Source organism: Labrus bergylta, chromosome 19, assembly GCF_963930695.1.
Source record: "Labrus bergylta chromosome 19, fLabBer1.1, whole genome shotgun sequence".
NCBI classification, from domain to species: domain Eukaryota; kingdom Metazoa; phylum Chordata; class Actinopteri; order Labriformes; family Labridae; genus Labrus; species Labrus bergylta.
Window position 1 is genome coordinate 17,231,265 of NC_089213.1, and position 288,358 is coordinate 17,519,622.

The 288,358-nt window shown below is 40.8% G+C and overlaps 9 protein-coding genes and 2 long non-coding RNA genes across 26 annotated transcripts in view; 5 read left to right on the forward strand and 6 right to left on the reverse strand.

Annotated features, from left to right (window-relative positions):
* Positions 1–27,407: 27,407 nt before the first annotated feature.
* On the forward strand, positions 27,408–46,938 carry LOC136177171 (uncharacterized). Its single transcript, XR_010664807.1, has 5 exons — positions 27,408–29,429; positions 35,676–35,760; positions 38,072–38,150; positions 39,512–42,643; positions 46,086–46,938. It is a non-coding gene; the product is annotated as an uncharacterized lncRNA (long non-coding RNA).
* An 8,504-nt stretch (positions 46,939–55,442) lies between these two features.
* Positions 55,443–111,811, reverse strand: LOC109994625 (cytoplasmic dynein 1 intermediate chain 1). Of its 7 annotated transcripts, none has more exons than XM_020648054.2 (18): positions 111,541–111,811; positions 110,433–110,554; positions 110,055–110,169; positions 109,271–109,358; positions 108,183–108,224; positions 106,647–106,706; positions 106,102–106,217; positions 88,785–88,880; positions 87,178–87,349; positions 85,057–85,156; positions 84,793–84,918; positions 71,623–71,769; positions 68,755–68,868; positions 68,460–68,593; positions 67,892–68,036; positions 62,070–62,210; positions 59,002–59,127; positions 55,443–56,242 (listed from the first exon to the last, which is right to left on the reverse strand). In XM_020648054.2, exons 2-18 carry the CDS (start codon positions 110,538–110,540, stop codon positions 56,132–56,134), a joined length of 1,941 nt encoding a protein of 646 aa, XP_020503710.2. In that variant the 5' UTR covers positions 110,541–110,554; positions 111,541–111,811; the 3' UTR covers positions 55,443–56,131. The 7 variants fall into 7 exon arrangements, with proteins under 7 accessions (XP_020503710.2, XP_020503709.2, XP_020503708.2 ...); XM_020648053.2 differs by having other exon boundaries at positions 88,785–88,877; positions 110,421–110,554; XM_020648052.2 differs by having other exon boundaries at positions 110,421–110,554; positions 111,541–111,810.
* A 1,319-nt stretch (positions 111,812–113,130) lies between these two features.
* On the forward strand, positions 113,131–122,456 carry pdk4 (pyruvate dehydrogenase kinase, isozyme 4). Its single transcript, XM_020648065.3, has 11 exons — positions 113,131–113,532; positions 114,063–114,204; positions 115,857–115,928; positions 117,165–117,349; positions 117,695–117,784; positions 118,144–118,221; positions 119,185–119,261; positions 119,367–119,465; positions 119,561–119,674; positions 120,085–120,198; positions 120,997–122,456. The coding sequence occupies exons 1-11, from the start codon at positions 113,415–113,417 to the stop codon at positions 121,132–121,134; spliced, it is 1,227 nt and encodes a 408-aa protein (XP_020503721.1). The 5' UTR covers positions 113,131–113,414; the 3' UTR covers positions 121,135–122,456.
* An 8,457-nt stretch (positions 122,457–130,913) lies between these two features.
* asb4 (ankyrin repeat and SOCS box containing 4) lies at positions 130,914–134,260 on the reverse strand. Its single transcript, XM_020631577.3, has 6 exons — positions 133,837–134,260; positions 132,545–132,844; positions 132,222–132,464; positions 131,879–132,126; positions 131,681–131,794; positions 130,914–131,432 (listed from the first exon to the last, which is right to left on the reverse strand). The coding sequence occupies exons 1-6, from the start codon at positions 134,123–134,125 to the stop codon at positions 131,244–131,246; spliced, it is 1,383 nt and encodes a 460-aa protein (XP_020487233.2). The 5' UTR covers positions 134,126–134,260; the 3' UTR covers positions 130,914–131,243.
* A 374-nt stretch (positions 134,261–134,634) lies between these two features.
* ppp1r9a (protein phosphatase 1, regulatory subunit 9A) lies at positions 134,635–190,292 on the reverse strand. Of its 5 annotated transcripts, none has more exons than XM_029276940.2 (21): positions 189,850–190,292; positions 182,452–183,977; positions 168,622–168,754; positions 167,109–167,229; positions 162,383–162,487; positions 157,657–157,792; positions 151,369–151,521; positions 148,470–148,523; positions 147,285–147,514; positions 146,010–146,106; positions 145,245–145,380; positions 142,927–143,015; positions 142,064–142,193; positions 141,867–141,936; positions 141,631–141,690; positions 140,826–140,874; positions 140,566–140,610; positions 139,101–139,217; positions 138,455–138,478; positions 137,900–138,076; positions 134,635–137,634 (listed from the first exon to the last, which is right to left on the reverse strand). In XM_029276940.2, the coding sequence occupies exons 2-21, from the start codon at positions 183,832–183,834 to the stop codon at positions 137,464–137,466; spliced, it is 3,480 nt and encodes a 1,159-aa protein (XP_029132773.2). In that variant the 5' UTR covers positions 183,835–183,977; positions 189,850–190,292; the 3' UTR covers positions 134,635–137,463. The 5 variants fall into 5 exon arrangements, with proteins under 5 accessions (XP_029132773.2, XP_065803880.1, XP_065803882.1 ...); XM_065947808.1 differs by lacking the exon at positions 189,850–190,292 and adding an exon at positions 185,302–185,582; XM_065947810.1 differs by lacking the exons at positions 138,455–138,478; positions 189,850–190,292 and adding an exon at positions 185,302–185,586.
* Positions 187,938–201,299, forward strand: sgce (sarcoglycan, epsilon). 5 transcript variants are annotated; one of them, XM_020631685.3, is made up of 13 exons: positions 187,938–188,103; positions 189,417–189,524; positions 192,837–192,959; positions 193,257–193,414; positions 193,950–194,022; positions 195,397–195,595; positions 196,067–196,229; positions 197,028–197,242; positions 197,709–197,735; positions 198,232–198,420; positions 200,265–200,308; positions 200,745–200,782; positions 200,918–201,299. In XM_020631685.3, the coding sequence occupies exons 1-13, from the start codon at positions 187,941–187,943 to the stop codon at positions 200,966–200,968; spliced, it is 1,551 nt and encodes a 516-aa protein (XP_020487341.1). In that variant the 5' UTR covers positions 187,938–187,940; the 3' UTR covers positions 200,969–201,299. The 5 variants fall into 5 exon arrangements, with proteins under 5 accessions (XP_020487341.1, XP_020487343.1, XP_020487340.1 ...); XM_020631684.3 differs by having other exon boundaries at positions 187,939–188,103; positions 189,414–189,524; XM_020631687.3 differs by lacking the exon at positions 200,745–200,782 and having other exon boundaries at positions 189,414–189,524.
* Positions 201,300–201,398: 99 nt separating this feature from the next.
* Positions 201,399–213,698, reverse strand: casd1 (CAS1 domain containing 1). 2 transcript variants are annotated; one of them, XM_065947813.1, is made up of 19 exons: positions 213,561–213,698; positions 212,272–212,535; positions 211,092–211,188; positions 210,717–210,837; positions 210,038–210,082; positions 209,885–209,947; positions 209,710–209,754; positions 209,471–209,594; positions 208,655–208,869; positions 207,964–208,383; positions 207,314–207,403; positions 207,089–207,208; positions 206,463–206,619; positions 206,276–206,355; positions 205,875–205,976; positions 205,605–205,745; positions 205,135–205,212; positions 204,711–204,803; positions 201,399–203,911 (listed from the first exon to the last, which is right to left on the reverse strand). In XM_065947813.1, exons 2-19 carry the CDS (start codon positions 212,513–212,515, stop codon positions 203,648–203,650), a joined length of 2,499 nt encoding a protein of 832 aa, XP_065803885.1. In that variant the 5' UTR covers positions 212,516–212,535; positions 213,561–213,698; the 3' UTR covers positions 201,399–203,647. The 2 variants fall into 2 exon arrangements, with proteins under 2 accessions (XP_065803885.1, XP_020487339.2); XM_020631683.3 differs by having other exon boundaries at positions 212,272–212,555; positions 213,561–213,674.
* Positions 213,699–215,890: 2,192 nt separating this feature from the next.
* col1a2 (collagen, type I, alpha 2) lies at positions 215,891–234,766 on the reverse strand. The gene is made up of 50 exons (XM_065947815.1): positions 234,560–234,766; positions 233,709–233,710; positions 231,443–231,478; positions 230,861–230,944; positions 230,237–230,293; positions 229,957–230,001; positions 229,740–229,793; positions 229,574–229,627; positions 229,410–229,463; positions 229,233–229,286; positions 228,654–228,707; positions 228,359–228,403; positions 227,994–228,092; positions 227,769–227,822; positions 227,244–227,342; positions 226,856–226,900; positions 226,431–226,529; positions 226,236–226,289; positions 225,817–225,924; positions 225,655–225,708; positions 225,443–225,541; positions 225,256–225,309; positions 224,650–224,748; positions 224,491–224,544; positions 224,335–224,388; positions 224,130–224,183; positions 223,603–223,656; positions 223,463–223,507; positions 223,265–223,363; positions 222,982–223,089; positions 222,796–222,849; positions 222,645–222,698; positions 221,680–221,733; positions 221,511–221,564; positions 221,279–221,386; positions 221,074–221,127; positions 220,880–220,933; positions 220,595–220,756; positions 220,340–220,447; positions 220,042–220,149; positions 219,769–219,822; positions 219,563–219,670; positions 219,383–219,436; positions 219,119–219,226; positions 218,873–218,926; positions 218,465–218,572; positions 218,080–218,326; positions 217,777–217,961; positions 217,428–217,670; positions 215,891–217,291 (listed from the first exon to the last, which is right to left on the reverse strand). Exons 1-50 carry the CDS (start codon positions 234,627–234,629, stop codon positions 217,145–217,147), a joined length of 4,059 nt encoding a protein of 1,352 aa, XP_065803887.1. The 5' UTR covers positions 234,630–234,766; the 3' UTR covers positions 215,891–217,144.
* Positions 232,606–237,282, forward strand: LOC136177065 (uncharacterized). Its single transcript, XR_010664715.1, has 3 exons — positions 232,606–232,732; positions 233,675–233,784; positions 236,468–237,282. It is a non-coding gene; the product is annotated as an uncharacterized lncRNA (long non-coding RNA).
* Positions 237,283–280,607: 43,325 nt separating this feature from the next.
* Positions 280,608–283,051, forward strand: bet1 (Bet1 golgi vesicular membrane trafficking protein). Its single transcript, XM_020631636.3, has 4 exons — positions 280,608–280,793; positions 280,981–281,087; positions 281,314–281,370; positions 282,265–283,051. Exons 1-4 carry the CDS (start codon positions 280,775–280,777, stop codon positions 282,418–282,420), a joined length of 339 nt encoding a protein of 112 aa, XP_020487292.1. The 5' UTR covers positions 280,608–280,774; the 3' UTR covers positions 282,421–283,051.
* A 95-nt stretch (positions 283,052–283,146) lies between these two features.
* The window catches only part of zgc:85777, a 20,028-nt gene continuing 14,816 nt past the window's right edge, over positions 283,147–288,358 (reverse strand). Inside the window, exons 6-9 of the mRNA XM_020631635.3 lie at positions 288,253–288,358; positions 287,615–287,776; positions 286,074–286,224; positions 283,147–283,612 (exon numbers count right to left, since the gene is read on the reverse strand). The exon at positions 288,253–288,358 is cut by the window's right edge and continues 68 nt beyond it. Of these exons, the coding sequence (XP_020487291.1) occupies positions 283,522–283,612; positions 286,074–286,224; positions 287,615–287,776; positions 288,253–288,358 (510 nt within the window). The 3' untranslated portion in view covers positions 283,147–283,521. The remainder of the gene's footprint in view (positions 283,613–286,073; positions 286,225–287,614; positions 287,777–288,252) is intronic.

The window sequence follows — 288,358 nt, forward strand, 5'->3', positions numbered from 1 at the left end:
GCATGCAGCTGCTTCTATAATAGCCCTAATTGCACGTTTCTTTTGTTGAGCTGAAATTAGCGGCGGGGCTACAACACTACTACTAAGCCCCCAAAAACCTCCAAGGAAAGATGGAGGGGAGAGAGAGAGAGAGAGAAAAAAGACACTCAGGGTGCGTTCACCAGTGAGACTGCCAACCCACTGTCGAATGGCCCACACCTGCATGCTCACACCCCTGCTCCTAAAGTAAACACAGATAATAAGGTATAATTACTATAGAAAATAATAACGAGGAGCACCCCTTCAGAGCCCCCAACTCCGATTGACAAAGGGCTGCCTGTTTATTGTGGGGGGTGAAGCAGCCTCAAAGGACGCTGGCGAATGCCCTATCAAAGGACCTGAGGGCCCTACTGAGGGTCCCTTATAGGACTGCCATCAGTGTCAAGGAGGACTGGGGCTTTTAAGTTGCTTCTATCCTAAATGCCTCAATTAATCACTATGGATTGACCACAGGCTGCGTTTACGGCCCCTTTCATTCTCATCAAAATGATCCTGTGTTGTCTTCAAAAAAAATGTTACCCCCTTTTTATACGATCAGAAGACACTTTGTTTCACACTGTTTCGAATATGACAAAGATGGAAATGTAAAGCAAAAGACAGAAAGGTATTTGTACTGTATATAGTCAAAATATATGTAAATTCAGCTTAAGATGTGAATTATGTTTCAATTAAAACTACTTAAAAGTAAATATTCATGTATTTTTTAAAAAGGGAACTCGCTCTTCAGTGACATGCTGTTTAGATGGATTAATTTAAATATGCACAAGAGCCTTTCAAGTAGAATAAAAATACATGGATCGGTCTGCTTAATACAAGCAGTTAATGGACATAAAATAGAGGACTCTATACAATTTTACTGATGATGTAATAAATGAAAATTAGGTGGCACAATCAACTTGCTATCTTTACATCAAGCACTACAATGGAATTAAGTTGTTAAGAAATAGGCTTATTTACTTTCTATCCTAGAGTAAGTTAGCTTAAGCCGGGCATACACTTTGATTTAAGGCAGATTCTGACCCGACTTTTCAGTTTCATGACTCATTTTGAATTCTCTGAATTTCAGCCTGAGTGTGCATAGCTCAGTTTAAAGGGGTAATGAGGGCTGATCAGGGCCCGGTCAACTGCGACTGACCGGTCTGATGGATTTCTGGCATGTTGGAAATTTTGGTTGTATACACTCACATTGCGAGATGCCTCTGAAAGCACTAAGGCAACAGAAGGACATGCCTTTGTTGATGTGTTTCCCCCCTCTGAACTGGAAATGCATGAACAATAGAAACGTTGGCAGGAAATGGTGGCATCCTCAAGATGCAAGGGATGTATTTAAGTTTAGTTAACTAGTTAGCTTGTGTTTGTTGTTGATGCTAAGTGTGTGGGTGTGAGAGATCAAGAGCATGTGCTTTATTGAACCGTGTGTACGAGACGACTAAATTCACACAGATTTGACTTCGATTCTTGGGAGTTTCAAAGGAAACTTCATGAACGATTAACAATGTTCTGTCCCAATTTAATACTTACAGTGAGAGCACTCAGGACTTGCTTGACAAATGGGACATACAGTGTGTGCATAAGTTGTGACCTTTGGTTGCACGGGGTAACAATTCACCCATACAGTGTATGCTCGGCCTTAGCTGAGCATACACTGTACAAAAGGTAAACAACTAAACTGCTGCTCAGATTTCACATGCTAAATTCAGCTGAAATGAGTCTAATCTTTCGGCAGAAGAAGTCGAATTGACTGATCTTTATAAATATATCTTGATATTACAATAACTGATCATAGTAAACTACACAAATCTTCAATGTGACTCTACAGTCAGCACTTAACGCCCACACATGACCTGCAATGTCAACTTGTGGTTGAGGAAGAAATAATTAAACAGAAATATTTTCCCAATCTAGCTGCACATATAACTAACAGATAACATATCTCAGTTATATTTTATGCTTTGCTCCAAAAACTTGACATGTTTTTATTAGCGAGCCATGAGAGCTCAACCATGTATGAGGATAAAGTCATCCGAGCATGTGAACATGAAACCGGATAGTTGAGACGGTGTGGGATCACGCCACGGCCTCACTGTCACTTAAACCTGTCTGGATTTTAACCTCGTTTGACAAGTAGGCACACAGAAAGAAACAGATGGGTATGTTTCAGTTTAACGCCATCCCTGGTTGTTGAATCACTATGAAAACACAAGACTTTGGTTTGATGTCAGGATGGATTATGAGTGCCCTGTTTCAGCTGTGCAGTTTATGACATGGTCCATCTCGCATGTCACTGACAGAAATATGTGTGATTTCACCGAGGCAGGCAAAACGTATTAAAGAGTATTTGTTGAATAAGAACCTTTGTTTGAATGGATATTTTCTCCTACACTTTAATGTTCTCAAGATTGTCTAAACATCTAGTACACTATCTTTTTTTCCAATCTTTAAAGTGATGATTCATCAGCCTAAAAGGGGTTAAAGACTTCCAAACTGCCAAAGCCTCATTTTAACTTGACTGTTGGAGTAGTTAACGTTCTTTGCTTTCTTAAAGCGTCTGTGAAGCACAACACATGGTGAAAAATCATGCACCTTCAAAAATCCAGTTCAATCATAGAACAGGTTGATAGAATTGTATAGAATAATTTTTTAAGTAAATATTTTGCTCCTGTTTAACTTAAGTCCAGTACTTTTATCAACACAAAGGGGTTGTATTCGCTGCTTGGGCTAAGAGTTTAATGTAAAGTGAATCAGTGTTGAATGTGAGTCATCCTCATGCCATCATTAGATGTGCAAACAAGCCAAAGGGCCCGGAGAGGATGGCAGCGTGTTTTAAACCATGACTATATCTATGGCAACAACAACCCCTGCTGTGTTTCCTTCCCGTACGCTCGCGATACCCGACAATTAAGGAGTTTCTTTTCTGTTTTTTACTCCCGGTTTCTACCCCCCCGAAACTCCCAATATTTGAACACATGGCATCAGCCATCCACCTGTCCTGCAGCACTTAAATCAACGGACAGTGAAGGAGGACAAATTAACAGGGGAGAAGCCATTTAGACACAGGAGAGGCTTTTTCCACCAGAGCAATAAAGCACACTTGATGTTATTATCATCTCTGGGGAATTATCAGGCCTCTGATAATTGTAATTAATCAATCATCAACTCAACCATGCACTTCCTTGAAAACCCAGCATCACTGTAGATCAACCTGAGCAGTGTTGACCTATGAGAAATCAATGTGCAGCCATGATTGAAGGCTTAGCTAGAGATCATTTCATATGGATCAAGTAATTAAAGCATGCTTAATTACATATCAAAGTTTCTGCATCACAACTGCATAAGCAACGGAAACAATGCTGGAAAAGTCCATTAAAGACCTTTGACACTCATTGTGTTCACGCGACCGCAATTTCGCTCTGACATCAAGCTCAGGCAACAAAATGCTGTGATATTGTTTTACAGCTGTGTTCCAGATTTCATGTTGTAGGCTACATAAAACATCTTGAAACCACACTTTTCTCAAAACTTAAAATAAAATACTGAAAATAATTAGATAAGACTAAGACTAAAATCTGGAGTGACATTGGGCCATATTTCAAGGTATACTAACACGTTTGTAAACCTGTTAGTCACCTTGAATAAGCATTAAACAGAGTCCTAGTAGAAGAGTTGGAATTTCTTCTGTGTAATACAGACAAACCATAATACAAGCGAGGATATGATAGAACACTGCCAATAGAAACAACTAGCCTAAAGTTAGCATTCTACTTATTGTTAGTTTTCTTTACAATTGACTAGGGTAGTGTCCCAAATCAGAACTCACTCCCTACTCACTACCTAGGGAGTCCTCTGTAGTGGACTTTATAGTGCACCCATTCAGCAGGCCAACAATGACGTCATAGCTGTCACACTACTAAAAAATGCAGCATAATGCTTATCGAGGATCAACAACAGTCAATAATGACATGAATTTCTGTAAAAAATTTATATTATACTGAGTCGCCTCATTGAGATTGACGGTGAAAAGGCAGTGTGAATAGGGCTGATGTTAGCTATAGATTGATAGATACCTTATGATGAGCTGAGTATTGCGTCATGTAACACTATCAAACAGTCATAACAGATAGGAACTAATTTAGTTTGTTGATCATCCTAGCTGTTTTTAAAGAGTGGCTACATTATAGGTCACCAAAAGAGATTGATTATTCCAGTGAAATAAGACCCAATGTCCCTGAGATATGATTTGCATCCTGGAACACGTACAATACGGCATTATAACATCAATTAAGCTTTATACCCTGCAATGGCGAGAATGTTGAATTGCACAATCCTGTTCAAATGAACATAAAAATGTTGTTAGACAAATCATACCCACAATTCTCATCGATCATTTTCACCACAGTCAACAAGAAAACCTCACCGCTTCACTGTGTGGCCAGCATTAAAACAATAGCATATGTTTAAAAAGAGAGTTCAATGACAGACAAACTCGTAAAGAGGGACATAAGATTCTCTCTCTCTCTCTCTTTTACATGTCTTTGCCTTTCATCACCCTCTCTCTCATCCACACACACACACACACGCACACACGCATACATATGTCTGGTGAGGCTGGGTGGGAGGCCTTGGCCCAGCCACAGTCAACTGGTCCCAGTCCCAACAAGGAAACAATTAATCATGTGTGAGCGGCTGTCTGAGTGTCTGCTCTCTGGACAACAACAACAGTCAGCCATTTCTCTCCCCTCAAGGCAGGCACGGACACAGACAGAAAGCACACCACGCAGGCATGCACCCTCTCATCCACACAAACACACACACACACACACACACACACACACACACACACACACACACACTCACAGATGTGGAAGCAGAACAAAAATGCACAAAATCAGATTCACAAAAATCTGCAAGACACTTTGTACACATGCAGAGATTAACTACACATGCACGAAAATCACATTAATGCAAACACACGGACACATTCAACTGCAGATGTGAATGAGATTTGGGGATCCACAAACCCACACACACACCAACACAGGTGCTTGCTGTTTTGTCATCTTAATCAGATAGATGTCAGCACTTCCTAATGGCCATGCTGACATATACAGGAGCTACTTGTTGCTGGCTCACTTCAAATTTCTGAGATCAAAGACCTACTTAAACAACTCAACTTTCTTCCATGGTTTGTATGAGAGCAAAGCTTGTTCCTCCGGTTGCCTTTGTGTTTTAAACAGAGTTTGATTACAAAGGCACAAACAGAATAGACGGACTGGTATATTTTTCATCACACTCTTCTGAGATGATGGAGCAAAGTTGAGTTGACAGTCGTTTCATTTCAGGAAATTAAGTCATTTCTAATTTAACTCTTGGTCTTCCGACATGGCAAGGCAGGTTAGGAGTGAGCTAAAACAGGCACGACTTAGTGGAATGAAATGGGAAATTTGTTGTTTATTCCTCGTCGCTGTATCTGCCTCAGACTGGTTGCTGTGTGAGTGTCAGTGTTTTCTCATGTGTGGTTGAGTGTGTGCACTTGGGTGTGCACCAGAACAAAGTGTGGGTTTCAAAGTTAGTGTCTGTGCTGGTGAGCTGGTGTAATCACACGTGCATCTGTGTATTTGTTGGTGCATGCCTAACTTGGCAAAAAAAAAGCCCCAAATCTCAAGTGGTGCAAACAAAGAGGCCGGTGTGTGTTTCAGGAAGGGGCATCTGGATGGCATCAGGAGAGCCTGGCAGATTGGTACTGACACAGGTTACTACTGAGGTCCCTGGTGAGAAACACATCGCTGTAGTCTGCTGTTGCAAAATAAGCTTTGAAGCGCTACTGAGTAAAAGAAGCAATGGACGCCATTTACATTCCTATGTTTTCAAAAAGCTGTATTTTTCATTGCACTCCCCACCTCTTGTTGAAGATAGGGTTGCTCCGAACAGGTGGTAAGAGTTACTTTAACAACAACAGACAAGTGAAAATCAGACAAGAAAAGAGAACAGGGAAAGGGTACACCGTCTATTCCATGCCCCCAATCACAACTGTTGTATGGAACACAAATAGCAGCAAACAACGCAGTTCAGCAGCAGATGACCATTGTTACTTTAATTGAAATAACTATATTTTATGCTGAGTGCAGAGCTATTACATAAGCACGTTAAGTATCTCGGTGGTACCAAACAAGCATGTCTCAAAGTAATAGTTAAAAGTTTTGAAAATGTTCTTAAATACACAAAAAATAGTTGAAAAGATAAATCAGACGTTGTTGTTACCATAAGCTGTTTGAGGACAGGATGATTGACAGGTTTGCAAGGGGAGGGACTTGATGAATGATCAGATCAGAACTTTGAGTTAGCCCTTTCACAATAAAATGAGACACAAAATGTATTGATCGTTCTAAAGAAATGATTAATGAGGCATGAACAGATGAGACGCGAACCCACATGTATAAAATAAATCATTCCGAATACTTTAATCACAGTCACTCATTCTTGTTACATCCTAAACTTCTTGCCCAATTCAATTAAGTAATTTGGACGAATACAACCATCACTCTCTCTCACTGCCTCTTTCTCTCTCTCCGTCCAGGTGGCAGCCTGACAGGAAGGGGAACAGGAAAGGACTTAAAGATTTGCCGCTGCTCTCATTCTCCTTCAAAGACAAATGCCTCTCTGATCATTTCCAACAATTCTTCTTGCAGGGAGGCCTCTGTGATAAGTGGTTATGAGAAAGTGCAGGAATCTGACAGATAACTGCCTCAACTGGGGAAAAAAAAAAGAGGTAAGTCTCCTCTTTTTCTGTCCCTACCACCTTCTACCCCTGCCCTTGTTTCCTTCAGCCTGGTCGCACTGCATTTGCGGGAAGCATCTGGGTTCATTTATCCCAAACTCAGGCAGGCAGGAGGACCCCTGTGCCCTCTCGGGTTGCAGGGTCTGAGCGTGCTTCGGTGTGGGCCTTGTTGTTGTGGAAGAGAAAGGCTCGAGCTCGCCCGCTAGCTTGTCTGGACCATCTCAAAGCTCTCATCTACCCCTTCCCCTGCTTTGCCAGGCCCCCGGCCCATCACAGATGCCCTGAAGCATGGTTAGTGTTGTGCTTCATCTGAGATGAAAGATACTAAACAGATTCATCCAGAAGCTACAGGGAAGACAGGCCACCTTGAGGTATAGAAAAGTTTCATGGAAGATGAAAAAGAGAGAAAATCTGCAGAGAAGCTGGTGCTTCAAATAAATGTGTGTGTGTAGCAGAGAAATGATTAAGAACAAATACTTTGTTGCATCTATAGTTGAGTATATTCTTTTGTAAGTTTTGACTTTTACCGACTACATTTGAACCCAAAAATCTCTCCTTTTAGCTGTAATGAATTTGAGTAGAATTATCAATCATTTTGTACCCTTTTCCCAACATATACAATACTTCAGAATAACTAGACGGGACAATAAAATATAAAAGATACAACTCTTATGCACATATGTCAGTGAAAAATTACACTAGACCGATGTAACATGAGGGAAAATAACATACAAGACATATTGAGATGAAACAGAAAAAATCAGGAGAGCAAAGTTGATGTTCATTATTTTAAGCATTACTACATTTTTCATTTCAATTCAAGTTGAATTGATTCCGGTCTCCCAATATGACGTGACTCCAAGTTTACTGTGCACAGAAACATTCACTAGAAATGTCCTTTAGAGATCTACTTCTACCTTTTAAACTGTAAGTATTTCACTTATACTTAAGTGAAGAAGTTAAATCAGTACTTCTACTCTTACAAGGGTTTTTTTCCCCCTCAAGTGTCTGTACTTCTACTCGAGTAAAGACCGTCTGTACTTTTGAAATCTCTAGTGGGTTAGATGCATGTGAACTTCAAATGTCTCACAAATGTATGAACGCACACATCATCATTTGCATGATTAGACAAGCGGATGTACACATGCATCCGCAATGTGTGTGCAGGAAATGCACTCCCATGTCTCACGACCGCAGGTGGAAATGACTGAGGGGTCCGTTCAGTCCTACTGTTTGGTATAATCCACAGACCCCTCCGTGCCAAATGTCAGTCCAAGTTATCAGGCTGCACAGCTGAATAGAAGCAGAGTGAGTCTGGCTGGTTACTTCAATTCATTGAGAAGTTATTCAAACACCCAGTTATTATGGTGTAAACAAAGGCTGTCTTGTCACACGCTATTACAGATATGGTGTTTACAAGAATGCCACTTTAATGCAGTGCATGTTATGTATGATGATTAAGGATAGTGTTTGACAACTGGCTGATTGGAGAAATGAAAGTAGATTAGAAGAGACAGTTTTTTTGTTGTCCGACAGACAGCAGAGACTATATGCAAACAGAGTCAACTCTATTATTTTAGCTCCCTTAAGCTCCCTATATGACGGATAAAGAAAGGACATAAAAGGCTTTATGTATTAGCAGACATAAAGGGGGTTTTTTTCATGCAGACTGAGGAGGCCCACAATAAAGTAGAGTTTCACAAGCATACAAGCAATGTGGAAAGATAAGAGAAGTGTTGTTTGTACAGCAAATAACAAATATTATTCACCTGACGTCATAGAAATTGCTCCACAATTATTTTACTTCTACTTTATGCACAGCAGATTTGAGTCATCCTGAACTTTCTGTGATGGCTGTTTACTGTGAGACTTTTGGTGAGACTTTTAAGTTGAATAAAATTCCAACTCAAGAGTAGGATCTGTACTGGTTTGTCTTTGCATGATGTGAGCCTCAAACGATTCTCTCCTCAAACTGGGTGAAGGTTTGTAGCCACTGTGGTCATCACAGGCCATGTGAAAGATTTATTGAATTGTTTGTGGAAGAATCCACTGAGGTAAGAATTAAACCAGTGTAATTGTTCTTGCTCTGTACATTACTTTCTTTTAGTTGTTATTTCTATCACTACATGTATGTAACAGGTATATAGATATAGCCTTAGATCAGTTCTCAAGCCAAGAAAACCCTGATTTTTTATAGTAAGTGAACAATGTTTTTCTCATTCTACATTTAACTATTCTTGGCTTTTTGTCTACAAACCATTCAATTAGAAATGACACAAGAAATAGTGAAAGTGACTGAAAAAGGGTTTTCTTGAGTTGTGAAATAAAACAGGACAAAGCCGGTGCCAGACAACCGGCATCTTTTTTTTTTAAGGTAAAAAATGTCTTACAGATTTGAATCTCATTTCCATTTCATGAATACATCTTTGGGAATCCATTAGGCATTTCCTGGCCTAAAACTACAATAGGAATTCAGATTCAAGCAACAAAAAGAGAGAGAGAGAGAGAGCAGGGAAGGAGAATAAAGCCTAAGCGAGAACATTACTGTAAAGCTATTTTAGCTCTTTCAGTCCACTTAAGAAGACCCAGAGAAGAAAAAAAGAGAAAGATGTGAGTGACTGACAGATGATAGCAATAAAAGTAAGAACAAACTGGCCATTTTACTGCGGTAGGGCCATTTGAGAAGGGATTATTAACTTGTCAGCATTTCAAACCAAGACACAACTTTTTCTCCTCCAAAACACATCCCCATGTCTCTGTTACTTTTATTAGAAAGTCTTTAAACCTTTTGACCCCAGAGGGCCTCTGTTATTGGCTGTTAATAGGGACACGCTGGTCAGCAGGGAGACCCTAAGCGCCCTATTAATCATTTGTTTAGAGCTCAGGTCTAATTTGGAAGCTTTAGTGAGGGTTAAAAATAGTAAAGACAGACGTCCGCCACTCATCACTCAAGCTGTCAGGACGTGTGGGCCCTTGGGGACGTGGGCAGGAGACCCCTCAAGCCATTGAGGTTCAAAGGTTACAAGGTTTATCATTATTACCCACTTATTCTGTGGTGGTTGACAGAGCCCCTCGTTGGTTTGAAAGTTAAAAATAGAATTTGAAAACGCGGTCTTGGAAAACCAAAAATCACTTCTCTGCAGGTACATTTGGGAGGTTTTTCTTACATAAACAGTCAAGAGTTTCATGTCAAAGCTGCTAGACGCTGTAGTTTACATGTCTCAAGTACATTTTTGCTGCTCATAAATAATACAGGAGAAAAGCAAATGCTGCTGCATGCTTCCACCACCAAAATGCCACAAGTAAGTGAGTTGTTTGCTGGCAGATTGACAGTGATGGGAAATAAAATGTCATGGGATCAAATCATTAATCTTGTCAAATATTGTCATATGACAGGGGAAAATACAGGTGTGGAGATTGCATCGCCTGATAAAACATTACTTACAGCCATTTTTCCAATAAGCGATGGACTCTGTGCTGTCAATATTTGGTGGGGATGTGAGGTATGCCCTAGCGAAGGCCATTTTGTGAGGAGCAGAGAGCCTGCTGGGAAAAATACAGTGGTTCATGCTGGGTCTCCGGGAAGCTGAAAAGCCACCGGCAAAAAGCTATGAATTATTTTGAGCGCAAAATACATTTTCTTTGAAGACTGTCGGGCCATTAGAGCCCTTTTGCTCCCTTTTAAATTGTTTTTATGCTGTGAGTAATGTTAACCTTTGCTTTTGTAGTCATGAAATTCTCTCTGCACCTTTTTCCCTCCTGGCACAAAGCACAGATGGGCTGGAAAAGGCTGGAAATAAAGTATAGGAACCATTTACTGTGACGAAAGACTAGCTGTGAGGAAAGAACTAAGGCTTTTATTCTGACGTCCACAGACCTGGGTACAGTAGTATAGTGGAGACTCAGCGTGCATAAGAATAAAGCCCTACTGAAATAATCATCTTCAATAATAAAGCTCGGAGAAGATATTGCAGCAAAAACTTTGAGATGATGCCTGAGGGCCAAAACTCTTGTGAAAAGTTGAACTATAGGCGGTATAATTAAGTGCAGGACAAGTTGCACTGCTGAGAATAATAGTGAGTTTTTCAAGAAGGAAGTGGTCTGGTTGTTTACATGATCACCATGGATGGATTATGAGCTAGTGGTCCCCTGGGCACAGACATGTATAAGACCCCCCTTTCATAATACCTGTGCATAAGTCTTATTAGCGGTTGCTTTAGATGTTTTCTGTTGTATTTATAGTTTAGTCCAAGTTTTATTGTTGTTTCAGACTTTTTCTGTCCACACTGATACTACTGATACTACTTTTAATAGCTTGAAACACTTTAGCTTTCAAATATTCTGTTTTCAGGAGTAGTGAATATCATGGTTAATCCATTGTATTCATGATAACACAACAATGTAAGTAGGTAAACTACTTTTTGGCCACTGTTTGTGTCATTAACATATATTTTGTCTTTTCAGTCAGTTAGTACAAGTCTTTCTGATGAACTCAGGCCCTCTGGAGTGTCTCCGTCTGTCTGTCAGGATGTCTGCCCTGGGGTCTCCTTGACTGTTTAACATGTTAAGAGGTTCACCTTGATTTTCAAAAGGGAGATTTAATTGTTTAATGAAATTACTCGAAGTTGCTAATCACGACTTCTGGATATTTGTTCCCAAGGACAAGACAAATCTTCAGACTATTTTTTCTTGAGTTTTTGAAATGTTGCTCTATGCTCATGAATAATTTGATATATTGAAATCATTGTCTGGGTCCAGATCCTTGAATTTGCCGACTCCATTGGATTGATGTCCATCAGACTGTAACAAGTTGACAATTCTATCAAGCAAACATCGACATTCACCTAAGTCTACATCCTCACCGATGCCAAGTGCCAAGTGGGCCTTTGTGTTATTTAGTTGACATTATAGCTGTATTCATAAGATGTCTACTGTGTTCTTGCAGGCTGGCTCAGGAGGAGGACTGATCCCACTGTGTTGAAAGCCAATTTTAAAGCAAGGTAGTATTTAAGCTATGCATGTTTTTCCTCTGCTCGTTTGTGTGTGCCTCTGTATAAAAGAAGCGTCTGGGTTGTCATTTGATTTATGTTTTTCTTATCAAACTCTAAAGCTTAGTGTGCATCCTTGTCTCCTCGTCTTTTTGTCTCTCTCTAAAGTAAACTGGCGTTAAAAAAAGAATGATAAGTGCTTCATGTCTCTGCAGGACTGCAGGTGAGTTGATGTTTTGACTCATGTTTCTTCTACAGATTGGTTTAAGACAGACTCCATAAGGATCACGGTTCTAAATTTGCAACCCATTTTCAATTTAAACACTTTGTCGACCACGTACACCCATGCCAGTATTAATGTTTCACTGCACACTCCAATATTCATCTATAATGAATGTTAGCGATGGAATAAAAAAGGCACAGTGTCAGTTTTAAGGATGCTGCAGATTTAAAAAAATGAAGAAGTTAAAAACAATAATACTTTCAGTGATTAAAATGAAAAGCTAATTTTGATCAATTTATGATTAAGAATCAGAATTGTCTCCCCTTCAGATTAGAAAATAATTTCCCCTTGTACTTGTGAAAAACTACTTTTCTAGCTATTATTGTATGTGGAGAGTTGTTTCACTCATAGGTCAGCGATAGATATTTGAGAACAAATAAAAACACCAGCAGTGTCTGATAAGGATTGACATCATTGCTGTTTTGAAAATGTTTATTGTTGCAGAAGTTGCTTATCCGAAATGTTTCTGTCGAGTCTCTCTTTAATCTCCTCTCCGCTCATTAATATCGAGCCAACTGCTAAGTAGCCAGCTTATGAAAGACTCTTATTAATGCCATCAATACATGTATTATGCATCCCTTTGATCTCGTGGGACTACCTTGTGAGTGTTATTTTGCATTTTGTAAACAAACCTATGACTGAATCCTTTGGTGTCAAAAAATTCACAGAGGGATTGTCATATTTGAATTATATTGCAAAAAGACATCAAACCACCAAAGGTCTCTTTCAGGTTTTTCCTTCTTTGTAGATATACCCCCAATTTCACACTTACTCCTCCCCCATCTCCATCACCCCTGTTTTTTACATTAATATGTATGTATTTAATGATACATAATGACGGGTAATAAAATGTTAGGGTAAGTCAAAAAAGAAAAAAAAAACCATTGCCATGGCAACCACCTGGGCTTCTACAAAGAGCAAAGTGCACATGGCTGTGTAGTTTCATGTTATTACATCTGCTTTAAGGTGTATGTGTGTGTGTGTGTGTGTGTGTGTGTGTGTGTGTGTGTGTGTGTGCATGCATGCATGTGTGCGTCAGTGTGTGTGTGTGTGTGTGTGTGTGTGTGTGTGTGTGTGTGTGTGTGTGTGTGTGTGTGTGTGTGTGTGTGTGTGTGTGTGTGTGTGTGTGTGTGTGTGTGTGCGCACGCTCAGAGGACAGTGAGATGGAGTTGTGGGGGTTTGGAATTGGAAAAGAGAGAGCAAAGCACACACACACACACACACACACACACACACACACACACACACACACACACACACACACACACATTAAACACACACATGCACTGTAATTGCCCATGCTATTCAGGAGCACTCCGTTGCATTGTGCGGCTTTGGAGCGGGATAAATGGTGGCCGTGGCATCAGGGTAAATCTATTAGGAACCCATGGCCCAGGCTTTGTATCTAAACCTCATTTTGGTTTTGTGGAGGGGAATGGAAATGATACAGGGGCAAAACTGGGGGAAAAACTCTGTTTAGACCTTGGTTTGGATGTTTTTCGTATTTTTTTTGGTTGTTGTTTTTTTTTTTTTTTTTACAGTTGACATTGTATCAGCCTTATAATGCTCATACTTGTGTTATGTGTTATTTTCCTCCTGAACCTTTCCACAAATATGATTTGATGAGACAAAGACTTGAGGTGATTATTCGGCGGACATGTGTTTCATGAACACAAAACAAATGAATACAGAAAAAATAGACATGCGACACCGTCGGCGCTGGCTGGAGACACAAAAACATTGTTTTTTCAAGCAGCCTATCGGTGCAAACCTTATGAAAAGAACACAGAGCAAGACAAAACAAACCACTTTAGAGGCTGTGTCTTCCTCCTGCTCCATCAATCTCATGCAAATGGGTTTGAGAACAATAAGTTTCAGTGGGTATATGAGTGTATTTGAAGCTTGTGCGAAGGCTGCTGTTTTTGCCAGGTAGGACTCCATTTCAACAAGATGAGGCAGGGGTAATAGATGTAGCAGGGGGTCGGATGGCTGGCAGCGTGCTTGCTTACTTTTCTGTCAGAGTGTGTCTGTGTGAAAGAAATTTAACTTAGATGCCAGTGTGTATGTGAGTGGGTTTCCTGTGTGTGTGTGTGTGTGTGTGTGTGTGTGTGTGGGGATGTAAACAGTGAAAATGCATTTGCCTCCCCCTCTGCGCCTGTGTAAATCAGAGGATATAGTGACAGTTGTAACAATCTGTTATGTGGAAATCACTTTTCTGCCTCTTATTCTCGCGGCTCTCAGTGTGACAGAGAGACGGATGGATAGATAAAAAGAGAGAGAGAGAGAGAGAGAGAGAGCAGGAGAGACTTTGGAAAGTGGAGATGTCTCAATTTCCATGAATCTTGACGTTTTGTGTATGTTGGCACTGACATACAAAACTACTAGACAGATTGAAGATGTTTCTCTTTCCCTCGACTTATTTATGTGCCTTCTTTTTTTCCTCTTCTGCTCTAATCATCACTTTCTTTACTCTCTCATATACCGTAATGCACTCTGGGCTCCCTCTATGTGGCTCTCTCTGACTCCCTTGTACATTTCTGCTTCTCTCTTCCTTTTTCCCTTCTGATATTTTTTTATAGAAGCATCTTTTCAAGTGTGAAATAATCCCACTCCCCACATAGCCTCTTAAAAAAAAAAAAAAAGGAGGGGGAAAAACTTTGTTAAGGGAGCATGCTGGGAAAATAGCAGTGTGCCAGCTGCTGTGGGCATTCTGGACTCAGACTGGTGGGTGTCCACTCTTAGAAACTGAACAGATACTGGCAGCTAGCGCTCACCTGGGTTTTTTTGTGTGTGTCTGTGTGCAAGCATGCCCTAAGTGGGAGGAAGGCTGTCAGTAACAATGCCAAGAAGCCAGGGACAGGGGATTATTGAAGCCCCTCTAGGCCGCTCTCTCCCACTACTGTCAGCGAAGGAGAGCTGTCTTTCTATCAGCCGGGCTAACCAACACCATGCATTTATGTTACTTGTAAACAATGTTTCTAAGCCTGGTTTTCCATTCAGGGGAGTGTATTCAGACGCCTGCTGAGAGGAGACAGCTATAAAAGCTGGGTGATGATGATAAGATAAAAAAAAAATATATATATATATGGATATAGGGTGGAGTTTTTACCCCAGACAGACGTATCACAGACAGTTTAAATTGCTCTGTATTGGCTTTCTAGCAAAAACATCATTCAGCTGTCATCTCCGGGAGCACATGCCAGAATCAAGTCTTTGTTTATGTCTTCTGCGTTACATCTCTCGTCTGATACATGTCACGGATATGTCTGAGCCTGTTTAAAGATTTAACTAAATCCCGCGGAGTGACGTAAGAGCGCGGTAAACTGAAGAGATGCCATGCAACAGAAACACATTAGCCGTGTCTCCAGAGTTCATCCCGGGCTGTGTACATGTAGCGGGCAGCTCTGGACACATGCCATGACAGTTGATGGTTGGGAGATGCTGTTGGTTGATTTGATTATTGAGTCGAGAAAAAAATGGCTTCCCCCCTCTCAGGGTAATCATTTCGCAGCCGTCATGGCGCTGCTAATCAACCATCATAAGCTTCATTCCCGGCTAAGAAAGCTGTGTGCAAATGCTCGGGAGTACGAGGAATGTTCCTTGTGTGTGTTATGGAGATGCCCCCTGGATCTTGTCCGGACTCTAAACCTTGGTCCAATCCCTTCGTCATCAACATCCCTCTCAGTTACACTAATGTGCTGATTATCCAAGTCTGGGAAAATGCAAGCTGGACGAACCAGTGTGCATGTAAATCGATGCATGTGAAAAAGAAAAATCCAACTTTTTCCCTCAGCTCTGTGTGGGAACAATAAATTCTCTCTTTGAGTCTTTGCACTGCAGCCATACCTGCTAAAACTCCTTTCTCACATCACTCGGGTGTAATTTCAGAGTGTACTATACATCTGTCACAAATGAATGATCATTACCGGGGTGTTTGGTAATATTCCAGCAGCGCTAGCGACGATTGGTATTGGCTTTGTTTTTAACAGTGGATCCACGGTAGCAGCAGTGTGCTTTTGTGCCCTCTTCCAACTACTTGCTATCAGCAGGGCCATGCTTTTAAGAACTACCTGCTTAGTTAATCAAACAATTTGTCTTGCCTTGAAACAACGACAGCTCGTTTGATTTGCCACTGAGAAAAACTGTATGCTCACTTTTACTCCCTCTCAAAATGTCTTTTACTTTACTCTCTGCAGCACACATCTTCTTTGCAGTGGAAGGGCATTAATGCCATGTTAGAGGTATATATTTCTGAGGTTCTTTCTTTACCCAAGTCTGAGTTTTCTTTTCACCGTCGGATGAGCGGAAGAATATCTTTGGGGACTACATTCAAACAACTTCAAAGCCAGTAATCTAAACATTCTTTGCAATACGTAGGTATCTATGGCACTCATTCATTTAAATTTCTTTATGTCTGGTATTGATAACACACACTTTTTCAAATATACACTGTTTTCCTTCCGAGTCTGTTTTATATCCGCAGTATTTTTCTCTGCATGTACGTACATTTAGGGATGCACATAAGCACCTGCATGCAAACCTGAAACAATTCCAGCCCAAAACAAACACTTCTAAATTTCATCCATACCACAATTAATTACAGAAAACAGAAAAGTGTAATCATTGCACTCCCCCCCCCCCCCCCGCCCCCCTTTGGAAATTGAAATAGGTTTAATAGATGGATGCTCTGGGATTGCTCATTACCATTGACCCCTCCTGTAATTATCAGACCCATTTGTGTAATTCATAATGGACCTGTGGCAACAGTGAACCAGGGACTACATAAAGGCTAGACTGCGTGGTCCAGGTCCACACAGCAGGTTTCTCCCAGGGGGGCTCTCAGTGGGTTAATGCAAGAGCATTGTTGTTCATTTGTTTTGACTGTTGATGATGCATTTGGTTATAATGTTACTATGGAGAGACTATAGAAGATCAAATATAATATATGCGTACCCTGAAACAAAAAGTAAAAGAGAGTAAGTGGCATAATGACAAAATGAATCTGTTGTATTTATGTTCAGCTCATAACTTGTGTTTCACTCAATTTTCATCATTTTAAGTCTTTTCCATCTTCGCTTGACTTTCACCTTAAACTGCATATTCGATTACATTTATATTGAATAAAATTATATTTCCTTGACTGACTTCCAACTCCCTCCTTGCCTGTCTATTTGTTTAAAATGGCACAGTAAAATATTAAACTCTGTATGATTTTTTTTCTTCTATTGGTGTAAAGCCTCACCGGCTGCCAGCTGAGGCCAGGAACACACACTGAGCTTTTAAAATCGTTTTATTTTCTCACTGTCACACTCGATGAGTTTATGACATTACATATGTAATAACAGACTACTGGATAAAACGTTACTTGAATTACGCGGTGTGCAGATTGATAGGTTGTCCGAGGTTGCTGGTTTGCCACTGTGCAGCACTGATCACAATGGAGTTTGTAGTTTTATGCAGTGTTAAAAAAGCTTGTTTTGAATTCAATATTTAATTCTATTTGGGTTAATTAGTCTTTTTATATGTATTAAATGACTAAAGAAGAAAGAATAAGAGTCTCACATGTGTAACTAATTAAGTATTTATGCCTTAAAACATGAACACCACATTGATCATTCAAATCAAATGACAGAGTTCAACAGATTGAACAAAAACTCTCTCCTCTCTCTTTCTGCCCTTCTTTCCTCTCTCAGGTCGACCTCCTTTCAGGAGTTTGTAGCGCTTGAGTCGGAGCTCTGCACCCTACACTTCCTCTTCACAGTTGTCTTCCTGCTGTTTGATGAAGCAGGCAACAGAGTGACCACGTTTGGTAAGTAACTGCTGCTGATTTACAGGGTTAGATAAAGTGATACTGCAGTCGGGCTTGCATGTATGTACTTTGCTTCTCACTGAACCATTAGCATGTATAGGGTAGGTGCTGTAAAGTGCTTGACAGGAGACCTGGAATTATGAGTGCTGAAAACTAAAAGCCTCAGAATACCATGGTCACTTAAGTTACATAAACACAATTCTTGCTCACTTTTAAATATGTGTTTTAATATTTTCTCAGATGTATGTATCGACTGTTTGCTTATAATGGATTTTATCTTGTTGAAAAAAAGCTAGGCTTTACTAATGACAAATGAGGGAAACCTAGTGTCTAAGATGTGCAGATTCTTACTTCATTTTTAGGCAGTAAACATCTTTACACATTAATTACTCTAATGGTGTTATGTAACTTGACATAAAAGTTCAAGTCCTGGCTCTACCTTCAGTTCTTTGCATTTAACATTTACCAAAGACTTATTCTGCCGGTCCTGACAGGGAGCCTGTTCCTCTTAAATGCACCGCTAAAGAAGTTTTCATACAAACTCCTCTTTTATTTATGTGACGCCCTGACCTCCACTCACAAACAGAAATACTGTACAAGGTCCCTTATAGAAGGTAAGGTCAGATTTAGAGGTGGAGAGGGCTGGTAGCAACTAAAAGATAGAGAGGAAGATGCTGCACGGGGTTGGTAGCTCTTTGTGTGTGTGTGCGTGTGCGTGTGTGTGTGTGTGTGTGTGTGTGTGTGTGTGTGTGTGTGTGTGTGTGTGTGTGTGTGTGTGTGTGCGTGTGTGTGTGTGTGTGTGTGTGTGTGCGTGTGTATGATTGGCAGCAGAGCTCTGATGCCTGGAAGCTCCGGGGTGAAAGGGAAGACATTTGGACTCGTTGCTTATTTCACATTTGCCTAATTGATTTAAACAAGTCTAATGCCAGCCTTCTGTAGGTGTGCGAGGCGTTAACGCATTAGGCTTGATTTGAAATGCAGCTCACACATCCCGCTCACAAGCAGGGAAGAGTAAGTGAATTTCATTTTAATTGTTGCTGCCGACAGGGTGCAAGATCATCGCAGCTGATAATATATGCACATATGTAAATTTTCATATTTAAAAGGATCAATTAGAGTGACGCTGTCTTGGTGGCAATTAAAAGGTCTGCTGTTTTTCTGCGTCTCCCAAAGGTTAATGAATAACCCGATGCCTGTGAGTTATGAGCCTGGCATACAAGTGGAAAATTGCATGAAAAACATAACTCACATCATGCCATGCACAAACACTGACGACAGTGTCTGCCACTTGCATCGGGCAAAAGCAAATAACTTGTGACTCAGATTATAGACTTGTCAAAGTGGCTTTATTGTGATGCATTACAGAATTCTCTTTTTTTTCTCCCTTGCTCCCTTCTTCTCTTGGCCGGTCATTAGATTAAAGACCAGAGCTCAAAATACAGAACACCCTTCTTTATTACCTATTAAAAACATTAATAGCTGCAGCTCCAGTTGCATTAAAAGCCCGTTTGTTTTCACATGCAATAAACTGCCTGTACACTGATTTCTTTTTATTTCATCTTTCTATAAATCCATTTTTTATTTGATAATAACCAGAGTAATTTCTCTTGAGCACAGGCGGCACAGTGGTCTGAATTTCTTAGCACTTAAAAAAATAAATGTGTAATTTGGTGGAATGTGGAGTTCATAAAAATTGCAGCATGAAATGCAGTTGTACGTCAGCCAGAAAGACAAAAAAAAGAAAGTAAGAAGTAAAGAGGACTGAGTGTTGACAGGTCTATAAAAGCTGATAATATAAACGGCAGCGGCCTCTCCTTTAAAGAGTTAAAGGCTGTATATTTATTGCCTCATTAAAGTGTAAAAAAAACAATGCACAAGCTGTCTTCCCTCAGAAGGTAAGGCTGAAGTAAATATCACCTTTCTCTCTCCCGCTCTCTCCCTCCCTTTCTGTCTTTATAAAAAATTGCTTTTTCCTCTTTCCCTTTCTGCACTCGTTCAGCGCAGCTTGTTTGGTAATAAGAAACAGGTTGCTCTATTGGTTTGTTTTTGTTTCTTTAGTAAGGCTGTAATTTAGGACTCATGTTCAGTGTCTCTCCACTCCACTGGCTGCAGAGGCTTAGAGGGTTCAGGCAGGGGAATGCGAGTGAGAAGAAAAGGCTTTTCTCCCCTGAATATAGAGCCTCCACAGCTCGAACACGTTCTGCCATGTGTCATTCAAGACTGATTTAGAGCTGAGGAACTTAAATCTCAATCAGGGCAGAATTGTATTCTGGAGATTGACATTGACGTTTTCTCACAAACAGTTACAGACGTTTTCTTTTCTAGCCAAAATCAAATAATTACTAATGTTAACCACAAGATAGGAAACACATGCTGTTTGTTAAGACCTGACTCATTTGACTTTGTAAAAAGAAAAGACTTTAACTTGATTAAAATACGTTGGAAGTATTTGATAATAGCTTGCTATAAAAACAGGATGAACATAAAGGAGAGGATTTGAATGTGGTGAAGGCCTCATACTGTACATTGTTAGTGTACACTCATTAGCCTGAAATCTAATTGCTAATTAATGTATGTTTAAATGACATATAAAGTACATGTGTTCATACAGGTAATCAGTGTTTGAATAACAAGGTTTTTTTTAGACTGTACCGGGTTTCATTTGAAGGTACTTTTGCTTTATTGGAGTGCTTTGAGGGTTTTCACAATACAATACTTTCAAACTTCTATGTGATTCTGGTAAAAATAAGGAGGAAAAGATAAATATATGTGTCAACAGCTATGGTGATACCACAGAAACATGAATACACGTCAATAGCAGCCAATATTGGGTAATTTTATGACCAACATTTTTTAGGGAAAATCCTGCATGATGTCTAAATTACACATAATCATATTTTCGTAATGTAGAAAGTTCTCTTTATTTATGACTTGCATCAGCTTTTGGTTAATATCTGAAAAAGATCTGAAGTTATTTTAAAGCTTCTGTATTTTTTGATACAAAAAATAAAATAATTTAATTAAGTTTTAAAACATGTATCGAAAAGTATCACAAAACGTTCACAACCTTTGTGCTTTCCAGTTTTTGCTCATTTGTTCTTCTACTCTTCCACATTAAAAAAAAGGAATATTGTACTTTTCCATCATAGATGTATTTGACTTGACATGGTTGCTTTGTTGCAGTAGCTCCGTCCATAGGGACTTGTTTTGGGAACTGGAGGGACACTGGTTCAAGTCCCTGGTGTGCACCAAATCTGGAAATTGATCTGATAGCTGGAGTAGGTGCCAGTTCCCTTCCTGAGCACTGCCAATGTGCCCGCGAGCAAAACACCAAACCCCACCACCCATCAGCTTAGGAGCACTCGCTGTGGGCATCCCCTCCCTCTGACCTCTCTCCATTAGTGCATGTCAGTGAGATCCGGTTTGTGCATGTGCATGTATTTCAGCCTATGTGTGTTTGTGCATGTTCAACAACAGAGTGTAAAATTGAATTTCATCTTGTGGTATTAATAAAGTATTCTTCTTCCACAACTCATCATGCAAAACATATAATCAATTCCTTAAAACACGTCTTATTGTGACAGTCTAAAGCAGTGGTTCCCAAAGTGGGGGTCGGGACCCCCAGGGGGGTCACCAGCCACCAAGAGGGGGGTCGCAAGATGCCTTCCATAAAAAATCAAAAATCACTTAAAAGTGTATAAGTATATATTTTTACCCATTTTTGTAAATATACAAAAAGTACATATAATGTCATATAAGACAGTATCATTAAGTGAAATTAATGTGTACATTTTTTATGTACTATTGCAGTATGTATTGTTGTATTATTTTGTGTTCCTAGTTTTTGGATAGGTTTATTAGTGTGTGCGTGGCTGTCGCTACATTATACTTAACTAACCACTTTAAAGAACAGTGGGGGGTCCCCAGGTTCTGTCACTCTTATTTTGGGGGTCACAATCTGAAAAGTTTGGGAACCCCTGGTCTAAAGGATCCAAAGTCGGTCCTGACTGACCAGCTGAAGTGTCACTCAATGATGCATATCATTTAATAACATGAAATAAAAACAAGTACATGGCGTGTGTCTCTGCATGAGAAATGACCTTTATTTGTAGTGCTTTAAGAAGATTTTGCAAATAATACTTCTGTACATTATCATGTCAAGATATTGAATTACATTATTGTTTGAAATGGCTGCATCCTTGTAGTCATGATAACAAGAGCAACTACATGTAGTCACCATTTAAAGCTGCTTGCCTTTCTTTGTTCTTTGTTTCCAAGGAGGTGAAGCAGGTCTTCATCAGACACCAGCACATCCACCAGCACATCCCCGTCAGGCTCAGGTAGGACTGATGGAGTTCACACGGCTGCACTTTCACACAGAGAGAGATGAGACGCTCAGCTGTGGAGAGTTCACCCAGTTTCTTTCCAATCATCTGCTCTACTTGCATCTTTGTCCCCTCATTCCTCACACTTTACTCTTTTCTGTCTCTGTCTTTCTTTCCGTCTTTCTAGCTCTCTTCCTATTCTCCAGTGACCATCGTAAATAGTCAATAAATCTTTATTAACTGATATATGTGATGGCCCACACTGCCCTGTCCTAACATGTTGTTTACAAGCTGTTAATACAATCCTGTCATGTAACTGTAGATACTTGACTTGACTTTGCCAAGACAAATATACAGGCTTACAGACACGCTCCTCTCCCTCTCAAACACAGCCCTCCATATTGACCAGATTAGTCATTAATGAAACACTGAGGTTATATTTATATTTGGTACATATTCTGCATTTGTTTTCCATTAGCTGACATACACTACTGCTTTGCTCTGCTCCACATAGTCCGATCAGGTAGATTCGCACTTCTACCGCCATAAATAGTGTAGCTGGAATATTCCTAGCGTATATGTGGTGTGGGAGCCATTTTCCAATATGATGTCTAGACTTAAATCGGGGCCTGAGAAGGCAGAGGTGGGGTGGAGTGGGTGTGAGAGAGGGCCATGAGCTGTGCCAAGTTTGCATCCACACTCACCATGTATCTGAATGAGCTTTTTATATTACTCTTAACTTAGACCAGATGCTAACACACAGTGGGCAGCATGGATATTGGGACATTGTTATGAGTGCATGCTTCCCTGTTTGTGCATGTGTTTGAACGTACGCTGTGCGTCTGTGTGTGTTTATCTGACTTATCTGCTTTACCGTACGTGTGAGCGGAGGCGTGCGAGCTTTGTGCATCTGTGATGTCTGTTTGTGTGATCTGTGGGTTTTATCCCTTGTGTGTGTGTGTGTGTGTATTTGTGTGAGAGTCTGTGGCGCTGTGGCGAGTGGACGCTGCACTTTTGCATTGACAGCGTGCCCAGTTCTCTCCCAGTCCGTCACTCAGTGGTTTCCAGCTCCTCACAGCAGCAGGCCAGCAGCCAGACGCACTCCTTGCTCAATATGAAATTCACATTTCCTGCTCACGCTCGCTGTATTTGATCATTTCTCATAGCTTTTCCTTCATGCCATAATAAATGTCAGAAGTAAGAGAAAGTAACGTTATTGCTGGATGCCTCTCTGTGTAGGTAAGAGTCAGGGATGTTCAACAGAGAGTCTGATCAAGAGGTTGCACATATCTTACATTTCATCTTTTATCACTTGCCTCACTGGTCTACTGATATTCACACGACAATGTTCTAAATATTTTCACTTGACACTTCTTATGCTGTCTAGGCTGTCTCATTGATAAGACACGTTAATACCAAACTTATAGTACTTTGGTACAAGCAAAACCAAAGGTATTGACAACTTGCTTCTATAGTGAGGTATCAGCTGCTGCAATGATTGATGACAGGGCCAATTAGTGAAGCACAACGTTTCCTAAATCAGAATGCAAACCTGTGTAATTACTACACACTCCTGTGATCGCACTTCTAACCAATGATTTATTAATAGACACAGAATTAAATGCCATTCTGACAATAGAAAGCACACATCAGAGCTGAAAAAGTTCTCAGAGTTGTGAAAACCACCGCCCACTCTCACGCACCATATTCTAAATATTTTTCAGTTATTTTTATAATTCCCTACCACCCATCTCCCCCCGCCGAGGAATGTTCCCATCCTTTATTTCCTCCTCTTCCTGCCGAACATGCATGTGTTTATTGTGTTTTTTTTGTCTTTTTTTTGCTGCCATTGTAACCATGCCACTGCCAGATGCTCACAAGATGGGATTATCGGGGAAAACGTTTGCACCGCATATTTCTCACAAGGGCTCTCTCTGGCCAATTACTGTCTTGATGGAAGCCAGAGATTCTCACCAATTACATGCATTTTTCCCCGTCTCACGCGTGGACGCTGGCCAAGGCTCAGCTCGCACTGTCAGCGTGGTGTTGTCTCTGGTAGAGGCATTACTGATGGCACATAGTAGCCCATATTATAAACCCTGGCAAGTTAACGGCATGTATTACATAGAGAGGACACAACATGTCCCACTTCTTTCATAAGCACTAAAACAAAGTGAATGTTTGCCATTTCTTAAATTTGACTTCACTTATACTCATTTTTGTTGTTTTGAAGGGAGTGAAGAGGAGAATCACAACCTTTAAAAGCAAACGGAGGTGGCTTGTCTTGTGTTTTCATTCTCTTTCAAGGACTTTAACAGTGACTGTGAATGACTCAGTGGTCTCTTGTTGTCAGCTTTAATTCTCCTGCTTCCCTCACTCCTCTTCTAATTAAACAACGCTTCCCTGCAACACTCATACAGTTGAATTAAGTCAAGGTTTTAAGAGGCTGAGACTCTAAACTGCTCCATGTGCTGGACCACAGTTGTTTTGTTGCTCTGTGTGGTTGGTTGTGTGTGGTTTTTCGTTCGACTTGTCCAGAGGATCTAATTTTTTTTTCTCTCTATTTGGAGCTGGACACAAACACACAAAGATAAATCTAAACTTTTTCCGTGTTGCACATGCACACAGCCCTGTATGCAAAACATCACATTTAACTGTGGCTGTCAATATTCATCTCCCCTCCTCCCTTTACTCTTCCCAGTTTATTTCACACCAAAAGTGTTTTGACCTACTCGCAACTGACCAGAGAAGTGAGTCACGACACACAGGATGCTGACACCAAAATATCTCACCTTATTTACTTTGGGAGTGTTTACATGTGTCAATCTCTCCGTGTTTCCTTGCCTCTCCTTTCACTCATACACTCGGCGGGGCCCCTGCTGCGCTCAGGTGATACTGACACATGGCTGCTGCATTTGCTGTTTTTGCAAATCTGGCTCTTTTGTTGCGATGTCTATTCTTACTCCCCTCCGGTCTCCACTCAGCTTTGTGTAAATGTCACTCTTTCCCAGTTGTTTCTCTTGGGTGCCGCAAATTTAGAGTTCGATCAGTTATGCTGTCAGTGAAATATCACTCAAATTCAGCACAACAATAAGTCATAGCCTCATAGGGTTTTGTGTTGTGGTAATAACACTTTTTTGAGTTCCACTTATAACAATAACGTCTGAATCAATCAATTGTGCATGTTCAAGATTTAATCAGCACTTTTTGTGGCTTGAAAAAAGAATGTCCATTCTTCTTGGACAAGTTGATTATCATTCTTATAAACTAAATGATTTACTTGTACTAATACTTAATTCCAACTTTTACTGTACTTGCTACAATTTGTTTTTAGAAAAATATGACTTTGCATTTGGATTATAAGTTTGTACAATCTATTTTTCTATCAGTTCAAATATTATTTTTTTTCCCATTTTATGATATTTGTGATATTTTGTGTGTAATACATAAATAGTATTTAAGCAACAGGGCTTTTATTTCTTAAGATTTAGTTTGGGCTTTTTACTGTCACTGGATAGGACTGCTGAAAATAGATAGGAATTGTGGGAAGATAGTGGACGACGTGCACTAAACAGGGTCAGGACCGGGACTCCAAACTGGGACCAGTGCGACCAGGACTCCAGCCCCTGTACATGGGCCCCCTGCTCCACCAGTCAAGCCAAACCAGAGCTCCAAAGCAGCATTTTAAAATTGAAGAATTTTCAAAATCTTGTTTGCGACAACATCTTTAGCAGCATCTATACCTCTTAAAGATAATGTTCAAATTATTTCTTCAAATTATAAACTTGTGATTTGGTCCTAAATTATCACAAATAGTGATAGATTTTTTTTTCCATTTAGCATTTTTGAATTATTCAAATGGCTTGTTTTGTCCCCCCTGCAGGAGAACCTGGAGATATTCCCTTTGCTGTGACAGAACCAAAAGAAATGCAAAATATCTTAACTTTAAAGAATCTGTGAGAAATAAAGAATACATTTAGAGTACACTTATTATCATCAATTTACCATCAATTAATTGACTGATAGTTCAAGCTCTAAGTATGCTGGAAATAAGAACAAAAACTCCTTACAAACTTAAAGAAATGCTTAGAAGTAATTTAAATTATGCACACTTCACATGGTCATTTAGGCTGTTGGTTTTGTAACAAAAACCTGTAAACTCAGCAAAAACATGTCCTCAGCTTCATGTCCATGAAACACTTCAGGTGAGTCAACATCCAAACCATCTCACTGCTCTCAATCTTAAGTCTCAGACGCTGATTTTGGATTATTATTGTTCTGATCTCTACGTCTTTTGAGGTAACGGAGTGTCTTTATGTTGGCTTTGAGGAAGCGTCTGCAGCAGCGGTTTGTTTACAGCCTCTCTCTGTAGACTTGTGGTTGCAGGTACCGATAATGGCTGCTAATTTCAAAGGCCTTGTGGGAACTGTCCCCACCGCAGCCTGCTGTTGTCCCTGTGGACCTTTGTGTGTATGTGTGCACAGGAAGAGAGACAAAGTGAGCAGTTGGGGTGATTAGCTGTCTTGCCTGTGTGTTAATGTTTGTGTGTGTGTGTGTGTGTGTGTGTGTGTGTGTTTGTATGGTTCTCCCTCAAGTGGGTTTAATGGGGATTTGGGGAGGGTGTGAAAAGCCCAAGCAACGCCTCACAGAAGGCAAGCGGCTGTTGGGGAGAGTAGACGAGAGTGGAGCCTGGCCAAACGCCGGTTCCCCTGAAACTGAGAGGGGGGGGGGACCCTGCATCAAGGGGCCCATCAAAGCAAATACTGTGTTTTTTTATGCATATGTGTTAATATGAGCCAGTTTATGTGGATTCTAATTTATGAAGGCAACTTAAAGAGGTGTATGACCCACATATGTGTACAATAATATGCATTTACTGTATGATCTAACACCTCAAACTTCTCCGCTTTCTTCTCTGTACTTTCTCCCTCAAGAGATGGAGCTGGAACATGCACTGCTGGCTATCGTCCAGCGAGACCGAGCCTGCAGCGGGTCCGTCTCAGCGCTGGACTTCAGGGACATTATGGTCACCATCCGGCCGCACATGCTCACACCCTTTGTGGAGGAATGCCTCGTGGCGGTGGTTTTTTTTTTTTTTTTTTTCGCTCGCTCTGTGTCTTCTGCTTGATTCACTGTCAAGCACATGAGACAAAGTACCCCTATAGGAGATATGATAGACTTTTGATAATTTAGCCTCATAATTTAGCTGCATTTTTTTCTATCGTAGAACATGTGAACATAGATCTATTTAAGGTTTTTAGCAATGTTTCAAAATAGTGAAATATCGAATAATTTAACTGTTCAAAAATATATGATGATGAATACGTATATTGGAGTTTAATTCTGCAAAGCAATGCCCCTACACACTAGTTTTAATAAGCTATGTTTGCCACATATTCAGGCAGCTAAGAAGCCTAGCAACCTAACATTACTTTTTTCTCCATAACAGAGTTAAAGCCAAGACTGTTTTCTTCCATCTTACCACTTTATTTTTTTTTTCTGTTCCCTGGGTTTTCTTCTTTCTCTCACACCCCCACAACCGAACACCATGGCTTTCTCTTTCCCTCCATCTGTCCATCTCTCTTTACCCTTTCTGTCACCTATCATCCCTCCTCTGTTCTTCCTTCCCTTCATTTTTTTTTTACCTCCCTCCCTCTCAACCACCCCTCTTCCATCTCTCTCTCTCTCTCTCTCTCTCTCTCTCCCTCCCTCCCTAGCTCCCTGCCTCCCTCCCTCCCCCGTGTCTCTGTCTTTCTCCCAACATGTCATTAAGTCTAACCTCTCTGGCAGTGTCAAAGCCGAGCAGGCCAGCTGAATGGGGAGAGATAGAGACAGAGATAGATGGAGACTGGAGCTTTACAGTCCATCATCTCTCTCCCCAGTTTGTGTGTGAGCAGCTGTGTGCGTGTGCTCTATTTGTTTTCTGAACTCTGAGATGTTTGTCTTTTTTTTTTTTGTGTCTTGTCTTTGCCTTATGTGTGTCAGTGTTTTTGTTGAGCGTGTGTGTTTCTCCTGTGTGTGTCCATGTCTTGCCCCATTTCATAAACACCCTGTAGACTCTGTCATTTTCTCCACTGTGTTTACCTCACCGACCAGACATCTTGGTCTGCTGTTAGTAAACTCTCACACATACACACATTCAGTCATGCGCGCACACACACACACACACACACACACACACACCTATGAAAACCCCCATAAACACCACAGACACATTAAAGGAGGTATTATGCCAGAACACATACAGAGAAACAACAACCTTTAATTCACTCACCACACATTGTTAATGATCAGCGCCACTCTTTTCACTCAAATACTGGTCTCTTCTTGCTTTCTGTGAAAGACTCTGTCTTATATATGTTGGGAGCGTCCATGCCTATAGGCCCATAGATATAAACAGATACAAAAGTGTCTCTCTTTTAGGGCAGTTTCATCCGAGTCAGAGCCTCCAGCCCTCGATACAACTGGCAGGGCTGCAGGCAACCTTTCCTCGATGTGTCTGTAAAGCAAACAGTGCCATCTAGTGAAAGGAACCCTCTGGATATTCTGTTGCCTCTTCCCTCAAGTGAAGAACTGCAAAGCCTCTAGGTTCATGTACATAATACTCTGGCCTATAAGCTGCCCGAAGACAGGTATGTAGCAACATTTATGAAATAAATGTCCTCTAGAGCCGCTTCTCTCGGAGTGTGAGAACATGACAAAAGATTTTGTGTGCAGTCAGGAATGTCCTCAAGAGCGCAGCGTCCTATTTTTAATCCGTTACCTTTTTTTTCTAGTTTCTGTTCTTTTACCACTTCCTCCACCTCATAAAGAAAGTTAATTAAAGTCCCTGAGCGTGTTGGTTATGTGATGGAAAAAAGTAGTGGTTGAAGCAGGTTTATTTCTCCCTGTGGAGGAACAGTAAAGAGTAACGCTGGTGATTAACCACCGGCCTTTGTCAAGGTTTCTTCTTCACGTCTAATCTCTAAGCATGTTCCTTGCGTGTTCATGTTAAAAATAATCATGACATCAACATGTATCACTCAAGCTTTTTGTCCTATGTAGAGTCTAATGTGATTGTGTTTGCAGGGTTTTTTATTGTATGTTTACATGTGTCACCATCCTTGCCTAGGTTGTTGGTGGCAGCACACCTCACCAGGTCAGCGCCCCGTACTTCAACAGCTTCTAATCACTTCTCCACAACATGGAGCTGATCAGGATGTCAACTAAGGTACACAATAACACAAACACCAGCCCATAATAAAACAGATAACACATCTGTATAGATGCAGTTAGTGCACAGATTGATACAGCCCTTCACCACAGGAAGTATAAAATGTGTGATCACGATAATGTAGTTACATCGTTGATTTAAAGGGAGAGTGGAAACTGGCATTTCTTTGGTTTTTCTTCATTCCCTGTGGCATTTAATGGGCTTTCTGGTACGCACATCGGCCTACTGTCTGTCTTGTGTGCTAGTCATTCTGGCACTGGTCTTAGGGTAGTTTTTCCTGGGATGTTTAAAATAACGAAAATGAGTTTTTCAATTCTTCAAAACTGATAAAAATTGAGAGGAGCTTTATTTGTTAGCAAGTTAAAAAAACATTTTGTAAGTTTTATTCAATATGAAAATTATCGTAAAGCAAAGATGTTCAGCTCCAAGGCCACTGAGATTTGGTCTTTCTATCTATAGATCTTTTCAGGTTTTATTCTTTTTTTCCCCTCACGTCTGTTTTCTTGAATCCATATCTGTCTCGCTTGCTCATCTTGAAGTCTCTTACATTCGTCAGACCTGAGCTTGAAGCCCTGTTAGCATTCCCTTTTTCTTTCTTGCTTTCTCTGCCTGTTTTCTTCCTGACTCTCTTTCTCCTTCTCTGGTTGTCCAAAAAACCATTAAGGACTCTCTCCTCACCGCCTAAGGCCACTAGTGTAGCCTTGTGATAATATCTGAAGCCTTATCAGGGGTGCGGACCGTGGCCGACCCAGGCCAAGAGCCCGTACTCTCCCCAGGCTGTTCCCAGCATGGGTACACAAATGCTGGGCTTGGCTCGACTGATGGTGGCCTGTTGCCAGCCAGACCTCCACAGCCACCACCCACCCACCCTCCACCCTCTGAGCCATTAAGACCTCCTCTGGGACTGTAAGTGCTCAGCTCTGTGTACGACTGGCTGGCAGAAAAACACATACTGTACACACCATCATGTATCAAGTGTGTGCGTATTTTGTAACGCACTATTTCAAATATTTTCTCACAAATGCACAACTATTCAGATACATTAACACGGCCAAGCATGCACACATGCGTAATAATCCTGATTGATTCCGTCTGTGCAACAAGGCCACTGTTTTGCCTTGGGGACGCCATTACAGAGCTCAACGCCTACACAAAAGGGAGCGCACAGGCGTGTGTGAGGATGTGTGTGCGTACATGCATAGAAGGCCTTTACAGAACACAGCTTTAATTTAGCCAGCAGTGAACATGACAAAGCTCATCATGACTTTGCTGGTTTACGAAGAGGTTAAATCAGGTGGGTTTTGATGAAGTTCATCTGAATAAATACAGTTCTTTACGTATATCTTCATTTGTTGGGTCTAAACTGATGATATTTTCACAAATCTATGAATAAAGGTCCTTTGGCAGGACACAGGGGCTTGTTACAATAATGTAAATTACACTAATCCGGTTTCCACCAGTAGGGTTTCTTTATCAAGTCGCTATGTTTTTATACCAGGGATTTTTAGTCATGTCAGCAGTATGGATCGATGGTTTGGCCCTGTAGGCTACTCCCTTTCTTTCTTGGTCCTGACTGAAATATCTGTAAAAATATTCAAGTTCTCCTGAGGAAGAAGTTTGTTGATCCTCAGACTTTAAATCGTTTGTCATCATCAGAAAAAAAAACCTTATACTTGCAAATACTTCAAAACTAATTACAATCTCAGATGAACTTTGTATTTGGGGCTAATTTGCTAATGTTAGTATGCTAATATGTTATACAAAGATGTTGAGTTTAAGATCTAATGAGCCCCTGAAGTCCAAAAAAGTACATATTAATAACTTGTGAACTTGTGCCTACAATGTTATTATCTTGTGTGCACAACATAACATCTGGTTCACACAAGATATGCTCTCACTTGTGGGAAAAAGACATTATGAGGGCACAACAACATAAAATCTTGTGCGAACAAGATACAGATACTTTTTGGACTTCAGTGGCTCAGTAGAGATCGCCATGTTAGCAGTGTCACTTTTAGAATTTAAGCGTTCTTACAAAACTGTTGACTTTATGTACAAGCACAGCCTCACAACTTGATTTTCAGCAATATCATTAAAAACATTTTCATAGCCATTTTTGCGTCGTGTTTGAATGGTCATTTTCTTGCATTGCTCTCACAAATTTTCTCTTTTAAAGCACTTTCCTGTGGTTTGTAATTGTTTTCAGAAGTGCTGTGTAAATAACAATGACTATTATAATACTGACCTTCGTTAGGCACACATTAACTCAGCTCATTAACAACAGAGCTCTAATCTCCTGAACAAAGGATTGCCAGAAGAGTTAAACTTTAATAAATCTGTAATATCCACTTGTTTATTTAAAACATCTCACAGTTAGCTGAGTGTCACTACAAAAACATCCCGAGTTGTTTCCCAACAGATTCTTTCATCACATGAATTAGTCCTCATCTGAACTATAGAGGAGGCTTAACTGTAGCTAACAGATACACTGTCAAGGAACAGACAAGACCATTTTGTAGATATGTGCTTTTCATTGTCATAATCTATTGGCTAGACTAGTTAACAGAGAGACAGGTCAGTCAGGGATGTGTTGTAAATGTTCATGTGTATAGTGACCATGTAGGTAGATAGGTTACCATGTGATCTCTCCAACTAGGTATGTGCGTACATGCGTGGGTATTGATGAGTTCATTCTTCCATGGTAATACTCTCTTAGATTGCTTGTGAGCATTACTTGCATTTATCCATGGATGTGTGTGTGTGTGTGTGAGAGAGAGAGAGAGAGAGAGAGAGAGAGAATCAGAGCATGCCTCAGGGGTAAGCTGAGCCTTGGCGGGGTGAATGGCTCCAGTGTAGGACGACTTTGTCACAACCCCAGCCTGCTGCTCTGTGAATAAAGCAGGTCAAACAATGCTGACTCCTCCACTGTAAGCCAGCCTACAGTCAACCTGTTCTTTATTCCACCAACAATAGACCATGTCTTAAGTTACTGCATACTGAGGTGGCTCTGAATAACTCCTAGAGTCCATAACTCTACATGGACATATTTTCTGTTCCATTTTCCTATGATGAATTCAACATGCTTTGACACTTCTTGCTACTTTCAACAGAGTCACAGAAGGTAACCAGTGTGAGTGACAGGGCTTTACGGAAAAAAATCACCCAAAAACAAAACAGCCTTACATTTAACACAGCTACTCCCTAGAGCTTCTTTATTAATGGAAATTGTTCTTTTGCTAAATGTTGCTTAGCGCTGCGCTCTAAAAAAGGTATTTTACCTGCTCTTTTGTATAGTGTCTTTAGATAACATTTGTTGTCAATTGGCGCTATACAAATCAAGATTGATTGATTGATTGTATTCCACTAGTAACACAACAAAACAAATATAAGATAGATCTTTTTACTAATAGACAGGATTCAGTTTTCATTTTCTCCACCTATCTAGATAAATATGCAACATGCCCACCAACATCTTATCTGGAACCACATATTACTAGCTGATGTACATATGGAGGGAGATGGGAAAAGACATCTAAAACTGAAAAATATTGACTTGCAGTAAACAAAACTCAGAATGACTTTTCTGCTGCATAAAAAACCCTTTAAAACTGTTATTTGATTTGCTCACAACACATTATAATAGCTCTAAATGTGCAAATAAGCACTTTGTCTTTTGTGTAATATGATATAAATTGATTATTCTGAGCCTATTATACTGCATCATGATAAGTTAGTAAAAGAATAAAGAGGTGTCAGTCACAGTTGTCAATCATGGAAACTGCTTGTGTTCAAGATAACAGATATAGCCGTAGGCTAATCATTAAGCTATCTGCTAATTATTTTGAATGATTTTCATGTGTGTAATGGCCGGGTGTAACATGTCACACATTAAAAATATATCCTAACAAAGTGAAAGTTCCAACTGTCGCTCTGCAGATAACAGCAGTGTGTGGTGGATATTAAGACAAGCTGTAGTTTATGGAGGGGCATCTTAAATGGCATTTAAAGATTTGTGTTTACCCAAGTAGAAAACATTTCTTCTGCTTTATACCACATATCTACAAAACAAACTTAAGTAGATGAAATATCATTTGGGATCTGGAGCTCGAGGCTCGTAGTTTGTTGTCATTGACGAGGGGCCAGTCTATAATGATTCTCCCTGTGCGCCTCACTGTGGAGGTCTGCAGACCCGAAACACACTGGAGGAATTATTTATATTCCATCTGACCTGGGATTACCTCAGAACCCCCAGGTAGAACTAGGGGATGTAGATGATGAGAACAATACGCTACTCTAAAATGGTCCTTAGGTGTAGAATTCATATAAAAGAGATGATGAATTACTGAACCAATAGATTTAGAAAAATAATGCTTACTACATCCTATTTGTGAAACATGCATTTGAAACAGCTGCTTCAAAATACATCCCGTCCGTTTATGACTCTACTTAGATGTGTGTCTGCATTCGCTCAAGAAGCTCAAACATATTCCCCTCAGGCTTTGGGATCCACCAAGTCTGTTCCTTGTCACTCGTAATTTTCATGGACAGAATATAACAATACAGCCAAGGAGATGACAGGGCTTAGTTAGTTAACATCCCAATAGTATTACTCTCTGTGGGTGATGTAGTTCTGTTGGATAAACTCCTGCCTGCACTGATTCAGTTTGCAGTCAACTACTTCCTTACCTTGTTGAGTTAAGAGAGGAGCTGCTCTTAGTTGAAGATAAGAAACTTCAAGTGAGGGTGTGTAATGAAGCACGAGATGGACTAGACTGGCTATCGAGGCTTGGAGCTTGTTGTCATTGCGGGGGCCAGTCATACTAAAATGATTCTCCCTGTGCGCCTCACGATGGAGGTCTGCAGACCCAGAACACACTGGAGGAATTATTTATATTCCATCTGACCTGGGATTACCTCAGAAGCCCAAGGTAGAATTTAGGCATGTAGATGATGAGAACAAGGTCTCAACTGCTGGAACATGTGCAACAGATATGAGCTTTATTTTGGCAGTGTTTTCAGACTTTTGAAGCTATATTTGTAGGTTTTTTATTTATTTTAAACTAAATAAAAATACATCTTATTTTTGTAGAAGAGTGATACCCATGTCCACTTCCAGCTCATAGACCTGTCAGAGCCCCCTGAGCTTGGATTGAATCCCTAAATATTACTTTGTTTTGGGTAGAACTTGGTGCTCTTTATTTTATCTGGTCTCAAATTGTATAATATGATCTATAAGGAAATAATTATTAGTAATGTGGATGTGATGGTCTATTAGTTACTGTATCAAATGTATGTTCAGTTTCATTCAGTTAACTGATGCCTTGGTTATGGAGGCATTACAATTGAATTCATAACTGTGAACCTGAGAAGATTTTTTTTCCCAAGTCAGTGTGGGAGCCGCAGAGAGTAAGTCTATCCCCTCACTTGGCCCTAAGTGCACACCTTTAGCCCTGAGGTCCATACCTCAGAGAGACGCTTTCTACCTCCTCATACTTCTCTGCCAAGGATCAAAAGAATCAGCCAAGACTAAATCAGTGCCAGAGAATCCTCTTTTTAGTCCCAAACCAATCCAACTCCTATTTATCTTGTAAAAAAAAAAGGGCTATTCCAGTCGCTATGATCCATGGTTCACAACAACTGTGTTCATCTCACATTCCCTCGCTTCCTTTGCGTCTGCCTGTCGGCAAAACCAGCACGATCAAAATTTCTAACCCTGGCCCGAGACACCACCTGATTATTATTTCTAGGCAATGGGATACTTTAATAGCTCTCTCCACTCCCCTTGATTGGAGATGCAGGAGATAATAGCCCCAATATTCAGAGGAGAGACTTGGAGGTGGTGTGCGGGGGGATTTGGTGTTCCCCTGTTCCCTCAGCCTGGGAAGTCTGGAACCATCATAGAGACGCAATGGAAAGAGCCAATGGAAAGGGGGTAGATTTACAATTCAAAGGTTAAACATCTTTGTTATACTTGGATGAAAGCATAAAGGAGGGGGGAGTTCCTTTAGATTGGTTGTCTCACTCAATCATACCAGCACATGTCTGGATTTTTGAATGCCACAATACTCAGACATGGAACGAGGGCGAAGTGTCTGTACACATGGAGTAACTTCAGGATGACACATGGTGCTTCCAAAGGTCAATGCATTGATGAAACAGAACAATTTTCTGAAAGTTTTTACAACAGTTGAAAGTTACTTGAAACCTCTCGCTCTCTCTGTTCTCTCTCTCTCTCTCTGTTAGACATGTTGGTTTAGCAGACATTGAGAAGATCCCTTCGCTGGAGGAAGGCGCCCTGACCTAACACTTGGCCAACGTCCAGACACAGGTACATAATATGAAGACTTGTTGATGGGTTTGGTTTCCTCTTCCACACTGGCAGCTCCTTTTTCGTCTCTGAACATTCTCCGGGGCTAGATGTCACAGCGTTGATAACACAGATTTATAATTAAGGATAACGATATCTCCTGTTCACAAGTAATTAATCCGCCAAACCAAAGCATCTGTTGATTTGTGATTTCGACATAAGTTGCACAATAAATGTATTGAGACTTTTTTCTTTTTTTTTTTAACTCAAAGTGAAAGACAAAAGTTTGCCAGCACTTGTCCACCCTGCTCATATTCAAAAGTTCATACCAAGTTTCAGACCATGTTGTGTTCATGTAACTTCCCATCACAGGCTTAGATTTCGAGAAACCTCCTTGAGAGAAAACACCGCCAGAGCTCTCCCCGACTCGCGGGTGATGTGTTTAAAAAAACATTCACAAAAAGCTCACAAATCCAGAGAAGCAGAGCCATTCTCAAAGGCCCTGACGAAGCTCAAACATGCTTCAAGTTTCAAATAATACATGCATGGAGATTTTGCAGGAGCTAACAAGAGTAATTTGTTTTCATGAGAGAGGAAGAAAGGAGGCAAGGACAGCAAGAAAAGATGAGCTGAGGGCTGTTTTCCCTCACAGGCCTTTTTGGTCAGAGTTGTGTTGCGTGGTGGGTTCCAGCGCTACAGTTAAAGCTTGGCCAGGCCATGTTGGAGCAGGCGGGGGCTAAAGGGGAGAATGCAAAGGGGCCCAGCACTACACAGACGCCAGTCCCACCACAATGAGCCACTTTAGGCCCTTGTGGTTTGGACTCGGGGCTGGCCGCCAGCTAGCTGGAGCTCTCTCTCATCTCCTGCTCCTTCTCTCCATTTCCTTTTTTTGATCTACGTCTCGCTCTCTCTTACTTCTCTACTTGTTTGCCGGTTGGCCTTTTCTCTCTTTGAATCCTGTTGACTTGTTCCCTCCTTCTCTCTCAAGCATCCAGATTTTGTTGCTAAATTTCGGCAGTCGTCAGGGAGACAAGAATGATAGGATTGGAGAAGGTTGTGTTTAAAGGAGACATTAGGGCAAAAACCCCTTGGGATGACTCATATTGGGGGGTGGAGCTCACTCTGACAGGTGGACTTGTTCTAGAGACTCCCATCCCCCTAATACACACACACGCACATGCAAACACACGCTACATAGAGCCCTCCACCCCCTTCTCCCCAGGGTGGAAAGGTGAGAGCTGGGCAGACCAGACAAGGCAGCAGGTACCTCAGGTCAAGGGGGAGTGTTGCTGATTTTTCTGTGTGGCTAATGCTGCAGATTCACACTGGTAGGTACTTTTCATGCTGTAATGATTAACTGGTCACCTTAATCTTGTTGGACAAATGCTCTTACACACTCAGTGTTGACACCAACCACAAGTTAGGCATTATGGAAAAATCTTCCCTTGCTCCCTTTTGACTTTCATTTTGATTTCTTTTTGGATCTCTTTGACTTTATTAGATAGGAGAGTGGATAGAGTAGGAAACCATGAAGAGAGAGAGAGCGAGTGGGGAATGACATGCAGGAAAGAAGCCAGAGGCCGGAGGACTACAGCCTCAGTATATGGGGCGCAACCAAACCGCTACGCCGTATATGCCTCCTTTTGACTTTTTCTTAAACTTTATATTAAAGCTAGTAGAGGAAATTTTAAACAAAGGCACTCAGTTTCCATTCTGTGAATCGCTTACTGACATAATGACAGCAACGACAAACACTGAAAATAACCGCCATTAAATTGAGAGTGTTATACAACCTGTATAAAAGAATCAGAGTAGGTTTAAATTATATTATATAACATCGCTTATTGAATGAATAGCAGCAGATTGCTATATTAGCTGTATGCAATGATCTGTAGTTCATTTCAAAATGTAAAGCTTCATATCGTCCCTTTTTCAAACCAAAACACAAAACACAAGTCTCACACATCTCCTGCAGTAAACAGTATGATAAGAAAATACGCTTAAGAAAATACTGTTCTCATGAATATGTAGAAAAAGAAAAAACATTCAATGAAAAATCTTCATATCATATTTAAGGTAATTCGTATTTTGACCATTAGTTTATATACTATGACTATAGGACTATTAAAAAACATGAATACTCTTACATTGAGGACCCCCCACTTACTATATTCTTGTCAGCATTGTCTTATTGTATGATCATTATATGGCCATTAAGAAGGTGGGACAGTTTCAGGTAGGCCTTTTGCTGCTCTGTCTCAATTGTTTTCATATGTTGTGTTCCACTTCTGAACCTGATGTCTTTATTGTCTCCCTCTCATTATGTGTGCAGCAGTTAGGCAGCTCCCTCTCCATCTGCGTCCAGGTGGCACAGTTGGCCTCCAGGTTCACCCTTGGCTTAGTGGGTGAGGGTAAGAGTCACACCCCATTGGCTCCCTGCATACCTACACCCCAACCCACCCACCCACCTACCTGCTTGCGCGCCTACCTGCCCCCCGCCCTCTTCTGTCCTCAGAAGAAAAGGGTGAGAGGGAGAGGACAATGGCCCCTCTATTGCCCTTTGCCTTGCTTACAAGAACAAAGATTGTTCCCCTGCTTAAAGAGAAGTGCTCCCTCCCTTTTTTTTCTCGCTCAATCTCTCCCTCTCTATCTCTTTCCTGTTCTTCATCATCCCTCTGTCTCCTTCGCCTCTCTGCATGCCATGGGAAAACCCTTGTGTGTGGATTCTTTTGTACCTGTGTGAGTGATCAGAAGAGGGAGGAGGAGGGTGGGGGCCGACGGGTGGTGCCCAGGCCTTGTGTTTGGCTTCAGACTCCCTACTGTTTTCCTTCGCTGCCGCCGCCTCCTCCTCCTCCCTTCCTTCATTCCGCCCTCCTCCTCCTCCCATCCCAAGAGAGACAGCTTAATAAGGAGGTATGGGTCCACCATCCCTTCTTCTCTCTGTGACTCTCTCTAATTAAGTCTGTCGCCTTGGGTCGGTTCTTTTTGTTTGTGTCCGTCTGACAGACTGAAGATACCGGGACTCAAAACACTTCAACGTCTTTCTTACCATTACCCCGACAAACTTACTTCCCCTTCCTCCTCCGCCCTTTTCCTCCTCTTCCTGTGCAGGGATCACCGCACCAAAAACACAAATTTTCATATTTTCTACTTTTGCATGCATAGGCAGAACATGCATGTGATGATATGTGCCATTTCAAACACAAGAAAACACCTTTACGATATGTGACACATTAAAAACCATTAAACTAATATCAGTGGTAATTAGCAAAGCCCAATACTGGAGGTGTTTTACCCTAAACTTCTCAGACTCTTTTTATGTTTTCTTAGGAGATCCATAATCTACAAACTACATTAAAGGCACCGACTTGTTGAATCGTGTAGAGATCTTGCAACATATTTAAAATTCATTTAGATTTTGACCTACTACTCCTAAAGTTAAGTCACTTGTTTCTTTGAGAAAAATAGATCTATTCATGAGTCCAAGAAAAGTAAGATTAAAGTTAACAAATTGTTTGTGACACTTAAAGAGAAATCTATTCTAATTAATGGTCCTTGTATAAGCTTTTACAGCACAATCTTTTATTTTTTGACGACCCTATTCGATGGTTTTTGATTGGCTAAGGCAAAATACGAGGGACAAGGATGGAATACAGATGCTGGTTAAGGACAGTGATTGCACATTCACAATATTAAGTCATCAATATGTAAACTGAACAAAACAAACAATGTGATAAATATCTGAAGTAAAGTGTCTTCTTACTCTCTAAAGCTGTAGGTGTCACAGCACGGCCCCCCACTGATCTGATGAAGACCCGATGCAGAACCATTGGAGCATCGATCGCCTCTCTGGTGGGAGAGCTCATGTACAAGAGCAGCTTCAACAGCAATAAGAGGGTGATGTACTTTGTGGGCTTCTTAAGCCTTTGCCAAATTCAGTATGCATGAATAAGAACCTCCTTTTCATTTGATGTGTGTACCATGTTTTAAAAATGCATGGTTACTCTGAACTCCTGTATAATAGTGTAGCAGCTAATAAAGTTAAGACATTATATGTACTTTCCAGATCTTTCTTTTCAGCTTGTATGACCATGGTGGTTACCATGGTTATGTTAAAAGCAATGTACCAAGTGTAGGTTTGCGTACAATACATTTGATTTATTAGAACACCTGAGATAAATTGGCCAAACATTTTCAAAAACAGACTTAGAGAGAACATTTAAAAAAAAGAGCTGAGATTGAGAGAGAAGAAAGGAGACAAGAGTAGAAGGGACAATAAAAGAGACGAGAGAGGAGAAGAAAAGTGTAGGGTGGATGGAGGGCGGTTTGAGTTCACCTCTCTGTTGACCTGTCTCCTTTGAAGTGATTACCGGCTGGCCGGGGACTTTCAGAGCGGGACAATGAACGTCACACGCAAGGCAACATACCTTTAAGCCCGTGTCATGATGTGATGATGCCCCCCTTCAGAACTTACACACTCATACAAACATACACAGACACTGAGCAGTTGCACAAGTATGTGGGCGTGCACGCATGGACAGGCAGGCGACTTCTTGGGCAGGCAGGTACGCACATACCAGGGCACGACTAATGACTACCTGCCCTGTCTACAGAAACTGGGGTTAGGGTGTCTGTGTCTTTATTGTTGGGGTCAGATTGAAGAAGAATTGAAAAAAGGTCCCCTGGAATGATGGCAGGGCCTTTAAAAAAAATCCCATGTTTTTGATTGACAGCTCTGGGCTCCCGAGAGGAAACTTGAATGCTTGAATTTCTGTGGGAAACACAAAGGACGTCAGAAGTGGAATGGCTTCACAGACACAGAGACAGACAGGTCTGGCTCCAGGTAGCTGGCCAGACAGGTATCCCTACTGCCCGACTGTAGTTATGTAATATAGGTTGAAAGTGCCTTCACTGAAAGCCTCTCCTGAGAGAAGAATCTAGCAGATCTAGCATCACGGATTTGGCACAATTTATTACAATTCTGATATAAAACAGCACAAATAAGAGCAGAGCATATTTCCTCATTCTTTTTCCTAATTTGATAGCTCAACTAAAACAAATTAGGTGTTTCTTTCTGTTACTGTGTGTGTATACAAGTATTTTCTGTGTTAAAAGGAAGATTTTTGTAAAGAGATCCCTTTCCCAAAACTTAAATTGAGTGTATGATTATGTGTGTGTATTTGTGTGTATAACAAGGCCACACACACACAAACTTACAGTAGATTATTAACAGTGTTTATTTATTTGAGTAAACATTTGTGTGTGTTTGTGTTTGTGCATGTGCGGCTGTGTGTTGTGTGTGTGGGTGTGTGTTGTGTGTGTGTGCATGTGTATGTGTGTGCTTCTTGCCTTGGTTCTGGGTAGGGGGCCAAGTTTCATTGTGCTCTGTTGTGATTATTTTGTTTATTTTTATCCTGCTCTGGGCTGTAATTGAGGTCTGCGTAAACTTTTGGTCGGTTTGTTTTATACTCTGCCGTTTTTTTTTTTCCTATTCTGGGAAGCAGTTCCCTCTCTTCATCCTCTCTTTTACCCCGTCTTCCTCTCTCTTGTTGCTACTCTGATGTCCCCACACTCCACATCAATAGATTTCATTAGAGCCTGGGGGATCCTGCAGGGTCGGACGCATGCAGCGGGAAGCCGCACATCATGTGGAGTGTGTGGAAGTAGTGTATGTATATCCATGTATGTGTGTGTGTGTGTGAGAGTAGGGGTACCACAGCACTCTTTTTTTCTAATCATCTCGTCGTTTTCTAATGATAGGTCTTATACCACAGCTACTGGGTGTGGCGCCCAAAAGAGCCATAAAGCTCACAGTAAGTCACTGGGTTAGAGAGCACACAGACACATGCATGCACAGACAGAATGTCTTCCAATGCTTCAATCTTTTAGGATGGATTCGATGAGCTGGTGTGTGAACGCAGCAGGAAACTTCACCATGAGTGAGCAGGTGGGAGTGATGACATCTATATCACGCAACCCATTGGTGATTTGGTGCAATTGTTAAGCTGCTTTATGAAACAAAAAAAATAAAGATAAAGATAAAGACAAACTTTATTGATCCCCGTGGGGGAAATTTGTGCATTACAGGAAGAATAAAGGAAGACTTTTGCGTAAAAGTACCCGGCTCTGGGCCCATAGAGCATTCGCATTTGGGGTCACAGTCCTGTGGCTCTGATCTGCGCTCATTATGTCTACAAAAGTATCCCTAAATTCGGCTTTAATTTCATTTTTACAACTTTTAGGACCTCTAATGATTTTCGAAAGGGTTATTGAAGTGTTCATATTGGGAAGTTGATGTACCTCAAAAACATTTTTTTCAGATTTATAGACATCTCTTTCCCATTGAAGCAAATAGGGAAAGGTTTGTTTTGGGGGCCTAATGTCATCACATGATGCTGCAATAACAGGTTCTACCACCATGTGAATTTGGCTTCAACTGTCACAAATGATGTGTATTTATGTGAATTCTTAGTGTCTAAAATGTTGGGCAGAAGGAGAGCAAGAGTTTTCTTTTTCATCAAGTGTGTAATTATAATCCTCAGTGTTAACATTCTCCCCATTAAAAGCCAAATATGAAGCCTCTCTCTCTCTCTCTCCCTCTCTTTCCCTCTCTCTCCTTCTCCATCCTCCTGGCTCTTCTTGGTGCACTGTGCTGCAGAGATGCTGTACAGTATATAGACAGTGTATACAGTCCTCTGTGTACAGCATACATCTCTTAACTATGTTTACCTGTGATCTGAGTGCCGCCTCCTGACAGTCAAGCAGACAGACACGGCGCTGTTTGGAGGGCCAGAAGTCGACGCTTGTTGATGGAGCGTGTAAAGATCACACATGAAAGAGAAAATGTGCATACTGTACATGCTCGCAAGGAGTGTGTGCCCGTGACAGACAGAACAGTATACAGGTGCGTGGACACACAAACAGACACACACACACACACGCACACACATACAGGGAGGAGAGGAAGATTGACAGAGGCTGCTACCTGAATCCCCTCCCCCCGCTCCTACCACCGGTCTCTTACCTGCTCCCCTCCCAGGTTTTGATCACTGAGCTGTCACAATCCCCCTCCCCACACACACACACACACACGCACACACACACACACACACACGCACACACACACACACACACACACACACACACACACAGTCCACCAGGGCCGGCAGCTTCGGCCCTCAGCAAATGAAAGAAGGTCTTTCACTCAACCCTCTTTTGATGCTGATCACTAAAGCAAAGTATTCCAGGATACACATGGGTTTAGCTCCACTCAGGTACATTCAATTGACCTTATTCGTTCTGGGAATATGTTGAAGAAACGTTTTAGTTGGTACATTAACTACTTGAATTTAGCTCTCCATTTTGGATCCAGATTTGTTTTGTAACAGAGTCAAAAATTTAAAAAGAAGATAAAGTAACTGCACGAAAAGCTAAATTTACTGAAAGCGTTCTGGGTGTGAAAAGCAGTGGTTGCCTGTTTTATACACCTCGTATGGATTCAGAAGCAGAACCATAACAGATGCATAGAGAGGAGGGAATAAATGTAGAGGAGAGGAGTGTGGACGGATGGATTTTTCCTCTTTTCCTCCATGAGCCGTCGTGACAGCTCCTTTCATCCTGGCTGAGGCCCCGGTGTTAGTGCTGGCACCGCACTCTGCCTGACACTTTATCTAACACACACACACACACACACACACACACACACACACACACACAGAGAAGTCGAACCCTCCTGAACCCTGTTTTAGTCAGGCTCCAGCCACAGCACATGAAATCTGTTTATATCATTTGGTAGCTGTGAAAGTGTTGGTTTGGACCACAGTGTCAGCCTCACTCTATAAAACAAAAGACAGAAACAGAGCATAAACAGGAGAATTGGAGAGTAATGTCGTTACATGTTTGCTATTAGGTACCTAAATAATCCTTCACAAACGTTTCTATTGGACCTTATCGGCTGTTTTACTCATCCTTTCCTTTCCACTTCATCATAAATATGCCTCTCCTCTCCCCTCCTCACTTCTCAGCTGTCTCCTGCCCCCATCTCAGCACCATTAAGCTTTGGTGCAGGTTGGCAGTGTCTAATCATTTCTTGGTAAGAATGGCATGCTGTTTGGGCTGAGCTGGCTAGATTCTTATCTGGCCAGCATTTTAGGACTTAAGTTACAGGAAAAAAAAAAACCTCATTGGGTCACTGCCGAGAGGAGGAGCGAGTGTAACTCAGAGGCAAAATACAGTTCTACATTGTGCTCATTGTGAAGGTTGCACGGTTTGCATGGTTGGTTTAAGTCTTTGTAATGGGTTTCTAATTCAGGCTGAGTTAAAACAACATAGTCTGAAAATCTAACACACACACACACACATCACTTCATCAGACCTGCAGATGAAGCATGAAGGGTGCTAAGTCCAAATAATTGTTATTTATGGATAGCAGCTAATGTTTTCAGTGGGTACTAATCTGTTGTATAGCCATAAGTGAGTGGCTGCCGTAAGTTTTCATGTTGAGAGGGGATCCTCAAACTTTACTAAGCTTTTTCTGCAGCACACACACATACACACACACACACACACACACACACACACACACATATATAGCCAGGAGCTGCGATGCGTGCATAAGGTGCTGATGTCCCAGGTTTCTAAGGATCACCTTGCCTTGTAATTACTTGGGAATCATAAGAGAGCCGCCGACGCTGTCACTCCATAATCACAACCCTCCACCTCTCTGCCTCCACCTCGACCGTCCCTTACTTCTCTTGTTTTGAATCCCTCTCTGTCTCTGTCTCACCGTCCTCTCTCATTTGCTCTTTCTGTTTTTTTGTTGTCTGGATTCCCTCCCTGTCCCCTGGATTCCCTCCTTTCTGTCCTGCAATGTGTTTAGTTGTTTTCCGCATTGAAGCAGCCATGTGGGACGGGGAATCTCGCTGAAGATCCTTCACATTGTCCCTCCTTTCATCTCATGTTGTCACATCTAATTGTCGGCTCATCTCTCTGAACAATCTCGTTGTTTACTCCTCTTGAGTAAACAACATCTCCATCTCCTCCATCTCCAGTCTCATTAGTATCCAATTGAAGCAGCCAAACGCTGCTAGGGACTGGAGCCAATAGCCTCTTAATGCTCGCGCTATTAGCCAGCATGTAATCAACTCGGTTATTTCCATAAAACAAGTCATAAAGAGTTTAGCTGTGAGGTGTAGCAGCTTCAGAGCAGCAGCCCTCCTGCTATTCACAGTCTGTCACTGGGTCTGTAGCCTACTATACTCTAGCTAGTTAAAAAGCTGCTGCACACACCTTCAATGAAACTATTATGATCTCTGTCTCTCCAAGCAATATATGGTAACACTTCAAAATTATGGGACATTTTGTCAAAAGAAAAGCCTATGTTTCAGAACGGAGCTTGATGCTTTCCTGTAAAGCAAGAGGGTACAAGCACAATCCATCATTCATAAGGAAGCCAATGAAGGAGGGGGAGACAAGGAGAGAAACAACAACAAACAGACCAGGCCTATTTAAGACAGAGTTGGTGCCATGGCAACCAATTGCTATCTAATTTTGATGTGCCTCCCTTTTGCGTGTAGCTACAGTAACCACTGGCAACCGTAGGAAGAGCGAGACAATACCGGTGAAGAGGGGAGAGGGGAGGTCAAACGACAAGAGAGACGATACTGAAAATAAACAATCAGAAGAAGAAGTCAGAGAAAGGCACACGTTCCAAATGAAACTCTTCAAATGGTGTAAACATTTCTCAGAATCAACTGGAAATGCCGTCATGTTCCCCGACTAGACACAGTTAACCATTTGTCTTCCCACAAATTTGCCACAGTAGCAAACCTCTTGTAGTTAAAAAGCTGTGTCGACCTGAAAGGCACAGAAACCAGTCTGAACTCGCTGCAGCCTCTCTGCCATCCCCTCACAAGTACAGGTTTGGAGGATGGTGTGAAGCGGAGTGAGAGGTTAGAGAAAGAAAAAGAAAAAAAGAAGTCAGAGTCCCCGCAGGGTCTTTGTGATGAAGACAAACAGCTGACAGACTCAAATATATCAGCTGGATTTCCCGGTTACTCTCTTCTTCTCTCCTCCTCTCTGTGTTTGTTTTGCAGCTGGTTGCTGAGGCAGCACCAATATTGAGTTGCATCACTTTCTGCAATTGCATGCAAAGTGGGATAATAGTTTAATCTTGATTGTATTTTAATGGTTTTTTACTTTACAGATTTGGTGTTATTTGAAATAAATACTTTGCCCTCAGTTGAACTTAAAAGAAAACACTTGAAATGTAAAATAAAAAAGACACAATTTAGAGTGAAATCAAAATGACTTGCAGCCGCTTTTTTTTTGTCTTTGTCTTCCTCCAGGCTAGTGGCTCTCAGGAGATCCTCACCAACCATCTGGAGAGAAGATTCTTCTAAAGGTGGCAGGATAGATCACTACGTGCCGAGGGTCTGCAGTGCACCCTGCACATCATCTGAACGAGACCTGAACTTCTTTGGACGTTACAAGTTTCAAAACGCATTTTGGGGTCAGAAGTGCATCGATAGATCAAACTCAGATCAGTTCACTGTTGCCACCAATTCCTTTACTGTGAACATGGAAGCATGTTGCTTATTAATGCCAATCTAAGAAGATGTCTGCTGAGTGGCTACACAATTCAAACCACTACAACATATCACTAAAAACATTTTGTACATAGGCCTACACTATTTTGATCACAGGACTCTTGGACAGCAGACATAACTACATTCTTGGCATTTCTCCACTCGCAGGAAGTCCAAAGCTGTGTTTTTCTGTAACACTAACTCGAAGTGAGATTAAATCATTTCCAGACATCCAGTGTTCGCTCTATTGTGTTTTCATCAGCCTCACAATTTCACAACAATCCATTAATTCTCATTACTGTTATGACTAATCTGGATTTTTCTATTAACTATATACATATTACCCTAGCCCACATCAGGTATCATTTAAATCAACAATTCCATGTGGTCCTCTGTTCAAGCACAATTTATGCTAAAAGCTGTATTTAACCTTAATTGCCATAATTGATATTTTTCAATTGAACTGGACTAAAATTACAGTCCACTGTGTGAACGTATGATATTATGCCACCAACACATTGTAAAGGAAGCGTGAAAGATTAGAGGGTAGAAATATTGTTGCATTGATGTTTTCAATTGAATATTTCCTCTTCTTTTTGTAAACATTATGACTCCTAAAATACATCTGTTATACTGCACTGATACACACTTGAAGGTGCACAGCTGCTAGTTTGTATTGTATGCCTCCTCTTGACTGCAGACTTGTGAGTGACTGAGCGAGTCGAAGGCTCTTGCTAACATCAGTAGCTTAACTGGCTTGACGAGGACATTAGGCTTCAGGGTGAAACAGAGCATGTCTAATTAAATTACATAAATAAGTGCTAATGAAGCTGGCAGGGGAGATTCTGCTCTGAATGTAAACACAATCAACCTGAAAAATGTCAACCTCGTACCTGTGGTTGTTTTCATTTGCAAGTAAGATGATTAAAGTTGCGTTGTCAGTTTTCACAGTTACCATTTTTTCTATGACGATGTAGCCCTCCTTTGACAGAAGTTCGATTCAAAAACTCTGCTGGTTTTTCACAACACTGGACCATTATCACTTAATTTTTACCAGGCTTGTCTGCGTGGTTTGGTCTGTGTCTGCTGATGTGACCAGCTGTCAGCACAGACAAGCTCCATGTAAACCTGTAGGTCATCCAACGAGGCTGTCAGAGAATGTGGAGCCTCCTCTTGTCTCTGTCTACCTGCTCATGTCTCACTCTTTGTCTTTTATGACTATGTTTCTGTGTGTGTGTGTGTGTGTGTGTGTGTGTGTGTGTGTGTGTGTGTGTGTGTGTGTGTGTGTGTGTGTGTGTGTGTGTGTGTGTCCATGTGTGTTGCCATAAAAATGTTGGCTCCATTTAACTGTCTGTGAAAAAAGCTGCACAATGCTCTTGCACATACATTATCGTTACCGGCTCCTGCTCCATACATAGAGAGCAGACAAAGTGTGCTGAGAAAGTATTAGCGGTGATGATGGTGGAGGAGCAAGGGAGAGAAGGAGGGGAGGAGGAGACGAGCTGCAGCCTGCAAGCCCCAGACGGGCTGGCTCCGGAGGGGCTGCACCCAGGCACAGAGCTGCCTTTGTCAGGGTAATTATCCTGACGCTCACCCTTCGCTGGAGGAGCTACTCCTTGGTTTGGCGGCTAACGCACTAGCGCCACCTTTCATCACTGGGGGAAAGTTTTCTGTGTTGAAGTTTCTTGTTTGTGGTCACGTTGTATCAAATTCAAGATATTACATGCATTTTGCGAACTCCAGCTTAAGTCCTTTCATTGCATCTTGGTGTTAATGTTTTCCACACACACACACACACACACACACACACACACACACACACACACACACACACACACACACATCCTCTCTTGAATGCTGATCTTCCTGTGCATTACCCTGATATTAAGATATCCTCTACAGCGATAGAATCTCCCAGCTTTCAGCAGTTACCCTGGCCCCAGCCAGCCTGCACCAGGGACAGGCAGACAACACTTGTTAGACGAGAGAGAGAGAGAGAGAGAGAGAGAGAGATACCTGCCAGCCTACTCTCTCCCTTTGTGTTTATGTGTGTGTATAGGAACCAAAAGATTATCCCAAAGGAGTTAAATGGAGCCTGTCAAAAAGCAGGGTGCCCCGGCCTGTCTCTTTATTTGTTGTAGTTGTTGTATCAAGAAGATGGCATCCGGCCAACAGGATTGAAATACAGCAAGGAACTCGATAGGTTTGATAATGTTGTGTTGTTTATTGCTGAAGACAAGGAGTTATATTTGTCAGCAAGTCTGTTTTTTCCCTGCATATCTTGAGTCTTTATGTTTTTCTGTCATCTTCACCTCCTTCACCTGCTGCTGAGGATACAGAACTTTTGCATTTCGAGAGTCATGATAAGTCTGCCGTGTTGTGGATGATATCTCACACTTGTATGATAATGTTCATTTTCTTTTGGTAGTGGTTTTCTGGCTGTTTCATTAATTGATGCTTAAATATCTTGTTTGTGAACAGAGTTGAAGTTAACTTATAGTTCTACAAAAACGACAATCCATCTTTAGAGACCTGAGACATGGAGTCAAGGTTTGGATCTCACGAGGTCCAACACAGTCTCTCTGCTTTTCTTTCTTATTATCTTTGTCTTAGTTTTCCCTTTTTGAAAGTTTGCCACTTAATGCAATATTATGATCAACACGTTGTCCGCCCCTCTGGCTGTCCTCTAAAGGTTTCCAAGGTCTGTTCTCAGCCATCTTCTTCCCCTGCCATGCATAAATCAAGGCTTAGCTCATCGATGAGGACGGGAGGATCAAACCAGCTGTCCTCTGTTTTTGGTCTCCGCCAACTCCTGAGAAAAATATCTGTTTCTTCAACTGCTTAATGCTCCCTATAGTACCATAGTTAATGTCTTTCTGTGTTTCCTGTGATTTTAAGAGATTCCAAGCAAACAAAACAACACTGATGAGAGCAGTAAGACCGAACCAAAACAGTAAAGATGCGGCTAAAAAAAAACCTTAAACTTTGAAACGCTTTTTAAAAGGAAGGGGAACCAAAGAGTGTGGTAAAATACATTCTCTGTGCGCTCGTTAGCTGCAGCTAGCCAGGTCTCACCACACTTTCAGAGTTATTATTTAGTTTTAGAGACACAATGCAAAAACCTTAATATAGTTAAAGTAAATGTGCCCCATAAAGCCTTTTCATGAGGGCTCAATTTCACAGTTCAAGGCCCCCAGTCGTACAAGTGTGCCAAGTATCATGATGTTATGAAAAAGTTAAGAATTCACCTTCAATTTAGCAAATATTCCCTTGACTTCTTTAAACAAATTGACTTAGAGCCTGTGTCCACACGCTTGAAGCACCCTTACATACAAAGCCAATGTAGTTAAGCCTCCTGAGCTAATAAAACGCCATCAGAGTCAGCCGTTTACTCTCAGTTGAAAATAGCTAATTTTTGGAACAGCGCTAATCAATGATAATTCTCACAAAATCAATAAGGAGCAGGACTTCTGATATCTGCTTTGTCAACAACACCGGGCTGATGAGAAGCTAGTAGGACTTTTCTTCTCGAGGGAACAATTTCCATGCCTAGAGCTGCTGCTGATGCCAGGACATGACTTTGTTACATCGTTTTCATGTTTTCTTGGTGATATTTCCTTGGATTAAAGCAAATAGTATGCACTCGGAGCTACACCACACCTCGGACATTACAGAGGGAGGCAGAAGCTTAACTTTCGTAACTAGGAACAATGAGTGCTGGTAGGAAGTGCTCTGAAGAAGGCTTGTGGGCGCTGCCTGTGGACAGAAGTACAACTTTTACACCAAAACTGACATTAAAAGTCATTACAAACTCATTCTCCAATTGGTTCTGTACTGTACCTGTCCAGGTTTGAACAAAGTGTGAGAAGAGGTCTCCCTCTGCTATCGCCTCAGACCTCCACAGACCTGCAGGAACAGTAGCAGAGCTCAGAGTCTGTAAGCCAGGCCGGCTCTGACCGCAGGCTCCATGGCGGTAGCTGCTAATTAGAGCACTGCTCACTGATTGGGGACTAAGAAGCCTGCCAACAAGACCAAATTTCCTGATGTATTCTACATGCGTCGTACAAATAAAGGCGAGCACACAACCATGCCTGTGCATACTTTATGCATGTTCACCATGAAAGAATGCATACAGTCTGGTCTGTAGTTTCGTAATAAAACTGAGAAAAGAGGCCAAGAGGACCAAAATCCTCTGATGACTTAACTTTCTCTTCGACATGGAAACAGGATCCATCCAAAGCAGAGTTTTAATATTGAATTTATTCCCGAAAGAAAAAAACATTAATAACAGAGCAGCCCTCTCCTGCCAAGCTAAAGGGCTTTAGAGAATTTGCATAAAAGCCTTAATATTTGTGTTGAGTCCTCGGAAATGTGTCAGCAGAGCTCCCTTTTTTGACGGAGAGGAGCAGCACAATACGGAAAAATCATAAATCCTGCCTTCCTCGTCCATTTTTTACTTTGCTTTCTCACCGCAAGACTGGCAGCCCGAGCCACAGACTCCGAGCTGAAACCAGCCTCATGATTTCTTTATTTTTTTCATTACCCTGACACTTTTATCATCCTCCCCTCACATACATATATATCAGCGGTTACAACATTCTGGCAATTAGTGTTTTACAGTCAGCACAGGAAATTGAATTATACGCTCAGTTTGCACAGCATTATTAAGCTCTGCATTAGGCAGGTCTGAAGAACACAGTGGAAGCCATCTCTAACTTCCATTAATGCTGCATGTGAGAAAGAGCTAAGGAGGAAAGTTTTAGCCTTTGTCAATATACACTCCCAAGACATTTTGCATGAATATTCATGATCTGCAGAAAATTGTTTGTCTTAATGTCTTATATATATAAATTATGTCTTCATAATCTCTTAAATTAACTAACAGTTGAGTGATCAGACTAGTTCATGTTTAAACTATAATTTTTTTAAAGTTTTTATAATTCTTCTACAGAGAAGTCTATTGGCAAAGGTTAATCTGAACCTTTTGATTAAAAATTCCACACATCTGCTGGCTCCCCTTCCCTTAAATGTGACAAACACATTATTATATCAGTGTTAGAGCAACTAGGGGTGGGACTTACAGGGTAACTCACGATACAATATGTGATACCATGGTAACAATATCACAATCAAGCAAGCCTGCGATGATTGCTTTATTGCAAGATCATAGGATACATCCTGGTGTCTGATTAACAGATGAATACAAAATACCACTTAAAAGGTAACATTTCAGATTTATGTATTTTGTTTGGTAATTTAATGTCAGTTCACCTCTTATCAGGTTTAATCTCTTGACTTCTTTTCACCGCTATCCGACATGATACAGCTGCTCTCTTGTTCTTCCATTTACCCACTGTCAACTTTTTCTTTAACTTTGTTCAAGGTAGCCTCACTCACGTCGTCAGCGCCACCATGAGGACTCATGAGTGACATGGTGGGTGAAATTGGCAGCGATATTCGTTAAGTGAGGTATGTTTCTTAAATTAAAATATCAGTATTTACAACCAGCGATTTGATAATTGCATCACATGAACCAGGAAACGATATACTGCTGTATCAGCATTTTGACCAAGACTTTGACCAGTTGTCTCACAAGTGATGAATGTTAACAAGCAGGTTCTTTTGAATTATCAAGAAACTCAGCATGTTTGTTAGATGTGCATGCCTATGGGTGTTGGGATTGAAATCAAAACATTCCTTACAAGCCGTTCTGAAAAACCCAACAGAAAAGGACAGTGATGAAGTAAACTTTTCGCTACCAAAAGTAAACGAGAAACTATTTAAAACATCTGCTTTTTGACTATGTTATGCGAAATGTCTACAAATTTTGAGCCTTATTACATTGCATCCTTTTTGTCTCCACTCAGTATTTTCCATTACATCCCCTTATAAATCCCCTCCCCTCTCCTCTCCTGTCCACTCCTTCCCTCCTCTCCTCTCCTCTCCACTCCTCCTCTCCTCTCCTCTCCTCTCCTCTCCACTCCTCCTCTCCTCTCCTCTCCTCTCCTCTCCTCTCCTCTCCTCTCCTCTCCTCTCCTCTCCACTCCTCCCCTCCTCTCCTCTCCACTCCTCCTCTCCTCTCCTCTCCTCTCCTCTCCTCTCCTCTCCTCTCCTCTCCTCTCCTCTCCTCTCCTCTCCTCTCCACTCCTCTCCTCTCCTCTCTTCTACTTTCTCTCTTCAGCGCAGGTGGTCAGTCTCCTCCGGGTGCCAGTCTTCTACCTAACGCTGAGTTGATTAGGCTTGCTGAATAGCTCGTTTGGCCGTTACAAAAACCAAGAAGTCAGAGTAAATAGTGGAGAGGGCAGTTGATGGTAATGACTGAGCCATCAATGATTGAGTCCATTCACGGCTGAAGTGGCTGGAGTGGGGGCTCTGCAGTCACTCCCCTCAGTCACTTTCCGCCGGCACATGAGGCACAGTGTGCACTGCTCTCATTACCTGCCATTGTCTGGACTCTTTCAAACGGGCTGTAAGAAGAGTTGCAGAGAGAGGAAAGGAAGAAACAGAGAGAGATTAAATAATGGCCTCGTTGGTGGTATGGATTGGTTGATGGTGAAGTGAGGGAGAACTGGCCCATACTTGTGTTTTGTGTATGAACGAGTCAGAGTCTCTGCAAGATGGTCGAGATCCAAGATGACGTGTTTTTAAAGCGGGAACAAAGCCCGCTAAAGCCTCTCTATCAGACAAATGATTCACAAGATTTCATTGGAAGGCATATAGCTGCTTATTACACATCAATTCATTTGTTTGGCTGATTCTCAACTTGTTCCGTGCTGTATTTAGAATCAAACACTTTGTTATAAATAAAGTGTCACAGGACTAAACCAGCTCATGTAATTTCCTCCACAGGCAGGCCAGCAGCCTGTGACCCTGTCAGATGTGACCACGAGCAGGCTACAGGTGGCAGCACGTGCCGGTCAGGCCATTTACAGCGGCCTGTTGTATTGTTTTCTGGAAGATTCTCAGAGATTAGACTATTGGGAAAAGAGCTGTGGATAGGGTTAGCTTAGCCTTTACCATGTCTCACTCACATCTGTAACCAAACATGAAAATATACTTCAGTAGTTGAACTTCCATTATGTTGTAAACATGCACATTTTCTTACTCTGTCAATTCGATTACCGCTTCAGTGTGAAGTGGCATACGCTGTAGCCTATGGACTCCTGCTGTGCTGTATCAAATTTGAAGAACAGGAAGTCAGAAACCAAACCAAAGAGTATCAGTTCTTAAACGGGAGGAAAATGCAGCCTAATTTTGGAAATAAAAAATGCTTTGAGGCCCTGAAAAACCTTTACAACACAATTCTGATCAATAATTGCATTAAGTATTCTTCAAAGAATGTTATATATCAAAGGCAAAAAAAGTTGTACTAATGGCAATACGACAAAATAAGTGCATTTAGTCAATTGTTACAGTGCAAATAAGAAATATGTTTGATGTATAAAGGCCAGGGTTAATTTCTTGTTTTTCTTACCTGCTCCCGGTGTGTGTCCGCTCTCCTCTACAATGGGAAAGCAAAATGCCACAGGTACAAAAAGGCCTATGCACAATAGTTTTAGACTGCAGCTCACACTCAGATCTTTGCGTATGACTTGAGAATTCGCAGCCCAGTTATCAGGGTTGGCAGCACCCATTAGACTTGAACGCCGATTTCACCACTTGTTGGTTCAAACAAGCTCATTTTCCTCCTCACATAGGAGGAAAAAATCTTTTTACCTTATAAAGTTCAAAAAGGGGAGAGTAAAAGTTTACCTCTCAGAACAAATATTTTTCTTTTAATAGTCATGTGTTGCACTTACATCTTGTACATGCAGAACTGATAATTACATTTTTTGTTGTTGCTGATTTTGAGTTGTAATTACTTTTTTTGTTGTTGTTACTGTTTTTGTGTTGGCAGCAACTCAGACAGTTTGGCCTAAATTCAACAAAGCAACAAGTTCCCCTCTTAGGGATGAGTGTTGAACTGTTCCAATTTCGATTTTCGAGCATGTGGGATAAAAACAATTTAAAATTAGTGACTTAGTATTTGGTCAAAATAAAAAAAGTTGTTTGTCCTGTACCACTCTTCACATCTCTCTCCCTTTCCTTCCTTATTGGACTCTCTCACTATGCCTCTGGCTTCCCCCCATGTGTGTGTCTCTCTCTCTCTCTCTCTCTCTCTTCCATCACGCCAAACCACAGAAAGCCTGCTGGCTTAGAGCCCACCCCCAAGTCTCGGATCAGCCTGCCGGCGCCCAACCCCGACCACATCGGAGGCTTCAGGTTGGCTGTGGTCACGTTCGCTGGCATCCAAAGAAAGTTTGGACTCCATCTCCCACGCTGTACTGCGGCGACAGCAGCAGCGGCAGCAGCGGGGGAGGAGAGAGGGAGGTGGCCCCCTCCGACATGAGCTCCCACTGAACCTCCATGGGTAGGGGGTAAGTGAAAAAGAGGACTCAAATGTTTCCACCAAGTCATTGTTGGTAGTTTACTTATTTACATTTTTTCTTCTAAATATTACCAACACAATATTTATTACTCTTACTCTTTAAGCAACCATGAGGTCCAGCCTGAGAACTCTTTGTAGGACTCTTGCAGTTGTTGCACACGTCGCAGAAGTTTAAACATGAACTTCCCTGCTTGCTTTTGTATGAGATAATTAAAAAAGTACATTCAGAAGCAGCATTTTGCTACTTTCTAATAAAAGCACATCCCTCATATGGTTACAATGCAACATAAGAAAGACTGATTCTTCATGTACATGTGTGAAATCCAGAGACATGTTTTCAAACATGTTTACATCACACATTTTCTCTGAGTTTACTTTCCATTGTGTGTTTATTTGATCAAATGTTCTCACACAATATGACCAAAAAGTACTTACACGTAAAGACACTGCTTTAAAAGTGTTTGAAATTTCTATTGTTTCAGATGTTTGGTTTCAGGTGTATATGTTTGTAGCTGTGTAAATATCTCACAGACAGCTGATAACTTCTGCTCGTAGTGAGTCAGTTTTAGAGTTTGTACTCAGAATGTGTTTGTACTCGGAGTGTGTTTGTGTACATGTGTACTGTAAAGAGAAACCTAAATTAGTAGGTTTAAGGCGTTTCATTTAGGACGCAGTGAGGAGAAAGCAACAACAGTTGATCAGCTCTGCTTTAATAGTAAACACAGCAGGTTTGAGAGTGAGCACTCAGCAGAACAATATACCTCTTAATGATCCTAAGAGTTCATGAATAATATACAGGTGTTGCTCCCGTTTAGAATCAAAATACAAAGTGCCAATTCCTTTATTTCTAAGTTTCTGTATTTCCTCACAACCACAGCATCCACACGTGAACACATCACCATGACAACCACCTCTCATGTTTATGCATCTGTAATATTTCAGGAACGTGTGTGCATGCAGGCATCATGATACAGAGAAAAAGAAGCACAACATAAAGTGGACGTGACAGATTGTAAACATGACTAGTCTATGGACCCTGCTCGAGTTTCACAGTAGTGCAAAGCATTGTTACAGTACACATAACTTCATAAGGCTAAAAGACTGCCACTTGGTAAATACTGCAGGCTCACAGGTTGCAAGCAACACATCACCTTAAGTCATTAAACAAATAAATAAGTAGGACGAATCTGTAAAGATCAACAGTTTACCAATGAACAGACAGAGTGCATTTACAAGACGGTAAACGCAGAAATACGACCTGACAGTAACTGCACATGAAAGTGAGAAAACAAAAACTAAAGTGAGGGAGAAGCTCATGCTACAGTGACACCGATAAAAGCACACCAGGCGTCTTGATTCCCTCTGCTTTGGTCCCGCTCTATGAAGCCAGCTCCATAGGCCCCTCCTCCTCGCCGTCTGCCCGGTTAGCGCGGATCTCCATCAGGGTACGAGCAAATCGTCCCCAGTCGTCAGTGTGAGCCACTGACAGCTGTAGGAAACAACAGGGAAACACAGAGGACATGGCATTACATGCTGAGGGAGGAAACCTGTGTGATATGAAGCCACCACACCTGGATGTCGCTAGGTAACAAAGCGCCATATATTTCTCTTACTGTTATCACACCAAACAATCATATTGAATAACCAGGAGGATGCACAAATAAAAACAAACCCCCTTTTTAACAAAGTATCCACATGTAAATTTGAGATAAATGTTGAGAAAAAAAGAGGTAAATATGATAGGTAGATACGGCTAATATGCTTAAATGAGATAAAACATAACTTTGGTATAAGAAGTCAAAAATGTACATGTACAGTGAGTGGTCAAAATTATGAAATAAAACCTCTAAAGGTTTTGAGATGAAGTGACTTTAAAGTCAGATGAAGTCATAATTAAAGATGGTTAGGAAAAAGTATTGTGGTCCAAAATCCCAATGATGAGATAAAAAGTCAAAATTGGAAGAACAAGCGGCGGGGTTTATCTAATTTTTATCAAATAATAATGAGCTTTTATCTCTAAATGATTATCTAGCAGGGTGCAGATAGCCTGGAGGTTAGCGCGCATGCCCCATGTACAGAGGCTATAGTCCTCTAGGCGGGCGGCCGGGGTTTAAATTCCACCTGTGTCATTCCCCACTCTCTCATTTACAGGTTTCTGGTTCTGTCCTTTCTCTCAATAAAGGCATAAAAAGTGTTTTTTAACTTCCTGGCTGGAGATAATACCATAATGATACCATAGTACTGCCAGGGGACAATGATGGGATATAATCAAAAATTACTATCACTTATAAAAAGTATAATATTTATTTACATCTTACTTCTTACATCTCAAAGTTTGTCTGAAATAAATGTCGTTATAATCCATCAGGGACTACTGAGATATTTCCGTCCCACCACAGCCCTCATGGAGCTAAAAATGAGCTGCTCCGATCGTAAAGGGTTAATACAGGAAGTCAAACGGAACTGTTCCTCTTTAAGTGCCTGCCTCGTGTTGAGCACTGTGGAAGTCAGAACGAGTGGGACAGAAGCCGCGGCCGCCACCCAAGCTGTCTGCAACCGCTTTGCGTGGCCAGGCTGTAATTAAACAGGAACCAGGAGGAGGGAGGCAGCCATTTTGACCCCCCCCCAACCACCTCACCCACCCCCAAACCCCCCACAGAGCTGGGCTGGCCACAGCAGGGGGGGCTCAGCCAGAAACTCATGTATATGCTGCTCTGAGTGACTTCAGCTTTAGCGTCATTTGAACAGAATACAATAAGCTCAAGAAACAATCTGGGATTTTTTGTGTAACTTTTACAAGCAGAGGGTCCAAAACATTTACAAGTCATGGAGCAGCGTGAGGCCCCCGACCCTGATCTGCTGGAGTTCTGTCTCATGAAAGGATTCTGAAAGAAAGAAAGATCAGTTAAGCTAATTTGTGTCCAGATAGATAATACTGGAATTAAATTTTTTTTTATTCTGATTTCCAAGAGCTGCTCAAGGGTCTTTTTATTCACATGCTGTTCCTAATTTTAGCAATGTGGGGGGAATTTCTAGAGAAGCAAACCCACACACACACAAAGACACACACACTACACACACATTACACACACACACACACACACACACACACACACACACACACACACACATTACACACACACACACACACACACACACACACACACACACACACACACACACACACACACACACACATTACACACACACACACACACACACACACACACACACACTACACACACGTCCTCAAGGTCATAAAACCATCAACCACCGCTCACTTTTATTGATGACTCTTTGTTACCATCAACCCCAGAGTGGACGCCACCAGCTCAACCGAGCCTCTCTCTCTCAAACGTACCGCACTACAGAAAGACGCTAAAATTAGCCGAGCGGCTAGGCTAACATGCCCTCACGTTGGGGGAATCTAACCAGAGCCCTCCGAGCATCAGAGAACATACAAGATGCAGGCAGGGTGGTTGGCCGCTTTGTGGTGACGGTCTTGTGGAGGCTATTTTACAGGGACATGAAGCAGGGAGGGACAAAAATCAAACACATACATTCATGGCGACGCTGACAGTTGTGTAAACATACAGAGCTGAAGGACCTAAAATGATCGGTTGTGGTGAGTGTGGAGGTTTTACTGTTGAAAAAATGCACTTTCTGCTGTTATAGTACCAGTCTTTCACTGAAGTCAGTGGACCAAATATACATTAAACACAGCAATGGTAGCGCATGTATATACATATTTTACATTACAGTACTTTTTCTTTCAACTTGACACAAAATCCAGAAAGAGAGAGAAATTAAAGATGAGTTGTGACGGATGCGCCAGCAACTCCAAAATGCGTCCCTAGAATCTCTCAATCTACTCGAGTGCAACTTAATATCTGCAGTGCAATAAATTCTGGCCGTTGTCGTTCACTCAGGCTATTGGCACCGTGGGGGTAATTAAATCTTGATTGTCTGTAAATGAAACCAGCGAGAAACACCAGCTGCACGCAGCACAGCTCGCACAGTGAATCCAGCAACACTGTACTCACCCAATATTCTTCAAAGCACATCAAACGGCCAGAAATGTTAAACATTCAATGAGGCATAATGATTCAGATGGGACAGAATGAGTCTGAAGTGGTGGAAACAATGCCTGAGAAAAAAGGAGGGCTCACTCTGCCTGTATTTCTGAAGACAAAGAAAAGGATAGTAGTAGTTTGGTGCAGCTTATCTACATCTACTCATCATCTGTACCTCTCCAGTGTCGTATATCCAGACGCGACCCTCTGAGTCGCCCACCGCCACCTCCTTCCCTCCTGACGACCAGCGGACTCTGTTGAGTGCTGATGCGCCCTCAATGGTCACACTGGCAGTCGGTACCTGGTGGACAAAACAATGAAAACAAATCAAATGTATTATTCATTCAAATTGTCTGAGTATAAATCACACTGATGACACACAAATTTGACATGTCCATATAAGGGAGTGTTATGTAGAAATGTCCTGATTTTGAATGATTTCCACAGAACTTCCATGTTTTTCACAGTTCACTCTGAATAAGTTCAAACACTGCCTGACTTCCTTACAACTTTTAAAATCCTTTTAAACATCCACAACAACAACTACTTCTCTGTGACAGCTGTTTACATTTGAAATGTTCCTCTTTTGTAAATGAACCTGCTGAGTATGAATGATTGAGGTTGTAAATAAGTCACAAACCAATTCATCTATGTTTCTTTACATTTAAAGGCTCTAATGCCGTTTAAGCTCTTCTCCATGTTTTTTGTAAAACAGAAGCATTATACCAATTGAATCTCATTTTAAATACACAGCTTTATCCAAACACTCTGGAGGAAAGTCAAACATGTCCGTCTAATTAAAAACTTCTCTCTCTACAGTGGACTCACACAAGTACTGTATAATAACTGCATCCATGTTTGCTGTTGTGGCCAATGGCTCTTTTTTTAGAAAACAGCAGTGCTCATGTTGCACCTTTTAAAAAAAACAAAACCTAAAACCATCTGCAGTGTTTCCATAAACTGTTCCTGACATGTGGCGGGCGAGTCTGACACATGTCACCAGTGGAGACAGAGGCCTTGGCTTCATGTCGCCTCACACACCGAGCTTCTGCGTATTTAAAGCAGTGCTAACCACAGACTGACTGCCATTAGCCTGCTAGCTTCCCTCGCTCCGCCCGAGTGGATCTGAACTGAGCGCTTTAAATTGGCTGTGTATGTGTGTGTCTGTGAGTGTGTGTATATGTGTGTGTGTGTGTGTGTGTGTGTGTATGTGTGTGTGTGTGAGTGTGTGTTTGCTGGAAATGAGAACCAGGCGAGCTGCACTGCTCCGTTAGTGTCGTTATGACTGTGTGTTTTTAATATGACGCCAACAATGGAAGTCTGTTGCTATTAGACTGACTGTGTATGAGTGAATGTGTGTTGCATGGGTTCAGTACATCCGTTTGTGTATTTATGTGTGTGTGTGTGTGTGTGTGTGTGTGTGTGTGTGTGTGTGTGTGTGTGTGTGTGTGTGTGTGTTTGTCGGAGCAAATGTTTCTCATAAAGCACATTGTTAGCTGAGTTAGGCTGTCGATAATGAACTCTTCCTCTGCCGCTGAAAAGGCTGCTGTTGAGAGAATCATGGGAATCTTGTCATGTGTGCTGCAGAGGGAAGAAGCTCCCGATGAGATCAATGAGGGAGAGAGTCAGAGTTCAAACAAGAGCAGACGAGAGAGATTATACGAGACACGACTTCTGAGATGTAACATAAAATCCCTGGAGTTGAGATGTGAATTTCATGTGGACAGCAAGAGAGGCCTGCCTGCCAGAAAATGAGAGAAATAAGAAGAGTGAAAGAGCATTATGGGAAACGAAGGAGAGCATCTTATGCGGACTGGTATTTAGGTTGAAGGCACTGAATGTTGTCTCCATGGAAACCAAGAGCGAAGGAGAATGAAGGATCCTTTTATCTGTACTCTTACCTGAGTGATCAAAGGTTTTGGTACTCACTTTCAGACATGTTAAAAAAAAGTATGATTTTCAGATGCAGACTTTCAGAAGATTTCTGAACTGCAACTTTTACAGATCAAAGTTTTCGGGACGTCTTCTTCTTCCATAACAACAGACAGGCACCAACGCGCTCAAAAGTTTTTACAAATAACAAGAAACAAAATGAGATTTTCTCCACTTTTTATGCTAACCTAGGCAGTGCACAGCATCATTTTTCCGAGCACTTCACCTTTTTGTGCGACCGCTCCGTGCGCTCAAGTTAAAAATCTTTCAACATTTCAGAAAGGCGCCGTTGACGTCACTGGCGCTCTTTTCCAAATGTATAATGATATTCCCTGTAGTTTCGCCGCTTACAGATCATGTCTAGTACCCACATCATCTTTGCTCCGTGTCTGATCGGGAAATAAAATCTAAAATAAAAAACATACAGTAAAAAGAAACAGAGCCGTGTCAGTCATACAGCGACAGTTGTCAACAGGCTGTTGTCAAATAGAGAGGGGGGACATACAGCACTTTTATTCTCAGCTCACAAACGCTTCATGCAAGCGTTCCCGAGCACACAGCCAGCGCTTTTCTGCTCGGAAAAAAAACGCTAGGTGGAAAATGTAACATGGAAAATAAGCTACATAGCTTGTTTCATAAAATGTTGAGTTATTACTTTTATTAAGAAGAAGCTGTAAGTATTTTAGACTTGAGCGCTCTCAAGATTTTGAGATTTTTGGGTGGGAAAAATGTGTCATTTCTTACATTTCAGACAAAATATATATTTTTTCATTCCATATAATGAATAATATAATGATGCTCTTTCCTGCCGTGGCCTCAGATACCCCCTTCTTAAAAATAAACCTTCCCTCACAGCACTGATTTGAATCTTCAGCATGAGACTGCGGACTGAGGTCTCCTGCACATGTGTGCGCTTCACTGATGGGACATAGTGTGGGAGGCGGATGAGAGGAGGTGGCGGGGTCCTGAGGTTGCCTGAGAGTTGGACAGGGGTTGCAGGAATGTTAGCGGGACACATCTGGGTGGGGAGATGTCGCTGAGTGTGATTTAAAGCGAGGACTGCTGGAAACGCCCATGGGGGGAATCTTGAATTCCGTGTGCGGGTGTTGGTGCACGGAGGGATGTGGAGGAGCTGGTGGTGGTTGTGCTGGGAATGACGGGAGTAGATAAGTCTTGGGTGTTTGGTCGTGCGGTTCAGGGACGAGGCCCAACAACAGGCGACAGCAAACACACACACACACACACACACATCAACACACAGGGAGATGACACAGAAAACATGTTCTGTGTGACCTGTTTCCATGCACATACCTCTGTGTCGTTGTTGAGGTTCCACAGGTCTAAGCGGCCCATGCCGTCCACGGCGGCAAAGATAGCAGGGTGCACGGGCGACCACATGACGTCATACACGTAGTCTGCGTTGTCCTCGAACGAGTATAGAGGCTTATTGTGCTGAAAGAAAGAGAAATGAAGATATGGTGTGATAAAAAAAAAAAACTGTAGAGGAAAAGAGTGAGAGAGTTAGGGATTACAGCAGATGACACACTAGAGATAGAGAGAGAGAGAGAGAGAGAAGGAATGGAGAGAGGGAGTGAGAGAGCTTCAGACAGAGTGGCGCTGCCTCAGCCTTGGGGCCTGTCTGGGTGCAGAGCCTAATTAAAAAGCCTTGCACATTCACACAGCACCATAAAACCGCTGGGAGAGATGAAAGGGAGGGCCCCTCCACAAGGTGTACTGTAACCTCAACACAACAGCTGTCTGAGAGACAGAGAGAGAGAGAGAGAGAGATAGAGAGAGAGAGGAAGGGAAGAGATGAGAGGAACAGGAAGGGTGGAGAATGGACAAAAAACTGGACACAAAAGTCTATGTTAGTGTGTGTGTGTGTGTGTGTGTGTGTGGTTGAGGAGGCGACTGATTTTAAAGCCCCGTAGGGATTTCAATATGAAAGAGTCAAAAAAGTTATTCAACAAAACTGTAAGAGCTTACATGTGTCTTTTAATACAAACAAATATGATAAGATAAATTCAAAAAATGCTTCAAATGTTGCACATGCAGCTCCGTGCTGGACGACCTATTTGATGATGATGTCATTTGAAGTGGTATGAAACACATCCCTAACAGTTTCTTTTTATTTATTTATTTATTTTTTTACAGTTCTCGTTGGCTAAAATAGATGCAAACTCCAATAAAACCTCGGATAAGCTTACATGGTTACATTATATGAGTCTAGAAAAAGTAGATGCATAACATTAATCCTGCAGGTATTTTATAGTGGGGTTGGAGTGAGATGTTTTTGCACTCAAAGCCACCATGTTTGTATATGTGGCATGTATTTTGGTCTTGTGCGAAGGTTTTAAGTTTGTTGAGCTTTGACCGTTGAGCTCTGACTTTGTTGGTTGCAGCCAATGGTTGAAGGCTTCTGCTTGTGCTGCAATTAAAGATGGAGGATAAATAAAAGAAGTGTGGGAATGTGGCTTAATACAGATGCATGTGTGTGTGTGTGTGTGTGTGTGTGTGTGTGTGTTTGTGTGTCTCAGAGCTGCTGTTAGGATTCCAGAGGCTTACAAACTGCATTCCTGACAGGTAGAGAGGGAGGGGAGGAGGAGAGGAGACAGGTTGGCTGGAGGAGCAAATAAAGGAATGTAGTCCCCTCTCTCTCTCTCTCTCTCTCTCTCTTTCCCTCCTCCTCTCTCATTCCTTCTTTTTCTCCATCACCTTCACTCTCTCACTCCGCGGTAGTTTTAAAAGGCTGTGAGACCTGCACACAGATAGCAGGACACACACACACACACACACACACACACACACACACACACACACACACACACACACACACACACACACACACACACACACACACACACACACACACACACACACACACACACACACACACACACACACACACACACACACACACACACAAACACAAACAAACAGCCAAACCAATTTCAAGCCTCGATTGAACCTGTTTTTGAAGACGGCGGGTGACAGCAGAGGTCATTTTACTTCATCACACAGGTTCAGCATTCGATCAGCTGGACGATTCCTGTTTATCTTTCCTTTCTCTCGTCCTCTCCTTGTTTTTGTCCCTTGTTACGACTCTTACTCTCAACCACTAATCCTCAGCCTTGAGTTTTTCTTTTTACCAAATGATATTCTTCCTTTTTTTTTCGTTAGTCTGCCTAGCTGGATGATCACCTTTGATGCAATTTCAAGCTCGCTTTTTCAAATATGTTCCATAAGCAGCAAAACAATCACAGTTGAGAGGCCCTGATTTATCTAGTGATCTTTCAAAATGCAAAACTACTGTTTTACTGCAGTCTATCCATAATCTGCCACTCTTAAATAAGGTGATTTTGGTCAATAATGTGCAGTAACAAGTCTAAGAGTAATCTTAAAATGAAGCTTAATCCTCACGGCGCCACGAGTTCACAAACTGCTTGTCATTATCTTTCCTGTGCTGGGGATCTGGCAAGCTTTAGCAGGTCTGAACTGTAAATCATCACACAAACAGTACACAATAAGTAACAACGCAGCAGATTTACTGCAAGCAGATTAGAAAATAAAAGAATAGATGCAAGTTAAATAAAGATTTTAGAGGTTTAGATGTTGACCACAAATTAAGAGCTTTTAGGATAGTTATTCATCAATTTACTCATTCTGTTATCACGATATAACAACATTATTCCTTATCATCGTTTTAAAGATATGACTTTAGATGTGTCATGACACCTGTGTTTTTTTTTTACTCTTTCCATCCAACAGCCTAGTATGTGTTGGCAAGCAGGCAGATTGATCCTATTGACCAAACAATGTGAAATCATAGTGGTTTCATATTTACTCCCCTCAGGATTAAATAAGCAGTGTGGGTATAGTTTGGATCCACAGACAAAGCACAGGCTACAAAAAAGCTAAGCTGTCACAAGGTAGTTTGAAGAAACACTACGACCTGACCCGGCTAGCATCAGTTTTCAACATGAGCATGAGAAATGTGGCATTTCAGGGTCTTTTTTTTAAGATTTATTTTTGGGCATTTTCTGCCTTTATTGGAGAGCTAGGACGTAGGATAGAGTTGGAAACCAGAGAGAGAGAGAGAGAGTGGGGAATGACACGGAGGAAAGAAGCCACAAGTCGGATTCGAACCCGGGCTGCCCGCTTGGAGGACCACAGCCTCCATAAATATCCACTGTGCCACCAGCGCCCCCTCGATTTTTTTTTTTTAAGTTTACAATTTAAAATGTGGATACATACATTTGTTGTTCTTTGATACTTCATATATATTTAACCGATCGCATTAAATGGGCTTAAGATTTTGTCTTATTATGTTGCTGAATTCCATGTCATTAAAACAAGTTCTTAGCAGACTTGGTGATATCAGGAAATATCAAAAGAATCCAGATGTTATCTATTGATGTTATCTTCATGCTAATAGAATCCCACTGATGACCTGTGTGTAACTTTAAGGTCCTGAATCACTTCTCTTGAAATGTCAGAGACACTGGTCCGACCATCTCATCTCTATAAGTCGTATAATTTCTCTGGTTCCTTCCTGCATCTGGATCACAAACATCCTATTAGCTTGACAGCTTCAATTCAGACTATAAGAACCACACACTGATGCGACTGAGATTCTTTAATTATTTACAAAATAAGTAATAAAAACCTTCCCTTAAGATAAAACCATTTTCACTTATCTGATATATTATCAACACTCTGTAACAATCCTCATAGCTGACTGTGATGCTGGCCTTTCATTAAATCAAACTGGACCAAATATGCTTCATCCAATCACTTAGGAGATTTTGGTTTTGGCTTCAAGAGAGTGAGATATTTCAAGTCATGCACGTTCATAAACCCACTCCCAGCTGTCGCGACGTCTTCGCCCTCTGGCCCACTCCGAATGTTTTCACAAACCACAATATTTGCACCGCTGGAGTATGAAAACATCAGCAGACGTCTGTACGACACCTTTTTTTATTTTCTTCCAGAACCGTAGAACCGTGAGGGCAAACGTGTGTGTGTCTGGTTGAAGGCAAAACCTCGAGGGGATTTTAGATAAACAAAGGCAGCTCGCTGAAGGTGCACAAGAGGTGTGAACACATCCATCCAAACACACTCAGGTGTTCCGCCTGCCAACACACAAATATGGGTTCTACGGGATAAGAGACAGACACACATTCCTGCGGTGCCCCTCAAAGGAAAGGGAATTCCCAAATCCTGCAAAATAAAACATTCCTCTGATGAAAAGTCCACAGAAATGTGTTTTAATATGTGTCACCGGAGTCTTCACACAAGACTTATGGAGCGGCTGCATGCAAACGTGAGTTACATTATTACAAGTATGTACACTGTAACTGGATCCTGCATAAAGCTGAAGTATTATGCAACATGCATTATGTATTTTTCTCATACTGAAATAGTCTCCCTTTGATTTTTGGCTGTGTTAGCTGTTTGACTAACCCTCATGCGGATCCCTCTGTCCTTCAAATTTAGTTTGACCTCTACCATCAACCATGACATTTTTTCTTCTTCCTGTGTTTGCATCAACTGGACCGATCTTCATTTCAACTCAATGAGAGTAACATTGAAATATCTTATAATCACGCTTTAGCACACCACAAATGTACCTGGGAGTAAATCCATTGTGTGACACCCACTCTCTGGAAAAGTTTCTTTGACTATATTGACTAACTTTTCTATTCTCCAACACCCACTTTGGCAGAAAAAAACTCACTAGTTTCTTTTTTTTTCTTTTTTACTTCCACTGAAATACTGCCAAATGGAATTCATGACATGGGTTTGAAAGGGGAACAAAAGCCTGGAGTGGACAAGGTCACGAAACATAAAGGAGGAGGAGCACTCGCCCTGAGAATGACAGAGAGCGAGAGCGCGCGTCTGGGTAAGAGTAACTGAGTGAGTCAAAGTTCCTGAGATGTATGATGTTTAAAATCGAAGCTAACACAAGAATTTGATCTGATTTAACTGCAGAGGGTATGCATTGAGATCACGAACAGACCACGCCCACTCAGTTGGACAGAGTGGAAACAATGATTTCAGTTATGTGGACAGAACTTTTAGGCCAGTTTCTTTAATGATGATAAAAAAGTTGTTTTATTGCCGCAGGCTTTTCCCTGGAAGTCAAACTGTATAGATTCTTAGAAGAAAGCCGGGAAGACAACAAGACGCTGAAGCGAAAACCAGATATTTCTTTTGTTTCATTCAAAATGTACGGTGCTGTTAAGTAATCGATGTTTTCCCCGTTGGACATGCAAACTTGTTTATTGATTGTTCTGTATGTGAAGTTAAAGGTCAAGCAGAAGAAGTATCGCAACCTACCATAGCTGAGTCGGACAAACTTCCATCAATAAATAGATTCTCCCTCGGTGCTTGTATATCGGGACAAAGACAGCAGTCCAATTAAATGGACTTAATTGAACTGTGCTTGTTAACGTTACCGTTTCAAACACCTTTTTAAACACATAGCCTCAGCTGGGGATCTATACTGCCCACAGAGAACATTGTCCAGAAATAATGACTGAGAAGACGGTCCTTGTTGGCTGAATTAAAGCAGTTTGCTGCTTAAATGATTTCTACATGCTTTCTGCTACTCATTGGGCGTTACTGCAGTGACTCCATCACATGCAAACCTTCAATTCCTGTTGCCTAATATCACTGTGTTCACACCTCTTTAGAGATTATTTTTCATTTCACTGTGAGGGAGTTTTGCCCTGACCTTTGACTGGCAGGAAAATCCTCCACTTTTTTCTTCTTCTGTTCTTTAATGTTGGCTATAAAGACGTGTCTATATCATTAGTTACCTTAAAGGGGGCAGATCGCAGCAAGCCTGGCAGACTAAATTCAGGTAAAAATAACCACCCATACAGTTTCCACGCGCCTGGTGATAGAACTTATTCACGCACGCACACACACTCACACAGAGAAAAACTGATTTCCAAAGAGTTGCTCACCTACAGCACTCAGCTTTCTCTCTCTCACTTCAACCTCTCAGGGTCCACAATCAACCCCCCCCCCCCCCCCCCCCCACACACACACACACACGCACGCATACACACACACACACACACACACACACACACACACACACATCCTTTTCCTCTTTAACACCATACCTTTGTGCTCCAGAGTTTGACGGTCCAGTCGAAGGAGGAAGTGATGAAGAGGTGTGAAAAGTCGACGGTGCCCACGGCGCTGTGGCAGCTGACGCCCGTCACTGGTCCCTGGTGGCCCTCGAACATCTCACAGATACCGGCCTTACTGAGAGGACAACACAGAGGTGGGGGACACATAAATAAATCAGTCAGCTCTGCAATGTAGAAATATTCCAAACTTGTTTACATATCTAACAGTGAAGCCTTTAGTGGGGAAGCCGAAAGTAAAACTACAGCACAGCATGTAAGCTTTGTTTAAAAGTGAAACAATTAACTCCTTAAATTGAGTGAAAATAATCAACTCCTAGAGCTTTCCCTTTGTTTTGTTCTTTTTAAAGGCAAAAGACAAAAACACTGAAAATGAATGTTTGCTGACTACATACATTTTTAATCTTTGCAGAATGATCTTACAGTGATGGAGTTTGTAATTATTTAAGCTAAATATTGTAACAGCAAGACAAAGATGAAAAAGTGATCCAGCACAGGTTTGTCTGTAATGTCTTGCTCACACGTGTTTCAGTACACCCACCTGCCATGTCTGGATGCAGTGTACACAGTGCCCTCCTCACTGCCAACCACATAGTTGTTAACGTCCCCCGTGGGGAAAGCCATGCCTGTCACCGCCACAGGTTTGGATTTATTGTACACCAGCTCCATGGTCTCCTACATACACACACACACACGAGCAGGAAGCTTTAATGTTGGTTTAAAATAAAAGGTACATGTTATCCCAGATAAATGAACCCAGAGAACTAAATACTGCCATGTTGGCATCTGTCTGTGTGCGTCGTATGCTACAGCATGTGATGACTGTGATTGTGTACCTGCGGCTGAGAGAGCATGTCCAGACTCCAGGAACACATCCTGCCGTCTGTCGACACAGTGATCAGGTTGTTGGCGTTCTGGGTGCCCACCACGTTCACGCAGTACACTGGGTGCTACACACACACACACACACACACACACACACAAACAGAAGCGATAAAGCCACAAACAGTTGAGATCACAATTCAAGAGATTGCAGAAGCACTCATAGTGGATGAAGTAGCAGGAAGCTGTACTTGAGTAAAAGTACAGACCACCAGAAAATGACTTTGATAGAAGCAACATATATCTTCTAATATATAACTTTCTCATATGTTTTGTACTTAAGTATACTAATTATTACATGGAAATTGATTTTCTTTTTGTATTGAAAATAAAAGTACATGTATAGGATGTTGATAAAAAAAGGAAGTGGTCACAATGTTGTGAATTACGAAGAATATTTTTACCTTTCAAACTCAGTCACTTAAAGAAGACCAAAGTATTTCCAATTTTAAAAAAAACACATTTTTAACATGGTTACTTAGTCCATCTGTTCAGAGTTGGTTTTAGTCATTTAGAGGCAACCTGCAAATACCAAAATGAGACATTTCCAGATTTTGCTAAAAGCAACCATAGCTTGAGAACAAAACCTGTTTAGGGGTCATCTCTTTCTCAGTGAACTTAGCCACAGACCTACAGGATAGACCAAAAAGTGACTTACAAATACCCAACAGTAACCTCTAAGAGGAGTAACAAGATAACTCAAAGTCACCCACGTCTCCCCAGGGATTCTTTTTGGGATAATCAAACCCTATTTTAATGCTATTTTATAAACTCCAGGAACTGAATTAACATTCAGATTCATGTCTCAATCATTGAAAATAAAATGAGATGTGTACCTCACATTTGAGGCACATTCAATATTTATTCAAACGAGTCGATAAATGCATTAGGTTACTGCAATATTAAGACAATGTACTGTCTGTCTTCACTATTTACCTCTCATCTGCTTCTGCTTTCTCTTTCTCCACTGCCTGCTGGAGTTTCTCTCTCGTCTCTCTTTATGTGCAGCTGTCTGTCTAACTGTCTGTCTGCCTGAACGGATCGCATAAAAGCTGTGTGATCACAAAGTTACTTCAGGGTCTAACTTCTTACCCTCAGCCTACGACTGTCTAACAACCATCCGAAGAGAATGAGTTGTTTGGTGTTTTTTTTTTTTTTTTGGCAGGGACATGAATGCTGTGACATCTCTCGTCTCCTGCAGCTCCTTGTGTCGGAGAGTGCACAGTGTTAGGCACAGGAGAGAGAGAGAGAGTGAAAGAGCGCTAGAGTTCAACTGAATTGAGCAGAGCAGGAGGAGAATAACGAGAAAATGAAGATTCTTGGGGAAATGTATTGCGGTAATAGTACTGATTTTTGTATTGGAGCAAAAGTAGAAGTTGCCAAAAATAAAAAAACTCAACAAGAGAACATGTACTACGACTACTTTGATACTTTATATGAGAAGGATAAAAATCTATCGGCACTGTTGGCATCTTGTACCATGAAATAAATAAAGAAGGCTATACAATAAAATGTATAATTTATATTTATAAAAGTTTATGTTAAAGATGGCTTTAGAATGGAGCTGATGATGATGATGATGATGAAATTCTTCCTTTACACACATGGCATCATTCCATACTTTATGGACCAGCAGCTAACAGACATGCCACCCTGCAGTGAGACATGCGCCGTAGTGCTAACCCACAGCAGTATGTGAAAGCATTATGTCATTACTGGGCAGTAACAGATCTGTGTAACGAGCAGCACAAAGAAGCTGTTCAGTAATCAACAGTCTGCTAGCTGGCTGGTCAGAGAGGATGAGAACGATGGTCTCATTATTAAGAGTTTGAGCGTACATAATGGATGGTATGTAGACGTGTGTGTGTGTCTGTGTGTGTGTGTGTGTGTGTGTGCTTACAGTGGCCCCCCTGGTCTGAACATATTGCTGTTTACAGTACAGTGGTCAGTAATTAGGTGAGTGTCTATGAGCTGGAAAGTCTTAACGGATCTGTCTAAGATCTGACCGCTCAAGTCAATTTTGTGTTTGAGTGTGTGAGTTTGCTGCATGTGTGTGTATGCGTTTGAGTGTATTTGTGAGTTTTCCTGTGAGTGTTTGAGTGTGCGGTTGCGTAAGAAAGCTGCAGGTCTTGCCTTAATTATGCCATGCAGTGTTTTTAGAAATATTTGATGTGATATGATTCAACATATTAGAGGACTTTCCTAACTCTTATCAAAAGCCCTACAGGAAGAGATGACATTCGATCCGAGCTTATTTCACCAGGGGAAACAAAACAATCATTTTCATTCATGATTTTTTCACATCAAATCAGTTTTTCTTTTAATTCGTATTTCACATTAAAAGTCTTTACAGAGAAAGAAAAAAAAAAGAGTGAAACATGTCTTTGATTTCTTGGAGACCATGACAAAATAATAAAATAACTTCTTGTCTTTGACTGACTTTCTGAATCCACAAACTGGACAACAATGGAAGCTTTTTTTCACAATTATATATAAAAAGTAAAGTGAGGGAGTAAATCCTATTTCTGATTAATAGTTGACCTAATGGATTAATGATTATATTAACTGATTTCTTTTGATCAACTTATTCTGAAATCATTTTAGAGTTGAAGTACAAAACAGGGCAGAAAACAAGTAGGAAAATAGGATAAAATGTAAATCACAGACAAATATCTGATCTTTTTTTTTTGTATGTTCTATTTTTTTGTAACTGTGTCAAAGTTAAAAATGTCTGTGATGTGCTGCCACGTCATCAATGATTGCTTTGAGTCACTGTACTGGGTTTGAACCGTGGGTCAGACTGGTATTGGAGACATCCTTACAGTGTGTGCAGCAGCAGATAGAGGAGTCCTCTGGACGGGGGTCCGGCGGTGACTGCGATTGTCCCACAGGACGATCTGTCCCGAGTAAGTCCCGCCCACCACCAGGTTGGGATGAAACCTCGCAAAGCCGACAGATACTACAGGAGACTGAGATAAGGAAAGAGAGAAGAAGGGAGTATATTTTATAGGAGCACTTCTTAAAGAGCTATGTTGACATGAACTAACAGACCAAGGAACAGAATCCAATTTTTTTCTGATTAAAAATGGCGATAAAACAGCCAACAGTGAGAAAAGAGCAAAAAACAGAGAATGAATGAAAACAGTTAACGCTAGGCCGAGCATGAGCAGGAGTGAGTGATCAAGGCTGCATGATGGGTGGCAGACACGAGGAGATGGACGGAGAGGGAAGATGATGAGTTCAGTTATGGTGAGGGTCCGCTGAGGAGAGGAGAGAGGGGTGACTCTAGGGCGGAGACCAGACAAAGAGGGGAATTGTAGTCCTCTTTCCACCAGCCGTTTCACATTACAGCATCAAAACCCCAGCAGCCACTGGAGCGCTCACTGTAGCCTCCATCATGACAAGCGCACCCTTGAACTCCCTCCCTCCCCAGTGCCATGTTTATTGCGTTTTGGTTCCTCTTCAGTGCTCGTCCCATATGGGCTTCAGCGTGCAGCAGCTAACCTTCCCTGACCCACAGCCACTAAAGCATCTGTGCTACGATCTTATGAGAAAAATGCTCCAGGAGGGTAAGTGGTGTTACACATCGACAAATTTACCCCTTCATCCTTCAATGTAGTGAAGCAGCAATGATAAATTAGATACATGACAGGGCCAAGAGAGCGTTGAACAAGAAGCTCACAGGCATGCATCCCAATTAAAAACAGCCAGACTGTAAAAACATGCAGGGTGCATTTTCGCAAAAGCATTGTTGCCCAACACACTCATAGATTTTATCGTTGACAGTTTTAGAGTTCCTGAAAACGGCATGTTAGGTCTGACACTGTGTGTTAAAGTAAAGTTATTCATCGTTAGAAGCGTCCAAATGGAATCCTTATATTAACAGAGTAAGATGTTATTGAATACATGAAAGGAGAAACATGTAAGATATCTACCAGATGAAATCATGAAATGAACTTACTATATCATCAGACATTAAGGAAACATGCTATGTTGAAGTGTCTGCTTCTCTGACACCCCACAGCAGACAGCATGTCCTCCTTCTACTGTATGTGTCCATTCTGGTGCGTAATGGTCTATACACCTGAACCTGTTTCTGTAGAGCACCTGAGGAAGAGCCGAGTCGGGCCCGAAACGTTGTGTTCGTCTAAATGCACATAGCAATCAAATAAGTATTTGGGAGCCATAGTGTTGCGAGTCTTTGTCTGCATCTTAACTTATATTTGTTCTGACAAGAGAGAGGAGCCGGTGTTAAAGCACCCCACAAAGCCGTTTTGGATGCCCCTTGATTTGCCACATCAACCAGTTATCAAGGCAAACTACCCGACCTAAAAAGCCTCTGTTGTTTTTTCTAATGAGATGAGATGAGATGAGATGAGATGAGATTCAACTTTATTGTCATTACACATATACAAGTATAGAGTAACGAAATGAGGTTTGGCATCTCACCAGAAGTGCAAATAAGCAGAAAGTGCAAGAGTCTGTGCTATGTACAGTAATTACAAAATTTACAGATGTAGACAAAAAAAGTGAATTATTAGGTAAATCTGGATGGCTGGATTAATGGGATGCAATAAATATAAATAAATGCTATAAATAAGTAATGCTACAAAATAAGTGTGTTTTTAGGATTATAATATACAGATTAAGGTGCAGTGAGCATGCTATACTAATAATATACAGATTAAGATGCAGTGAGCATGCTATACTAGTTTACAGATAATATAAAGAATATGGACATAATATGAACATACTATAATACAATAATACAGATGGATGAGAGATGTGTGTGTGTGACCAGGAGGAGTGGTGGGGGGATGATGGGTGTGAGGTGATATGCAGGGGAAAGGGGGGGGGGTCAGCAGGGTGCGGAGAGAGAGAGACAGAGAGAGAGAGAGACAGAGTTCAGAGTTCGGGGGATAGGATAAATAATAGGATAAATATTGGAGATGCTTTTGAAAAAAGAGGTTAGAACCCAGAAGATTTCAAGGCCGATGCAGAGCTGGCTAAACACTGAAGCTTCGATTTCCGCGACATGGCAACTCACATGTGCAATGACTCTATGGAGGAGGAGGGGGAAGGGGGGTGGGAGACCGCTCTCTCCAATGTACTGCAGTACCCATTTGAAACACTACGTGTCAGAGTTACAGACTACTCTTTTAACAGTTTTCTGTGCATTACAAAAGTTGCTGATGGATCTTATACATTTAACTGATGATTAAACAGACAGTAATATTTAACTTTTATCCTTTTTTAAGGATCCAAATAAAATTGATCACTCATTTATTTTACATATAGTTATGACTTTAATTAATCTACCCACATCCTATCTAAAAATAATATTTGTATTCAAACACAGAGTGATGAGTGTATAAATGATCTGTTGAAGGAAGCAACTGGACTAACTGTGTGGCTAAAAAATGAATGAATATCAAAACACCGGCTTTCACATCACGAACATGCTTTTTCCACTAGTCATGAATGTGTCAGTGAGCAGTGTGATCATAGTGATTTCAGGGAGCAGCTGTTACCACTCCAACAGGTAGTACATGTGACTATGGGAGTTTCTGTTTTTTAGGGAATGCATCCATGGTTGCCAGTATAGTCATTTTATTTTTCACATCTGTATAACAGCCCTGATTATTATTATGCTTGACCTTAATGCACAAATCAACTCATTTAGAACAATGATACTGTAAGGTGTTATCACAGCATGAAACAAAAACCGTTCACTCACACTCACAGTTGTTCCTGCTCACAGAAGATCCATTAGAAAAGCCTACTGATGTCAAACAACCTGCAAGTTCATAATGATAAAACAATTTATTTCTCTCCCAAAAGCAACCCCTCCCCACCTCTCTCTGTCTCTGCAGCCAAACCATGTGTGAAGCAGCCAAATCCAAAACCCCAGTTCATTTCAAAAACAGACCGATAAACAAACCAGAGGAAAAGAAAACACTGCACACTCTCTTTCTCTGTTTTCTTTCTTCTGAGGAGTCACGGCCTCCAGACGAACCATTTTGGGAGCTGCTCTAGATGTCCAGACTTTAAATAACCTTTAGTGGTTAAAAAAACAACATTAAAAAAATGTACAAACAACATTCAACTGCCCAACAAACCCTAGCACAGATAAACACATTTACAATAGTATTATCATTGTTTTCTCATGTATTTGGATTGTTATCAGAATATTCCTTACTTGACCTCTGCATACAGAGAGGCAGATTAAAAAAAGAAAGAATCAAAAGGAAAGGATAAGATTATAACACTTATACTAAAATGTACATGCACGAGTCTGACTTCAGCTTGACCACTCTAAGTATCACAAGGTTTTGTGATGACCTTTACACTCTGTGGTTGTCTGATGGGCTGCTGTTTGATGTCTGTTTGTCATTCATCAGACTCCACAATGAAACATAATCCTGCCCTCTCTGTAATCTCTGCACTCAAACATAGACATCCATGAAATAGTTTGATAAAAGGAAAAAGTCAATCAGTCTTCAAAAAGGAGTGAAACTCTATTTGATTTTAAATATTTGAAAGAGAAAGGAAAGCAATAATGAAACAGCTTGGATAATATCAAAAGCAGTTCAGTGATTTATTGTCTTTCTTAAAAGTCAAAGTTTTTCATTTAGATTAAAATGCTTATTTTTAGGGCTGACAAATGATTTTTTTAAATCATGATTTTAAACTCAAATTCAATAGTAAATTGCATTTTGAATCACATGTTTGAGTATCCATTGTTTTTAATATCAAAACAGTTTTTTCAGCTTTTATTTTGTATTTTTGTACTGTCTTAAACTGAAGTTCCTTTTACTTCCTGTTTGGCTACCAACCTGCTTTTATTTTGAAAGAAAATAGGGAGGTTGTTGTCGAACTAAGGTTACAACATTAACTCAACCAGCAAAAAAAGGAACTTGTTAGAGATGGAAAAGTAAATGAAAACAGCTCAAGAGGACAGAAAAATGAACACATTCATATATACCTTAATCTCATCGGGATTAACGTGTTAACGCTGACAGCCACACTTATTTTCTTTCTTACAGACTTCGATAAAAGTTGATACCACTTTAACATCTGTATATTGAATAAATAATACTACGGCTTAGACTAAAACCACAGCCTTAGAGCCAGCTGGGCTGTTTTCCCTAGTTGTGAATCTTAATGCTAAACTAAGCTAAGCAGCTGATAGATTCTTTTCTATCTAACAAATATGATTGTCGTATTAATCGTCCAAACCAAAAACTTAGCAAGTAAGAAAATAAAAATGGGATCTTTTCCCTTCATTATTTCTGACTCTCTGAAAGCATCACCATGTCTAACGATAATGAATCCACAAGATTAAGGGACTTATTTTCATTTAAATTTAAAAATATCCTTAATATCAAAACAAATGGATTAGACAATAGACTTCATTCCACCATAAATATGTTCAAACTACTTTCTTTAAATTCGTGACCAAAGCCTTCACCCTTTTCATTCACATATCCACAAGCACAAGACGGACACAAATAGAAAACATCCCTCTCCTCTCAGCTCTCTTGTCATTCTTCCACCAGTTATCACCCTAAGTAAACATCTCTACCCCACATGAGTACTGACAAAGAGAAGCTAAATCAAGTCAAGAGCCGCCTTTATTCACTCCATATGTTACTTTAATTCCCAAAGCCCTATCAGTGTCCCCATCTTAAGGGGAAAAATCCTGACTAAACTCTGAATAGCCTCTTTGAGAAACCACAGGTTATGCCATCATCCTGCTAATGTACTGTCAGGCTTAGTGAAAGAGCTACTGAAAATTAGCTCGACTTTGTCCCCGTAGTGCACTTTGAGGCGCCTGCCAGCAGCGACTTGGATTTAACATGAAAGCAGATCTGCAGTTTTCCCTTAATGCTTCCTATCAAACATCACATCAGCACATATGTTTTGGAGTTATGTGCCTTTTTAAATGTACTGTTTGTCATTTGGTGCTGAAATAAGATCAATTTGTCCTACACTGTAAAGAAGTTTATGATTTAAGCTTAAAGGGAATTGCTTGACACTCTTCAGCACGTTTTCAATTTGAATGTCATGTATCAAATTAATGAGTGAGATTAGATCTGAATTATGGAGGGCTTGATTATGTTTCAGCTGCATTTTTGCAGTCTTTTTCCGTCTGCTTTTTTGTATTAATTCATGAGCCTTTGCCATCAAGATTCAAATACTGCTTTTGCATCTGCCAGAGGAAATTTATTTCATAATGTACAAACAACATGGCTGTATAACACATTTAATGTGTAAAGCATAAACTCTGAATCAAAGAAAAAGTTTGAGCATATCTGGCTGAGATATGGCGACATAAGATTTATTACAGGATGAATCTGAGGCTAACGTTAGCTAAGTGCTAAAACTGTAATATAACCTACTCTTTTTTGGAGAACACAACAGTGACTTTATCTTTCATTCTTTCACATGACCAGCAGAGAGCTACTCCACTGGTCATGAAAAGCAGGCCGGCCCATTTTCTTTTCTAGTTTATGGTCACAGTAATGCATGAAATCCATTTTCCAATCCACTCATGGCCCATTCGAGGTCCAACAGACAACAAAGACAACTATGTTTCAGCTTTAGCTAACTTTGAGGGACAAGCAAACAGGCAGAATGTTAGCACACATTTCTGTATCTGAGTGATTGAGGCTATTCAAGTATCTTTGTAGGCCCTACTCACGAGGGTCCATTATACTCTTTTTCCCTTTGCCCTTTTTCTGACCACATGACACTCATGCAACAAGGATGGGTGTGTATCCAACCCACTGTTTAAATTAAGTTACTACTGACTAAAACACATTAAAAGACAAATAAAGAAGTATGGGTCAGCCTTAATCAATGACAATGTCAAGGCTTCAGAAAAAGGCAGTCCCAAAACCAGTGGGTTTCATTGCAAACTTCTTTTGTATGGTGTACAGTTTAAAAGGTCACATATTGTGCAAAATATACTTTACAATGTTTTATAACACTAGTATGTGTCCCTAGTCTGTCTACAAACCCCCAAATTATGAGAAAAGTCCATCCTCTCCGTCTTTTGCCTCCTCCAATTTTCAGAAAATTTCTGCTTAAACATGCTGTTTAGAGATTTTCCCTTCATGACATCACAAAGGGCAGCGACCCCTCCCACAGGGGGGTGACACTCCCACAGCTAGGTGTTTGATTGAAAAGGAGAATAATATGTGACCTGTGTAAGTCTCTGTCTTTATGCTGAGCATTGCCACTCTGTTGTTAGTTGCAGCTCCACTTACTGAAGTGTTCAGACTTAACAATGGTATCTGGATTCATCTAGAATCAGTAGTAAGTGAATAAGCAAGTTTTTCCAAGGAAGTGTTGAACTTTGTATTAAATAAAATACCCAAACTCCTCCCATCCGCCGACAGATTCTCTTCATTTCAGATTCATAACTCTGAACGTACCAGTCACAAAAGCACCACATCTGACAGCTGTCTAAATAACACCTCAACAACTCTCGTGTCTCTGCAACACTCCCGCTATGCTCGCACATCAGGACTGACTGGATAGCGAGCCTGACATTTCATTTCCAAACGCAGAGTGGCTCTGTGGAATGGTTCTCATCTCCCATGCAGAGCAGGTCAGACACCTGCTAAGTCATCTCCTTCCAGTCCAGACGGAGAGGATGTGGAGATTGACAGCTAACGGAAGAAAAAGCAGCGGAGGGAGTCGCTTCGGTATATTTAGGATGAAATAAATGTTGGAAGTTTTCGAGGGAGACCGCCTCGCAGTCGGAACAGTGCGTTTCATTTCTTGCCTAAAGCAAGTCCTGTGTGTTTCTATGTATGTGTGTGACGGAGGGAGAAACACACACACACACACACACACACACACACACACACACACACACACACACACACACACACACACACACACACACACACACACACACACACACACACACACACACACACACACACACACACACACACACACACAGTATTATCTATCTACTATATCTCACACAGGCTCAAAAGGCTAAGTGCTTCTGGCAGCCCTTATTATATTAATGGGAAGTGTTCTGTAGAGGATAATACACACATGGTAGGCCGTGATGAAAGATGGCACCCAGCGAGGGATTAGGGAGGTTCGGAGGAATGACAGAGAGCGAAAGAAAGCAAGAGAGAGGCGAACACTCCCTTCTTTGTTTCCTCCTCCTTTCTCTCGTTCTTACCTCAGGCAACAAACTGTTGCTTAAGTCGGCTTGGGAAGGAGAAAAAATGGAGTTGGAGTAGAATGGTGAGAAGAAAAAGGAGCTGGGGGGGGGGGGGGGGGGGGGGCTGATAATGGGGCACACTAGACAGAATATCTTCCCAAGTAGATCCACGCTCCATCCCTCCTCTCCTCCTTCAACCCCCCCCGTCTCCCCCCTCTCCCCAATCCTCACTCACCGCACTCATCTGTTTTCCACTCTGCCTTATCAGGACCAGATGGATACGACTGTCTTCCCTCGCATCCCCACTTCTCAACCTCTCCCCCTTTTCCTCCCAACCACCTTTCTCCTCCCTTTCTCCCCCTGGCTTTGCTCGTTTATGACACCCCACGGATTTTGTCACTCTGTGGTCTCTGGCAAGGAGAGAGAAATACCAAGCCGAGTCTCCATTTCATCAGGCAGAAGAATGAGGGTTTGACGGAGCGAAGGCATGAGGAGGAACACAAACAGGCCTTTCTCTGCCTCCTAGAGCTCTTTTCCCTTTATTTTCCAATATCTTGTTTGTTTGCTTGGCTCATATTTTCACGTTTTTTTTCTGGTTTGTGGCTTTAATATTGGATTTGAGTTGTGAATTCTTGTCGCCTCAGCCATACAGGACTCTATTGTATACTATTCTGACATGGAGACGTTGGATAGAGATGAAGAAGTTCTTCCTTAGGTGTATTTTTCAAACAAATTTACATCCATCACATTTCACAGGATTCTGTTTCCACAGTCACTAAGCAGAGGCGGGAATAAAAAAGTTTGAGAAAATGAAAACAGCTTGTGCGGGTTTAGCTCAGTTGGTAGAGCAGGCGCCCCATGAACAGTGACTATGGACCTCGTCACACTGGTTGCAGGTTAAACTCCCGATCCTGACACTATTTTGTGCATCTCCCAATCTCTCTTGCAATATTTATTTTCTATCTTCAGCTTTACTGTCCAAATGAAGGCAATGCCCCCACACCCCCCCCCAATTAATAACAGTGATAATACAAAATGAAAAAAAACAAGATGAGAAGGGTCTCAATCTTCTCATGTTAGCCTTAGCAACAACTCAACTTTCACTTTATTTATATTCTTCATTTTTTTGTCATTCACAGAATAACTGCTGAATAGAAGTCAAAACATATATTAAATAAATAACTTAAATAACTTAAATAAATTAAATAGAGAATGAGGTCAGTTGATACTTTTTGTACAAGTCTCTAAGAAAAGCTTCTGAAAGTTTTTCATAATACAAGTTACTGTCTCATATTCTTACTGTATGTCATTTTAAAGATTGAGTGCCTTCACTTCTTTTTAGTGTGTTCACAGAGCACCTGGAGGACTTTTCTGATTTCTCATCTGCAGCAGGTAATTGTGTTTCACTATATGCTGTTATAAATACCTCACTTTGTCTTTTGCATGTAGTTGAATGGATTTAATAAATGCTACCTCTCTTGTGTGGTAAGCATCGGACTCTTCTCAATGAGCTAACCAGGAAGTCATAAGCAGACATGTAGGACCTTGATGACCCCTCTTAGCACAGGGTCACTGTGATTGGCTGCTTAAGTTTTTGACTCTGATTGGTTTGATTGATGAAGCTGCAATCTATAGCAACTGTTCTCTCCACCTAAATCTCTCTTACTTACCGCACTCTCCCTCCCACTCCTCCTCTCCTCTCCTGCTTTGCTTCTCTTACTCAAACTTTCTGGAAGCGCCAACAGCCTAGGGACCAAAGCAAGGCAGCAAGATATTAATGAAAATATGACTGACTCCAATGGGATATGACAGTAGCGGCGGGGGCTGTTACAGGGAGGCGTGCGGTTTGAGGGGTTCAGCAGAGGTTCCAAGTCAAACAGGCCCTTTAATGTGGTGTGACTTTGCCCACTTGAGAGGCTGGTGTGAAGTTACAAGATTGGACCCAACTGGGACGGGGTGATGATGGGTCCAACTGCTAGGACGGGCGTGATGAGGCGAGGCACGCTCAACTGCCTCGCTGAACCAGAATCCACAGCAGTGGCAGAGGCTTTCCTACAGTACAAACCCAGCCCACACACTGATGGATCACACACTTCCTCCGCCCGTATAACAGATCAATGGCTTCTTAAAGTGAGGTCATGAAACTGCCACAAGTCCTTAACAGGGTTCTTAAAGGCTCCCTGGTCTACTGACATCATGTTCATTTTCAAAAGTACTTTTTACAAGGTCGAGAAAATGTTGTTTTGTTTGGTGCTCATAAAAATCAAGACTCTAAACAAAAACAGTTCCTAATAAAACATCAGAATAATCACTGAATGACAACCAGCCATAGATAACAAAGAATATGAGAAAGAATAATAAGATTTTATGTTTCTAATGAAGACAAACATTGTATTAAAATAAAAGGCATGGATAGAACCACAGCACAGTAAAATACAAGTGGTCATTATCAAAATAAGAATCAACTGTAAGCAGTGACAACAGCCTTGAAAGCCACAATATTCCCGTGAATTGTTCTGACAAACATGTGCAAATAAATAGTTTCATGACTTCGATGAAGATGTGGAACATTTAATGCACAACTTTCACTTTTTTTTTAATATTTCGCAAGGGAACAGTATCTGTCACACCAGGACCTGCCTGTCAAACTGCTGCATCTGAAGCAATATTTACAACACTGATGCATATTGCCAACAATGCTAGTGCTCAATCCTCAGATTGCACACGCCTGAAGTCAGACACAATAAGACTCCTCCCAAAGTTAAACCAACACCAGTCTTCAGTTGTCTACCTTCCCACACACCATCGTCAAGGACAAAAAAAAAAAAACCCTGTGAAACACATGATAGCTAATTGTTCTTTAAGACAGTATTGGGAAGCGTGCAACGTAAATAAACAAGATATTGATTAGTCAATGTAATGTGCTGTATTCGATTTTGAGTCAGAATGCCTCTCCAGAAAGTTGAAAAATAAATATATACATTTTATATAATGCTAAAGGGTTTTTTAAATAATGTGTATTCATTGCTGAAACTTTTCCTAAATGCACACAGACAAGAAATCTAGAAGTGTGACCTGACCAAAACCCCATCTGAAATATGAAGCCCTCTATAAGCCCCTGCTGAAGCAGACTTCAACCACAAACCCCCAACCGTCCAATACCGACAGAGCACTGTCATTTTTTTGTATCCTACACATGCACATGCGCACACACACACACACACACACACACACACACACACACACACACACACACACACACACACACACACACACATACACTCTCTCACACACACACACACACACACACACATACACTCTCACACACACACACACACACACACACACACACACACACATACACTCTCACACACACACATACACTCTCACACACACACACACACACACACACACACACACACACACACACATACACTCTCACACACACACACACACATACACTCTCTCACACACACACACACACACACACACACACTCTCACACACACACACACACACATACACTCTCGCACACACACACACACACACACACACACACACACACACACACACACACACACATACACTCACACAGCTAGCTACCTAGTAAATCTGAAAGGAAGTATAAAGAAACAAAAATGGCTGATATTAAGATAAACTTAACTGCTTCCTGACCAAAACAGCAGTGACCTCTGACCTGTGTGTGTATGTTTCTCCAGCTTTGAACGGGAGGTGGAAGGTGAAGAGAAACACAGGATAAAGTAGGGCTGAGCGATGTATCAATATATTTTCAAACAAGATATAGGGTGAGACAATATCGTTACTATAGATGTAGTTTATGTTGCGTTAAAATAACGTTATGCGTGTCTTCTGTAGAGCTGCCAGTTCATTCAGCTAAATAATCTTGAGATATGACTTTTGGTCCATATCGCCCAGCCCTAGGACAAAGTAGAGAAAGTGAAGGGAAGAGGCACCCGGCCCTGTGGTTTAGGGGGGGTTAAACGACAGAACATGCTGGCACATTAAAAATCCATCTGATCTACGGCTCAATAGAGAGCCGCGGCTGTGTTTGCAGAAAGCCCTGGTCTGAAAAAAAAGAAAAGAAAGAGCAAGAAAAATGTCTCTCCTCCTCTCTCCCTTCTCATCTAACCACTTGTGCAATCCTTTCATCCAAATCCAGCAATGTCAGGAGAAGTCACGGCTGACTCAAAATGACTTGCAACTTCTTGATTCTCTCTCTTTCCACTCTATTTACTTTCTATCTCCACGTTATCCTGCACTCTTCATAGTGATCGATTTATTCACCTCCTCCCGTCGGCTCCTCACTCTATCTGTCTTTCGCTGCTCTTCTGTCATTCACTCTTCTTTCACCCCTCATGGAAAGACCGTGGCACAGACACACTGACGGGGGAAAGACAGGACACTTGGGAGTTTCTGTTCTTCCTCAGTTGTTCCTCTGTCTCGTCTGCATCTGATATCACTTCATCTGATGCGCATCGTTCCAGTAAACACTCACTATAGGTAATTCTCATGTGAACAAGTTGACTGTTTTTTAGAAGTGGTTTGAACTATAAAAAACGATTTGATGCTGCGTTGCATTAAAAAAAAGAAAAGAAGGTTTTTTCAGTACAAACAGGAGGCTATTTCTGTGACCACATTCCCCACCTCTGCTGGAGTGTATTCTTTGACAAATAGAGCATTTCATCAGCTGCTCATTCAGACAACGTATAGATCCAAAGTGTCTTAAATTAAACGCTGATAATTCACACATCAGCATGCTCAGGAACCACATCGTTCATACAGTCTGATGCACTGCACACATTTCCTGTGGACCTCATGTAAAAACTACTGAATCCTACAGCTACAAGATGCATAGCTGTAATCTATCTGTAAAACCACAGGGATTTCAGCAGCAGCATAAATTATGGTGTAGTGGAAAAAAAAAACGGAGCACTTACAAAAATCTACTATGGTGATAGACTTGTAATGTAAACTTTGTATAATAATATCAAAATATTTCTGCATGCTAATTTGGTGTGTCTGTTCAGAAAAAGGGAACCAGAAAGAGTCCCCTCTTTTTTTTATTAAACTTTTTAATGTTTGATAAGGTTTGTGACATTCTAAGCAGTAACACACAGACATGAATACTGTTCGAGGTGTAGTTCTTCGTTTGCAGTGATGTGTGAGGGAGACTTGTCAAAAATTGTGAAACTCAGCACTGCTGACAGTAGACACAGCATCCATGTGGGTGGGCTAACGCACACATGTGGCAGCGTCGGATTAGGAAGCGGTAGGCCACATCATATTACTACCAAGACGTCTCTCTGTATGGCCTCGCCTGTCTCATGGGAGCCGGGAAGCCCTCACACCCAATCCTTCCATCCCCTCTCTCCTCTCTCTCCCTCCCTCTAACATTTTCTCCATGTCAGTTGCTATTAGCATCGCGCCCATCAATGGGTTTCTTTCCCACCAAAACTTTGGATTCTTGCATTTAAAGTGGCCTACTGTGGCAGAGCTCAGCTATAATCCAATCTGGAGGGTCAAACGGATGCATGTGGAGCTGCCTTTCATTTCCCTAACCTTCAGCCTTTATGTGTCTGTCCCAAAGGTGCACTTATAGGGTACAAAAGAGGAACAAGCTGTTAATGGATGGCTAGGACAGAGAAGTATGATGCCTTCAACTCTGAGATGCAAGGTGTTTCATCAATGATGGTTTTTTTTTGTTTTTACATGTAAGTCATACTTGAGATCTTACTTACAACTTGCAGCATCTCATTCCATGCTTTATAAGTAACACATACCTGACAGTGAAAGATGTACTCTGGCGTGGCTTTCTTAAATTTGATGTTCCATACGAGGGCAACACCATCTGGTTCATGTGGAGCATCTTCATTATTGTTGTAAGAGGCAACCAGCAACTCGGGATACTTTGAGAAAAAAGGGAGGAGAGACAGATATCAATTAAAACACGTTTTGGGGAAAGTATAGTTTTTGTAAAATGGAAGAAAATCTTCTTCATGCTTCGTTTGAATTTGACCGGACAAACAGAGGGCTGCAGGGATCACCTGAAGGGACCAGTCGAGGCAGGTGATCACACGATGTTTTGACCAGTGTTCATCATAGAAGAGTCTGCTGAAGGAGAGGCTGGAGCCGCTACCCAAGTCTCTGAAAGATGACAGTGGAGATAACGGTCAGTGGTTACTTTCAGACTTTAAAACGACAGTTTTGCTCAGAGTGAAACGATACATGCCAAGAAGGACAACCAAAAGCCTGCATGGGTCATGGATCACAGCAAAAAGGGAGGTTCAAACAGGATTTTTTCGTGTTTTAGTCATAGTGAGTAAGAGTAAATGGACTTGAGCTTGTATAGCGCTTTTCTAGTCTTCTGACTACTCAAAGCACTTTTACACCGCAGGTCAGAACTACCCATTCACACCCATTCCAAGTAAAGCAGCCTCTGTCACCAGTATTAACTAATCCATTCATACACATTCTTTCACTGCCAACGAAGCAGCTGGAGAAGCTTGGGGTTCGAACAACTCAAACATGTTGCTGCGGGAACTGGGGTTCGAACCGACGACCTTCCTGTTGAAAACAACAGACTCTACCACTGAGGCACAGTCACCCTCAAAACTTTTGGATAAAAGCTTTAAACAGCTGACACTGATCCCTGATTCAAAGAAGAAATATCTTTCACTGATTCCCCGCAAAAATATTATATTTCATTCATATCATGAGATATAAAAAAATCAGAAATGCTGGCAATGAGAATCAAAAGAATCAACCAATCAAGTCAAAAGTAGTCTGAAAAGTCCCCATGAATTGAAAAATACATTTTTTCCTAGTTTTGATCCGACTTTCCTGAGTTACATGTCTGCTGTTATCTGCAAAAAGTTATACAAGAAAGCCCGATCTGAATATTTCTGCACTCAGGGGCTCATCCTGCACTCAGGGGCGTTTACACATTTTCTGACCTATTAAAAAGCTTGAATGCTGGAGCATTCAATCCAATCAAACTCATCCCGGCCTTCTATCTTGTGATTGGTTGTATCCCGTTTCAGAAGGAAATACAGTACAGATAAAAAGTAAATCTTTGTTTCAATGTTTTAAAAACCTTCAGTCTGGTAAATGTTAGAATGCACGCCGGATTTGCTGATGATAATTAGTGATGGAAAGAAAAAGGCTAATAAAGAAAAAATAGGCCATCCATGTTTTGAGATGTGTTTGCCAGCTGTCCTTCACCACTTGCCATCAGATCATCTACTTTACCTAACAATTCCTCAAATAGCACGTCAAAGGAGAACAAAAAAGCAGGAGTGATGTAAAGCACTGGGCCTTCACCTAATCCCTCACTGACCACAGGCGTGATGCTCCTCTGAAGCTGTGGTGGTCAATGTTGGAAGTGAGCTGGTAAAAGCAGCTTCCTCCTTTAATAACAGAGCGCCATATTCAAGCAGCTCTGATCTTCAGACTCTTAAACATTTTGATAACCTTAATTTGAAGGCTTCACTGCTGATAGCGAGACATTTCTTTATGACCTCCTCAGACTTCAGCGTTTGAGGGTTTATTTTTAAAAAACTTTTTCCAAGCTATTTTGTATTAGATGGACATGATGAGTATCAGAAATACACATTATGTCTTCAAAGAGAAGAATAAAATAGTTTTAAATTCAAACTAGCGTAAACAATTAAAAATCATTTTTCCTCAAACACGTTCTTCCTATTTCGAATCATTGTAGCTTATTTCTAAAGACAAAATATGTCAGAGTTGTGTACCTAACTAGAAATGCTTATTCTTACAAGGTAATACGTTTTAACTCCAAAAGATGACAAGGATTTTGAACTTTGTCTCTTGTCAGGTCTGGCTGTGAACTGACTCTTTTTTCACAGAGTAGTGTGTTGTGCTTCATCTCAATAGTTTGGGAGAAGAAGGTGAAGGAAACTCAAAATGTTATATACCCAGTTACAATGCAGGGTCATGTGAGGTTAAGAAAGGAGGACTGCTGGTTCCCCTGAGTGTGACATCAACAGGAAGAAATGTATTTTGAAGAACAAAGGAGCCCCTAGAGTGACACAGTGGGCATGAGTCAGTACATTTTCTTAGTTTGAGGCATCCAAGTAAATGCTCACATGTGCTGCTCTCACATCCAAACAGACTTCACTCCTCCCTTCCTCCTCCCCGCTCACCCCTCTTTGTCCTCCAGGTCTCTGCCGCTGTAGTCAAAGAAGATGTTTCCGTCTTCAGCCAGAGCTCTCTCCATCACCCTGATGCTGCAGTCGAAGAAGTTCTGAAACTCGGAGGAGTGCAGGATCTGCTGCCTCTCCTCCTCGGTCAGCTCCCTCAGCATGGGAAACGAGCCTGTCGGAAAGGAACAAATAAATATATATATAGAGAGAGATATACAAGCAACAGATCAGCAAGGACACTTCTTTCAAATGTGAAGTGATACAGAACAAACCTACCATCTTTAAATTCCTTCCATCTTCAGACCAATAGTATCAAAGGCATGACAATTATGAAAGTTTTAAGACAAAATTCAGCAAGTTCCCCTCAATGAGAAGCTGGAGCCAGATCATTTTATTGGTCTCTTGGCTTGAAAATGTAATTGAAATGAGAAATTTAAAGAATTGCATAATAACTGTATTACTATAAACCACTTCTTGTAATAAAGTAAGATAACTGTGCTATTGTCTTAAAAACCCTTAAAAATAATGAAGGGTTCACCTGCATCTCAGAGTAACATTCATGTCATCTGTATCAAAACCAGAATCCCAGGCAGAACATAATAAGCTACAAACAGCCCCGATGCACCTTTTAATAAAGACTACAGTAAAAAGTGCATAAACAAGAGAAAAACAAAGCCCTCTGAGCGGCCCGCCTCCCTTTGAACGTAATGGCTGCACAGCACGTCGTCCGGTTTTTGAAGTCACTGTCCCCAAGCGCATATGCAATTTTACCCACACAAGCACGCACAGACACACACACACACACACACAGACACACACACACACACACACACACACACACACACACACACACACACACACACACACTTATATATCGGCCTTTATCCTGCCTCTTGACTTTGATCCCCCCACATCCCTTTGTATTTGTTACGAGTTGTCAGAAAAGACCCCGTGAATCGAGTGGCACAGATCAAAGGCCAGACCTTCTAATAGGCTGAGATGGAGAGGAGACGGATGACTGTGTGTTTGTGTGTGCATACATCTGTCTATGTGCGCGTTTGAGTCACACTCGGTGCGAGCGAGGGTGTGTATGCGTCTGAATATGAATATGTCTTATCCATCTGTGTTTCTGTCGCGTGTTGTGTTTTTTAACCCCGGCCAAGAACTTCAATCCATATTTTTTACGACATGAATCCTCCACATTCGCAAGCGCACGCTCACACACACACACACACACACACACACTTCTTCAATCCTCTCCACTTTGAAGTGTGGTCAGGGGGTCGAGTGACAGGTTTTTAATCAGGCCTGACCCTCACATGCCATGGAGCTGATATGCCAGACCCGCCTTAACCCCCCCCCCCCCCCCACCCTTTCATCTGATACACCCACAGACTGGAAGAGGGTGTCACACACAAGTGACAGAGTTTCGTGACACTTTGACAAACAACATGTGCAAAGTTAAGGAAAGAAAGACGCTAAGGGGTAAAGAAAGGGAACTTTTGTGTTCGTGGAACAACCGCCAGTAACCGGAATTCATCTGGTGATTTAGGATGACTTCATGCTTAAAGGAGTTTCACTTCTTGCTATCATCCATCCATACATACCGTCTTTGGCTTCCCTGTTTTCATCTTCATCCTGCTGCTCCAACTCAGGGCCTTGTTTTGCCTCCATCATTTCCTCATCTTCTTCCTCCTCCTCTACTGAAAGAGTACAATGAGAGAGAGAGAGAGAGAGAGAAAGAGAGAGAGAAAGAGAGAGAGAGAGAGAGAGACAGAGAGAGAGAGAGCATTCATGTTAATCAACAGCTGTTCCAATTTTCCTCGACCTCCTGCTGTGCACCACCTTCCCCCACTTCTTAGCAAAATAATCATTCACAGACAAGCACCGGTACACCTGACTAACTGACATTTGGTCCAAATGGGTTTCATTTAAATACACACGCGCTTGTACTTGTGTTCCTTTTAGAAAACACTAAACCGTAACGCATACGTTTCAGTTTCAGTATTTTCATTTCTGTTGCACATGTATATTGAGTATACATTATCTTGGGGAAGTAAATCACAGGAAACAAGTCCTTGCTCTTACAAGTGTTTTAGCTGTAACATGGTCCACATGTGGAGACATACAAGTCACTGTGCACACACACACACACACACACACACACACACACACACACACACACACACACACACACACACACACACACACACACACACACACACACACACACACACACACACACACACACACACACACACACAGACACACAGCAGGAAATGTCAAGTTGCATGCACTCTCCTCTTTTAATTTCACCTTTGACCCCCATCCAATGCTGTACGGTTAAAAGGGGATTCCCTCTGCATTCCCACCAATCAGGCTCAGCAATTATGCTCGACTCTACAGGATTTATTGAAGTGTGTGCAGTGTGTGTTTTCTTTGGGAGGGGGTGGGGTTCAAGTATGAAGGGTTACTGTCAACATAGGCACCTGCTTGTCAGCTACTGCCCCCACCCCCTTCCCCAAAAAACTGCCCACCACCCTTCAGGGTATGTGTTGGTAACCCTCGCTAACCTCTCCTCCCCTTACTGCTGCCCCCTCCCTCCAGAAACAGATGCAGAGAGTCAGAGAGGAGGGGGGGGGTGGGGGCTCTCAAAAGACCTCTTAACACCCTGACACCGTGACCAGGCACCTGTGGTCTGCCAGCACACACGCTACACTACACACACATACAATCTGTCTTTCCAGTACACACACCCGGGGCACTCGCCTGCAGTGCCAGAGGTGGTGAGGGGTTAACTGGCGCAGGGTCAAGCTGACAACAGTCGCTCAGTCCAGTGGGAGGAAGTAACTACATCACACCCTCAGACGTGTCATTTCTTTCTCTCTCTCTTACATGCATACACACACTCATGTGTGTGTGTGGGGGGGGGGGGGGCTGTTTAACTCAGCTGGAGTATGGCCCGGGGCACTGTTAAAACCACTTGCCTATGGGGCGCTCTTGCACCAGTTGAACTGTCCTTTTATCACTCGCCTCAGCTTTTGATGAACTCACTGTTGCTGTGTAAAAACTACATCTACAACTGAAAGTTGTGGGAAAACTGTGATTTTATTTTCATTATTATACATGTATGTATATACAGTATATTTTTTTCCAAGCCTTGTTTATTTGGTATCAAAGGCATTTTAGTAAATCCTTCCCTCATCCTGTCTGAGTATTCACTTTCTCTCATACGTCCAAGTCGATGTTTCTTGATATATGACTTTAATTGTCATACTGTGCGTGTATAATAAATGGCTTGGCTAAATCAAACACATGCCGGTGAGGCTCAATCCAAGTCAGTGGTTAACAGAGAGCTGTAGTGATCCAAACACCAGTGACCCACCAGTATGGAGGAGCGACCAGAGAGGAATCAGACAGGCAGACTGCCAGACTAGCTCCATATCTGAGCTGCCAAAACAGACAAGCAGCAAAAGAAACCGACAGAACTAATCTTTTTTTGAAGCCCCTTTGTCTCTCCCTCCATGCTTCATGTGTGTATGATGTTGTATTTTGCCATCCATCAGGCATGTTTGCCCTCCACAAACCGTGGTTGTTAATCTGCAAATGCTTCATGATGTGAAATGGGAAATTTGGCGTTGCTAACCAGCATTGTGAAAAGATAAATTACCAAAAACTTTTGTTGGGATTCTGTTCTGTTCTATTTTATTTGTTGACCTTGCGTGACTGGTCTGGTGGCTGGAATGTGTGGCGATGGGAGGAGTGTGAGCAGAGAGGAGAGAGACCACATTCAAGAGCGGTCAAACTGTCAACCCCCGGACCACAGAACTCTGGAGCAAGGCAACGTGATTCATGGCTTATGGGTTACCTCACTGAGGGGAGACGGTCCAATTCCCGTATGAAGATACAGCTGATGGAGTTGCCAGCGTCCATGCATCAACTTCTCTGTCAAAGTCCTACGCAAAAATATCTCTAATATTTCATTTGAATTGAAATTTTCAGATGTATGTTTCTGTGTGCTCAAGGTAAAGCATCAGCTACATCAACATTAATGACATTGGAAAGTAAGACTCAGGGGCTCAAACATATCTAGCTGTTTTCACACATGTACAGAAGTCCTGAAAATTTCAAAGAATTCTTTTTTCTTTGTTGAGAAATGTCCGATTTTAACCGGAATTTTGCCAGGCCCCCCTTTGAAAATATCCGCAAGAAATCAGGGCGAGCTGATGTGAGAATGTAGCAGGAAATATACAGAAAAAGTCACAACAAGCTAGCAGGCTGAGGTGACGACGTTTATATCCTGCGACCTGTGGACGACGACATAATGTGATCTTTGTGTACGAAATGAATCTGCTCCACACTCTCTGCTGCTCGTACATATTGACCCGTTTATTGATACTGGTAATACCTCTTATTACATGAAGCACTGCTATAAAGGCAGCCATCATAGTGTTGCTTCATGTGCCATTTCAATGCTGTCCTTTTTAGGTGATGTCTCGTCTCCTGAGACGCCCCACCCAAACCGTCCGAAGGTGAAAATCTCCCACTGTAAGGGACATGTGAACAGAAAAGACAGAAAGATGTAAGGGGTAGCCTGTTCTGAAAAATGTGCATGTGTGGAAAAGGCACACAGAGGCACTACAGGGTCTCCTGTTGACTTGCAAAAGAAGCAGGGAAGAGAAACCAAAAGAGACAATCTTCCACAGTGTGAGTGTCTGCCTGCTCTGCTGTAAGTACCGGCGCACTTTCCTGCTTCCACCTCATTCTAGTCACGGGATGCTTTCTTTATCCACCTGCCGCTTAATACCGCTCCTCACTGCGGGACAACAGGTTAACTGGTATCCTCCCCCTCCCCGCAGATGGGGGTCCACCTTGATGAAACTCCGGTTGGGGGCTCCTGTTTTGGTCGGCTACACACCCAGAGTAATGATATCCTCCGTAGCCCGGAGCTGCTGCATCTGGCTGCCTCAATCTTCCCCTGGCTGCTTACTCATGCTGACTGGGGCCCAGTCAATTCAGCACCACCCAGCAGGTAGGTAGGCACACACATTCACAGTACACAAGTACACACACATGCACATGAATGTGTGAAAGTGTTTGTTAATGGCCGTGCACTTACACAAACAGAGACATGTACACACCAATTGAATCTGTGAAATTGTTTGTAAGTAAAAAATATTACACTCTACAAGAATGGACATAACAGAGCAGCATAACATAGCCTTTCAGCTGCTCTTCTAAACTATCATGCTATAAACCAGCTAATACTGCTGTCAGTCAGAGCTTGGACAATAATTCAATGATATCAAATATTTTTTAGGTTACACCAAACACATTTCCCCAGAGCTGTTACTTACCTGATTGTACAAATACATGACAGATAAAGTGAATGGATGGTATTTATATAGCACTTCTCAGACTTCTGTCAGCCCATAAGTTTAAGCGCTCTAGGCTATATGCCACATTCAGACATACACACACAGTCATAAATAGATGCCAGAGGCTGCCATGTAAGCTTTTAATCCGTGCCCCTCAGGATCTTATCCATTCACACACTCATGCTCACACTAATGGGAATGCCTCAGGGAGCATTTCGGGGTTCAGTGTCTTGTTTAACTATTCCTGAATAATGGATGAGACGCTCTATCTCTGAGTCAAAGCTTCCACCATTGAACTTGGTGACAGGCGTAGCGCCCTAACGCCGTGTCAAAGCTCCTCTTTGCTCTGAGAGATTGTAGTGTCCAGACTGGTGTGGCCTGGCCAGGCTAGGGAAAAGGAGAAATGGTATGAGTGGATCTCCAGTGTCCATCCACTTTTGTCTTATTTGTGAGTGAATGTTGTTATTGTCCCTCCAAGGCAGCCAAGGTGATTGCTTATTAATTACAATGAAGCAATGCATTGAGGCTAATAAACACAAGGTGTCTGTGGGGAGGGGGAGAATACCATAAAGTGAAATAGTTCAGGTGAGAATAATGGGCTCATCTGTTTGTTGAGTAAAGAAAACATAGTCTTAATGAAGGCTGATAGACCGCTGAGAGTTTCATTAGATAAACATTTTGTATTATTTCACAGTAGGCAGCTACTATCAAGCATGTGGAGCGAAGAGTTGTAAAGATACTGAAAGCAAATAAAAGATGTACACACTGTCCTCTGCCTCCTACAGCTAGTACATCAAGCACAATGGCTCGGTGTGGCACAGTGATAACGTGCCAGCATGTGCTGTGTTTTTTTTTTTTTTTTTAGGATCAAAGCCATAGCTAACCTTTTATTCCCAACCCAACCTAGTGTACCAGTGATGGTGAAATGTGTTTGTGCATGCTTGGAGTGATGCACAGAGTTATCAAAGAGATGCATGTGTGTGTGTGTGTGTGTGTGTGTGTGTATGTGTGTGTGTATGTGTGTGTGTAGGGAAGGATGAGGCCCTAGATTTGTCATCAACTAGATTAACAGCAGCATGGAGGTGATTACTAAACTGAGTCACACACACACACTCAAAGTTGACAGTACTCATCATTTTGGGAATTCTCTTTTGTAATAATAACAAAGAAAGCCAGATACTGATACGAGAGAGACGAGGCGGCGCAAACAGGAAAGAGGAAAAATACTTCTCTTCACAAAAGAGAAATCCAGCAGGGTATCAGGGGATCCCACGCACTGGGAATAACCCTACAACATTATACACATATTCATATGGGGGCACACACACACACACACACACACACACACACACACAGACATACAGACACACATACACACACACACACACACACACACACACACACACACACACACACACACACATACACACACACAGACACATACACACACACACACACACACACACACACACACACACACACACACACAGATCGCAGGGGTTCTGAGAGGTTGGCTGTTGAGCAGACCACAACACAAGCACTATGCCGAGGAGTAGGAGGAGGCCGACATGACTTAAAAGGCTCCTCTAATGTGGCCCTGGCACGACACACACACACACACACACACACACACACACACACACACACACACACACACACACACACACATTCACAGACACACACAGTAATATGCATTAACTTTGTAGAGAACAACATTTTTTGTCACTGCAAAACACATCATACACAACATATTCACACAACAACCACACTACCTCTCCTTCTTACAACCGCCCTGAGGCATCAGGGGAATTTCTGTACTTTTATCCGCCCCGCCTCCAGTGATATAATCCTTGTTTTCAAAGAATCTAAAAAAGATTTTTATAACCACAATGATTTTATACGCCTGAAATAATGATACTGCTCACAATTGAAGTGAAGCAATTCTTTGATAAATACAACGTGATACAGTATGATTTGCAGGAAATCTGCCTTTCCACACATGAAAAAATATATTATCTTTTAACCCATGCTGTGAACTTTTTTAAAAAATATTTATTTTGGGGCTTTTTTGCCTTTATTTGATAGGACTCTCACATCGGGAGAGAGAGTGCGGAATGACATGCAGGGAGGTAGCAGCAGGTGGGACTTGAACCCTGGGCGTCAGCTTGGAGGACTGCATCCTACACCTAACTGCTAAGCCATTGTTTCCCCCTAACTGTGAACTATTTTATACAAAAGACATGTATACCTACAATCATCTAATGGGATATCAACAGAATGTTACTGCAGTATTAACTGAATTACCACTCCATGGAAATATTGTTATTTGGTTCTTTTTGTCCACTTGGGCCATTTAGCTTCAAAAACTCAGAACTTAAGTATTAGAGCATAAACATTGCTAATGCATTTTTTGCATGCTCTTTTCTAAGCCATGTGCACACTAACAAGTGTCTTTGTAAACTGTCCTGGTAACCTAAAGCAGATTACTTGTTTTATTTTTGTTAATACTCGAATACAAACTCTTTTTTCTGTACACTGACAAAAATTCAACACACTTTAGAGATTCTGTCATTAAATCGACGGTTAGGAGTCACACAGGTAAGTCGTATAGATCTTATGCTGAGAGGTGAGTGGAAAGGACATCCTGCTGATAACTGACGGTGAAGACAGAAAAGACGTGGAGAAACAAATCCACTCAATGTGCAAATCCACAGCTGCTATTTTTTGATCATACAAGTCAGTAACATGCCAAGTAACTGAAAGTAAAATGAAAGTGAATAAAAATAAATGTTTGGACCTTATAATTCACTAAACCCTTCTACTTTAGCTTTTTAATTTAACTCAGTTTATTTTTTTACTTTTTCATGCGTTTAAAGAGAAAGTATTGTTTAGTTTCATCATGGTTAATTAAGTCATGATTGCCACAGCAGGAGGGGAAAGTATTCACTCCCTTCACACACATTATCAGCAGGACATGGTGTTAAACTATCCAGACTAAAACCTGCGGGAAGGTTTTGATTAATCCATCCCTTCGAAACCCTTCCCCAGGCTTATCAAACATTGTGTGTCTGCGTGTGTGTGTGAGTTAAGTCTTTGTACACCACAAGTCTCAAACCACACTGTGTGCACATATGCATGCTCACACAAAATCAGCACATGTAAATGCAGCGCATTCGGGTCTGTGGGGGTCGAGGGTCAAATCTGCTGTGTGCTTTGGGTGCAGTGTGTTTAAATTCTCTCCCTCTTTGCCTCCCCCCCATCTCTTTCAAGCATTGCCACCCAGGCTTGGCCCTGACCCAGACCCACATCTTTAAACTGAGCCATCATGCCATGCCATGCTCAGAGCCTGGCCACAAGGCCCTGATTAAAAACCATGACTTCAAACTTTCCAAGCTGTCAAAATCCCAGTCAGAGAGAGAGCGAGAGAGAGAGACAGAGGTAGAGAGAGAGAGAGAGAGAGAGAGAGAGAGAGAGAGAGAGAGAGGGAGGGGGGAGGAAGAAGCTGAGAAATAGATAGAAAAAAAAAAAGGTCTGACATAAAATCACCACTGTGGCATGGACTAACTTTTCAATGCGTCATCTGAGCGAGGATTTGTGTCACTCCGATACAGGCCTGTGTGTATCGCTGCGTTTTGAGAGTGTGTGTGGCTCAGATGGTGACTGGAGGTCTGTGTTTGTCTCCTGGATGGGGATGGTGTTTCATTAACTTTTAATGAGGGATGGACGAACAGACAGAGGGGAAAACACTTTTTATAGGCCTACATGAATACTTGGCGCTTAATCCTTTTGGCTTGTGCTAAAATAAACAAATGTGTGCACAGCATATAAACATACAAACACATATGATTCCTTTAATAGTCAAAGAAAGCACTTCCCTTTAAACAAGAACTTAAAGACAAACATGTTTGAGATGATCTGTAAAACCATGATTTAATGATTACATAATTTAATTTAATCTGATACTTTTTTTTTTTTTAAAGACACTTTTGGTTGGTGAGACTTTAAGGAAGGGCTAAAGTTTATGTGCCAAGAGTGCTCCCTGCTGGTGACTTGAAGAATAGCAGGCTATACAGCAGCCAAACAGGCTGCAAATTTCACCTTGAATCAACTTTCAAACTACAAAGTGTGTTAATGATCTGGTAATGTAAAGTCTAAATCAGTCGAAAATACTATAGGTGTGCAGTCTTTTTTTGTCTTGAGTGATTATGCTTTGGCTTTTTATGTTCCTTTCACTGTCAAGACTCAATGAGTCTGTTAAAAGGTGCCAATGTTGAAACTCAGTGATTCAAGTAAAAAAGGAACAGCAAAGACAAACAAGGGGTTAACAAACATCCAACCGAAACAACTAAAGTGAAGCAGGGCGGTGAGCTGCAGGCTAACTGTGGCAATGAACCGCTACCCTCTCAAATGAAAATCCCTGGAGAGTCGACGAGATCTCGGAGTACAAGTCAGACCACCCAGGCAAAAGTTCAAGTCTTACTGTTGTTTAAAACAAGTATAAAACACTCAACAAGAAGGGGGGAGGGGGGCACACATGTCAAAAAGTCAAGTTCAACTTAACGTGAGTGAAGAGAGGAATAAAAGACAGCTGAAAGGAGAAAAAAGGGGGACACATGAAACTATAACCCTACATGGCTCAAGCACTCCTCAAACGGCAAATATTATTTTGGATGATAGCCATTTTGCCAAAAAGAGAGAGCGCGAGAAAGAAAACAGGAGGGAGGGCGATGAAGAAGGGGTTCGTGTACCTTATTATACGGTGGTCATGGGGGAAAATTGCAATCATCTGTGACTCTTTTTGGAATACCTACATAGTGAAAAAGTCACAATCATTCTCTAATATCCAGAGTTCTTAAGATTTGACTACCACAGGCTTTTTGACAGAGACCGCCTGAGACTCAACATTACTTTTTGGAGTGAGCGAAGGCTGAACCATTTCTGAAGGCGATGACGATGGAAGCCAATCAGAGCTGTTTTATGAAGAGAGAAAAGTGAGAAGTGTTGTCTGCAGGGAAAAGATGTAGGGAGATCCTAACAGCTACTCAACTGAGATATGAGGCTGGTGCATACAATGTGTAAGAAGGGGCAAACATTTAAGTTTAAACTGGATCCACAAGCTGCTACCCTGAAGAAATCACTGTTATAAAGGTCTAAAAATCACCAAATTAAAAAGACATTTCTTTATCGTCATTTCAGGATAATAAACCGAGGTAAACAAGAGAGTATGATGTGTTCAGAGTCGTTAGGGTTAAACCGCTGTGTTTCTTTTATTTGCACTGAATTTGGACCCACGCACGCACGCACGCGCACACACACACACACACACACACACACACACACACACACACACACACACACACACACACACTCTGGTCTATTCAGTCACTTGTAGCCGCCCGGCTAGAACAACAACCATGTATGAGACAAGCACTTCCATATGTGGCTGCATACACATTCACGCAAATACACCGACCCATAGAGAAACACATACGAACCTAACCGGGCAAAACACACACTTGTGCAACCACATTCCTCCTTCCATAACCTTGACCACTGCCCACAAACCCCTCAGTCATCTCTGCTTTCTTATAAACTGGGAGAGAGTTACACTCACTGTTTTATATCTGAATGCAGCGTTTCTTTACTGGATGTTAGATATTTCACCAGAGACAGACACAGGATCACTTGGCTGAGGGAACTTGAAGGACCTCAACGTAATGAGTTTTGAGTGTTTGGCATGAACCAAACACACAGTGATACTTGCCCTCCTGATGATGACTTTTGCCATGAAATGAGAAAGTCAGTTAGCTATTTAGATAACTCGTCATTTTACTGTATTCACTGTATTGTTGACCTGAGCACCCCCAGCTAAACCACCGACCACTACACTTTCTCTATACTCTATACTCTCACAACATCAACACACTTCTTCAAACCTTTGGCAGCTTGTAATGTTAGCACCAATGTGAAAGCAAAACTTTATTTTGGGGAATATAGACTGCTTTTCTTTTCTTCTTCTTTTTTTTTAACAAAAGAAGCAAAGACCCTCTCAGATATTAAATGTAGCTTCAACATAAGCAGCAAGCAGCTTCAACAAAGGCTGCCTGAACAAAATAAAGCCTTAAATCAACACACACAAAACTAAATTAGTGAACATCTGATTAAAGATGATACAAGACCTTAAACATTTGATGACAACTTTCTTTTTTTTTGTATGTAAAGTGAAAGATGCTACAGCTAGTTAAAATGTTGCTTGCACAGCCTCCAATTGTAACATCTCCAGGCTTCAACATTCAGCTGACTTCCTCGTATGACTGTTAAAATTGTGATGCAACAATTTAAATTCCAGTCTAATGTCTGGAATCTTATAAAAGGTAAAATATGATGAATCATGTATTTTAAGAAAGAGATTGTAGACTGTTGGTTGTGCTAGGACTGGCAGCAGTTGATCTACTGTGTACATATCCTTGCAAACTCAAATGAGAAATTCTGACTGACTTCTGTTCCCTGTGTTCACCTAGCGGTTTTTTTCAGAGTACCAGCGTCTTTTTTTCAATTGTTTTCAATGTGAAGAGAGCGTTCGCAGCAGAAAGCGGCCGCCTGGAGAAAAAGCGCAGCGCCTGGTGTCTTTTTTCCTGAGCGCTCTGCCTTTCTGTTCCATGGCTCCGAGCGCTCTTTTCTGAATGTATAATGATATTCCCTGTAGTTTTGCAACCTACAGATCATGTCTGGTACCCACATCCTCTTTTCTCCGTGTCTGATCCGGAAATAAACAATCTAAAACAAAAAACATACAGTAAAAAGCAACGGCCATGTCGGCCATACAGCAGCTGTTGTCAACAGACTGTTGTCATGGAGACAGGGTGGATGTGCAGCACTTTTCTTCTCAGCACACAAATGCTTTATGTGCTCCAGAGCGCAAAACCAGCGCTTTTCTGCCGGGAATAAAACGCTAGGTGGACACGGGTCCTTAAACAGCACATGAGACGACTTTGTACTAAACTTGTGTTTTAAGATATGATGAATATCAGCCTGTTCAACCATAGTTCAGAGTTTGTGAAAAACACACAAAGTTCACGTTGTAATTGGACCAATGTGCTGCCAATGGTCAGGATCATTTATAAATTTGCAGTTTTGTTTTCTTAACTGCTCCATCACGGGATTATGTAGAGCTCAGGTGACGTGTGTGTGTGTGTGTGTGTGTGTGTGTGTGTGTGTGTGTGTGTGTGTGTGTGTGTGTGTGTGTGTGTGTGTGTGTGTGTGTGTGTGTGTGTGTGTGTGTGTGTGTGTGTGTGTGTGTGTGTGTGTGGTCGCTTTGCCATTGCTACATGTTTGGTTCTGTGTACTTTTCTGCTTTCATGCATGTTTATTCCCATGTATGCTACTTCATATAATGTGTGTGCTTACATTGGTGAATCAGTATGCATTTGTTTATGTGTGTGAGCGCACTCACGCAAATGTGTGCCTTCTCAGATTAGCACTTGGAAGCTGTTTTTTTTCTCTGGCAATTACAGACCATTACCAGTCTACCACATGTCAAAAGAAAGCCACTTATTGCAGTAAATATACTTAAGGAGTGAATTACTGACCAACTTTATACTCAAGTTGTACAGATCCTGAAAACTAATGGGCCAGAAAATACTGGAGGGGGAGAGAGGGGGAGAGAGAGCGAGAGAGAGAGAGAGAGAGAGAGAGACGTATGCACATTTTTCTGCATACAGATGCACAAACATTAACACATTATTATGACCTTATGACCTTTTAACTCTGAATGCGAGGGGGTTTTCAAAAGTTGCAATACAAAACTGTATACAAACACACATGGAGTTGTAAAACTGAAGGCTGACAGACTTGTGGTTCACTGGAAACAATTACTGCAGTAATACCATGCTGCAACACTGGCCTCCCCTGCTCTCCTCCATTTGTTTCTCTCTTTTTTTTCTTTCATTCCCCCGTTTATTCTCTAGTCACCAAAGGTTTTACTTGACCTTTTACATCTATTCTTCTGCCTTTTTTCCTTCATTTTTACAACTAACTGGGTCATGCTCACACTACAGCCATGCTAAACAGCACACGTGTGTACGTGCTCAAACACATGCACTAAATGTCTTCAATCTCCTCGACCTCTACTGCGCTTACCAACATCTCAAGTGGGCATACACACAAACAAACAAACAAACACAAGCACACACACCCAAAAGCAAACACACATACTGATAGTTATCTTCAGATCTGGATCTGTGAAGTAAAAGAGTTGGTTTGTCAGAGTACTGATGTTTATGACCAAGTGGGACTGACCGGTCCAGAGGAGGGATGCAGGCACAAGCAAAGAGTGAGGCAGAACGTTTGCCCACATGCCTCTATGATGTGTTTCCACACAGCGGTGGAACATTTCAGTCACTGGGTTAAAAGGTAAACATGAGAGATGGTAGTTATTATTTAACACATTCATGACCATAGTTAGGTTTTAAGTTAGGCCATAAAACAACAGTTATTCTTAACTTTAGTCTTATGAGCAAGAGAAACCCTGTCAAAGCAAACGTTTTTACCAGACTGGTGATATTTTAATATCTACCTATTTATAATGGTTTTGTATTGCACATGAGTGCCTCTGAACTGTGGATTTCTCACTCATTGAACTTTGTATTCTAAAGTCAACTGGACTGCTTTAAGTTCACGCTGACTCAGACATTGTTATATCTTTATTTACAAAGCCATTCTAGGAACAGCTCTGGACTACCTTTCCTCTTTTAATTCTGAAGGATGGAATCCACAACCTTAGTTCGTTGGACTTTGTTGCTCCCAAAGTTAGAACCTGTTGCTCGGAACAACCTGCAGTCCGATTTTAAACTACAAAACTTTAGTTACCCTGAATGCTATTAAATCCTTATTTTAAGTTTTTTGAGTTCAAACACTTGCACCAGGTGATTTTCTTATTATGAAATGTTTAGTGTAGGAGTTTGAGCGTTTTGTTGCTGAAACTAGCACCCAACCGATATGGGCTAATCGGGGCCGATATCAATATTAGGAAGAGTAAAAATCTAATACCCACATATGTCAGCAGATATCTTTCTGAGATCTAAGTTTGATCTGTAGAGATAGATATAGGAATATATTTTTTTGAGTTGATCCCTCACATGCAGTTATCAATCACTTGTGAAAAAGATACACAAAGGAAATAGATGGTCACTCAACTAGAAAGTAACTGCACATGTAAATGCACCACTGCTTGACACTCTCTAGGGAGAGATAATGCTTGTTGTAATCCATACAGCGCCCTCTGCTGGTGACAGCCAGACAGAGAAATGCTAGTGTCATACAATGAAAACTCAAATGAAATGCGATTTGACTGGTGAATAAGTCGAGTAATATTGGTGCATATCTGCGATAAAATTAGCCGATACCAACAGTCACTGGATATGTTCGTATCAGCCGATATTATTGGCCGATTAATCGGTCTGGCGCCAGCTGAAACTTCTTGTCCAGAGATCTCTGATCTCAATGGGAATAACCTGGATAAATGAAGGATTATTTTTTTCCACTCATTTTACCGGCCGCATCAATGATTTTTAACAAATACTTACTTGACAACAATTGAAGACTGACATCAAGTCAGCTTGAGCTAAATGAATCGACAGTAAAAACACTCTACAGAGCTGAAGGAACTGTGGTGTAGGATGATAAGCCTCTGTGGGTTCATCACTACCAGCAGCAACCTTGCTCCTATTTCTATTGTTAGTATGGAAATAATGGGCCGCTTTAAATCTGAGGTTGTGTAGATTTGTACTCTATATAATTATTACAGAAACATTTTGGAATTAGATATAAAAAAGGTAGTGTAACTGTAAACATATTTGGATGAGCCATGCTACTTCTCTCTTTGGTGCTTCTCATAAACATTGACACATTGCAAACATCTCTAGCCATGCATTTGCCTGCCCTCGTTGTGTTTATATGTACTTATATTCAGATAAATGATTTTCAGACTAAAGCTAAGAGTGCCAACCAACACAACTCTTTGTCACGTTCAGGTTTAATCTGTATCCAATTCTGTTTGGGGTGGAAAACCTACTTAGTCAGAGAGCACAGAATGTATGAAAATGTTCCCTCTTAAGAACCTGTCAACATGGTCGGGTTCAACTACACAACACACACTTAGTTTGACCTCAGTGGGTTAGGTTACTATCACACATCACATTAGTCCCTTCTTTATTTCACTGTTATGTCCTGAGACAAAGCATCCATCCCTCACAACAAGCATGTCCATTCATACTCATTAAGATAGCAGTAAATAGCTGGAGCCAACCGTGACTGGGGCTAATCCGATTGCCTGACACAATGGGCGCTCAGGGCAGACACATCAGTGAGCAGCCAATGGGAAAAGGGAACATACATAGACGTCTACACATCACAATTATAGGAGGGCAATTGGTCAGGAAATGAAAAACCATATCATTAACTGGTTTAAATGAGAGTCACACACATACACAAACTCCGTGGGAGTTGAAAATACAAACTCCTGTGTAGCAGTCGGATCAAATCCAATTGGATGAAGCTCAGTCCCACACTCACGTCGCACATATGAAGCCAGCCACCCCGTGCATTAAGGGCAGATATGAGACGTGGGGAGGTCAGAAGGTCATTAGGACAAGACTGAAACATCTGTAGACTAAATAAAGTCATTACTATGAAACTCTATTATCCTTCCTGACACACTCACATACACAATTGATGATAATAACTACTGAAAAAGGTGACAATAGATCCTGTTTTACAAATCGTATCTGGAATATATAAAACAAATGTGAAATGTTTGAGTGAGATTTAAAAATATAACTAGTCTTCTGCAGTTTCTCTTGTTTTTTTACAAGCACTGAATTCAAGCTTCATAGGAGTCACGCTTGGACTATTTTTTTAAATAAAAAAACACAACAACTAGATATGCATCCATAGTACTTTTCACAGCATTACGACACACCACCATGATTAAGAAAATCTTTAATTCTTCCATTTATTCCTTCAGAGCAGCCAGATGGGTTTCTCCCTTACCGTATCCCTGTCCTTCTTCTCTCATTATATAATATACGTTTAATCACAGAGGCAGCATTAGTCGCTATTTTTGTTTTGACAGCAGAGCTTGGCCTTAAGGCAGGGAGAGGAAGATGAAGGAAAGAGAAGACGAGAGATGAGGCGAAACATTAAAGAAATAATCAAAGTGAACTAGCCCGTTAACAGCCATTTCCATTGTGTGTTAGCAACAAGCCATCAAACTAAGATGTACATCCCGGTCCATCTGTGAGAAATTGGGCCAGCCACCAATGGACATTACATTATAGGGCCTTCTGTAAAAATAAACATCTGCATGTGAATATGTGAAATCCACTGGGAGAACACACTGATTACCTTAAGTACTGTACATTAGGAAAACAAACACGCACGCACTCACTCACTCACATTGAAGGAATGAGCTCAAACAGACTACTTGGTTGCAATCCTAACAGTCTCTTAAAAAATCCACTTTGGATTAGCATCAAATACATCAAAGTAGCCACCACCTAACCTCACAATTAGCAACAAAAACTCCTGTCTTGGTAGGCTGGGTCGGTAGAAACATGAAAACAGAGACCAAAAAATCCTGGGCTAAAAGACATTTGCTCAACCTGTAGCTGCAACCTGAAAATAAGCGGTGTGTTGTGTGCATGTAAGGTTCAGTAATCAACTAAAGGAATTGGCCTGAACAAACACAGAGCCAGAAGTGCAGGCAGGTGCTACCATCGGCCTCTTTTCCTCTTTCCCCAAACACACAACCTTTGTGGCAGCCTGCAAAAGGAAGGGTCTCCTGAGGCCAAGGTCACCTCCCTGCAGACCACCGCAGCTTTGCTCTGGCTCCCAGATGTTCTCTCTATCCCACACACACACACATACAAGCACACACACACACACACACACACACACACACACACACACACACACACACACACACACACACACACACACACACACACACACACAAAAGACAGACCTCCAGAACAGGCTTTTGGAGGCTTAAAAAAACCTTAAATTGACCAACATATAGCATGTCTACAGGCCATAACCAGTCAGAGTGTGTATATTTAATGTATTTATAAACACACTATATGACCTGTGTGTGAAGTAACTACTGCTTGTGTGCTTGGATGTTTCATTATTCTTTTTATTGAATTACTCTGTACAGTAAGCTGCATTGCATGTTTGTGTGTCTGATTGTTTGTTTAGGTTCCAACTTAAAGTTCATCTTGACAAGCACTTGACAACAGGAGTCCTCATATGTACGTTCAGACCTGTCCAAAGTGATGATTGTGCACTGAGTGTCTTAGTGTCTGTGGGTACATGCATGTGCACACATATGTGAGTCAATGCCTTAGCACTTGTTGAATAAATGATCTATTTCTGGTTTTTCCAAGGAAACAGGGGAAAGGGGGAGAGGGTGTTTTTGTGTGTGCGTGGGTGGATGTGTGTGTGTGTGTGTGCGTGTGTGTGTGTGTGTGTAGGGGTGATTGGGGGGGGGGGGGGGGGGATGGGAGGATGAGGCCGGCCATTTGGATGTTGATCAAGACAGACGTGTGTGTATGTGCATGGTGGTTGCTAGTGGAGGAGGGCAGTGGAATCCACACCAGACCATCTATTATAATGACAGGAAGCAGGAAGTACAGCCCCTTCGCAGTCACATGGCTGCCAGCTGTCTTGGCAACTAAAAAAGGGAAGATAGAGAACATGATAGGGAGCATGTGTATGTATTTGCGTTTATCTATATACACATGTTGGACTTGTCAGCTTGAATGGAGAACCTGTAGGTGGAGTACTACCTGCAGCTGAAATTTAGAAATGTGGAATATCTGATGAAATATTAAGAGGCTTAAAGATGAGCAACAGCATTTGTCAACAATCCGGATCTCCATCTTCTTCCGCACAAATAATCAAACATATCTACCTCAAAAACACAACCCCACCACCACTCCCGAGCCAAATCCAGTGCGGCCTTACTTCAGTGTTCAACATATGGATGTGTTTAGCAACTGCTGCTCAGTACACATGAGCACACCCACTTACGAGACACATGCATGCAGATATAAACTCACATAAATACACACACATGCTACAGATTTTTCCCAGACAGCGACATAATGAAATTAATGTCAGATTTTCTCTTCAGGATTACTGAAGCTAACATATTAAAGATTTTTTTTAAATCTAACACTGGGACAACAAAATACACCACACACACACACACACACACACACACACACACGTGATGCTAGGCATCCATATAAGAATCATGTTGGGCAACTTTCATCTCTCAGACTTTATATCACTCCAGGTTTATGGGCTGTGTGCTGGCTAATTAAAGGAGTATCAAATTCAACCACACAACCAGGACAATCTTTGAAACTTAAACCCCTCTGTTGCCGCTTGTGACCTGTAGTGACTAGACCCCTAAAAACAGACTCAATCATAGACTACAGATGATCAGACAGAAGACTGCAGAGAGGCCTACACAAATACTCACCTTCAGACAGGTGGGCTGTGAGCGGTGTCTGTGTCTCCTTGCAGTAAGAGACCACCTCTTTGGGAAGAAAGTCTACCTGTGTGATCTTTGAAGCCCCCAGTCTCTGCATCCTGCGCCTGAGTAAATAACACAAGATGCTCCGATTAGCATTACTATGTCTTCAAGTTCAAACCTGTCCTACAAACAGCACATTCAATTCACATGTTTCTCAAGGTTTAAAGCACTGGATGACAGGTGTCTGTGGGAGTAAAGTGTCTTGAAGAAGTCCAAAGACTCTTGTAGTATGAAGATCAACTCGACCCTGATGAAGGACACAAGCAGAAATGCATCGGTCTAAAGAAGTTAAAAAGTTGATCTTCATACTGTAAGTGTTGCTGGAGCTTTTTGACCTCTGCCTAAACAGAAAGCTTGCTCAACATTCAGATGATTGGGCCGTTACGTCGGTTTACCCATTATGTGAACTACATGACTTTAACAATAAGTGACATGCAAGCCAAATAAGGTACTTAGTATGTTCTTTAGTCGAGGAGAGAAGAAGGACGTACCCAAGCTCAGAATCAGCCTGCAGCTGCAGCACAGAGGGGTCTGTGTCCCACTGCAGGGTCCTGATGTCACCAACAGGGGGGGCAAGAGAGGACATGCAAGTTTACAAGCAGACCCATTGGAACAGACACTTGCACACGTGTAACAATAGTGCACAAACACACATTAAAACATGAACGCACACACTCCCTAACCCGCAAGCCCACTTATCTAGAGAACAGCTTGACACGGAAATTCCCATCGAATTTCTATGCAGGCACTGTTGATGGAAAAAACGTTTAGATAAGTGGATATAGCGTGGGAGGGCTATACATTAGGGAGACATTACACTGTATTTCATTATACTTCAATGTACACTATTTATTTAAAGATCTCTGCTCATCTCTTGCAATAGATTTCTTGGTCTTCTGCCAGGAATCTACCAGATCAAAAAATACCTTTACATTTATGGCCAAGAAATGTGCTATTGTTGTGGGAAGGAGGGTCAAAATAATTGTTTTCAGTGGGAAAACTATTTGACCCGAGGACCCCTGCAGAAATCTTTCTACTGATGTTTTGAATCATTCACAGCACCAAACGTTACCCACATATATCATTTGGGTCGGCATCTGCGTACTCGTGCATCCTTTGTGTTGTATCAGGTTCTTTGTCTTGACGTTTCATATGCAAATATGAGGTCGATGACACATGAAAACATGAACAATATATCAAGCAACATGACTTCTATTCCACACTCAAAGCAACAACATTCAGCATCTATGTACAGTTCACATATTCACATGTTTACAGCATCTGTAAATCAAGTATAATGTGACTTTGCGCTGGACATACATGACACTGAAATATCCGTGCATGATCATGGAGTTGGACAAATCACGACAAATAATGCTGCGCTCATTCAGTGCATTATCCTGGTTCCTAACCTAATATTAAAGGGGTAGAAGCTAGCAGCGGAAAAAGAAATTGGCGGCTGAAAACTAGTTTTATGGCAACTTGGTTGTAGTCGACTAACTGTGAAAGTACAACACTTCCAGCATCACTACACTTTTTGATGATACCTTTTAGGGCCAGTGAACACGCCCATGTAGAGCTTCAGCTTGTGCCACACGGCGCCAGGTGAGAGTGGCACGGCATTTCTTTAGCCTGACAGAGCGGCTGTTTTACAGTAACAGGGACGACACTTTAAGCAGCAGATTGTCAACCCTGTGGAAGCTGAAATGACTTCTGTGGCTCAACTGATGCGAGCAGAAATCTTTGAGGTGGCGTTAAGGGGGACAGTGGGGGCATGAGGCAGAAAGTCACCAGAGGGAAAGAAAGATGGAGGGGCACTGCGCTGTTTTGATCTGTTAGAGCGTGATGACCACACATTGCTGAGCACTGCTGACAACACTGTGGGTGCCTCTCTGAGTAAACTCAGCAGAAGAAGTGTGGGTGTGTGTGTGTGTGTGTGTGTGTGTGTGTGTGTGTGTGTGTGTGTGTTTGTGTGTGTGTGTGTGTGTGTTGGGGGGTTCCTGGGGGTTTGATGGGAAAATTCTTACCTTGAGGTCTGTACTTGGGACTTGTTTTTAGAGAACCCTGACCTAAGAAGGGACACACATACACAGCCACAGATGGAGAAGCTCAAAATGACATGCTATGATCCAGGGCAGATTTGGGGAGGAGATACAGTGGTCATACCAGGCATCAGAACTAACTCAATCATTTGTTAAAAAAATAAAAATAAATTCAATTTTTAGAAACTAAAAGAGCGGAGAGAGTCTAATATATCCCCAATTCCACCCCAGGCCATACGGGAACAACACATTATTAATGACAGACACTCGACCTATACATTCAGCTGCCATCAGAAACAAATGGAAAGCAATTGATGACCACTCTCCCCTCAACTGCGGGTTTCATTCCCCAAAGCAGCCATATGCAGAACTTAAAGTGTTAAAGATGTACAAGTTGCACAGAGGCAGGAGCGTGCATGATACATGAGCACTGAGGATACAACTACAGAAGAGTTGCAGGAGGGGAACAGCTCACACTTTGTCACTTTGCCCTCGCATCATACTTACATTGGTTCATGCTCATTTGGCTCAATATTGAAAACTTAGTCCTGAGGCTCACTAACCCTACTTTACAAGGTTTTTTAAACTCTCTGTTTGTTTGTTTTTTTAAACAAGACACTTATTTGCAGGATTCTACTGAATCTGAGACTTTACCTCAAGCTCAAGCTCAGCTTCTCAGAACTATCTGTTAGAGCTGCACAGTGGTCATCAAAACACAGTGACACAGTATGGCATGACGACTGACAGATATGACCTAAAAAGGCACCACAGCCTCACCATTAGAGACACACATCCTTACCTATACCTGTTGTAACATTGACAGGAGAAGAGACAGAGTATGCGTCAAAGGTGTCCAGAAATATCAAACAGCCAAATCAACTTCAGATGCTAAGCATTTTTCAGCCACATGGCTTCGTCTAGTTGGAGTTTATTCTAATTTCACTTAGAGGAAGGGGTACATTTGCTCATATTAAAACACATGTCTCTACACAAGCTGGAATAAAGGCAGAAAATGACTTATGGAGTGACTCTGTACTTGAACTTTTGGGTGAAATCCAATATTTTGGCCGTACCTGCTTGCTGCTGCTCCATCAACTGAATCCTGGCTCCCGGTCTCACTGGGCGTGCTCACCGATTTGGAGGGGGACACAGGGGTCGGCACTAAACGATGAAAACAACATGCATGTAACATTAAAGGCCGACTAGAACACACAGCTAAAAACAGCTGTGATGGAAAGCAAAAGAAAGGGAAGCAGAAAGAGCAGGGCATCACATGACTCATCTGTACTGAGGAGTTTCATTTGAAGACGCATTACAAACGACTCCAGCTAATAACAGCATAGCAGTGACCCAATTTTCAGGTGTTGAAAGTGTCGTTACAATATCAGACCACTAGAGAACAGTGCTTCCAGCAGCTTGATGGAAGTGGCAGACACCCTGGGGACACAACCTGCAGTTACTATGCAGACACGGACAGGAGGAACAGGGACATGTTCCTTTAGCCAGAATACTTTAAATGCATAACAGCTTGTACATAAATCCCAGTCAGTTTTTCCTGATAAAAAAAAACAAAACAATAAATAGTCCAACTGAAGATTTTAGTTCTTTATGTACACATACAGTAAGTTACTGGGTGCATCTTAAGCCTGCTTGTAGGTGACAATCCTTTCCAACCATGAAAAGGTCCCTGAGAAGGGTTTCTGCAGCAGATTTGGACTCGATTTAGACCAATCTGGGTCATTCCCTGAGTGTGTTGTAACAGTTAGCTGAACCTTTATTAGCTAAATTACCAGAGAAAGACAAGCAGCAGGATTTTAAGGATTTATTCATTGCGTAGAGTTTAAGAGTATTACGTACCTAGTGGAGGCTCCGGTGAGATGCCAATACTCTGTAGGAGGGCCTCGGTCTCTCTGCGCTTACGGTCCAAGTCTGAATCTTCTGGGGTCATTTCTCTCTTCTGCTGACTCTCTGCCTGCTCACGATACATGGAAACAAAAATGTCAGCTTACCTTTCATGAGCTAAAGAACAAGTATAACCAACACATTGATCAAAAAGTCCAACACTAACCTTCTGCACATAAACAGATGAATGTATGCACGTATGGACACACACACAACCTCAGCCTTTTATGTGTAACGGCCTGACAAAAAGCAATCGAACACACTCACAATACACACCAGAGTGCAGTACAGTAAGAGTGCCAGATGCGTGAATTTACTCACTTTCTTCCTTACCTCTTTCTTCTTCCTCTCCTCCTCCTTTCTCTTTTTCTCTTCCCTGATTTGGGCAAGGCGCTGCTTCTTGCGCTCCAGCTCAGCTTTTAGGTCACTTTTGTCTGACATGGTGTCCTTCGGGGCTTCAAGGCAGAGGATCAAGCAGGAATGAGTTACATTGAACACTTTCGCAATGTGCTCTGATTTCACTGTGACATGACACATTAAAGAAAAGTATGGGTTTGTTCTGGGGGGCCTTGGTGGGGCCTCAGAATCCCCACTGGGGTGTGGCAGTTATTTACCCGATACAGTTTTCATCCATGCTCTTTCAGGTCCAGCAACAATAAATACTTTAATATAGATCACCACTGTCACTATTACTGGGCCATACTGAGCTGAAGGGTTCTACATACGGAGTCAGTGACACCTATTTTTATAGAACTAGTCCAGTGTATGCATGCTAATCTTGCCTAGCCACTTCAACCATAACATTCCTATTAATTATCCTTGGGATTTACTTTCCAGGAATATTCTTAACACTGCTGAAAAGCTCAAGCTTCTTCAGTAAAATACAGCAGAATCCTTCCTTAATTTAATTAGTTCAATATATAAGCATAAAGGTATTACAATACAGACTACATGTAGCTATATGGTTGGATCTTGAACTAGGGGAGCTACCTGCTGTCTTAATAGCACTGTAAATTGTAAATGTAAATTGTAAATGTGAATTGCTAATGATTTGCTGAGTAAAGGGCCAGCGTCACATCTGAGACAATGCGCACGAATAGATGGCCCTTTGACCCTAGAGGTTCAAACACGACAGTAATGGGTAATGGGTCACAGTATGGGTTCTCACATCTGGATAATGATAATAAGAAACAAAGGAACTGACACATGCACAATGCAAGCATCACAACACAGGCTATGCTACATGAACATAGGGAGAACAAGCAGCTAGTGTATTGCAAAAGGCAATCGTAGCTAGCTAATCACACACATATGAGCGCATTCGTACTTACGTAAATATGTTCAAAGGCCTCACCGTGAATACGATATTAAATGTTGACATACATAAGGGATGATTAAATCAGAAATGACGATATAACTGTCTCTTATTGGTCACTCGTACCTTGTCCACTCGCACTGATAATGATGTGTCACCCGGTAAAGATGCTGTCTCACTGCTGCACCCCGACAAAAAAATCAACACATCCTTAACCTTAAAACCAACAAAACCAACAAAACCAAGGTTTCCCTGGACCTTGTCTTTTTGCTATTGTTGACACTGGTTAAAATAAAACATTTTAGCGGTCTAATATCCCAAATAATACATAAAGCAGGTGCATCGCACGCCGACACATCCCTAGAAGGAGCAGAGATGATGTTGAGTAGGAGGAGAGGAAATCCCTCCTCCTTTCACACGCACTGTCATCATCTCATGGCTTTAGCAACGTCGTCATCTTGTGGCAGGTTTAGGTAAGTGCATGGGTGAAGACAAAACTAATAAATAAATAATAATGTATAATATTATTATTATTATTAGTAGTAGTAGTAGTAGTAGTAGTAGTAGTATTATAACAGTAATAATAATAATAATAATAATAATAATAATAATAATAATAATAATAATAATAATAAAAATAATTAATTTTGTTTATACCTTGAATACGTTGCCCACCATAATTAGTGGTTTGTTATAGTTTTGGTCAAGGAAACGGATCTTGCACTTAACATTTGTTGATAAAGTGTGTAATCTCAATAAAGTTGGAGTTTAGGTTTTTTTTTTTAACAGAAACTCTGTGAAAAACACATTAAGTCAGTTTACTAAAATCTAATTTTGTTTGACACAAGACCACCATCCACTTTAGCAATAACTCTGTTATAGTTTTTTTTTTCATTTAGGTTAATCTTTAATTTGTTAGAACAAGATAACAACCCGCACTCTCAGGTCTGTAGATGCAAACCTCACCTCACCTCTTCAACATTGCCTACAACCACTAACTCCCCCCCTCCCCCCCTACATTACTTCTTCATTGTACTGTCCTCGTCGTTTTTTGGTTTTGTTTTATGGTTTTAGGCTATATTTTGTCAAAGTGTCTTTGAGTTCTTAGAAAAGCACTATAAAAAACAATGTATTATTATTATTATTATTATTATAACTACCATCTTTCTAATCCCAGGCCACACACTGAGGTCATGAGAATCATAAAGAAATGTTCTCTGAAGTTCTTTTTCTTCCTGTCTTATTTTTTCCTCACTTTACTGCATTCACTTGTTTTTGTAATTTAACCCATTGGGAAGAAATCTTTTGGAAAAAAAAGAAATGCTTGGTTTTATTTACAGCTGATATTATACATTCTATTTTCCATAGTTTATTTAATAATCTGATTAGGATCATCATCCCTATCTTTTTCCAAAAAATAGGCCTATTGAAGCTAGTTTTTTGTTTTTAAGTAAAACTCAAGGAAAGACTCAGTGAGGCTCTAAATTGTAATACTCTAGTAGTTTTCGATTCTTGCCCTACTTTACCCTAATTTAACTTTATTCAACTGGTTCAACTTTATTCAACTCGGTTTCTCTTACAAATGCTATTCTTAAAAATGTTTAATTGCAATTTCTTGCAATAAAACATTTTTTTCTACCCTTTCTACCACACACTCTCGTGCTAGGAATATCTTGGCTCTCATTGGTTGATTTTAATGTCAATCCCTTCTTGTCCCCGCCTAACAACAACACGTCTCTCTCAACCCTGGAAGTTGCATTTGAAGGACATTTAACAACTTGCCAAGATGAGAGGGAAGTGTACAAGAGAGTCAACGAGGGGGGTAAACCAGCATCCTGAGAGATGTTTGCTAATTTAATCAGGGGTCTGTTGTAGCTACGTCGTCGAGCTTTTAGCCTTGCTAGCTAAACAGTCGACAAGGTGGAGAGTGCTGGAGAAAGAGAGGACAGTGTGTGCCTGTGTTACTCTGACCGTGTTGGGGTCTCTAACGGGGAGGAAAAATGAAGTTCGCTCAGTTTCTGCTTAAAAATGGCTCCGTTGCTGGGATACCGAAACAAGTGGAGAGGTTTTCTAAGTTCTCCCCCTCTCCCTTGTCTATGAAGCAATTCATTGACTTTGGTAAGTGTCTCCCCGTAGTATTGATTTGTTTTCGGACATTGAACGTTACCTCACTGTGTGCTCACATGGCAGCTGCAACAGCTCACGTCGTTGTTGTCTTTGTGTGCGCTCACAGCTGACTTTTGTTTTAGTACACAGGTTGTTCACAGACAACTGCTGTAATCACACCTTTAAAATACTGATGCGTACAGATGTGAGTGCAGCTTTTGATGCCTCCTAAATGTGCAATTGTGTCTCTTACTGTGAAATTACATCTTTGGTTTTGTCGACTTGATCTATAGAATTGTGCAGTGTAATGACCAACAGGACAGAAAGCTGATGTGGTTGACTGCATTGACATATGACCTCTCATTTGACTTCTTACTAAGCATAACATACTTTCTTCATAGTTTTCCTTTGCATTTTTAGGACACAATTCTCAAGGGAAGACATTGATCTCAAATAGTCCTTGACATACTGCCTGCCTCGAATGTCTTTGTAAGGTCAGTAGGTCATTGTTTTTCCTGTCTCTGTCCCTCATGTGACTGCAGGCTCAGCCAATGCATGCGAGAAGACCTCGTTTGTGTTCCTGCGGCAGGAGCTTCCTGTCAGGCTTGCCAACATTATGAAGGAAATTGATTACCTCCCCGACAAGCTCCTCAACACTCCATCCCTAAAGCTCCTCACAAGCTGGTAGGATCTCTGTCGTTCTGCCGCCAAACTCTCGGACAGATCAAATCTTGATTTAATATTCCTGTACCAATCCAAAGCAATGAAGTGCCCGACATCTGTAGCCAGAGAGTCCTACTCTTTCACTTTTGGCTTTCCAACACAAGGTTGTTCGGGGACTTACTCTTATCTCAGCAGTGCATTATCATGAAACAGTAGCATCTGGACCCTTTACACCACCTCCTTTTTTTATCTCTCAAAGCCGACTTCCCTTGTCTTCCAGCCTTTACTGTATGTTTGTGGCTTTTAATATAATATATAGATCCATAGATCTGCACTTGGATTTCAATCATTTCTACTGGTAACAGAATCACAGATTATGGATATGTTGAGAATATTCCTCTTGGAAGTTGTCGGAGGTCACATGAGGTTTCGTCTTCACTGCAGCTACTCTCTGTGCATCTGCTGGCTGTTTGCTATTGATCTTGAAACAAGCTTTACAGTGAGATCTTTGTCCAACTTTACATCATTGGTTAATGCACTGGGAACCATAAAATCCCTGTTTTCATGTCAATGTGTTACACTTATGCAACAGGCCCTTATAGATTATGTACATGGGTCAAATGAATTGTACCATAAAGATGCAGCGTGTTTGTGGTCAAAACCCTCAGACAGAGTCTTACCAGCATGTGTAAATCAGCGTGAACACACATGATGTTTTCTGTCTGTCATATAGAGGCTTCAAACACTGAGGGTGTGGTAGAGTTCAGGTGTGTGCAAGTCCAGACCAAATGAATAACAATCCCTGTTCCTTCTTTAAGCTGCTTAATAAAATGACTCTGATCATTTTCACTTGTCATGATGTGATGACACTCCCTGGACGTACAGTAGGCAACATAGTCTCTTTTTGTACCAACTACAGCAAGAATAAGAGCTAAAGTTACAGATAGATGTAGGAGAGCTGAACCGTAGTATGGTGATTCTCTTAGGTGTTCAAGTCATGTTAGCAATTAGGTCATTGCCCCACCCCCATTCTTTACACTAGAGCCACAGTGATATCTATATTTGGAAATGCTCTTGTACTGTGACTTTCTCTTCCCACTACTGCTTCTCTTTTGGACGCCAGCAAAACAGTTCATCTGTGACTGTTTAGAGTTGTTGTTGACAAGCACAGATACCTCTTTCAATTTCCTGGCCACCTTGTGAAGTAAGCAGCTGCAAAAAGGGTTCATTTGAAGGTGCATGTGTGACTCTATGACTGGACGTGATCTAAAGTGTTAGAGCGGAAGGTCAAGTTGAGGGACAAAGGAAGCAAACATGTGAGAATCAAAGCCACAAACGCTGCTGTCACCTTTCACCCAGTTTCCCTGCAGTGGCACAGGCAGCACGAGGGAGTGTGATGTCAATGAGCGCTGCACTCCAGTCTTTCACATCAACTAAAAACACGTTAAAAACAACAAATAAATCCTATCCATAGATGGGACAGTGTTGTGCTAATCATGTGGAAGTTATTGAAGCATTATTACACAATTTTTAAACAGTAGTTTATATGCCTCAAACACAGCCTCCCTTGAATGTAGTCACAAGACATCTACTTTGTATCATTCTGGAGCTTCTTTATCATTCTGTCATGAAGAAGTTATGAAGATTAAAATGTGTCCGTTTGTGTCCAACAGGTACTCTCAGAGTTTGTTGGAGCTTGTAGATTTTTTAGAAAAAGATCCGGACGATAAGGAAGTCTTGACAAGGTAAGTTGTTTGTTTATATTCCCTGTGCATGTGTAGACCTGCAGTTTGTCTCTCTTGTCATTTTGTATCTATAACCTTTCCTGTTTGGTCATTATTTAACAACTTACAACAACACTAATCCGCTAAATCTGCATTTTTTTTTTTTTATAACAAACTGAAACCAACTTCATCCACCTAAAACTGCAAAGCCGAGATTGTCCTAAACATCCGACAACCATAACGCCTGTTTTGGAAACATGTCACCCAGGTTCACTTAACTTTGTTTTAAGCTACTAAAAGCCTCGATCAGATTCAAAGAAAAGCAATTATTTTCAGTGTTGCTCTAAAGGCCACGTTTAGTTAATTCTCAACAGCATGGTCCACCTCAGTGCAGTTCAGCAGTGCAGAGGAAATCATCTTATTTCTTTACAACACATAAGCAGCACTGTTGCAGCCACCATTGGACACCTGTTTTGCGCTGCAAACGCATAGGTTTTTCTGCTTGACTACTTTTCAGTAAGTTTACAATAAATAGATAGTGATGCTTGTTAAAAGTATTTCCATTCTCAATAAGGACACTTTCATCAGAGGCAGGAAAATAATAAATGTATTTGCTTGGATCAGCTGTCTGTAATTCTGCTATTGGTGCATTCTCTTTCAAATTGGTACTGCAGTCCAAATTCAAAACAGTGGAAAGGTCTGTCTCCCCCCCAGCCCCCCATGCCCTCCTCCCTAGAGTTGATGTGCATGCAGCTTGCCATGTCGTGGACACCAAAGCTTCAGCGTTTAGCCAGCTCTGAAACCTTTCTGTGTTCTAACCTCTCTCCATTTTTTAAAAGCATCTCCAATATTGATCCTAGTTTGAGCACGTTTCTGCTCGTGGAGCTTGTTAGAAAAAATGTAGAGACTTTTAAGGTCAGGCTGTGTGGGTTGAACTTAAAAAAAAGGCCATACTGGCTGCTACATTGTTGTCAGAGAAGCCAGCACTTCAACATAGCATGTTTCCTTAATATCTGATGATATAGTAAGTTCATTTTATGATTTAATTCAGTAAATATGTAACATATTGGTCCTTTAAGATTTCCATTTCATTGAAATAGAATGCTGTGATAAGATTTAATCCTTGTTGTATTTTCCAGCCCTGTTGTTATGCAGAAGCACAGCAGTGTTCTATGTTAAGCAGGCATTTGTGTCCAATGCCATGCTCCTGTGTACATACCCTAATATTAAACACCCTGTACAACCCCTCTTCCTCAGCTTCACGCAGACCCTGGTGAACGTCCGAAACCGGCACAACAATGTGGTGCCCACCATGGCTCAGGGCGTGGTGGAGTACAAGGACGCCTTTGGTGTGGACCCCGTCACCAACCAGAACGTCCAGTACTTCCTGGATCGCTTCTACATGAGCCGCATCTCCACACGCATGCTCATGAACCAGCACAGTCAGTATAGCACTCTGTGATTGACTGTGAGTTAATCAACACAGTTCCTCACTCACAAAGATTAAGTCATCAAATTGAACTCAAAGTGGTGAAGATGCACATTGAGATTATTTTATTTTTTGTTGGTCTGGTTATGTCTTCAGTGCACCTTTTATCAGCAATAAACGTTCATCTATCTTTTTTTCCACATTGTCTTAACTGCAGTGAACTCACTGAACTTGATATCTAGTTAGTGTTTGATTGAACATTAACAAAAGTACAACATCTATGAACATTGAATCGTGTCTGTGTCAGTGCACATGTGATAGTTTGGGTCACAGACATTTGTTGCATTGTGTCCTGTAGCATTAATCTTCGAAGGCAGCGTGAACCCAGCCCATCCTAAACACATCGGCAGCATTGACCCCAGCTGTGATGTTGTGGAAGTTGTAAAAGGTAATGAGTGATCTCTGCAGCCCGACAACTGCTATCTAAACACACTCACACACACACACACACACACACACACACACACACACACACACACACTCATACTTGACTTATCTATTTTCCACTACCAGATTCATGTCTATTTGACGTTTTAAAATCCAATATCCTTTGGAGTCAGCATACAGATTGAGGAAGTGAAAACATTTCATCATGGCTGTAATAAACATTCCTTTTGAGTATTGTGTAAATGGGTTCCCTAAAAGTATTGTGTAGTTCTCTGTTTAGCATGAGTTGCATTCCTTTGTATTTTATTTCTCATGGTCAAAAAGTAACCACATGTTGTTTCTTTGTGTCTTCCTGTACAGACGCCTATGAGACGTCAAAGATGCTGTGTGAGCAGTACTACCTGACCTCTCCTGATATGGAGATTACAGAAGTGAACTGTAAGTGATATGAAACAACACAAATGTTTCTATTTGGAGGAGGGTTGCAAATTTCAGTCATTATTCTTAACCGATAGTTGAAAACTGAGCTGACCGAATGAAACTCATTTTTTAAAATCAGCATAAAGTTCTGCATAAAAGTGAAATAAAACCATTTGAGCATCTTCAGACTGCATTACATTCGTCTGGTTTGTAGGCAAGTTAGCATATCTGCACGTTCAGGAGGGAGTTGTGAGCACATAACATGATGGTGCTTATGACATGAATGAGGCTAATTGGCCAAAGAAGATGTTGAAAAATGGATAACAAAAGAAGACGACAGATTGTTAATGTCACACAGGTGAAGAGGAGTTAAAGGATGAAGCGAGATAAGGGGTGAAACTGACACCAAATTGCAGAGAATACATTCATCCTGCACTAAACCTTAGTCCTGTGATTTCCACGCCTTGTTCTGTAGATGATGCCTACAGAGAATGTGATAACCAAAGCAGATAAAAACAGGAAGAGGCTTTATTTAATCATGAGCATACATTTTTCATGTACGCCTACGGTTTAACAATATTTAAGACTTCTTGTAGTATGAGTTCCCCCATATAAAAAAAAGACTCTTATGCTGTATGTATTTATAGAATATGTAACTTAGTAGAACAAATGTGGTGGTCATCTTATAAATGTATCAATGAATCATTTTTAGAACTTCATTTCTATGCAGCACATCAGTCAGAACATGCACTAGGGCTTTAAATAAACACTCTTCATGTCCGTACAGCGTGTTCTTGACAGATAATGATTTGAAACTATAAATCAAAATGATGTATGGGTTTTATGCCTCCTTTGGTTAACAGTTCTAATCTGTTATCAGCTGGTGTTGAAAAGATTTGTCATACCTCAGGGAAGTTTTCTCTGTCTAACATTAAGGCAGAGTTTCGGGCTCATACATTTTAATTTTTTTTTTTTTTACAGCCAAAAACCCCGGTCAGCCTCTCCACATCGTCTACGTGCCCTCCCATCTCTACCACATGCTGTTTGAGCTTTTTAAGGTACAGTCCCCAAATCCCCTAAAAAAATAACAGACACATTTTTTTATCTTCACTGTGTTTTTTTCTCACTCAATTTGGAACTCATTGTTTATTCTTCCCTGTCAGAACGCCATGAGAGCTACAGTGGAGACCCATGAAACTAGCCCCACGCTACCTTCGATCAAAGTGCGCGTCTCACTGGGCAGCGAGGACCTCACTATCAAGGTTCAACGAGGACACAGAGATTGCTGAACTTGAGCCTGCTGCTAAAGCAATGAGGACTAGGGTAGATCTAACGTATCTCTCCTTTTTATTGTTAGATGTCTGACAGAGGAGGCGGAGTCCCGATGAGGAAGATCGAGCGTCTGTTCAGCTACATGTACTCCACGGCCCCCAGTCCGGTCCATGTAGATAACTCTCGCAATGCACCACTGGTGAGACTGAACCTGTTGCACTTCACTGCTCAAGTCTTTTATAGTCAGTACAGTTATCTCACAAGACTTAAGGCAGGTTTTTTTTGTTGCATTTTAAGCAGAAACATGTCCCTGTGCTGTTTTAAACTGTGATTACAGGGAAAGAACATTGTAAACCTCCTGTGTTAAACAGAGACTCACCCTGCCATGCATGGTTATAAATGATCCTATTACAAGAGGAATGCAGTCAGCAACATTTCAGTGGATTAAACTGTAACCACTTAAGGAGCTGAAGCAAACTATCGCTGGTCTCTTCTTTGTTTACAGATACAGATACAGTGTTTTAGCATGTTAGCAACTAGCCCAGATAGACTGGATTGAAGTACTGAAACTCACTCTGTTGTTTGTCCTCCCCTCTCTCTTCCCTGCAGGCTGGTTTTGGCTACGGCCTCCCGATCTCCCGTCTGTACGCCAAGTACTTCCAGGGAGACCTGCAGCTCTACACCATGGAGGGTTATGGCACCTCAGCTGTCATATACTTAAAGGTGAGAGAAACACAACCTCCAAACTAGGGCTGCCCAATTAATCACAATCTCGCTGTCTTACAGATACGAGCATTCGCAAAAAAAACACCTTGAAAGATGTCTGACTTTCTCTGAATAAATAAGAAAAAATATTTTGTTTAAATAGGCAGTGCTGTCTCACTCAGCATGCATAGTCTGTAGCCATTGGAGGCCTGGGTGTAATGGCCATGCTTTCACACCCATCTGATGCAGTCAAATAAAGTAAACGCTAGCTGCCAGCTATCATCAGATGAATTTGTATCAATATAGAGGTAAAGAAAAATAGGGATGTGAATTAAATCTATGTGAGAAAATAAAAAAACCTGATATTTTTCAGAAATAATGACATAGTTATGTAGCTTATTCAGCAAAACAGTCCAGTCTCTCCTGATTAAAGACATGAGTATCTTGTTAAAAATTGTATCTTGTGAATGCGCTGTGCTTTTTAGTTGATTTTAACCTCAGGAGAGTTATGTTGCAAACACTGATCTTGCCAATGATTGTGTTAAAGATCTCAAACGGCTGATAGACGTCCAAACTGTGACTTATAGTTTATAGGCACTCCTCTACACACTATTTGATTATTCATCGCATTTTTTATCATTCATTATTTTTGTACAACGTTACCATATATCACATGTTTTTCTCTTATTGTGCTGGCCAACTAAACAAAAGTGTCTCCCTTCTGAAGCACTGAGCAGATTTTTAACTAAGTACAGAGCTTTGTATGAGAAATGAGAAACTCCACACTGATATGTTTCCTTCTGTTTCGTATCAAAGGCCTTGTCGTCAGAGTCGGTAGAGAGACTTCCTGTTTTCAACAAGTCGGCCTTGCGGCATTACCAGACCAGCACAGAGGCCGACGACTGGTGCATGCCGAGCAAGGATCCAAAAAAGCTGGGCAAGTATGACAGGTGATGGTGGACCTGTGAAAAAAGAGAATAAGGGGATTAAGGAAGAGACGGTCCATGCTGGAGGAAATGAGTAACACTCGTAGTCTAAGCAAGAGAAGGCTCTTACAGGACCTGGACTCGTGTTCCACGATTCCTGCATCAAAATAAAAGTACTACTGCCAGCCTTCAGGCCATTTAACCCAGCAAATGCTCACCACTGTTAATACCAGTACACGCTTATGAACTGAGCATTCATCTCTTTTTTTCCTCACACATCACGCTCTAGGTTCACGCTGAGAGGGGTTCACTGTGAAGAAGCATACACGTTGTGTTTCTGTGTGTTTCTGTTTTCCTTCCATACCTTTTATTCTACCATATTAACACTGACATTTGGTTAATCATAATTCTGGGTAAGGTTTAGACTTTGCTTTACATTTCACAAACATGGCAGCCAAAGCCAGCTAAAGAGGGATCACTGTGGTCATGTCTGCATTTCAGCCTTTCATCATTTCATCTACACGAACATAAAACAGCAGCGTTTAAAAGATGAGAAGAATCAGAGGCTGTTTGGCATCGCTTCCATTAGAAATTCTTGTTTTCTTTGATAACATAATTGAACGATCAAGTCTATATTTAGTCTTTAATCTTCTTTGGTGTAAAATTAAATATGATCCTTGTGAAAGAGGATTCTGCATGTCAGTAAACTATGTGTGCCTTAACCTTCAACATGTACTGTATAAGCTAAAGTTCCTTTTTAAGTTGGATTTAAAAAAATGTATGGACACTTTTTGGGATGCTATGGGCTTCCACAGATTGAAATGAGAGAAAGTGGACAGTTTTAACAGTATTTAATATTAATGTACTGTTAATGATTGCATTTGAATTGTAATGACATCCAAGCTAACCTCGACCTGTACAGCAATATTCCTCTGTTCAAAGTGATGTCAACTCAAATACACTCTATTAATGTTTGTTTTTTTTCCAAGTAGGTTTTAAGTTTGTATTTCTGCATTTCTTGTGTATTAAAAGTTTTAAAGTGTGAATTGTTGAATGTCAAACTGTAATCGAACACAAACACCACACAGAAAGTCATATGCACGCTGTTTTGATCAAATAGATATTGGCTGATTTGTGTGTGTAGCTATTTAATGAATTCCATGTTATTGGGTTTTTTCCTTTGAGACGTTGTTGAGTCAACAAATAACTCCATGATATGTGAATTGGTGAACTCTTAACATTATTTTTTTTATGTATAAACCTCGCTCAGCAGGCAGACTGTTTCTGTACTGAAGCTGTGGTTCACCAGTGAAAAGAGAATGTAGAAAATAAACATTTCATGACACTTCATGTGGCAGTTCATGTGGGATTTTGTGACAAATTCACAGTCAATATCGTGACATCACAGATGTGTCATGAGATGTGATGCTGTTATTGTTGTGTTAAGTTTGTCCTCATGCTGCCTTTGTCTCATCCCTCTCTCTCCACAGCTTGTTAGAGTAAGCTCTGCTCTGTCTGTCTGTCACCTGCAGACAGTCACATGGCTCTTCATGACCAGCTGCTTAAAGTGGCTGAGGACCGGCTGCTCTGCTCTGGTTTTGATTTTTCATGTACTTGCTCGCTTGTCGCAGCAATTTTCTTTTTAATCTTTGTCCTCATTTTAATTTTTTAGATTTATGTTGGGCTTCTTATGCAGAGTCAGAGATCAGGGAGAGAGAGAGAGTGAATGACATGCAGGAAGGGAGCCACAGGTCGGATTTGAACCAGGATCACCCGCTTCGAGGACTACAGCCTCTGTACATGGGACATGTGCCTTATCCACTCCACCACCGGCACCCCCCTTTGTCCCACTTTTGTTTGAAGTTTTTTTTTTTTGCATCTTTGGCATAGCATTAGAAGAAAGTAAGCATTCTGAAAGCTCATGCTCATGATGCGAGAAGAGTAAGAAATACAAATCATAGTTGGTTTGCAGCTTTGAGTTCAGGAATTTAGTCTGGATCACAATTATTATTCAACCTTTCTGTCATGTGTAACACAACACCAATACATAAGTAAATATAACATGCTTTTTTCTGAATCATCAGAGTATTTCACCCCCTCTGTCACACCAACCAGACATCATGGTCATGTTTCACCCCCAGATCAAAGTTAAATGCAGATTTTAAAGTTGTGTTTAAAAATTCAGCTACCAGGACAGAATTTGGAGAACTTGTGTTAACACAGGAATGTAGGACATTAAACTGATAATATCTGAAGGACAGATGAGATAAACTAGCAGGGATCTAAAAGAGCCAGAATCACGCACATCATCTTCTTTAGTCAAATCATAAAAGAAAAATGTTGCTTCCTTTCTTGTCAATAGCTTCACGTATTTTTGGAACATGAGGTCTATGAGTCCCCTTTTAGCCCAGTTTCCAATTAAAGTGTCCTCACTGCATAGTTCCATGGGTGTTAATAGTTTACAGATTTTAGTTTTAAAATGTATCTCTATAGATTAAAAAAATATTGATTTTGATTTGACAAAAAAATGTAATTTCAGCCGTAAAACATTTGCAGCTGGAAACACATTTAAAGTATATTCAGGATGGGAGTGGTTCAGTAGTTTAGTTTTTACACTGTTTCCAGTAGAACTCAAAGCTGATCGTTTGTTTCTGTATCTTTGGGTACAAATGCATCTGATCAAAGCACATCCACTGAACAACATCACATAAAGGATCACTTAAGAGGTGGGAACTTTTTAAACCATAAACAGACTAAGACATTACAAAGCCACCAGAACCCAAAAAAACAAGAACTGAACTCAGGTCAGACCAGTGTCTGGTCTGCTGATCAGTTAGCATGTATTACTGTTTAAAGGTTAGTTCAGATCCAACACAACATTTCTGGAACTATTATTATACACATGTTTATAAAGCAAATAAAAAAAAGCCTTAGCATAAACTTATCATAAGTCAAGTTTAAAAAAGCTCCCAAATTCATCATATTCCTTTAGATGTAATGTCTGTTTTATTGATTTCAACACAAAAAGCAGCTTCTTTATAAATGTTGGGTAAGTCACAGGCTGGATGGTGATTGGTTTACATCTTCACTCAGGGGCTCCAGGATTTCCAGAGATGAATAAGCAGTCCTGCCCTTGAAAATAGAAGAAACAAGAGGTATAAATGTGTGTTCTGTTTGTATTGAAAGCAGACAAAATAATTCATACACTGAAGGTATGAAGTTATTTTGTAAAGGTTATTTTAGTCTATATTGTTCTACTTTCTACATGCGCAGCAAAATATATTTAATGATGTTAGCTATCAGAAATATCACATCTATTTGTTTACATGTAATATCTATTTTGCCATTTGTGTAATCTATAACAAACTGGTACTTACTGAAGTGACTGAAACACAGCAGCAACTCTGCAGCTCGTCCTGTGGTCAGCCGTCCATCCTGCCTGATGGGGTCTGCAGAGTGTTTGTTGGTGGTCTTCATCTTCTTCTACTTCTTCTTCTTCTTCTTCTTGGTGGATCGTCTGCACTCGCTGTCCTTGTAACCTCTTGTTCTTCCTCCTGTTGCACCGCCGTCGTCCACAGTGAACGGCAGCAGCTCCGGTGATGGAATAAAAGAAAAGAAGAGAACACAAGAGGTCAGTAAAACAAATCATCTTTAATATACATGTGTAATAATATTTCTCTCTCTGTCTGTATTAAAGAAGCGGATACGTTTATACTCACCTCACCTGTTGCTCTTATCCTCCTCGACCTCCGGCGGCCGAGGAGGATAAGAGAAGAGAAGAAGAATGGTTAGTAAGATGAAAAATATACAAAGAAGTACAAAACAATGAAAGTGATATTGTTAAAGACAAACTCAAATGATTTAATAAGTGATAATAATGAGTTAAAATGGAGTGGCATATTTTGTAAATCACTTTTACTGTAAATCAAAAACTTGTGCTCACCTTTTTTCATACCCTAAAGAGAGAGAGTGTGAAAATGAAAGTCAGTAACTCGGTCAAATAATCTTTGAATAAATGAAAATAATCATGAGATAAATTGGTGTTAGGTACAGTATGTCGCTCGGTTACACATTCTTCCAGGTGACTGTTGAAATAAAGTTTGTGCTTACTTTACCAGCGACTCAGGTGATGAAGTGAAATAACAGTGAGGTCAAATCAGTGTCAGAAGCTCGTACTTACCTTTTTTAAAGCAGCTCAAACAGCAGAGGAAGAGAGAGAATGATATATAATGGTTAGTAAGACAGACAGATCATCTTTGAATGACTAAACGAGTGATATTAAATACATGAAAAGAATAAAGCTGGTTTATAAAAAAAGTAGTGCTATTGGTACAACTCTTCACAATAGCATGAATCGCTTTCTGTCTTATTCTCATAAATTATTGGAGGTCAAAAGTTCGTACTTACCTTTTTCATTCTCAGAAACAATAAGACAAAGAATGGTCAGTATGACAGTTCTTTGAATTTTGAATTTAACGATGAGATTCAGAAGTTCATACTTACCTGTTTCTTCATGTTGTATGAGGGGAGGAGTTTGTCCAAGATGTCCTCTGTTAAATCAGAGTATTCCTGGGTCTTCTCTCCTCTCTCCACACAGCCACGATGAAGGTTCCTGTCCTTCTTAAGGCACGAGGTGTCGACAGCCCTGCCAGACGCAAAGGGCTACCTGAGGCATCACCGGTCCTGCCAGACGCAAAGACCGGCCCTCAGGATCCAAGAAAAGTCGATCCAGCCATCGTGCCAAAATGAAAACAGAGTTAAAGTCCCGGTGCAAGACGCTACCTGGGACATTAACAGCCCTGCAAGATGCAAAGGCTCCTTGGGGGTTAGCTTGCCCAGCCAGATGCAAAGGCAAGCCCTTAAATTTCCAAAGGATCCTGCTCCTTGCAAACTCAAAGAAATCAAATGTCCTGGCGCAAGACGCTACTCAGGAATTCCAAGCCCTGCCAGACGCAAAGGCTTTTCCTCAGGGTTAAAAAGGGTTCACAACCCCTGCCCTGAAAATGAAAGTTTCCGGTGCATAATAATGCTATTCCAATTTTTGAAAGACCTTCATGGGGTTGTTGTTTCTGCCAGTTAGAGGAGAGATGTTGCTGCACCAATCCTGCCAAAGTGGTCAGATGTAACCAGAAGGACTACAGAATCAATCTGAGTCGCTGCTGCCATCATCCCACCTCGGCCTCTTGGCAGCAGCCTCCTCCTCCTCCTCGTCGCTGTCTTCCCACGCTCGGCGTCTCCTGTGTCCAGAAGTTGAGGGAGCTTCCGGGTAGCCTCGCACGGTGCTGTCACAAGGACCAGAGTTGGAGTCATCTGAAACGTCCCCGTAAGCAAGAGCAGGGACAGGACTGTCATTCCCATCATCGTCCCCAGACTGTGAGAACTCAGACTCCTCATCAGCTTCTTGAAGACGCGCAAACTGCCGCAACTCAAGCAGCCGATTGATGTCAGCAAGTTCGATGGGAGGGTCAGGGTCAGGCTGAGGGACAGCAGGGTCAGGCTGAGGGACAGCAGGGTCAGGAAGAGGGACAGCAGGGTCAGGAAGAGGGACAGCAGGGAAAGGAAGAGGGAAAGCAGGGTCGTCTTCAAGGAGACGCCCATACCGGTGAAACTCAAGGAACCGATTGATCTCAGCGAGAACAATGGCATCAGGTTCAGGTTCAGGTTCAGGGTCAGGTTCAGGTTCAGGGTCAGGTTCAGGGTCAGGGTCAGGTTCAGGTTCAGGGTCAGGTTCAGGTTCAGGGTCAGGGTCAGGGTCAGGGTCAGGGTCAGGGTAAGGGTAAGGGTAAGGGTAAGGGTAAGGGTCAGCACAAGGAAAAGTATGATCAGCATGAGGGAAAGAAGGGTCAGAACGAGGAAAAGGTGAATAGTTAGTGGAAGCAAAAACAGGAGGGTACGCTTGAGGATAAGCAAAAGGATGAGCTTGAGGATAGATAGGAGGATATGTAAAACAGTGAGCTGGAGGATATGGAGGATATGCAGAGGAATAAGCAAGTGGATGAGCAGGAGGAAGAGTGAAGGGACTAGCAGGAGGATAGGTGAAGGGACTAGCAGGAGGAAGAGTGAAGGGACTAGCAGGAGGATAGGTGAAGGGACTAGCAGGAGGATAGGTGAAGGGACTAGCAGGAGGATAGGTGTGATGATAAGCAAAGGGAAAAGCGGGAGCAGCATTGGGCACAACATAAGAGTTAGCCAAAGGTAAAGTAGGAACAGCAACAGAAGCAGCAGGAGGCGTGGCAAGAGGAGCTGCAGGATGAGCAGGAGCAGAAGAGGGAGCTGCAGGAGGAGCAGAAGAGGGAGCTGCAGGATGAGCAGGAGCAGAAGAGGGTGCTGCAGGAGGAGCAGAAGAGGGTGCTGCAGGAGGAGCAGAAGAGGGTGCTGCAGGAGGAGCAGAAGAGGGAGCTGCAGGAGGAGCAGAAGAGGGAGCTGCAGCAGGAGCAGAAGAGGGAGCTGCAGGAGGAGCAGGAAGAGCAACAGGCTCAGCAGGAAAAGAAGGAGGATCAGAAAGATGAGCAGGAGCAACAAGCTGAAAGACACCACCTGCAAAACAAAAACCATCAAAAGGTTACATTTTTTACATCTATAAAATAGACTGAAACAGGAGGCTAACATGCTTAATGAAACTTTCTTCATGTAACTACTGCACCAGATGTAGGCCTACAAAAATCCCATTAAAGAAAAACCACCAACAAATAATGTAAAATTCTTAGCTTGTAAAAAATGCATTCAAATCTGGAACTTTTTTTTTACACTCAAATCATCATCATCTTAAACCTGGACAGGAAAATATCTGAATAACAGACAGTACAGCAAGGAATGTGCTTGTTGGCGCATGTATTGGTTAATGAGGCTACACATCAATCAGCTGTCAATCATGCGCGTGGAGGAGACTGAATCACCAACTATCTCTTCCCAAAAAATGTAAGTAGCCAACATCATGAACGAGCAAAAATAATTTTGAACACATATCTGACTAAACGAACAAACTCAATATTATTTCTAAACTTGAACAACTATGCTGTAAAATAGAATCTCCCCAGAGACACGGAACCCGATGAGCGCATTGACGTCCTGACGTCCTCTCCACTCCTAAAGAGTCCATCGTCTCCATGGTGCACAAGAAAAATATGTTTTGGGCATTTTTCGAAAAATGGTCCAGTCGCCATTATTTTTTCCAAAAATTTCGACAACTTATTAGAAAATTGGTATGTCCTCAAACTAAAACAACACATTTTCAGATCATTACACAACTTTTGACACGTTCCACGTTTGTCCCGCGAAATTCAGAAAATTTCCCACAATTTAAAAATCGTTTTTACTATATATATAAAAAAAACATCAAATAGCCTATCTCCAAAAATTGTGTTTCTTAACAAGCCAACATAAAGTATCCCATGTGAACCTTAACTGTCTCTACATTCAATAACTACTTCTTAAACGTGTTTTCTACAGAGACAATATTTAAGAGTTTAATTGGAATAAATTACAAGCCTACATTATTCAAAATTAAAAGATGTCTTACTTGCAAAGTCGGAGAGCCATCGTCTGAGTCGGGTCAGCGGGCGCTCCTCCACACGGGGTCCCCCAGAGGCCATCTTTCCAGCAGGTAACTTTTAGATGATGAAGATTTGTTCTTCAGGTGAGTTCAGGTGTCCCACTGTTTGTTTTCCAGGAGGAGATTCAGGTTTTCCAAAACAATCAGTTTTCCGCAGAGAGGTTTTGCAATCAGGCCAACAGGTGTCAGGTTCAAGTGCAAATGAGAAATTAAAGAGTCATTTAGCTCTAACGTCACCTCGGTCAAACGTCACCTCGTTCGGTTACCATGGCATTTAGTAACATGCGTGCGTGAGTGTGGGCAAGTAAGAAAAAACAAATAGTGTTGTAGCCTATGTGTACATTTTTGGATACAGGTGCGTTGGAAAACTAAAATTATTTTTTAGCCTACTTGAAGGAATGATCAGCAGTAAAACCATCACTTTACAGTTTTCTTACAATAAAACATTTGTTTCCAAACTGACGGAAACTACAGAAAAAACCTTTCACGCAGGATTTCTTAAGAAAATCAAACTCAGAGGCAATTTAATTTTCTGTGCACATTAATGTTCTACTGAGAACTCAACCTTTTCGTTTTTACAACACCACCCTCTCATTCAACAGCTCCCCGAGGGTCATCTTAACATTTGAACCCCCAATAAAACATCTTTTCACTAAATGTTTTTGTATTGAGGGTTTTTGATGACTCTTCAGCTTCTGAAGAACTTTTACTAATTCATAATCTGCAGGTGTTTTCAAAGTCACAAGGAAGTAATTTTAATTTTATGATGCCATGTTTCTTCTGAGGTCTTGGACCTGCAGCATGGATCCTATTGATCGTTTATAGAAGCCTTCACCTTGGACAGCTCCCATTTCTCCAAACTGTCCCCTCCCAGAACTTTAACAGGAAGTAAAACACACAACGAAAGTAAATCAAAAGTTGTTTTCTTATCCATTGTAAAAGATCACCAACACTTAGGGTTACAATACATTTCTGACTACATTTGAAAATAGCCAGTGGACTGTATACAAGCAGCTTGTGGCAGCAGTGGAAGTGTTCTGTGTTTTTAATGTAGACTCATAATATGGATATTTAAAGATTCTGAATTAAAGCCAATTAATACAAATTATCATTTTTTTAAGAATAAGCTGTTTTGAGTTGGAATTTTAGCAATTTGTCCCCCATTATAGGTAAACTACTTGCACCGAATAGAATTTATTTAAATCTAACAAAATATTGGATTTTGTTTTCATTAATTTAAACTTTTACTGTAAAAAAAAAAATAGAAACATCAAATTACTTATCCAGTAATGTTGCTTTAACTTGTAAAAGTGTAACTTCCAAATTAAGAAGGTTTCTTTTAACTAACAGGATTGGGTTGGTGTCGCTTAAAACTTTTGTTGTAATCAATGTCACACCTTCATTAAGGTAATTTAACCTGTCAGGTTTTGGAGTGAGTGTGATCTGTTTTCTGAAGGGGTTAGGAGAAAATACTTTTGCCCCTCATCAGCTGATACACACGGCTACATGTTCAGTCCACTGGAAAAACAAACACTTGTCGTGGAGCACCTTGTCAAGTATTTTCTCTGCTGATGGGTAGCTATGAGAGCAGAGGGAGCATCAAACAGGTTGCCAGGTGGATTTGGATACCCTGATACGAACTCTCTAACAGAGAGACAGGCTGACAAGAAAGTACTGCAAACTAATACAGACTGTGGTGTCCTTTTGATTCTTAATCAGTCCTTTAAAAGAGATGAATGAGTTCTCAAACATATAGACTCTTAATGCCCTTGATGTTGAGGTCAGTCCTCAGACTTCATCCATACTGTATGTCCGGCCCTAACATTAACACATTTTGACTCCTATCTTGGATGCCTATGTTCACATGAGTCAGGAAGACATCACTCCTAATCCCATGTGTTCCTTATTTGGATTAACCACGAAATGACTACCCAAAGGCAAAGCTAAGTATTATAGCTTTTAACTCACTTTAAAACACTGTATGAACTCCTGCAATCTATAGTTGATTATAAATATTGCTGTACTATAATTTGTTTAACATGCAGGCCTGTAGGGACAGTGGGGTGGAGGGTGGGCTGAGTTGGTGTCGAAGGTAAACTTAAAATACTGTAACCTCTGTAATGTGGCAGCTGTTATCTGCCTATGCACTTATATGCAGTGATGCAAATGTATGCTAATGTGGCAAATAGAAAACCCAATCAAACGTGTTAAACAAGAAAAAAGAGACTAATGAGGTTTATGGAAGAGTCAATTAAAACAAGGACTTCAGAAAAGAGAGGTGATTGTTGTTCCCCTTAAACCTCTAATAATCAGGGAAAGTAACACAGGAAGAGGACTTCTCACTCGCCATTCACCATGAATATTTTTTTATTACGAGAAATAGCAAATATCTCTTGAGCTGTCAAACACTAATGAGGGATTTCTTGTTCCTAAGGAAAAGCCTCAAGGAATGGTATGCATGAGAAAAAGTTCAAAGATCACTTTCCATGTTCTGCAGACAGGGAGTGAAAGTTCCCGTTAAATCTTTTCGGTGTCAGGCTGCAGATTAGAATATGGATTTTAAAAAAAGTCTCTGATGACCATTGTCAGTAGAGAATCCCCTCCGGCTCCAGTAATATATATTTCTTCATGGAAGAAGGCAGAGGCAGCTGTGCTACACCTCTGTAACAGAGCTCAGCCAGGCTGGCTCTGATGGCACACCGGCTCAGGTGAAGCAGGCTGCGAGGAGTGTTGCTGCAAACGGCGAACAAAGAGTCGTAGAAAACTTTATGTCTCTGAGGAAGAAAGACAAACATTACACATATTAACATTTAACTGAGACAAAAAAAAAACATATTGCTTTGATTATGTTTAGATATTCTATTACAAGGCCTACATTTCAAACATGTTAAGTGTTTTTCTTATCTATTTAAGGTCAATTATTTTCATCCTTTTGGAATAACAGACAGAAATGATGCTCTTGTCCTCTGTTCCCCTGAACACACACATTTTACCATCCATGTACAGCAGATCTTTTTCCTACCTTGTAGCACTCATCAGGGATGGAAGCTCTCCACTTATTTGTGGGCTTTAAGCGTTCATACGAGTTGACCATGATTTCTACAGCCCTGGGCAAGTTGTGGCAGGACTGCAACACCTGCAAAAAAAAAAAAAAAGCACAAACATCATAATAATACACAGCACCGCAGTCTCACACAGAGTGCAGTCCACATGTGTGTACCTTGTGGAACTGTGGTGGGTAGACCCGTGGTGCATTGTGGTTGAGCAGCAGCTGGTAGCAGAGCTCAGGTATGGCAGCAGGCCTGACATCAGTCACTTTGAGCAGATACTGGATGGGGGCGCAGCCGTTGATGTCCATGGCTCTTGTGTTCGCTCCAGCCTCAAGCAGCATTTGCATCAGGACATGATCGCAGTTCCAGGCGGCTTTGTGAAGAGCTGTTTTATGATCCTCTTCTTGGAGATTTGGATCTGCAGACGAAGGACATTCTTGTTGAAAACACACCTCACAGTCTTCCATAGTTAAAGGTACAAGCTGAGGTACAGTCTCAGGTCGAAACGCTCACCAGCCCCGTGGTCCAGCAGGAGGCGACAGACCAGATGGTGGTCCTCTCTGTAGACTTGTTCTCTGGTGTCAAAAGCCCAGAAAGCTGCAGTCATGAGTGGAGTCTCCTGCAGAGAGTTGAGAGCATCCACACACGCTCCACGAGCCAAGTAGAGAGCCACCAGCTCCGGGATTGCAAACCTGGCTACTGTGTGTAGGGCAGTCTCCTCTTCATTGCTGTGGCTAGGCATGTTGACGTCTGCACCTTCATGAAGAAATAAATGATCATTTTATTGTCCTTGATGACACTTTAATCCATCTTATCGTGCACCTCTCCCTCCTGACCTTTGAGGATGAGTTGCTTGGCACAGTCCACAGACTCCCGGCGGGTGCAGTGGTGCAGCGGTGTGTGCCCGCTCAGTGACAGGCTGTTGACCTTGGCCTTGTGAGACAAAAGCAAAGAAACAAAGTCGCTGTTGGAGACCTCACAGGCCACATGCAGTGGAGTCTTCCCGTTGGGCGTTCCGTTGATGGATGCACCTTCCTGAAGGAGCACCAGAGCTGTTTCCAGAGCGTTGTACATCACACACACATGGATCCCCATCGCCCATGACTTCTCCAGTTTGTATCCTGGGAGCCAATAACCTGTGAAGAAGCAAGGCAGTTTTAAGGTACTGTAAAACTGTTCTTTCTAATCAGGATTCTATTGAGTTATGGGGCTCAACTGGAACAGAAAAACGTTTTAAAAAATGTGAATGACAGGTCTCTATAAATGAAGTATGCTGTGACTGATTGACACAGGAGGGGACCCAGTTAAAATAGAAAGGTCATGGTCACTGATGACCTGACGGTTAGATCACACCCCATGTACGTAGGCTGTTCCTTTAAGCGGGTGACCCTGGTTCAAGTATGACCTGCAGCTCCTTTCCTACATGCCACATTATTGCTTTTGTATTTAGCACTTTGAGATTTTTGTTTAAATGTAAAGTGCTTTATGAATAAAATGTATTATTATTATTTATTTCCCAATCTCTCTCCCGATGTCCTACTGTATGCACTGTCCTACCTAAATTAAAGCAGAAAGCCCCCAAATAAACCTAAAAATGTCAACTCAAATGAAGCTTTAAAATTATTCATTAATTTAACAGCCTTTAAAAAAAAACAAAGAACAAATATTAACTGCTTTAGTTCAAAGTTGAGTCTTTTTTTAAGGCAATGAAAACATTTTTTATAAATATACCACTTTTACTATTTTTTATATCTCCGAATGGCTTTGATTTGATTCTTTTGTGATTCTTCTGTTTTTTTTTTTTCAGAATAACTGTGATTATTGTAATTTATCACATTCTGTAGTGTAGTCTATGTTTTAGCTGAAGGATTCATGGGCATTAGTTCCCCCTAGTGGACAAACTACAAAACTGACCACACATCCATGACAATTTATCTATTTAATGCTTTTCTAGAACAAAAAATAAGACATATACTCTCTTAAAATGTGTTGTTCCACAGAAAGAATTTGGAGTCACGTGAAAACGTATCTTTCTGGGCCTTCAAACTTGATCTGAACATTCAAAAAGTCAGCATTATAATTCAACAAATGAGATGTATAGACCGGTGTCCTCCCCCTTCCTCTTTACCTTGTTTGTATGAGGCCAGTATCATTCCAGGGTCGTCCACCTCCAGCACTACGTTGATATCTAATTTCCCTGTGTGCAGGATCTGCAGGACCTGTTCAGCATTGTTGGCCTGCAGGGCCTCCAGGAACTGTTTCTTCAGCTGTCTGACAGCCAGCTGACTGGGGCTCAACTCTTCCATGAGCTCTGTAAGAGAAGACACTCGCTCCTCGTGTGGCACTAATGTTCTCCAGACAGCATGAAGGAAAGAAGAAATACACCCACAAATGAGGGCAATGAAGGGTTCAACCATACCCACAGAGGAAGGCCTCCATGAGCTCCAACATCAGATACAGGAGGTGTTTGAGAAAGGAAGACAGAAATAAGGTAGGAGAAGCAACAAGTGAGAAGAGGGAGCCATCAGAGGGGAAAAATAGACCCAGTGAAATTAGGCTGAATATAAATAGAAAGGAGAGAGGGAGGGGACTGAGGAGCTACAACTGACTCCAGACCAGCCGGTCTGCTCAGACAGTGAATGGTTACATGGTTAAAAATAACAGGCAATGAGAATGTAGTCTATTATTCCAATTTCTTATGGCTAAATGTTTAAGTAAGGGTTTATATTTAATAGATTTTTACGAGTTTTAAATATCGTATTTATTGTGCAAGATTATAGTAAGGAAATAAATAAAAAAGAAACAAATTTAAACAGTCACAAAATGAGTTCTGTACACTAGCGGCACAGATTTGTGTCTCTAAAAGTTTGTAGAAGAAGTCAGATAATGTCAGTGGTGAAACAAGAAAAAACAAAAACAAACTGTGGACAGTGGCTGCACATTTTATTCAGAGTGACAGGTAGCTGCACTTTCCAACTTTTCAGAATGCGAAAAAAAAAGAGCAAGGTAATGTCAACAAAGGAGGAGGAGGAGGGGAATAAGCAGAGCTTTTTAAAACAGTGAAAGCATGGCTAACAGTTTGTGGTGATTATCTTTTTTTTTGCTCTTTGTCAAACAGGCCCAGACACTACTCAGACATTTTGTATTCCCGCCGGCCAGGTGCACCAGCACCAGGTGTCTCATCCATAGATGGGTTTCATCATGCCAGGCAAGCTCATAGAAAAGATTTTGGGCCTCAGGTGTGACCTTTAAGCCTCCTCAGCCCTCATACAAACTGTGCATACACACTGACACAATATAAAACAAGGCTTCTTTAGGATTCTTACAGCGTATTGCTCTGTGTTTTACTTGAAATACAAAAGAGTCGAAAGAGCGCAGTCAGCAGTCTGACACAACAAGGAGAGAGAGAAAGAGAGAGGGGGGGAGAGAGAGGAGGATATTCACAGGAAGGTTCAAGTGTTACAAAATATTTCATAAGAACACATCATGAGCAGATTATTGGAGGAGCACTGGAGCAGCTCTATGGTTGTATTTAATTCAAACTACAAGCACAATGGGGAGAGTTGTAATGCTTTCTTCACACGTTGCATATCTAAACATGAAGTACTTCATTTGATAACCATTTGAATCTAAATCACCTTTAATGAACAGTTTTCATTATATTTTGGCAAGAGGAAGTCATCATACAATTCTGGATAAATCATCTAGGTGTTAATAATACTCTTATTTTGTATAAGTTATCATAAACAGTAGTCAGTTTCTTCATTAAATACAGAAATAAATAAATAACATGAACAGATCAGTGGTACCTGTATAACTGTGGCATTTCATGGAGGTATCTGTAACTCGTACTATTATTCCTGTTTCTGATAGTGCACCAGGCAGGGGCCCTTCAGAGGAAAGGGAATCCTAACAAAGCTGCCTTTGTTTCTAAATCACGGTGACACTGGTGTCTCTATATTTAAAGCTCCTGTGAGGAGTTTTTACTTGGATATGAAACAGATTTAAATTAATACTGAAGCTTCTATATGACCTACAAAATCAAACTAGACAATTAGAATTAAGATAAACAATTTCTGTCATTTTTTGAATACCTGAAACCTGTGTCGTGGGGTAGGAGTTAGTCGAAGTGATGACCTGTACATGGTTGACTTTTTTTTTTTCTTTACATATTTCACAGCAAAGATTCTCAAATATTGATGTTTTGACAGTTAAAAGAAAGCAGGCTGAGATTTTTGTTGAAGAAAAAAAAACACTCCTCACACATGTACAAAACAAAAAACAGGAAAGTCTGCTTTGTCCATAGTATGGGGGGGGGGGAGGGGGGGGTGCAAAATGGACACAAACTGAATGTTCCTCACAGGAGCTTTGATGTAAACCTACACGAGGATTCTCGGGAATGATAAAGAAGTGACACAGGGCGCATGTCTCTCAGTGAGCCTCAGCCTTAAAACAAGAATTTCATTAAATACATATATCAAAATAATTTCAAAGAATTATATTTTTTATCCAACAAAGAAAATCAAAAATGGTTTAAGTATTATTGAACTGGTTTCATAAGAAAAAATTAAACTATATTTCCAGTGTAACATCAGTAGTCCTGGACTCACTGCATCAGTCCTTGATCACAGAAAAGACCGATCTATATGGCAGCAAATATGATCGAAGTATTTTGCAAGGTGACATTGACCTATAAGTTTGAGGAAATAATTGGAACATATTTTTAGTCTACTAAATGTGTTTGGACACTCTCACAGAAGCGGGTAGAGTTCAGAAAAATTCTACAAGTCTAGAATTTCTAAAGGCAGCGGCGGGGTATTACTTTGTTATTGAGTTAGAATATAAAAAGAGGTCAAAAGCAGGTCACAAGCCGAGTAAAAGCAACATTATGCATATAAGGAGAAGCTTTCATTTTAACACTTTTTTTGTCATACAGGTTTGGTAAATTACAAATCCCATCATTACATTGTACCTGAATTCTCCATTAGAACCAGTCTGATGAGAACAGTGTGTCCCTGTGTTCATTCAAACTTTGTGGTACATGTTTACTGTAAGGAGAATTGGAAAAAGCTAGTACAGAGTTTACATTTACAGTGTTTGCACTTCCAGTGTTCTTGTCAGCACTGAGAGATGGAGTTTCTCCCAATGAAAAATGTTTCCCACTTCGGTTCCTGTGTTTCTTCTTCAGTTGTTAAAGTAAGCAGCATGGGGACACCCAGTGGTGGAAGAGAGGTACTGCTTCCTACAGTATGTATCTCTCCACTCAAAAAAAGTCTATCAAAATGGCACATCAGACATTTTTGTATCTGTATTCATCACTGTACACGTACATGGTTGTTATAGCTAAAGGTGCTGTGATGGATAATATTGAAGGCTCAGAAGATGGTATTGGATGAGGATAAGGGAGACTTTTAACAGACTTACTCAGGATATGAATAAATAAACCAAATTTACAGCTAAACATATAGAACTGAGTAAATTCTGTGATGGCGAAAACCACAGGATGGGTGTCAAACCAGGCAGACGAATAGGGCAGCATTCATTATCCAGCTGCTTGTTTTGGTTTAATTTACTTGGGGATAAAGTCACCCGACAATCTCAGACAGCTGGATGTAGCTCCACCACTGAGAACTTTTGAACTTCTCAGGAAGGCATTCCTCAGGGTTCATTTTGAGGCCTCCTAAAAGTTCTGTTCCTCCAGATGCTACGTGGTGGGGGTGCTACGTCAAAGCAGGAGGTGATCTTACAAATCATATCACTCTGTAACATTTTCTTTCTGCTGCTGCTCCAGCTCTCTCTTCCGTAGCTTCTCGCGTTGTTTCTCCAGTTTCTCTCGGTTCCTCTTGGCCTTGTCCATCAGAACTTTAAGGTCTTTTATCTTTTTCTTGATCAGGGCACGGTCCTGGGAAGATGTTACTCCGAGGGCCTGAAGCAAATAAATGAATGAACTTAGCTTCTGTCATTATAAATAAACATGGAGAATTATCTCTTACAGTTTAAAAAACATGTTTTTGTGGGAAAAACGTGTAATGGTAGCATCATTTCTAAAATCCATCAAACATGGTTGGCACTACTCGAATGCAACCTTGACATGGTTGCCAATAGTGATGTATCTGTGGGCTTAAATATTTATGTTTGAGAGCACAATATTTGAAAAATACATGTAAGAAAAACCTGCTGTTTTAACCAACCTTGAGTTCATCGCTCTCCAGTTGCAGAAGCTGTTCTCCGTCTACGTTTTTGGCAGTGAATTCTGGGATATGATGTTCTAAGTTGAGGCCTGTGAGCCAGCGGGCCACTTGCTGGGAGGTCCACTCTGTGACGCTGCGGTTTTGATTCGGCTTTGGAAGCTGTCCCTCGTCTAAAATCTGAACATTACCAACAGAGGAAGACAAATGGGGAACATAGAGAGAGAGAGAGAGAGAGAGAGAGAGAGAGAGAGAGAGAGAGAGAGAGAGAGAGAGAGAAAACGAGAGAGGGGAGCAGGTCAGTTGCAAAGCATTAACATATCTTTAACCCTTTAAAAGTGAGCTGTTAGATGAAAAATGCTAAATAAATGTGCATTGAGGTCAGACTTAAAGCAATGTGACAATTCTGTGGCAACACATGCTAGTCCGTGGGTTAAGCACAAAACAATCATTCTTTTCCTTGAATGACGCTTGGTGTGGAAAAGTACCACAAATGAATAGCATGCACTCAGCAGACACAAACACATGCATGCATGCAGTAGGACACAACCCTCTCACCTCATCATCTATCATATCCAGGCTCTGAATGAGGCAGCATTGAAAAAAAAGAGAAGAAAACTGGTTTGTTCACAGAGAAATAAAAAAAAAAACAGTATGGATTCCACTACAGCAGCGTAGACTAACATCTGAGAACAATGAGCCTTATCCGGTGCATTGATTTTGAAGCTTGTTGTTTACTGTCTGTAGGATATGAGACAATCAGACTCCTAAAGTATGATGTGTTTTTCTGTCAGAGATATCCATTAAGATGAAAAACGGAGGCACTGAGAAAAAAAAGAGAAAGAACAGAAAAGTTGCATTGTGCAAGCAGTTCTTGTTTTTTATTTGTTTGCATTGAAATGCATTCTTTTTAATAGAATAAATAGCAGAATCCGACATTTTCAAAAAAGCTGCGAATTAGAAAAGTGGATGTTGATTAAAGCTACTTGATGTCATGGAAACTGATTGAGCATTTGGTTCACATTTGTGCTGACAAGGTAATTAATCGCTGCTTTTAGTGGTTCACATTAACCTTTGATGTGTTGAAATAAACCTCTTGAATATTGCATCTTATCTTGGAAACTATCATCACCCTGCCTCCTGGGGAACTTCAGTTTAAAACACAGCAAATATCGTAAATTTGTGTGTGTGTGTGTGTGTGTACCTCGTCTGAGGAGAGCACCAGTGTGTGTGAGCGTCCCGACATCTTGGCTTCGCTCAGCCCGCTGATCTCCACTGAGCTGCTGCTGCTGGCACTCAGGTCATCGTTCAGAGATGGCCCCTGACAAATCAAGAACACACTTGTTAAACTTACAGTGAGAGCCATCTGACTCTGACGCTGGATTAAGTGGATTAGATTGTGGTTTAATGGTCTCTAGTTCTTAAACAGAGAGACTGGCGTTAATAAATCAAGCAGGGGAGAAACTGTACCAGAATGATTCATGAGCTACTATTAAGGATTTATGATATTTGATAAACTGTTGAAAGGCAGAAATGTGCACATCCTTTTTCAAGATGTCACATTGTAGCACAAGCTGTGAAAATGATTAGTGGTTAGAAGTGATGTATCTGGACGCTATCCAACTCCAAAAAATCTCTCTCTGTGTCCTTGTGAAAATGGGAGAGCATAGACATGAATGGAATTATAGAATGAATTTGCAGATCTGAGGTCAACCATCCAGAGACAAGCTACAGCTGACTATCAGCAGGAGAGAACGGCACGAAATCTGACGACAAATATGTCTGTGTGTATATAAGATAGTCGAAATCTCATCTTTTAACTAATTATTAATGGTATGTAGTTTCAGAACTGAGATCTTCCAAAGAAAGGATAGAATTATTAAGTGTAGCATGACATGATTTTGAGTTTTAAGTGCAGAGCTTTGGCTTACATTCAGCTTTATAACATTCCTTAAGGAGCTCTTTGAATTTCAGGACTCTGAGATAAAAATACGTATAATCTCACAAGTTCAGACTATTCAGGTTCTTGGGCTGAATACTCACTTAAAAGCTCCATTGAACTATTCATGTTCATTCTTTCTGCAATAAAATATATATATATATATATATATATATATATATATATATATATATATATATATATATATAGAGTGCTCTCATCTGAAGCTGTGAGTGTGTGCTAGAGAGAGATAAGAGCTGGATTTGTGCAAAATCAGAACTAATCTCCTGTTGAATCCAGAGGTCACCACAGCTGACATTACACTGAATTAGAAATCATTTCATGTGAGCTCTTACGCTGCCACAAAGGCCCATGTTAACAAGATTAATCTCATTGTGCCAGAAGGACGCTTACTGACTGATTTCACTGATTTCACAGGATGTAATCAAGCTGATTTTTACTGGGAACACTTTTCACAAAATTAAAACTCAACAAAATTTTTAACAATAATTACAAAATGATAAGGTATATTCAGGATTTTTGATTGATTGGATTTTTGACAAATCAAGTGATTGATTTGTTGCATTAGATAATGATTTACAAATTCACATGATTGCAGTAAAAAAATTAATTTACAATCAGACCTTTTTACCTCTTAGAGAACCAACTTTCATTTCAGTGGATTGAGGTGTAATCAAATAAAAAAAATGAATACATAAATATACAATACCAAATAATATGAATAGGAGAAGAAGTGGGGCCATGTAAGAGAGTTCTGTTCGACAGGAATAACAAGAAAACATTGCAGCCAAAAGGAACAACGTAAGACAATATGTCATTACACTTTAAGTATGCAAGTATTAGAGTAACGTTCTGGCAGAAAGCCCGATCAGTCTCATTATATTACATCAGCAGAAACAAAGTCCCTAATGTCCTCACTGTAAAGTCAATCTTTATTTGATCATTGTACAGCTGCCAAACCTCATGTACCTTTGCTTTGAGTTTCTGTGGACTGTCCTCTGCTGATGGCTCTGTGGAGCTGAGAGAAGAAGAGAGAGGGGGAGAGAGATGGAGGGAGGAATAAATAGAGGTCAGTGCTGACAGTTACTGTGCCACATATTTCTCAAACTGTTTGAGAATCTAGACACATTTTAGGAAAGATGAAAAAAAGATATTGAGACATTGGCCTGGCCAGTGTGTCTCTTAACAATGAGTTAATCTGGTATATTACGATTTCTGCTTTATTTTGAAATCTAATATCTCCTGTCACATCAGCTCCTGCCTCAATGGCTTTTTTCAAAACTGCCTACTACAAACTACTACTACTATAAATACTGCATTTTGGCCAAATCAGTACATACCACTTGTATAGTAGGCGGTTTTGAAAACAGCCAATGTGTCTCCCAGTCCCTTGATATCCAGCACCTGTCCTCATTACACACCTGAAGCTGATTCATATTCTCCTTTGTTTTTCCACCTCAAGTGCTCGATCGTCTTTTTTCACACTTAGTGTGTGCATCACTTTCCAGTAACTCTACATTTAGTTGAGGTTTTGACTTTTCCAGATATTTGGATTTTTGCCCTTGCCGTAACTTAATTTGTATTCCATTCTGGACTGCTCTTAAAGTGTTTATTCATCTATTGTCACAGACAAAACCCATTTTTTGAACTCTTTTTTTGCCCTGTCCATCTCTGAGTCTTTCAGTACCTGGTACCATTACAGTGCCACATTTATTAAAGATCAATTTATGCCAGCAGGATAATAAACTCAAACTCTGATGAAATGGTCTTATACCTGTTTCCAGGTGAGGCTCTTGGATCTTTTTCCTTCAATGTGGTTTTCCTGAGGGGGGACCTGAGGGAGTCAGAGGGAGACTTAACATACTGACACATGTAGAATCATATTGATTGTTAAGAAGAATCCTTTTGGTGCTTTCACTACTGAAATACATATTCATATACATTTTCCACCTGCAATACATTATTAAAATGCTTTTAAGCCAACATAAATTCCACTTCTTGTATTCTCACCCGGGGTCCAGAGCCTGGTTGCGTTCCTCCAGACTGCGAGAGGGGTTGGACTTCGCTGGAGACTGAGAACCTGTGATCACAAACAGCTCAGTGAGATTACTTTAGGTTTAAAGATGAAGTCCATCAGTAGATGCAGTTACAAATGTTTTAGTGAACACTTGATCATCCATTACGGGGTATAATGAGGATGTACTAACCGTCCTGGAAACCTCCTGTGCCAAACGGGGGATTCATTGATTTTCTGGGGGAGCTTTCGGCACTGCCAGGGGCTGCGCTGCGAATCGAACCAGAACGACTGTGGACTGGACTGCTGTGCCACTCTGAGACCTGAGGACAGATATAATGATGACAAATGAAACATGTTAAGATATAAGGTGTGAGAGAACAGGAAGCAGAGTGGGCAGAATGTGGCCAGGCGATGAGAAGAAGAGAAAACAGACAGAAGTCTCAAAAAAAACAAAAAAAAAACAACTTCAGTGCAATCAGGAAGGAAATTTGATGTGAACATCCAGTGCTCCAGACTAATCTGAAAGAAGTCACTTGACATACTTTCACTCTCTCCAACTCCTCGCCCTCTTCCCCCCCCCCCCCCCCTGGAAGCCACACACTGCCTGCTTCCTGTTCTCCTGCCAATTCTGATCCAGTTCTCTGGTTTTTATCCAATCTGAGTCCGCTCCTGCTGCTCTGGCTGAGTTAAGTGACAACATGAGCTAGAACGAGGGTCTCTCATCCAGAAAAAAAAGACTGTGGCTGTTATTATCACGCTGGGTAGAGACAATAAGTTGTGACAGAGTAATTTAGTGTCTCAGAGCAACACACGGCAATTAAACCATTAAAGGAATAAAGTGGAATGGACAGGGGTTAAAGACACAAAAACAGGCCGGAAGACACTCACACTAATCAAACACCCTGTGGTGAAATCATGAAATCAGAGTCATGTTCAAAGAGTTGTTAATAATGGATCTTGGAATCTGTCAACACTCCATTTGGTGGATTTCTTTCAAAAGAGGTACGTTGTTGTTTACTAATCATGAAGATGTTTGCATGTTTTAACACCAACCTCTCCCTCTGTGGAGCTCATGCTGTCTCGGGTGACTCCTCTGAAGCTCTTCTTCTTGCTGGGTGAGTGGGTCAAATCCTCCCTCAGGTCTGGAGTCAAACAAACGCAAACACAAAGATTAAAAAAAAAAAAAAAGCTAGAGTGTAAAAACAACAATGATTGAACTTGAAAAGGTACAAACATATTCTGTTCTGTCCCTTTGTTCACAATCAAACCTACAGTATGTTTTGTTTTGTCTTTATTAAGAGACACTCCTCGTTGGCCTTGTCTCCGTGTGAACAGCCCCTTTAAACAAGTCTATTTAATAACAAATTCACTAAAAAATCAAGTCCTCCACACAAGTGACACTCTTGATTAAGCTGGTAATTATCATGTCCTTTCACATTCCCCAAGTGCACACGGATAAACTGTCAGAGGAGACATAAACTGAAATAATTTACATTTCACATTCATTTCAGCAGATTTGTCATCTCCTCCCACATGCTTCTCCATCCCTCCACTTCCTTGTTATTGCATAATGAGCGGTATCACTCACATCGGCGCAGATAAAATCACTCTCTTATCTGATCTGAACTCTAACTCATGAAGATATGGCACTTCTCCACACACACTCACTCCTGACAGCTGCAGCTTCTGCAAACAAGCCAGCGGAGCTTTAAAAAAGAAGAGGAGTGGAACAAAGGCAGACAGATGTGCTTAAAGGGGATTACGCGCTTGTTTTTGTTCGGGAAGGGCAAAAGTGAGGCTACAGTCAGGGGGCAAAGAGTGTGTGAAGGTTAAGGCAGCAGAGTTTGTGGCAATGTTGTCGAGTTGAATCATGTGTCATTTGGGAACAACACAAAGGTTTTGGGATTTACTTGAAACTTAATTTAACTGAAAAATGCAGTAGGGAACTTTAAATAAAGGACAAGATATCAGACATGAATCTGAGGGTATTCAGATAACATGTTCATGTGTTTTATCTCTTAGCCAATACTGACCTTCATAATTTAATATTTTGTTAAAAAGCTAGATGTAAACGTCAAGTAAACTGTTAGTCGTTTAAAGAGCCCATATTATGCCCTTTTTGGGGTTCGTATATTTAATCTATGTTCCTACTTTTGTACGTTCACAATAGCTAAAGTTCGAAAAAAAGTGTCTGTTTTCATGTACTGCTCCTCCTTGCTCCCTCTACACTGTGAGTCTGTCAGCTGCACCCCACGTGGGCCATGTCTGCTCTGATTGGTCTGCCGAACCGCTCTGTCGTTATTGGTCAGTTGCTCAGCACGCTGAGCTGCAGGGCTTGCCACAACGAGCCAATGGGCTTAGATCAGTGATCTCACACTGACAATGACGTCGGACTGACACATTTTTATCGAGGGGGGCTAGAACCGAGCGTTACATGCGGCTAATGCTACAGCTAACAGGAGGAGGTAGGAGAAGCCGCGTTTCCGTGGACTTTGAATTTTTGCACATAGATGTGCCTAAACATGCACAGGACACATGGAAAACACACTAAAGGGCATATAAAACCAGAAAAAGCATAATATGGGACCTTTAAATTTGAAGCTAGCGCCAGGACACGGTTAGCTTTATGTGAACTTCTTTATTCAGTTCGGGTTTACACTTTATTGTTTATACTTTATTCCTGCTTCTCACACAAACAGGGCCAAAATACACATGTGCACAAACAGGACCTTTAGACATGCATTAATGAAGAGATGTCAGAGTGAGGGGGCTACACAGGGGGCACCCTTGAGCTGTTGGGGGCCAGGGGGTTAAGAATCCCCTTGTCAGTTCTCGGGACTTGAACTCACAACCCTCTGGTTTCCAACTTGAGTCTCTAAGGACTGAGCTACTGCTGCCCCACAAAGGCTGGAAACAGGAAACAACAGCTTAGCCTTACTGACATTATCCTGCCAGCACCTCTGAGGCTCACATATTAACATTTAGACTGACTTGGTTTTGATCCGTATAAATTGAGGACTGAAATCGGCCATCCATGTGGAATGCTTGGATTGTAGGAAGTCAATGTTCCCGGTCAAGAAATAGTTCTGCACATAAGCGATATAAAACCACAACTTGTTTTTAAACTTTCTCTTTACTTTAGAACAAAAAATTGAGACAAACTTTGTTAATTAGTGAGCTTAAGAGGTGCTGGTTGGAGATTCTTACCAGTGGACAAAATGCTGTGTCAGCCCTTTCCTCAGTTTTTGTAATAAGCTCAGTAAGACAATTTTTCTTAACCACCCCCCCCCCCCCCAAAAAAAAGTAAAATGAGTCTTTTAAAATAGAACTATCATCATTAAGATCCTGCCAGAGTCCCCTCACAGACAAACCTCTAGCTTGCACTGCAGCTCTTTTAGGGCTGTTCTGCTGAGCGCTGAGCCTCTCGGCGCTGTTGCTGTTGTTGTTGTTGACCTGGATGCCGTTCTGCTTCATCAGCTGCATTAGCTCCGACTCCAACGTTGCAATCTGCAGAGAGACAGGAACCGATCAATGCTCATCACCTGTAGGCATTTACCTGTCACAACAGCTACTTTGAAGCACTGAAATACAACTGTCTGCAAGATGAAGGCACATTATCAGTCCCTGAAAACGTGTTGTTTTTGAACAGAGCAAAAGTAAAGCATGAATATAGCTGTTTTTACCCCCCAAAGATAGGTACCATTTCTTTTCGAGGCAGCACAAGAGTAACACTTCCTTCACCCGTAACAATGCAGTGCAGTATATGAATGAGTGCTCAATGTGCAGAATAATAGTAGGGGACAGTGGGGTTGACTGCCTGTTCAACTGAGGGGCACGGCCTGAGACTTGAGGAGAAAAACAACATGACTGTCATGTTTGAAGACCAGGAAAGCAGAAAATCAATACAGAGTTTGACAATAGAAGAGACTACAGGCCCCTTGACAATAAGTCGAGCAGCTGTTACTGTCTCAGGAGGAGAAAACCTTCCCCGTGTGTCAGTGAGGACAAACAGCAGAGGCCGTGCTGTTTTCTTCACAGGCTATTGGGATTATTTTGCAGACAACATACTGTACAGGAAAAAAATGAAGCACAGAGAGCTACGCAGAGACATTTGGTGGTTAACTGATCTGCTTTACCCGTATTTGCAGGCCCTGGATCTCAGCCAGGTGAGCTTTCTCAGACTCCTCCAGCCGCCTCCTCTCTGTATCCTCCTTCTGGATAAACTCCACCTCTCTGAAGAGACAAGAGGGAGGGGAGGTGGGAATGTGCTGAGTAGGCGCGTGATGAAAAAAACATGATGCATTTATGTGTGAAAGTGCCTATGTTGATAAGGGAGTTGTGGCTGTTCCAGGACTTTAATGTGACTTATTTTACTCTGACCTTAAAGAGTAAACACAGACACACACACACACACACACACACACACACACACACACACACACACACAAATATCTGCACCTCAAAAAAACACATAAATTGAAAACCCTTAGAATACTAAAACAGCCGTTCCCTCGTGCCCGTTTTGCCCTTGGTCTCTGAGCTGTCTCTCTTCTGCAGGCCGCTACTACAGATCCGCATGGAGACTTTGTTTCGTCAGTTTGTTTTTCCATTTGGCCTGCAGGGCCGGAGCCAATTAGAGGCAGTCAGACTGGAGCTGAGCAGGAGTGCTAGTGATGGGACTGACCGAAGAGATAAGCGCACAGAAAAAGCAGGAGCACTGTGCTGCATACCAATTGCAACTCAGCTCTACTACTGAAATGGGATAAGACTAGGGCTGTAAGGAGAGGAGAGCTACGCCTCAAAGATGGAATTGCAGCGTTCTCTTTTTTCTGTTTGTTGAAGCAAGTGAGGCTGTTAAAAAAAGGAATATCTTAGGGATTCATTCATAATGGTGTATCTAAATGTATGTTCAAAGCTAGGATTAATGAGATTACCTCTTTAAAGACACGGTTAGTGTGTACGAGTTGAAATAATGTTTTAATTCAAGCTGTTCAGTGCCTCTCTTAGCCAGTCATGCAGACAGTATGTGTTAAAAATAAGTTCTCAGAGTGCATTAAGCTACGTTCAAAAATGACAACTGACTGAACTGAACGACACAGAACAAGAAGAAGAGAGACGAAGGAAGCATCAAACATCCGTTCAGTCTCGCTGCTTGACATTCAATCACTACGGGTTAAAGAAGAGCTCAAGGAGGTGTTGAACCTCATGATGACCACCTGTTATTACCTGATCCCCTCTTTATTATTCCCTAACATGAATAGGTTACACGTTAGCTCAAATGGTGGTTAACTTCCCAGCAAATCTGCAATTCAAACATTGAAACAAGAAATGTCTTTTAATTGCCAGATTCTATTCCTCCCCTCACGCCCCAATCGCAGATCAGGATTTGCAGTTTGAACCTGCTCACTCACTTCTGCTGGAAGTCTTTGATAAGTTTCTTGGCTTTGTTGTACTTCTTCTCCAGAGTCTGGTACTGTGCCTGGGCTTCCTTCAGGTGTTCGTTGACCGTGTGGCAGAGGGTCTGCGCTTCGATCCAGTAGCTCTCCAGCTTCAGCATCCTCTCCTTGTTCTCCTCGATGCTGGCCTTCAGCTGACTCTTTTCCTTCTCCCAGCGCTGCTTCTCCCTCTCCACCGAAGCCAGCTGTAAGTGGAAATGTTTTTTTTTTTGTTTTGAACAGATTTCCCTGTTAAACTTGGAAAAACAAAGCATTGGTAGATATATATTTGCTTTAGAGAGTTGGAAAATATTTGTTAAAAGATGTCATAAAATATTCAGCAAGTCGAGACAAAAATAAACCCAGACACAAGCTGCATGTTGGTTGTAAAAGAGGGTTGATTCTTCTCTATTAAAAAGAAAAAAAAAGATTACTAGGTTCCACTAATAACTAAATCTTAACGGTCAGCACATACATTTGGAAATTTATACCGTTCAGATTCACATTACAAACGTTAAAGTTAAACGGGCCTGACTCAGTTAAAACTAGTTTACAGTAGGTTCCTGTTCTGCTGCACAAAACTAACACAGATCACATCAGACAAAAGACACAACCAACAATCAGAATTAACAGCAAATCAGAGCCAATCGGAGTGGGAGGGGAACTGAAATGAACATACATTAGTGACATCAGTGATTGCAGGTTTGTCCATGCATCAGGTGGTTTTTATATGCCTGCTAACTGAAGTTGGTGTCCTGATATAATGTAGGACCTCATTCCACATTTTAGTGTCTGTATGAAAGAACGACCTCAGACCAGAGCTGTTTCTGTAAACTGGTACTGGGGTTAATGCTTGCGAGAGTGATCTAGTGATGCGTTCCTGATTTGTGTTGGATCTTGGAGCACTAAGTGTCGAGATAAACATTCACACATTTCTACGTTAAAAAGCAAAAGAAAAATAACTGTAATAGATGCTATCATTTTCTTTCTTTTTTGACTATATTCCTAAAGCTTTCCTAGCAAACATGAAGTCCTGCTCTTCTGTCCTCCTGACACTACTTAAGTCCCACATCCATTAACAAATAATTTGAAGTCCAACCAACCTCTGCCATTTGCTCCCACAACAAACCTGCCCACACACTGACAGTTTTAAGCTCTTACCTTGTTTTTGAGCTTCTGGATCTCGGCCTCGGTCACTGTGTGTTTGATCTGGAGCTGTAGGGAGCAGAGGCGGTGGAAAAAAAGAGAAGACGGGAGAGAAGAGAGAGAGGGCGGTCAGATAATCAGATGCATGGCTGCGCAGGCTCTCTTCACTGTCGATACAGCGTGACGGACAGAGGCAGTCGACCCTGTCCTCCCCTGACAGCGTCCCGGCTGCAGCTCTGACACACACTCCCAGAGGAGAGCCGGGGAAAGGCACGAGATGGACAGAAATAGGAAAAGGGCTCAATATTTTTTCAAATGCTTTTAAAGAAAGGGTTAAACATGAAAAAAAAAAAAAAACGTCTTTGTTTCTTTCAAGACCAAATCTAAAAATAAACTAATATGGTCTATGTTCTAAAGTGTTACATTTTTGATAGATCGAGTTGGAAAATAGAGGAAGAGCGACAAAGTTTTATCCAAGGAAGTTGAGATGAGAAGATATCTTGGCAGGGTGGGAGAGGATTAATGGCATGAAGATGGAGAGAAAAAAATGGATATGAAACAAGAGAAGTGGAAATGGGAGCAAATGAGGCAGAAATAAAGAAAGGAAGAGGTGTAACACAGGGAGCTGAGAGTTTGAATTAAAACAATAATATTACCATATATTATTTTCTGGATGTTTGTCACCTCAAAGGATAGTTTCACAAAAAATGTATTTGGTCCTAAAAGAATAACTATTGTGTATATTCAGTTCAAAAATATGTTCCTGTCTAATTAATTTTCAAAGTAAGTGTTGGAGGAAAAACTGATGTTCAGTCTAAAAAAATACAATCCAAGGCTTAGCTCAAGTTAATATGAGTTAAACATGTTCAAGTTCAATAGTCCAAAATCAAGATGGGATTTTTAATATATTAAACAAGAGAAAACAACCGAAGGAGGTTGAAAATGACTGAAACATTTGAAGATACCAACTGTGTCTAACTTACTCAGACTGAGTTCACATAATACATGGAAAAAAATGTTGTTTTGTTGTTGTTCATAAATCAACGACAGTCCACAACAGCCTCCACTGAAACAAGCAGCACATCTTGAATGTCTGGTATGAACTGAAGGAATATTGACAATAAGTTGAAACTGATCAGGTAAACTGTAGGCTACATATGGACATGTAAGCGTTGGTTTATGAAAACTTGAAAACATTTTCTTTAAATCCAATCAAGCTGCTTTGATGTGTTTTTTTAACTGGTTATGAAAAAGACTGTAATGAATTCTGATTTCTCTATATGTACCACAACATCAAAGAAGATGAATTATTTCTATAAAGTTATGTCACCTGTCACCCCAGCACAGAAGGCTTTTCAGAGGAGGATATAAAAAGCATCCTGCAGTAATGAGTCCTTTTAAATTCTAAGTGGTAAGTAGAACATTTAAATAAAGAGGAATATGAAGAAAACACTACTTAAACATGGACAGGACCACACTAGCAAAGAGAAAAAAAATATCCTGCTTTGTCCACAGGGGGCACCAAAATTAACTAGTAGCTTTAAATCCTGTATTCACTATATAACGAAATAACACTGCCTTTATGCTAAATTGAAACTTCCTGACTCTAAAGTGTGGGCCATGTCTCTTCAGGCTCCACCATCATAACAAACAGGAATCTTCTAAATGCACTGGCATTATTTGAATCACATTTACGCAACACTCAGCAGAGTATATTTAGTATTGTTTGCCTTTCTAGTCATCATCTCTTAAAAGTTACAATTCAGATTTTCCTGATATTGTTGACATTTTCTCAAATGTCCAGAAAACACTTTACAAAACAAACTGTATTTATTTCAAGTCATGATGCTGATGCTTTGTGCTTTTGTTATACAATTCCTGAGGGTTAGATTATCAGTCAATACTGCGTCACTGTGTCTAGACTGAGTCATTAATAATTTCTCCAAGACATGTTTGAAAACACCATCAAAGAGTAAATGGACTTGAACAGCAGCCTGTTGGGGAATAACTTTTTTTTTTTTTACAGAAAGACATTAGGAAGATAGAAAAGCTTATTTCCCTTCTGCCTGGGTTTACTTTTTTCCTCGGGTGTGAGCAAGCAAAGACGCTATTGAAGGGAAAGGTCAAGACTCAGAGGAACTGAGGAAAAAAGGAGCAAACGTATACATCCTGTAGACAGGGATTACATTTTAGTTTCACTTAGCCTGCGGTGTCTACAGGGCAGCTGAACACTTTTACTTAAAGTGTCAAACACACATTGTGGCAGTCTACAGAAATGTGTTGAGGTGCACAAATTCAGTTCTGCAGTTTTCAGTCAATTTTGCACATTTCTCACTTCTAGCCAAAAAAGCAGGAACAGTCAAAGAACTAAATATCCATTTTATTGTTCTTTCCCTTGCTTACTTGTTCAGTAGCAAAAGTTCAACAAAATGGGTTTCTATTCTCGGAGGGTGGTTGTGTGAAGAGGTGCCAACATCGGAATACAAATCGATTCAAATGCAGGTTTTATAGTGTTAGCTGGTTCTCCTCATCTGAGGGGTTTTTTAACCAAACATGGGTAATTCTAGATGAAATGAGCATAAGGCTCTTTGTGTTCGTGCCTCTAATCATCCAGATTAGGAATTAAAGAGAGTAAGCGGATCTTAGATCTCTACAAAAGAATGAAAGTCTGCATAGTAAAGAGGGAGTGTGCCAGACTCTATTGTGTTGGTGTCATTTGTTGTTTGATTACTTGGACTTTTTTTTTTTTTTTTTTAGTGGCTGATTTTTAGACGTAGGTGGCTGGGTATATTTCTTCTTCTAAAGAATAAAACCCTGATAGAGAGAAACGTGCCAGGCTCCCATCCTTTGTGCTTACTTCACATTGAGTTTTTCATGAGGAGAAATAAAGCTGTAGATGTGAATGAGTTTTTACCTCTCTGAATTTCTGGTAGAGTTTATTGGCATCCAACTCCGAGGGAGACAAGATGTCCTCTGACTCTGGCAAATCAAACACCTCGATGCTCTTGTCCCCGCCAGCCACTGTTGTCCCCCCGTCCTCTTCATCTGTGGCGTACTCTCCAGTCTGCTGTGAGGGGAAACACAGAGTCAGTCACGTGGTTGTTTTTTCTGTATATGCGCCATAAAACCAGCACAGTGTTCACATGTTAGGAAGAACCTGTTTCTCCATCCTGCTAGCCAAGTGGAGAACAGTATTTCACTAATCCAGGAAGCCTTAAATAACACTGGTGCTTGCTATTTTTATGGAGAACATGCAAAACATTATCAAAAATATGATAAAGACAGATCACTTCATGCCATTATAAATGTTCAGATTTTTAAGAAATAATTTTGGCTGGTGTTGTACAAATGGCTCGAATAGCACATTAATAAGACAACGTGTCAAAGCGTGTGCCAAAAGGCTTGAACATTACGTATGTTACCTTGCAGAAGGAATGTTTATTCATCCAGGTGGTTATAAAAGCCTAAAAACTTTTAATAATCACTTCATCACAACAGGAAGTCTTCAATTGCTAAACAACCTTTAGCGAGAGATCAAGAGTTATCAAAACTCAAACTTTATCTTGAATGTTTTGGCTACGTGCATAAAGCCATGAAATGCATATTAGATCACTTTAAAACACAAGAGATAATTAATTTACTACCCACCAGCTGGCCAATAATATCTGCTGGAGGCACTTATTATTTCTGACAGAAGCCATTAAAACCATTAACCAAGCTTCAGTTTTAGAAAAGCATCATTCAATAAACACATTCCAATAATCCAGATATTGACCAAATGCTTTGTCGAGTTGTGCTGCTTTGTCAATGCTTATGGGTTGTCTTTTCCAGTTGTGCATGTCTCATAAAAGTATAACTCTCACAGTATTATGGAAATGTCTTCTTGTGTTTTTGGATTAAAAGAGGAAGTGAGCTGTAAGAGTATGTCAAGAGCAACATTATGACCACTGACAAGTGAAGTGAATCACATTGATGGTCTCCTTACAATGGCAGGTGTCATTGTGCGGGATATGAAAGGCAGCTAGTGAATATGTTGTCCTTGAAGTGGATGTGTTAAAAGCTGGACAAATTGGTGACTATAAGGAAGTGAGCGACTTTGATAAAAGGCTAAATTGTGATGGATGGACGGCCGGGTCGGAGCGTCTCAGAAGCTGCAGCTCTAGAGTTCAGTACCTACCAAAAGTGGTCCAAGGAAGGAAAACCTGTGGACCGGTGACACGGCCATTAGCTGCCAAAGCTTATTGATGCGCGTGGGGAGTGAAAGCTGGTCCGCGTTGTCTGATCCAACAGAACAGCTACTGTAGTGGAGCTCAAATGTGTTTATGTGGCTTATCTTCTGAACGCACAGCTTCTTTTGCACATTTTATCCATCCTCAGACAGAGATGCATCCTCTGTTGCTGTTTTTCCATGTTCAGGATTTTGTTTATGTTGAATCCTTCCTCCTCCTGGTCTAAAGACAGATGCTATACTTGTCTATAGACCCCTGGGGCAAACTGTGATTTATGATTTTGTGCTACATAAATAAAAATGTACTTGAATAAGGAGGCAACAGGTATCCAGCTGTCACACATGCGTTTGTTGTTTCTCCCTCCGTCTTCTCTCATCTGTCTCCCCCTCGCTCCCTCACAGCTAAGTCACAGTACATCATGTAGCTCTGCCTGCTGCTCATCGCATGTTAAGAGTGACCACAAACCTCCATTTCACTCATGATCCTCCTCTTTTTTTCGCTTCAATTTGACATAAATAATGCTGTTTTAATGCTCCCAGTTATATAAGAGGCAGGGCAACCCATTTAGTAGTTAAAACTTTGACATGGATAAATCGGTTCGACAGCCACGAGTGTTGTTTCTATAAAAGATAAGCCAGAAGAAGAAGTGGTACTTGCCAAATTTGACTGTCACTTTTGATTCTTTTTAAACATCTCACCATCTTGCCTCAAGTGTAAGGAGGTTTCCGCTCATGTTTAAGCCCGTGATCCTGACTGTATTGGAGCTTGTTTTCCAAATTTGAAATCTAGGATTCATCACAAAAATGCTGGACTAATAGAAGTCAACAACAAGAATGTATTCCAGCTTTAACAGGATTGAACCATTGAATATTTTCCAGCTTGACATTAATGTAGGTCATGATGCTTCATGTATGCTTGGCAGTTTTTCATTTCTCCAATCTGGAAATACAGCATAATGATTGTTGGCTTCGGCCATTAGAGAATCGGATAAAAATGGATCGGTTGATTCAGTGTTTGGCTGTCGACCAACAAGGCCTGATATTTCCAGAAGAGCTTCTCTGCCTCGCTGTCAACATCACGCAACAATCACATCACATCCCACTTTCTCTCTTCCCATCTGTTAGTCCAAGTTGTTGATATCAAGCTCCTTATGGAAATGGCAGTATACAGTAGTAATACTACATGTGAATATGAATTTAAGACAAATATAATTAAATTGGTTTGCACAGATGATAATTATCATTATTATATGCAAATTCTATCACATTACTTTCTTTCTTTTACATCATCTTTTCAGAGTTACTTGTCTTTCTATCTTGATTCGTCAAACACTTCTCACACACACACACACACACACACACACACACATACACGCACGCACGCACACACACACACACACACACCTATCTCCCCTCCCTAATCATCTCGGCTCATATCTTTGACTCATCTCTTCCCCTTCACTTCCCTCCATCTATCTCTGAACACAGATAACAGTTCTCAGGCCAGATTTGTCTGCATGCATAGCCGACACACAGTGCCATTTGCATAATAGGCTTGCTTGTTGCCATGGTACCAGCATCCTACATTAAGGCCTATTTTCTGAAGGTGGAGTTAAAAATTGAGCGCATGGGAGGGCAGTCAAACATCAATTTGCATGTGATGAATGCATCTCCTCCGTCAGCATGCAAGAAGAGTCAGGAGAGGAAGGGACAGTTTAGGTTGAAATCTTGTTGTTGTTTAGAGGGCGCATCGTATGATGATCTGCATGGTGAATGTCTCATATGAGCATCATGCTATAGAGGAGAGGACTTCTCCTTGGACAGGAGCATATGACTTGATGTTTTCAGGGCTGTTCCTCACTCTGAAGTCAAATTGTATTTAGTCCTGGATCATTTCCTACTTTTTTTCTGTTCAGCACCCGAATTACAGCCAACATTACAGTTTTGTTTATTAGTTTTTCATAGTCCATCTACCAACAGAACATCAATTTTACCTTTTTAATTTGAATTTCTTCTCTAATACTTACTAATTGATCACATTACAGTATTTGTTTAAAGTGTATCTCTTTGGATGAAGGATTTAAGTTGGCCAGTGAGCGTCACAGCACCGAGCCCCTGGGCCCTGAAGCCCTGCAGAAGAGCACGGGACACACACTGATTTAAGAAAATAACTGAAACGGCCTTTGTTCTGTGTTTATACTGGTTTTAAAAATATGAAATCAGTACGTTTCTAGAAGGAAACTTCTGCTGCTCCCATCGCGAACCATTTACGAGGAACACTAAAACAGAAGCAAACCTAAAACCTAGGAGCATCTCCTAAATCCCTGTGTCTGCGGAGCTCAGGTTAAGAGAAACAGTGATTAACAGATAGTAACAGCTTTATTTGCTGTTTTTTTTTATGAATTTAAATAATCTTATTTGTTTGTTTTTGGGGCAGAAGAAGCCTCTGCAGAAAACTGAGCTCCTGTCAAAAAGGAGCAAGCAAACACTTTAGAGGCCACTTGAGCCTTGTTTTGCCTAAATGGAAAAGCCTGCCATGCAGGTGCTCCTACGTGGCTCTGTTTAAATGACCAACTTATAAAAGAAAATGTGCTGAGATTCAAAGTTGCATAAAACACTTTTGTGAATTTTACTTTAATCTAGTATAATAATAACTCTGTTGTAAATCTACATGTGATCTGGGAGCTACCATAATTAGCAGGTTGCAAAATGTATGTGCTGTTTGCATCAAGGTCCATGTCATTATTAGTGTGAAACTCAACTTATAAACGTTCTCATGTGTCTGACTGGTCACTCAGTAAATCAGAATTCCCTCTATAAGTAGTGCATTAAAATGCATGACATCAACCAAAACCAAGATTAAGCATTTAGCAATTTATCAACATCATGGATTGAAATGGTGCGCAACCATGCAGAGAAATGTAAATCTTTCTAACACCTGACCCAAACATGTGTGTTCACATACATACATGTCTCTATGATGTTGCTGACGTGAGAGCTTATATCTTATTTCCGTTAATTGTTGATTTAAGTTGAACAAGTGGCATTTTATTCTGTTCTCACATTCACATCATTTTTAAAATAGCTGGTGTCATTGTGAACAGCTTTAAGTGAATAAGGAAATCATAACACTTAAAGATGTTGTACGTGTGTGTGTGTGTGTTCTCATTTAACTGATTAAGTGAACACACAAATGGACTGATGTGTGTGTTTGACGTCTTTTGCTAACTGAAGGAGCATCCCCTCCCTCTCGGGACAGCAGCCTCAGCACGGATAAAGAGCTGTCTGTCACATCTACAGTGGCAGCCCTCAGAGTGAGAAACAACCCCCCAACCCCCCGCCCACCCGGTGAGAACTCGTTCTAATATTTATAGAATTATTAATATTGATGAGCTTCTTTTATTGCCCCATAGATCTCTGTAATGGTTTTGTAACTGTTTACCGTGTTGGCAGTTACGTGGGGTGTTATGGATGGTTTTGTGCGTCACTACGCAGATTTCAAGTGTGTTTTTACAGCTGTTTGTAATCTATGTATGGATTAACAATTTCACGACAACCTCCATTCTCATGTTTATGTGACCTTCCAGGGATTTGGCGCACGGTTTAAATAAATCAAAAGCCTTGAGTTGTCCTCCTACATTTCTTTAGATTACCACATCATTCCCTGGATATGAAATAATGTCAGGCAACAGAAAAACAAATCAGATTTTTGTGTGTTACAGAGTCAGAAATGAAGCCTCAATTCTGTGTCGGAGCTTTAAAAGGAGCTGACAGTGTTACATGTGTATGTGGATGTGATTAAGGAACAACTTGGATCGGCTTCTGGGGCTTTGTGAGGAGTTTCTTATGTATGAATTCTCTGGATCCAACATCCGAAAGTACATAATAGATTTCAAACATTACAGCGAGAGAGAGAGAGAGAGAGAGAGAGAGAGAGAGAGAGAGAGGCCTGAGTATGTGTGCATGTAAATCCATGCATGAGTGCAGCTATCCCTGTGTGTGAGGAAAAGAAATTGCATTGATTTACAGTACTACAGTGCGTTATTTCATGTGTATATATAGTGTAAGTTTGTATAGGGCACACCCACACACACACACCCACATACATACAGACACACAGCCACACACACACACACACACACACACACACACACACACACATACACACACACACACACACACACTTGTAAAGCAGGAGTTGCAGGGCCATGAGCTCAGTGTGTGCTGGATTAAACGCGCTGTGAGTAAGCAGCCGAATCAGAGGGGGAAACGCTGAATGATGCTTTCCAGGAGCAAAGCTCACATGGCATGCTCTCAGTCTGTGTGTGTGTGTGTGTGTGTGTGTGTGTGTGTGTGTGTGTGTGTGTGTGTGTGTGTGTGTGTGTGTGTGTGGGCATGACAGAGGGAGAAAGTGTGTGTGTGCATGTGTGTGTGTGTGTGTGTGTGTGTGTGTGTGTGTGTGTGTGTGTGTGTGTGTGTGTGTGTGTTTGTTTGTTTGTGTGACAGAGGGAGAAAGTGTGTGTGTGTGTTTGTTTGTGTGACAGAGAGAGAAAGTGTGTGTGTGTGTGTGTGTGTGTGTGTGTGTGTGTGTGTGTGTGTGTGTGTGTGTGTGTGTCTGTCAGCATAAAAGCCTCCTGTCAGTCAGTTTTATGGAGTAATAAGCTATAAATTGCAGTCAGCTGTCATGAGAAGGAAGCTCATTTACATTGAGACGACAACTTGAAGCCTTATTTTCCAATAAAGTGTCATGTATGAGAAGTGTGCGTACTAAAGCAATTATTATGATCTCTATTAGTTTCATATATTACTCCTGTTCTTAAGGGGTGACATATTACCCTAATTAGATGTATTCAATATTTTATAAACCACACTATGAGGGACTAAAACTCCATTTCGCACATTTTCTCTCTTGCACAATTTCTCGGACTATATAGCCTCCTGCACAGTGGCCAGGGCGGTGAGTGTGGTCAGTACCTCGTCATCGTCAGCGTCATAGTGGGCGTACTGTTGCTCTAGCAGCTCTCTCTGTCTCCTCTCCTGTTCCAGGGTCTGCTGGATGAGTGTGGCCACCTCGCTCTGCTGGCCCGGACGCTCGCGGCCAATCACAAACCTGTAACAACATGCAATGTCAAAAACATTCCTCAAACAAATACCGCCCGGTGACAGTTTACAGCATCCTGGGAAATAGGAAGTAAAATGCCTTGTGGGAAACAAGGTTAGATTATTGTATGAAAATATATTTATATCTTTCAAAGGGTATACATTTTGTCTCTGCTTTCTTTAATGGTAACTATTAATTATCTGATGTACTACACAGGTTTAAAATGGTGATGACACCACCTTTAAATATATGAAAACGATCTACCCCTTTTTTTTTTTTTTTAATTTCCCTGGTCATGCTCCTCCTACCTGAGAGTCTCTTTTTAACGGTTACATAAACATGTAAATTGACTTTTTTCATTTCTTGTCTCTCCCTCTCGTATGGGTGTGTATTTGTGCAGTGAAATGACCACAGCAGTGACTGTGTGAGAGCAGAGAAGGCCCACAGCCACAGAGCAATGACAAGAATATTATCTGCTGAGGTATGAGGGCAGGGCAGGGCTGGGAGAAGGGACGAACATAATAATGTGAGCAGACAGTCTGCTCGGCCAGGCAGCCTGATATTAGGCTGGTCGGGAATAGAAAGGAGAAAGCAAGGTTTGCCTCTGAGTTACACAGAACTAGCTACTGAAGCTACCCTGTGAATAGTTTATATCAAATCAATATAACATTAAAAAGGTGGACATGGTCAGAATATATAGGAGAACGGGAATAGGATGATGTAAGAAGAAGTGAAAAACTTGCAATCCCTCCTTCAAATTCAGGTCTGTCCCTTTTTTTCAAAGATTGTGTTTTTTTAGTCTTATGATGAGGACAAAGATATATTTAATTTAGGAACACAAGACAAAAATAAACACAACATTACATACTACTCTTTCCAGTGTTACTTGGCTGGAAATATTCAATAAAATCCATCAAATCTTCTCTATTTTCTTTTTCTTTTCAAGACAACAACGCAACCAAACCAAACAACGCTGTATGAGATTTTCTCTGACCTTTTCACCGATCTCCAGCCCAGCATGGGGCCCTCTGACTGCATGTGTGTGTATGTGAGCATCTTCCTGTCTACTGTTTATGTATGAGAGTGTATAAAAGGGAAAGAGGGAAGCTGAGAGAACGAGAGACAGAGAGAGAGAGAGAGAGAGAGAGTAGATTTGAGGTATTGTGGCTTATCACATGGATTCAGTTCCTGATATTTCCAAAGGCGATGTAGAAAAGGGCCTTACGCTCCAGCAGAGAGGAGGGATTTGATCTACATGTGAAGGAACAACTGAAGGGCAGGACAGAGAGAGAAAAAAAAAGAAAGAAAGAGGGAAGGCCCTGTCTGAGCTAAGTAGTGAACTGTATCGAGCGTTCGGACAGCGGGGAGGTCTGAGGAGGAGCTGACCTGGAAACAGCCTTCCTCCTCACGCAGAGGGACTCGGGCTTGGTTCCTCCTCACCTCCTGCTGTCCTGAGGCTGCCACACACAGCGCGGCTTCAATTCAACTGCAGGAACCTTCACTTCTGAACTCATTTACTCCCATTTATAGCAGCAATGCTTCTGTTAAATATACAGCATGGTGCAGGAATTTGAAGGGGAAAAGCTTTTTGTTTTACTTTTGCCAGACGATTTCAAAATAAAGCTGAAGTGCTTAAAGGAGAAATGGTGTAAAGGATGTCGGGAGATTGCTACAGGACACGTGTCTGCCCAATTAGGAAGCAGTGGGTTGACAGGGCATTTAAGGATGTCAGCAAGAGTTCACACATTACAGACATGACTGGTCGACCATGATGGAGCCGTGTATTATACTTAGGGTCAGGTCAGGAGTTCTGATTTTTGTCAGACTTTTACTTCCCTTCTGAACAATGGAGGCATGTTGCATGATTTACAAATACTTTGTTTAAACAACTTGGTTTTAAAGTGACTTATTTTTTAGTGAAAGACCTTGAGTCATTATTTCCTGACTTCCCTTTATCTGGCATTCATGTACAAGCCCATTTGTTCCACAATAGCCATACAAACAGGCCTTCAAAATAAAGTTTGTCTTTGGCAAAAATAAACACATATTTATCCGGAAGCTGGACACTGTATAGGTTATAGAAAATGTTACCCAGGAAGGACTAAATATTGCTTCTGTTGGGTACTATTTCAAACGGGGAATTTATACACATTTTAATGTGCAACTGAATATTTTTAAAAGAGGACGGCCCTAAAAGAAAGTCAGTGTCCATCTCCATAATAATGAAGAAACAGTTTGGTTTTGTGATTTTTTTTTAGCTCTAGATGTGGTACAAAAAAATACAGATTTGTTTCTAGGGGAAAGTCTTAGCAGTAAGGTTAAGATGAATTAGTAGTTTTGCCCTTTAACGGCACAATAAAGCAGACAACAAACTAAATGTTGAAAAATTGCTAACTTTATCACTCAAAGCAAATCAATGGAGGAATGTTTTTTTGCATAATTGTCTCTCAAAGAATATAAAAAATGGACTTTTAAGTTTTTTGTAAAAGAAGTCAGCACAGATGTGCTGTTCATATTTATAGATATTCAGATGTTTAAACTAAGAAGCTGTTTTAAAAAAGTAAGACAAAGCAGTTCATTTTATTTTTCAAATAATGTAACGGCCCAAATTTTCACAGAGGTAATCCATGAAAAGGCCTCTTGAGTATTCTTTACAAAACGACACTGTCAGGAGGGGTCTTCTGACTGACACCTGGATGATTTGCTGCTTTGCTGAAGTCAGGGTTAAATATAGAGAAAATGGCTTTTCTAGGACAGTTGGCCATAAAATCTCTGGTGATCAGATGGAGAGAGGGAAGGATTTACCAAGGAGGAGGAGGAGGAAGACGAGGAGTGAGTGGGTGAGACATGATGAAGAAAGACGAAAATAGTGAGAGACAAGAGAGGAGGAGAGAAGAGAGAAAGTAGGTCTGACAATTCTGTTACAGCCTGCTTTGACGTTGTTACAGTGCTTTTTATTTTGTGCAGTAGATTTAAGTATTTTATATATTTTACATTTTTATTCCAAATCTTTAATAGGCAGATTAGATGTGACTTTATGAACATGGATACTTATCAACTTCCTAGATAGAAAGACAGGTGATGGATGGAAAAGTTTCAAGGCTGCCTCACCTACAGTGCCACATCCTGGTATGTGGAAAACCCTCACTGTCAATATTAGTTCAGCAAACAGCATCTGTTCAGCGGACAGCCTGCTTTGATACTGTTAGACGTGCTTTTGTTCAGCCACCAGCTTCTCTTTCGCACACACTATCTATCTAACATCTATCTCTCCACAGCTGAGTCCCCACAGAGGAGGTGTGCACCAGAATAGGATGAGGCTGAAAACCACACTAAGGCCATGGATTGTTAAACACCCCATAACAGCTGCTCCATCATAGTTTGTCTAGACTGATGGGTCAATGAGCTGAAAAGAAGCGTAAAAAGGGTTAACAAGGTTTTACAAAAGCTGTAAACTGTGTGTCGGCTGTCTTTCAGTGATTTTTATTTTCTAATTAAGCCTATTTTTATGGGCTTTACCATTTTTTTATCATGTTAAGATTTTGTTGTGACCATTTTGCCTTTATTGGACAGGACCGCTGAAAAGAGACGGGAAATGTTCGGAGGAGAGAGAGAGGGATGATATGCAGCAAGGGGCTGAGGTCAGATTTGAACCCACTTCAGCCTCTGTACATAAGATGGGCTTCATAACATAATGTTTTCTGATGTATTCAACATTTTTCTTGATTTTTATGGGTTTATACATTTCAGTGTTAAAATGTTTGCTATTTTAATGATTTGTGCTGCACTATGGTAAACTTTTTAGTTGGGAAAAAGAGTGCTTATATACATATAGTGGATTGGATTGCATGGATAAAGAGTTGTCAAACAGAATTTGAGATGAAGGAAGAAGCAACAAACAAACCAGGAGAAAAAGGAAAGACGAGAAAGTGCAGAAACCTGAGATAGTAGCATCGCAGTGATGCCAAGGATAGCAGGCTTTGTGTGTGTGTGTGTGTGTGTGTGTGTGTGTGCATGTGTGTGTGTGCGTGTGTGTGTGCGCTGTCTGCTCCCCCCTGCTCTTTATGGAGCCCTGCCAAAAAACTGATCGACCATCAAACACACAAGACTTTTACCACATATTGTGTTCCCAAGTCTTCACCTCCTTTAAATGAGATATGCTAATGAAGCTGTCAAAATAAAACAATCACAGAGCCTGGCTGCTTTAATTTGATGCTTTTTGGTGCTTTTTACACTATGAAAACAGAACCACCAACATTCAGGATTATACTCATTATCATCGCTGAATATAAACAACATATTCTACTGACTTTGGTTGGTTGGTAATTCTGTATGATACATGATGGCAGTCTGGTCCTTGGGTCTGATAGCTGCTTGACACACTTTGGTTCCTGTAATCTTATAATCCAAAGAGCCTCATCAGTGGAAGAAACAAATGCAAATCTGATGTGTGTATATAATTAAAGAAAATACATTTGGTCAAGCATTGCAGCTTAATTTGATGGCGAGGTCAAATCCACACTTTTGTTTATTGTAATCCCCCTCGTTCTTGACATCTCTTGAGGCAAAGTTAACTTCTTTGCTGTTTGCAGGTCTTACCTGACCACTCCTGAGGTGTTTCTGAGAACGGAGGCAGCAAAGCTCTGTGTGACGCCCACCAAACTGGTCCCATCCACCTCCACGATCTGGTCGTTCACCTTGATCCTACACACAGGAACAACAGTCAACACTTTGTACAGCAATCCTTTGTTTCTACACTTTATGTGGTGAATTAGTAATTCTGGTTTCTTTTTCTTCATGTATTGCAATGTAACAAACACACTATGTCCCAATTACAAACTGATGAGTCAACAGAAATAAATGTGGAAATTTCATCACAATTTATGCAGCAAAACTACTACAAGAGGCACAAATAAACTGCCCTATCATGTATATTCACATTATCTTCAAAATGACAACAGTTCCAGACAGTCGTGTCGCAACACATTCCCTGTGCGAGAGTCCCAGACTGTTGCCTAACCGGGGGACAGAAAAGATGAGTCTCCAAACAAACTCGGAGGGCTAATGAGGAGCACAGACGGCTTTTTATTCTCTGCTCCAGACTCATTGAGAGGTCAGCTATAGTTCTTGACCTGAAATTAAACTCTTGATGATCCAACATTCATGACTGGAGGGTTGTGTGCAAAGGACAAAATTAGAAGTTCTAAATATTCAGCTAAAAAAAAAAAAAAAAACCTTCGCAATCTGCATATAAAAACCAGCAATGACAAATAACTAATCTTAGTTTAGCGTAATTTCTTTGACATGGGAATAAATCACAAACTAGCTCTCATTATTTTTCAAAGAAACACAGTATTGTTTTAATAATTCACTCTTTTAAGACACAACACATTCATCACTGTCATCTACAACAAGCCACTTAGGTCTCCACACTAAATCTTCTTACACAAGTCCTTCAAATCAATATTAACATGCCAAAAGCCATCTAAGCTCTTTGATATCAGTGAATACAGACCATAAATACACCACCTTTTTCAATGATCACTCTTTTGATTATATTAAATAGTCCAATTAAACCATCATAACTAATCGACTCGGAGGACTGAAGAGTGATGATCTTTAGAAAAATTGAGAGGGTGATGAGTTACTCTTTCAGGAGGGTTTTTAACATAGAAAAGTAAGCTTTCTTTTACTAAACATACAACATAATGACTTCTATTACTGCTGAACCCCCTTAGCAAATCAAAATCTGCCTAATGACTCGATAGTATTTGTTACAAATGTTAATAAATGCTGAAATTTGAGAAACATGTTCTCGTCGACTGATGAAAAGATTTTTTCTTTCTTGATTTGGATGGAAAATTTCCCTGGGCTTGAAGGGCCCAATTTCCCTAAATCACATCATAAGACAGGGATTTCATTTCAACATATTTTAGGGACGGTTGTTATGAAAAAGTGCTTTTCAGGAAACTTGAGTGTTCATAAGAGACAACTGAATGAAAGGGTGAACACATTCAGTGCACAAAAGGATGAGATATCCTTTAGTGCATTGATATTTCCTATATTTGGGGGCTCAGTCCGTAGGGATCTGGGTTGGGAACCAGAGGGTCACTGATTCAACTCCAGATGCAAACCATAAAATGGAAGTTGGTCTGGTAGCTGGAGAGGTGCCAGGGCACTTCCTGAGCACTGCCGTAGTGCCCTAGAGCAAGGCCCCCCCCCAACCCTGGATAGCAGTGTGTAGCAGACCCACTCTAACATCTCTCCACTAATGCATTTCCACATGTGTGTGTTTTGGGCCAATGTGTGTGAGAAGCATGTCTGTCAAAAACAGAGCTGAAAACCAGAATTTCCCTCAGGGATTTATAGAGTATATACAATTCCAAAACATTTCTAAAAAAAACATTCAAATGGAGAAAAATACATATGCTACATATCTACATTTCCATACTGGCAAAAACTCATTAAAATTGCATCAGAATTTCACAACAGAAAGACACATCAGCCTGAGAAGAAGACAGAGGTGGTTGTCTATCAGTCAGGCTTGTCTCTTTGTCGCTAACACTGTTGGACTTACAGTACGCAAAGGCATTAGAAAAAAAAAAAACAATAAGAAAGAAAACAGTTCATACAAATAAACCAAAACCACACAAACACACCCTCATCTAATGCTCTCCCAATAACATCTCATCCCATTACACAAACACCTAGGGTCATCTGATCCAGACAATACAGTGATCCACAGCCAAGCTCATTTATCTGTGTGTGTGTGTGTGTGTGTGTGTGTGTGTGTGTGTGTGTGTCTGTGTGAATTTAGCACAAGTGATCCAGTGTTGATACCTTATTTCTAATGTCTTCAGTTCATTTCTCTCATGTTGTGATCAAGACTAACAAAAGGTGCACTGAAGGCTGAGCTGTGGATTCACAGAGAAGGATGCTTCTTTTTCCACCATCTAGAGTTCTAGAGGCACTTAAACACGGCAAACCTAACAACACCATCAAAACATTTTGAAAACAAATGCGGCCGTCTTGCCCTGTTTACAGAAAGAAGGTCAGCAGCAAATGGGATCAAAGTTGAGACTGAGTGAAATGTTAATGGAGCAACTTAGAGCGACAAGGGGATGACTAAATGAGAAGGATTTGAATGTTTTATCCTTCGCAGTATCGAGCTCACTTTGCAAAGTTGTAAACACTTCAAAACTGTTAAGTTTGTTTTGATAGATGTTTCGCCTCTGCAACTGCAGCTCTTCATAAACTAGCTCAGTAACACTGATGTAAAGATCCAGGCTCATCATTTATCCAACCAACCAACCATACCCTGCATATTCTCTGTTTGATGTGAGGTCAATGAACTTGTACTTTTCTATTTTCTGATCATTCAAAACATTGTGTTACCATATTGGTTACACTGATCATTTAGTTGAATTGTAATGTATTGTATTGTACAATAAATTTAGCCTTGAAAGCATTGTACCAGATTTAGTTTAGAGCTCATTTACATCTGCAGTCCCTTGGCCTCTTTACACTACACGTCACAATTCACCGTTTCACACACTTGTGGCAGAGGCTGTAATGTAACCTTCAGTATTAACTAACCACAATCATACACATTCACACGCTGCCTCTATAACAATGACTAAGAAAACACTGCACTGGATAGACTGTGGAGGAGTGAGAACCAGTCTAACTTTAGTTTAAATCACTGAAAAGAAAGTTCAACTCGTGAGACTCAGAAATGAACTGAACTGAATAGTTTTATAGTCAGTGTGTCTGTCATCTTAGAACAGGATCAACCTTTGTCACTTTTGAACAAGCTGTGTCTCTCACTCCACTCCCTCATCTGTTCGCCTGCTACACTTCAACTATTCTCTCTCATGTGCTTCTGGCTGCTATGTAAAAAAAAAAGTAAAAAAAAAAAAATCCTAGGTAGAAAAAAAAACTACCACAAGCAACCCTGGTGCACTAGAGTTCCCAGTGTGTACATAGAGCTCACAGTACCTCATACCCTCATAATGCGTTTGATGGAAGTGCTTATCGTTTTTTAATCTGTTTAGGGGGGAACTGAACCACACACATACAGCCACAGGAAAAAGCGGCTGGTTTAGAGACTGAACAACACAGCTCGCCTGCTGGGAAGCTGTCGTCTCCTCCTCCACCCCTGACTGAGTGCTTACTCTGCACTGTTCACGCTTATAATATAATGCACAAAGACACACACCACAAACACAGATTCCTCATCCCGGCAACACACACAGACGACCAGGGACAAAGACGGAGACATGCCATGAACACAGAAGCAGTTTTCCATTTTCTGCAGCCGAACTTCTGCAAAGTGAAACGAAATAGTTAAGAGATAAAACACGCTAATGCAATGTCTCTGTCACACAATACCCACACAGCACACACACCTTCACACAGTACATTTCACTGTGAGGCCTCATGCCCCATACTGCGCCTCTCCCGGAGGATTTAATCCAAAACCCTGCTGCTAAATCTGACAGGGACAGAGTGTTAGTGTTAGTGTGTGTGTGTGTGTGTGTGTGTGTGTGTGGGAGAGAAGGTGGTGATGGAAAAGTGGAAACAAAATTGCTGATTAATTGCTATTTGTTATTTTGTTTCATAGGTGACTAATCACTCTTTTTTTCCCTTCAGCCCTTGCTGGGATATACTGCATTTTTTTCTCCTCTGATGTCTTTACAGGCTCAACAGCACCTAAATCCAAAATGATCTCCAGCAGCCATTTTCCTTGGACCAAACACCCAGGGTGGAAGCTGTGGGAATGTTGGAACGCTGCCTTCCAGGTTTTCAAATTGTATAACATTAGGACATTCAAGCTATCACTAAAAATTCAAGCTAATTTCTAACAATAACAATTTATTTGAACACACAATAGCTAGCATGAAACAACCGCTAACACTAGCATTCAACCCGTTCCTAACAAACATTACTGTTTAACAGTGTTACTGTATATAGGAGCGGGGTATATTTACATGTTAATGATAACGTTAGCTAGCAAATGGTAATGTTAATGTAGTTTATTGAATGCTAATGTTAGTTTTTGTTGGCTAATGGGTTGTTAAATATGTTGTTAATCTTAAAATATTGCCCAATGTCCCGACATGATTTAACTTCCTCTTGTCTTTTAGTGTTTTATCATTGTAGAAAAGGTAAAAGGGGAAAACAAGTTGTCAGTTTCCTATAGTTTTCTAACCTAGCATACATCAGTGCAACATTATAGTAGCATGTTTCAGCCTCCCACCCTGAGGGTGATATCAGTCAAAAATGGCCGCCTTGTGAATATGATGTAAAGGAGAGCAACTCTCACCTGCTGTCCCTCTCTGCAGCTCCTCCCTCGATGACAGTCTTGACGAAGATTCCCAGTTTCTCCAGTCCAGCATCCGCACCGACACCCATCCCGATGATGCTGATCCCCAGACCGTCCTCATCTGGAAACAAACAGACCACATACAGTCGTTAAAGCACTGTTGAGGACCCATATTTCTTAATTTTCAAATCAAACCCAAAACGACGCCAAGTCCACTTTAGGACTCATGGAGAGTTCAATGGACGAATACCCTCAAACAATTGATTTATTAATGAAGAAGAGGAGTTGATATTTACTTGGGTATGCAGTGTTTCCCCTAGGTTTAGAGCTCTGGGGGGTGTTTCCCGTTTCTGAGCGCACCTGAATGCATCTCTCATTGTCTGAGCACCCCTGAATGCAGCATGCTAACAGCGCATCCCCTGAGTAACGGCAGAGAGAGAGACATGCCCAGAAAAGTCCTAAGTCAACTAAGCCGACTACCTTATTTTATGATGCTTCTTACGGACTTTTTATTATTGGGTGTGCGTCCGTCAGACACAACCACACACACCCAGACCTCCGCTGGTGAGAGTGTGCTCACCTGTGTGTGCGCGCAAGTGTCTGTGTGTGTGTGTGTGTATGTATGTGCATCGGGGCGAAACTCCGCCTTGCAAGTTACAGAGAGCAAAGGAGAATTGTAAACGCGCGACCATGTAGAGACAGAAATGACATGCCGTCATGTAAATAAGATGAATAACAATAAGGCTATTTAGTTTGTTTAATTAAAGGACAAGGTATAGACCTGTTCTATAGGAAAGGTATCCTTATGACTTCTGTTGTGATCTGGCGCTATATAGAAAATAAAATGAACTTGACCATCAAGGGGGGCGGGGGGTGCTGTTGGGGGGGTGGGCCGCCCTCCTAATATAATGGTAGGGAAAACACTGGTATGACACCCATTCACATACATGGGAAATTCCCTTCTAGTGTTGCATTCCTCCATCTCCATCCAGAGTTAAATATTCATGAGTTGGTAGGGTTGCATAACATGGAGTGGATGGTGAAATCCTACCATTGACAGTCATTCTATTTTAGGTGTTATGGATTATAACAGAGGAAAACCTCGACAGGAAAAAGACAAGCAAGGGAGATGAAATATCACCTCATTGTAGCTCAGGCTGGGGAATTGGAACAAAGAATGTCTTTAAATGTGATCTGAGGAGATTTCCTGTGAGCTGCTGAACGGTAACACACGACATAGAAAGAGTAGACATTTTATAAGGGTTTTGAAAATTTGAAAGCTTTATCATTAACGCTAAGGCTGGAATCAAAAGTGTAAGTCATTCTGTGGGAAAGTGGACAGACACACGGACAGTGGCAGCGGTAGAACCTAGATAAAGAGAGGAAAAATAAAAATATCACACTTTAATTAGAAAAAAAAAAAGTGACATCCCACATGTGGGTGATTTTGTCTACTGGGTATATCAAGTAACTGACAGGATCCACCTCCACAATCTAAGATTCTCTTTCTCACCTTTCTCCAGCTCCACAGGGAACAGCTCCAGTTTCTCCACCCTCTTCTCCAGCTCGTACTCTGCGGAGGAGGCAACTGGATCCACCTCTTCATTTCGCCGGTCGTAGTCCTCATTGGAGTAGGTGTTGAACACCTAAAGAGGGAGAGGATAGAGTTAACGGGAGTCAAAATGGAAAATGATATCACGAAGGTTGCTCATACTTTTAGAGGGGAAGTGAAATCAGAAATACTTTATATTTCCCCCGGGGAGCATTGCACAGCTGAGGCATTGAGTCAGATAGTGCAGTCACAGTTGCACAAATGCTTCTAAGCCTCTGAAAGCATCTGCATGTTCAGTTGAGTTTTTACAAAAGAGATGTTGAACCTGATGGCTTCAATAAAAACAACACACAGGCAACACTTATCAGTCATTTCTATTCTCTGATGATAACAGCTGTAGATCAGCAGGCGGAGTCTTGCTACTTTGGAGGTTTATGAATATGAATAGAAGCTCATTGGAGCTATTATGTTCCCAACCAATACACTATTTACTAAATGACGCTAATAACACTTTGTTAAATAAACTACACCAACAAATCAGCAAATAGACCAACAGGAAACTGTCAAATAAAAAAGGGAAGCATATTGTGTAAATGGGGGAAAGGCAGGCCTCTCTCTTCCCCTAAGCTGTGTGGAGGTTGAAATGTCTGTTCCATAGCAAGAGTCGACCGTCACTTCACATCTCATCCCTGCCAAGCGCTCTCACTGCTGCCTGCACCCGAGAGGAAGAGAGGAGACATAGATGTGTACGAGCACACGTCTTTGGTGCAGCTTTCTGCAGAACACTGGCTGCTGCTGCAGAATAAAGAGATGCATGGGTATTGAAAGGGTGAAATTTGGTAAGGTTAAGGTGCGTGCAATACACAGGCTCGCTTACATGAAGATATAGGTGCAGCTGTCTGTAGACTCCTCAATACCCAGTCTATTTGCAGCAGCTATCATTAGATTGTAATCGACCTTGTCCACATGGTGTTCTCTCCTACAAGCACGGATTTATTTGTAGGATATCACACCTTTAGTTTGATGACGTCAAGCATTATCATAGTTACCCACCCACTGCATGCAACTCAGTAGACGAGGGAAATACTCTGCGCAGAGGATGCCAAAATCCTATTCCCACAGATATTTCACGTTTTGTGACACTTCAACAAGCCTGCTGCAAAGTCGCTTCCTATCTTAGTGCCCTGTGGCCTGTGTGAATAGGCTGAAAAGAGGAAATATGCTCTCAGGAGGGATCAATAAAGGCATCATGTCACATCACATGTATTGATTAAAGCCTAAAGCCAGATGTATGTTTCGATACTTAGCACTTATCTGTGCAGAAATGACAAAGGGCAAACAAGTTGAAAACATATTTTTTTTAAAAGTGCATGTAAAATAAAGTGACAACAAACTGTGGTGAATATATAAATATATAAATGGCTTTCTGTTTCAGAGACAGTGTGCTGGTTGTACACACAGCTTGGGCTCATTGATGTGGCGTGATGCTGCCAGGGTCGGTTTTTATCCTTTCCTCTGTGAGCCCGGGTAAGCTTTATCCATGACCTAGCTGTCATCAATCATTCACTGTGATCAACAGCGCTGCATTATTAACGCTAGCAAGAACACAGACGCACACACAGGAAATTCGACACACACACAAACTGTCAACATGTAAAATAAATGTTGTACATAGCAGAAAAGAAAAATGAAAAGAAAATATACATTATATATAGACACACAAACACAAACGAGTAAATGCTGATCATTTCTAACCCCAGCATTGGCACTGTCCTGGACGCCCTGTATGCGATGCCATTGTTGGCAGACAGAACCCTCTCTAATGGCCTCTCTCTGTCACTGTGAGCTATGTACAAAACACATTAGCATGTGGCTAGTCACTTGAGAGAGGGAAAGCGAGGGCCATGAGGAGAGAAGAGGACAGATGAAGGTGGATCTGTGAGAGAAAGCAAGTGGGGAAGAGGCGGAGCGGGCACAGTGATGGAGATAGATAAGGGCAACAAGAGAAATCTTTAAAAAATTCTGACAGACGGATGAACTGAGAAAAGCAAAGGATGGACAAGAGGGCAATGGTGACCGAGAGAGTGAGCGACAAGATGAAGGATAGAGCATGCACAGGGGAAATACGAAGAAGAGGAAGGCAGAGTAAGAGGGAGAGAGAGAAAGAGAAAAACCAAAAGAAAAGACAGAGAGGGGCGTCAAGTCATTTACCCAAAAGATAAAGAAACCTGTCTAGCTCTAAACAGGAAAATACATTACCTAGTTTCTTTGGGGAGGAGAGGCCGTGATTGGTCAATTTGGAAAATGCTTAGGCAACCCAAGAGAAAACACACATCTGATGATAACTGAACACCAGAGGTAGAGGAGCTTGCTGAAATTTGAAGGGCCACCTTTTCAGACTGACAACTAATTGTGATTTTTTTTGTGGTACTCAATAATATGAAAATATAATTTATATTTCCTTTTTAAGTACAATGTGAATTATCCACTTTCAAAAATTGGATTTTGTTCAGCAAAAAAGACCACATCGTAAGATGGCACAGGAATGTGTGCGACTGTTTAACCTTGCCAGTTTGGTCAGACCCTCCTGCTTGCTGTTTTTCTAGCAGGTCTGCTGCTGCCAACCGCTGGTCTAACAGCTGTGGAGCAGAGCTACCGCTAACCACAGGCCCAGTGTCTTTATTAGGGATGGGGGATTGTTCATATCTATGGATTTTCATACCTTTATCGAGACTCCTTAATATCGAGACTACTATTGATATGTTTCAAGTTTCTTGTCAAAACCTATATTTTCTTGACGTCACGTGGGCCGAGATCAGCTCGGTTAGAAATACACCTGAGACGGAACCCCCATCCTGAGTCTCCCTCTGCCCGGCCTTCAGTCCATCCACCCAGACCGTCACATCCTCTTCCACCTGATCTCAGCATACATTCATCTGTCTCAACATTCATATGATCTATCATTAAATGTCAAAATTGGGAAGAGGAAATTTACGACAGACATCATTGGTCAACAGAGAATGAACTGTCAGACTTTGATAAATAAACATGGTGGCATTGTAATTGTGAGCATGTTAGCTAAAGTTAAGATTAACTTAACGCACCAGCGAGCACAGTCTCACGGAGCAAAAAAAGAGTTTAGGTACTTTAAGTCCAAGAGCTCGAAGAGAATCTGTATGGATTTTACAGAATTTGTAGTCTGAGTCACACAAACACTTGATAGAACTCACATAAGCCAACATTGTCTGTATGTAGTGACAGACTCTAGAGACTAAACAAATACTGACAGCTCCATCAAACACTGACACATATCAATATACCCACCTTAATCCATCAAAACGATTCCCTAGAAACAGCAATGTCAAGGATTTTCACCCTGATCCTTTTTAAGAATTTTTCCAAAATCGACATCCTCATGACAAACACAAAACTTCCCTCTTCACACACTCTGTATAACATCCTTTTTTAACCACTCAATGAGAGTAAAATATGTCATCTTCTCATGGTGTGTCTTTATGAAGGATTAAAGAAAACACAAACCATTTACATGTAATGATATTCCTCAACACGGCACTACACTGAACAGAGAAAAGGCCTGCAATCAAAAAGTCAGAGTTTAAGATATTTATTTACACACTTAGTAAGTCGTGTTTTAATAATTTATACCGACTCTTGGGTAATGGTTGCTGTTTGCTGAACACATCCTGCTTCCTATAGTTTTGATACAGTATATCTACATCCATATGTCCTAGGTGTCTTACATAATGTAATACATGAAGGAAAATCATCACTTCCTTTGACGTTGTGGGAGTTGGTAAATTCACTCATTATCTTACAGAAACAGTTTTGGTGTAACATCACTTCTGATCCACCCACACACACACACACACACACATATACACACACACACACACACACACACACACACATACACACACATACACACACACACAGGAACACCTCCTTCTCTGAGATCTAACACACACTGTCAAGTCAGATAATGTCTTCCTACACTCTCTCATTGTGTCATTCCCTGCTTTTTCAACCAATATCTCTCCTCTTCCTCCGCGTATCTATCAACCATTCAACCACTGATCAATGCCCCGTGCATGACACCGAGCCCACATCCGCACACATTTCTGTGTTTTGACAGTAATCAAACCCCTTTTAACAGAGTTACTGGTGCTGAAGTGCAGACAGCAGGTCGACTTGTGCCTCCACAGATTGTCAGTGTTGTTATCTGATCTCCAGGCCTTGCAGGAGGATGGAGGGAGTTTGGTCTAACTTTTCAGAAAAAAAAAACTGTTTTACTGTCATTTGTGGATGCTGCTGCTGCTACAGCTGCTGCAGCTGCTGGCACTGCAGATGCCATCAGCCTGTAACTTCATTAAAGCTGAACTCACTCACTTTAAGTGCTTCTTACTTTCCCTGCATATGGGTGCTTTAGTATGTGTGCTGAAAATGCACCTAAGGTTTTAAATAATGATATAAAGGCAGACTTTATTTGCATGTTTGTACAGCTTGTTTAAGTTCAGAGGTGGCATACATACACTAAGTCTTTCCTAAAGTAGAAGTATACATTTTTGGGGGGAAAAGTGCAGGCTCTCGCATGAATTCATGGAGTAAAAATAAAATGTAGAGTTCTGAAGGACACCTCTATCAGCTGTTTCTGTGCTAAACTAACTGAGCCTCACATCGTATTTGGGAAAATAAAAAAACTTTAATCATTTTCACATCAATTAAAATGATGCATAATTTTGCTTCTTTGTAAAAATCAGTTGGATGAAGACTCATCTTCTCTGACATGATCTGCAATTATTACTGGTTCTCTTTCATCCGTGTAAATGCAGGTTCTCCCCGTCGGTTGCACACATTGAATAAATCACTCTTGGTCTTTGCTCTGTGCTCTGTCCCATCTATTCAAGTAACAATTTGTCTTCAAGTTGTAAAAGCAGTACGTCTGCATGGTGTTACTACGCTAAATGGAATGATACTTCAAATTGGATAACAATACAAAGTGATGCGATAAATAAAACAAAATGGAAGAGTTACTGTGAGCTGTAACTCGCAGTTATTGTCAACTGTATCCACTGTTCTTCATGTTTGACACAATATGCAACATGTTTCTCCAGCTAGCCAGCTTTAGCATCACGCATCTGACTGAATCATAATGGTGTGAAAGCATGGCTACTACAGGCTACTATTCAACAGGAAATGCTGCTGAGAAAGCATTGCTTGTTTACATTGAGTATTTTTTCTGATCCACTACCGTAAATCAGACTTTTGTGATGTTGCATATGAGAGTTTAAAAATGAGATTCAAGTCATTGCGCAGCCCCAATATACAGTATGGCACACAATTGATACAAACTTAACAAACCTATAATTCCCTCCAAGTGCACCACAGCTGAAATAACCTTAAGTTCAGTATATTAGTATTCAGTTTATAAAGGAATATGTGTAAAAATGTTGAGTGAACAAATTAAAAATGGATATAAATATCAATACCCAAGAAAGTATTTATACTTCTTTACCGACCTCTCTTGAGTTTTCTGTTTGCATGTCTGCGCTTGCATGTATGCAAACTCATCTTACTGCCTGTGGTGCTAAATAACAAACCCTCAGCCAAAAAAATGTCTGTCTGGATAGTTGCTGTGGTAGCCTGAAGGCTCCCCTCCAGGACAGTGGAGCTTGGTTTAACCAAGGACCCACAAACCCTCAAGGGAGGAGAAAGGGAGAGGGAGCCAAGGAGGGAGCCCATTTGCGTCAGGAGATGGATTTGATATACTGGGACAAGAAAAGACAAATGAGGGGACAAAAGAAGAGATGCAGGAAGCTTTAAGATGATGAAAAAAAAGGAGTATTAAATGAAAAGGAAGAACCCAGTGAGATGCATATCCACACAGAGAAACAGTGTGACTCATATGATTCATGGGTAGCAGCACGGGAGGCTATTGAAGAGTGAAACGGGCAATAAGAGATAAATAAAGAAATTAAATTGAAGGAAAAAAAGGAAAGCTGAGGAGCATTTAAGGCCAGGGGTAATTTGCTCCAGGGTTGTTTGAGTCTCTGCCTAAGATGTCACGGCATGGCGCCCATGCACGGCTAACCGCCTCTGATGGTATTAAACTGGGCCTTTCAGTGCGCTGCCCACCCTGCGCCTTCCAGACAGTGGACACCCGGACAAAAACCCAGAAGAAATGTTCCTACTGCTGTGGCACGAGCTCAGAAGGCCCTGCAGTGGGGTTAACTACAGCAGACTGGCATGAACAAACACACAAAAAAAAACACGCTGCAAATTGGACACAAACTGTCCGCTCAGCACATTTGCATTCCATTACTTTTACCTGTGGCCACCTGCTCTCACTCACAACACTGTGCTGGAGAGTTGACAGGTGCTGCAGAAAGTGTCTGGATGCTGACGGGACGAGACATTCGCTGATGATGGAAATGACTTCATGTCTTGCAAGAACAGACTGAAAGTGACAGATTTACATATCAGAGAGGGAGATGGGAGGATTCTGAAGCGAGACAAAAGGTGAAACAAGGTGATAAATTCAGTTACCAGCTCGATGTGAGGATCAGTGAGAGTGTACAGGATTTTACAGTCGATTCAAGTATGACCTTTCTGTCATCTCGACACACATCAGCCATCAGGAAGTGACTCTAACTTTTGACATCTCGGGGGAACGCCACAAGCTAGCGTGTCAGCATTTTCTTTTTATAACTTCAGATGGAGCTGCTGCATACAGAGTAGACACCCCGACTCATCGTACAAGGGGAGATCCTGGACAGAAAAACACTTCCAAGTTGAAGATTTGATTTTGATTCAAAATGAGCACACATCTTACAGTTTTTCAGCTTCTTTTCTGAAGGCTGCACTGGGTTCCCCCCCCCCCCCCCCCCGCCCCCTAAAAATGAACTTCAGTCCACTTTTTATGCCATAATACCACTGGGTGCCATGACTCCCAGCAACAAACAAAGCCACAGTCCAGCAGGGACATAAGACACAGAGAGGGAGGGCGAGAGAGAGAGAGAGAGAGCTTTTAACAGGGGGCAGAGCATAGTAAACAACTAGTACTGAATAGCTGCAGACAAAGGCCTGCTTTACTTCATCTCTTGATCGTATACAGTGAGTGGGATTAGAAGTAACACAACAACAACATGCTGCTTGTTACAGTACTGACACTCTGATGCCCACTTTTCATGCTATGCAGTTCATTATACTGCAACAACAATGACTTGGCAAGCTCAGCATTCAGATTTCAACATAGTTTAATAACCTGCTCTATGTGGTCTGGAATAACTCTGCTTGTGGTGCACATTACTGCAAAAAATGTGAGAAAGTAGAAGGAGTGGTTGGTTTTTCAGGACATTAATCCATCAAAGGGGTTTTATGTTAATTCAGACAGTTCAACCAAATCAGGTTCCTGACTCACTCTAAACAAGGACGTGGTGACAGTGCAGCAGTATGAATCTTCCTCAGCACAGGATTAGTGAACACTGAGAACATTGTGTCACTCTGCAGTTCTTTACAGCTACGAAAAAAAAAAAAAAAACCTACAGCAGCAAACGGTGATATAATAAACGGGGAGGTCAGATGGTGAAGGTGGGGGTGGCAACTGCCCCACCTCAAAAAAATACCACAAGGAACGTCTCACCTTTCCTAGATCATTAAAAATGCATCCCCCAGGGAGGATCAGGTGGCTCCAATACAAACAAACAAAAACACCACTGCATTAATAATGGATTGACTAAGCTTCATGCACGCACAAATGTGCACAAACCCAAAGACAGAGTTGAGAGAAGTTGTACCTGTCGGAGATCAAAGAGGGAGGAGGAAAAATCTCTGAAGTCATGGTGGCAGTTTGGTTTTGATTATATTTTGTGGCACCAAAATACACTTCTGGATTATTTTCGGTGAGGTTTTATTCAAAAACCTACATGAGAGTTTCTACACTACGACATGATTTGTAAGAAGTCTAGCTGTAAGTCAAGATTTTGGACTTAGCCTCCGCAAAAGGAGCTTAACCAAAATACTCAAACTGCCTGAGCTCAGCTGCTGTTATTTCTGCTCCAACCAAAATGTCAGCTGTTATATGGATGCAAATTGTTCGAACTGTCCCCCAACAAAACTCTCTATCCTTCTATTATACCCAGCAGCCAGTGATTGCATAATTAGGAAGTTGACAGCAAGCTTCCATCAGCCCTTAAAAAGAAATAATAAATCATGTTACCGTCTGTGTTTGGGTAGACACTGACTAAATCTTTGAGAATGATCAGGACAGAGAGATCTTCTTACGTCTGAAAAGACTTCCACTGCCACACTAGACTACATTAAAGGAGGCTAAGCTGTAGCAATGCTCTGAAGACCTAAATTCTATTTAAAGACGACATTGCCAAAATCCATGTCAGCATTGGTTCCAGAATTTGAGCAAGGCTGTTTAACATACATCATCATCCAGAAAGACAGACTGCCCTTAAGTAGAGCAATCCTCCGTCAGAAAACACGGTCAGGAAGCAAAGTTTCTGGCTGGAGGCCATCTCATTTAAGCCTGTGAAGAACTAAACCGACTGGTGATGTTTCAGATAAGGATGATGTTTACTGTTCATTCATGAACAGATGTACACTGTGTTGGATTTAAACATTCATGTACAGCAGAGAGGACAGGCCAGACGTTACATCCTGAAAAAGAAAGAGGCTTGGACTCTCTGCTGCTGTCATGTATGCTGTAAATGAGCTCCCAAACCTTCAGTGGAAATATCTGTCTCTGAACGCCGGGCGAGCCTGAGCAGCAGCACTTGGAGGCTTATATAGTTTTCTCTGTTTATGGCTATTTCCTCTTTAAGCTTCAGTGATTTTATCTCTATTTTCTTTCATGCTCCAGTAAAGTAAAAGATAGAACTTCAAATTGGTTTGAAATATTGCAGCCTGAGACATGAAGAACAACAGAACAAATGTAGAAAATACAGAGAAAAAATATGGAAATAGAACATATGTGTGGTTTCTCTTTGCAAACAAATGTTCCCAACAACGATATGAAAAACAATATCAATAAGGACCCCATATGGAGATCATCCAATTCTGATTACCATATACCCAAAGTTATATGCGAGTATCAGCCTGATTCCAGTGGGATTGTGCTAGTGTCACAATGTTGTCGTTTGTAATTATCAGGTAATAATCTACCTGGTATCAGATCATTTTTCATTTCTGTTAGATTAGATTAGAAAACTTTTTTTTTTAATTAATCCTCAGCGGGGGAGACTCGTTTGCCACCTGGTCCATTCACTCACACAACGAACAAAATCAACAGTACAATCATAATACACAACAAGTAAATAAATAAGTATATAAGCACAGAAAAACATGAAAAATATAAACCACAGGCACACAGGTGGCAAAGTCGCCGGCCTCCCAACACTGTCACAACAAAGTTGGCTGTTACAGCCATATAACTTAATTTTTAATACTTTTAAAAGTATTAAATCAACCTACTTTATACAGGCTCAAGAAAGCCAGACTGAGAGACTCTATGGTCATATGCACCTCTATGTGGGCATCTCACAACCCTGTCATTTTTTTAACAGCTCATACAGCTAACTGGCCCCTGATCACTTTAGGACTTTTACAAATCACAGAAAAAAGAAAGGGCTCAACCAATCACAGAAGCAAACAACACCCCTGTCAAAACATCTGGTAAAGGACTTTCGTCAAAATGTCTCTTTAACAACAAAACATTGCCATACAGAAGAGGAATGTAAAACATCATATTGATTATGGCTCTGAGCTATGCCGCTCTGCATTCAACTAACGGCGCAGCAGCAGAATCTAATGGACAAAACAGCGTCCTCTCTGATGCTGTAACACACAGCATGTGGAGGGGCTGATTGCAGAGGTACTTCAGCAGCCATTTAACCGGTGCTCCACTCATCGCATCTGCTTAATACCATTAAGATATCACAGTGTCTCCGCCTGTGAGAAAACAGTTGCTCTACAGGCACAAAAAAAAAAAAAAGTATCATTAAAAAGATGATATGAATGCCATTCACGTGGAGAGGGAGAGAGGAAAACAGGAGGAGACGGGCACAGCAGACTGCATGCAGAGGGAGAAGACTTCTTCTGTCAAACTCACGGGGTGCTGCTCAACACAGAGAAAGAAAAAAAACACTGCAAGGGAAAATCAAAAACTGCAACAAGTGTGAGAAAGATAAAAGCTTTTGGGATTACTTTTTTTTGCATCAAGGCTTAAAACTGTGAAACCTTGAGAGATCCAAAAACTGGGAACCAAACACTGGCAGAGACTCACTTGATGCCTCGGGATCAAAAAAATCTGTTCTCAATGTCGTATCAGCTGCACAGAACTTACTTTGACAACAAAAGATCAAATGTGTGATAGAAGACTGAAACTGCTTGGATACTAGAAACAATACTGCTGTCTAGAAAACACAGACTAGAGGTACTAATGTCAAGGAGAAAACCGGTTGCTTGAATGAACATGAGATCTGATTCTCTCTCTGTAGGTCAGTGCCTTCGGGAGGGCAGGCTTGCCTTCGCCTTGTGTGGCTCAAAGCAGTCACTTCTCACTGGGTCAATCAGGATTTTACAACCGCATGAAGGGATGTGGAAGTAATCTTTGATAAAGAAAAAAAACTTGTATGCGTGCTAGAGAAACGCTGGGCGATTACAGACCCGGTAGAGAGTCTGTTAGAATATACATACTGTTGGCACGGCAGTCCTGAGCTAAATGCTAATGTCAACAGGATAACATGCTCACACAGCCACAATGCTAATGCTCTAATGCCATAAAGGTATAAAGCTTATTGTGTTCACCACCTAAGTTTAGCAAGTATTAGTTAGCATGCAAGTGAAGCTGAGGCTGGTTTAGCAGGTGTTTGGTCAATGACCATCTGGACACATCAACAATAAAAGTATCGACCGGATGATGGTGTTGTTGGGGGGTTAGGGCAGTGGTTCTCAACTCATCTAGCCTAAGGACCTGCCACCAACTCGTCAGTGAAAATCACGACCCAAATTTCTGATGTTTTCCGACCAATCAGATTTATTTACTGAAAATTTGGACCCCAGTCAGTACAAAACATGTGACAGAAGCCTATCCGAACAAAGCACAGACTTGCTTACACAAGTTTTTTTCCAGGCACACATTTGCGACCCACTGAAAATGGCTCCACGATCCACCGGTTGAGAACCACTGGGTTAGGGGAACACCGATCAATGTGTGTGTTTAGGGTTTATTTATATGAAACTGTGTTTGTGTAAAACATTTTTTTTAAAGAAATCAGCAAATGCATTTTATGGCTTTAGTTTAAGGCCGATTTATTCGACATCACTATGTTTTGTTTTCATCTGCTACCCCCTGAGATCCCACGAGATTATTTGAGATCGTGTGTGTGTGGTACACTGCTCCCTCTTGCACATGCAATGATCTTACTTGTATTATGTAGTAAACTATCTTACTGTGGATTCATGTTTGAGTTGTAGTACTATAAGAGAGAAGACTCTCTGTGAGGTTTACTTTTATGTGCAAAATGCAACAAGACCAACTGATGTGTGACCTGGTGTTAGTATAGATACAAACTAGATTCATTCACAAACACTGGAGATGTCAACAAAAAGCTTTCTTGAGCATTTGGATACGCCTTCTCAAACATAAGTCCATGCGCATCTTTACAAAATATTGCCATAAACTGGTTGCGTTTCATCTTCTCCTTGTGGTTGCCAAGATGATTTCCAAATTAAATGAGCTCTCAAAGCTGGGATGTTGAAATGATTTATCCGCTTTACAGGGCACGACTAAGAAATATTACATGAAGGGGAGGGAACATGAAGTATTAGATGATAAAAATGTTTTTTTTGGGGTTTTTTTTTTTGCCGTCTTATTTGCTGTCTCAGTCAACGGGGGTCAAGCTAGACTCGTGCGGGGCCGAGGGCTTAGAATATAGCTTTGTCCCTTTCACTATATGGACGAACAAAAGACAGATCCCTGTTTGTTCCTCGTGAGCAGAGAGGAGGGGGCGTATGTTGGAGAAGTGGGAGGGGTGCATGTCTAATTGTGCATGTGCTCCTATGTGAAGGGGGGCAGTGCCTCTTTTGAATATTCCATATGATGAACGAGCGTCGGTCCCTTTCATAGAAAACAGAAGCCTTGAACAGACAGACAAAAACAAATCATCATATAAACCGACAAGCTTCTTTCACTGTAACATAAGAATTACATTTGCTATACAAGTGAAGAAAAGCCACTTTTATCAATGATCAAATATTTGTTGTTGTTGATTATATCACTGAAATAACACAATTAAAATTCACGCTACATTTGATTTTATGTTTAAGCTACATTATGTAAGAGTATATGCTTTATTAAGGAGTGTGGGTTTTTTTTCAAGCACGTGTGGTGAGTCCTGAGAGGGATAAAAAGAGAAAGAAGCTAATTGCAGAGACAGTGCGGAGTAATTAGTGAGCCAACATCACGTTTTTTCTCCTCAGAATAACTGGGCTAATTGTTCTGGTTTGTAACAGCATGTTAATAGGATTGTTCCTCAACCTGTGGCATGTTTGTGTTAGCTTAAAAAAAAAATTCCATACCAAACCTTCAATTAGAAACCATCACTGTGTTGCCCTCACAGGCCACATGACGACAATTGGGCATAACATGCTTTTATGTAAACGGGATGTAAATCTCAAAAATGAAAAACAAAAAAAAACTGATTTCACTGAATGAATTTAAAGGACAAAAACCGAAAGAGCCTTGTTTACTACGAATGTTAGGCTTATTGATTCTACATGCTTAAGGATAAGGACTGAAAATATTTCACATAATCTTCCAAATCCATCTTCCAAATTCCACAAACAACACTGGCTTCATTGTTTCCAGCTCAGCAGGGTAAATAGAATATAAATACTTCAAAGAAGATGATGTAACACATACTACAGTAATGCTATTTCTATTCATTAAAAAAAAAAACAATTATGTGATATGTATCCAGATTGTGGTGTTAATACTTATTTTCCAACCTCAATGACATGGATGATAAAAAAAAAAGATGTAGTATTTTGCCATAGAGCATAACAGACGTGACAAGGTACACACACAAGAATCAATTTACATGCTTAATATAGGCCACAGTATGTTCTATATACAGTATTTTTTGACAGACTCATGTTGACTCTGCCATTGAAAGGTGCCAAATATCCTCTTATAAAGCAAAATAAAATGGCCTCCTCACTTTAAAAGTGGAGATGTGACTGCTTGAGAGAAATCAACAGAGACACTGTGGGGGTGTAGAACCAGCATGACTAACACATGCACAGATGTTCTGCTTATGAACACGCCAATGTCCCCTGGAGGGTGATGTTTTGACCCTCAAGCTCTGCATCAGAAGCAACAAACCCTTCATTCAGAGAGAAACAGCTATGACATTTTATCACTGCCGGTTATCGCTTCAATAAAGGGGATTAATATAAAATAAAGGTTTGAAATGAAACAACCCTATAAAAGTGTTATAAGGATTAAGATTACAGAAAAATATCAATTTTATAATGATCATCTGATCTCATGACAATTTAAGCAAAAAGCCAATCATAATGAGTAGTTCAATAGTAATGATGAAGAAAGGCCCATGAGAAGGAAGCTCTGAATATGATATTGGCTCTCTGTTGTTTTAACCTACTTCTGATAAGAGCATCACAAGGGCTTTTATGTTTGAATTGTGTTCAGTGGGTTTACACAATTAAAGCCTCCCTAACAGTTTTGTTAAGCTTTAAACTTACTGTGATGGGACAAGTGCTGAAGCGGATCTTCCTTTTAGGAGGGATGTCCTCTTGGTTTTCTTGTGGTAGACCTGGGATCTCCGTCAGGTCACAGCCAGGGTCATAGACAATATCCTCATCGTCTCCGTAGAGGTCATCCTCGGGATCTGTGCAGCTTTCCCCCCAACCCTGGTAACAGGCGTCCCCGTCTGCGTTAAAAATCACCCGCTCATTGCCAGTGTAATCCTCGTCAGGTTCCTCTGCCTCGTCCTTGGGAGATCCAGACGTCTTGTCTTCTCTTAAACGATCATCCTGGCTTTCCCCGGCTGGGGTAGTCGGGGTCGGCAGTGGCTCAGGGGTTGCATCTTCAAAAGCTTTGTTGGTAATCACAGCTTCATCTAGAGGTTTGGAAGGTTTGGACACCCCTACATCCCCAGCATGTTTTCTTGTTTCTGACGGCTTCTCGTCTTCTTCATAAGAACCATTGACCTGACTTCCATTGGTGGTGACCCCAGGGAGTCGCTGTCTATCTCCAACTGTAGTATTGACCTTGTTTGTTTTGTCTTGGGCTTCTTCCTCTTTTGACACTGGTTTCAGCTCAGAAGTTTCTCTTCCTGGACTGGGGCTCAGAAGGTCTTCAGCAGAAGAAGATGTTGGAAACTTTCCCCCTAACTTTGTACGATAGCTTCCACGAACTGGAGACTGTCGAGAATCATCCTCACTGAGGTCGCCTCCGGGTCTTTGGAAACCGTCTGGTGAGTAGAGGGCCCTTCTGCTGACTCCCTTGTGGTTAATTCCTTGATTGTGGTGGTCGACGTTTTCAAAAACAGCGCTGAGTTGACTAACAGTTGGTGAGGACGCCTCTGTTCTGGAGCAGAGGGAGTCCAAGGAGTCCGTACTGCCTCGATTAGACCTTGTACCTCGCCAGTCATCAAGGTGCTCATGGGAACCTCGTTTATCTCGTCCTAATGGAAAGACTGGTGATTGGGACTGGTCACGTGACTGCTGCTCGAACAGTTTCCTGGTTTCAGAGAATTTCGCTCCGGCACCTCCGACCCTGTCAGACGATGCGGAATGCTGAAGTTTTATTATTGATCCATCAGCCTTGTTGACGAAGTTGGTGGGCTTGACGAGTTTCTGCGGCGAGGAATCTTCACAAACCTTGGTCTTAGTGTTTTCGGTGCCCATCTGCATGAACATGTCCTTAATGCGGCTGACATGGGAGCCATACTGGCGGCCCCTTGGTTGTTTGACCCGTTCCAGATCTTTGGGCCTGGAGTCTCCATCGATCCGAGGTTGGTCAAAGGCCTTCTTGAGGGCCTGAAACTCGGCCCGGTAGGCATTGCGGTGAGGGGAGGCACTCCGGAGGCTGGTCCTCTCCCCCGAGGGCTCCGTCTTCAGCATGATGTTGTCTTTGGATTCAGAGGGGATGTCAGCATCGCCGTGGCCTCATTAGAAAGTGGGAGCTAGCGAGTTTAGTTTGACCTACCGCAGCACTGCCTAATCTGATCCAACTGATGATAAAGCTCCTGTAGGCCCATTCACACCTGCAGAGAGAAGAAGAGATGTTACGGTACAAAGATAGAATCATTTTGTAACACTAAATTACTTGAATATTCAATCGATAACCATTTACACCAGAATACAATAACATCACTTAAACTAGAAGGGGTATGATAACAAATGAAGGCTAAAAGAGTGAAAGTGTATCATGCTGACCTTCCAACAACAACACCAGAAACACTGGGGCTAAATGAACTACAAATGCTGATGTTGGATATAAAGCTCTTAGTAAAGGAGAACTAGTCAGTAAAGCCTATTGGCCTCTAAAAGCACACTGATGATGTTGCTTTTTCAGCAGGGCTGTACTGTTTACCTTCTCTAATCAATACTCACTGTAGACATCAGGGTAAGAATGTGAACTCTTTTTTTGTGTAGTTGATGCTGTGTTGTTGGAAATATTGTTGTTTTATTTACCCATACTTATTTTTTTCCCCTCCCTCCCACTGTTTACTACAGTAAGCTGTTACTCTTATGCACTGCCACATCCCGCAGCTATCAAAACCACCAACGATGCTATAGATTAGTTTGCATCAAAAACATACTCAATACCAACCCAGTAAAAACAATGCTAAGCATTTTCTCATCTGAAAGATTTGCAGTTTAAATTGATATTGATATATTATGCAGGTGCTTCCATAAAAACATTACAGTGCAAGAGCAGGGAATAGTTAAATATTCCATACCTACAGACATAAATGTTTAATCCTGTGTGGAACTACATTTCATAAAGAGGGAGATAAAATATTACTCAATAAAGCTGATATGAAATAAATACATTCTCCTGGGAGAGATAGAAAACATTAATCTAAGTTGAACTGAAGCCCACAGCCTGAATAGTAGCCTATGGAGGATGCAGCAACAGAAGCAGCAGCAGCAGCAGCAGAGGCTGAAACCTAAATGTCCTGGTTCAATATTCATCATTCACCACGCTGGACTCTTGCTGTTCCATCATATCACCTATGAGATATCCCTGTGCAAACAATCACCTTCTTTTAACGCGAGGAACACCTTTGGTGGGACAATTCAATAGGGAATAACAAAAGTTAGAGGTTAAAGATGAAAGATGAAATGAGGTTTGTGTCAGTGGGATGAGACGAGCAGGCATCGAGCCGCACATCAGCCACACCGCACACAACATAACAGCACCCGGTTTCTTTCGACAACTGATAAACATGCATTTATTTACACCTCATGTGCAGATTCATGCAGAGGTTAGGATACAAACGCATCGATTTTGTCTCTGAAGTTAACTGGGAACCCCAAACCACAGCGATGTTGATCCAAATGTTACAAAAACAAAAGACTTACATTCATGGCTCCGGCTTCGCTTGACGCGTGATACAAATAAACAATAATCCAGAGGGCAAACTCAGGGAAATGGGATGCTTTCGATGCAAGACCCTTGCAAAAAAAACACCATCTCTTTCCCACGATGGTAAATAGTCCGTGACTGAATCGCCAACTACAGAAAGGTTTGGACACACTGGAGCCGCTACAACGCCATTGCAGGCAGTGGGTGATGCTGCTCGTCGCACTGTAGGGGTGTCGGTGCGGTTTGGCAGCTCATCCCATCGAGAGCTGCACTGTGGCAGCGTTAGCAGGAGGGCAGGGACACACAGGCTGCTGCAGTATAGTAAAGAAAATGTACTTTGCTGGAATGATAGCCGGTGATTTGCAAATGTAATGCCTCATGTGACAGGTGCTAGAACCTGAAATGATGCAATGGTTTGGTCCGATAATCTGCGGGGTGGAGGGGGTTTCAGTGAGCTGCAGTCTGGCATAAATACCAGCACTCAGCCACTGTAACTTTACCGGCTGCTTATTGTTCATCAATGGGCTCTGGGTGGGGTGGAAAGGGTCAAAGACCACAGGGTGTGTGTGAGACGGGTGTTCAAATTAGGGTGTCTGAAAATGTGGTGGAAGGACCACCAGGGGGCCTAGACATTCAGTAAATATAATAAATGATAATAATTGATTAGTATAATAATTGATTAGTCTCCAACAGCTGCAGCTGGCCATATATTTAAATTGTAAAATTGTTTCCAGGGGAAATGGTTTATATGAATATGGGCTAATCCAATAAAAAAAAAACCTCTGAATATCAAATTAGGCTGCTAAATAGGCTACCGTCAACAAATAGCCTACTAAAATGACCACATGCATATTCTTAAATATTATATGGTGTAAATCTGTCTAAGCCATCTTGTAGCATTATTTATAGCTTAATAGTAATATGATAATGGAAATTTGAATTTGAAATGTGTAGCCCTCTGGGTCACAGAGTAGTTAACAGAGGCATTTATTTCATGTGATAAAGCACTGGAATGGAAGCTTTGTCCCAAGGTAATATAATGGGTTTTTATGTGTTGTAAGGGTATGGCAGTATATCTTACACCCACATTGTGTTAGCACAATTTTCAAGTTATGAATAACATTTTGAAGTGTGATTTTGTAGATTCAATCACTATGAAGCTTGAATCTAAATGAGATGTTAATGATTTATTTGTCACCCTCTCAAAATTGCATGATGTTAATCTTAAGTGTGTGCAGTCACATATTCTGCCAAAATATGCAATTTACACCATTAATCGTTTCGTCACAAACAAAGGTGGTTTACATATAATTTTTTTTATATAAGGTGTGATACCTTTGTTCATATTTTACTTTCATCCAACATCTTGAATCTTGAATTGAGAAAAAAATGTGTTTTTTTAACTATTGCATCAGCTATAGCCTACAAGAAAAAAAAAACAATGTTATACCTTATAATGTATATAGCCATAGCTGGTCTCTGCTGAGAAGAGTGGGAATATACTGTCTCACTGCTCAAGCAAGCAAATTCAGGACCACAGCAGTGTTTAAGTAAACTAATGTAGGCTACTAAACAGAATTGGACCTTAATCAAACCAGATCTGCACATTAGTTACATACAACTACTTCAGCTTCCTTCCAAGTGTGTGTGTGTGTGTGTGTGTGTGTGTGTGTGTGTGTGTGTGTGTGTGTGTGTGTGTGTGTGTGTGTCTGTGTGTGTGTGTATGTGTGTGTGTGTCTATCTTCATCTAATATATAGTAGCCTACCATAATTGTTGTGATGCATTCATACAAGTCCAAACACTTGGACTTGTTGCTAAGCAACCTAAAAATAATCTTAAGGGGATAAAAGGGAGGGAGGGTGATTATCGAACAGCCTCACACTGCAGAGCACATAATGGATGGTGTTTATCAGAACAGAGGAAGCCATGAATCTGATTTTGATCATGAATTTATCAGACAAGGCCCATGCAGGCAGCACTGTCAGTATGTGAGGGAGAATTAGGATGCTTTTTTTGCATGATCAAAGTCTTCATTTTAGTGGTGGCTGACTTCAAGGGAGCAAGAGTGGAGAATTAAGGGTCTCACGGCCCTTTAGCAAGCCTGACTTGGAGGCAAGGGGCCAAAACATGCCCATCTGTCTGCTCTGTCTCTGCAGGGGGTCTGGACAGATTGGAATAGACTCCTCAAACATGTCTATGCCCTCTAACAGCTGGGCTTTGGAGGTCTAGCCCTGGGGAGGAGATGTTTGTGTATAAACATGTGATTGTCACAATTGTTCACAAAATATGTCAAGATTTTTCAAAAGAGTTCCAAAATGTTTCTTTCATAGTTTAGAAATGTTCATGCAAAACATTTTCAAAGAAAACAAGAAAACTGCAAATAAAAAGGCAAATAATCCTCGTCCCCATGGACACAGGTCAACACACACACACACACACACACACACACACACACACACACACGCACACATCTCCTTGGATATGAAAGAAGACAATTTTAAATCCGGTTGACTAAAACAACATATCACATAAAAATGTTCTATAGGCGTGGTGCTCTTACTTTGATTCACATCTTATTTTCCATATTTTCAATTTTACAAGACAACCATCTTTTTCCATCCAGATGTGCAGCCAATGAGCGGCCGTGAAGGAGGCGGAGGAAGGAATGCTGCAGGATGCTTATTATTATGGCTGTCAGACCCAGTGGCGATGAGATGTAACATCCCTTTTCATGTCAGATTTACAAGGATGATAAGCACCATGTCCGCAGCAGGTGTCGCGGTGTGGCTTAGTACGGGTACGTATCGATTATGCTCGGCTGTATCGGGGAATATTCGTGCGTTTTGCCTTTGATGCGGAGTCTATGTTAGTTAGCTCGCTAGTTAGCCTAGCTGCTTGGCTCATTTTTTCCAGGAGACTTGAGGAGGAGTCACGGAAAAATGGCAACCAGGGGACAGCTTTACCGTCACACGAATTAAATACCTTAACATTCAACGTGAAAATGTGTTTTCTACAGTGGCTTCAACTCGAAATAGTCATGTGATATTGTAAACGCTAGTTATGTTTAAATACCTTGGGAGAAAAAGCGTATGTCACCCTCTTACAGGCCTGTGTTTGTATGTGGTCCAGGTGTTTTATGAATGCCTAATGAAGCAGCTAATGGCCATAGCAGCTCAAGTCATCATTAGTGACATGTTGGGGAATAGATATTATAAATATACAGCTGTGTTAAGTGGTCCTTTACTGCATGTGTGAAGCTGTTTATCAATGCTGACAAAATATTTATGGGTAAAATAAACACTACTCAAAGGCAGTCTAAAACCACAGCTCTGCACTTGAGCCTTTCTTCATGAAGGTAGCAATGCTTTCTGATTTAGAAATTCAAATTAATTGAATCTTAATTCCAGATTTTTTGATTAAATTAAATGAATCAAGTACATTAAATTCCAGTTTGTGCTGTTGCGATAGGCTAAGTGTTAACCTTACATCTAACTTTACAGACTTTAAACAAAGGGCCACATTGAAGTCTTGGAAGAGAAATTGTTCATTGCTTCTTTAATACGAATACAAACATGATTTTATACACAGTTTGACTGTAATTCATAAATTCCCTCTTAGACAATCAATGTATATCAGATCAACAGCATTACAGGTAAGGCCTGTTGTTGCAGTTATTATTTTTCTTATATTTATTATTTTGATACTAATGACTGAAGGGCTGGCTTGAAGTGAAAGGGGCCCTATTGGTCAGACTCAAGCCAGATATCTATGGAGTCATAACCACGTTGGGAAAAGTTAAAAAAAATCAGCCTACTACAACCTAAATAAAAATACACACCATTGGATAATATTTCAAAATTATTACTTAAAAGAAAAAAGCTATTTTTTTCTAGAAATTGCCACAAAATCTGAATTTGATCTTTCAAAAACTTTAAAATGCATCTTGTACACTGAAACTTCAAAAGAGAAGACTTAATTGCGTGGCTGTTTTGTTAGACTGCATTATTTTAGGGTAGGTGTACGTGTCAAACTGTCAGGTGTACGTGCAAACTAAGCATATAGCTCAGAAGTCTCTTGTTCCATTCATGCTTTCGTTCATTGATCCAGTAGTTTACATTGTGCATGCCTTTGATGCCAAAGACATCGCTTTGCATGAGAGAACTGTCCGTATGGAGCGATCCATGGGCTCCAAGCAGAGAACAGCCCACAACAGAGATGGTGAGTGGGTGTGTGGTGCGCTTCATGTGTTGACCCGCTGCTGCCCCCTCCCTCCCTCCTCCCCCCCCTGCTGTCATAACACTGTGACACGCTCAACTGGTTCCCCATTAATACTGGCATTATTGTTTTCAGCTGTCCCACAGACGTGGCCCACTTTCTTTTGCTGCAGTAGCATTTCAGTGATTTGTTACTTTATCTAAACCTTGATCTCGCTTGAATTAGAATTAATCAACAATCATTATCTTTAAGACAAATAACAATTTCTTCTGTTTAACATGATACTGGTACTTTACAGCTATCCTTTCAAACAAAGTGGTTTACTTACCTCTATAGAGCGCTTGGAGACTCATCCATGTGTTTCATTTCCACTCTTGTCTTTAGCCTTCGCCTTCTGTTTCTTGTGACTTAAACCACTTTCACTTCCAGGTCTGCATTTAAACCAACCAGGCTCAAATGCATCACAGCCTTGTTCCAAACAGTAGCAATCCTTGTAGTCTGTGTTTCCCCTCAAACACCAAAGAAGCACATGTGTTCCTCCTGACCCCTGAGGACGATGTGCACACATTGCGCTGATTCAACAAAACTGAAGAACATCCCTCTTTTTCCTTCTCCTCAGTTAGACAGAGGCCTTGGTTAGCTATGTCCGTTTTAGGGACAAGGGTGGATTAACTATAAGGCTTCACTTCTGAGATTTCAGCCAATCCAAGAGCAAGCTGAGAGAGGCCATGAAACCTAGTTAGCCATTTCAAACCCCCTAAAGACCTGTTGGTGGTACACAATGTTAAGTATTAGCAATTTAGCATGTGTCAGTAAGTATGATTTTTAAAATGTTACAAGTAATTCTTTCACACTTGTGTATGTAGCTTGATAAGCAGGAAAATGTATCATGTATAAATGTGTCCTACAACAGGAACAGCTAGGTTAGTCTTTCTGGGACAGTTCAGTATTAACCTTTAATTGGTGATGTATTATGTACAGGTGGACGCTGCAGTCCATCATCTCAAGAAGGCCTGGCTCAAACTCAGCCTGGCACATATAAGCAGATCTGGTCCTATTAGCAGGGCCTTAGCGTAGCTTAGCCAGTGATCTTTACTTACACTGGAAGAGCCTGCAGTCAAAGGTGAGGGTGAAACACAGTCCAGCAGGAACCTGTGAAGAGAGACTGATTGACAGAAGGCTGCCAGGAGTGTGTGAAAGGCCTAAGGGTTTGTTGTGGAACTGAAGCTTTAATGTTGATGGACTGAAGCACATTTCAAATCCCATTGGTCATTTTCTATTCCTCAGACCATTAGATGTGGACTTAGTGGCCATCTGTGCACGCTTGCCTGTCTCATCTGTGGATGTGTCACAAGTGTTTACACTGCGTCCAATTGGTCTCTGAGCAGAATAGCCAGTGTTTGACCTTGACCGAGAGCCTTTGACTGTGCTTCTTTTGTGCTTTGTAAAGAAATGATGAGGCCCGACGGGTCTGGTTATAGAATCTGAGCGAGTGCATTCAGAGTTGGATTTGCAGATAGAACCAAGCCATCGCTGGAAGCTGAATGAGGTGGGGGTTTTTTTTGGTTGTTATTCAGTCTCTGAATAACCTGGAACCTCAGTTATGCTCAGGTGGTTGGCTCTATCTTTTATTGGAAGGCGATATAACCTCAGGACTCTATAAGTAGCTCCACATTTAGAGGCTAATAAAAGCTATTGATTTTCTCTAGTCGTGACTGATCCCTCAGAGACATGGGACATATGGCCAGTCCAGCGTCTTGTGTTTGTAGCCACAGATGTAGCTCACTTTAACACACATAGGGGACAGTCTTATAACTTCACACTTTCAGCAGGGCATCATTGCAATCAGATTGCAGGCAATTTGGCCTTGTAGATGTGGCCTTCTTTAATAATCTTCAGCTTACTGTGTCACCTAATCTTCTCTAACCCCTTTGTGCACCCTGCCCTGGTAATAGATAACGCTTAACCACCAAAGATCACATACTGACTTCCTCTTTTATGGACAGGGATTAAAATGTAAATCCTGCTGTATTACTCTCTTCAGCAGACTCTCCTTGGAAAGCAGCTTCTGTTCCAGGAGAGGGCTTACAGTGCAGTCTAGAAGTAGAGACACTCTTTATGTCATCACGCTGATTATGTAAAACGATGGTTTTCAAGTTATTAGTAATTTATTAGTAATTTTCTTGAACTTACTGTTCTTAAATTATCTTAGAAATGATGTAAAAACAATATTTGTCAAATTAATTCAAAACTCCAGTACCCCCTGCAGTTCTCCATACTACCCCCAGGGGTAGTAATATTCCCATTTGAGAATTATCAATGTACAATGTTGGTTCGATACTCATTAGAAGATGAAGCGGGAGATAATCAATGGTGACAATTTTGCTAGCTGGAAGGCACCAACACCATGTTGTAGCTGTGTAATGTGACGAGTTCTGTTTCTGCAAGCGAGAGCAGCACACTCTTTCTCTCCTCTTACGCCTAATGGCCCTCCCTTTGCTTTCTTATTCTCATGTCCCACCTCCTTCTTCCTCTACTCGTACACTAAAGTCTCCAATGGTGATTGAAAATTGAGTGCTCGCCCACTAAGGGATAAAAGAAAAGGGAAAAAGGGAGAAGAGAAAAAGCTGTGCGAAAATGCAGCTGAGTGAAAACAAGTGAGTAAAAGGCGAGTGAGAAGTGAAGAAAAAAAAGACGCCCAGAAGAGACTTAAAGAAGTGGGAAAATCAACTGTGCTCCAGTGTGTAACATTTTTGAAAGGGGGCTGCCATTTTTCCCTATATACTGTTTATAAAGAAAGACCAAATGTTTCAGTTTGAAATGGATTGGGGCTGAACAGAGAGCATATGCGGAGCTGTAGGAGGACATGAGAACAGCTCTGTACAGTCAGTACGACAGCTGCTCACATCACATGCCCTGTAAATGTATTGTCTCTTTCTTTAAGCAGAATCAGTCTTTTCTCTAGATAGTAGGTTGAGGTTTTGTCTTCATGCTTGGCTGTTTCTGCTCTGCATCTTTGTGTGAAGCTCATGTGATTACCTTCTTGAGGGTGCTGACTCCAGACAGGAAAAGTAAACACATCTATCTCTGTGGCAGTATTGATTTTCAAAGTGTGAAGTTGGTAAGCAGGGAGTCATAACCAGAACATTCCCCTGATTTATTTTCACCTCAATTAAAACCTTCTCCTGTTTTCTAATGTATGCTGCTTACAGGACACTATAATGACAAATAAAACACAAAGAAAAAAAAAGACAAATTCAACTTCTCCTTTCAGGAAAAAAAACATTTTTTTTTGTTTTGAAATCTGTGTTTCAGTGGTCACCATCTTGTCAAGGTCCCATGCAGACCGCAACGTTTACCCGTCTGCAGGCGTGCTGTTCGTCCATGTTCTGGAGAGAGAGTACTTCAAAGGAGAGTTTCCTCCGTACCCAAAATCAGGTACAAGACAATCGCAATCACATCGTCTGCCATTTGTTTAAATATGTTTTTATAATTTAGTAATGTTGATGTTCTAAATCATTTAAACATCAGTATAAGTAGTTGTGGGCAGTCTTTGTATAAATGCAGAAGTGCTTTGCCCATTCATCATTTTTCACGAGTAAAAACAAAAAAGCTGAACTGCCTTTGGCAACTCTACCATCATTTGGGCTAATGGGTCTGAGTGTGCATTACTGAATGTGTTGTTACTTCTAAAAGATGGTTGGTTGACTGCTCATAATACAGCTCTGCCTACAGGTGATGCCAGCAGCGACCCGATCACTTTCAACACCAACCTGATGGGCTACCCAGACAGGCCAGGCTGGCTGCGCTACATCCAGAGAACCCCGCACAGCGACGGGGTGCTCTATGGCTCACCCATGGGAGAACACGTCGGCAAAGCCACCGTCATAGAGGTGTGTGGTTGGAGCGTTTAATCGAACAGATAAGAGAAGGAAAACAATGGGGGCTTCTGTGTTATAGAGAAAGACCCCTTATTCTGCTGTGAGTAAAAGTATTGAAAGAAATCAAAGCGTTAATCGTATATGATCCAGAAATCTCAGTCATTTATACTGAAGAAAATGTGGCTGAATGGAAAGACTCAAAACCATAAAAGTCTTTGTGCGGTTACTCATTTGAATTGATTTTTCTTTGCACAGCTGATTTTTATGCATTTAAGTAAAAGCATGAAGCAATTTACGCTCTAACTCTTCAGACCTAAACTCTGTTATGCTTCTTTTTTTTTTATCCTTTCTTTGTCCCCATAAACTACTGTAGAAATTCTTTTCCCAAAAGGCTTAACGTTCCCAGCAGCACACATGTGCCTCTATATGGCGCCCGAGTCGGGTACAGAGCCTGTGTGGTGTTTCCAGCTCAGCCTGGTCCAGGAGGGGCTGCTGCCATATAAGCTGCACTGATCTGGGCTTAAACTTTCACCCCTGTGTGTTTCAGATTACTGCCTATAACAGACGCACTTTCGAGACGGCACGGCACAACTTGGTCATAAACATCATGGCTACAGAAGGTAAGAGGCGCCAGTGGGAGGGCTTAGGGCAAACAGATCAGACTGTGCAACTTTCCTGATTAAATCCTCAGTGCACATTTAGCACTTTAATGGTGCGGTGGATTTGGCTGAGGAATGAGAACATCGCCATTGATTACTTTGTCAATCAATCATTTTGACAGATAAAAACATCTTTGACTTAACTAGGGGTGCAAATCCATCAGGCTCACAGTGCGATACACAAAAGGTTGCCCAGGATATCGGTATGACAGCAATTCTGCGATAATTGATAAATTGCAAGACAAGGTAATGATACATCTCGATATCTGATTAACTGAAGAATATAAAGTGCCCTTAACAGGAAAAGAGCAGGATTCATGTATTTATTTACTGCAAGTCGGTGTCAGTTTCAGCTCTCATCTGGCTTCATACTTTAACTTCTTTTCACTGCTGTCCGACATCATCTACTTTCTTCTTCTTCTTTAATGCCACTGTCAGCTTCCTCTATGGCCAATTACAGTAACTTCCCTTCAAGTAACCCTCATTCATGTCATAAGCACCAGTGTCACGCATCATGATGTAGCGCCGTGATGAATCAAATAGACGGGGAGATCTGTTAAAAACTAAAAACCCTCAACTTAAAAACAATTTTAAATTATCGATATTCGGCACCAGAGATTTGATTCTTGTATCATAAGAGTCAAGGTGAAGATATATGGCCTTATCAAAACTGTATGATGTTCCAACACTAGATTTAACCATGTTTATAATGTAAACAAATATCAATCAGCAAACAGTTATTCTACAGTCATGCATGTTTCATGATTTATTAAGTATCTTTGGTTGGCCATCCTAAGTCAGTTATATTTGATGACTGCTATGAACACCAAGTCCTTTATCGATACAGTTCTAAGTTTTAAATGATTATGATACACGGGGAGTATTCCATCTGTCTTCATGCACGTTGCACACTGGCTTGTTGACCAGTACATGCAGTACAATATGAGATGAGTTGTTTCAATGCTCAGCAGATGTTTGCAGCGCTAATGTGACATCACTCTCCCTATGCTGTGATGTCATCTGCCATCTGGTCCCAGACGGAGGCCAAGTCATAACCGACACACTAGCTCCTGCTGGACAGACTGGTGAAATGGGTGTGAACTTTGCAGCAGAAATTAAGAATTCATGATTTGGCCTCCTGTCTTCTGTCTCTCCCCCTGTTGTTATCTTTTCCCCAATTTTTTCAAACTGTTATCCCTTTCTTTGTGTATGAATGGATTAGTGTTGTACTTACTCTCTGATGTACGTCTGATGTACGTCGCTTTGGATAAAAGTGTCTGCTAAATGAATTGTAACATTCTGCTAAATGAATTGTTACATTGTCCCTGTGCACAGAGTTTCCTCTGCCCTACCAGGCCGAGTTTTACATCAAAAACATGAACGTGGAGGAGATGCTGGCCAGTGAGGTGCTGGGGGACTTCCTGGGAGCGGTAAAGAACGTGTGGCAGCCTGAGCGTCTCAACGCCATCAACATCACCTCTGCGCTGGACCGAGGCGGCCGGGTTCCCCTGCCCATTAACAACCTTAAAGAAGGGTGAGGAACTCTAATGTTGTTACACTTAGTCTATGATAAGTATTGTCATGTTGAGATAACTCATACACAATAGCCATGAGGTTTAACATTCAAGATTCTTTACACGATCAGCCTCTTCACCAATCTTAATCAAACAAATAGCTCATATTTTCAGCCCACTCACTTCCTGCTGAAGTGTTATTTAATTGGTGCCCCGGGGATCCACAGCTCCATGTGAATTAGACGAGCACACTGGGTCCACAGCGCTGACAGACACTGTCAGTTGTTCTCGTTCAGAAGGGACCAGCCCACATAAACTGCCATAAGACATGCATCAAAGATTCATGCTGACGGCTTGGAAGATGAAAGCGTCTCTAGAACACTCAGTGGAGAAAAAAAGCTCTGACTGTCACCAGTCATAGCATAAACATGTAAAATGAGACTCAATCTTCTCCCGTCTCTCATGTGTTCCATTTCTCCACCTCTCTCCAGAGTGTACGTGATGGTTGGTGCTGATGTTCCTTTCTCGTCTTGCCTGCGTGAAGTGGAGAGTCCTCATAACCAGCTGCGCTGCAGTCAGGAGATGGAGCCTGTCATCAGCTGTGACAAGAAGTTCAGAGCTCAGTTTCACATTGATTGGTGTAAGATTTCTCTGGTAAGGATGGAATATAAGAGATTTCCACAAATTGAAAACAGCAGTGTCCTTAAAGTTTCAATTGAAAACGCTTGCAGAGGGCTATCTGATTTTTGCATTTTGACGACTTTTCTTTTACAAACAGGAATCTAAGGAGGGACTATTTGGTGATAGAGATGAGCTTTTTCAGCAGCTTACTTTAAGGTCCTGTGCATTAATGGGGCTGGATATCAGTATTCAAGGAGCTATCCATTGTTCTGAACATTTCTCCACTTAATTTTTTTGTTGCCATTATTTAGTAAATTTGAGTAATAATTTATGCTCTATTTACGCACCCGATAAAATGTACAAATATGGGTAGGTTGGGATAGGATATGCGGGCATGGGGAAGAGTGTATGTTTTTTTTACCTTTAGTACCATTGACCGTCATTTGTGTGGCACAGAATCATTTTTATATATACCTCAAAAAATGTTACACACACCTGGACAATGGACAATTACCTCAGTGTCTGTTTGACTTTGAGTTAGTCTAAGTTAATCTAGGGACAAACGATCACTACAGGACATAAAGTAAGTAACGTACTCTCCTCATTTTAGAAGTGACAATCATATATGATGAAAATAATCCCACACTTTTTGGATTCCAAAGGAACTTCAAGGCAAAAAGAATCCAGTACAGGACTCTTCCATTAGCAATGTTACAAACTTCCAATGAATAAACGTGTTTAACTTCAGTCACATCTCTGACACATGTTGCGGTTTGCACAACCTACTGTTTCATTCACAGAAGCTGAATTAAGTTCTACTTGTTCCTCTAGGTGGACATCAACAAAGTGGTCCCGGTGTATGTTTCCCGTCCTGACCCCGGCACAGGGATCCTGCCTGAGTTTGCACCGTACGACCCCCCCTCTGAGTCTCTGAAGAGCAGGGACTACTTTTCAGACTTCCTCATCACGCTGGCTGTTCCCTCCGCTGTGGCACTAGTCCTCTTTTTCATCCTCGGCTACACTATGTGCTGCAGACGAGAAGGGGTGTAAGTTTGCTCGGTCTCTTATTTTTATACGAACATTGCACCAAAACAGCCGAACGAACATAGAGAAGCTCTTACTGAAGTTTATGAGAATCAAATGGAAGATGGATAGTGCAGCATACATAGATGAGAGCAATAATCTGGACTTGGATTGCAGCTTGTCATGACCATCCAGTTGTTTGTTCCATTCTTATTAAGTTCCCCATGGATACCTGTCATTTATTTGTTGTTGACGGCATCATGAACATTTTGTTGTTTTGAAGCACAGCCGTGGAATCAATGGACAGACGTCCTCCCATTTATTCGTTTATCATTCTCCATCATTTACGGGCTGGGAGAGACATACCCCCTCATTCACTCCATGTCCCACATCCGATCACCATTCTGCCTTTACCCATCAATCCACCTGTGTCGATGTGTTTAACTATTAATATTAGTATTTAATTCATCCATTTTGTTTTGTTCCTAGGGAAAAAAGAAACATGCAAACACCAGAGTAAGTGTTTTACCTCTCCTGCTGTGTTTCGCTTTATTTTGGCTCTGTTTCTGCCCCCTCCTCTCTCTCTTTGTTTGCAGTTTTGTCATCTTTGTTGTTACTTACAGCTTTCTCATTATCATTCGCTCATCTGTGTGTTGACATCTTTTCATCCAATGGGCTGCTCAAAAAATGAAACGGCCAGATGTAGGTCTTTAACGATGCCGTAGTACAAACAGATAAATCTTTGGACTTAAGAACATGTCTTGCATCATAAGTCAGATGAGCTGCAGTGTTAGGTAAGGGTGGATGATATATTTCTGTCTTGCATGCATGAGCTGAGTGCAGAACTCACCATTCTGGATACAAATGATCCCAATGATTGCTTATGTAAATATTTGAAATATGTTTCAGTTAAAGAAAGCATTACATACGGGATGAGACAAATTAACCCTACAAACCACGACAACAACACAAGCTCACACATGTTTAACCTTATTGTCTCTCCCCTCTCCAGCATCCAGCTGGTTCACCACAGCTCCATCCAGAAGTCCACCAAGGAGCTGCGTAGCATGTCTAAGAACCGGGAGATCTCCTGGCCCCTCTCCACTCTGCCTGTCTTCAACCCGGTCAGCGGGGAGGTGGTGCCACCAATCCACCCTGACAACTACGAGACGACCAGCATGCCTCTCATGCAGACACAGACGTGAGTTGGGAAAACTTTGGACTATGATTTGAAGCCATGTGTTCAATATTTTCTGCTTTGGCTGCTTTGTTTCTTGTCAGGCCACAAATGACCACATTTGGATAAGAGGGTGCTATGATGATTTATTTTATATTCAGAAATCATCTAATTTTCAGAGTTCAATTCAAACAAAGAAAATCTAAGAAAAAAATAAATGATAAGTTACCGTCCGTCCCTTGTTGTTAGCCAGCTACAGGCCAAAAAAACAAGTGCAGCAAGATGTGGTCAAACGGGGGCGGTGAGGTCATGGGACTCGGCGTTGAACTGTTGTGCCCTAGTTTGGAGGTTGTGATAGTAGTGGGCTAAAATGGCTGTCTTCAATGTGTCACAATTGTTGACATCTGAGAGGGAAAGGTTGGTACATGCCTTTTTAGGCAGTATACCGTCCACTGAGATGAGATGAGATGAGATTCAACTTTATTGTCATTACACATATACAAGTATAGAGTAACGAAATGAGGTTTGGCATCTCACCAGAAGTGCAAATAAGCAGAAAGTGCAAGAGTCTGTGCTATGTACAGTAATTACAAAATTTACAGATGTAGACTAAAAAAGTGAATTATTAGGTATATCTGGATGGCTGGATTAATGGGATGCTATAAATATAAATAAATGCTATAAATATAAGTGTATTCTTAGGATTATAATATACAGATTAAGGTGCAGTGAGCATGCTATACTAGTTTACAGATAATATAAAGAATATGGACATAATATGAACATACTATAATACAATAATACAGATGGATGACAGATGTGTGTGTGTGACCAGGAGGAGTGGTGGGGGGATGATGGGTGTGAGGTGATATGCAGGGGAAAGGGGGGGGGGGGGGTCAGCAGGGGGCGGAGAGAGAGAGGGAGAGAGAGAGAGAGACAGAGTTCAGAGTTCGGGGGGTAGAGTTCAGTAGAGAGTATGCCTAAGGTCCTATGCCTTAGGCCACTGCCCTCTCTTTACTGTTCTCTCAAACACTTCAAGGTAAGTCTCAATATCATTTTCAAGTGTTTAGTAAGCATCTTGCTGGGTTTTGTAGACTTCTCTGGATTTACCAAATGCCGGGCTGAAGACGCCGGGCCTGCTGGGTTTGAATTTGAATAAGCCAGGCCAGTGCCACGCTTCCTGCTGGCCATAAAAAGAATGCAGGTTTAGGAATCAGCTGTATCTGCCGATTTTTGCTTTCGAGTACAAGGAATTTGACTTTGATAAACTGTGCTCTCCATGTATAAAAGTACAACATTAAATATTCATATATATAAAATAACAGATAAACAAAGACATGTATACATGACCAAATAGGACAATAGTGCAGTGGTGATGTGTGCAAAAGATGTTGAAACAAACATGATAATAAATTATTTAAGGGTTTATTTGTATCACTTTTAAACCCAATAGGCTACATTTACTTTTCTAAACAGTCTTTTGGTTGGGTGGAGGAAAGTCACACAGCATGTTAGATAATAAGCAGACTGTCACACTGCATTGGTGCTCACATGAAATGTACTCATGTACCCATGCTCATTAGTAGGCATTCAGATGTATGGCTTAAAGTGGAAATATAAGTCGTAACAATACCATTATTGTTTAATCTTGTATTAAGAGCTTCTAACCGTGCCATGTTTACAGCTAAAGCTATACGTGAGCACGTCTGACCTTGGAAAAACACATCCACAGCTTAAGAGACTCAAGCTGTCCCATGATTTTTCTAATGGGCTTGAAACTCTGTTGAAAAATGTGCTAATACAACACACTTTCACATGACACTAAAGGCTCTTGCAGTTTACCATAGTATCACTGTTTATAATTACAGGAATCTGCAAAACCAGATTACGATACCACAGCAACGGCCATCAGGTGAGTGTTTGTTTTTTCCTTTCAGTACTAGTCTGGCAGTCTGCCTTTATGTGGCTGTTTCAATGAACAAATAATTAAATAACGTATAAAGATGCAGCTTTGTGCATGCCTTTATTTAAGACAGACATGCCACATTCTTGTTGTTCTGTCATCCTACATTAAATAAGCTGACTAAACAGAGAATAATACTTCATAAGAACTGAGTCCTCCTCTTCCTGCAGCAGTGAAAATAAAAACGTCTACACTTATTCATCTGGCTGAAGATGATTGAGAGTGCTATAGCTTTGCAAAGCATGAGCGCATTACTTGTCTAGTCTGTCTCAAACCTCTGCAGTCCTGGTGCCGGGTGTGTGAGCGCCCCCCTGTGTGCATGGTGTTCACCTGCATGATAGTTCCAACACTAACCCACTGCTCTCTCTGTTCACTGCTAACAAAGGAGAGAATTATGTCATGTCGACATTTCGAAGACTGGAGGTAGGTGCTGCAGTCTGTTAGTTAATAAAGATTTGAAGTAATTCCAGCTCCTACCTGTCTTATATGTTAACAAGGAGCGTAGGGACTTGAGTATGAGAACTTTGCATTTATGCTTTATATTTGTTTATTTTTCAGGTAAATGGTATTCCTGAGGAAAGAAAGGTGGCTGAAGCGCTGAATTTGTGACCAGGAACCAGTGTTAAAGCCCTCTTCAATTCCATATCTCTAGTTTTTTCTAACAATTGTGCCAATCTGCATGCCTCAAGTGTTTGATCATTTACCGTCCATGTGCACTTACACCTTAAAGAGTGAGAGTGAACAAGAATAAGAAAAAGAGCCTAGCTGACTGTAGAGTATTTTTTAAATATATGGGTACATTTTAAAATGATGTTAGTATTTCTACTTGCTTTGCACAATGGACCTCTTAGAGGAAAAGGGAATTTTACAGGGAAATGCTTTACTTGTTGTATGTTATTAATTATATGTAATTTGACATGATAAAGTTTTTCAAAAATAATTTGGATTTGTTTTTGTTTTTTTGTCAATAAGCAAGTCTAACAAAAACTGAATGACATGAAAGGTGTTTGGTTTTTTTCCACAAAAGATGCAAAAGAAGCCTGTTTTATGAAGGTATTATTAACAATGTACAACAGAATAAAAGGCATTTATAAATAACATGGATACATTTCACATTTTTAAGACATCACATAAAGATTTACATGTAAAATATTTCAAATAGGCCCTGCACAGGGGTATAAATAGTTGTTGCTTTTACATGACCAGAAAGACGTGTTAAGGCCTGAAACAGTTAGCAAATGTATAGCTGTTTGAGCACTAACAGAATATCAGTAAACTGAATATCAATGGTGATATCTTTCTCATTTACACGATGAGGTGATGTCAGGTTACAGAATTCACAAATTGACTTAGCTTTTACTCAGTTTGAAAACATCTCCACACAAAGTCAGATAAATGACAGGAAAAGCTAAAGACAATTTTTCTACTTCAAAAGTTTTTTTGTTTTGTTTAAAGAAAACCCATTTAAAAAAAATAAAACCAAATCTATTGACATATCAATCTTTTACAACCCCATAGTAGATGCAATATGCTACTTAAATTCATATGCAAAACATCTTGTTACTTTGACTGTTTCTCTTAACTGCCAAATGACCTTGACAAAATCAGTTTTGATATCAATAAAAAATGTTCCACAGTCCAGAAATGGTCTGCAACAATATCATGTTAAACATTGTATCCCACCACAAAGATGAAAAAAATGCAGGTCTTTCAGTCAAGGTGCTTATCTCTCTTAAATGTCCGTAAATATATCTGGGTAGAATAAACATCACCCATCTGCCAACTGACAAAATGTACATTTTGCTTGAAGCCACAGTAATGTTTTCTCAAGTGTGTCAGTGCATTTCTTTAAATGTCGATGTGGCTCTGATGCAAGGTGGCTAACGGACAGAAGGTTGTGATCCCGGCTTAAATCACAGGCATGACACCGTACATCTGAACATGTACTATGTGCAAAAGCCACAGAAAAGCAGTAAAAGAATGACTTGTTCACCCGCAGAATGAAAGCTCCACTGGCTCTGTAATAAATGTAGTTGTTAGTTCTATTGTAGAATTTCATGTGCATTTCCCACCACCTGTGAGGCATGTTTTTTTTTGTTTTTTTTAAATAGCAAAGGGAAGTTAGAAGTTTTAAACGCTGCAGAAGCTTTGCTGTATAAAATAAAGTCTTGCACTCTGTCATACAAATATACATATACTATGCAGTGGGCTAACAGGACAGACAGGAGTCGAACTGTAAAGGCTCAATCTCTGCAATGCGTCTCTGAGGCAGGTCATCATCTATGAGATGCTGGGATGGGTACAAAACAATGCAATGCTTCCTTCACAGACAGTAGCCATAAGCCCAATCGTACAAAACAAAGCCGGAAAAAAATAACTGTATAAAATATAAGCTTAATTTAAATCATTAAATACTGTACATATCCAAAGAATTTCAAAGCTACAGCAGGTGACCCCCATACCGTTCAGCGAAAGGCAAACATTTCGAAAAGTACTCACAGAAACATTAGCAAAAATGTGGGAGAATCCAACAATTTAACAATTGCACCCCAACTTACTTTCTTGTTGTTGTTTTTTTCTGATCACCCAAGCCCAGTTGTTGGTCCATGTTTTGCATATTTAGATATCTAACACTTTAAAAGTCACCAGAAATGCTGTACAAAATGAGTTTTAAAATTAAATGCAGCACAACAGTATAGTTCCCGTAGATATCTGAATATGTAGTTTATGGATCCACCTGAGTGAAAGTGCCTTCAGCAGCTACTGCCTTGCGGACGGAGAGTGTGCCTAGTGATCCCTCCCAGAGTGGGAAAATAACAGACAGTACTGTATGAGACAATATAAACTTTGTAAGTGTGTTTGGCTATATAGAGGCAGATATTCACACAGTAAGCATGTGGTTTTAAAATGAGAGGATCTCTTTAAGTTCAGAACCCAACATCTTCAAATTATTTCTTTGCTTTTTGTTGAATCCACAGGATGTAAGCATTTTTTTTCCTCTCTTGGTATATGCCTCCCCTTTATTCTAGCATTTGTTTTTTTCTTCAGTGTGCGACTTTCACAGCAGTCAAACGGTAAAGACTCAACACAGGCCACCAGAGAGACATTGTCCTTCCACAACATAACTGAGGATGTCTCCTGTAGCCACCAGCTCATCAAACAGAGAGTCTGCTCCTGGTTTGAATCTGGTCTGGAACTCAGCAGGGGCTTGGAACTCTTCTGTGCCCCCCTACCCTACCCCACCCCTCAACCCAACCCACCCCACCCAACCAGATGTGTCCATCAGACTCAAAGTTTGGGCTGGCTGCCTCTAGTTATTAGCAGTACTACCAGAGTGCAGAGCCCCATGGCCCCCAGCCTCTTCAGCAGAGCCACGTTGTCTTTGGGGATGACCACCTGGGCCAGGTCGTTGGTTATGGTGGAGATCTCATGAGCCACACACACAAAGATGAAGGTGCTGACCATGATGTTGAGTGAAGGATTACCGGGGATCAGGACTAAAACTCCCTTGGTGTCTGCAGCCAGCCAGATGTGGTACTGGCATATGAACAGCTGGGGGAGACAAAGAAAAACATTTTTGATGCTGTTGTGAGGCAACATGTGCCGATCATAGACAGTATCAAACATGAACAGTCTCAGTGAGGTCACCCATTTGTTTCTGAAGAGGCAATTAAAGCCTGATGATGGCAGTCGCTGTCTTGAAAATGTTTTGATCAATCTAGAAAAGGGCAAAGAGGCGGCAAACAACTACAACATACCCACCTGTCAGTCAATAACTCCTTTCCCTAATTATGCAAATGTAAGCTTAACTCCTCTTCTAATTATCAAAACTAATGACTCTTGGAAGTATTTCACCTCCCACAGTTCTAATCAATTAAAAGAAAAAACCTAGCCATTAAGACGAAAAACGTTTTTGGTACCAGGTTGTAATCATGTTTATTTGTGATGTAAAACTGGGCATGTTAACATTGGACAACGAGAGGTTTCCTTGGCTTTTGGAGCCAGCTTCAAGAAGACTCTCAAAGAACTGTTTTGCCCCTTCAGCATTTGCTTCATTTTCAACTGCTGTAGGTTGCTGCTTTGTGCATATTCCTTTTTAGTGGAGCAACAGAACAGCACATACAGAGCTGTAAAGATTACGGTCGGTCTAGCTTCTTTTTTTTTTTTTAAAGTTCATAGTCCGTCTCTATCCTGTTATTTAATCACTAGTCCCACCTCATTATATTGCCTCATCATAAAAAAAATTCATGGCTCATTTTTATTACTCGATCAACTTGGCAAGACCTTTTAACGGCTTAGTAATTCCATTCCTTTACTTTATTGTTCTCAGTGAACTAACAGGTCTGCTTACCTCAAGGGAGATCTTTCCAAACCATGCAAAGAATGAGCTGTAAACAGAGCGGGCGTAGCCGGGAATATTCCTGATGAGAATAAAGGCCAAAATCTGTAGAGAGAGAGAGAGAGACATTTCTAAGAGTCAAAGCATGAAGACACAGTGGATAAACTAACAATCTAATGGGGGCTGGAAAATTTGTCTATCCTGGTCAAAATAAATAAATAAATATATGTTGTTAATGACCATAATGAGGCAACTCCAGGTTGTGACTCCTTATCTTGTCATGTGATTAGTACAGTTTGAGGACAAAGAAAAGTACACCAAAGACTCAGCTAGGCAATTAGCTCCACATTTTTCAGATTGATATCAAGAAAAGTCAAAGTAAGAGAACTCTTACTTTGACTCAAGAGGACAAGATATTAAAAGAAGAAAGTTGTACCTGGACCACAGAGATGTACGGATGCATCTCATTGCATTCCGTTTTGGTTTTGCAGCCGCTCGCCCATATTGAGTAAGTCTAGAACGACGAGGGGAAAAGAAGTAGATGGGTAACAGGATGAAATCCACACTTTGACTTCGTTTAAAAACATGACTTTCACATAAAACCCAGAGCAGCAGATGGTATGTGGCAAGGCAGCTGCCAGGTGTGGCAGGTTATGTATTGTAAGTATTCACCCTGCCAGTAAATCAGTTGGCCTAAGGTGCGGTTTATCATCTTTCATAACTTAAATAAGGATGAGCTAGTAAACAACCTGAACAGACTTGCAATATAATGTTGACATTTTAAAGTAAAAAAAAAAAAAAGTAGTAAACATGACAGTTAAAAGATGTTATGTTAACAATGATCTTAAGTTCAAAAGCTTTAACTGCAGTATTAAGACTGATCAAAACAAGTATGACGAGGCTTACTATGAAGAAGACGACAGACAGGAAGAGAAGCAGGTTGGAAATCTTGGCAGAGAAGAGCGCCTCGCCTTTGCCCTCTGCTAGCACCTGGCACTTCTGCAGCACCAGATAGATGAAGGCGAATAACATGCCATGGATCACCGCCTGCAAGAGAACATCGACACGTTCAAACTACTTAATAAAGTTTAGAACCTGTTTCTTCACTTCACTGCCTCCTATCATGTCTCTCATGAGTTGGATTTCTATTTTTGTAGCAAAACACATTAGACTTACAAATCTGTCCAGCTTCCACCTGAACCACCACTCGTGGATGCTCCCGTTCAGCTCAAACAGATAGGAGATGGGCCACACAGAGAAAATACGCTCAAAGAAGCCCTGTAGTCACAACAGCAAAACATCCACATCACATTAACAAGGAACTAGGAAATTAAAGGCAGATTGGAGTAGCTTCAATAGCATAGATGTTATCAAAACAGGGACTGGAGAAATGGTACATTTTAAGCCAAAATCATCAACATTTCTTTTTTTTTTTTTTCAGGCTTCTACGCCTTTATAAGAGAGAGGACAGTGGATGCCGGTCTCAGGGTCAAACCCAGTGTGCCTGCTTCGAGGGCTATAATGTCACACACAGAATATTGTAACTGGAAAAATTCATATATTTTTAATTCACCCACCTGTGAAAACGCAAAGAAGCAGATGAACAGCAGGAGGCACAGCAACTTTGCCAAGACCCCGAGGTGCCACATGCCACTATCTGCTCAGAAAACAAAAAAAGTCATTGTTGTAAAATATGTTTTGTAAAAAGTAAGCTGAACAAATGAAGTGATTCATTTTATAGCTTGAATCAATTGGGAAACCTACTGTTGGCTTTCTTCTGAAGGATCTGAGGCCACATGGCGAGCGATGCGTAGATGACGACAAACCAGAAGGTGACCAGTGGAACAAAGTAATAGGACTGGTAAGGTTTGTCCATGACAAGACACAGCACCACGACCAGGAAGTTTAGACGGAAAATGACCTGCATTGGGAATGAATATGAAATAATTAGACAATTACACACCAGGAATGTCAAAGCTGAATACATGTATTTGTAATGTGTTTAATAATATGATGGTTTCTGGCTTAGGTGCTAAAATATTATGAGCATTATTATCAATAGGACTAATTTTTTTATTTAACCTTTATTTTTAAAAACAAAGCGTGTATATTTTTTGTAGAAGTTTTCCAGGAAAGTCCCATTGAGATTAAAAACCTCTTTTTCAAGGGAGTCCTGGCCAAGAGGCAGCAAAAGTTACACAGTCACACTCACAACATACATACAGCAATTAAAATGATAAAAAAAACAATTAGCAATTAAAATGATAAAAAAAACAATTAGCAATTAAAATGATAAAAACAACTACATTAATTATTAATTACATTAGTTGATGGCAGAGTAATGAGCTACTGTGAAATCCTAGATCATTTGTAACCGGCTGTGTCCTCACCTGGCAGACTCTATAGAGTCCAAAGTCTCCTTTGAGCCAGAAAAATGAAAAGTGTCCATAGCCAGTCTGAAAGAGGTATGCAGCCACCAGCACACGCACGTGCATGTAAACTGGTATAAACTGAGAGACACAAATAACAAGATTTAGGATTGACAATGTCTGTATTCACTTCATCTGAGCAGGTTACTCTCACATGGACGCGTCCAAGAATTCTTGAACACTTACAGCACTGGCTCCAGATATATGATATATGAGGATGACCAACTGCATCCAGCCTTTCCACTCATCGGTTTGCTCTCGGTTGAGTAATTTGGTCTGTTGGAAAGAGAGAAACACATATTACTCAATTTACAAACATTACCTCAACTTTGATCACATTTACAAACAGCAAGGTTTTTTTTGTGGAGTTATTCAACTGTATGTTCCCTCTTTCTTCTAAACTCATGGATGATTTTGCAGAGAAATAAACTTCGTAAAACTCGTCCATGCTTTTAGGGGAACTAGACTTTATCATGTCAACTGCAACATTTTGAACAGTTCAGGGGTAATAATGGATTTGAAGTGTCTAAAAATGTAAATTCTGGTTGGCGTTTTTTGTTTTGGATTTTGAAAATTTCAAAAAAAAATCAGAGAACTGAAAAAGACCAAGTACTTTGAGTTTTCTGTTGTATCTTTCATCACTACACTGATTTACACAATTCTTATCCCCGTCCATTAATCAATAAACTAAACTAGTCAAAGCTCCCCTTGCATCCCAACTTCAAACTACATCCAAATATGGAGAGGTCTATGAATTTGTGAATGAGTGGAAAATAATACCAGACAAACTCCTCCTTTGTTAACACCAAGTTCAAAAGTACTGAACTGAATCTCACCTCTTTACTGTTCTCATTGTAGAACATGCCCAGGACAAATATATAGATGAGAGGGATGAAGAACGCAGAGTGTGTGTAGTACTTCTGTTCTTTCATAAACACATCGGCTCTGTCACAGAGGTAAAAATAGGCCATGATGATGCCCATCCTGCAGAGGGCCTGGAAAGGTGCCTTTGGACCCGGGGGGGCAGCTGCAGACGCAGGCTTCTTCTCTTCTAGGCTCTCCACATCATGGGGCACCGCTCTGCGGTGTCGGTTGGAGCCGAGGAAGTGGAGGATCACGAAGACCACGGCAGAGCCCAGGAAGAAACATGCTGACAGCTTCTGAAGGAGGTTTGGGGGTGAAAGCGTCTGGCAGCAGGAGCCATCAATGGGCTTGAGCATTTTGTTGCACACAGAGTTCATGAGGACCATCGCTCCCTGAAAAGAGGATCACAGGGTGGGTGAAAAATATGACAGAAATAAGAGGTAGTGTATGATGTGCCAAGGGGCCGTGCAATAGGTCAATATGTCACAGCTGTAGGAAGGTGTTTAGGATGGTAGTAACCTCTCCTCTTTGTAAGGTTACTGTTTTATGCAAATTGGGTCTGTAAGGCTTTAAAGGAAGTAAACTAACCGTTTCTTTTATGCTACAATAGATGACCCATTGGAGTGTTTTATCTAATGATTGAAACATAATCTTCCTGCCTACCACATTCATGGTGCCCTCTGGTAGGTGCAAGCCATCTTCTGATTGGTCGATGGTCTCGAGGGCAGCCTGGCGGGACGCAGCAAACAGCTTGACTCGGGACCTGCCGTTTCGCTTGCTGCCGTTGAGAATGTCTTCTGCTGCTTCATTGTATAGATCCAGCTGCTGGTTGGTGATCATTTTCCTGCTGTCACTCAACACCTCCTCATTCACAGGGTCTACGGGACAGAAACATGATCGTGCATTATTCAGTGTTTACAAACAGAGAGGTTTAGTCTACAGGGTGTGTATGAGATTTTGAGTCAATTCTGCATGTTTTTTTTTTTTTAAGTATTACTTGAAATGTGGGACTTACCTGTGGCAAACGTGCATGTTTGATATGTAATTGCATGAGATACACTTCACTAAAGATGTTTGCCAAATATCAATATAAACATAAAAAGGAAATTGGGATTGAATATTGATCTAAAGTTCTCAGAAGAACACAAATGTCTTTTCTTATATTGTTTTTTTTTTTGCTTGTTTGTTGATGAACAAGTATCAAAGTTTAGCTTCCACGGAGCAAAAATATGGAGATGTGACATACTGTAGGTAATCATGAGCAACTAAAACATACAGTAAGGTAACTTAGATTTTTGTTTGATGGTGGGAATTTACTTGGAGTGTGTGAACATTTTGGAATGAATGCTTTGAAGTATTCAAGTTGTTCAATCTGTAATCTCTTTTGACATGAAAGTAGTGATCACATGAGAGATTACGCCCTCTTGAAAAGGGAACAGGCAGTGACACTACACATTCAAAGCAGGCAGCTAAACTCACCTTGCACAACCCAGTAGACCTCTACATGCTCAGCCAGTTTCTCCAGGTGCATAGCGATGCCCGTCAGGTTCACTTTGTACTGCTGCAAGCCCTCGCTGCTGCCACTGTGATACTTGATGGACCACTGTTGTTAAATGGATTCATAGATGGTATTAGCTTCAACTTGAGCAACGTCCTTATCTTTTACTTTTTTTTTTTAAATGTGCAAACATTTCTAACCAGTAAGTAATAGAGCTTACTGTGGCAGCTCCAATGACGACAACATCTGGCTTTACTGACGCATCCTGCAACACATGAGGGAAGTTGCAAATAGAAAATAAAATCCTTTGTGTACACCACATGACAACTTCAAGTTTATACAACATCCTGGATAAACAATGCTCCCTACTGACAGAACTCAACAGTTTCACTCACGTGCGTCCATGCCATCAAGCGCTCTTTCATGGAATTATTTGCCTCTGGATACCACAGGAAGTCCTGCGCATAAAGACGAGATGTCTATATCTTCTATCAAGAGTTTTCGCAGACCGAGAACGGGAGATAAAAACACATCCAGAAATAACTTACCACATTAACAGAGGAAGTCTCATCTTCAAAAGGAATGTCCTCGTGCTTCAGACATAACGTACATGGGGACAAACAGAGAGAAAGCCTGTTAGGAATATAGTCTCTCCGCTTTCCGACCAAAAATAGTAACAGCTGCTGCATAATTTCAAGGCATCGCAGCGCTGCATTTTATGTCATTGTTTGTTCTCTGAACACCAATTTAATGTTATCTAGACAACTAGTAGGGAAAAGGGCTTTATCTCACATTAGGGCTGCAGGTTGTCATTTTGCTCAGTCATCTGTACTAGATTTTATCATGCTGAGAAGCAACAGAACTGTTTTCAGTTTGTTCCCAGGCAGAAAAGATTTGAAATAATCAACTGAAGAAGCGTATATCAGCTCTTTCAAACATGCCTTGTTGAACCTTGAATAGATCAGTAAGAAAATACCAGCTGGATTCATACTGTATGATGTGATAGAGTATTTTAAAATGTATAAAGACAGATTGTTAGAACAAACCTAAACAAGATACACTTGGGTTACAGATAGAACATATGAGTGTAGTGGAAAAAAAGAGCAATGTCAGACAGACTGCACTTTATCATTTCCAGAGTCACCTCACATCTGTAGATCTTTTTGCAGTGCTGAAAATTGACAGAGAAGAGCCCTTGCTTTACATGGTGCAGTTTCTCCTGATTACCTTGATTCCACCTGCTCTTTGCTCTGGATCAACAATTTTGATGAAGGAGTAAAATAGCTGCCTTATTCTTGAATCACCAAGAAAGGCCACCCGCTTTTCAGCGAGGCAGGTTTTGGCTTCACTGTAAGACAGAAATTGTAGTGAGGAATCTGAACACCATAAATCCTAAGAACTGCAGATAACAATCATTTCTGTACTGGGTAATTTAAAAAAAATCTCTTAATCAAAATCATATCTTCATAAACTAAGTCAGTCCATAAGATACTAGTGTCTTGTCAAATGGTTTTCGAGACATGCACCTCTCTATTACACACTTGGATCTTTGTCTAAAACATGCTGTACACTCAGTAACATTGACGAGTTAGTGTAACTCACGTGCTTTTGTATTTGTGCATCATGCAGCCATACGGCTGCCATACATTCTCCCCCAAGTAGCGTCCTCTTGACAGCAGCCATTCACATGAGTCTCCACCTGAGGACAAGAGAGAACCTACCCGTAAAGCAAAACAAAACAACCTCTGCCCTGCATTTCACTCATGTTTCTCTGACTACGACCGAAACTTACTGTCTCAATAGTGCCCTGTCCTTTCATTCAGTGCATTCAAAGGACTCATATACAATACTCTGCTAGAGGCCACACTATAACATTCAGCCATCAGTAATCTAGCTCAACCATAAACCTCTCCAGCTATTCATTTGTGTGCAGGATGAATGGGACCATCAGCAACTTAGTAAATCTGTAGAAACTGGGGAATATGAAGGGTCTGCTGGCTAACAGGAGATGTGGGCATTTAGTGTCATCATGAGCAGAAGCAGCTGCTCTCAGTGTGAACACAGAGGTCTCTGGTACCAATGTCCACTCTTTGCAGTCCAGCTGGGAGGTGGATGGATGTCTGCCATGCCAATATTTCCCTGTGGTCCGACTTAAACATTGAGGAATCGCTGCCAAATCAAGACATACGCCTAAACCTTTTTTTTCCCCCCACATGATAATGAGTGTCAAGTATTTATCTTTACAATTGCAAATAACTCAGACCAATGTGAAATCCACAGACTGGAGCAGGCGGCTCACAACAAGGCTTTTATTAGCTGAAGTTTGTGAGTTGTTAGCGGTGCGATTTTTTTCACAAGCTGACTCGGTACTGTAGTAACAACTAGTCCTCTTAAAACACTAAACCGCGTCAAGTGTTATCTATATCACCCAACATGCTCCGTCTCCAGCAGTAATGAAGCAGTAATGAAGCAGTAATCAAGCGTGCCCTGACAACAGCAAACACAGCTCAACCAGTTAGCTTTATTAGGCTAAGCTAGCAAGTCAAAGCCGATTTTTAGTTCGTGCAGTTTAATAACTCACTCAAACTAAATGTCGTCTATCATCACAAGCTTATGCATGCGCTGTCAAATGTGTGTGAGCGGCACGTCTCACCCTTTTAACGCAACACCAGTTAACGCACCCGCAACTATAAGCACTCAGACACTAAACCCTTGCTAGCTAGCGTTAGCTACGCTGGAGTGTTTCACAGACCGCAGCTCGCACAAACGGGGTGACACTTACCTCCATGATACCGCGAAACTGTGTGAAACACGACGAGTAGAGCAACAAGCACCAGCGATATTAGTTTGGCATTTTTAATGGTGAAATGTTGATTTATTTCGCGTTTGCCCAGGCTATAGGCCAGGACCGCCATCTTCGCTCCTCCATGACAACAAGCACCTGTGCAGCACTGAAGCGACGGCGCTGCTCCGGCTGCACAGTCTGCCTCTGCAGCCTCATGCGGCGACACCGCCTTCTTCTCCATCACTGAAGAGCAGGTGCAGTCTGGAACCGGAGAAGACAACCTTAAATGACACAGTAAAGTAATTTACGAGTTTGTCAGGGGGAGAACAGGAAAGTTATCGGGACCTTAAATAACTTTTTTTTCTTCTTTCTTTCCAAGTTACCGAACCTGTTTCACGAAGGCGTGGTTACCTCCGTACGTAAGTCACATTTAATGTCAGGTGTGACTGACATTCAACACTGGGGAGTGGGCATTGTGTTGAACTCTAATTATGCAAAACTATGTCTAAAGTCAGAGAATGCAGTTTTCCTCGTTGTGTATGATTGTTTCGCCTTGATGTGACATAGGCGTATTCTTAAAAATAATAGTCTATTTGTCGAGGGCGTGTACCTGCAGACATACTTCCTAGTGATAACCAGCTACGTGTGGCCAGTGAGGCCCTGTTAAAAAAAAACAACCTGTGTATGCTATGTTGTAGCCTGGGAAAGTGTCATATGTCAAGATCGTCATATTCACAAACTCAGAGCAAATAGTGATGAGAGAACAATGTGAAGTAAACACATGTGGTACTCAACCGACTTAAGAGCCACATTGACCAAAAAGATATTTCTGCAAGAGCCAATCAAAAAACCTCTTTCTTTCCTAGAATATGTGTGGGGAAACTACGGAAGCGCATTGCATTCACCAAAGAAGAAAAACAATTAGACCCATTATCTCATAATTACGAGATCCTGTTTCGTAATATACGAGTGTGAGAAAGCTGTAGATCTGATTGTGTAGAACTCTCTGCAGGTGATCGGTAAGAACCACACGTCTTTAATTCCACGTTGTTTATTTGTTACCACCACCACCACCTATCTTAATGCCATGTCCTGCTAATTAACAAACGGATATGGCTACAATGCCGCCATTCAGCATATCTCCTTATCAAAAACGTCACCTGATAATTAATAACTGAACTACAGTAAAAACAAACCTCTGGTCCATTAGCAGGCAAAATATATATAAAGTATTGACAAATGCTCTAGCAAAAGATAAAACATATATTCTCAACCTTTTAACTTACTTGCGCTAGACGCACTTCACATCAGATGACAATTGGGAAGGATTAACATCCAGGAGAACTTCACAATGTGTTGAGACCACGGACTGTTGAGACGTTATGAGTGTCTGACCAGAGTCCATGCAAAAGTGAAAGCCAAAGAGGAAAAACCCTGGCAAAGACGTCCACCAGAGGGCGCCCTTTTCACAACGAGATCAGGATCTCATAATTACGAGATAATGGGTCAAATTAGTTTTTTCTTTGGTTAATGCAATGCGCTTCCGTAGGAAACACAGTGACATTGATCACCTCTGTGATCAAGAGATCTGATTGGTCTGTGGAAAGTTTCAGGTTGTCTAATCTTATCCCCAACCACTGCTCCGGATCAGTTTAGCTAAGGTGATCTTACCAGGTAAGAAGTGAAACACATTTGTAGTCGTTAAAATTAGCTTACAGTCAAGTTACCTCTATAGGATACCTGAACCTGATATACCTGCTTCGACAGTAATGCAGGCGTTGCTCTGTAGGCTAACATGACTGCTGCACTGTCACTAATTGGTATTTAGGCTACTGTGGCTTCTTTTGACAGAAAGTGTGCCACATCACTCTGTACTCAGCTTTCTCATTGTTTTCCTACTCTTCTTTACTTAACTTCTTTAAAGTTTGCAACTAGGACCCTACATCTTACAATGCTCTCAGAAACATCACCAGTGTTAATATCCGGGGTCACAGGGTTTTACGGGTCTCGAAACATCAGACACCCTTACCCAGGGCGACCCAGCCGTGCTAAGACCTCGGCTTGTCTCCGAGTTGAATTCCTTCACAGCTCGCCCTCTCCTCAACCACAGCCACCTCGAGGCCCTCTCTGCTGCCTGTGCTGTGTATGATGACCTGCCTCTTCTGGACTTCTGTGATGCCCATGAGATGTTATGTTCTGCAGAGGGACCTGCCTAATAAACCCTATGCAGACACCATATCCTCCACACTTGTCTGTGGCAGTCTTTGACCAAATCTGTGCATCTGGCCTTCTTCCTCTCCGTGGCCTCCTCCATCCGGTCCTTTCGGGAACTGCGTAAGCTCCAGAATTACCGCCTGTCTTGATGTTCTTGAAATCAGAACTAAGTCTGGTATGAGCTTGATGACTGTGACATACTTTCACATTGTTTGTATTATTATTACATTATTTGAGCTGGAGGCAAAAGGTCGTTGTCTTTTCTTGTTATGAGATATACTTTCCTTTACCTGATTAATATTTTTTTACACTGGGTAGATTACAAAAAGATGTCCACCATAAGACCCTACAGCTGCCCCAAAGGCCTCAATGTGTACATTTTCATTGTGTGTAATCTTATTTATTGCAATTTTGTTCTAAAATGTGTTTCAATGGAGGAAAGTGCTGCATTATGACCTATTATTTGTGGTCCTTCCTTAAGACTAAAGGTACCTGCAATGCCTGGTATACACATTTAAAATCAGTCACATTGTTTGCTACAAACTTTGTTTCTATCTCCAGCTGTCCAAAAATGTAGATGAAGGATAATACCTCCCTCTGTGATGTAGTGAAGGAGTAACGCTTTGCATAAAAGATGTGAAGCAAAAGTATCTAAAAAAGTACACTAGTTGAGGAAATACTTCCACTTCCAGACTCCACCACTGACAGTTATACTGCGGTATGACACACCTTAAACATCAACAAACATGTCCCTTTAGCAGTGCCATTTTAATAAAGTTACCAACACCGAGTGAGTGTTATAGACTGATAACTCACATTGCTGGCCCATGGATTCTAAACATGGTTGTCCAAGAAGTTGTCTACATAAAATAAACCATATTGCCCTCTTGTGGTTAAAGAAAGAATTGCATGTGATGCTGCGCCGGTTGGCCCTGCATGCTGCCCCATGTGCAGGGACTGTGGTCCTCGTTGGGGGCCTCCTGGGTTCAACTCAGTCCATAGCCTCGTTCCCACTTGTCATTCCCCACATTCTCCTCATATTTCCCTACTCTGTCCACTGTCCTGTCATCTGCAACAATTCATAAAAAGCCCAAAAATAAATCTTTAGAAAAAAAAAGACCTGTGTGTTACCTTTGATGCCTTCAACTCCAGCTAGTCAGAACTTTTTGTTTTTGCAGGAATCATTAAATTACTATGATAATAATTGTTATTTTGTTTTATAATGATGTATTTATTAAATGTAAATAGCACAGTTCTGATATCTGCTGGTTTTGACTTTCATTGGCTGACATACACTGACAAAGTTACAAAACCTGTCAAAAAAGGAAGGTTCCCACATTGAATTTTACAGTCTAATATTGGTGTGAATACTGTGAATGTATCACTGCAATTCAAGCCTTGATCCAAATCACAGAAATTTATTTGGATGCAAAAGCTGTATTAGGCAAAGTAAAAGCAACGTCAGAGGATGCATATTTACAAGAAACAATGCACGTTAGTAATCACACATTGGCATCGACAGTGTCAACAGGAATTTACTGTACATTAAAAACAGAATTTGAAAAGCAAGAAAAAAGGGGGAGGGGTGGTGATAAATGAAGATCTGTCTGTGCTTCCACAAGAGATGTTTGAGTCAGTCATTATGTGTCGATCATCAACCAAACTATAACTAAAATATGGCTTCAATTGTGTCAATAAATCATGAAAGCACTTAAGTCACTGAGTGGTGTGTTTTAGGACATTGGACATGCTTTATTTCAGAACTTTTCACAATTTATTTAAACATCTCACATATACAAAATAGGTACAATAGACTTTGTGGTGTCATTTTTTGAGAGAGAAAGAGAGAGGCCGCTGGAAAAACCATTCTGAATTGGATGAAATATGTGCTGTCAGTATGAACACTCAGTGTAGGGGGGAATGAAGAGTTAAAAAAAAGCCTGAACAAAAAACCAAAACAAAGAAAAAACCTTCTTGACGAAACAAAAAAAGAACAAAATAAAATAAAACCAAACAAAAACCAAACATCAGGTTTAGGAACATTCCACCTGCTTAAAGTGGGTGAGTATAAGGGGACCAAAGCAAGACTCCTCAAAGGTCAATACAAAGTAATACAGTAAAAAAGTGGTTTGCTCCACAGCTGCATATTAGCACCATTGATCTCTGCTTCAAGTAACTGAGCACCTTTCCGATATGGGACAAAGCTTGAAGCCTTAGAAGTCTGAACATCGCTGTTGTGGACCAAGGTTGTGTCAATAGTATTTTCTTTAGGTACAGGCATGAGGTAGTTTAAACCTTTTTTTCATGGAAATTGTGGTTTTAAACCTCCTCTTTGGAAGATATACAAAGACCACAAAAGTGATGCATACTTTCAGCGTTTTTATTACACTTCTTTTATTTTTTACAAAAGGATGACATGATGTCCCACAACAAGGTGTTTTCCCGCGTCCCTTTGGGTTGCTGTATTAATTTGCATTGCACAAACGCTCCGTTCAGTCCGTTCAGTCCTCTCAGATAGTTGCCCATCTTAAGCAAGTGGATGCGCAGAGAGAAATCAGCATTCAGTATAAAAAAAACAACACAGAAAGAAGGGCAGAGATTTTGTTTTTTTTTCGTTCTTTCTCTCTTTTTCGGTGTTAATTTATCATGAGTCTATTTATTTGAAACAGACTGGGCCAATGTCCAAACCAAACTCCTGATCAGCTCCACCAATGTCCAAAGGTGCAATGTCGAGGATGGGCAGGCGAGATGGTTTATTTGTTCTGTACTCGATCACTGTCTTGCTCCACTCACCGGTGTGTGTCTGCAGGTGTAAGGGAAGAAAAAGAGACCATGTTTTAGAGTTGTGTTTAAAGGATTCACTGATACAAGGTGAATAAGCTCCATCTATCAACAACAAAAACTGCATTGATTTAGCAGAAGCTGAAAGAGCTACTTACAGTGCAACCATCCTCCAGCACTGAGAAGGTAAAGCGGCTGTTGCCCTCGGCCCTCAACTCCACATCGTTGGAGCCCTGGAGCACCAAAGCCTTCTTCATGTTGCCACTCTCACCATCCATGTAGGCAACACTGTTCTTGCAGTGGTAGGTGATGTTCTGGCTGGCCTGGTTGGACAGCAGGCGCATGAAGGCCAGCTGGGTGGCCATGCTCTGGGGGCTGAGGGTCTCGTCGTTGTAGGTAAACTGCATGGAGGAAACATCACATATTATGTTACCTCCTGGCCTTTTTTTTTTTTTTCATTTTTGAAACCTTTTTTAAGTGACGTTTCAGATCTCTGAACGCGCTCACCTCAGTACCGCCATTGATGGTCTCTCCGAACCAGATGTGCTTCTTGCTCTCTGTGCTTCTGTACCAGTTCTTCTGGGCAATGCTTGCTGGGTGGGCGAAGACGCAGGTCTCGCGGGTGGTGAAGTCGCAGAAGACCTTGATGGCGTCATTGTTGCAGCCCTGGTTGGGGTCGATCCAGTAGAATCCTTAAAGGCATAAAAAAAAGAGTCAATGTTAAGGAAAGGCAGTATTTCCCTTCATTCACTTATTGGGCTACAATCAAGCAATGCAAGCCTTGTTCAATTTAGATTAAACTGAGTTTACCGCTGCTCCAGTCTGGGTGGCTGAGTTTGATGTCACGGCAGGTGCGGGCGGGGTTCTTCCTGGATCCCTCGGGGGTGAGCAGGTTTTCAATCTGGGTGTTCAGAGACTTGATGGTGGCATCAACCTCGTAGTCCTTGGCTCTCAGAGCGGGCTGATCAGCTCTGTACTCATCGTATCCACCAGAGACGTCATATCCGCCACCAGCGGGGCCGGGTGGTCCGGGCATACCAGGAGATCCAGCAGGACCCTGTTGTCGATAAGAGAGGGGATCGATATTAAGAGCGGTGGTTGGATCGTCTGCAGAGGATCATTTGATGGCAATGGAGCTAAAATGTGTGCTTTACAAACAAATTCTGTATTTGAGAAGGAAAGACAGTCTGCTTACAGCGGGTCCAACGTATCCAGGGGGTCCACGGGCACCAGGAGATCCGATGGTTCCATGTCCACCAGCTCTGCCGTCCTTACCAGGGGGTCCGTGGGGTCCAGCAGGTCCCTTAAGAAGAAATGGTCGCATGGCATGGTCAAATATTTGACTATTTTTTAAATATTGCATCACATCCGGCTTTAAATTTCTATTTCACTTGTGTTTTAATATGAGAGATGATGAGCAGAACAAAATACACCAGAGAAAATGCAGACAGTTCTGGATCGTCACTTTAAGTCATGTTAACAGGTACATTATCTTTGATTGTGAAACTTTGGGCATGGTGTCTGCTCTACTGACTCAAATAGGTGAATATGGGTGTATGGAGAAAACCACTGGTGTATTGTGTGTTATTTGACTCCCACTCACTCTGGGTCCAGCAGGTCCGTTGGCTCCAGCAGGTCCAGTGTCACCAGAGGGTCCCTGAAGAAAAGAGAAATTGCACCAATTAATCCAATTATAATGATGAGTTAGACCGTCTTTGAATGCTTTACTTACACCATGGTGCAAATGCTAAACCTGCTCTCCTGTGATGCATTCATGTTACATTGTGTGCCACGTAAATATCACGCTCATGCAGCTGTACGTTCATATGTTTTGTGCGCTGTCACTCACAGAAGGTCCAGGCATTCCCTGGAGACCAGGATGTCCGCGCAGTCCCTTCATGCCTCTCTCTCCCTTGTCTCCAGCACCTCCCTTCTCTCCACGGGGTCCAGCAGGTCCCTATAATACACACACAAACACAAACACAGAATATCACATAGGTGGAAGAGGACACAACTTTTAAGTGGAGCAATGGATGAGTAACAATGAGTGTGTTTTCAGTCAATAAACACTATTCTATGTTGTGTTTCTGTGACAATATGTTATGAAACTTACAGCAGCTCCTCTAGCTCCAGCGGCGCCAACAGGTCCAGATGGACCTCCGGGGCCCTAAAGACAAGGAAAAACAAGATCAAAATGATCGATGAGAGCAAACACTTGTGGATGAATCTCCCTTAGAAATAGTGATTAAATGATGAATGAATGAGTTTTTAAGGGGCCACAGTTTGTACGTACAGACTCTCCACGGTTTCCAGGTCTGCCAGCGGCTCCAGCAGGTCCAGCGGGTCCGGGGGAACCAGAAACTCCCATAGAACCAGAAGGCCCAGGCTCACCACGGTCTCCCTAAACATGATGAAAAAGGGTTAGATAGGATCAGAGCACAGTACATGTGTGTGTATTCTGTATAAAAAGAGGTTTTCAGGTTTAAGAAAGATTGTTACCTTGAATCCAGCAACACCAGGACGGCCAGGAGGTCCATCGTTACCAGGGTTACCCTAAAGATGGCAGACAATAATACAGTTTTAAAAAAAGATTCATATCATTTAAAAGCCTTTTAAAAGTTTATAACTGATCTTGTTTCTACATTGACTCTACTGAACAAAGCTATAATTCCTTATATTCACAGCACCTTGTATTTAAGTCACTATTGTATAAACTGGGTCGTTTTTGCAGTCTCTAGATTTTAGGAAAGGTGACTATTAAGCGGTTCTAACCTCGCGTCCAGCCTCTCCCTGAGGTCCGGTCATACCAGGCAGGCCGATGTTTCCAGGGGGACCACGGGGTCCAGAAGAACCAGCAGGTCCAACTCTACCAGGCTCACCCTGTGAGAGGAAGCAGATAAAATAATCACTGAGTTAGTCAAATCCAGTGAAAGACTCCAAACTGCAGGTGATATAATGCACTTATAGATCATTTCTCGAATCAATCACTTGGTAAATCTGTTTTTTAAACAGTTTTGCAATATAAGCAGGATTTTGTGCTGGTCACTTGGGGGGACTCGTTTGTACTTACAAGAGAACCAGCACCACCAGGAGAGCCACGATCTCCTCTAGCACCAGGCAGACCAACGAATCCCTGAAGTCCAAGAGGACCAGAGGTTCCGGGAGCACCAGGAGGACCCTAAACACACAGGATACACATCAGTGCACTGAGAATGGAGATCTTTAGACCATTAGGCTGATGCAAGCTTTAATGAATTAATTTCACAAAATGTTGTTGGAACAACTAAACGAGTAAACTATCTAACATGAAAGAGGAAAGACTTACAGCAGGTCCAGGCTCTCCAGAGGATCCCTTCTCTCCAGATTGACCAGGGGGTCCAACCATACCCTGCTCTCCAGAAGGACCAGAGGGACCAGGATCACCACGGAGACCACGAGGACCATCTTTACCAGCGGGACCAGCAGATCCAGGGGGTCCAACAATACCCTGAGAGGGGAAAGAGATGGGAAGTGGATTAAAGTCAATTAGGTGTGTGCATTTGTGAAAATGTGTGTGTGTGTGTGTGTGTGTGTGATTACTAATGATATTAAATATACAATAAGTACTTACAGCGGGACCAGCAGCACCAACTCTGCCAGCAGCACCAGGGAAACCAGTCAGACCCTGTCAAAAACATACAGTCGAAGGTAAAACAAAAGTAATCAAGATGGTGGAGATAATGATAATGGGGATGTATTCATAGCTCCTAATAACTGATAATAACTGATATCAGGAGGAATACAAGTTTATGCCTAATTACTTACAGGTGGGCCGTTGTCTCCACGACCACCAGCAGGTCCAGCACCACCAGCAGGACCCTGGATACACAGAAAAAGAGATCAGACAGGAGTCAATATATACGTATCTGACTAATATCTCATCTGAGGTGCCATTCTATATATAATGTGTTGGATGGATTAGCCATGTGGCAATGCAAGAATATGTTTTTCTGGTTTTAGTGGCACTAACAGCAGGTCCAGACTGTCCAGCAGGTCCAGCGGGTCCACCAGGTCCAGCATCTCCCTTTCCTCCAGCAGGTCCACGCTCTCCTCTGACTCCAGGCTGACCGTCAGCGCCCTGTAGGTTAAAAGAGTAACAAGATGGGGTCAATATCTGGGCAGATTTGTGTGTATCATAAACCTGCTGCTGCTTGACAGGATTTGTGTATATTTTATATGAAGACGATAAGCAAGTGGCTTACAGGGGGTCCAGCGAATCCTGGAGATCCAGCAGGTCCAACCTCTCCACGCTCTCCCTGCGGACAACAATAAGCTGATCAGAAACACTCAGGATTTTATCCAAAGAGGTGAATTAGGCTTCAAATAATCGTGCAATAGTTGTAATGAAAAGAATCCAGGACAGGTACTTACAGAGGGTCCGCGGGCTCCAGCAGGGCCGGCAGGTCCGAATGAACCGCTCTCACCCTGCAGGAGAGAACAGTGAGCATTTCATAAGCGTATCATTACTCTTCTATCCATTCATAAATTCAGAAAGGATTTGTAAGCATCAGCACTGTTTTCAATGCACCAGGTTGAATTTTGCACGTGGGCTTATAGAAGTAGAATGAAGAAAATAAAATTGTGTGATTATTAAAGTTCAGTTTGATAATCCACTTAGAAAAACATAATATAAAAACTCTATTAGCTTGTGTATGAGCTGAAAAGAGAATCCTTTCTACATTGTCTTCAATGCAATGCACACTAACTGTAATTATAATGATGGTATTTCCTCATTATTTGACTACAAAAGCAATGCAATAGAGAGCATCTTGGAGTATTTAGAAAAGCGCTACATAAAACTAATGTATTATTATTATTGTTATTATTACATAGTTTTGTAATAATATTAACAAATACAAATATATCTGTTATGTATAAATATATTTTTTAATCTATAAATGTTTGCTTCATTTATCATATTTTTAAAAATGCTCTCCCAGATTACTGTATGTCGTAGTTCAGCCATTGATGTAATACTACAAAACAGCCATCAGGCGGCAGTGTTGAGGTTCTAGCTTGAGAGACAACACAGTGCGGTTAATCGAAATGTTCTCCCTCACTTGAGCAGGGTTATCAAAGATATGGAGTTTGTTTTCTGATTCAAAAAAGATCATCTCTGACATTGATTTGACCTGAAAAGCAAGCCTTGATGAATTTCTGTAGTGGGTTCAACAGTCTGTCGGCCATTTTGAATCATGTTTGAGGCAGCCATGTTTGGGTTTTTTGAAAGTCCCATGTCATCAATTAATATATGTTACAGTGTCAGTCGTTACCATCTTAATTCTAACTGTTTTTATTTGTTTTGTTGTAAATAAATACATATATCATCTGCATACCTTATCACCGTTGGCTCCAGTGGGTCCAGGAGGTCCAGCAGGTCCGGGCATACCCTGAAGAGGATGAGGAGAGGACACTTATACATGGTTTCTACACTCAACTAATGCAGTGATTGGTTACGTGTCTTTAGAGGAAGAGACTTTAACTTACACGAGAACCATCTCTTCCAGAATTTCCGTCAGGTCCTCTGTGTCCGGGCTCTCCCTATGAGAGAGAGAGGAGGACGATGAAAGAACACAGTGAAGAAATGCATTCTCATAACAAAGATTGTGTATTTTGAGGGATACAAATTGGCTTTACTTGCAGGTTTTAGATTATGTTTTAAATCTAACTCACCTTCTCTCCCTTGCCACCAGGGGGACCAGCGGCCCCACGCTCACCGGGCATGCCACCAGGTCCCTGATGTCCAGGACCTCCAGCAGCTCCAGCAGGACCAGGCTCTCCCTGCAAAAACACAACAGAGACTCTTGGTCATTTTTGCATTTACATCCATGCTTATATCTCCTTTGTCTCTTATGTTAGATCATCTTATTCTGATTATTCTGTTTCTTAAGATGACCATCAAAACAGCATTAAATATTATTTTTTTTAAGCTTTCACAACCGTGCCACCATCTTACCTTTCCACCATCAGTTCCAGGGGCTCCAGCAGGTCCACGGGCTCCCATTGATCCCTGAGGTCCGCCAGCACCAGCAGCGCCAGGGTTTCCACGCTCTCCCTGAAGGAACACACAGAGGTTGTTTTTTTTTTACTGCATACATGCAAATATGGAAGAAAATGACTTCCAATGATGCCTCTGAATAACAAAGGCACTTACCTTAGCACCAGCAGGTCCAGAAATTCCCTGGTCTCCTGGGATACCCTAAATAGATGCATATATCAGGTTAGAGAAATCCTGGTCTACATTTTGTGAGGTTTGACTGGACAACATGGTAGAGCTCAATGTGTGTTGCTTACTCTGTCTCCGGGTTTGCCAGCCTCTCCAGCACCTCCAGCGGGACCGGGCAGACCCTGAAAATATCAAAACACAACATCAAGACCAGTGTAGACACCTTATATAGACACAGCTATCTTAAAAGTATACCTGAAGAACAGAACATTTAATATATCCCATGTTTCCTGGTGTCAGTAAAACAACTCAAAATAGTGTTTTAATAGTGATAGAATGGGCTCTGATTTGTGTTTTTTGCATTAAAGAAATATTGTAACAATTAGTAGGACTTTCACAGCCTGCAGGCCAGGAAGTACATCATTTTATTGATGTGTCAAGCGTAGCAGGGGGTTTTCCTGGGTAAATAACGATTAGATTCTTAAACTAAATGGCAATAACTAAACACAACATTGGCCTGAATGGTAGCAAAACAAGTCAATCATTTTTCTATTACAGCAACAACAACAAAAAGCAAAACTAAAAAAATGAGGCTTTACGTTGTAAGATTGCTCTAAATTTCTGTCTTTTAGGAGTCTGATAATAAGATCCTAACCTGGAAGCCAGGAGCTCCAGAAGGTCCTTGCTCTCCCTTCTCTCCAGAACCACCCTGGAGGGAGAAAGAGGGAAGAAGAGTTAAAAATAGCACACTGAAGTAACTAATAGTAACATCATCATAAAAGAAAAGCTGTTCCAATGGTTGGAACACAGATCAAACGAGCATAAACTGAGGGTGATTTGGTTGCTGTAAGGATACTTACAGAAGGTCCAGAAGCGCCAGTAGCACCATTGTTTCCATCAGGTCCAGGAGGTCCCTAAGACAAAGATAGCAGTATATTATCATGTAATATACAGACAATAGATATTTGAAAAATGCACTGCTAAAATATTTAAACTGTTATTTCGTTTTAACTTACTCTCAGACCAGTGGGGCCGCTGGATCCCTTGTCTCCGGGCTTGCCAGGCTCACCCTGAAGAGGTTGAAGGATGGTTTAGCACAAGTTATAATAAACAAAACAGGATTCAGTTCCAAATTCTATTTTATTCCCCAGAGTTTTCGCTTTATTTCTACTCACAGAAGGTCCCTTGGGTCCGGGGAAGCCAATGTTTCCGGCCTGGCCTCTAGGTCCAGTTGGGCCAGGAGGTCCAGAGCGGCCATCTTGTCCAGCAGCACCCTGGTGAAGGAGACAGGAAGTAGCAGAAGCAGGAAGTCATGCTAATAGCATTGATTTGAGCAAATATGATCACAAACAGCACAGATTGAAACTGATGAATGTGCCATAGCATTTGGAAAAAAAAAATCAAATCTATCTTTTAGTGTGTGTGGATTTGTTTCCCCCTTTGAAGACAAAGGGGGTTGTCCTTTCTCTTTGCTGATCTACATGTGTAACCATAATATACTGACCAAAAAATCTCATCCTGCTGTCTGCTAAAAGTCAAATTAATCACTCAATTAGATTGTTTTTCAGTTAAAATGTTGAAAAAAGGATGTGGTGCATGTTTTGTAGTTAATCCCTTGGAATGACACATCCTTGGGGCAACATTTGCAGGCATTAAGAATTACTGTATAGAACCATGCAGTCTTGTTACTGGTGGACTAGTGGATTCATTTCAGTCTGTTTCAGCTCAAAACTTCTCACAGGAGCTTTAATAATTTATTTTAGAATTCTAGATTTACTCACAGAAGGTCCCTCCTTTCCAGGGGGTCCAGAGCTTCCGGGGCTTCCTGGGAGACCCTGTAGAAAATAAACAGTCATTAAAATGTAATTAGTGTCATTAATTTGGTCTCCTACAGCTTACCACTTGGGTTTTCTTCTTTGTATCTAATTGAGTTTAATCCCCTTTAGGTCAATTAGCAAAAAGACTCACCCTGAGACCAGCTGGGCCAGGCTCACCAGCGCGACCAGCATCTCCAGGGGGTCCACGAGGTCCAGAAGAGCCAGTGGCACCGCGACCACCAGGCATACCCTATGAAAAGCATACAGCAGAAGATAAGAAATGAGTTGGAAGTTTTAACTCATAAAAAGTAGTATGTAATTGATTTTGATTGGATGTTGGTGGAATGACAATTGTTCACTTACAACAGGGCCATTTCTTCCCTCAGAGCCGGGCATACCACGGCTGCCAGGAGCACCCTAAGGAGACACACATGTTTAACCAGGTGACCCAGGCAACCAAACATCTGGATGTGGATCGGTTTGGGTATAACACAGCCCTGTCAGGGTCAGTGGTCTGGTACTCACTCTAGCTCCACGGAGGCCAGCAAGTCCGGTGGCACCGGGCTCACCAGTGGGTCCTCTCTTGCCCTCCTCACCCTGAGATCCGGGGGGTCCAGCAGGTCCAGTGTTACCCTGAGGAGAGCAAAGGGACATTACAGGCCAACAGTCATAAACAGGGTTCATATAGGTCTAGCATGAGCTTCAGTTGACTGCATCAAAATGGATTGAAAGCATGGCCATTAGACTCAGCCCTTCATCCAACATATACAATGTTCAAATGATGTGAGTGAGAAAGCACTGCCTGTTTACATTGAGATATTTTTCCTAACTATAGCAATAAATGTAGACATGTGCAATGTATTCATTGTGAAGAATCATTGGGATGAAACTGCAATTTATTGTGCAGCTTTAGTAAAAAGAACATTATCAAGATTTGAACTTACAGGCTCTCCTTTGGGTCCACCGTCTCCCTTAACACCCTGAGGACCAGGATCTCCCTAAAAAAGATAACAGACAATTAATGAAAAGAACAATCACCTTTGTGCAATGATATCGTTGGTTTCTGCATGTCTGCATGAGTGTACATGATTTCAAGTATGTTTCTTTAGTGGATATTGGTGTGTCTGTTGCGTACTTACAGAAAGACCTCTCTGTCCAGCAGCACCCTGAGGACCCTGGGGTCCGGGTCCTCCTCTTGGTCCGGGGAAGCCAGGAGCTCCAGCAACACCAGGAGTACCCTAAAAAAATAGCCATGATGTCAAGGTGAGCATTAATTAAGCCTTACTCCTAACTAAAAATACTGTCTTTATTTGATCTTTCTTTTGTCAATGTATCCTTTTTAAATTGTATTTATCATATAATGATTCACACACTGACAGAGCCTATATTCTGATCATTACTATTTGGGAAAATAAAATCTATGCTGCAACTGGGAAAATAAATAATTTTCTTTGATAGAAACAACCTTATTTGTTTGTGTTGTGTGTACAGCTCGGATAGGCCTAACTACTGAAACATCTTCATGACCCAAGGTTATCTCCACTGGTATAACTTGAATACTTACAGAAGCTCCCTTGGCTCCATTCAGGCCGTTAGCACCAGGGTTACCCTACAGCAAGACAACAAGAAAGGGAGAGTATATCATCAAAAATATAAAGTCAATTTGATACTAAAATAATGGCAACAGAACTGTAGAAAAGATTAATCTGGTCTCAATTAATCAATTCAATGAATCAATAATTATTTGTATTGCATCAATTCATAACAAATTATATTTTCAAAATAGCAGGTCTAGACCATACTCCTTATTTACAGAGAACCAATATAAATCCACAATGAGCAAAACACTTAGCAAGTAACATTTGTCTGTCACATTCTAGACTTTAAACTGAATAAAATATAGATTTTTGCCTAAGATTTGCCAGAACAGGACAACATGTTTGTATACTCACAGCGGGACCAACTGGGCCAACAGCGCCATTGGTACCAGGCTCTCCTCTTGCTCCCTGAGGTCCAGCTGGGCCAGAGGCTCCAGCAGGTCCAAGCTCTCCCTGTCAGACACAAAAATACACCCATTATTAATGAAAAGAAATAAAGCTGAGATAAAATCAGTTGATTTAACACTTTCAACGTCCTGTGTACTGCAACATTGACTAGTTCAACAATAACATGGTATTTCATATGGATGGGTTTATATTTTAGTGATATCGTATCATTTTAAATGTGAGTGTTTGAAATGCAAGGTCTTTTCACATGCAAATAAATGTTCTGGGGTCACCAAGGCTTTTGAATGTATTAGCTATTCCCCTGGGGATATGACAAAAAAACTATTGGAATGGTTAACATTGATGGACTGTACTGTATTATACTGTATGCTGATTAGAACTGTCTCCTTTTGTGACCCTAAACATGAACCTCTCTGGTAGGACATGATGCCAAATGTCAGGAAAGGAAACAGGAAGTGACAACATGCTTACCTTAGGGCCGGGGCCACCAGGGAAACCTGGAGGACCAGCAGAACCGAGGGGACCCTGGGTAGAAGAACAGCAGACATGACATTAATACTCATGTGATGTAGGTCAAAGCTGATATTGAGGTCAAAATATAAAGTGTTGCTTCCCTTATACGAGTGCTAACATGTTTATGATCCTTACTAATCCTTTCTTGATAACATTTAAAGGATTTAAAGAGCTGGTACTCACAGCAGGGCCGGAGGGACCAACATTTCCATCAGAACCACGAGCACCAGCGGGGCCAGCAGGGCCAGCACGACCTCTCTCTCCAGCCAGACCACGAGCTCCCTACAGAGGGAAGCACAAAAAACACAGGTGATAAGAAAATAAATAATAATAGCAAATGATAAACAATGAAACAAAATGGTAGTATACTATTCAATATATATGTGGGAGTTCATGGTGAACTAAAACAAAACAACAGCAATGACTAATTCTTAATGGGGCATTTAAGTTTTAGGTTGGTTTTTAGGTCTAGGATTTAGGCGCTCAGATGAATACTGAGTTTGATTTTGTACAAAATTTGGGGAATCTTGAAATTCATGAAAACTTACAGCAAGTCCAGGACTTCCAGCAGCTCCATGGGCACCAGACTCACCCTACAGGAGACAAAGGAAAAGTTGATGAGTCATCTTAAATAAGGTGACTTAAAGTCAAACGTGAACTCTAAGTCCACGTCAAATAGACACATTTTACTGTGATAAGTAATGTGAACACCATGACATTCTACTGGATGAAACTAAACTCAACAGTATACCAGTAAGCTGATGTTAACATTAATGCAATTCTCATATAAAGTGTGATCCTGAATAAAATGAGAAACTCAAATAAGGATGGTGGTCATATTACCTTGGCTCCAGCACCACCAGGCTCTCCCTTGCGTCCATCCAGACCAGTGTAACCCTAAAACACAGAGAAAGGCACGATCAAAGATGGTTTCTGTTGGTGCTGAAATGTGCTACAGAAAAAAAGGGAGATCTGCAATTAATGAATTGTATGCACAAAGAAATCAGTTAGTGTATGAACAAGAAAAAATATATTAAAATAAAACAAAGGTACAAGGTATGGCATTAAATCTTTTTTTCTGGTTATATTAGTTTCAATGGAAGTTCCAATGACTTGGTGTTTAAGCTGTGGTTTATATTATTGACCCTGTAGATGAAGTTTCACATAAGAAGTTCTTATTCAGAACAGGGGGTGAATATAGAAATTGGCGGGCCATTAGGCTACTTTTTATTTCAACTCTCCAGAGACCAGAGAGAAGAGTGACATCTTCTATTTCTGTTTGGGGTACGCGATACTTCAAAGCATCTATTTCCATATTTTTGGAGCCCCTTCAACTACTTGCTCCAAGTCCCTGAATGTTGGATTCAGGTGATTATTATGCAGTCAAAGTTTAGGTCTTGAAAGGTAAAGATCCAAACTCACTCTGTGTCCCTTCATTCCTGGAAGTCCAGGGGTTCCTGGGAATCCACGAGCACCCTGCAGGCAAAAAAAAACAAAAAAAACAGGAAATATTACTCAGACATACTCCATTTTTACAGTTCAGATGTCAGTGTATATCTGTTTGTGTTTGTTCTTCTTGTTCTGCAGGAATCCTCTTACCTGTGGGCCGGGGGCACCTCTGTCTCCGGGCTTGCCGGGTCTGCCATTGTTACCCTGTAGGAGTCACAGAATAAAAGTTACATTTTGACCTTGAAATTCTTTACAAAACCTCAAAGAGTTGCCTTCAAAAAATGTTTCCAGACATGAATCTATACTGTACGTACATCTTCTCCAGATTTGCCAGGGGGGCCAGGGGGGCCACGAGCACCAACAGGGCCCTGTGGAAAGAAAACAAAATGTTTAAGATCTCAAAAGCTTTGCAGAGATGACAAACAGTGATCTCAGTGGTGCTAACAGGTTTATGGTGAGTATTTCAGGGGACAAACTTACAGTCTGTCCAGGCTCTCCAGGCTCACCAGCGTGTCCGGTGTGTCCCTGAGGTCCCTGTGGAATGATAAGATATAGGTCATCAGACCAACAAAAACAGAAGTCTTCATTTGGGAATATAGCAACAGCAGAGTGCATGATGAGGTTATGACTATGATAGATGTGGCAGTTTCATCAGATCACTCCATAGGTTAGATTTGCAGAGGGGAGTTGAACTTACAGGGGGTCCAGAAGGTCCAGAAGGTCCTCTGGAACCCATTATACCCTGAAAAGGAACAAAATGAATAAGTCACATCACTCATCAACACATAATGAATCTAAGCAATTACATTATTCAACCATATTCTACCATAGACAATTATTATTCATGTGTGGGTTAGATTGTGAAGACATGTAAATGACTTATGATGGCCTTCGGGTATATTCATAGTATTTATGGCAGTGGTGTGTTTGTGTGTCCGTGTATGTCTCAGTGTGTCGTAAAAGAGCATTGTTCTCACCATGGGTCCAGGACCGGGATCAGGGGCTTTTGAACCATCATACTGAGCAGCAAAGTTCTGTAGGACAGAAAAAAAAAGCATATTAATTAGTCATGATAACAAATGTTGCACGAGATAGACATTGATAAGTTCAAATAAAAGAGGTCAGTGGTTTGACTTTTGCCAACTTTTGGTAAAACTTAATTTGATGCTTAACTCCATGTTAAAACAAACATATTCCCCAAAATAAACCAGTGAGCAATGATTCCAGGCTATGGAAACCTTAGAGATTTAACACTTATTTACACTAGTAGTTACCTAGTTGTGTGTCATGTGTTACTTAGCCAATGGGGTAAAGGACAGCCAGTCAAAGGCCACTGGGCTAAGATGTCATAGATGAGAGTTGGTATTGTTCTGTCGTTTCAAAATTGTTGGGTCGAAATAGTTTTTTTGGGCTCACACAAAAAATTCAACAAAAAAACTAAATCTCAGCACCACAGCCCATGACTCTCAATAAGCCAAATGTGGGTCCCATTTTTTTAACATAATCGCTGCTAGTGCTACATTATGAATGTTTTTGGACAACTTCTGAGATGAACACTGCAACGTCGAGCAGATTATTGTGCAAAATGATGATGGACTTACTCCTCCGAGTCCAGGGGGACCAGGGGGGCCAGCGGGGCCAGGCAGTCCAGGTTTGCCGTCTCTTCCATTTGGGCCCTGAGGACCCTGTTGAAAAAAAGAGAGGGTACAGTGAGTAAACACAGAAAGTGGTTATATTTTCATTTCATTTAATAAAAAAGCAGAAAGATTTAAGATAAAAAATGTACACACAGCCTGTGTCGTAGCAAATAGTTTCATCAGATTTAATGAGCAGACTTTTAGCATTTTAGCAACTGTGAGAGAAATATATCAAAATGTAACATTGTATAACTAATTTATAAGTTATATGATTGGGAATGCTAAACTTAAAATGAATAGACTTCAGTTGGATGAGTTGTAAAATAAAAAAGCAACTATTATTTATTCCCATTAACAAATGACAAGGCCTATTGGCTATGTAAACAAAGGGGCGTGGCTTAAAGGGGGTAAGAAGGTCAAATGATGTCAACAACAACAACCTTAGTGCAAAAGATGGGTTGAAATAATATGACACGTCAAAAGCTTGAAATTGAATTCAAGTAACTTTGAAATAATACGAGGCAGCAGAGTTTCAGTTCAACTTACCCTGTCACCTCGAGGTCCTTTGTCTCCTCTGAGACCCTGCAGCAGAAAAAATCACTCAGTCAGACCAAAACAGAAAGCAGACAGCAGAGGCAACACGTCAGCTTATAAACATTCCTCTAGCAAAGCATGCCTCATCTAAACTACACTTAAATAAAACCAGACATGAGTTATATTCAAATGGTGTGGTGTATTTTAAGATCAATCAAATGTGATGTAAACAAACTTGGCCCTTACAATGAGAGGACAAGCAGGTCAAAACACATTTCAATGATTAGACTAGACATCATAAGATGCACCAACAATCTAAATACCACTTCATGTCTGATATGCCACTGCCAGTGAAAATAACACATAAGAACAACATTATGTGCTCACCTTGACTCTTCCCTAAATAGAAAAGAAGATAAATAAATGTAAGATTTATTTAGTCAGTCTTTCTAGGGTTTGTCAGACTATGTCACACATTCTTCATTATTTGCAGAAGCGCTATGAAGAGTGGCCTTTATGAAAAAATGAAGCAAAGCATCCTATAAATCCTCACAGACATGAATAAAGCATGCTCATGCAGATATAGTGATATTAAATTATTAATGACAACAGAGCAGAGCTATGTGCATGTAACGTAAAGCATCAACTATGCACAGAGATGCATGAAATAGCAACTTTTTACAGCGTCCCAAACCAGACTCAACACGCTGATGGAAGGCCATGGAACAAATAAAGTTCTGCAAAAGTTACCAGAACCACAAACTGTGTACTGCACCTTTAAAACATGAAAATGCTCCTAATGATGCAAACACCATGCAGGTAGGTGTTTAATTTAAGGCAATCTCAATAATAAGCAGAATAAATCATATAAACATTATTCTTGATTCAGTCAATTTAGATTTTTCCTGGGCTGAAGATCTCATTCTCTTGTAACTGGTCTGAGATCAGCTTTCCTAAAGTCCCTTTATTAATCCCATTTGCATCAGGGAGCAGAGGAAAACTTAAAACTGACCCACAGCCAGCTGTTAGGGGCAAACCTCTCTCTGCCCCTCAGAAAGGATCCTTTGTACCAGGCCCCATGGGTGCCTCAGAGCTGCGGTTTTAGCTTTCATTGACACAATCTTTAGCCAATGGGACCCTCACCTATTCATGGACAGGAAGGGAGAAAACTACGAGAAATTCCTAAATACGGCGCTCTGCCATCATTGAGATCGCTCAACAAGGTAAAGACCAAGCAGACAGAGTTGTCCCTTTCTGGAATACTTCACAGCATTTGGAAGAAGAAAAGGCAAAGCGGCAAAGGTAAAGCAATCTTTAAGATATGATTTCATGCATGTGTACTAACCGCTGTGATGTTGGAGAGATGAGGGGGAGGAAGATGGAGAGGAGATGGGAGGGGAGACAAGAAAGAATATTTCATTAGAACATGACAAACAGATTGAGAGCAAAACAGTCATCTGGGGAAAAAAAAGAACAATGTCAATCACATCCATCTGTACTGATTTGATATTGTTTGAATGTTTTATCAGTATTTCAATATGAGAACAGTTGTATTTCCTCTGCCTTGTAGCAAATTCTTTCAGATTCACAAATTGAAAAGGGGTTAACTTCACTATGCACAAAAAAGGACTGAATGGACAAAATCACGATTAAGTTTTAGAATCTAAAGTTCAATGAAAACTGTGTCTATGTCACGAGTGACATAGAAAGTTTTGCTTTTTGGTGCTCTGATGATTAAAACTTGAAGCCTTATAGGCCTTTAACAGTGTCTGGAGAAGTCAAAGCAACCTGAAACAGGAAGCCTCCTGCATTTTTAGTGGCTGACAATCAACATACTAAAGAGCAAGTTACTGATCCTGTCTAAAAGTGTAGCTTTGGGCTATCAGGACAAGCTAAACATCTTGAAACTGTCTAGCTGTGTAAAGAATGTGAATCTCAGTGTTCAATAGCCTCCATATAATGAGGATCAGGCTGCTAACAGGCCTATGCAGGTACTTCATACCCTGAGGACAGGAATAGTTGGCCTGCTACTGCAAACAAGCCGTCACTCACAGCTCATTGAAAAACGTTTGTATGACATCGGCTTTTGTTATCTCATCTTTTACTATCATCCAAAACTTATCCTAATTAGATCGAATCCAATTGAGGAAAAAATGAGAAATATATCATAAATACATTATCTCATGACTGCAATCATTATACAAGGCTGATGTTTGTGTGTCTGCATCCACACTTTTGTTGCAGGTGTGGGCCTCCATGAACTGGAGCAGCTGGTCACAGCTGGGACCTTCCCATGAACTCCCACACCCTCATGTCCAAACTGGACCACAAGGGGGAGCGCTTGGACGTTTAAGGTGACGCGAGGCAATTATTTATCCCTTTACAGAACTACAAAGTTACCAAAAAGCCTGTACTTCGATAGAGATCTTGTATTCTAATTCAATAATTAAAATCTGTCATTACATTAATCCTTCACTCACTCAAGAAACCTCAAAAGTAAAAAGTAAAAAAAAACCCATAACGTTATAGCCTAGAAAAGGGTAAACCTATTTTGTTTGAAGATGTGCAAAAATATAAAAACATTTACTGATCGAGGATTCTATTTTCTGGTCTGGATTGATGAACAGATGTTTCTCTTCAAGGAGGAGAACAATTTAATTGTTGCCAAGTAGCTGTTGACCGCCAGGGGGTGACTCTACTGTTTCCTATAATAAAGCCTCATTCCCTGGACGTCTGGATGGAACAATATGTACAACGCCCCACTAACTTTTTCAGCATCTGTCTACAAGAAAAATCAGGTTTAGACTATTTGAGAGCTCCACATGCATTTACAGTTCATAAAAGACACTAGAACGACTACTTTAGATCTTTAGGTCTCTTTTCAGGTCTTTTTTTTCAGAGGCGCAACTTCTCCCTCTTATAATAATTGTATCCTTGGAAAAAAAAAACAGTGAAGAATCCTCTGCACGAGCTCAATCCGTTGAGTTTAATTCAGCCTTTGTTTGGGCTGTCTTCAGGTTGAACTTGATGTAAGTCCCAAACAAAAGCCAAGCGCAAGATCCTCAAAGCAGTGACACCCGAAGAAGAAAAATATCCATCACAGAAAAAAGAGCAGATATTCAAACTTACATTGACATGATGCTAGGTATGAAGTTACTGCAAGCAGCAACAGAATCCGGGTATCCACAAAGCTGAGCATGTCTACACAGACATGCAGACTCCTTGTGCTGCTAAGCCCCTGTTTTTTAAACCACCTTCAAGCAGGCATACAGTTGTGGTGACACGAGTTACTCCAAACTGAGCACAAACCTGCTGCCGTGATGCTAGAATAATAAAGTTCTATCAGGCCTATATATACGGCAGGAGGGTCCCTGGTCTGCGTGTCAAAAGTCAGCCCACCGGCCAATCAGAGCACAGAAACCCAATCTGACTCCCATCCCTCTCCAGCTCAAACTCAGTCATGTGGTGCTGCATCTCCCAGCCTCCTCTCCACCAGAACGCGTTTGGCAAAGCTCTGGCGATGATGACGAGTGCAACGTTTTAATTAGATCCATTCTTTTTGAGGACGTGGACAGCGTCGAAGTTTAAAAGGGAGTAGAAGGCCTACGTTTTTTCCCTTCTTTTACGGGCTGCTGTGAACCCAGATTGTCATGAGAAAGATACGGTCGCCGGCATGGCATTCAACTTTACGCTCAGTTTGTGCGTAAAATGCGCCCGTTTAGGGGGGCGTCTGTGGGCATCAGCTGCCACCCTCGACTCTCTTTTATTTGGATTTCATGGGCGAACATACCTTGTAGAGAGACTGTAGGATTATTGACTGAATTGTTGGAGATTAGCTGGATTTGAGCTTTACTGTGCAGTTTTTACGCACGGACTTTTGAACTATGTTTGTCAGTGTCAAGTATTAGTGAAAACGGGGGGAGGGGGTGTAAAAAATTCAACTACATACGTTTTTATCAGTGCTTCTTCTGCGTTTTATCTTTTTCTGTGAAACAGGTGACTTCCACTATTATCCCTCATGCAAACAAACAGTTTCTGTGGCATATATGTCCGTTTTTCACACAACTGCTGACCTTATGCACCAAGCATTCCTCAAATAAATTCACGTGTGTTAAAAATGTACAAAACATGTTTGTGCTTGACAACCTCAACCTTCTTTAACATCTCTAAATGCTTAATTTAGTTTGTGGAATTAAACATCTGTAGTTTTTTGCCCCAAAAGCAGTGGAATGCAGTGCTTCACATACATCAGACATTAGTGGAGCCTTAGACTGACAAAAGACAGGTGTGAATGAGTGATCCCCTCTCTCTCTCTCTCTCTCTCTCTGAGCACCTCTTACCTGCCCACATGACCAGACATGTCATCTCCTTCACTACTACTCCAACAGCCCTCTGCATGGCCCTCATACTGACTGAAATGACACACACAAACTACTTATGTGTGTAAATGACAAAATGCAGTATGTAAAACGATGAAAGCAGTGATGAACTCAGTGTTGCACTGCATGTGCATTTACCGGATTAACAGCAAACATTTAAGAACCACAGTAACAGATGTAGGATGGCCGCAGCAGGCTTATAGGACAGTTTCGCTCCTATTGCTCCTAACGGTCTTATGGACACCTGATCATTGTTCATAGACAGTCTTGCTAAACATTCAATTATGTGAGAAGTTTGGCTCTTTTATGTAACCAGTATAATGTGTTCATGAGATGGTCAAATGTAAATAACCACACTGTGTCTACCAGTTAATCTTACTCTGTACATTTAAAAGGAGAGTTGCTGCAGCCTTTTATCAAATAGATTCTAACTGCAATTGCATCTTTAGTAACCAGGACATGCTTGTCACCCTTTTGATTTTATAAAGATAGTTCATGAGGATGATTCAGACCATGGTGATGATTTTTCCATGAACTTCCAATTCAAGTCTTTAAACAAAAGAGTACAGAGACAGTATTTGAGGTCTCATCCCAGCTCCATCAGACTTCACTGATTCTTTATAACTTGCACATCTTTTCTTTTCTCTTCTGCCTACAGGAATGACTTTCTCCCCCTCTGTGCCAAACTAAGTAATTGTTGGACACTCCCAACAACTTCACCTCAGCTCCTCCCTGAGTCAAACCCGAAAGATAGAAAGACAGAGAAAAAAGGAGGAGGAGTGGCGAGCGAGATGAAATGTGTTTTAACGATGGCAGAGGTCCCACTCCTGCACAGTTACATTCTCATGTTTGTGGAGGAGCTGAGGCCTTGAAGTAGCTGCAGCAGCAGCAGACAGTCGCTGGAGGAAATCAAAGATGGCTGCAAAGCTCCACATCATCAGACTTTTTCTCTTCTTTCAACCACATGAAACGGGCAATTATGTTTAATCCCGTGAAATATTCCATATCTTTAGATATGAAAAGACAGGATTATCTTTCATGAACATTTATCAGAAAAAAAACACAGTGTGAAGAATTCAATTTAAGTCTGAAAATAAAGAGTGAATAAAAGATTTGAAAGCGCTTTCAAAACACAAGATTACAAAGCTCCAAAGCTTATTATTTGATAAAATCTAATGCAGTAGCTATCTGCAAATGTTTTTTAGGGAGCAAAGCCTCTTTTCTCAAAAATGTCAGGGTGTCCTGTGGGTCGAGAAGTTTATCACGGAGAGAAGACAGCTAGTTAAAGTGAACTCCTGATGCAGATCTGCTGCTTGATAAAGGGTAACTAATGTTTCTGGCCAAGTCAAAGGCAGCGAGTGGAGAAATGATGATCGAATATAAACATAATCGAAACACTTTAAAATAATGCCTGATTAGTCACTTTTTTTAACATGAAGATTTTTTTTTAATTCATCAGCCATTTTGAATCAAACATCAAGCCTCTCTCTTTTTCTGTCTCTCACAGTTCTGCCAGCTGGGCTAGCAGACAGATTCCTCCAGATGTGATGCGCTCTGATTGGCTGTCGGAGAAATTTCCCCACTGGTCTCAGTCATTGAGTCTCATATTTCTCCTCTGATGTAGAAGAAAGCGCTAAGGATCATGGGAGGAGCGCAGTGTCTCATATCAGAGGAGGCCGTCCACCTGTCTGCCAGCTGGTAAGGAGAGAGGAACACAAACCAATCAGATTAGGAAGAGAAAATTGATCAACTGTCTGGATGGAATCAGAGAGAGAGAGTGCAGGCATGAAGAGCATCTACTGAATGTTACTCACCTTAGAACATATAAATGTGGAACATTCAAATTTGTACTATTTCAACGTGACTAAAAATTCATATATGATATCACAGTAGAGAACCTCATTATGCATCCACAAGAATATGAGTAAAAATAAACATTTCAAACGTATTTCAATCAATCTTTATTTTTATAGCACCGATTCATAACAAATGTTATCTAGAGGCGCTTTCTAAAAAGCAGGTGAAAGACCTCAGTCTTTGTTATGTTACAAAAGAAAAATGGGATGGGGGAGACGGGATAAGTTGCAGGAAGGATTTTATTCTTTGTATTCCTCGCTTTCCTGTTGTCCACACTTCCTTGCCGCTGAGGTGGAGGTCGTAGCAGGCCGTGTTTGAATGAGGATGGCGGTGGTTTTGGGTGTAGGACACAGTCTGACGGTGGTGGCTGGGCTTCAGGGATGTCGGGTGCTATGAGTGCCCGATCCCCTCGCTGTAGGTTTTAGGAGCTCCCAGGAAAATATTTTTAAAAACAGCTCACACTGCTCTTTGAACCCATTCTCAAGACTGAATGTACGTAAACGACGCCAGGACAGACAACTCACATTTGAATAGTTTATTGCAGCAGCAAAACATAATTTGAGTTTGTTGCCTATAAGGCTCTGTTCACACATAGATGGGTATTTTAAATGTAGCCTTTCTGTGTGTTTTGACCTTTTGTAAAGACGCAAACTGCGTTTTAGGTCACTGAAAATTCACCTTTCCACGCTGTCACTTTTGTTTACATGAGATTAGTTGAATGGCAGACGTAAGCAAACTAGTGCTGAAGGTCTCATTTAGGCCAATAAAGGAAGCGAATGCCTCACTCTTAGTTTTATCCAGTTTTATTTTAGTTTGGGTTTAAGACCTCTGGACATACTCATGTCTTTCAATAACGATGAAATGGTACCTATTTTACCTTAGGAAAAGCATTTTGGTATGAAAACCTGCATGTTAATAACAATCCTGGATTATAGTAAATATATGTCTAATGTTTGCGACAAATCAAACTGCTTCATTTCATTTCAGCAAGTTTAGAATACTTAAATTATGGATAGACTTCCTGCCGTCATAAACTTACGTTCATCAAGTGGCAGCTGGCCCTCTCCAGGTTGCCAGCCACATTGATGCATCTCGCAAGCAGCAAGGCAACTGAGAATTTGTTTTCAGTGTAAAAATGCAAAGCTAAAGGGTCGTTATCTTGTATTTAAGGCCAGTATTATTACCTAACGTGAGCCCCCATGCAGACGCTAAAAAAACCCCGAAAGATCACACAACAGCATAAACTTGTCCATTAACCGAAAATACAAACCATGCTGTAGACTCTAACACTGTGAATGGACAGAAGAATAGATGAATGGGGACGTTTTCTGTGATGGCCTTCCGGAGTTGATTTCGTATTGGAGACATGGTTAGATGGCTGTTTGGGATTTGAGTTTCTAGAAGCTTTATGAGGTGAAGGCCCATAATTCACACTAACTTTATACTCGTCAACAAACAGGAAGTTGCCTCTTAAAAGCGAAACACGGCAAAACAGAATAATTGAAGTGCAGGCCGTTTCTGATTCTGAGGCTGTGATGTTCATCTTATCACGATGTTAAAATTCACTTTTCTATTGTAAAATAAAGTGACTGCAGCCCACACACTCAGATATCAGCAGCTGTCTGTAAAAAGGTCGAGTGATTGAGCAGAGAAGGAGAAAGTCAGTGATTAAAGAGGAGGAGCACACACAGATAGCACACACACCTATAATCCTCACACTGACTGAAGTCAAAAGAGAGAAGACAGAGATGAGAAAAGATTTTTTTAAAACGGTTGAAGGCTGAAGAGAGCAGTGTGACTGGAAGGTTCTGACATGCTGCCCTCCGTGACACTCACACGAACAGAGGTAGTGATTAAACAGGGCACTGGAGGCACACAAACACACACACACACACACACACACACACACACACACACACACACACACACACACACACGTACACATCAGCAGACATGAAGGGGTGGTTGAGGGTTTCAAATGACAGTTTATATTCCAAGCAGTTTTTTCTCCTCTCTTGCAACGACATTTGGAAACTGTAATCCTGCAGGAAAGACTATCAAGAATGTACTCAGCTTGTGTTTGATAGGAAACAAAAGTTAAATCATAAATGAACATTTCTCAACCGTTTGGTTGTACGCTGACAATCAGCAGTCATTGCCGTTTTCACGCTATCACCGAATAGCACAGCCATGTTGTGACTCCCAGCATCATGAAATTACATGAAAACAGCTGGTTAGCTTAGCACAAATATTGTAAGCAGAAGGGCAGCAGCTAGCCTGACTCTGTCCAGATGGAAAACAACTCCAGTTGCAAGGGTGGCAGCAGCTAAGTGTGTAGTGATTTGGCTTTAGAAGTGGTGGGTGTTGACTGAAGTCCAACCCTAGTATAGAGCGTGGAGTGGTTGCTGGAGAAGTGCTGGTTCACCTTCTGGGGCATTGCAGAGGAGCTCTTAAGCAAGGTACTGAACCCAGAACTGCGCGAAGAGCCAGCTTTTGGCAGCTTATGAAGCTTTTCAGATCACTGATACACATCAACAGGTCATGTGTGTATTGCGAGTCTATGTGTATCCGAGGGATTTTTCTTTTTCTTTGCCTCATTTTTCTTCTTTTTTTGTTCTCCTAGGCAAACTTGAGAACAATTCTTCCATTACTTTACAATCCAGTTATTTTCAATGTTTGCATACTTAAGGGGGGGCTACCCTATATCCACTCCCATTGTTCATCTCCTAGTTACCATTAGCCACCAGCTAATGGTCATACTGGACCTTTTAACGCTATAGCAGCAAAATCCATGTCATCCTATCAAAGAAAGATAGTGCTTCATTTTAATCACATTTTCCCCAAAATACAGCTAAAATAATTGGTGTATTTGTAAAGTTGCATAATTGCCCTTGTAATTTAAAATTCTTTGGTATTAAAAAAACTGCACAAAATATTTTATCGTAAATGCTCCACCAGCACTGGACAGAATAGGGCGACAATAGCGTCTTCGTATTGTCAAGGTTATAAACATTGAATCACTGCTTCATCAGACATCCAGTCAGAACAGAAACAAGACATCTGCAGTAACTTTCTTCTATGGTCCTCAACTGAGAGTATGGAAGCTGCTGGCACTTGCTCGAGTCTTTAAGCATGTTTCAAAAGGCAGACTGTGTCAAAGAATTCAGCACTCCTGTTGGCTCGACAGGCCCGAGCGCATATCAGCATGCTGAGGCCACCGGCATTATTCAGCCTGCTCCCTGACTCCGCAGCACCCAGGAAGGAAGGAACTGAACTACTAAAAAAGTCATGGCCATGCTTTTTTAAGGAGCACTCATTTAGTTTAAGTGCTCCAAATTATACAACACCCCGACCAAGTTTGTGATGTGTCTCTGTGTATGTTACGCCTTTCTCATTCAATCCCTTCCTCTTTATTCTTTTCCCCTCCTTTCTTCTTATATCCTTTCAGGTCTCCCCTGGCCTCCTACACCATCTCTCGCTCTTCCCTCTGTCTGTCTTCCCTCCCTCAGGTCACCACATCTGCAGGCTGTTTCCACTGGAATATATTTCATGAACGCTTAGACTTCAGCTGCGGGGAGGCGGGCTTATTGAGGAGTTTGTCTAATGTTAGTTAGGGGATAGGTGCAGGGAGGGAGTGAAGGGTTAGGAGCGTATAAATATGTGTCAGGAAACACAAGCGAGCATGGTGGAGAAGATGAGTCAGAGGGAATAATTCTTCCTCTGAAAAATCAAAGAAAACACAGTTTTTCCCTTTTGAATCTTGCTTCTTTCTCGTGTCTTATGCTGGAAACAAAAACTAAAGCAAAGACAATCACCTCCAAAAACCTTCCTGTCAATGAAAGAGCTATACTGATGAGATAGAACATGAGAAGTGCAGCAAAGTCAAGGGCAAAATGGAGAAAAAGTCGAGGAACCTCCCTTGGCTGGCCATAACACATGGTTAGATTTTCCTGTGTCCACATGACTCACAGTCTGGTCAGCAAACGCATAATAAACGTGACAGAAATATCCCCATACAATGTCACCAGAGTCCACGGAAGACATATAATTGCTGGATAGAGCTGGGCCGTGGTTTGAGAGAAAAATAAAAAAGTCCAACTCGTATAAAGGCAGAGCAATTGAGAAGACCCATTTTTGTATTTTCTTTACTTTTAATGTTTTTCTTTTCTTTTAAAGCTGTATAAATATGCAATCGAGTTGAGCTGATCTTCTTCTCACAATAAGAGAAACTTTGACTCAATGACAGACAGCTGGTTATCGTTTACAGATAGATTCAGAACTTCATTTGTTCAATGTATCAGTTCAAAAAGTTTTGGATTTAGTAGCTTTTGGATTCATGCAAAAACTGCAAAAGTTAGCTGAGTATCACCTGCAAAACTAGAGACATTCCCATCAGCCTCAGCTGCACTCTGTTTTAAGTCCTAAGTAGAAAATACTGACTTTGCTAAGCTCAGATGCAAATCATGCAAACAAAAGCTTTAACCTCAAGGACTGAAAAATGAAAGTGCTGCACTTCCTGAAGTAGCCACTTGAGGCTGGTTCCAAAAGGGGTCAATTCCTGTGGAGCCCCATATTAACATGAGGGGGCTTCTTCACCTCAGTTAATTCCATCACTGAAGTTGGTGTCTTCCAGAGATTTATTTGTTACTACATTCCATTACTAGATAAGTCTGTGTTTGAGTTTGTTTGGTGAGTGGATTCTTAAGTTAGCACTAATTAGCAGGTATGTCTGTGCTCACCATACCTGGCTCGTTAGCTCAATTAGTGGTTCTTCTATTTTTAATTTGTTGCAGTCTTTCCATGGGAATACGGATTAATGTTGGATTTTTCCTGCTGTGAAGACAATGTGCATGCCTTAGGATTAAGGACATCACTTATTTGAAGTTGGCTCTTAATGTTCAACCAGCACGCGCTACCCACAAAAGCTAATGGCAGAGTGTGTCACCAACATTACACTGAGTATTTTTTATCAATGATAAAAAAATCCAGTCGGCTAACACCACAAATCTAATTCTGTTGCAAACACTTTCCTTGCTGACTCGTGGATTATCCAAATATGGAGATTTAGACTTAATTTTAAGAACTTATTGCTTGTTTTTTAAGCCTTTAATGTTCCGACCCCCCTTGTATCTGTGATCTTCTGTGTCCCCATGACTGCTGCCTGAGGTCCCCCAGCAGGGCCATACTGACGTTTCATAAAACTCAACTGGTCACAAAAGGCAGACAAACTCAGTGTCCTCTTTAACGGTTAGATTTTTCTTGACTGTTGACGTTGTTGTGTACTTCTTTACCAGGTTAGGGACCTGGTAGGTTAGGTTTATTTGTTTAATTAATGCTTGGTTCCTATTAACCTGTGTATTTGCTTTATTTTAGTCTATTTGTTTTGTTATTTGTCAATTTATGTTTTATTAGTATCTGGTATCAAATGTATTTTAACCTCTTTATGAAAAAATGCCATATAAATAAGGTTATTATTATTATTATTATTATTATTATTATTATCATTATTATTATTATGTCATTATCACCAAATCTGGCCACTTCTTCTTGAGAAAAAAAAAAAAGGTGCCGTCGGCCACAATGCTGAACATGAAGGTTCAGAACGCAATGAACCAATGGGTGACATCAGGGTTTTTAAGTCCATTTCTTTAAGTCGATGGTAAACACTTTACCTGCTACCATTCAGCTTGTTAGCATTATGATTGAGAACATGTCAACAATGCTGATATTGATCATGTTGCTTATTCACTGCTGTTCCAGTCACAGAGCTGCTAGTTGACTGTAGACTCTTTGCCTGGTTGAAATGTACTGGAAACTGTGTGTATGTGGTAAAGGATTGTAGTTTTAGTGCTCACAATTTAAAATGTTGAATGTAATTACAGACCTGGGAAGGAAGTTGCCATATTTAGCTCTATCTGACTCTCTTCTAGCCCTTAGGCGCTGCTTGATAGGCATGCAGATAATTGCGTTAACTGTATGTGTCTAATTAAAATTATCAGGGTTAGGTTGTTGTAAAACACAGTTTAGACTGAGGAATAATTTAACATTATTTCAGAAATGGCAAACAGCTTTTCCTTTTTAAATCTTTTTCAGCTACAACTAAATCTTTTCCAAAGGTTGATTTTGAATTTTGAATTTGACTGTACTGATATCTGTGAGCAAATTATTTGGGGGACAGTTTGCACAGCTATGATGGAAGATAAAGGAACTGCAGGGCTCCTAAAGCAGCTTCAGTGAAGTCAGTGTTTCGGTTGTTTAAGGGTTAAGTGAAGCACAGTTATGGTGAGCGGAGGGGAGAGCGCTGAAATCTTTTCCATATTACCGCACACATGAGGAACACATTTAAGTGAGTTCAGCTGTCTGGAGTCTCTCTCTCTCTCTCTCTCTCTCTCTCGCTCTCTCTCTTGCTCTCTCTCTGTGTCTCACTGTCTCCCCCCCCACCCCCTCTCTCTCTCTCTGGCTGGTTAGGGGTAAGTTCAACACAGCAGTATATCATTACACATCTGGGAAAATGCACTCAGAGCCCCGGATGACACACCAGAGAAAAGGGAGACAAAGCACTCTATCCGTACCTGAATTTTGTGGTTTATAATGCAGCTTTAAAAAGAAAACAACATTGGTAAAGAACCATTTTTTAGAGGGAAATGCCTCTACAAACATCAGGACATGGGGTGAAACTTCCACGTCTGTCCATTGCAAGCCATTGGAAGTATTAACAGAAAACTTGAGGGCTGTTATTGAGCAAATACAGTTCTCATACTTTCAAAGAAAAAAAAAACCCTGCCACAGATGTGAACACTAAAAACTGTGTCATCATTAATATTAACACCCGATAGAAATCTGAGATTCAAACTCCTTTCTCTCCTCCCATCAGTTCTTCTCCATAACTCCTCCTCCTTGGTATTGCTCCGGTTCCTGCAGTTTTATTTTGGTGGAATGGATGATGACTGGCTGAGCTTTGAGGGGGGAGAAATCTTACAGTCTTTTTTTTCCAGTGTGGAAACTGTTGCTTCCCTTCGTTCCCAGGTCCACATACCACAGCAATCTTGCTTCCATAACTGTAGCAGCCTCTGAACACTTACCTCTGCGTTTGGTAGGAAAATGGCTGCTATGTTCTCAAAAAAGCCAAACTTCTACTTCTGTCTACCTCAAAACACAAACACATGAAGATGGCGGGGTCCCTGCAGTGAGTACGATGGGTGGCAAACAAGAGTTATAGGGATCAGGTCAAAGTTGAGGAGAAAAAAACCCTCCATGCATCACTTGAAGTCCCACATATGCACCCCCAACCACCCAACCCCATGCATGACCTCAACCATTCTATGTCTTGTAAGGGAAGGGGAGGCATTTGAGAGAAACCTCCTTCTTTCATCTTCTGTCAATCAATTTTTTTTACTTTCTGAGCTCTGTTGTTTTTTTCTTTTCTTTACATCATTGCAATTTCAAAACCCATTCAGCCATTGTGCCTTTAATGCCAAGGAAATATACATTAAATAGTCCACCTTTATTCAGTGGGAAGGAAACATTTTGCACGGATCAGACTGGAAAAGCACTACTTTAAAAACGTGTAACTGAAATCCCTTTGTCATCCATGAGGTTGCGAAGATGCTTATATACAGTTTGTTTCTGGTTGTGTACATCCATACTGAATTCAGCTGAACTAAAACAGTCTTGACTTTGGTCAGAAAAATTCCAGGACTCTCTGCAAGCTTTTACTGCTGCAGTCAGTGACAACAAGGAAGTAAAATGACTCCTCCAGACCTCCTCCTCACTTGAATGATTTCACAGATGGGGAAGGACGGAAACGGTCTACAAAACAGTTGGAGCTTGTAAAGCCAGGCAAGGCTCCTGATGCCTGAAAAGAGCACTTTTTGCTTATTTCATTTAGCTCTACCCTGTAAACTGTTGACGTGACTCTTGCTATGTCATTTAATCTGAAACATTTTGAATGGAAATGCCAATGAAAACGCCAAATGGTAACACAAACTCTAAGTAAGTAGAGCAGGCCTGGTTAGGGTTAGAATGGGTAATAGTTTAAGGCAATTTCCCTTTTAAAATGCTCTTATGATAAACTATTATCCATGTTGATTTTATCTTAAGGTACAGAGAATAAAGCCTTCCATAAGGGATTTTTGTCCACTGGAGAGCAATGCAAGAAGTTGTTAAAACAACATTGAGTTATTATCCTTTTAAGTTGAATTAACTTTTCAGAAACGTTAATGTATTTCCGATATCTCCTATATCTACAGAGATATAGGAGCAAGTACTTTTTGATACCTTTATCTTGAGATATTGAGTCTTCTACTCTCAAGAAAAATGTATCCTTAAAAAAAAAAAAAAATTGTAGTCTTGAGATCGCAGAATAATTTCATGAACTCCAAAGTGAATGTCAATTCATCCTTTAAGATCCCTTTTTATTACCGTTGAGAAAACGTTTATAACTTATCTTCTTCTTCATTGACAACAACTGATCTAATGTATCTCTAACATAAATGAGACTTCTGCCTGTGTTGGACCTTTTTTTTTTTTACTATAGCCTGATCAATAAAAGATACTGGATCTGATGTTTTCAGCTTGAATCTGTTGCCGGGCTTTGCACTCCCGATCTCTGATAAACATCACGTAATAAGAGGAAGGCGGCTTTGCTTTTTAAGTTAAATAATAATTTAATTTGATTTGATCTTGAGAAATAAATCAACTAAGTAAAATCCATTCAATATATCTGAACTCCAATCCTGTCAGTGTATTGTGTTGTTACTCACTTGCAGGGATTTGTTTGTGTATTCAAACACGAAAATGTTCTGTGTTTTGCCTTCCTTGATTAAGTGCTTAAGTTAGCACTCGAACTGTCTGCCACCTGCCACCTATCAAACCTCCACCTGCCACATAAAACACCTAGTGGATGCTGCAGAGGGCAAACAACCCCTTAAACCTCCCCCAGCTTGTGGTCAGAGGATGTGGCCTGAGGACAGAGAAAGAGAGAGAGAGATAATGTGACAGCTGACACATTTTAACTATAAAGCAGGTCAATTTGTATACACTGGAAAAATAGTAAGGCTTACTATGTTTTTAAATCAATGGATGGGACAGACTGATTATCTACTGACATTAAAAAAGAAGACTATGATGCAAACATAGTCGCCTGGTTTGTGTGTGAGTGCGTGTTTTGGGAGGTTGGGAATCCCTTCAACATCCGTCTCCACAGCTGAACATGGTCCATATGTTTCTGTTTGTAACTTCAGACTCTTAAACTCATGTGCTAACCTACACTTTGCCGTTACACAGTGAAATAAAGACATTTGTATTTTGTGATTTAGTTGTTTGTTTTTCTGAAACAGTTCATTCTGAATAAAGCCAACAAAAGAAAGTCAAGAAGTTGCTTTTTTTCCTCTCCATTTGTTCACTCTGCCTTGGAGAAGCGTTACTCCTGCATTTTGGTCTGCTGCTGTGTCACTTTTTCCAACTGTTCAGCCAGTGGGAGGAGGGCCGCTGCAGAAGAAAGCTAAGAGGACACATCCTATCAGCAGCAGGAAAACCAGCAGTGTTGAAGCCCAGACCTAAGCCATGGTTGAAAAGAGGCAAAAGATTGGGTTTAACTTTGTAAATAACAAACATTTCTTGTACATTTGACATTACATTTCTTGGTTTCATGTGGCTGTTTATTAATAATGTCACAGCTGACACATCTGTGATGATACAGAATATTTGCATAATGCCATAAGAAGCTAAGAGCCTTAAAAGAGCCCTGTGGGTCCATGACAACTGATGGAAACAAGGAGTTCCTTAAGGTCTTCACTGGACTCTTATTATAGTCGGGGAATCCTCCAAACCAAGACCTCCAAAGAAGGCATGGTGGGGACATAGCAGATGATAAGGGGGTATAGTGCAGCATCAAGAACCTGCAGAATATACCAACCTTTTAATAGACGAGCATGAAGGGCTAAAATGAAAAGGGAGATAAAAGGTGGGTTCAAAGAAAGCAGAGCATTGTAGTTCATAATCCAGAGAAGAAATCTGTGAAGAGTGGAAACTTTCTCAAATAAGCTGTCGTTAAAGTGAAGCAAACAAAAGCTGCCTTTCCATTTTAGCAAACGTGTTAGTCCATAAATAAAATAATGATAATAAAGTTATCTTGAAACTCATTTCTGGTATCTGGTATTTTTGGAAGCACCTTTGGGAAACTTGCAGTTTTTCTGTTTCTCTATTACCCACATGAATAGACATAATCATTCCTTTTGCCTCTCTAAATACTTTTCTAAAAATCCTCCTTCCCAAGCTCCACATCATCACTTCTCCTCGTCGTCTTGTCTCTCTTCTTAAGTCCTCCTCTCGCTCTCTTTTCTTCTCCACGCCCGTAGCGCAGCTCGTCTGGATCCTTGGTTTGAGATCTCAGTCCAAATGTTAGGGTTTGCTGTCCAGAGAAAACACTCTGCAGAGCCAAACAAAAGGAGAGAAAAAAAGGGGAGCTTAAGTTAGTGCGGTGAAAAGATTTCAGAGTCCTGAGATAGACATATGAAGCTCAACTGTTTGCATTTGATGTAAATCTCCTCTGCTTTGTTGCAATGCTAATAAAATGACTGGGCTGCGTGTATCTACATGCTAAGTGTGCACTGTATAGTTTTCTTAAGGCCAACCTTGTGGCACAGCATGAAATCCCTCCTCCCTGCTACATGTTAAACCAGTGACTGAAAACAAATGTTGCACTAATAACCTTCACACATACTGTAAGTTGAAGAACTCCAGTGGTTTTACTGACAAGGATAAGTCTGCGCAGGTAGTAAGGCTATTCAATCTCACTCCATTATTCTCAAGGAAATTCTGATAGATTCCTAGTATAACTTTTTCAAAGCTTTATATTAATCACCCTGAATGATTGAAGTTATTTTAATGCTGTCTAGCCTGATATTGCCGATAGACTGTATATAAGATAGAAGTAGCCTCAGTGACATCACCCATAGGTTTCTAAAAAAGTGTTTTAAAGCCCAGTGGTTGATGGTCCCATGGAAAATCTATGATTGACGAAGTATTGGAGATTAAGCCTCCTTACAAATAACAACAAAGTGCATGCCTTCAATAAAATTAGCCATGCCCCTTATCATGAACAACTCTAATCCTTCTTTAATCAGAATGGAAGGGTTAAAAAAAAAAAACCCTAAACCCCTTTTGAGTATGTGCCTATCCATACAAGAGATATTCAGACTGCATTTGTTGATTGAACCAAATTAGTGTATTATGACGTCTATGGAAACAGAGGATTTGCCGCCCAACCTCCTGTAGTAATACCTTAATCCAGAGGCTCTCAGAGAGCCAGTGCACTAATTGACGAGACCAGTCCCGCAAGGTCACACAGAGAACCATGCAGACAAGCAGCTGCAGGAGCCGGAAGCCAAATCCTCGACCCTCTGGCCCAGAGACAATCAACCTCACCTCTTTAACCACATTATCCCTGCGTAGCAGCAGGAACAGACCAGGGTCTAGGTTCTTGACCCAGGACACATCGGACAAATATACAAGTCTTTATTAGGTTTAAGTATATAGACCTGCTACCTTAAATACAGTATACTATACATATTGATATCTTACATAGAGTAAGAATATAATTTACACACCAAATGTATTGCCACACTTCTGCTTTCAAGCAACATAATCAAATTCAGACATGTTTTTTAATCACATTTAGTAGGATGGTTATGGAGCTTGCGGGAGACTTAAGTTTTTAAAGTGGAGCACAGTAATTGGTGTAAGCGTAGCTTACTTCAGGAAAACCCCAGGTGAGTTCCTGCTGAGCGCCTGTTAGTACAGTCTTTACAGACAGCCCGGCTTATTGGTGGGTTGTGGTAAATGCAGGTGAGGATGAATGGTGAAGTCTTAATAATGACACAGGTTCACATTTAAAGGAAGTGAGCACAGCATTGATGATGTAAACATAAGAAAATGACAAAAAATCATTTGTCAAGCTTTAAATCATTTCCTTTACTAAGGCAAATGTTTTTTACGCTCATAAACTCCAAAACCAAGACAGAAGAGGATTATAACACACTTAAAATATCCTTTTGTTTTAATTACCAGCTACCTTTTTGGCAGCGGGAATTCCATAAAGAGATTATGTTTAACTTGCTAATTAGCATATTACTCCAGCAGTTACAGAGTGCTCCACAGGAGCTTGTTGCTTGGCCTGAAATGCATTATATTTCCTGTATAACCCTCGGAGACAGTTTGCTTTGTGCCTCCAAGCACAAAAGAAAAAGAAACATGTAAGAAGCAGAGCATGATAGGACTGCCATTATAAGGGTACAGGATAAACATGGCTTATTATGTGTCTGGTTGTACATGTGTGTTTGCCATTAGAGGCGTGTAAAGCTGTGCTGCATGTTCATGGTTGGTGATCACATCCCCTCGCCAATTCATGCAAAACTTTGTGCTGAGCTTTGTTTACATATTTACATGCATGTGTGTGTGTGAGAGTAAATTCATGTTTGTTTGTTTGTATGTCCACAACTTTATAAAAAAAAAACTAAAAAAAACTAAATGCCTACACCACACCTGGAACACATTACATCCTTGTGGAGCCATGTGGTGGGCACATGAGTCTTAAAGTGGCAGGGGCCGTTTTTCCCACATTACAGTCATTAGTAAACTCCACACCCCCCACTGGTCTGACTGGTTGGACTGGCCAGATGACATCATCATAAGCTGTGGACCCCTCTATGTCTTTTAAAGGGGATTATTTACATTAAGCCTCCTTTCTTTTAAAAAAAAAAAAAAATTGGGCTTTTTGTGCCTTTATTGTAGAGATAGGACAGTGGATAGAGTCAGAAATCAGGTAGAGAGAGAGAGAGAGAGAGAGAGAGAGAGAGAGAGAGAGAGAGAGAGAGAGGTGATGACATGCGGGAGGGGAGCCACAGGCCGGATTCGAGCCTGGGCCGCCCACTTGGGAGACTATGGACTCCATACATGGGGCCACTGCGCCACCAGCACCCCCAGCCTCCTTCCTTTGAGTAATTACTTGTTAAGGTTTCATCTGCTGGTTAAACAAAGTGAATTATTATATTTTGAGTTTTGACATTTTGAAAAAAAAAGGCCAAATGACTTGGGATAACTCATTCTCTCTAACTTGAGAACTAACTCATGTAGGGCTGGTCTTCCTAACTTTACAATAGAAGTGTATTAAGTGGATCTACTTTGTATGTAGTCCACTAGAACCAGACACAGTGTGTGTGTATCTGTGTGTAAACCTCCTCTGCTGGTTACATTCGGAGGTTTGGCTGATGATGGAAGAAATTCCATCTGAGAATTACAGATGTTTTTTCCAGTTTCTTTTGTTTAGTCCCTCCCAGTCTCTCTCTCTCTCTCTCTTTCTTCCCCTCGCTCTCCGTCTCTCTCTCTCTTGAGCGCTCCATGGAAAATCACCATCACAGCAGAAGCTAACCATTGCATCTGTTCAAACTCAGTTAGACAAGAAATCGTAGACTGTAGCTGGGTTTAAAATGAACCAGTTGTTTGGTATTTCAAAGCCATGTCCTTTCTTTTGCCACCCTACTCATTACACAGACTAGACCAAATTCATGACCAGTATTTATCATGATGATACATTTAAACTTGTCTGTTAAAAGAGTATGTGAATGAGTCAGAGGCAAAAAGCAAAAAGGAAAGGAGGCGAGATAAAGAGAGATTGGGTTTAGAGAGGAGAAGGGTTAGTGAGTGAGAGAGAGAGAGGTTAAAAGCAGTAACGTGAGAGAGAGGGGAGAGAGGACAGGCAGGGGAGGAGGTTTAAGGGTAAGCAGGCAGCCCATGACATAGCTAAAGCATGAGTACATGCCTGCTGGCTGACGTCCACCAGAAAGTTCTGCATCTGGAGAAAGTCTATTGCTGCTTCTTTCTTCTTGCTAACTCACTGCTGCTACGTCTTCTACAATGCATCTCTTAACTCGAGGTCATCTATGGATTCTGTCGGCCTATTTCTTATCACACTTACTGTAGTCCTTGTCTTTCTTGCCTTTTCACTTTTTTAAAGATCAAATACTGAATGAGAAAAAAGCAAGGGAATATATTCCCTTATCTTATCTTAAAGCTCTGCTGTTGTCTATCTCTCACTTTTACAACCGTATGTAACAAAAAAAGCTACAAAAAGTTAGTTTTCTTCCAAATTGAGATAGTACCAGTTTGATTCGAATCTCTTTAAGCCAAAAGTTTTTTTTGTTTTTTTTCAGTTGACAGTTACAAATTAAAGCTGGAAAGTTTGACACGTTTTGGCTTGCTGAGCCAGTTAGCTTAGCTTAGCTTCGCAGGGTGACCGAGACAGGAGGTACCAGCTAGCCTGACTTCCTTGGAGTAGCCACGAGTATCTCCTTTAAACGTATTTGATCTTAGTTTGTTGAAAAACCTAAATGTGAAAATATTATGAAGGGGTTTAGGATTAAACCAACAAGCAATAAGTGATACAGTAATACTGGTTTCTCGCCTAAACTAAGCTAACCAACTACAGGGAGTAGCTTAATATAGCCTACAGATAGATACATGGTATAAATCTTCTAATGTAGGCCTGATCGTCTGTAAGCAAACTAATGACTGTCCTAATATGTGGAAAGTGTTTCTTTCCAATAGAATTATTTGATGGCTAAGTAGTGTTTTTTAAAAACTTGTTACAGATACTCCAGTCTTTTAAAGCTTACAAGTTCCTTAAATTATGTTCAGGAAGTGTTTCTTTCATTGTCTGCTGACTTGCTTCAAAGTTTGCCTGATGGAAAGAAGTGCCTCTTTTTTACCTCAAGATATAGTTAGAACAGAGATACACAAATTCTGCTTTGGGTTTTCAAGTTTGAGTAAACAGCATCTCTTGTACACAGTAGCTGATGAATGGATTTGTCAGTGATTCACTGTTAACAATTCATCTGCTTTAAAACCTAAGCCATGTCAGCAGTGTCTTATCGTCTCATTTCAACACTGATATTCTCACTGATCAAAATGTGTTTAACTATTAACTTTTATATTCCACTGACAAAATACCAAAAGTAGGCTACTGGTCGGCTAGGTTGGACAGCTGAGCTCTGCTTTTATAGCGTCAGTAAAGACTAATGGATGAGAGCACGTGTTGAAACACTGTGGTGGTCCTGAATCTTATTGACTCCCAGCCATTCCAGGGTTAACAGGGGGCAGTGGGACAGGTATGAGCATGCCCCTTTCTCTCCCTCCCTCACTTTCACACACTTTTTCTTCTCTAAATATTTCCTCTTTCATTTTGCTGCATTTTGGAAAGACTTATTTTTTGGGTTGGGGGGGTTAATGTAACCTTTTAGGTGTATTTCACCACTTTTGGAATCATTTTCAGATTGTGCCGTTTGTCTCTTTCTCTTTCTTATTCTATTGTACCCTTTTTTCTTCTGTAACATAAACACACACATGCCACACACACTTCATGGCTGCAGGGCGTGTCCACACTTCTACTCTTTAGTTTGTTGACCAGATGATCTCCTGCAGCCAGTCATAATGGCGGGGTGGAGTTACAAGAAAACCTTTTCTTTTCCTCCCTCTCCAGTCCTGATTCTTCCTTTTTTTTTTAAATTGCTGAATCCAAAAACTTTGTGGAGACCAGAAAATTCTTCCACGTGTCCACTGCTAGAGTCAGATGGAGGAGGGGAAGGAGAGAGAACATGTCTTGTTTTTTTTTTTTCACCAGTTTTCTTTCATTTCATTTAATCAAGGTTCTGAACTGTACAAGGTTATTCTGAGTACTCAGTGCTTAAAATGTATCTCGACTGGATTCAATGCACATATAGGCATATATAACTTCATACTGCATCATTCAGGGGTACAAATCTGAAAGAAGAAAAAAGACTGATTTCAAGTTTGATCCTCTTTTTCTGCATAGAAAGTAAAGTCGCACAGGGGTTCATGACTAACTAGAGATAAAAAAAAAGGCCTTAAGAAAGAGGACGATGCAGCTCAATTTGGATAATATAATACTGAATGAAAGGGAGAAGGTACAGAGGAGTGAAGAGCCCAAGACACATTTCTCACTTTGTAAGACAATATAGATATTCTTGAATCTTGAACCTGGAGAAAGGGGATTTATCTTTGTTTAGAGAAACATCTAAATGCAAGAAAAGTTGTCTAGGTATATTGTGCTTTTTGCTGCATGGTTGGAGAAGTTTGCATTAAGTCCACAGACTGTTACACTTCATCATCATTTATGTACCTGAGCTTTTGTCATTTCCTCCTTTTCCCCTCGCCCTTCTGTGAATGCTTTTGTGACTCCTTTATTTTGAGCATGTGTTTATTAACATGACTCTGCCGTTGGAAACCAGTTTCATCATTGCTGTGCTGATGTGACCTGAGTAACCTGGCTCTGAGAAGGAGAGCGTGGAGGCGGACTGCCTGAAGGGGGGTTTGAGAGCAGAGAGGGACGTCAGGCTGAGGAGGACATGCCCCAACTGGTGTGTGTGTGTGTGTGTGTGTGTGTGTGTGTGTGTGTGTGAGAGAGAGAGAGGGGGAGGGGGGCGTTGTTCTCTTCTCTTTCTTTACATTCATTTCTGTGCATCATATTTAAACACAATGTCCATAATTTCTCAGAGAAAAACTTATGAATAGTGGATTTAATGATGTGCTGTTAACATGAGCACTTAAGCGAGGACTGACTTATCTTAATCAAAAGACAGATTGACTTTGTATTATAAAATCAAAATAACACAACCTAGGAAGTGTGTCAAAGTCTGTCACTCAAACATGACAATTGTCTCACATGACATGTATACAAAGGAAAATAGTAAACATTTATACTAACCCAGATCTGATGTATTAACATTCTTTATTTTGACAGTTTTATGATGATTTTCCTGTCACAACACCACTCTGTGGCATCGGGGGATTACATGTAAAAGTCTCTCTCTGAATTGATGTGTCTGTGAAATGAAACAGCTGGCATTTATCAAAAGGTGTGTACATGCCTGTAATCACAAATAGCCCCTGGCTCTATTTTCATGTCATCTTCAGATTGGGTTAGAAGTCACAGGAAAGCAATTCGAATGGTTTAATAAAAGTGGCACCATGAAATTATATATTTGCTACAAATAATGCTGGGCTTTAATCCAAAACAAAGGTCTATGTCCTGATATAAAATGATCAAAGGAAACTGTGAATGTATGGCTGAAAGTTCATTAATCTTCTGATAACCATTTATTTCCCATGAATTGATGACCATCATCTGTGGAGTTAGTTGACATTATTTGGACATTTGAGACCAGCTCATTGGTCTCTCAGTCCTGGCTATGAGAAGAACAAATGTGATGAGACTGGCTATTTGCTGGGTGAAATGTGAGCCATTTCACTCACACAGGGACAAACACAAAAAAGGACCAACCACGACTTTACAGTCCAAAAAGGTGACATTACTCAATGTAAACCATAGCTATAGGGCAAGCTCATTCTTTTCAATGTTTAGAACTCTCACAAACATATTCAATAAGGGTCCTATGTTAACACTTCAGATATTTTGTGTAATTCATATAGATTTGAGGTAATTCACCTTCATTTGTAACAGCACTTTGTTAAACTCATTTTTAGTTTTGGCACAAAAAAAGAAAATTAACAAAAATTCAATTTAGCCACAATAAACAGCTGAATTGTTTCCCTCTGTGAGATATAGATATACAATATAAAGATGCATGATAATATTTAACACATTACCTTTTGTTTATTTATTTTTTTACCTCATTGATCATGTTGATCCAGTGTTTTGCGGCTAACTGAAGGTGCTGACTGTAACATATAAGTGATGGAAAAGTTACTGAAAATGATTAACTAGTCACTAATATCAAAACGGTGTGTATGTGTGTGTGTGTGCGTGTGTGTGTGTGTGTGTGTGGTGGAGGGGGTGTCATGTTGCTGTATTTTCTTAGTCTGTGTCAGACAGGATGAACATACTGAGCAAGAATCAGGGGTGTTTCCTCTTACTGCTCCCTGGGGTCTTTTACACTCTCTCCTTCACATACACTTATACACAGTATTTTGTAATGGGCTAACACAGTGCATAATATATATAACTGTTTTACAGAGTTACCTTTTCAAACGTTGGACCCTATTTTGTAGTCCTCGCTACATTTTAATGAAAATACTCTGACAGCAAACAACAACAACAACAGCTGAAGGGGAAGCCGGGAATACCTGAGTACAACTCAGATCTGGTAGCTTCAAATCTTAAGAGATTCTACAGAGCTTTACCAACACGATGTTGAGGTTTATAATGCAAGATTCTTTTGCCTTGTCAAAATTTGAAGAGAAAAGCTGAGAGAAAAAGAGGCATCGTCAGTTTTCCTGCATGTAGTCTGATCTCTTCATGGATCAGATCTTCTTCCAACCCCCCCCCCCCCCCCCTTCCAACATGGCTGAAATTCTCCCCACTTTTATCTGCTGTCATTCCTCCTCCACGTCTCTCCCTCTGCAGCCATAATTACATCTAATACAACATTCAGAAGTATTTCTTGTTGCAATCCAATGTTTTTTTTAATGCATTTTAATGTACTTGACAAACATTTTGTCAAGAATATTCCCTGTGGGGGATGGATGACTTATTTTAGATTCCGATAGTCTTACTTTTTAAAACAAGGATTGAACTGGATAGTTTACGTGTATTTATTTTAAACTATGTTTGCAGCTTCAGAACTTTATTTGACTTTTGTGCTTAGTCTAAAAAACCCTTTTTTGGGAAATATGTCATAGGTAAAGGTGCTTTGAATACCTGGAATTTGTCCCAAAAATGTGGATTCTTTGGTATGAGTGTGGACATCATAAAGCGTCAGTAAATGTTAGAACAAGTCAGGTTATATTACACATATTACAGAGAAAATAATGTGATGATTTCAAGGACTATTAAGACTACTGTAGGGGGGAACTTAAGGATAAAATTAAAAGTGAAGAAGTTTAAAATAAAGATCCTTTGCTTAAGCCGTCAGAATAGAGACCTTTTTATGATGATCTGATGCACACTGATCATTTCCCTCCGCACAGACTTGTAGATGACGTGGCTGCGTCAGCCTTCTGATACAGTCTCTGCTGCTCAAACTAACTTCCAAAGAGACCAGAAGAAGAAAAAAAACTTTTAATGACAAACCAAAGCAGCCAAAGTGAATTGAGTGCTGGCAGCGTCTGCCCGCCTATTGTGGAGAACAGCCAATGTTTAGGGAGGGACGTCTGCAGCTCGGAATAACATGGCATTAAAGTCAGAGATTACAATTCACACACTTATATTTGATGCCCCCTTTTTTTTTTCTTTTTTTTTACCTCTGAAAAACTTCTTTTTCATTACCACTTTAATAACTCAAACTCAAAACAAGACTTTTCAGTTTGGGCCCATTGCCTCACAATCCAGACACCTTTCAAACACACGCTTAATTCCTTTTAATTTTACTCAAGGAGACATATTTTCTGCTCTTTTCTCAGTCTTATATTTTCCTTTTTCCTCCTGTCCAGATGTGTTTCTCTTCTAAATCTCCCCTATGCAGGCCCCCATGATTCATTTTCCACAGGCATCTTAAGAGCTCCAAACTCTCCCCTCCCCCCCTTTTCTTTTCCCCTCTTCCCTTTCTCTCTTTCGTTGAGCTCAGACTCCCACTGCTGGATTGTCTCAGTGATTGTCAGTAAAAGTGGAACCAAAAAAACTCAGCAGACAGAATATGTGGAATCCCCATGGTAGAAGGGGTTGATCTTTGCAGGCGCTCCCCTCTCAAGTTTCTCTCCCTTCCCCTGGTGGTCGGAGGGGGCAGTGGGGACGTGCCTGCTCAGGTGCTGTTAAGGGTGTGATGACACCCTCGGGGAGGTAAACACACCTCCAGAATTAGGGGAAGTGATGAATAAGGCGGGCTGCTTTTCTTATGGGCTGCGTTACTTTCGCTGATGGTGGGGTGGGGGGGCTCCTAAACCTTCCTCATTCCTTTTCTCCCTCTACTCCCCCTCCACATTCCCACCCTCCGCCACTCCTCCCAACACAGACACACTTCTTGCTTTTCAGCTCTTTACCCGACAGTACCATATTTCCAATGCTTATGCAAAAAGTGGATGACGCTTTCCTGTGATTGGTGGATTTCCTGACTGGTTTTGTTTTGGTCTGCCAAAATATGTCAAGGTCTGGACAATAATGCACTTGGGAACTGCATGTTAGCAGGATTGGATGACATGGTTTGATATGAAGCTACAACCCGGAGACAGTTAGCTTAGCATAGAATGACACTGGAATCAGGGGTGACAACTAGCACTGTTGGTCCAAAAAAATCTGAATTATGTCAGCCCCTCTAGATTTGTGCTCTATCCATTTTTGTTATTCTGGGGTTTAATGTGCATTCATGTGGTCATTGAAAGATTGACTTTTTAGTAATGCTTAGAATAAATCTACATCACTCGACAAAGACAGCATCAAACTGAGTACACTTAATTACAAGTTACATGTGAGCAAAAAACAAGAATGCTATAAATGCAGCCGCAGGTGTGGCTCAGGCTCAGGCAGAGAGGACACGTGGGGTCAGACACATTCATTAAATGTTACATTTTGAGGAAATAAAAGGTTATACAAAGTTGTACTGGCTGTAATAATAATTGGCACCATGATACTCGGATCTGTTCAGTTTGGTGCTGTGATCAAAAAGTTAAAATTGGAACAGATTGATTAACTAATTTGAGCGTAACCTTTGCTTCTTTCAACCTTTTGGCGCAATGACTAGACGATGGGAGATGTGTTTTCTGATTTATTGAGGGCAGCACCCTCATCAACCATGTGGAATTTGGAGTCGATTTGCACTTCAATTAAAAAATTACAACAACTTCCTTTCATGGCGAGTCATTGAAATACACTGCGTCGCCATAGAGACAACCTTAGAAGATCAGTGTCTTCAATACTCAATACAGCATCTTCTACGTTTTAAGGCTCTACTGTGTTAAAGTGAGTAGCAGGAGAACATCCAAAAGATGTAATTCCCTGTCGATAGTAGGGGGCGCTATGTTTAAGGAGAAAAAATTGCATGTAGGTGTGATAACATTTGATCTATCACCAGGCCTGATGCCCACACTGAATTTGGTTTGGTCTAAGGTTTGGTAAAGTCGCATAATAAGCAATTTATTGGGAAGACAAATGTATAATACGATTCATTGAATTCTAAAAGGGTGCTCACACTGGTTCGGTGCTTGGGCCATAAAATGACAAACATCACATCAGACGACAAGAAGCTTTACAGGGCTGTACAGCTAAGGTAAGTTATGCTTATTATAAACTTGCGCTGTGTATGAGACTGAGTTACAGTATATAACAGTATATAAGGTATAACTTTCATCGCACAGATAAGAAGGCAGTTGAAAACACCAGCTGTACACCTCTCATCTGGTCCCGTAAGATGAAGTGTGTGAAGTGAGTGTGTGGGTGTGCCAGCCATACCTTGTCTTTACAGACTCGTGGTCTATGATTACACGTTGAGAGAATTCCCCCCCCCCCCCCCCCCCCCTTTCAACAGCTATAAAGTGTGAAATTGAAAAGTGTGCTAAGGAGAGGTGAAAACCCACAATTACCTGTCCTCTTCTCTGCTGTGTGTCTTCCTTCACATGGGGTCAAACTGAAACGAAATGTATATTCATTCTCCTCTGTGCAAAAGGAGTTACCGTGTAAGTAGTATTATTATAAGGATCCATTTCAATTCTGACCCACAAGGTTACAAGAGCTCAAACAAGACATTTTGCAAAGGTCAGACTACTTTAATCGAAGCACTTTCCTCCTACATTCTTGAGGGGATTCAATATTTTCAACAATCATGTTCATATTCCCATGACTTTATAAGAGCTCCTGATTTATTCAACAGGCGAGTTGTCCTTTCCCGGGGGGTAAAAAGGAAGTTCAGATTTAATAAAACCGCCTGAACATTGTGATAAGTCTGTCTACAAAGAGCCAAAAAAAGAGAGGAGAGAATTGTGCTTGAGTAACACAAAGAGTTATCATCCCTAATGTATCATACTGATGCATTACAATGCAGCCCTGCTATTGCTTGGAAAAATGTATGGCTACATCTAAAGCGTATTAAATTTTTCTATATACAAAGGGGAGAAGCAAAAACATAATAAAATAGTGAAAACTAAATGTGGAAAAAATGCAGAAACGACTATCAGCGGAAGTGCAAACAGCAGTTAAAGGGTTTGAGAGTTAATGATTGTTTAGTTTCAGCACATATGAATTACACAGAGCCTTCCTCCCGCTCTCATCCTCAGATGAACCCGGAGTCCCATCACCACATCCAACCAAATCTCCTGCCACGTCTCTCCCTTTCTCTCCTCCTTGTCTCTTCCTCATTCTACGTTCTACTTCGTCTGTCTTTTTTAACTTCATGACCATAGTCTGCTCCCCTTTTTTTTTCTCTCTCTCTCGCTCTCTTTCTTTCTTTCTTTCTCTCTTTTTCTCTCTCTCTCGCTCTCCCCCTCTCTTTCTTTCTTACATGTGATGTGGCTCTCGCAGGGATGAAGGAAGGGTCAGTCCAGTCGTCTTGCTTCCTGTGCTCTGTGAAGTCTAAATGCCAGCTTGGTGACCACACAGCAGTGCATGATGGGAGCAGCTCCTGCTCAGTCTCACGGCATTTTCATCGGGCTGTGCCCTCTCATTTTGTCAAGACTCTCAGACAGACACTCCATTAGGGACAAGACGCCTTAAAAAATACAAGCTCTGTGTTTGATAAACTTAAGACTCGTGCTGTTTAATGGAGACAGTTTGCTATCGTGCTCAAATGTTTTCAGTTTGCTCTATAAATACATTTCTCTGCAGTAGATTTTTTTATTGAAATATTGAAAGTTATTTTTAAACTGTCTGGTAGCTAATGACTTTAATCTTATCATTTGAATGATTGAGATAAAAACAGGCTGGGACCTTATTGCTTCTTAAAATATCTGACCATGTGCTGCTGTTTTCTGTTTTGTATTTTACTGTGAGTTGAAATAGACTATACTATGTAATCCTCACTTATTTTGTTTGCATAGTTCTCTTGTCTCCATGTGCAAATCTGTGGCAAAGCATGACTTCAAATTGACGTCTTTCTTGATGATAATTCTCCTGCTTTACTTCTTGCATGTTAGTCTTAATTGCCAAACAGTAGGCCTGAATCAAACAGGGAATATTGTTGTTATGTATATGAACAACTAGACTGCCGAGTCTCAGAATGCTTTATGATTACTGAGACCTTACTGTTAGAATATCAGGTAATATTGTACAGTATTAATAATATTTTTGCTGAAGAATGCACAGCTCTTTATTCTGAAGTAAATAACTTCCTGGTGTGTAGCTGAACGTCAGTCCATCAGGTCCTCCTCTGCAGATAAGACCATGCTACCTCACATGCCTCACAATTCTAGGTTACATTGTGAATGCTATTTTAAACTATTAAGTCACAATCACCAGATGATAACCAGGAAGGTTGCCCTTGAAATATTAAACCGGCCATAAGCTGGGGTTTAACTTTAACCCATGACAAAGTTTTTACCAACTTTATAATTCCTTCATTCATTCATTACAAACTTTCATGATTACTCCATATGTATGTTATTTGTATGTTTGTCAGCTGGATCAATAGCTGTATGAACTAATTATCAATTAGCACCTGCAGGTTAAAAATAATGTGATTAAGTTGATTTTTCCCAACTTAATAGGTTGACAGATTTGTTTGCATGATGCTCAGTTTACAGTAACTGCACTGTGCACTGTGAACAATGAGATACTGAACTTTTCTGCTAATATGAATCAGTATTCACAATCAATCACATGCAATGTATCATATTCATCTCAGGCATACAGGGTTGCAGATGTATGCAACCTGCTGAGAGTTTCTGAGATTTACCAGGTGGAAATGTATACTTGTGACGATCTAGTCACGGTGGTTAAGGTATACCTCACCTACACATGCACAGTGTTGATTAACAATCACAGATCACCACAGTCTCCAGTGTCTAGACTGCTGTCTGTGTCTAATCTCTGGTGGGCTGCTGCAGCGATCTCAACTGAAGTGCTCTCTACCTGCTCATTACCACATCATTTAAACATATTTTAGAGAAACACGCCAACGTTTTACTTCAAATGCCTCTGGCAACAAAGTGAGAAACGTGAAGAGTCTTAACGCCTCCCACAATCTTTGCTAGGACCGCCCCAACATCTGCAGACAAAGAAAAAAAAGAAAAGACAAAAAAGGGGAAAAGAACAAATGAACTTTTTCTGTACAAGAGAAAAATGAAAAGACAAAAAAAAGAACAAAATCTGAGATTCTTGCTCAATTTTTTTAAACATGATAGTAAACTTTTCTTTTGTAAATCTTTCTTATAAAAATGGTGGGCAGATTTCCAACCATTATTGTGCCAAACTGTGACTGGATTTTGCTTATTTTAACTGCTTGTGCAAAATGTTTCTCTTCCTGCTTCTTGTCTCTGCCAGACCAAGATTTTCCAAATGCACATTGTGTATTCTCCTCTGCTCTCTGTAACTCCAGACTTTGTACTCATGAGTACTTGCCCCCTCATGAGTGAGAGAGCAGCATCCTCTTCTGGTTAAAATGCTCAACAAACAAGACACTCCCTACGTTGAAATCCTTTCCCCTTTTCTTCTCAGTTTTGACTACAGAGCGTGCTGGAATGTCTGGGGAGAAACAACTATCATATATAAACCCAGTGATACAACATGTAAGGCTAAAAGGTTTGTTTTTTTCTGACATATATGAATACATTGTGCAGAAAATGAACCCTTTATCACTGTATAAAGAATTGATGCAGTGTCCTCCTAAATAAAGATGTAGAAGTTGTCACTGTCCACTGGAGGGAGCTGCTGCTTCATCAGACGGTAAGTTACAAACTCAAAATGCAAAAAGCGTCAGCAACTGCAAATCATTCTGTAATAATAATATCTATCTAAAAATCTGTTCTGCTTCTCAGTTGTTTTGGCTTCTGCTTGTAATTGGGCGGTGAACAGTTACATTCTCTGCTCTGCACATACATTCTCACCTGGAAGCTGCTCAGTTTATAACCACAGTCTTCTAGCAACAACAAAACATATAATAATCTCAATTTACCCAATTTATGTTTCCAGGGTCCTCTTTGATCCTCTTCGAGTAATATTTCCAGTAGAACACTTACGTATTTGTTCAAGGAAAAACACAAACAACAAAACAACTCTGCCAAGGGCATTTGGTTCATCTTGACTCTCTTCTTTAAACTCCAACGACCCCAGCGTGCTGAGATGTCTGAAAATGTTTTGCAGGTAACGTTCATTTTCCAAGAAACGACTTTTCAACATTTATTTTGTATTTATAGCTCCTGTGAGGAGTTTTAACTGGATATGAAACAGGCTAAAAATCAATACAGATGCAATTTTGTGACCAAAAAAAAGTAAATGGGACTCTCAGCTACAAGATGTATTATTTCTGTTTTGTTATTATGAATGCCTGAAACTGCTGCTGGGAGAAGTTGTCAGGTGAAGTGATTAACTGTATGCTTCCTACACAGACTTTGTGTTGACATCTTCCACTACAAAGACAGTTCATGAGTCATATGTTTGAGGATTAAAAGAAAGGAGAGTGTGAAGAAAATAAACACTAATTAACAATGCAAAAGTCAAATTCAGTGAAGTAAGTCAAACAGCTTTGTCAATAGGGGGCGCCAAAATCAACACAAACTCAAAGGTATTCACAGGTACTTTAAATCTGGGGCTTTTACTTTTTTCTTTTGAATGATTCAAGAAACAAAATATAAAGTCTCCCAAAAAATGGCTGATTCACCTGCCTCTATCTTAACAAATGGATGATTGAAGCCATTTCTCCATCTCTTGATCCATTTTGTGGTAAAAGATTTCCTCCCAGTTTCTTAGTGCCTGTGAGTCTGTTTTTTAGTCTCCATCCAAATATTTCTTGGTGAACTCTTTGTGACCAGCACAGAAAACAAATGAAACACTCAAGTGCAGCCTGAACCGGCAATCAGTTGGCAGAATGAATTTCGTTTTGATGTTCTCCTGCAGCAGTGCTTTGGCTGTGATGATGCAGGATGACAAAGGGGGTCAACTGCCCAATGAAGCACTGATCCACCAGGCCCTGTTGGCATATGTATGGAAACAATGAATCATTTTCAGCTCAATGTCTGCCAGAAATAGAATCAAATGAATCAGTTTGAGCTTGTCTGTCGCTGCAGTGATTTACATGCTCAGTGTGTCACAGAAATGTAAATCATTCTAATGAACATTTGATAGATTAAAGCCATCTGCGACAACACAGAGAAAATGAATATATCCTTTACTGTAGTAAGAGGAGAGAATTACTTGCAAAGTAGAAGGAAACTCTTGCGCTTCAGCCCTTCCACAGATGGAGGTCGGTGCTCTCAGAGAGGGACCTAAGACATCTAAAATAATTTCAAAGGACTCCTTCAAAAAAAGCAGCATCAAACCAGTTTAGTCTCTGAGGAATACGTTTAAACGCATGGCACTGAAACGTTAGTCCTTTGCACCTTAATGAATTTGCCGTAACTGATTTGTGTGCTCCAGTTCTTTCTTTGGATTCGGGCTGTGTGAAGAAGTTCTTTTAAGAATTAATAATTCAGCATTATCACATGAGAATGAGTGATGATAAACTGAATATAGGAGCACTTATTCCTCCTGTCCCATTAGTGTCCTCAGCGATGGGATGATATCTTAAACCCTCTCATCCGTAGCCTACAGGGGGATGCTGTGGTGGTGGTGGGGCTGAGCAAGGGTGCAGTACTGGTGCAGGTCAAAACTGGTAATAAAGGAGCAGAGGGAGAGACCAGAAATCTGGCAGCTTGAATAGACCACTAATTGGAAGGAGGTGTTGGTGGGTGATGGTGAATAATGGCGCATGTGTGTGTGTGTGTGTGTGAAATCAGTGCTGCTCGAGTTAACTGCATAATTATACTAGCTCTAAGGCGTCCCCTCATTTAATATATCATCATCATCAACAACAACACTGACAGCTGCTCTTGAGAGTACTAATCAGCATCAACACCATCCTAAATATCGTCATCATCAATATCACCATCATCATCATCATCTCCTGCCTTCCCGCCGGTAAGGAGTTGCAATAGTCAATGCGTGACCAGGAGCTGTGTAGCATGCTCTGACAAGGAAGGTCTGATCTTCCTGATGTTGTTCAGAGCAAATCGACATGACCAGGCAATCAAGGCCACTTGAACCTTAAAGGTTAGCTGGTCATCAATCATGACATCTAGGTTCAGGACATATACTTTGTGATCATGATTTTGGTTGTACCTAGCTGGATATTGATCTGTGGCTACATGGAGGGACTGGCTGGGACGACAAGGAGCTCAGTCTTTGAGAGGTTGAGTTGAAGATGGCGTTCATTCATCCATTTGGAAATAATAGCAAAGCATGACGAAATGGTCGCTAAGACTATAAGGTCGTCTGGTTGGAATGAAAGGAAGAGCTGGGTATTGTCAGCATAGCAGTGGTATGAAAAGCCATGAGAGTGGATTATGGCACTGAGTGAGCTGTGGTGTGGTTCTGTCTTACTAGATTTTGTCTTTCATTTGAAACTGTGAATCTTACTTCATTTTCTACCTGTTTCAATCATGGTTTCATTACCCAGCACGACTCTGTTTGACACCGGTTTAATGACACCTTCACTGAAGCAACACCTCAGTAGGTTCACATACCTATCTCTATAAGCCTTTTTTATTAAGTGCAAAATTCTCACACAACATGATACTAACACCTCAAGGATTTCTTCCTGATGTGGCTGCTTTTTGTAGGACAATAACACCAGCGTGGGAATAGTGAAATATTGGTTTATTGAAACTGTAATATTTCCCAAATCCCTGTGTGGTCTGTCTTTAGGAATAAGAATGAAGCATGTTCGATCTAATCTCATTTTGATTCACTTTTCTGGACGGGCTTCTCTCTAAACCCACTCTGAAATATGAAACATAGAGGAAGACCTTGCTGTGTTTGCTTCTCCCATCCTCGCCTAGCAGTGTTTACCAAAGGTCTACTTTTACAGTCATTCAAGAGTCACCTGGAGACTCAATAAGGGAAATAAAAGCTCCATCTACATACATTAGAATTGTAAATGCAGTCAGACGCTCACGACAGCATCCATACATAAAGATTAGTTGAAAAAATCTGTCAGAACTTTATAGACAAACTTAAGAGAGAAGAAAAGACACAGATCAGCCGACAAGAGACAGATGGGAACACGTCAAATAATCATGAATATGGTTATTGGCTCTCTTAACTCAAATGTGCCCTTGAGGAGAAATAAGGTATTTATGTGGCACTAAAGATTCCATTTCACTGCTGGGCAAATCAGTAACTTTGTGGGTATTTTTCCCAATGAACAAGCAAAGAAATAGCTGCAGAGTATGGATTAAAATAACTTGTTTGTTAAGTATTATATTCTCTAATGTCTTTCTTTTAGCCAAACCTTTCACCTTGTTCAAGATCTTGTTAAAATTCAACCAGTGTATTTATTTATTGTCAGAAATTGTTATTTAATAAGATAAAAAATAACATATTTGGATCTATTGTTCCTCGTTTGCTACATCACATTTTAATTGCCGCATTTGGAGAATGTGCCGTAGAAATTCACTGATTTTCACTGATTTTAAAAGAATTAATAAATAGTGATTAGCGATTTAAAGGGATAGTTTGGATTTATGTAACTGGGGTTGTATGTATATAGGGTACCTAAAGTAGAAGCTCAGCTATTTCCCCCTTTACATGAGGCTGTGAGAAACCCTTTAGCCACTTAAAAACATTTTACATGTTGTACCTTCTGAACATTTTCACCGCTTCCACCTGATGTCAGTCAGCTCGCCTTTTTCCTTTGAGACCATACTATGATACTTTGCAAAGCTGTTGGAAAAGAAAGGAAAAGACTGTCTGACCTCGAGGTAAAATTTTGACCAATTAAAAAAAAGGTTGTGAATCCAGGTTGCACCTGCTATTCTTTTTTTGGGCTTTTTGTGCCTTTATTTGAGAGATAGGACAGTGGATAGAGTCAGAAATGGGGAGGAGAGAGAGAGTGCGGAATGACATGCTGGAAGGGAGCCACAAGTTGGATTTGAACTTGGGCAGCCCGCTTGGAAGTCTACAGCTTCCATACATGTGACGAGTGCACTAACCACTGTAAATGTAAACATGACTACATAAAAATGGATTTCCTTTCAAAGACCTGCAAGTAGGACTGTCAAAATGTTAAAGTAATTTATAAATTTCTGACTTGACATGTGGTCAAATATTGAATTATGATATACTCAGAGAAGATCATATATCCTACCAAATTGCAACATAACCATACTAGTAATAAGAAGATAAAGTCGAAGACTAAATGACCAAACAGGGTCAGTTAGGTTGGCTTTATTGCATAAGCCTAAGGAAATTCTAAGTGTATGAATACATCTTACTTTATATACAGTATGTATGTAAATTACTGTTTCCTTTTTTTCCACACAATATGTTTCCTGACCACTGATTTACACATTTCTAAAGTCTATTTTGAACTTAAGAGGATTTTTATACACACTTAGTAGTTTTTGAATATCTAGCGCTTTAATGACCTGGTTTTGTATCCACCAGAAGATGCCTGTTGAGATAAAGTGGAATTTAAGCTTCTCTGACATGAACAACATCAGACATCCCCAAAACGGACACTGTGTATTATTCATTATGGGAACTTATGTGTGTTGGATCTACATGTTGTCTCTCCTGGGTTCAGTCCGAAACTTGAAGCTACCTGATGTTGACCACCATGTTGACCATCGTGTTTGTCGTGGTCATAGACACGACAAATGAATAGACATGAACAGCTGTGTGTTCTATAACACCCCATAGAGAGACGTTTACCCTGTGCAGACGCTGATTTTCATCATTAGTAGTGCGGTCCAGACCGCCGAGGGAGATTGTCTGTTTCCTCCCTCCCTTTCATCACTCCGAGTGTCAGTGTGCAAACACTTGATTAGCTCTCTGCCAGTCCATGGCACATCCCAGTCAACAGGTGATTAGTGTTGATTAAACAAGAAGACTATATGTACTTGGCATAGTATGGGGTTAGAAAACATGGACACACACAAGTGTACACAAAGCTGTTAAAAAGCAAGAGTTATTTCAACTTAATTATGTTTCTTTCCAAATATGTATTAACCTTCACATTCAGATAATTTGTTATAGTTGGTGCATTCAAAATATTATAAAAAAACAACATATTTACCAATTTTTTATCAAGTTTGATTTATATGATTATATTAATTTAAAGGAAGAATATGCGATTTTTCACACTTAAATATAATAGAAATCAAGTATATCCTCTGAAAATACCTCTGTGAGTCATGACTGTCACAATGAGTGTAACACCCGAGTCCCACTGTCTGTGATGTTTTCCAAGCTTTCCGAGTCCTATCTTCAGTTTGTTTACATCGCCCGGACAGCAAGCAGGCTCATCCCCTTGCATATAAAAGTTGTTTAATTGAGGTACTAGAGAAAAGAAGAATAACACACTGTACTCACTGCTTATTTGAATGTCACATAAGCGTTTCTAGATCACGATCATTTCAGGCAAATTTACATGCAGTGTGAAGCTACAAGGATTATCAAGATCGCTAGCATTCACATGCTAACACAACAATGCAGCACACGTTGTTTTGATTTCATGCTGTTGCTCAAGGGCGACATCTGCTGGATCAAAAAATTGCATATTATTCCTTTAATATATACAAATCAAAGAAAGATTGCCCCTTGTGCTCATTGGAGGCTGATAGCTAACTGTTTGTCTTTGAATGTAAGCAAAGTATTCCCGAGTGAAAGAAAGTCTCTGTATCAGTTAGATTTCAAATCTAAAAGGTTAGGATAATTAGGCTGTTACAGATAAAATGCCCCAACAAGGTCATGAACCAAATCAATTGATCTTATCATAAAAATCAGTTAGCTCATGAGCTTTTCAATACCTGACAAATATCTTTGTTGACACAGAAACACCATTTCCTATGAACACATAATCAACATGATAACACACATTAGTTTTGTACTAACTGTCCTTAAAATGAAATGACAGTGCCATTTTGCCAAACAGAAGTAAGCTTGATTGTGCTGCAGACGTTATGAGTTTTAGAAATATGCTATTACAGTAGCCAGATCATTCAGGCGACAGAGAATGCATAATCTCAGCTTTGTTTGACCCCTGGCACTGACCAGAACACATCCTGGGCAGAGAAGATAAGAAGCTGGTAAATAACCTACCAAGTGTGAAACAGGGTTACGCATTTAATACATGACAGGAGAGAAATTAGCAGCTCTAGTTGGATTTATCAAATTAATAAAACTCTTACCATAGCTTTATAACATCAGTTTGGATGAGAACTCCTATCATTACCAGAAAACATACATGTTCTTAATTTAGCAAGAGAGGGAATTCTTTATTTTTTTCTTCTGTTGATTGACAACACTGCATGACAGATTTGCCCAAACCCACAGACGTTTCACTAATCACTCTGAAATCCTCGTCCTTCTGTTTCAGTGACAGCACAGGATAATCCTGTCACTCAGTGCCGCCATATTGATATTTCCTTTAGCTATGCAGAAGCTGCAATCACTGCTGATGTAATATTATGTTCATATTGTGGTCCTTATTTATCTGCTGACTGTTTTGTGTGCTGTCATTTTAGTGTTTATTTTCCATTTCAGCTACCTTGTCTTCAAGATTTAACATCAAAGCTTAGACTTTGTGAAATCACAATCTACCGTCTGAATCCCAAAGAAAAGATCACAAGATAAAATACAGTACAGGGTGTTTGTTAACAACATATGGAGGCCTTAGGTTGAACTGTTCAACTTTGTCTCACACTACATCTTCAGCGGCATCTGCCAGCACCTCGTTTTCTAACGTCACCATCAATCTCTCAATGACTCATCTGACCAAAGTCTCACCTCGACTTTACCATCAGTTCTTTCTGTATTCAATACAAAGCTTTCCCAGGCTGTGGTTGTGCCCCAGAGCCTGCACATCTGAAGTTGTCTTTTTTCTGAATATATTTTTACATGAGAATACCTGGATGGCATTGAAGTGGAGGCACAGGAACAGGAACAGCATGGCATCGTTGAAACAAGCGGGGGGAAAAACAGATTAGATGGTAGGAATATAGCACTGAATCAAAAGCTTGCTGTTGCAGTTAAACTTCTAAACGGGAGAGGAAACAGAAAGAAAAGTTCCCTCATGCATGCTCTTCAGTGTGCCAAACCCCCTTGCTGCATTCTGATTGATATAGTTCAACAAGCAGCCTTTTCAGATCACTTCTGAAAAGAAGTTGTACAGCCTTTAATATCAAATTATCTGGCTGCGAAGCTATACTTAGCACAGGTCATCCTGATTTAACACTTCTACTTATTTCTGCTTATCTTTATTGAACAAGTTATAAGAGAAACAGCTCACTAACCTGTTAATCAATAACAGTTTCCTTCCTTGTAAGCAGTTGGGACTTAAAACCATTCACACTTATGCATTAGCAGATTACTGTGGATTGGTTTTTGGGGTCTTCAAGATACACATTAAGCCTGTTTAGTTTGCCCATGAGTGAATAAGAGCTTAAATGGACTGGGACTCCAGAGGTCTGACTGTGTGCAGGATGAGAACTGAATTAGATGTTTGGACCTGCAATGTTTCAGTAGGAGAGCGTGGTCGGTTAATTAACACTGTGGCATTTACTTTCAGCGAAGGAGTTGGGCAAATATGCGATGCATATCAATCAAATGTTTCCCTCTATTGAGTTCTACTTGTGATTTAACTGAAAAGAGAAAATTGCTCGGAGTACGACATTGGTTCCTCAGAGTACTTTCAAATCTGCATAATTGTGGCTTTTTCAACGTATGGAGAAAGAGTTGAGGGTAATATGTCTTCAGCAATATAATGATAATGACAGATGATTGGTTCTTGCCTGAAATAACACCATAGAAAAGGATTTTCTCGATGTTTCTCACTCACACTGGACTGTACAAAAGCTGTCCATCAAACCTAATGGGTGCTATAAAAAGGGCTCAACATCATCTGAAGGTTTACGTCTTTTATTCTGCCTTTGAAATCATTTTTGTATAAAAAGATATATATCTTTTTCTTTATTATTTTTGTCAAAAGATGCAAACAGACCCACATTGGTACTTACCATATGTTCATCCCTTTGTCTAGACATGTTGTGAAATAGTTTTATTATTTACCAAATCTGGGACTTGTTGCTCTTGACTTGAAGATGATACATGTGTAATTTGTCTTTACTTGGTACTGAACCTACACATCGGAAACATTTTGGTCTTGTCTTAGGACTTGTTGTCTTAGGACTTGTTGTCTCAGCTTAAAACATGACTTGGAAATTTATGTTTTTCAGGCGGTTATTCTGAACTTGTTAGTCTTGTGTGCCTTGACTTGGGAATTGAGCTGTGACCTGCTGTCTTGATCTGTGGTCAACTTTAGACTTGTGGATATGACTACAAGTTGACCTGGGACTTGTGTTCTCGACTTGTAGATTGTTTTGAAGACTAAGCCTCAACCCACATAAGCAAAATTCAGTATCCAAAAATAACCCTGACTTTTAGAACTTTCTCCTTTAGGGTGATTTAAAAACACCCAGGAGTCAGCTGAGTCGTTTCAAGATTGGTTTTTAACCACACAAAGGAGGAAAGCTCCACATACACACACAGTCAGACATTCACCCACACACAGCGCTGCGCTGCTCCCCTGCTGACTCCGCAGAAACCGCCTTGAGGGGGGACCACTTCGTCCTCCCATTCTGCCTCTGGGACATTCAGAAGGCGAAACGTTACAGGGGCGTAAATATCACAACTTAAAACGACAGTCTGACTAAGGCTATTGTTATCAGTGACCTGTTTGTGATGTAAAAATGCATTCACAAACATGTTCAAATAATCAATAATAACTACAAACACATGGCTTTTTGATAATAAAAAATGATTTATTTCTGATCTACATTGCAGTGTATAATAAAGCTGTGATTATAATACACTTCCATCAGTGGTTAAAAAGTGAAATCTTCCTCTGCTAAATTGCCTCCAGCTTTAAAATTCAATTTTCTAAGGTGTGAACATTTCAGAGATATATGGTTTCTCTTTTTCTAAAAATGCAGCTCCACTAATACCTGTGCTGGCTTCTATAATCAGATTATCAGTTCATATCGTGAAATGGTATTTTACAAGGCAGAAAGTGGGTCAGGGAAGAAAAAACTCAGGATGTATCAGCTCCTCCCACACATATTAGCGGGTGTCTTCCAGGGATGAAGTTGTGAACTCAAAGACACTAACGTAAGTCAACAACAGCTGCACCCGGCTATGAAACATAGTCTCTGGCTCCAATATGATATGCGTCATAAGATTCATGGAGAGCTTCATTTAACAGAAGAAAAGCAGCTTTAAAACTGTTGTAGCAATTAAATAAAAAGAGTCTGTGAAAAGTGATCATGTGTGTTGGCTCCCCTGCTGTATTTTGATGAGTTACAGTTTGGTTGTGCAGTATTCTTCCCAACAGTTTATGAGAAAATTGTGTTAATAATTGATCATCATGCATTTGAACAATATATAATAAGTAAATAAGTAAAATAATAAGATAGATTAGATAAGATAGAGCTTTATTTTTACAGAGCTCTTTCAAAAAATGAAACTCAAATACTGCAGTGTATTTAGAGCTCACCATGATTTGCCCTGAGCTGTATGATTTTGTCTTAAGGTTAAAATGGACATTGCCTCTAGCCCAGAGCTGCACAGTAAATGGTTGCAGTGTCTCAATAAGCCAATATTTTGTAGACCACATGCGATTGGAGCATATTAGCTCCAGAGTTTTGCAAGAATGATCCTTCAGCTCAGCGCGTGAGATAGCAAGCATTGCCATATTGAGCAGATTGCTATGCTTTTCCCAGTGTGACATATCTAAACAAGCCTCATTATGATCACCATATGGTTCCTTCATGGTTACCTACATCTGCCTCTGCAGTACTTCAGCTGGAATTCACTTTACAAATACAACCTGGACACTCCTGCTTGGACGCGAAAACACAAAATGTACTTAGTCCAGGACATCTTCGGACACAATAATTATTCTACGAGTGAAGCCAAACAGGAGGCTTGACATTACGCCTCATCCCTGAGGGGAGATTAGCGTAAAGCATTCATTGCACTACTCAGCAAACTATGAATTACTTGTCACAGCTTGTCATGTAGAGCTGCTGGGGAATAAGAGGGTGCTGGAATCAGGCCCTGGTGATACTCAATTACAGCAGGACAAAGGCTGACATATTGTAGGGAGGAGAAGTGCAGCAGACCAAAGCCTCCATGACATGAGGGACAGCAGTGCATAAAATTGTGATTCGTTTTTTGGTGTATTTGTAAGCCTTTCAAATGGAATTCAAATCAGAGTGGGTTTCTTTTTTTTTTTTTTTTTTTTTTTTTGATGTGCTTCTTTGCAGAGAGAGAGAAAAGTCTCATTCATGACTGTTAATAGAGAGCTGTCAGGTCGGTAGGAGCAGGGAACGATTCAGTGCTGCACTCGTCCCCATGGTCAGTCTCCACAACGTTTACCGGCATTCAAATTGAAAAAGCAGATGAAAATTACACCAGCTTGCACATTAATGCTCTTGTCTTAGCTGCACTGAAATGAAAGAGCAAAACTTAGCTGCAGAAATGTACAAGAGATGACTGAAATGTTTTCTCAGTATGATCAAAGGCAACAAACTCAGTCTGCTTCTGGCTGCATTATGACTCACTCTGCTTCATTATGTCTCTTTTACTGATCTTTTCTTATACTAGTGGACATTTGGGAAAAGCCAATTAGTCAACACTCGTACCATAATACATGCCTCTATATTATCATGACCAATAGGGTTAAACTTAGAGTAGATTGATAAAATGTCTCATTCATCAACCTTAATAAAAACTTCTCATATGGCAAAAAAAAAGAGAAGCTATGATGTGCTTAATTTGATTTGTTAAATAATTTTATTAATATTTTTATTTTCAGGGTAAACAAGTCAAACAGAGTTATGAAGCTCCCAGGACAATCAGACTTGCACTTGTGTGTGGGCGACGTTAAACAATGCATGATCCTGCAGAGAGAAAAAAAACAGCTTTTATTACTGCAGCACAAATTGTAGCTGCACAGCAAAGTCAAGAGTTACATACTGTGCTTTGTGCCGAGGCTCAGATTCAAAGAAGTGGGTAAGCAGAGTGTGTATTTTAGCATTAAACACACAGGCAGAGTGTAAAACAGATGAAATGATGTTCTGCTTACCTGCTTACACCGGCTAAACAAATGATGGCTACACAACGAACATGCTTGGGAGATTACAAATAGAGTTTGTAGTCCTGAGACCACCACACTTGATTCAATAAAGTAGCAAGGTGTTTTAGCATAATGTTACCATTGATGCTCTATTGCTTTTTGCTGCAAACTATTTCTTCTCTGAATTACTTTAAAGCTCCTGTGAGAGGAACTTTTTTTTGGCTTTGGTTGATTTTGTCCATTCATTTAACAGTCTGTGTTTATCCCTGCAAAAGCGTGTCCTTAACCCTTCTAAGCAGTGTTGGTGTTTTCCCCCGAAAAAATCTCATCTTGCTTTTTGAACTGTCAAACGTATTAATGATCAAGAACCTTTAAGAGTCTGTTTCTGCAGTGTGCTGTAAATTGCCTCATCTGACATCTACTTTTCAGCAGCAGTTTCAGGCATCAAAAACAGCCAAAATGTAGAAATATGTTCGATGTTCCAAAAATAATTCCTGGATATGAAACATGTTATCCCCCTTTCTTTCTTTTTTTTTCTGATTTCTTTCATAGCAGGTTGTAATGTGAATTGAGTGCACCAAATGGCCTCATGCAACTTTTGACCAAACCAAAGACCATTTTCATTTGTTGTAAGTTAAATACAAAAAAGCCCAGGTCACATCTGATCAAGACTAAATACTGAAAAAAAAATATTTTGCCACATTAGCAGAAAAATTAAGTTTTGTACGAATCAGTCCTTTTATAAATGTGTTCATAATGCATAATATACACTTTTAAAAGTATTGCAGATAGTCTGTGGGAAGAATTTACTTTAAGCTGCCTCAAGTGACCCTACCTCTTTACTAAAACAATTAGTTCTTGACTGCATGATGCAAAGGGAGCCTGAATTTCAGCATGAGTGCCATAATGCAAGGTAATTTCCACCAGGTGTGCACTCACTTACACTCTGTTACATCATGCCATGAAGTAAAAAGCCTGTAGTGGGTTTGATTGAATCTTAATGCATCTGTATCGATGATGGGACTTAAAAAATGTGTTTAGCAAACATCGTCAGTCAGGGAAGTACAGTCAGTGACTATACACACTTTTTCAGACAAGTCAGACTTAGAGGAAGAATGAGCAATATTTTACACATATAAAAGCTATAAAAGCTGGTTAAGTGAGGGACAACAGAAAGGAAGAATAACATAGCCTACTGTACTCACTGCTTATTTGAATTTACATGCAATATAATAATAATAATAATAGTACATTTTATTTAAAGGCGCCTTTCAAAACTCTCAAGGTCACCTTACAGAGCAGAGATAAAAAAAACAAGGTAACAACACAACGATAAAATTAACATTAAAAAACACAAATGTACAGGATGTAAAGGAGTTATGAGAACGGTTGGAGAATGATCAGACTGAATATGCCAGTTTAAAAAGATGTGTTTTGAGATGAGATTTGAAAATGGAGAGAGTGTCGATATTACGGATTTGTGGCTACGAGCAAGCTATAGAGCGCTACCATTAGCCTGCTTATACAGCAATGCAGCTCAAGACAAGGATATTTTTTTCCAACACTTGCGCTTGGTTTTAATAAATGTGCGTTTTAATTGATAACTTCTTTCTTGAACGCGGGGGGAGAGGGGTTGGAGGTGTGTCGCTGGAGGAGAGCGGAGGATTCAGTGTGTTGGAGGTGTCACCAAACAGCAACTTTTTTTGGTTTCATGCTAATGCTCAAGGGTGAAATCTACTGGATGAAAAAAGTTGCTGATTCTTCCTTTAATGGCAGGAAATAAAAAAGACTAATACTAAAGTTGGATGGCTGGTACCTACTGGTGATTTGTTCCTCCATTCAGACGTTGGCAGTGTTGGGACTAATGTGACGTTGGCCATTTTCCTATGACATCAAGCTAAGGGTGGGAAGCGCAATTTCTTTGATAATGGTGATAGTTTGATGATTGTATTGTAAATTAACTCAGGAACTCTAACAATCGTTGGATAGTGCAATTCCATAGTGCATTTTGTTCAAACTCCATGATGATGATGGTAAGATAGAGTGGTTGAATGCTTACATTAGCTCTTATCTTATGGTTGTTAATTGGTTATCAAAAAACATTTCACGATATGTTACGATATTTTTTTTTTTACAACATTTTCAACAGCTAATGTTAGCATTTAGATACTCTTAGGTACTATCACTGTTAGCTATAAGTGGCTGAATGCTAACATTACCTTTGGATATCTTTGTATGCTGAAAAGTGTATTAGCCAGCAGTTAGCTTATAAATAATAAAGTGGTTGAATGCTTTCATTCGCTATTGTCTGATGATGGTACAGTTAAGATATAAAATATCCTATTGTGTCAAAAAACTCTTTCAAGATTTGGTGTGCTTTGATTTAAAAGGAGCGCATCGTCACATTGAGGGAATGTTTTTTCAAATTTTTCCAATATCTTGAAAAATATATAAATGTTGAACCATCAAACTTGTTATGTCGACTTTTTAGCTGCATGGTAGATAATGAATTGTGAATTGAAGTTTAAGTCACATATCTCCATGTTTCCTTACAGCTGGGGTTCCTTCAGCACACTGATAACACACAAAGAGTTGTGTGTGTGTGTGTGTGTGTGTGTGTGTGTGTGTGTGTGTGTGTGTGTGTGTGTGTGTGTGTGTGTGTGTGTGTGTGTGTGTGCAGGATAAAAGGCAAAGCCAAGGAATCAGGCAACATTAAGTAAAGGATCTGATAAGAACACAATGATATAATTTGGAACCAGAGGCCTCTGAAATGACAGTCATTGATTAAAAGTCATCTCTTAGAAAGAACAATACAGTGTTGTTTACATCATAATTCGAATGAAAACAAAGCCACTCAAGCCCAGCTCCCATTGGAGTGAAAAACGCTGAAGTGAATCAATATTATAATTCAATTGTAAATGGTGCTTCATCTCCTTTGTAAAGGGACTGAGTTTAAGTGTCAACCCAGGAATCAAAGCTCAATTTAAACAAGAAAAGAGAGGCGAGAAGCTCAGATGTCCAAAATGGGACATAATGATGGGGTGTAAATGGAGAATAATCCTGCATTGGGAAGGGAGTTAAAGGGGGTCATCTGGCTGCTGACACACATATTCACCCACGAACAAACTGACACACAAATGAGTGAATAATAACAGGAACCCAACAGGGTGACAACTTATTTTAGCTTGAGTAATAGTGCTGTTCATTAAGAGAGACAAGGGATCCCCGGTGGGAATTCAACTACATAATAGCCATGAAGCTGAAGCGTGAGCTCTTAAATCGATGAGTTTCTATCCTGCTGCTATTCAATCCTCTTTTTCCTTGCGTGTCCATTTTTCTTAGATTGTTATTTGCTTGAATGGTTTTCCACTCAAAAGTAATAAGATAGAAAAATGTACTATAGTGTATAATGCAAGGTGACAATACATAAACTAGATATAATTATTATCTTTTAATCTCAAAAAAGAAATGATCTAATGGGACACAGATTGTATGTGCACATTTGGAGAAATCCTACCTGCATATCCCATATGCTTTCTTGTCAAGTGTCTCGAGTCAACACTATACAAATAATGATTGATTGATTCATTGATTTACCTATGAACATCTCTATTTAAGGAAAATGTATAGATGAGGTGAAAAGAGTCAGCAGAGAGCTGTGTTTTATGATGTGATCTATCTCTGTTTTGGGATATTTCATCTTTTAGTGTTAAGTTTGTGTTTATTCAGAAAGTTAAGCAGTTTGGCATTAACAAAGCTGCACAACGATTTATTACACAGATTCCTCCATAATTTCCCAGAGGTCTCGAGCATTACAGATCTCAGGAAAGTAAGCAAATCCTTCTGTCATCGACATACTGACAGGGGGTTAGAAACGCTTCTCTTCGATTACAGCCATGTGTTGTTGTATGCGTCCTTATGTACTAAAACATGTCTGCTTTTTACTCTTTTCTGAGTCTTCAAAACGTTTTATCGAAGTCATTAATAAATGACTTGTAAAAACTTTGCCAGATTCTTCAAACTTTATTCCTTCTTCTGAAACCAGAACCTCTTTAACTATTTTATTGTGATATAGCCTATTCATTTTTACTTTTTATAAAGATATTGTTTCAACATGCTCCTTAACTTATTTTTTTGCTGTCATTTTTTTGTTTGTGACATGTCATTTCCTCTCATTTCTGACACTTCACTATCTGCTCCGGATTGTTTTCAAACACGTTCCTCTTTGTTCCTCTCCGGTCTCTGAAAAATGAAGACAATGCGGAGGTGCAAAATCCTGCAGTTAGTCGGGTGGCCTCTTGATGCTGGCTCCAGGAGCCCCGGAAGTCAAATACACACCACAGCCATTTTTACAGCATAAATAAACATGTTTACAGCCTGGTAGAAAAAAAAAAATAGGTCTGAATAGTTATTGTCATCATGGGCACACACTGTACGAGGGGCGAATTTAGAAATAAAACGGCTCCATTTTGATTGTAAGAACGATATGTGTTATTTGTAGTTAGAAAAAAAAAATGCGTGGGCATGGATTAAAATCTGGGTGCAAGGATTTGTAAACTGTGGGTACAGATATGCAAACTGCAGGTATTGATTGTGGGGCTCCTTAAAAAAACATTTTTGATGAGCACGTTTTTATTTCTTTATAGCGATCACACTTTGATTTCTTGTCCCTTTTCATGGCAGCAGGTTTGTCACCAGCGCTTGACCCGTACTATTCCGCAAGCTACCTGTAATCAACAGTTCTCAAGATAGCTAGCATAAGCATGAAGAAAGCTGAAATAATTCTGAATCAACCAACTGCTGATAAAAGTTGTTTATGTAGGTTACAGATACAGTAGCTTATCCTTTTAGCTAACTCACTTGACAGCTAATCAGGGTTGGCTTTGTCAGCAGCATGGAAATCATGCCGGTCAATACTGGAAACAGCTAGTGGCTATAGTTGTAGTTTTTCTATAATTATCCTTAAGTGTTTAAGTTTTGTCTTGATTTGTCCATTATCCAAGAGCAATAGTCCCACCCCCCAACCCCTGTCATTAGTTAGCCTACTGATGACTGAAAGGATTTGGTCTATTCTAAACCACACAGCCATCTATTCATGAACCAAATTCTAATAAAATGTCAAAGGCAGAAAATTTCAAGCATGGCTTAAGGGCAGCCAGAGTTCCTTTCACTGCGGTTCAAAGCAATGTTAAGTGTGGGAATGAAAATCCTTTCTCTTGAGACTAATAGTAGGAAGCACAATAGCCAACTTTTGATCTCTCCTCTGGCATGTTTTCCTCCTCTCTTCTCCTCCTCCGTCATCTGACTCATTCACCGCTCCATTCTCTGGAGAAATCATGCTAATCAGTGTGAGCCAGATTTAGTTAAGCAGCAGCAGTATTCAGTCAGAGGAGCAGTGCAGATAGGTGAGCAGTGCTTCAGCTAATTATGATCTAGTCTTATACCAAATGTCGACATCCTCTACTATCTCTTTTTGTAACCAGATCCTTCATAGAGAGGATATCAAAACATTTCTGTCTTTATTTTATCTTCTGAGTAACAAACGCATAGGCTACCTCCTTCAAATACTGCCATTTCTTTACCTATATGAGATAATGATGGATGTTATGATTGGTGTCCTGGCTTTTATTAAGCCCATGGAGACAGCAGCATTGGTTTATTTCTACTCACAAACCGCTGCAAACCTATAATGAAAAAACTGCCTTCTGTTATTTATTTATTTATTTCAAATCTCCTATCACTCACCAACAGCTGTGATCGTTTTTGCTCCACTACATGGTTGCTCTACCAGGTACTTAGGATACACTCACATCTTGGTATAACACATTTCTCCCTTTTTTTTTTTTTTTTTAAAGCGGTTCGTCCAAGAATAATCTGACTTCCCAAGAGACTTTAAAGCTTCCTTGTCTTTTTTTATTACAATTATTATGTCTGCCTTTTCCCCCCAGTACTACTCTTATCTTAATTTGACTTTCTATATTTTTGATAATTCATTAACTGTGTAATGCTGTACTTTGCTAGGCAAGTTGTAATCCTCTTAAGGAATCTCCTGGCTAGGTCTAATTAATCAATAGGTCCCAAATAATAAACTTTTAACATGTCATTATGAAGAGTTTAGTCTTAATAGTGTCCAGTTTCTGGAGGAATCCCTGTGAAAATTGTATTTTTATTTTTTACAGAAACTAATTATGATGCTACGGATCCTGTTACATACCACATTTGCTACGCTGCTATTGTTCCACTTCACAAACAAATAAGGTTTAAGCAGCTGGTGTGTTTTTTCCCCCAATGGAGGTTGTCTAGCCCTTTACCCCTTTTTTGCTGTGTAAGGGAAACTCATTATGCCACCTTAAAATGACTGGCTTCTGGCAGAGGTTTTATAATATGAGGATGGTATCAATCTTTAAAATGTCCCCATTAAAGAAAATAGGAAAATGTTTCTAATATATCCATTTTTTCAAACCTGATATTCAGTTTTGCCAAATTTTGCATCTAATATCAAACACAAACACACACACACACACACACACACACGAGTTTTATAATTACATTTGGATTATAATCAAAAGTCTATTCCCTTAACAATCAGGCCAGTGAAACAGCACACACAGTCTACGGTCCTTGACAAGTCGAGCCCGTCTGTGAATGACGTCAGAACAGGATTGTCCTCCTCGGCCGCCGTATGATGTCGTGGCGTTTGCTGACGTTCACAAACTTGCCACAGCTACACGGAAACCGTTAACTATACAGTCTCTTATTGAGTCTGACTGTCATTATTTCACATCATTTACGCCACCAGACTGTAACACCTTCAGCGGATCATAATGAGGCGCGCCGGTTTGGGTAAGAGACAGACCTCAGGATTAGCTTACTGTCTTGTTAGCTAGCTAACTTTAGCTTATGTTGTCAACAAATTCTAGTTTTTGTGTTCTCCAGGTCCAAATGTTACGTTACACTTACTTACTTTAACATAATTAGGGATATTATAACCAACTAACCTTGTATTCATTATTATTTACGTTTTTTACAGGTGAAGGAGGCTCTGGAAACTATGTAGCGAGTGGATACAGTGTGTATGAAGAGGAGAATGAACACCTGCAGGAGGGACTGAGGGCTAAAGTCACAGCTTTGAAAAGTGTAAGGACCTTTTAACAACACTCTTGTTATTCTACTTTTGGCGAGTTATTTGGAAAATGCTTCACACTAAAGTCTTGTCTGCTTTCATGAAACATGTTTTCGTCTTGATACTTCACATGTTGATATCTACTTTTCTCATATGGACTTTATGTTGTCATTAATGTTGATCATATGCTCTGTAGGAATGTGCACCTAAACATCATGTTGTGATATTTGATCTCAACAGTTATCTATCGACATCGGGAATGAGGTGACATACCAGAATACAATGCTGAATGACATGGTGAGTTTCACTTACTTTAAAATCTAATTATTATAACAATGTAAAGGTTATATTTATATAATAATAAACTGAAGCAGAGAAAGATTTTTTTTACAAGAACAGACATAAACTTACAAAACAGCATAATTGACCTCCTTCCTTTAAAGTCTTAAGTTGATACATATATATTATTAGCAAATCTCCCTTAAAGCTCCTGGTTTGAGTTTTTAACTTTTTAAGAAACAGACACAAATTTAAACTAATGCAAAAAACACATAAGTAATTTACAATTTCTTAATTGTAGTTTTTAATGTCTGACATGTCTGTTATGGGACAGGTGTCTCACTCCGAAAGTGTTAAAGTTGGTGTGGTTGCTGGAGAGGTGTCCTGAGTACTGCCGGGGGGCCCTTTAGCAAGGTACCTAACCCTGCAGTAGCTCTGGTGCTCTTCCTATGAAGCAGCCCCACTCTTCAGAACTCCCAAGAATTTTATTATATAAACTTTATTAATCCCCACGGAGAAATTCTGAGGTAGAATAAAGTAAATAAAATTTAAACACAGTTCCTCAAATGGGCTTTAAAAAAATGTAATAAATCATTATGAGTGTATTATTGATGATATTAAAATGATTTTCTGATTTGGTAACTTGTAAGCGTTTAAATATTACAACTGGTGGAGAGCAAACTATTTCTGGTACTGATCATATATTTTATCCTAAAAATAATTAGTATAACTGAGGAAGAACTAAAATATTTCATTCAGAAATATAGTGTAACTTCAACTCTGAATTTAAAAAATGATTTTGGCCAGACTCCCCCACTTTGGACTAGAAGAGCATTTGTGAGATATCAGTGAGGCAGTGTGCTTGTGTACTTAGTTGGACTTTACACTCCAAATCTCTCTTTCCCACACAAGGACTCGGACTTTGACTCGACAGGCGGACTGCTTGGTGCCACCATCGGCAGAGTGAAGCAGCTGTCCAGAGGCAGTCAGACCAAACTGTTGTGCTACATGCTGCTCTTCTGCTTTTTTGTCTTCTTTGTCCTGTACTGGTTCATCAAACTGAGGTGATAAGAGGAACCTGTTGAACTCCAAATTGTCCTCTCAAGTCTGAGCCACAGATGCATCTCAAACGAGGCCAACATAATAATGATGAGGGAAGGCATGGCAGTGTCTCGGCTTTACAGATGCCCTAGTCTCTCAAAGTTACATAAAATAACCCCAAAATGAATTGATTAAAGGACTCACTGTTATTTGATTTGAGACCTTTAAAAGTACGTAATGGTCTGAGGTGACAACTCACTCTGAAGTAGAATCTGGTTTTGTGCATATCTGAAGCACACACAGCCAGAATATGTATGTTCTTGATCTCAGCCCAATTTACCTCTATTGAGAAGATGAGACACAAATATTAACAAGCAGCAACTGTAGAAGATAGAGCTGTGTTGTAATCCTCAAAGTCATGTGGGCACGTTGCATGATTAACTCATAAAACGGTGAGGTGATCAATATATTCCATGTTGTGTTCAAAGTAGTGAAATCATGGAAATCTAGTGTACTTGCTAAATGGGGTAAATATAAATATACAATAATTTGTCACCCATCCAAAAACGACAGTATAAGCAGTGTTCTTTATTGATGTCGATGTTTTGTTGTAAAAAAAAGTTTTTTTAATGTAAATAAACTAATTCTATGCTCTAAAGTGACATTGTAAAGAGTCTGTTTAGAAAATGCAGAATATATTCAAACTGATTTGATATCTTATTAGGTTAAAGGAAGGAATAGAAACACAACAAGTCAGATTTTTTGCTTGATATTTATTTTATACAATTCATTTTAATGCACTTAATTTTTTCTGTCTAGACTAAAAAATAGGTTTTTGACTTCAATGGATAAACATTGATTCAACTCAGTCTTTACAATTTACACTACATCACATGTAGGCTATTCACATTGTCAGATAAAAACAAAACAATCAGACATTATTCTGTGCTTTGAGGACGTAAGTGTTCCACTGTCCACAAACAGTATAGTTTGAACAATCAAAGGCAGGATTAAAAACAATCTTATTTCCTGTAGATATTAAACCCTTAGAACTATCACATCAGCACTTCAGGTGGACAATGTTCAGCAATTCACGGTGAACGATAAGCACTTCATCAGGTTATGACATCACTTCTTGGGTAGAGTGTCCATGTACTTAGAGATAATTCCCAGCATGACCTCATCAGCCCCTGCACCGATCGACATCAACCTGGAATCCCTGTGGAAAGGAAAAAAAAAAAAGATAAATGTTATGTCTCTGAAAAATTCATTAACATTTTCATCAACCATTAATTTGTGCACCATGAGAGCATCCTCGTGCTTCTGAACCTCGTGTTAATCTAGCTGCATTATTTGCCCCGTCAGTAGATGTCAGCACAGTGTAAAAATGAGAGATTCAGAGTCTACCTCAGTCTCTTTTGATTATAAACTGCATAAACATATGAAACTCGTATGCCCAACACAGCACAACAGGAGACTAAGCCTAATTGCATGTTTTTGAGAAATAATACTACATCACATGCTAGGATTTAGTGGAAGCAATCAATCAATCTAACTCTAACTTGAATTATTAAGGAATCATGTTTAAGGTCCTTTTAACTGACCATGCTGCTTCTGCCAACCTATGTGGTTGCTGTTCCCATAGAAACACAAACCCTCACAAAAGTGCACATAATTGCAGACATAAAACAAATGTTGGCTACCAGCCTGGTGTAGTAACTGGTGCCGCTGTGCCGTGGTTTTGTTGTCTTAAAGGTTTTTAGATTGGATGTGATAACAAAGCACCGAGGGAAAAAAACATTACAATCATGGTGCTAGAGTTTGAGTTATAAATAACTTCTATGTGGTTCATATAAAGAAAGGACCAGCTTCACCTGTAGAATCTGCTGACCAGCATGTCACTGGTGAAGCCCATTCCTCCCCCAATGGAGGCAGTCTAGCCCTTTACCCCTTTTTTGCTGTGTAAGGGAATTGTTGTAAGGGAAAGTCATTATGCCACCTTAAAATGACTGGCTTCTGGCAGAGGTTTTATAATATGAGGATGGTATCAATCTTTAAAATGTCCCCATTAAAGAAAATAGGAAAATGTTTCTAATATATCAATTTTTTCAAACCTGATATTCAGTTTTGCCAAATTTTGCATCTAATATCAATGTTTATGATTGCCCTGACCCTGTGTGTGTGTGTGTGTGTGTGTGTGTGTGTGTGTGTGTGTGTGTGTGTGTGTGTGTGTGTGTGTGTGTGTGTGTGTGTGCGCTAATCATTGCATCAGGGGTGTTCTTGAACCAAAGAGATGCAATGAGGATTAAGAGCGGTCTCTAAACGTCCATACGCTTTCTCCACTTTAAAGACCCATCCGATAAAGCCAATCCTCTCACATCCACAAAGGCACAGATGAGGACATTGTTCAATCAATACCCTCTCTTTTTCTGACAGTTATGTCAAGGTCATGCATACAGCAGAGCCTTTGGGTGATACATAAAAAGATGAGCGGTGGGGCATTGAAATGCATTATGGTGGGCTGGAGCTTTAAGGTGTATTTATTTATAAGACATTGGATCAGAATAAATTAACATCAAGAAAGACATTTTAATCTCTTTCATCATATCACCTGTCACCTGTAATATTGGCACAAGGCAAGGTGAGAGATGATGTATGGGGGGATAAGGAATGCTAATCACAGCTAAACTGCACCTCCAGGATTTTGGAAATATATAGAGAAACTCTTTTCTATTTTATACGGCACTGATGGATTTGTCAGTAAGCTTCATTATTAAATCCACAAAGGACATTCGTCTGAATTTTATTGTGGTCACAATTCAAAATGTACAAAGGAGACTGTCTGTCTGAGTGTAAAGGAGCATTTTCTCCTCATAATAATATGTTTGTCCCAACAAAGTTAGATTAACACATAGATGTTTGTATATAATTTACTGTGTATCAAAGGTGGCTACAAGAGGAAAAGGAAAGTTCTGTGTTTTGGAAAGTTTGGACTAGTTTTGCATAAATGTTGCTTTAAGAAGCTGGTATTAGTCTGGCAACTAAAGTGGCCACTGTACTAAAATCCTATGTTGCATTTCTTTCCATATTTCTTAGCAAAATCAAAAGTGACACAAAGAAATAATGTTATTGGCATTGGATGTTCAACAGTTAGGCCTAATATGAATTCAAATGTTTGTTTACACTCTCGACAACCTGTGATATAGATGATTAGAAAAGTTTGTATCTACCTAATATATCAAAGATTATAGTTAACTTCAGATACAAATGCTTTGGAATAAAAAAAAATGTAAAGACAAAATAATAATCCCTCTTTATCACCACTTTTGTGTCTGTAAGGACCTTCAATCTGTCTGAGTTTGATGTACAGTATTATTTTTAGTTGTGATGGAATTGATTGACTCCAGGCAGTGGGTGTGTAGATTATAATAATGTGCCCAACTTGCCTTTCACAAAGACAGCAACACCTCCTTATTTGATAAGGAAAAAATACACAAGGAAATATATAAAGAAATGCATATAGAAAACGATACAGAAATAATGAGTTTTCTATCGTGAGGTAGAAAAACACAGAGGGACAAAAGTGAATCAAAGTCACTACTAAAGCCAAGTTGGCTACCAGCCTGGTGTAGTAACTGGTGCCGCTGTGCTAGTTCATATAAAGAAAGGACCAGCTTCACCTGTAGAATCTGCTGACCAGCACGTCACTGGTGAAGCCCATTCCTCCCCAAAACTGCAGACAGCTGTCACTCAGCTCCCTGGCCAGGCGGCCCCCCTTTAACTTGGCCATGGATGCCAGCTTGGTCACATCATTGCCTTTAATGTACAACGCTGCAGGAAAATAAAATGTTAGACTGGCAAATGTTTACAGTATATAGATGAAAAAAAAAAGGGATAAGTGAATGTAAAGAAAAACAAAGTCGATAAACAAATGGGCTTCAGTTTCAGATTTGCACAAGGCTGGATCTGGTTCTGTGCTTTTTCCCAATCGGACCTTTTCCCAGTGAAACCGATCAATGCCTCCATTGTAGGTATCCTCCAGAGGAACATGTGTGGGCTGCATGATATTCCTGTTTCAGTGTGTGAAGAAGTTTGCCTGTGTGTGTGTCTATCTACCTGTGCCAAACACATGCAAAAGCTTTGATCTGTTTCTGGGCAAGCAGATCTGGCTTGAACTGGTACCAGCTAGATGATTTCAGTTAAAGCTTCAAGTGTTGTAAACAAAACGAGAAAAACCACAAAGCCTTGGATGCCCGCCCGACAGATGCTTCCACGTAGTTGTATGAAAACACTGCGCCGTAGAGGGTTTTCTCGGGGATGACCTGGCTGTGTGCCAGTTTTTCAAGTGGCCATGGCTGAAGGATTTAAAGTCATGCCAGTGTTCATGAATAAAACAGAGGTTTGGTCAAACCGTTCCACAATTCTTCATACAGTTTGTAACCCCTGGATCCTTCTGTCTGCCTTTTTTAGAGCATCATTTACCCATTTTTAAATTAAAATAAATGTGATTTAAATTTGAGAAGGAAATACAGACCAAAAAGGAATCAAAAATTACAAATAAAATGACATGTAAAGACTGAAGACTATGTTAGCATGAATTGAATTTATGTGAAAAAATTACCTAAAGAAACAAATAATGTATGGGAAGGATAAAATTCGACTCCTTCCAAAAATCTTGGTAAAAAACAGTTTCAGACATCGAGGAAATAGTTCCTTATGTAGCTTTAGAAATCTAGAAGGACGCAGTTTGAATACCAAAGCTATCAATTAAAATACTCTGTCTGTAGAAAGGCCTCAGTGTTGTTCACTGTTAGCATGAAGCTCCCACATAAGTCTGTCTTTAAAAACCTGTCATATCTGACATGAACAAATTGCCCACTCAAGGCTGGTTTGGCATTCACATCATTCTTGCAGAGTTGAGTCAGTTGTGGCCTTTGTTACGGAGGCCTTAAGTCTTACTAGAGAAAAATTGTTTTCACGAGGAGCGCTGCATGAATTCATGGGTGTAATTTCCCTCATATTTAGTACATGTACACTCAAGAAATTAAAGTTCATTATGGGTTTCAGGGGTGTTGTGCATGATCTGGAGGAAAATAAACTAAATTTCGAAAAAGTTGATGTTGCACCCAGTTTATGTACATATTGAAAATATTCACTGTTCCCACTGATAGCCCAAATGCTGTGATGTATTACAGCACCTGTATCTCTAAAGTGAGCTCACCTGTTGCACGGTGGAGGAGGGAGCGTAGCAGCTCGACCTCCGTCTGCAGCTCTGCCAGCCTGAAGTGAACTGCCTGGTGGTGGAGGACAGGCTGCTTGAAGATCTTCCTCTGCCGTGTGTACTGGATCGTTTCCTGAATGATGATGTCCATCGTGGTTAGGACTGTGGGTGTTAAAGAGAGAGACAGAAAGTGACCCCATTACCTCTGCTTCCATCTGCAGTAATAGCTTTCTAGTTGCGCTGATGTAAATTGTCACCCTTTCATTCTCTTTAATGGCAGTAAGAGCTTTATACATTTCTTTAAGTGCTTGATGATGGTCTAAGTCTTAAGAGTTTATTGGGTCAGGCAGACTAATGCATCATTTTCAGACTCAGTACAGCTTCACTTTTCCTACATAAGTTATTTTTGAGAAAACCCAGACTCTGTCTTGTTACTCAAAACGAAAAGTAAACAAATATTTTACAGAAGATTGATGGCTTGACCTATGAGACCTGCTAACTCCCTCATTTTTGGAAACTAAAACAGAAAAGGAGTCGTTACACAAATAATGCATCCGATTCAATGGGGAGGAATACATCATCAGACGTGGGAGAGGGAGAGGGAGAGATCCGAAGAGCTGTAAGAAAAGCTCACTCACTATTGGCCACAGCCCAGAGCCTCTCTTCCTGGAACTGAAGCATCTGATAGGTGAAGCCCATGCCTTCCTGGCCGATGATGTTCTTGCAGGGAACATGGACGTCATC

What these genes read in the sequence shown, in the direction of transcription:
- LOC109994625 (XM_020648052.2), bottom strand. Translation starts at nt 110,540, where the DNA reads ATGTCAGACAAAAGTGACCTAAAAGCTGAGCTGGAGCGCAAGAAGCAG. An exon ending in CTCACCGGAGCCTCCACTAG is followed by an intron (nt 109,359 to 110,054) that starts GTACGTAATACT and finishes TTCATCGTTTAG; the next exon opens with TGCCGACCCCTGTGTCCCCC. An exon ending in GCCTCGACTGGTCCCTTCAG is followed by an intron (nt 84,919 to 85,056) that starts GTGATCCCTGCA and finishes TTTTTCTCAAAG; the next exon opens with TATCCCGAGTTGCTGGTTGC.
- pdk4 (XM_020648065.3), top strand. Translation starts at nt 113,415, where the DNA reads ATGAAGTTCGCTCAGTTTCTGCTTAAAAATGGCTCCGTTGCTGGGATA. An exon ending in GATAAGGAAGTCTTGACAAG is followed by an intron (nt 115,929 to 117,164) that starts GTAAGTTGTTTG and finishes CCTCTTCCTCAG; the next exon opens with CTTCACGCAGACCCTGGTGA. An exon ending in ACTCTCGCAATGCACCACTG is followed by an intron (nt 119,675 to 120,084) that starts GTGAGACTGAAC and finishes TCTTCCCTGCAG; the next exon opens with GCTGGTTTTGGCTACGGCCT.
- asb4 (XM_020631577.3), bottom strand. Translation starts at nt 134,125, where the DNA reads ATGGTTGAACCCTTCATTGCCCTCATTTGTGGGTGTATTTCTTCTTTC. An exon ending in CAAGCAACTCATCCTCAAAG is followed by an intron (nt 132,465 to 132,544) that starts GTCAGGAGGGAG and finishes TTCTTCATGAAG; the next exon opens with GTGCAGACGTCAACATGCCT. An exon ending in CCTGCTGGACCACGGGGCTG is followed by an intron (nt 132,127 to 132,221) that starts GTGAGCGTTTCG and finishes CTTCGTCTGCAG; the next exon opens with ATCCAAATCTCCAAGAAGAG.
- ppp1r9a (XM_029276940.2), bottom strand. Translation starts at nt 183,834, where the DNA reads ATGCTGAAGACGGAGCCCTCGGGGGAGAGGACCAGCCTCCGGAGTGCC. An exon ending in GCTGCAGAGAGGGACAGCAG is followed by an intron (nt 162,488 to 167,108) that starts GTGAGAGTTGCT and finishes TCCTGTGTGTAG; the next exon opens with GATCAAGGTGAACGACCAGA. An exon ending in ATGACGCTGACGATGACGAG is followed by an intron (nt 151,522 to 157,656) that starts GTACTGACCACA and finishes TTCCCCTCACAG; the next exon opens with CAGACTGGAGAGTACGCCAC.
- sgce (XM_020631684.3), top strand. Translation starts at nt 187,941, where the DNA reads ATGAGCGGCCGTGAAGGAGGCGGAGGAAGGAATGCTGCAGGATGCTTA. An exon ending in GCAAAGCCACCGTCATAGAG is followed by an intron (nt 193,415 to 193,949) that starts GTGTGTGGTTGG and finishes TGTGTGTTTCAG; the next exon opens with ATTACTGCCTATAACAGACG. An exon ending in TGCTGCAGACGAGAAGGGGT is followed by an intron (nt 197,243 to 197,708) that starts GTAAGTTTGCTC and finishes TTTTGTTCCTAG; the next exon opens with GGAAAAAAGAAACATGCAAA.
- casd1 (XM_065947813.1), bottom strand. Translation starts at nt 212,515, where the DNA reads ATGGAGAAGAAGGCGGTGTCGCCGCATGAGGCTGCAGAGGCAGACTGT. An exon ending in TCGTCATTGGAGCTGCCACA is followed by an intron (nt 209,595 to 209,709) that starts GTAAGCTCTATT and finishes ATTTAACAACAG; the next exon opens with TGGTCCATCAAGTATCACAG. An exon ending in CAGAGGGCACCATGAATGTG is followed by an intron (nt 208,384 to 208,654) that starts GTAGGCAGGAAG and finishes TCCTCTTTTCAG; the next exon opens with GGAGCGATGGTCCTCATGAA.
- col1a2 (XM_065947815.1), bottom strand. Translation starts at nt 234,629, where the DNA reads ATGCTCAGCTTTGTGGATACCCGGATTCTGTTGCTGCTTGCAGTAACT. An exon ending in TTGGTCCCTCCGGCCCTGCT is followed by an intron (nt 227,823 to 227,993) that starts GTGAGTACCAGC and finishes TCTTCTACCCAG; the next exon opens with GGTCCCCTCGGTTCTGCTGG. An exon ending in CCATCAATGGCGGTACTGAG is followed by an intron (nt 217,671 to 217,776) that starts GTGAGCGCGTTC and finishes TCCTCCATGCAG; the next exon opens with TTTACCTACAACGACGAGAC.
- bet1 (XM_020631636.3), top strand. An exon ending in AAGTCACAGCTTTGAAAAGT is followed by an intron (nt 281,088 to 281,313) that starts GTAAGGACCTTT and finishes TGATCTCAACAG; the next exon opens with TTATCTATCGACATCGGGAA. An exon ending in ATACAATGCTGAATGACATG is followed by an intron (nt 281,371 to 282,264) that starts GTGAGTTTCACT and finishes TTCCCACACAAG; the next exon opens with GACTCGGACTTTGACTCGAC.